The 260706-nt window shown below is 40.6% G+C and overlaps 2 protein-coding genes and 1 long non-coding RNA gene across 11 annotated transcripts; 2 read left to right on the top strand and 1 right to left on the bottom strand.

Annotated features, from left to right (window-relative positions):
- Positions 1-29407: 29407 nt before the first annotated feature.
- Positions 29408-211372, bottom strand: MSH3 (mutS homolog 3). 4 transcript variants are annotated; one of them, XM_038403844.2, is made up of 25 exons: positions 211117-211372; positions 205198-205321; positions 202214-202437; positions 200666-200881; positions 197885-198001; positions 196949-197066; positions 194547-194692; positions 193046-193212; positions 168720-168832; positions 167398-167512; positions 157906-157990; positions 157131-157240; positions 130672-130804; positions 122285-122472; positions 113324-113492; positions 104433-104497; positions 102863-102979; positions 99077-99184; positions 95322-95436; positions 90016-90173; positions 45248-45434; positions 44916-45045; positions 41368-41542; positions 40499-40574; positions 29408-30595 (listed from the first exon to the last, which is right to left on the bottom strand). In XM_038403844.2, exons 1-25 carry the CDS (start codon positions 211264-211266, stop codon positions 30554-30556), a joined length of 3348 nt encoding a protein of 1115 aa, XP_038259772.1. In that variant the 5' UTR covers positions 211267-211372; the 3' UTR covers positions 29408-30553. The 4 variants fall into 4 exon arrangements, with proteins under 4 accessions (XP_038259772.1, XP_038259774.1, XP_043371090.1 ...); XM_043515155.1 differs by lacking the exon at positions 29408-30595 and adding an exon at positions 39580-40099; XM_038403846.2 differs by lacking the exon at positions 40499-40574 and having other exon boundaries at positions 211117-211371.
- On the top strand, positions 85747-108311 carry LOC122460380. Its single transcript, XR_006281645.1, has 4 exons — positions 85747-86121; positions 87598-87602; positions 91212-91219; positions 108299-108311. It is a non-coding gene; the product is annotated as an uncharacterized LOC122460380 (long non-coding RNA).
- On the top strand, positions 204732-252540 carry DHFR (dihydrofolate reductase). 6 transcript variants are annotated; one of them, XM_043515158.1, is made up of 6 exons: positions 204732-204760; positions 212327-212376; positions 217338-217443; positions 232056-232182; positions 249056-249171; positions 249953-252540. In XM_043515158.1, the coding sequence occupies exons 2-6, from the start codon at positions 212352-212354 to the stop codon at positions 250029-250031; spliced, it is 453 nt and encodes a 150-aa protein (XP_043371093.1). In that variant the 5' UTR covers positions 204732-204760; positions 212327-212351; the 3' UTR covers positions 250032-252540. The 6 variants fall into 6 exon arrangements, with proteins under 6 accessions (XP_043371093.1, XP_038259781.1, XP_038259780.1 ...); XM_038403853.2 differs by lacking the exon at positions 204732-204760 and adding an exon at positions 211396-211713; XM_038403852.2 differs by lacking the exon at positions 204732-204760 and adding an exon at positions 211598-211940.
- Positions 252541-260706: the final 8166 nt, after the last annotated feature.

The raw sequence follows: 260706 nt of genomic DNA, 5'->3' as shown, positions 1-260706 counted from the left end.
TTAAAAATTTTTAGGGATCTGCAAATGTAAAAAAGTTGAAAACCACTGGTTTAAACAGATAGTAATAAAGTTAACAAGATACCAAATTTGGTTACTTGCAAGATGTTAAGTATAAAGGGATAAACTCAGCAGTCATGACTGGAATGTACTTTAATAAAAGTGTATGACTATTAAATCTTCCACACCTCTGGCTGATGTGACATGTCACAACATTAGAACAAAGCTTAAGAGTCTTCTGGAATGAAAATGTGTTTTTAAAATGTAACCCTTCTGCCCGTCAGAGTTGGCAGCAATAAGGGCTGGGTTCAGTATCTAGGGGTTCCATTCCAATAACACAATGCAAAACCAGCTCAAGCCCCCACCCAGTGACCTGGGACAAATATATACCACCCCTGCTGGACGCCTCCAAGAGGCAATACTTCCCCTCTCGCAAGCACAGAGTCTGAGTTTAGCAAAAAGCCTTTTAATAACAGAGAGAAACAATGTGGCATTATGTTGAGGAAATACCACCAACAGGATTCATAACACAACCCATGAGCAAAAAACCCACCCCAAGCAAATTGGGGTGTGTCCTTTCCCTTTGGTTCTTGAGTCCAGCAACCCAAAATCACCCAAAGTCCCAAAAGTCCAACAACCCAAAATTCTCTGTCCCTGGTCAGGGCAGCCCCAGAGTTCGAAAGTTTATCTGCAGAGTTTTACCTCCCAACCTGGGTGGAGATGGGCGGGGAGGGAGTTAAGGGGCACCTTACGTGGTCCAAAGCTGATTGCCCCACCTCTCCATGGGGCTCGGCTCTGCCAGCTGCCCCCATGGGCTGCTCCAGAAATCCGACAAACTGCTCTGCTCCACTAGCCGCTCTGCTCTGTCAGCCGTCCTACAAACTGCTCCACAATATATCTTCAGGCTCCCCCACTACTTAACACAACACTCAGTGATTACAACTCTTAGTAAGTTTAGTTCTTTTGTGATTTCAGCTTGTAGTAGGGAAGCCTCAGTGCTGGTGCATCATTAGCCCGAAGTGAATTCAGCTCAGCAACCTGTAACTAGACTCCTAATGGAATCAAAATTAGCTCTGATATTCCACAGAGGAGAGAGGAGGAAGTGCAATTAGCATGTAAGACCCTCACCAGGGAGCCCATACTACCACGTATTAATACCTGTCCCCAGCCTCTCTCCAGTCACTGGAACCCATGACCCTTACCTAGCAAGTGCTGCTTAGTTGATAGTGAGTCCCTCCATCATAACAAAAGGCCAAGTACAGTTCCACTGTCCTTGATTCACATAATCAGGATAATAACAGTTTATTCCTGCCCCAATAACAGAGAAACTGGGGCTCCTACAGCAGCCAAAGTGACCATCTAGGCAGGGTGGGTGTGCCTATGCAAATGAGATCAGCCCCTGAAGTTCTTTTCCACAACCCACCATGACTCGCCACCAGATGTCAGGGTAGAGCTCATCTTGACTCTGCTTACAAATACATGACAAATCCAACAATACAACACAGGGATCGGCAACTTTTGGCCTGCAGCCCGCCAGGGTAAGCCCCCATGGCAGCCTGGCCAGTTTGTTTACCTGCTGCATCCGCAGGTTCAGCCAATCGCAGCTCCCACTGTCCGTAGTTCATTACTCCAGTCAATGGGGGCTGCGGGAAGTGGTGTGGGCCAAGTAATGTGCTGTCCGCTGCGTCCCGTAGCCCCCATTGCCCTGGAGCGGCGAATCACAGACAGTGGGAGCTGCCATAGGCCGAACCTGTGAACATGGCAGGTAAACAAATAGGCCTGGCCCACCAGGGGGCTTACCCTGGCAGGCTGCGTGCCAAAGGTTGCCGATCCCTGATACAACATAATGTCATTGTGACCAGGGTCCCAGAGGAGCCACACGGAGGTTATTTAAATAGGGCAAAATGCAAAGAATGGGGCAGACAATCCCCAAAGCTGGTGGTCATTCCAGTACTGAGATCCACCAAGCTAGCCTCAAACAGCTTCTATAGTACCTTACCGGTACCTAAGTCAAAACACAGTTCCCTTAAAGCATACCGTCCTTAGGCCTCCACCCGGACCCCAAATCAAATATGATAAGGACTACTGAAAATCGTATTCATCATATAAGAAAGTTCTACCAATCCCAAAGGATCAGACACTTTACCTCCCAGGTTAATGAATATTTCAGATTTTACCCAAATACATGCTTACAGGCAATCCTTATTAACTAAACTAAAATTGATTAAAAAAGAAAAGTGAGAGTATTCTTTAAAAGATCAGCATACATACAGACACGAGTACCATTCTGAGATCAGTTTTATAGTAGAGATGGTGAGCTTTCTAGTTGCGAAGAGTTCTTTCAGATTTAGTCCATAGGTTATACTCCAATGTTTATATTCAGGGTAATCCAGATAGGACTGTAGATCTCAGTCTTATTACTCAAGCTTCCCCTGCATAAAGCATCAAGCAGATCTGAGATAAAACGGATCAGGACCCAAAACACCTTTATACAGTTCCAGGCCTTGAGAGCTCGTAGTCTTTAGGCTAACAATAGGCAATCATGGAGACTTTGAAGTAGACTGTTTCCTAAGCATCGCTGGTAATTAGCTTCAGGGATTAACATAAGGCAATTGCCTGTTTTCCACCATTCACAGGTGATTTGCTATATATTTCAAAGAGATGAATACAGTGATATCACTATTTTTACAGTTTATTTAAATGTTAAAATCTCCTTTTGATCTTTGAATTAACAGATTACAGCATAGATAGGAACTGTTTGATTACATTGTTAATCTATAACAATATATATGTAAACACACAAAACCACAAACATTTTCTAATAATATGTCCCTAGAGGTTGAATTTGGGTCATTTATCCTGCAGAATGCTTAACCCTTTCTGGCCATGTGTCACAGTCATTTATCACCTTTCAACACAAATATCCCCAGGCATTTTGAAAGGTACGCCAGTACTGCTAAAAGCAGCATTGTAAAGGAAAGCCAGTCTTAAAAACATTTTGTAAGGGATTCTTTGCATTTGATTCGTTGTGTTCTAGAAGCAGCAGTGTGAGAATACTCTATTTCAAAAGTGTAAAGCAAGGTTTCTCAAACTTCATTGCACTACGACCCCCTTTTGACACCAAAAATTACTACACGACCCCAGGAGGGGGGACTGAGCTCACACAAGCCCTGCTACCCTGGGCCGGATGGGGTGGCCAAAGCCCAAGCCCCAGGTGGGGGCGGGCAAAGTCAAAACCCAAGGGCTTCAGCCCCAGGCAGGGGGCCTATAACCTGAGCTTCGGTGCCCAGGCCTGAAGCTGTTGGGCTTCGGCTTTGGCTCTGGTCAGTTGGGCTTGGGTTTCAGATTTGGCCCTAGGCAGTGGGGCTCGGACTTTGGCCCCAGGCCCCAGCAAGTCTAAGCCAGCCCTGGTAACCCCATTAAAACGTGGTTGTGACCCACTTTGAGGTCCCAGTCCACAGTTTGGGAACCACTGGTGTAAAGGAAAGCCTTCGGGAACAAAAAATCTAGATCTATACGGCCTAAAAGGTCTACTGGAAACTTAAGGAAAAGAGTGATCTAATAAGGTGACGCAAGACCACAAAGAATCCGATAGGAAAGGGTCAAAAGTTTACTAAAACAAACTGACAAGGCAAGGAGTGCAACACGGTGGAGAGATGATCAGACAATCTAGCACTAACCAGGAGACTGGCTATCATCTTTTTGCATCTGCTGAAATGGATGCACAGCAGATGCAAGAAGGCTGAGCTTGATAGTTCTTGTAATGTTAGGAAACTGTTTTAAACATTAATTTTAAATCTGGTTTCATGTGAACAGAATATAACTTTGTTCAACTGTTCTTTTAAAATGTTGTTAAGATTAGTTAGTAACTTAAGTGGGGACTTAAGAATTTTTTTTTAAAATGCTATCTTCATAACAATCAGCACACGTTTAGAGAAAACATTTCCCAGGGGAAAACATACCATAAATAGGTCCATGAAGTCAATAACTTACAGTAGCTTGCTTATGTTGAATGAATAAATGTCATAACATTGACCTGAGGAGGAGAATGCCATAGCCTGGCATGATTTAGAAGGTGGTAGAAAGCTGATGAAGATTTAACAGCAATATCCTGTTTAAAAGAAATTTTGGTGTCAAGAATTGAAAATCTTGCACCCAGTATTAAACACAAAGAGCCTAATTCTGATCTCAATTACATCAACTTTACCCCAGTATAATTCCATACATTTCAGCTGAATCACTCTTGATTTGCAGAGGTGTAAGATCATAATTAGTTAAAAATCTTTATTTAAATACCAGCTTCTTTATGAGGGCAAAATGTGGGCCGGTGTAATTAAGTCAGTTGCAGTTTTGCTAGTCAAAAAAAAAAAAAACACACAAAATGCATAGCCCTCAGTTTCTAAAACAAAAGGGAAGTTAGCCCCCCAAATCCTCCAAACTGTGGCCAGTGACCACTTTGGGGGCGGGTGGGGGGTGGGACCCCTTCAGTGTCTCTAAAGAATAAATAAATATAAATGTAACTTCTTGAAGAAGTGAAACCTTCAAGAGTTTAGTGAAATCAGCTGCGAGCTACTGATGTATGGATCTCAGCTTAACTTGATTGGTTTATTGTAATAGTCATAGAACACAATTACATATTGAATTTTAGCAGTTGATCAACAATTTATGATTCTAACACATAATGAAACTGATTCCGAAGAACTCATTCAAAGGTTAATTTATTCATTTTTCTAAAATTTATGGTATTTCCCTGTTAGAAAAATGGAAGGAGGCGCTTGCACATCTTGGGGAAGCCTCCATACGAGGAAAGGAATAAGGGTTTCAGTACTATTTTGTCCCGTTTAAATACTGCCAACACAACTCCCATCAGCACTCTGGACTTTCTTCCAAAATCTCCCATCCAAACACTGGCCAGCTCTAACCCTACTTAGAGTATGACACATAGCCCAGGCTGTCATGGCTGCAAGAACACCATCAATCCTTGAATTTGACTGAGAAAGTTTGCCTGTTATCTCTGTGTACTATTATAGCATCTGAGTGTAATTCCTCCATCAGGTGTTGTCAGCAGCAGCAAGGGCCAGGTTCAAATTACCAAACATTACGAGCTCAAGCCCCCACCCAGCAACCCATGAAAAATGAAATATCTTCCCTTAACAGACAATACTTCCCTTTTCACAATCATTAACTCTGAATATAAAACAAGGAAAGACTTTAATGGGGTACACAACATTAACTTGAGAAAATACAGCGTGTATAAATATATGCTGTTATTAAATAGACACCCCATCACAGTCAGGGACAGATTAACGCTGGGGGTTTAGGGACTGAGGCGAATGGGAGTTGCAGGGCAGTGCTTGCGGGCATGGGCAGCACATGGAGACACGCTGTCCCCTTCCCACCAGGTGCTCGCAGAGACGTGTCAGCAGCCAGCTGCTTCTGGTAGTGGCGTGCGGCTATGGCAGGCAGCCTGCCTAAGTCCTTTGTGCCGTTGGCCAGGAGCTGCCTGTGGTAAGCACCTTCTGGCTGGAGCCTGCACCTCGCACCCTCTCCTGCGCCCCAACTCCCTGCCCCAGGTCAGAATCCCCTCCTGCACCCAAACTCCCTCTCAGACCCCACCCCCCTACTGCATCCCAACCCTCTGCCCCAGCCTGGAGCCCCAGCCTGCACCCAAACACCCGCCCAGAAAGAAACTAATATAACAACTGTTTTAAGGTAAGAAGTAGGCTATTTTGAATTAACTATATTCTACATATTTTAAGACTGACCACAGAACGGCTTTATGTTAATTAAAAGGCAAGTTAAGTATAGCGTTAATAGCCTCAATGCCAAAATTATGCTCATTTTGTTTTAAATTAGGAAAAAGACTTGTATAGAAGGGACCCACAAAATCTAACAGCCCCGGACCCACAGGAGAGTTAATCCAGCCCTGCTCACTGTATCTTTGGCAGTAGTCCTTTAACGCAATTCCCCACCTACCAGTGTGAACAGCCAATAAGCAAATGTCCCTTTAAGATATCATTTCACCCCTTCTCCTTTGGTACACACCACTCTCAGTTTGGGGTCAGTGCTTAGTGTAGTCCAAGGAGAGCAGCTGGGAAAATCTGTTTCTGGACATTAAAAAAGGGGACTTAGAACTACTGATAGCTAACAGAGACTTGTGAAGCAGGTTAGGAGGAATTGAACAGTTTTTGTACCATTTACCATCAACAGCAATCCTGCCCTAAGAGATAACAAATCTCAAACTGAGAGACCAATAAGATTGAGGCAAAAACAGAGATTCAATATTAAAAAGGAAGTTGCTCTGAGTGGGAGTCAGGGACTAAGTAAAATAGGATCTGAACTATTTCTGACACTCCGATACCATGGTGATGAGCCTGATATAAATGACTACAGTAGGAAGACTGAACTAAAGCCAGAAAAAAAAAAAAGAAGAAAAGAAAAGGAGAACAGAAGAGAAGCGAGAAGCTACTAGAAGTGAGAGTTCGAAACAAAAGCTAAACAAAACACTAGATTAGTTCTCTGAAGAGTTGGGAAAGTAAACTGTCAACCAGTGGGGGGAGGGGGGGAGGGAGAAGCAATTCTTACTGAAGACAATGTAAATCTTTCCACTCACTTTAATGGTAGCTGGAACAGACCTTCAGAAACCATGTGGTGTTAGGAAAGATGCACAGAGGCAGAAGCCTGAACTTGGGGGAAGGAAATTTAGGCCCAGCCCCCCTTTATTGCATTTGCCAAGCCGTAGCAGACAGTTTCAAACACTAACAAGACTGGTTCTATCAGTGTTGGATCTTATTCTGAGGCAAGTAGACAACCATCTGTAGAAAGTTAGGGGGAGAACATGTGGTCATGGTACATACTGATACAAATAACATAAGGAATTGCAGAATACAGGACAGGTCCTAGACAGCACATTTATATTAGAGTATTAGGAATAAAGAATCTAGAGCTGTTCCAGCAACTTTTTCTGAAACGTTCTCAATTCAACAGATAGATTAGCTACTGGAGAATTAAAGAGAGTCTCAAGGCGTGTATGCAAAACTGGTGTACAACAGATGATTTTAAGCTGATTAGGCATTAGGAAACTTTTGTAGAAGAAATCTTCTACAGAAGGGGTGATCTCCACCTTTACCAAAAGGGAACCAAACTGCCAGCAAAGAGAGAGAAGGTTTTTGGGAATAAAGATGAGGAACAACTGGCAGATCACTTAGGGCAGATAAAAAATTCAACCAGAGACATCAAAATGACAAGTGAAACTATGCATATAGGAGTAAGATATAAAACAATTAGAGACAAATTACTGAGGCAAAAGGCAGCTGAGGGGAGTTTCAAAGGAGAATTAGATATTCCTAAATAAGAAGAGGATCTGTGGTTACACTTGGCAGGATAAAATAGTGAGAGCCATCATGCCTCATGGTCCATGCACAAATTGATCACCAGCTATGGATTAGGTAGTAATTTCCTCCAATTCTGCAAAATGAAGTATATTCCAGCATTTTTAGGTTTGCTGGCAGGATACTGTATAAGACCAGATGGACCATTGGACTGGGCTGGTGTGTTCAGGTTTATAAGTTATTTGTTTCTCAGACATGTGTAAAAGGCTTATGCTGTTTTAAAATAGCAAATGTAATGACTAAAAAAAGGCTTATGAGTTTTTGTTCCTGTTTAAAAGCCTTCAGGAATAGGAATTTGAATTTATACGGAAGTACGTCATTTAGTATAGTTATTCACTATATAAATATGGTACTTGATTAAATACAAATAAGATTTGCTTGACCCTGTATATGGAAATATTTTCACAGTGGGTCACATACAATGAAATTAGATTCATATTAATAAAGGACATGTACAAGTGTACATCTGCTGACAAAATAGTCACCACAAATACCAACTGTGGGGTAGCAATGTCAAAAGCAGCAAGCCTGAGAAAAAATGGATATTAAACCTCTTGCAGTGTGATGGCACTGTGAAAATAGCCTGTGATATTCTCTGATGTACAGGGGAGTCTTATATAAAACTAGGGAAGTTATGAGTGCCCCTGTAGGTACGTCTGATGTGACTGCACCTAGAAAACATTACAGTTCCATGCTTAAAACCCTTTTCCCAAGGGACAACAATTATGTATTTATTCATTTGTCAGATACTGGTGCTGCTGATGTGCTGGTTGGATAAGCCAACATAAAAGTCCCACTCAGCCCCCAGCTCAAGAGGACTACCGTCTGACCTCCTCACATATGGCCTCTCTCATCCTAACCCCATTGGCCTCTCTACTTTCAATTAGTTTTCCAATTATTAACAGTGCGATGTTTCATACATTCATGGCTGACCAGTTCCCCATGTTAGATCTGGGGAGGTAGGAGATGCTGTTCTTTAAACAGTTATAAGCGGATGGATGAATGGAATCTCCCATCACAGTGATGGGATCAATGTTCAGGTAGTATTGACTTGAGCTTTGGGTTTATTTATTTTTATGGTTTCTCACATGGAAAACAAGTCTGATCCTGGATTTGCAAATTTGGTTGCATATCTTGCAAGTGTAGTGATGATGGCTGGGGGAAGGATTAGAGCCATTGACCTTATAATGTGCTCTTCTCCTGCAGAGACCTCACATGCAACTCCTCAAAAGCAGACATGGCCTCAAGGCACAGACCTCTCCATCTGGGTCTGTCCAGTGCCACAGGTTCCCAGGTTTTAATGTGCATCTTGCATGCTTTAAAGTTGGCCTTCAAGGTGACTTTATATCTGAGGGTTGGTTGACCTTTAGAGCAGGTTCCCATGCTCAGTTGGCTGCAGAGCACCACTTTCAGTATACAGGACCATGTGTCTGACCCAGCGAAGTGGATCCCCAAGGAGCATGCTCTCAGTGCAAGGAATTTGGCACCTCTCAAAGGCGTCAGTGTTGGGGATCCTGTCCTGACACTTGATGTTCAAGATAGATCTTAGGCGGTGAAGGTGGAAGCTCTCCAGCGGTTTGATGTGGCATTGGTACAGCTTCCATGTCTCACAGCCGTACAGAAGTGAGGTGAATACAACAGCATGATAGATTTTTATCTTGGTTCTGAGGCAGACCTCATGCTTCCTCCAGAGCCTGGGAGTGTGCCTGCCAATGCCAAGCTGGCCTTTGCCAGGCAACATGGAGTTGCTGAAAAGTATGCTATCTAGGTAGCAGAATTTCCTGACCGAGTTGAGAGGTGTGTTGTCATCTGTGACAATGGGAACATATTACTCGTGATGTTGGTGATCACCAGCACATGATCTCCATCTTTTGCAGGTTGATCGTGAACCCAAAGCGTTTTGAGACATAGGCACAACAATCCACGATAAGCAGAATGTCCTCGAGTGTGTGCACTGAGGGTACAGTCAGCAAACAGGAGCTCACTTTGTAGCTATCTGACTACCTTGGTGCGGGGCCTGAGTCTCTGTAGATTGAATAGACCTCCGTCCAATCTAAACTGGATGTGTACACCTCCGTCAAAGTCCTGGAATGTGAACAAGAGCATGGTAGAAATGACAATGGCAAAGAGGGATGGAGCCATTATACATTTTTGTTTGGTGCCATTTGTGACAAGGGAGGCTTCTGATGAGCCACCATATTCCATCACACTGACCATCGTGCCATCATGAAATGAGCTGATGCCAGCAAATATCTTCTCTGGGCAGCCAAATTTATAAAGGATTTTCCATAAGCTCTTGTGATTCACCATATTGAACACCTTGGTCAGGTCAACAAATGCAATGTACAGGTCCTTGCTCTGTTCATGAGCCTTCTCTTGTCTTCGTTGGGTTGCCAAAATCATGTCCATGGTGCCCCAGCCAGCACAAAAGCCACACTGTTTCTCTGGATACACCAAGTCCATTAGGTAAGAGACAAGCCTGTAGAGAAAAATCCATGCATGGATCTTCCCCTCTATAGACAGCAGTGAGATTCCACAATAATTGTCACAGCTAGATATGCTCCCCTTCCTTTTGTATAGATGGACTATGAAAGCATCTTTATAGTCCGGGGGCACAGTATCCTGTTCCCATATAGTCTTGAAAAGTCTAGTGAATTTCCTGACCAGGTGGGCATCTTCACATTTTTACACTTCAGGTGGAATGCTGTCAAGGCCTGAAGAGTTTCCCATGGACAGCTGCTTGATGGCCTTAGATACCTTATCTAAATAAGGGTCCATAGACAGCTCCTCTAGGACAGGATGCTATGGGAGTGAATCAATGAAGTTCAGAAGACTATTAAAGTGTTCTGCTCAGTGAGACACATCATCACCTTTGCTTGTGAGAAGCCAGTAAATATCTGCTGTGAGGTCAGTGGCCATACTACTGGATTTTGAGCTTTGTGAAAGGCCTTAATGTCATGCTTGTCAGCCACTTCATGCAGTTCTGCAGCCTTCTGCTCCCAATGGTTCTTCATTGGCCTTAATTGGGTTTGTAGTACATGTTTGGCCTAATGGTACCTGACCTTCTTCATTGCTGCCTTCTTGTCCAGGATATAGGACTCTTGTGTGGTGTGTATGGTCTCCAGTAGCAAGTGTATCTCAGGGTCATTCTCATTGAATCAGTCTTGGTGTTTCTGCCTAACATAGCCAAGAATTTTGGATGCTGTATTATGTGTGACATCAGGATCCATCCTCTGTCTATGTAGTAAGAACTTTCATGTGGATGTTTACTATGTCATTTGTTCTATGCCAATGCACGTTTAAAGTATTTTCTAACCCCCAAAGAGCCACTGCAGTACCCAGAGTTTTTTTAAAATAGCCTCAATATGCACTTTAACAGCTTTGTCTAGTCAATAATGCACATTCTTTATGTCCCTGCTGAAACAAAATATAAATTGCGAGTAAAGACTTGGTAATATATATATAAAACCGGGTAGAATTAGTGGGGGAAGCAAAAGTGGATGGGAATCTGGGAGGCAGTGACCATGAGTTGGTTGAGTTCAGGATCCTGACGCAGGGAAGAAAGGTAAGCAGCAGGATACGGACCCTGGACTTCAGGAAAGCAGACTTTGACTCCCTCAGGGAACAGATGGCCAGGATCCCCTGGGGGACTAACATAAAAGGGAAGGGAGTCCAGGAGAGCTGGCTGTATTTCAAGGAATCCCTGTTGAGGTTACAGGGACAAACCATCCCGATGAGTCGAAAGAATAGTAAATATGGCAGGCGACCAGCTTGGCTTAATGGTGAAATCCTAGCGGATCTTAAACATAAAAAAGAAGCTTACAAGAAGTGGAAGGTTGGACATATGACCAGGGAAGAGTATAAAAATATTGCTCGGGCATGTAGGAAAGATATCAGGAGGGCCAAATCGCACCTGGAGCTGCAGCTAGCAAGAGATGTCAAGAGTAACAAGAAGGGTTTCTTCAGGTATGTTGGCAACAAGAAGAAAGCCAAGGAAAGTGTGGGCCCCTTACTGAATGAGGGAGGCAAGCTAGTGACAGAGGATGTGGAAAAAGCTAATGTACTCAATGCTTTTTTTGCCTCTGTTTTCACTAACAAGGTCAGCTCCCAGACTGCTGTGCTGGGCATCACAAAATGGGGAAGAGATGGCCAGCCCTCTGTAGAGATAGAGGTGGTTAGGGACTATTTAGAAAAGCTGGACGTGCACAAGTCCATGGGGCCGGACGAATTGCATCCGAGAGGGCTGAGGGAATTGGCGGCTGTGATTGCAGAGCCCTTGGCCATTATCTTTGAAAACTCGTGGCGAACGGGGGAAGTCCCGGATGACTGGAAAAAGGCTAATGTAGTGCCCATCTTTAAAAAAGGGAAGAAGGAGGATCCTGGGAACTACAGGCCGGTCAGCCTCACCTCAGTCCCTGGAAAAATCATGGAGCAGGTCCTCAAAGAATCAATCCTGAAGCACTTAGAGGAGAGGAAAGTGATCAGGAACAGTCAGCATGGATTCACCAAGGGAAGGTCATGCCTGACTAATCTAATCGCCTTTTATGATGAGATTACTGGTTCTGTGGATGAAGGGAAAGCAGTGGATGTACTGTTTCTTGACTTTAGCAAAGCTTTTGACACGGTCTCCCACAGCATTCTTGTCAGCAAGTTAAGGAAGTATGGGCTGGATGAATGCACTATAAGGTGGGTAGAAAGCTGGCTGGATTGTCGGGCTCAACGGGTAGTGATCAATGGCTCCATGTCTAGTTGGCAGCCGGTGTCAAGTGGAGTGCCCCAGGGGTCGGTCCTGGGGCCCGTTTTGTTCAATATCTTCATAAATGATCTGGAGGATGGTGTGGATTGCACTCTCAGCAAATTTGCGGATGATGCTAAACTGGGAGGAGTGGTAGATACGCTGGAGGGGAGGGATAGGATACAGAAGGACCTAGACAAATTGGAAGATTGGGCCAAAAGAAATCTAATGAGGTTCAATAAGGATAAGTGCAGGGTCCTGCACTTAGGATGGAAGAATCCAATGCACCGCTACAGACTAGGGACCGAATGGCTCGGCAGCAGTTCTGCGGAAAAGGACCTAGGGGTGACAGTGGACGAGAAGCTGGATATGAGTCAGCAGTGTGCCCTTGTTGCCAAGAAGGCCAATGGCATTTTGGGATGTATAAGTAGGGGCATAGCGAGCAGATCGAGGGACGTGATCGTTCCCCTCTATTCGACACTGGTGAGGCCTCATCTGGAGTACTGTGTCCAGTTTTGGGCCCCACACTACAAGAAGGATGTGGATAAATTGGAAAGAGTACAGCGAAGGGCAACAAAAATGATTAGGGGTCTAGAGCACATGACTTATGAGGAGAGGCTGAGGGAGCTGGGATTGTTTAGTCTGCAGAAGAGAAGAATGAGGGGGGATTTGATAGCTGCTTTCAACTACCTGAAAGGGGGTTTCAAAGAGGATGGCTCTAGACTGTTCTCAATGGTAGCAGATGACAGAACGAGGAGTAATGGTCTCAAGTTGCAATGGGGGAGGTTTAGATTGGATATTAGGAAAAACTTTTTCACTAAGAGGGTGGTGAAACACTGGAATGCGTTACCTAGGGAGGTGGTAGAATCTCCTTCCTTAGAGGTTTTTAAGGTCAGGCTTGACAAAGCCCTGGCTAGGATGATTTAACTGGGACTTGGTCCTGCTTTGAGCAGGGGGTTGGACTAGATGACCTTCTGGGGTCCCTTCCAACCCTGATATTCTATGATTCTATGATTCTATCTCTGAGCTTCTGCCAGGTTACCTCCAATGTCTTCGAAGTTCTCTGGGACCTCAACAATGTTTTGGCAATAAAGGCTGTTATTCATTCCAGTCTTTGGTCATTGTCAAGAAGAGTTCTGACATGCCATAATCCAAATGTCAGTCTGTGAATCTTTGTTTTATTTCGACCACTGAGTTGGATGACCAGCCAGGAGAAGTAGCCTGACAGGTACAGTAAGAGCAAGCTGTGCTTAGGCTTCTTTTTCAGTCCCCAGAGCAGCACTGTACCTAAAAGGGCCTGCTCTGTCAGCTCAGGAGAATACAAACTCCATACTGCCATAGATTCATAGATACTAAGGTCAGAAGGGACCATTCTGATCATATAGTCGGACCTCCTGCACAGCGCAGGCCACAGAATCTCACCCACCCACTCCTATGAAAACCCTCACCCATGTCTGAGCTATTGAAGTCCTTAAATCATGGTTTAAAGACTTCAAGGAGCAGAGAAGCCTCCCTCAAGTCAACCATGCCCCATGATACAGAGGAAGGCGAAAAACCTCCAGGGCCTCTCCAATCTGCCCTGGAGGAAAATTCATTCCCGACCCCAAATATGGCAATCAGCTAAACCCTGAGCATATGGGCAAGATTCACCAGCCAGATACTACAGAGAATTCTCTCCTGGGTAACTCAGATCCCATCCATCTAATATCCCATCTCAGGGGATTAGTCCTCTTTACCCTGAATATTTAAAGATCAATTACTTACCAAAATCCCATTATCCCATCATACCATCTCCTCCATAAACTTATCAAGTAGAATCTTAGAACCAGATAGATCTTTTGCCCCCACTGCTTCCCTTGGAAGGCTATTCCGAAACTTCACTCCTCTGATGGTTAAAAACCTTTGTCTGATTTCAAGTCTAAACTTCCTGGTGGCCAGTTTATACCCATTTGTTCTTGTGTCCACATTGGTGCTGAGCTGAAATAATTCCTCTCCCTCTCCTGTATTTATCCCTCTGATATATTTAAAGAGAGCAATCATATCTCCCCTCAACCTTCTTTTAGTTAGGCTAAACAAGCCAAGCTCCTTAAGTCTCCTTTCATAAGACAAGTTTTCCATTCCTCGGATCATCCTAGTAGCCCTTCTCTGTACCTGCTCCAGTTTGAATTCATCCTTTTTAAACAAGGGAGACCAGAACTGCACACAGTATTCTAGGTGAGGTCTCACCAGTGCCTTGTATAATGGTACTAAAACCTCCTTATCCCTACTGGAAATGCCTCTCCTGATGCATCCCAAAACCACATTAGCTTTTTTCACAGCCATATCACATTGGCAGCTCATAGTCATCCTATGATCAACCAATACTCCAAGGTCCTTCTCCTCTTCCGTTACTTCTAATTGATGCATCCCCAACTTATAACTAAAATTCTTGCTATTAATCCCTAAATGCATAACCTTACACTTCTCACTATTAAATTTCATCCTATTACTATTACTCCAGTTTACAAGGTCATCCAGATCCTCCTGTATACTATCCCGATCCTTCTCCGAATTGGCAATACTTCCCAGCTTTGTATCGTCTGCAAACTTTATTAGCACACTCCCACTTTTTGTGCCAAGGTCAGTAATAAAAAGATTAAATAAGATTGGTCCCAAAACCGATCCCTGAGGAACTCCACTGGTAACCTCCCTCCAACCTGACAGTTCGCCTTTCAGTAGGACCCGTTGCAGTCTCCCCTTTAACCAATTCCTTATCCACCTTTGGATGTTCATATTGATCCCCATCTTCTCCAATTTAACTAATAATTCCCCATGTGGCACAGTATCAAATGCCTTACTGAAATCTAGGTAAATTAGATCCACTGCATTTCCTTTATCTAAAAAATCTGTTACTTTTTCAAAAAAGGAGATTAGGTTGGTTTGGCACGATCTACCTTTTGTAAAACCATGTTGTATTTTGTCCCATTTACCATTGACTTCAATGTCCTTAACTACTTTCTCCTTCAAAATTTTTTCCAGGACCTTGCATACTACAGATGTCAAACTAACTGGCCTGTAGTTACCCGGATCACTTTTTTTTTTTCCTTTCTTAGAAATAGGAACTATAGTAGCAATTCTCCAATCATTCGGTACTACTCCTGACTTTACAGATTCATTAAAAATTCTTGCTAATGGGCTTGCAATTTCAGGTGCCAATTCCTTTAATATTCTTGGATGAAGATTATCTGGGTCCCCGGATTTAGTCCCATTAAGCTGTTTCAGTTTCGCTTCTACCTCAGATATGGTAATATCTACCTCCATATCCTCATTCCCATTTGTCATGCTACCATTATCCCTAAGATCCTCTTTAGCCTTATTAAAGACTGAGGCAAAGTATTTGTTTAGATATTGGGCCATGCCTAGATTATCTTTAACCTCCACTCCATCCTCAGTGTTAAGCGGCCCCACTCTTCCTTCTTAGTTTTCTTCTTATTTATATGGCTATAGAACCTTTTACTATTGGTTTTAATTCCCTTTGCAAGGTCCAACTCTACTCGACTTTTAGCCTGTCTCACTTTATCCCTACATGTTCTGACCTCAATTAGGTAGCTTTCCTTGCTGATCCCTCCCATCTTCCACTCCCTGTATGCTTTCTGCTTCTTCTTAATCACCTCTCTAAGATGCTTGCTCATCCAGCTTGGTCTACAACTCCTGCCGATGAATTTTTTCCCCTTTCTTGGGATACAGGCTTCCGATAGCTTCTGCAGCTTTGATTTAAAGTAATCCCAGGCCTCCTCTACCTTTAGATCCATAAGTTCTTCAGTCCAATCCACTTCCCTAACTAATTTCCTTAATTTTTGAAAGTCAGCCCTTTTGAAATCAAAAACCCTAGTTGCAGATTTATTTTTGTTAATCCTTCCGTTTAGTTTGAACTGAACTAGCTCATGATCACTTGAGCCAAGATTGTCCCCTACAACCTTTTCTTCTATGAGGTCCTTGCTACTGAACAAAATTAAATCTAAAATGGCATCCCCTCTAGTCGGTTCAGCAACTACTTGATGAAGGAATCTATCAGCTATCGCATCTAGGAAAATCTGAGCCCTATTATTATTACTAGCACTGGTCCTCCAGTCTATATCTGGGAAGTTAAAGTCTCCCATGATCACACAGTTTCCATTAGTATTTACTTTATTAAAGACATTAAAAAGGGCTCTATCCATATCCAGATTAGATCCCGGAGGTCTATAGCACACCCCAAGCACTATCGTAGGAGAGGCTTTACTAGTTTTCTTCCCCAATGTAATTTTTGCCCAGACGGACTCTGTCTTATCCATTGCATCGCTTCTTATTTCTTTACATTCTACCTCATCATTGATATACAATGCTACTCCACCACCTTTACCTTTATTTCGGTCTTTCCTAAACAGCACATACCCTTCAATACCTGTAGTCCAGTCATGACTACTATTCCACCATGTTTCTGTTATCCCTATAATATCTGGTTTCACTGCCTGCACCAGTAGCTCTAGTTCCTCCATTTTGTTACCTAGGCTCCTCGTACTGGTGTATAAACATCTTAATTTTTGCCGTTTGGCCTCGCTCACATTTTGTACCCTATTAGGCACAGTCATTCTACAGCCAGTATAACCTATTAGACTAGTATCCACACCGCCCTCGCTCCTTATATACATTCTCCTACCCACGGCTGTATCCTTTCTTACTTCGTCTTCTTCCCTCTCAATGCTAAAATCTGGTGTGGAGATTTCCTGGACATCTCCCATCCATCTCCCCCTAATTCCTAGTTTAAAGCTCTCTTTATCAGTTGTGCCAGCCTTGATCCTAGAAGTCTATTTCCTTCCCTACTCAGATGAAGTCCATCCTGAGAGAACTGTCCTCTGTCCGTGAATGCCTCCCAGTGGCCATACATCCCAAAGCCCTCCTTATAGCACCACTGCTTAAGCCATCTGTTGATAGTCATAATCTTGTCACACCTTTGTTGCCCTTCTCTAGGAACAGGAAGGATCCCGCTGAAGATCACCTGAGCCTCAATTTCCTTAAGCGTCTTCCCTAGCATAGCATAGTCTCCCTTAATACTTTCCAGCGAGAATCTAGCCGTATCATTTGTTCCCACATGAAGGATAATTAGGGGATTCTTTCCCGCTCCCTTTAGGATTCTTTTCAACCTCAGGTCTACATCCCGCATCTTAGCACCCGGAAGACAGCACACCCTTCTATTCTCTGGATCAGCTCTAGTTACAGGCCTGTTTATTCTTTTCAATAAAGAGTCCCCGATCACATAGACCTGCCTTTTCCTTGTGACGGTGCTATTTTCCAGTCTCTCCCCTGTTCCCTCGGGCTGCAAGTTCTTTCCATTCCTATTTTCCCTTATAATCCTCTTCAACCCATCCTGTATCCTCCTGGGGCTCATATTTGGTGTAGTCTCCCTTGACTCTTCCACTTTTCCTATAGAACTAGCCTCTCCTCTTCTTCCTTACCCTTCCACCTTCAACGAGTACCTGCTGAGCCCGTTCTTCATTTTCCAACTCTGCAAAACCATGATTTCACCATGATTTCAACAATTTCCATCCCACCATCAACCTCAGCCTGGACCACACAAGAGATCCACTTCCTGGACACTACGGTGCTAATAAGCGATGGTCACATAAACACCACCCTATATCGGAAACCTACTGACCGCTATTCCTACCTACATGCCTCTAGCTTTCATCCAGATCATACCACTCGATCCATTGTCTACAGCCAAGCTCTACGATATAACCGCATTTGCTCCAACCCCTCAGAGACAAACACCTACAAGATCTCTATCATACATTCCTACAACTACAATACCCACCTGCTGAAGTGAAGAAACAGATTGACAGAGCCAGAAGAGTACCCAGAAGTCACCTACTACAGGACAGGCCCAACAAAGAAAATAACAGAACGCCACTAGCCATCACCTTCAGCCCCCAACTAAAACCTCTCCAACGCATCATCAAGGATCTACAACCTATCCTGGAGGACGACCCATCACTCTCACAGATGTTGGGAGACAGGCCAGTCCTTGCTTACAGACAGCCCCCCAATCTGAAGCAAATACTCACCAGCAACCACACACCACACAACAGAACCACTAACCCAGGAACCTATCCTTGCAACAAAGCCCGTTGCCAACTCTGTCCACATATCTATTCAGGGGATACCATCATAGGGCCTAATCACATCAGCCACACTATCAGAGGCTCGTTCACCTGCGCATCTACCAATGTGATATATGCCATCATGTGCCAGCAATGCCCCTCTGCCATGTACATTGGTCAAACTGGACAGTCTCTACGTAAAAGAATGAATGGACACAAATCAGACGTCAAGAATTATAACATTCAAAAACCAGTTGGAGAACACTTCAATCTCTCTGGTCACTCGATTACAGACCTAAGAGTGGCTATCCTTCAAAAAAAAAGCTTCAAAAACAGACTCCAACGAGAGACTGCTGAATTGGAATTAATTTGCAAACTGGATACAATTAACTTAGGCTTGAATAGAGACTGGGAATGGATGAGTCATTACACAAAGTAAAACTATTTCCCCATGGTATTTCTCCCCTCACCCCACCCCTCACTGTTCCTCTGATATTCTTGTTAACTGCTGGAATTAGCCTACCTTGCTTGTCACCATGAAAGGTTTTCCTCCTTTCCCCCCCCCCCGCTGCTGGTGATGGCTTATCTTAAGTGATCGCTCTCCTTACAGTGTGTATGATAAACCCATTGTTTCATGTTCTCTGTGTATGTATATAAATCTCTCCTCTGTTTTTTCCACCAAATGCATCCGATGAAGTGAGCTGTAGCTCACGAAAGCTTATGCTCTAATAAATTTGATAGTCTCAAAGGTGCCACAAGTACTCCTTTTCTTTTTGCGAATACAGACTAACACGGCTGCTACTCTGAAACAGGTCCCACTAGTAACACTACTTACTTATGCCATGCGGATGAATGAGACACCTTTTTTGGGATTCAGACCCAGATTTCCTGCACTGCAATGTAAAGGCAACCACTGGTCCATCATTCTGACAACTGCTAGAGAGAAAGGACGTTCTAAATGATAAGTTTAGTATCTCTTGCTTCCATTTCCATTTCCATTTGTGGCACAATATAATTTTTTCCTGTATGGTAAGAGCTATAAATAGGCACTCATACAGAATACCAACTATTCGGAATTCTCCCCGACGATCGCTGTTTTCTAATGCTTTATGTGTAGAGGAGTAAATCTACTTCAATATGTAGGCAGAAGAAAAGGCTGAGTACTTCTCTGAAACTTTATTTTGTGTTACATTGTGGTAGATATTTATATCTAGTTATTTCCTTGATATTGAAGATGCTATGAGTTTTAAGTTTCCCTAGATATTTGGATTATTATAAGGAAAAGCAACAATGATTTTTACTTCCTTATTAACAATTGCGCATCCAGAATTTGATAGGCATTTATTTTTTTTTGAGATTTTTCATTTCCAAAGGTTTGCATTTTTCTTGTAGAATTTTGCAAACACACAAAATAAATTGTTTGGTTGTTTACAAATAGGTATTTGGCCTATTTAAAACAAGATGATCTTCACTTACAGTTCTGTTAGAATCTAACTATATCACTGATCATGAAAAACTTGCTTTTGGTTTTTAATAGCTTTCACTTATTTTAACTATGCTTAGTTGCAAACAAGCTTCTAGAAAGAGAAGTCAGAATATTAGTAGAGTTCACCAACAGACTTCTTGATAGCTCATCCGAGCAACATAAGGCTATGTATGTGATTTTTTTTTAGAAGCAAATATTCCTACTAGGAATTGGTCTATATAATTTGTATTAACAAGATTGGCTAACTTCTAAGATGTACATTTATGGGCTAATCCCAATTTCTACTGCACTTGTGGGGGGGGGTTGCGCACGCTCAGAAGTGAGGGTTCACCAAGTGTTTTCTCCTTAGTGACGAGTTAAGGCAAGTTATCTCTGTAGCTCACAGTGGTGGACTGGGAGTTGTGTCAGATAACTTGCCATCCTACATACTATATTCCCAAGCAGATGATGTGTGCAGGTTTGGGGGTATCTGGCCATCCATTTGGTTCTCATGTTTGCTAGCAAGTACCAACGGATGGAGGACACGAACAGTGGCTCCTATATTCAGAGGAGCAGCTCATATGTGCATCTCATAGTGGTGTTGCTCAGTTCACCTCCCCATCCTCACCCCTCAAAAAAAGATTGCCTTGCAATGACAGGATTCCTATTGCAGAGTACACACCACCTAACATCTCTGCTTCCTATCACTGCACCAGGCAAGCTCTTATGAATCACATTTCTTAATGAAATATCTTATATATATTATCTGAGTGATATGCATTTAGGCTTGATGTCCAAAAACAATATATAATCTTAGCTTTGACAAATTCTTATTTCCCTGTATGCCCTCTATCTGCAGAGGAATATAAAAAATTATGCAGATCTAAATTACTTATTTTTTCACTGCCTTTTGGTGTGCAGGCAGGACAGGTAGCACCACCAATAATTAAGATTGCCCAGCATTTCCTGTTAAAAGACCTTGGTTTCAGTTGCTTATAGCTTTAATTTGGGCTGAAATCTCTCATGCTCCCATCGGCTTACAGCGATTACATTAGAGAGTTTACAGCGGTGCGGATATATGGCTGCAGCTCTGCTGCTGTAAACTCTCTAGTGTAGCCATAGCCTAAGAGGAATGGTGGTATTAAAGTTGCTACACTAACTCCATACTAATCAAGGATTTCCTTATGGATACAAATCCTAAGGGGCTGCTTAAGACAGCTTTATGGCTATTTTGTGTCCCTGGAGCAACAGAGAGCAGCAAAAGCAGTGTCCAGGATCAGAACCAGCAATACTGTCCTAATGCAACAAATAAACAACTCTAGTAAAAACCGAGAAACTAAGTGGTTCATCAGAAAGCAGCATCTTAGAGTCACAAATACACACAGAATGGATTGTAAATGTACATTAAAGGAAGAAAATCATTGTAAGTCAACCAGTTTCCAGCCCTCCATCCTCAGGCAACAATTCAGAAACAGCAGCTGGGCCTCCAGTTTTTTTTTTTTTGTTAAATGAACACCTTCATTTCCTCTGGGTTTCAGAAAACAAACATTGACTGCTGAAATTCACCTTCAGCTTTGCTCTGTGTAACATAATACTATTCATTCTCAGCTCTTACAGTAGTGTCTAACAGTGCAAAACCTTGGCATTGTTTCAGAGGTGAAAATGATCTGGGCATATCTCCGCTTTAGAGATCAGTACCTCTTGCAACAATGAAAATTTTGTTTCTGACACCTAGTAATTAATGTAATATGTATATATTTCAGAACCAATCAATTTTTCCCCTATTAATGTTCTAGCTGAGAGAAATCTAACTGGTGCCTGTCATGGGGTATACAAACCCTACACTGGGCCAAAAGGGGTTAAAGGCCTGTATTGGGCCCATGTGACCCTGCCCCTCCAACCCTGCAGAACATGCTCCAACTGGAAAAACGGTGTACAATGCATCTCCCGATGTTAGTACAGTCAGATAGTATTTGGCAGTCCTGTTGTCCACACTGTATGACAGGTGACAAACCTCATTCACATTATGGCAAGAAAATAAAGTTCATATAGCGTTAAGTGAAGGTGATCAATGTTTCAACCCTTAGGTATGACCGTTCCTTCCAAGATGGGATTTCAGAATCAACAGAGCTGAGGTGAGTGGTGTAGCCTCACATCCTAAGGGAGCCTGTGATCCAGGAATCAGTTCTTAGCCTGTAAGATCCTCAGCAACTCTATTCTTGTAAATTTGGTCCTGAGCAGCTGAATTTCTGCTAGACAGCTTAGCCCAAGAGAACCTCAACAGTTCCAACCGAAAACCAAGGGAATTGACAGTTCTGGAACTAAGTAAATTGGCTTCCAAGACTTCTGCTAGTAAGAGTCTAAGAGTGGATCGACACTTTTCTTCTTGCCTACAGGGTGAGGGTCTGATAAGTGGAGCTGTGGAAGGGGAAAGGCCCTCTCCCAGAGAAGCAAGGTACTGAGCGTGTCTCCCCAAAAATGGCCAAACAGGAAGCACAATGTGAAAATACTATCCTGTTATTGAGAGATCCATCATGATGGATCTGATCAAAAGCTTGTAATGCATTTCCCCTTTCCTCTGTTGTGAGGATTTCACACTGGATCTGCTTGCTCACACCACTATGTTGGTCAGAGAATCAGTAAGGCAAGCAGTTTGGCAAAGATCATGGTGTTGGAACTACAGTACCACACTCCACTGACCTGGGAGGATCTGAGATCTTGGTGGCACAGAACCACTAGACAAGTGACTCTCAGTAGACAAAGGTGTCAGATACTCATGCTGGCTGGATCCCAGGTAATCAGATTCTTTCTTGGCAATGTCCTTCATGTACTACTGTTGTATCTGGCTCCATGTTTGACTGCTAGATCCATTTTAGCTCTAGATCTGGATCCATATCCGTCAACCACAGATCCGTACTCAGCAGTCAAATCCAGATTGTTTTTTTCAAGCAATGAATCGGTGCGTGGCTCACAGTTTTCCCATTTATTTAATCCAAAATTTACCTCAGCTAATGCAAGGTGTTATGGGATAATTAGCATAAATGAACAGGATTATAATAAAGGTACAGGCCAATTTGGGCTACGTAACTGCTACATTAATGCTTAATATGTATACTTAAATGCCTGGAATATATATTGCAGGTAATATTATCAGCATAATATATATGTATGCTAGCCAGCATATATTAGTCAACAATTTAGAGCTCTGATAACAGGACCTATTGCTGGATCTCTAAACACAACCATATATGAAAAAATTCTGAAATCCTGCATTTTGTATTAATAAAAGATGCATTCTATTCAATACTTCTGTTTTCTCTAAAATGCTCACTTTTCATATCTGAGCTCTACCAGGTAGAAATTAAGGAAAATAATAAACATTCTTACTATATTGTACATAGAGTGAAAATATTTGATAAGTTACCTTACAGTAAAAATTTCAGCAAATAAATGTCATCTCCATTACAATGAACAGTCCTACAGCAGTAGCTAACTTTTCAACACTATATTCTCTGCAGGCATTCAAAGAACTGCAAAGACTTTCATACTCCTCTCACCATCTTGTTTCTCTACATACCTCTAGACACCTTTGCAAAATAAAAAAGCTTGAGAATTATTCTTCTAACTAAAAAAGTTATATGCCAATAAGGAAGATAATTGGTACTGATAAAATTAAGGATTGACATTGAAGATTCTATAATAATGTTCTTAGAAAAAATGCAGAGACAATATATATAGCTTTCTCTTTGACTTTCCATGACAACACTATACCAGTTTTTGTTATTAACCCTCAGCATTGGGATTTCTAATACACTAAGTTGCAGACAGCAAGTACTGAGGCATTAACATCTTTGTGGTATACAACAATATCAATAAGGGTGATTTAGGAAAGGCATAGAGAAAGCATTTATGAAGGGGATGACAATATTTAACAAACAGACAAAAGCTGTAAAGTGTACAGGTTTTCAAGAAGGTGGTATCCTTAATATATGCACAAGGGTATTTTCCTAACGTTTCACAACTAAATATCATATTGTGTGAACTTTAATAGAACACCTTTGGCACAGATAGGCCACCTCCCCAGGCCAAGACTACCACAGGGATAGCAAAATATGGTGTGACAGGGTCAGGCCAGATGGCTACAGGAGAGTGATAGAAGGCAGATATATTAGCCCCAGATTAAGCAGATCCCTTTTCCCTGGGTAAGATAACAGGGGCAGTTCCAGCACAATCAGGAACTTGCTGGAACCAATTAAGGCAGACAGGCTAATTAGGACACCTAGAGACAATTAAGAAGCTGCTAGGCAAGCTAATCAGTGCATATGGTTGAAAAAGGACCCCATTTCAGTCACTGAGGTGCACGCAAGAAGCTGAGAGTGAGGGGGCGTGCTGCTGGAGGACTGAGGAGTACAAATGCTATCTGGCATCAGGAAGAAGGTCCTGTGGTGAGGATAAAGAAGGTGTTAGGAGGAGGCCATGGGGAAGAAGCCCAGGGAGTTGTAGCTGTTACAAGAAACATTGTAGACAGCTGTGATCCACAGAGCCCTGGGCTGGTACCTGGAGGAGAGGGCAGACCCAGATTCTCCCCATCCTCCCAACTCCCTATTGGATACAGGAGGAGTTGTCCTGGACTGTGGGTCCCACTAGAGGGGAAAGTCCCTGGCCTGTCCCCCCGACCCACTAGGTGAATCAGCAGAGACTGTGGGGATTGTTCTCCTTCCATTTCCTCATGCTGGCCAGTGATGAGGTTAGCTGAGTGAACGGCAGGTTTGAGCCACCAGCAAAGGTGGCCAAACTGAGGGCTGCCATGAATCTCTGAGGCAAGCAAATCCGCCAAGAAGCACAGGACCCACCGAGGCAGAGGAGGAGCTCTGTCACAGTGGATACTCTCAAAAGGAAGATAAAATACAGATTCAGACAGAGCTTTCAAACTCCCACAGGAACTAAGGACTATCACAAACCTCACCACCTTCCACTCCAAGTGCAAGGCGCATTTCTTTGACCTTGCCTTCTCTAACAAACTGCAACATTTGTGGGCGTGTACTGCTGTGACAACTGGTCTATAACTTTTGCCTGGTTGGGAAATTAGGTCAAGTTACATCACCCATCCCTATTAGCTCCAGCTGAATCCCAACCACCACCTGAGATGAAACTGGATCAAACTTCAGCAGTGGCAGCTCCAGCTCATCTCAACTTACTTTTTCTCCTTTCCCCAAAAGGAAAGTCATTACCATCTTTGATACATCTAAGAGACCATAAAACAAGGGGGTTTTCCTTCTAACACTCTCTCCTGCTAAAGGGAAAGGAAAAAAGAAAATGTTAAGATAAAAGCCTTACTTAATACTTTACACTTCAAACTATTTTTACTTCTTTTCTTGATCTTTAATAAAAGGTTAAAAGATTTGTAATGATACGTTTGCCATGGTACTTAGCAGGCTGAGGTTTCTGTATACCAAACCTCATTAACACCATTTAATGTTGGACAGTGTCTTATGAGCAAGAATACCAACCTCAGGACAGACCGTTAAGAAGTAGGGAACAAACTCCAAACTGGTTGTCAGTTCTATACAGTAGAACCTCAGAGTTACAAACCCCACAGTTACAAATTGACCAAATCAACCACACACCTCATTTGGAACCGGAAGTATGCAATCAGGCAACAGCAGAGACCAAACCCAAGCAAATACAGTACAGTACTGTGTTAAACAAACTATTAAAAAAATTAAGGGAAAGTTAAAGGATTTGACAAGGTAAGAAAACTTTCTGTGCTTGTTTCATTTCAATTAAGATGGCTAAAAGCAGCATTTTTCTTCTGCATAGTAAAATTTCAAAGCTGTATTAAGTCAATTGTCAGTTGTAAACTTTTGAAGAAATAACATTTTGTTCAGAGTTGCACCATTCCCTCGGTGCTCAAAACTGTGAGGTTCTACTGTAAATAGATTTCACCAAACAAGTAACAAGTGTAAACGCCTCAGGCATTAGACAGCTTTAACATGGAGTTCCAGACAGGCCCCTTGGGCATTCCAATCCATTTTGCCACCCAGGCAAGCTTAACTCTGTGGTAGATGGTCACTTTACACCAAAGATCACAAAATATTCAGATTATTCCCAATCCCAAAGAACCAGTCACTCACCGCAGGTCAATTTGCACCTTAAATCTTACACCAAAAACAATGTTAGCAACCAATCCTGTAACAAATTAACTAAAGGTTTATTAACTAGGCAAAGAATTAAGAGTTATTTACAAGGTTAAAACAGGTAAGTATACACACACAAATAAGATTCATTCTTAAGTTTAAAATGTAATGAAAGCATCTATAATAACCAAGCTTCTATGTCCTTTGGGTCTAACCCAAGCCAAGGAGCTTAGCTATCTCTTGCTTATGTTAAGGTACCTTTGCCTTATGTTAAGGTACCTTAGAGTCCAAACAGCATAAAAATACCCTAAGTTCTTCTGGTCAGTGATTTTTATCACCACCTCCCAAGACTCCTAGCATATGGGATGAACACTTCTTCATGTAACCTCTTCATGGGTGGGTGGAGCAATCCAAGTCTTTGTTCCACAATGGCCCATTTGGATTCAATAGACATTCCTGGTGGGCAGGAGATAACACTTTCCGTCGGAATCCAAAATTTTGCATTAGATGAAGCTGTTTTCCCCATTTGAGTTACAGAGTTTCAGAACAAACATTTTACAGTTATAGAGCAAACACTTAAATATTACTTACAGAATTTGTATCCCATGCTAAAAGATAGGATTAATACATGCAGCATCCTACAAGCATTTCATAAAGTCTAAACACATTCTTATAACGCTAATATCTATTTTAAATATACTAACCCACAAATAAGACAGACTGATTTCCAGCTATGCATTTTTCAGTGAGACCTGGGGCCTTGGCATGAGTTGGCACCTGGTCTGCCAACATCACAGACAATGACTGGGTAATGTTAGCATCTAAATTAATACAACAGTACACACACACACACACACACACACACACACACGTTTCCAAAACAAAACACTCCACTTCACACACTTTTCCTGGGGAGAGGATGAAAGAACAAACATGAGAAATGATAGTCTTGTTGCTAAATGCAGTACTGAAAGGCATTGAGATACTGTGGGGATGAGTGCAGTATAAGAAACTAAAAACAGAATAGGTATTCAACTCGTTCCTCCCCTCCGCTAATCCTCAAATCAAGAACTCAAATTGCAGATTCTATTTACAGATCTTTGGGACTTAGCTCCCTCTCCCAGACCCACAGAAAGAAGTAGGGGCAGCTTTTCACCTTTTATACTTAAAAAACAGAGTATAACTTAAATCAATATGCTGTCTTTTATTGAAATTGTATTTTAAATTGTATTTAATATTAAGATTGGGCTTGTCTACACAAGCACTTTATAGTGCTACAACTTTCTTGCTTAGGGGTGTGAAAAAAACAAACCCCGAGCACTGCAAGTTTCAGCACTGTAAAGCGCCAGTGTAGACAGTGCAACAGCGCTGGTAGCTATGCCCCCAGTGGTGGTAGCTATACCCCTCGTGGAGGTGGGTTTTTTAGAGCGCTCTCCCAGTGCTATGCCGCGACTACACAAGCCACAGCACTTTAATGTTGCCAGTGAAGACATGACCATTGGTGAAGGGTGCAAAGACTCAATGAACTGAAAATGCAAATCCTTTGCATATCCTTAGGGTGATTCCCCAGCCTCTCCTCACTCAAAGTTCCTGTAAAAGCTCCTGCCATGAGAACCATATCAGACAAGTTTCTATGTCACCCAAACATTTTATCAAAGGAAAGCAAACAAATTCACTCATACTAAATTAACACCTTCCTCTTTGTGTCCCAGTGTATCTGGTTTCTTTGTCTGTCCTTCAGATCATAAGCTCTCAAAGGACAGGGACAAGAAAATTCCTTACACAGTAATTGCCTGTGTGCTAGCAGTGTCTCCAACCTTTCTGCTACATACAGGCTATCCTCCACTGCCTGTAATTTCTGAAGGCACATCAAAGCAGTAGCACAGCTGTGCTAACCACACCCCCTTCCCCCGCTCACTGATTTATTCCAAAGCTGTGTAAAAACTTGCAAAAAATAATTAGCAACCAATTCCAATGCCAATCAAATATCCATATACAGTAATTCCTTGTTTTATAGTAACTATCCAAATAAAAATGTTGACCCTTGGCTGGAGAACTGTCCATGCTGGGTAGAAAGAAAGTTATTGGATAAGAAATTTTCCATTCTGGGGCCCAGCATCTCCCACAGCATCTGCTGTGTATGGAAAGTAGTAAACAGGAGACGAGTAGGGAGGGATAAGAGAACCAATGGAAAGAAAAAGGAACCACTGGACCAACAACTGCAGCACCAACCTGCTGAAGGAAGCCTCTGTGGAAATCAGAAAGTCCACACCATGGTGTCTCATAAAAGGTATTAGCCAATGTCCATGTTGCTTCTCTGAATCTTGGCAGCAGAAGCACATGCTCTTTCGGCCCATGAGGTTGCCAAGGATCTTGTAGAATATGCCTTGCTTCCTTCTGGTACAGGCACTCCAAATGCCTTTTGAGCCATCTGGCCAGATATACTAGCTTGGATACTCTAAGGCCTGATATCTTGGGTGAAAGAAAATGAACAGAGAGCCCAATCTCCTTGTGGATTCTGTATGCTTGATACGAGTCTTCAGTGCTCTTCTGACATCCAAGGTGCCATAGTCTCTCAGTCAGTTGCTGTGGGTTTGGACAGAATGAAGAGAGAACAATCTCCTGATAGGCACAGAAAGATTTCACCTTAGGCAAGAGGATTTCTGGAGTTCTAAGCATCACCTTGTTCTCACCGAATACGCAGTGACATTCCTCCATAAATAAGGCTGCTAATTCTGAATCTTGGCTGGCAGACGTAAAAAGCCAAAGGGGAATCATGTGCAGATTGTGGAACACTGGTACAAAGATACTTTCTTCAGGTGATCCTGTTTCAAAGATGAGCTATTTGTCCATGCTGTTATGCAACACATGTAGCTTCCTTGTGGACTTCTTTATTCAGACCTAGGTAAACATTTCAGTCTGGAAGTGATAAGTGCATGAACTATTGTAGCAAGTGTTTGTGAGGAAGGGATGGGATCTCCTTGTTAGCCAGAGATGAGGGGAGAAGCTTATGCTGACTGCTGCTATTTGAGTATCCAGAGTCAGAAATGCTTCTGTAATATCTTTGGAGGATGCTTTATAAGCAGCAGAATGATTGCACACTGAAAAAAATCTTTCACGAATAAGGTTGACAGTTGCTGCTAAATGTAAAAAAAAATATTTGTGCAGTTTGGGATAGTATTAGTTCTTTACACTGTAAAAGTCATAATGTTCATTGGTAAGATGATACAATTTCATTTTAAGATACATTTAAAATGCATTACTTGGAAAAAAACTGGATTATTTTTTATTCTTGTGAATATAATCAGGCAGGCTCTCATCAGCGGTTTCCTAAATAAAATGACAAAATGAATTTTGTTCTTTGCCCTGTAGCAAATGTCCAAAATAATAAGATGTTTAACAAAATGAGTGAAGATTTATCGAAATAAAATAGTTTATACATATGATAAACATTAATTTTACTAAATCTTAAATGTATGAACTTTATCTGGATTATGCACTTTATTTTCATAGCAACAATACTCCACCCCCCCTCTTTTTTTTTTTTTTTTTTTTTTTTTAAAAAGAGTTACACCAACACAAATCACATTTCCATCTGCAAACTTATGCTTGTCCGAGAAACATCCAACATCACTTCAACCAAAAAAAAAAAAACAACAAAAAAAAACTTACAGTCAACAGGACTTTATGGATTGCTACTTTCATAGTTTTGGTTGCTCCCTCATGCCTTACGCATTAACATGCTGGTATCACTCACACACACTGCCCTGGGAGAAACTTCATATGTAGTCTTTTTTACAGACTCTGCTAGGGAGTGCCAATAGCAGCAGTAAAGCTGAAGTCGAAACTGAAGAAGCAACAGACCACTGTGAGCACAGAGAGGAAAAGTGAACTTGAGCACATTTGGTGCTGGTGCTCTTTAAGCCTGCTCTTAACACCTTTATAAAAAAGCACAGAGCAGCGGAACAGAAATCCCCTCATCTCCACACCCAATGCATACTTTTGCTAAAAATTTTAATGTTTAATTTAAAACATTGTTTAAAAGGTGATTTACCAGAATCTTGAATATTTTTTAAAATTGGCCAATATAAAAATAATCAAGTTGACAAAGTCCTTTATATTACTGAATCAAAGGTAAATATGAAATAATATAGTGTGTGAATGTGAAGAGCTGCATATCACTAAATCAAATACAGTGAATGAACAGCTGAATTAAAATTTCCCAGTATAACACACACAAAATATTTAATTTTTTCAGAAATCAAAGTACAATAATTTTAAAGCCATTACTTTATTTTTAATAAAATGATTTTCTAACAATTTACAAACATAATTATTCATATTTTCTAATCATACTGCAAACTTTATCAAATGCAATTAGTTGCCTTGCACTTATTTTTTAATAAACTAAAGGGGTAGGGTAGAGAAGTTCCATAAAATGAGCCTGCCTTTAAAAATTAAGTATGAAATACATTATAATGTTCCTTATTTTCAAAACGTAACCCCCCCCATAGATATATGGTTCACTTAATGTATATGAAATTGCACATTGTTCAAATACATTACTCTGTACAGTAGTATATTTTGAATTGCTCATAGTTTGTTAATTACTACAGTCTTCAAAAAGGTAGGATCTGAAGCATTAAAAATGATCTAATCATTCATCTCCAGTTTCACACACACTACTCCATTTTTGTAGTTCCTGGGAATCATTTATATTCCATATTTTGGCAAAAGATTTTAGCCTTTCTCTGAAAAACAAAACCACAAAAATCAAAATAAGGACATGCATTTAAATTTCCAAATACATCAATTAGCCACTGAAAACACAAACTGTTTTAAAATATTTTGCATGCAGTAAAAAAGGATCAGGACTTATGAGCTCAAAGTAAAATCTTCCAGTAAGTCAAAACACTGTTAACAGTGCCCACTGTAAATCAGTGGGTAAAATTTTCTACAATATACATTTAATATTTTTCGTCACTATGATAGGCTCATGAAATGCAACAAATTCTCTTCATGAGGCTTCTACGGTACAGAAAGCAACAAACAAATGGAACAAAAGTCTGAGCACAATGTAAGTCAATGAAGAGAAACAGGAAAGTGGTTTACATAGATAAGAATATTAAAAACAATACCAACATTCATTTAATAGCAGTACTACAAGTATATATTTCAGCAATGGAAGAGACTGGAAGAAATTTGAGATACAGTCTCATAATTTGCAAGTAAATGCACATATGCAATTCCATTTTTTAATTTTTGAAACCCAAGGAAGATAGTGTGTCAGAGAAACTAAGTAGCAGCAAGATATTTAAAAGGAGTGAGAATGTATTTCTGATACTTCACATGAATATGAAAAGCTAGTGAAGTGCTTAGATATATCCAATTAATTTCCCTATATAACATGCAATGAGGTACAGAAAAAAATTGACAAGTCAGCTGGCCTTGCAGGTCTAGTGGTAGCACAATATATTGCTATGTAAGGATCCGATTTTGATCATCAAGATCATGTCCACATTTCCAGATGGGAAGCAGCTGAAAGCATACTAAATTCCAGTGGGAAGGAACCACTTCTTGTCAACTCCCCGTGATCCTATCTGGCAAGAGTCATGTTAACAGAAGAAGATGAATCTACCAGTAAATAATAGATGCATATTAATCTAACTGACCATACTGCACTATTTTAAGAAATCTTTCTATCCCAAAAATACAAGTGCTTCTTTCTTTTCTTTTCTTTTTTTTTTTTTTTTTGAACATTTCATTTTAAAATGTAAACATTCACAATATTAATATTAGAACCTGGTTGGGTACTTTTTGGTCAGAAAATGCTGATTCATCAAAAGGTTGCAATTTTGTTCTGATGTAGAACAGGGAAATTTTGAAATCTCAAAAATCATCATAGGACAGGAAAACCATTTCCTATCAGCCCAATAATGCTTTTGTCTTTGACAAAGAGTATATCACAAAGTAATGCTGCAGATCAAAGAAATGGGGATATTTCAACAGGAAAGGTTTCTCAACTCAGACCAATAATTGGAACCTGGGTCTCTCCCATCCCAGGTGTATGCCCCAACCATTAGGATACAGAGTGAGTTGCTTTCTTTTTTTGGCCCAATTAATATTTAATTATACAAGGGGAAACAGATCCAACAGAAGACACTGAGATACACCCATTCTAGAATAGCCAGCAGTCTGGTGGGTGAGGACACCTGCCCAGGAAATCTCAAAAATGTTCAAGGAATAGGAAAACCATTTCTCGTGCAGTGCTAATTACTATCAGTCCAACAAAGCTTTTCTACCTGACAAATAGCGTATCACAAATTATTGCTGCAGATTAAAGAAACAGGGATATTGTAGCAAATCAGCAATTTTTTTTATAATTCTAAGAGTCAGAAATATAAAGTAACAAAACTAATTATTAAAATAGTTAAAGTCACATTCTTTGGGCAAGAGCATCTGCAAAACACTGATATTAGTAGGATTATAAAACTGAAATTAATGGCATGAATAGATATATCTGTAAGAAAATGTTTTTATCAAAAGGTAAAAGCTGGAAGAAAGAATTAGGCACTATACAGATGGAAAACTTCTTATGGTATGCAATCAAAAGACGTTTGATAAATTTTGGACTAGATAACATACACATTACTTTAGGCCCCAGATTCTTAAAGGAAACATGAATAAAAGGATGTTATCTGCAAAGTATATGCAAGAGGTCTACACCATAGTGCGAGGTGAACGTGTGAACCGAAGATCACCTGGCAGCCCTACAAATGTCCTGGATGGGGATGTGGGCCGTGAAGGCAGCCGACGAGGCCTGCGCCCGAGTTGAGTGTGCCTCACAATGTGTGGTGGGGGAACCCCTGCCAGCTCACAACAGGAACAGATACATGAAGTGATTTACTTAGAAAGCCGCTAAGTGGAAATTGGCTGACCCTTCTTGAGCTCAACTGAGGCGACTCACAGTTGAAGACTTTCTGAATGGCTTGGTCCACTCGAGGTAGGAAGCCAGAGCTCACCTCACGTCGAGCGTGTGGAGATGGCCTTCCTCACTAGTGGCGTGAGGCTTGGGGCAGAGGACTGGCAGAAAAATGTCCTGACCCATGTGGTAGGTGGAGACCACCTTCGGGAGGAAGGCGGGGTGTGGGCGGAGCTGAACCTTGTCCTTACGAAAAACCATATACAGCGGTTTGGAGGTTAGGGCTTCCCTGAGCTCCGAGACCTGCCTGGCCAATGTGATAGCTACTAGGAAGGCCATCTTCCATGAGAGATGAGACCAGGAATACATGGCCAGTGATTCAAATGGGGCCCTCATGAGATGAGTCAGCACCAGGTTTAGGTCCCACTGTGGAACCAGGGGCTTGGAATATGGGTAGAGAGAATCCAAATCCTTAAGGAACCGGCCGGTGATAGCATGGGAAAACACTGTGTGCCGTTGCACCGGCGGATGAAAGGCCGATATAGCCGCCAAGTGTACCCTGACTGACGAGGGTGCCAGTCTCTGGGCCCTCAGGTGGAGGAGGTAATCAAGGATAAGCTGGATTGGGGTGGCCATCAGGGAACACCCTGGCCTGCTGCCCACCTCGAAAACCGAGACCACTTCGCCACATAGGAGTGGCGAGTGGAGGGCCATCTACTTTTGAGGAAGACGCGCTGAACCTGTTCCGAGAATGTCCTTTCCTTACCAGCTAGCCACTGAGCAGCCACACTGTGAGGTAAAGCGTTGCTAGGTTGGGATGGAGGAGGCAGCCCTGGTCCTGAGAGAGCTGGTCCAGGCGGAGCGGCAACTGCCATGGCAGAGCTACCGCCAGCCCCAAGAGGGTCCCATACCAGTGCTGCCTGGGCCACACAGGGGCAACGAGAATGACCCTGGCTTTGTCCATCTTTATTTTCTCCAGGACCTTGCTGATCAGAGGGAATGGGGGAAAGACGTAGAGGAGCTGGCCTGACCGGAACAGGGTAAAGGCATCGGAGATAGCGCCCCTCCCTAGGCCCCTCCCCGGAGCAGAACCGGGGGCACTGTCAGTTCTGCCTGGTCGTAAATAGGTCCACCTGGGGAGTACCCCACCCTCAGAAGAGCTGGTGAGCCACTTCTGGGTGTAGAGACCACTTGTGCTCAGAGAAAAAATTCCTGCTCAAGTGATCCGCCCTGACATTCCAGGCGCCCGGCAGATGGAAGGCTTCTAGGTAGATGTTGTGGACTATTCAGAAGTTCCACAGACTGAGGGCTTCGTGGCAGAGGATCGGGCCCTGTCTTGCCTGTTGATATAGAACATCGAGGCCATGTTGTCCGTGAGAACCCTGACTACCTTGCCGTCCAGGTGCGAGCGGAAGGTCATATACACCAGTCGCACCGCCCTGAATTCCTTGATGTTTATATGAAGGGGTAGGTCTTGTAGAGACCACAGGCCTTGGGTCTGAAAGTTCCCCACATGGGCCCCCCAACGCAGGTCCGACACCAGCTCTAACAATGGGGCCCTGTTCCTGATCAGGATCCCTTGGAGCATGTTGTTTGGGGCAGACCACCACCACAGGGAGGTGATCACTGAGTCTTGCATGGTGAGGACTTTGTCCATTCTGTCCGTGGCCTGGGAGAACTGCGAGGCCAGCCAGAGTGGTAGGGGCCTCATTCTGAGTCTGGGGTGATGGACCACATATATGCACGCAGACACGTGACCTGCAGTTGCAGGCAAGCCCTGGCTGTCATCACTGGGAACCTTGTGACCGAGTCGATGAGCCCTTTCAGAGTCTCAAACCTGTCTGGTGAGAGAGAGGCCCTGGCTGATGTTGCATCCAGTAGCGCCCCAAAAAACTGTGCATGTTGGACCAGGACTAATGTGGACTTGGCGTTGTTTATCAGGGTAGTACAAGTGGACAGGAGGAGCGCCATATGATCCCTCACCTGTGACTGGGAGGTGCCTTTGACTAGCCAGTCATCCAGATATGGGACCCCCTGACGTCTGAGGTAAGTCGCTACCACCGCCATACACTTTGTAAAGACCCTGGGGGCAGTGGACAGACCAAATGGTAAGACCATGAATTGGTAGTGACTCTGTCCCACCATGAAAAGGAGAATGTGTCTGTGCCTCTTGAATATGTGGAAGTATGTGTCCTGTAGATAGAGGGCAGCGTACCAGTCCTCGGAATCCAAGGAGGGGATGATGGAGGCCAGGGAAACCATACGGAACTTGAGTTTCACCATTTAGTGGTTTTGGCCTTGCAGGTCCATGATGGGCCTGAGCCCGCCTTTGGCCTTTGGGATAAGGAAATACCAGGAGTAAAACTCCTTGCCCAGGAACTGCTTGGGCACTGCCTCTACAGCTCCTAGGTCCAGGAGCTGTCCCACCTCCTGCTCGAGCAGAGCCTCGTGAGAGGGGTCCCCCAGGAGGGACGGGGGCAGAGGGTGGTTGGGCAGGGAGGAAGTAAACTGAAGGGTGTAACCCCGGGAGATGGTTTTGAGGACCCATCTGTGCAAGGTGAGCCATGACCATTCTGGGAGGAAAGCACACAACCAATCAGAGAAAAGGAGCTTTATTGGGGGTAGGTCCCTGCTGAGAACTGGTGGGGTACCCCCGAGCATCCAGTCAAAAATGCCCTTTGCCCATCTGCCTGCCCTTAGAAGACCCAGGCTGGGGAGTAGGCCAGGATTGCTGTTGCAGGCACTTTCTATAGTCCCACTGCTTTTTGTGGGCAGCTTCGTACTTTGGGAGTGCAGCCTGGGCGGGAGCCTGCTGCAGCTTGAACTTGGGTTTTGCTGGAGGAGGGACATAGAGGCCCAAGGTCTGGAGAGTCGTGCGGAGTCTTTCATGCCATGCAGCCTTCCTCAGCAAACAGAGCCTTCCCGTCGAAAGGGAGATCCTGCATTGACAACTGCATTTTGCTTGTGAGCCCAGAGAGCAAAAGCCATGAGCCCATCTCATGGACACCGCTGAGGCCATGGACTGTGCGGCCGTGTCTGCTGCATCCAAAGTGGCCTGCAGGGATGCCCTTGCGGCCACCGTCCCTTCCTCCACAAGAACCTTAAACTCCTTCTTATCACGCTCCCTGAGGGAGTCCTCAAACCTGGGGAGGGATTCCCAGAGGTTAAATTCGTAGCGACACAGGATGGTTTGCTACTCATAGCTGAAAGCTTGACGACGAATAAACTTTTTTCCCCAAAAGTACCCAGCCTCCGAGAGTCTTTGTTCTTGGGGGTCAGGGCTGGTTGCCCCTGCCGCTCCCTGTGGTTGACTGACTTGACCACCAAGGAGCTGGGCGCCGGGTGGGTATACAGATACTCATGTCCCTTCGTGGGTACAAAGTACTTTCGCTCTGCCTTTTTAGAGATGGGAGACAATGAGGTTGGTGTTTGCCACAGGGCATTTGAAATTCTTGCCATCTTTTCATGGAGTGGCAAGGCCACCCTGCCCGGCGCTGAAGGGGACAGCACACTGAACAGGGAGTCTGAGGGCTCTTCCATCTCCTCAGCCTGGAGGTGGAGGCTCGTTGCCACCCTTTTTAGGAGGACTTGGTGGGCCCAGTAGTCCTCCTGCGGGACGGAGGGGGGCGGGGCCACAATCAGCTCCTACAGATAGGGGGAGGCCGTGCGGTGCTTTGAGTGTTGTCCAGCACCAAAGGATCCAACACCTGGTCGGACTCTGGGTACAATACCGAGGACACGGGTCCCCCTGACCTTTTTTCTGACAGTCGACAGATGGATGCCGACAGTGCTTCCGAGGCCCCAGCCACCGAGTGAGCCCCCACCGGGGGCTGCGCCAGAGGCCACGGTGCCCACTGGTACCACTGGGCTGCCACGATGCTTGGTGCCATTGCGCTTGATAAGGCACCGGCGGGGCTGGCTGTTCGGGCTGGCTAGCTTGGCCTCTAGACGGGCAGCTGTGAGGGGAAGCTGAGCTGGCATATGATCCGCTGCTGCCTCTAGTCCAGGAGTATCGGCAGTGCCAGGATCTACGTCAGCCACGGGACCATGATCTCGATGCGGAGGAGCAGTACTGACGGTAGTAGCTGCTCTGCGAACGGCCTCAACGAGCCGACCCACATCGACGAGACACCAGCGATCGACACCCGGGTCTCCAGTGTCTTGGCAAGGACTTGGAATGGGAGTCCAAGCGGGAATGGTGTCGACTATCATGCCGTGACTGACTGTGGTATCTCCTGTGAGACAAGGACCATTGGCGATGTCCGTTACAGTCCTGTTGGTATTCAGTTCATGAAGACGAGCGGTGCCGGGAGTCCCGGTTGGACAGCACCCATCTAGACAGTCTGGCCGGCATTGAGGGCGATCCAAATGGACTGAGCCCTGAACAGTTGCTGGGCGGTGAGTGGCATCAGGAACATTCCCTCGACCAGTACCGGGCCAGTGGCAACTGTGATGATCCCAGCGGCGGCTTGCTTCTGGAGCGTGGGGCCAACATCGGCGGAGCTCTGGGCACCGGCATGGACATAACATCCCTGGCTACCTGAAGGGCTTCGGACATAGATGGCATCCGTACATCCGGAGAGGCTTGCTCCAAAAGGGCTGAGCTACTCTGCTCAACTTGAGTCGGAGGCCCAGAGCCCGATGGGGATTGAGGACTGCCTGACATGGGCCTAACCTCTGTCCCAGACTTCCCTCGGTGCTATTGTGAAGAGGGAGTCTTTCCGGTCCTCTTGGAGTGCCTTGGTGCCAACTGGATGATGGTACTGGAGGGTCTCTGCATACCGATGCTGCGGTGCTGGGTACCAGTTCGGAGCGGCGTGCTGGGGTGGGGCCAGTGCTGACTCCATCAGGATGGCCTGGAGCCTAATGTCTCTTTCTTTTTTGGTCCGGGGCTTGAAAGACTTGCAGATCTTGCACCTTTCTCCAATATGGGTTTCTCCCAAGCAGCATAGACAATCCGCGTGCGGGTCGCTCCTTGGCATAGAGTGCCTACAAGAGCCACACGACAAAGCCTGGGGCATGGGGCATGCCCCACCCGGGCTCGATGACTAACTAAACTAACTGAATTAGCTAACTGACTACAGATACTACTGAACAAACGAAGAGTTCTGGGGATGAGCTGCAGAAAAGCTGGAGCTGAGCAGTTCCGACGCACCTTCATTGGCGGCAAGAAGGAACAGAGGGTGAGGGGAGAGCAGCCCCCCTTATACTGCGCCAGGCAGGCGCCGCTCCAAGGGTTGCAAGGGGGGGCGCGCGCCCCCCCTACGTGTACTGATAGGGGAAGAACTTCCAGCACCGGTGCACATGGCGAGCACGCATACCTATTGTGGAACAGACATGAGCAATCACTTGAAGAACACTACTTCATTCCAGACGGAAAGGCCTAAAACTTTTCATAATAAACAATGCTTGCGACATTTCTTGAAGAACTCTGATGTCCCTATTGTTTTCAGCAGGACTTCTTACATTTAGCAGGGAAATAGTTTCAAGTCAAGGAGGTGCCTTTTGCCATCACTATGTAATTCTATAAAGATTAGGCAGAGTTGTAAACTGTTGAAAATCACTATTTTCTATCTGTGGTTCCCATAGTTGAGCTTGGTTTTGGCAGCATACCAAAATCTCACAACATTATGGCAGTGTACACTCAGTGCCCTATTGTGTCACTTCAACATTTATAGTTAAGACAAAATCCAAATGGGCAAATGGATTATCTGGATGTTGCTGCTCATTTAAATACTTCTTGGCTTAGGGAGATGGGCATTGCATCAGAAAGCAGGAGGCTCTGAGTTCAAGAATCACTTCTACTGATTACTGTTGCCAATTCTGTACCCTTCACAATTCTTACTAAGCAAAACCTCATACCACAAGGAAAGTTTTCAGAAGCTTTGAGCAGAACCCTGATCTCTAATATGGGAATTCAATTCCCATCTACTTAGCCACATTGCCTCTCAGAAAGAGCCTACCACGATTTTCTCTCTGTCTAAAAAACTACATATAAAAAGCTATCTTAAAAGAATGACTATGGAAGCTTAATTATAAGAACTGGAAAACTCAGTCAAGCCAGAATTAATACCTACTCAACTAAGATTAGGTTATAACACTGCCTTAGCTAGTTTAAATTGTCTTCTCTTTGCAGAGTAATTTTTAAATGACTTTAGAACCTCACACAGCAGATGATAGAATTAAGACATTTATGAGTAACTTGAGGTTTTACTTTTGAATTATGGACCATATAATACTGACAAGTGTAAATTACTGCATAATTTTTCTTCAACTCTCTATATATCCTCTATGTGGATATTAAGGTTTTATTATTCTGGTCTTAAAACATGAAAGGATAAGAATTGGCTTTAAGCTCTTTAGACTGCTTAGCTTCAAAGGAATTTTTTGTACCCCAAAATAATTAGGACCTAAAAATTTGACCTGGAAATCCTTCTGCCTATATGATTTATGATAATCAGAAAGAGCTTGATCTATATTACATTGCTAAGAGCTGGTTTGATTTGACATTTCAGATGAGACTCAGAAAAAAATCATTAAAGTTAGAAGTAGTCATTTTACAGTGCAGATCTATTATGTAACCAACAACAAACAGAAGACGTCAACATTTTATGAGTCTTTAAATCAGATGTAGAAATAAGTATTTACAGTACCTGTCTGTACTTTTGACTAACCTGTTTACATACAGTTGTTAAAATGTTGTAAGGTCGATAAGAAGTTATGCTAGTTAATAGACTGGAGAATCATCCCTCACCAATTGTATAAATCAGTCCCGACTGGAGCACCCTGTAGTGGCAGACTATGGCAGAAACAGTATGCCTTTCTCAGTTTCCCTGCTTGAGAGGCCACAGTAACTCCATGTCAGACTTCTTGCCTCAGTCACACCCTACTCTAGAACCAGTGGTATTACCAAAATAGTGCAAAACAGTTGATAACAAAAGACCCCAAACATACTCCATTTATCACCCCCCTGCAGATAGTCCTTAAAAATCACACATTTTCTTGTCCATCTACATAGCACATACCAAATTCTAGCATCTTCTGATACACCTGGGCTTCTTATCAGTCCTTTTCTGTCTCTCTCCCAGGATAGCCATCCCAGCCCTTCCAACTTGAGTATAACCCCACTCTTCCCAGTGGGAACCTCCACAGACCCTCTGCTGGAAGATCATCCTCACCGTTCTCCTAGGGCCCTTCTCAAGCATGAAGACATCAATGTGTAAGCCGCTTTGCAGTTCCCCATGGCCTTCAGCCCTCTCCAGCCCTGGCTCTTTGGGCTTGAGGAAGTCAGCCAGCAAACCTCTCTTGCTGCTCTCCTGCCTTCAGCCATCCCCTAGGAACCATGTACAGCAGAGATACTCAGACCTCAGTGGTTCAGGAGCCAAATTAGTGATCAACATTACCCAAAAGAGCCACAGTAGTGCGAATTCATTGTTACATTTACTCTCTCTATAAAATTTTCACAGCAAAATGACTGACCAAGTATTATATTTTATCAACTACAATTGGTTAACAACATAGTAATTGGCTGGTTAATAATTAAATCACACAGTGTTTTAATATCTATATTAAAGATATATCAAAGAGTTACAGGAGACACATTAAAGAGCCACTTCGGCTCTCAAGCCTCAGTCTGAGTATCACTGATGTACAGTTTCCTTCAGGAACCTCCTAGTCTCCTGGGCTCTGGTAGCTCTCACCTGCCAATATCTCACTCCCATGCAGTTCTCACCTGTCCTTCACCTGACCAACTCCTCCACTGTCTCAGTCTCTTCCCATTTATATGGCCCAGATGCCTTCTCTTAAGCCTAATTGGGAAGCAGATGATTAATCACAGGTACTGGCTTCTTCCTTCTTAAAGGGTCAGTGTCATCCTACGACACGTACATAATGAACAGTATATGTACAAGCACATATCTGAAGTTCAATATCAGTAAAAACATTAAAATCCCTAAATTTCCAGAAAATGTAAAGTTTTGAAGTTTATCAAAGCTAATACAAAGATATACTCTTAATTAAATCAGAAACAAAGCTCTCCAGGTCCTTCTCTATTTTTATAAATAGCTAGCAACTCAAGTCTTAAGTAAATAAGTTGAAATTATTTTCTAAATTAAAAATATCTGGGCTAAGCATTTTAAGACATCAACTAATCTTTTTAGTACCTATTAAGAATTATGTAAACAGACATAAAAATTATGTAAATAGACATTACATTTATATTTATTTTCTTCCTGAAGAAAAGTAAAAATAAGTTTTAGAGGAACAAATTAGCTCACTAAAAGTTGTTGTAAAAGATTCAAAATTGTTTCTGCCTACACTATTTCATATTTAAAAAAAACCCAAACATACATACCACATAAGCCTTTGACTAAATATAAAACTAATTTCAATTATTTAATTTAGAAAGCTTTGACTAAAAAAGATAGCATGATTTCATACACTTTTTCAGGAGCTGTTTTCATTTTATATTAATTAAGTATTTAAGTGTGTCTGGTATAACTCTTACTGCTCTTCTTGATACCCCATTTACTGGGAAAAGCTCCCCTAGTCACATCTGAAGGTTTCATTACAAACAGAAGAATGCCTCACAATTATTCTGACCTTTTCATATTCACTAATCCCTCAAGCTCCTTTGATTTGTGAGCTGCCTTCTTTAAGATTTCTTCAGGAACATCTGCTAATTTAGCAACATTTAGTCCATAACTCCTTGCAGCAACTCCTCTAGTTATTTGATAAAGAAAAGTAATAAATTCAGGATTCTCTTCATCTTCAGTTCCTAGAGAATAAGAAAAAAAAATCACTATTGTATCAACAAAACTCGAAGTCCTGCAGATTAAGTTGACAGAACAACAACATTTTATCCATACAATTCATGCATCTTCCTTAACCATACCCTATGAGGAACATTAAGCCAAAAAAGATGGATTATCTCAAGTGCCAAAATGTTTCCTAGCTCGCTAGTGTACTTTGCATAGCCCCTTTCCAATAGCTTAATTCTCATTTGGGGCCTGATCATTGAGAAGTTGTGTGTGTGGAGCACCTACCGAACTGGGCCCTATCTCTTTGTAAGGCTGGCAAGGTTACCGACACTAATTTAGGCTACGTTTACACTAGACACCATTGCTGGCGACATGTAGGATATGTGCAAGTAGGCATCACAATGAAAAGCGGGCTTCATCTTTCTGTGGTATATCTCTATACCAGAGGTGGGAAAACTACAGCGTGCGGGACAGTCCTGCCAGACCCTTGAGCTCCCAGCCGGGGAGGCTAGCCCCCGGCCCCTCCCCCGCTGTCCTCCCTCCCCCACAGCCTCAGCTTGCCACGTCGCCAGTGCTCTGGCCTAGGCAGCGTGCCAGTGTGACTGGCTCCAGCTGGGCAGCAGAGCTGCGAGCTCCTGCTGCTCTGAGCAGCATGGTAAGGGGGCAGGGAGGGGTTGGATAAGGGTCAGGGAGTCCTGGGGGGCAGTCAGGGGACAGGAAGCAGGGGGCGGTTGGATGGGGTGGAGGTTCGGGGGGGGGAGAGCGGTCGGGGACGAGGAATGGGGGGGTTGGATAGGCGTGGGAGTCCCGCGGGGCCTGTCAGGGGGCAGGAGTGTGGAAAGGGGTCAGGACAGTCAGGGGACAGGGGGTAGGGTCCCGGAGGGGGGAAGTTAAGGGTGGGGTTCCTGGGAGGGGGCAGTCAGGGGACAAGGAACAGGGGATTGGGGACTTTGAGGGGGGCAGTCAGGAGGCAGTAAGTGGGAAGGGATAGATAGGGGGTGGGGGCTAGGCTGTTTGGGGAGGCACAGCCTTCCCTACCTGGCCCTCCATACAGTTTTGCAACCCCGATGTGGTCCTCAGGCCAAAAAGTTTGCCCACCCTTGCTCTACACACCTCAGTGAAAGGCTGTGGTGGGAGAATGCATTTGGGAAAGGCTCCAGTGGCAGGGAGCTACCAGAGTCTTTTTCTTCTGCCTTCACCCTGCCAGAGCCTCTCCTCATTGCGAGAGTCCTTTTTCTGTGGCTGAGACCTTGTCTACACTAAAGGGAAAAGTTTATCTAAGCTACGCAATTTGAGTTACATGACTAGCGTAACTCAAATCGACATAGCTTAGCTCTGCTTACGGCGGGGTGATCTCTATCAAGTGGAGTACAGGAGTTGATGGGAGAGCGATTGATGGTCAATTTAGCAGGTCTTCTCTAGACCCGCTAAATTGACCGCCGATGCATTGATTGCCGCAGTGTCGATCCTCTGGTAAGTGTAGACAAGCCCTGAAAAAGGCTCTAGCAGCTCCCTGTGGCAGGGAAAGCCTCAAGTAGGGTGAAGCAGTGGGACTCTGCACTGCTAAAAATAGCAGTATAGACAGGAGGCGGCAATGCTCGGCCACATATACAGTGGTGTACAATATGTACCCTAAAGGTTCATATGCATCTTTACTCTATCCACCTAGGTAGCGCCTTACTGGCTACACGGTTATATATAGCTGTGTTAGTGGGGTGTGCAGTGTATGTACTTTGCATGCTGCCGCAAGTAGTGAGCAGGATAGACATACCCTTAGTGTACAGTTTAAATACATAAAACTAACTAGTTCTCCAGAACCATAATATCCTGTCTCTCCAATATTCCTGAACAGACATGGAGGAGTGGAGAAAGTGCCAGAACCTGTGCACGCTGGAGCTCTGCACACCCAGCACACCAAAAGGCTCTCTGGACACCAGTGAGATAGGTGCCTGGGCTTGATTTAAGGAAGAGTAGAGGGTGGGGATGGTGGAGCTGCAATTACAGTTCGAAGTTACAGATAAGGGCTGTCTTCCCAAGGCTCTGGTGGGAGCACAAGAGTCATCATGGCTATTGCAACCATGATGATTCCCTTCCTCTGTCACTGTGGAGATCCCCAGCACATACCAACTTATTCAGGCATGGTGTTGAGAACAGACAAGAAAAAGAGACCCCCAATCATTGCCATTCAATCATTCCTCTTTTCTTTGGAAAAGAGTGAGGTGCTCTCAGTGGTGAAGCTCAGGTTGATTCAGTCTTTGAGTGCTGTTTTGATCTCAGTGCCATGGTTTCAAGCCTGTGGAATTGGCCTCTGCTATCCCAAAACATGACAAAAAAGGGGGCCCAGCAACAAAGCAGGAGAGATTTAACAGAGCATAAAATAGAGGCTAAGCCAAGTGAAAACTTTGCAAAATATACCAAAAAGTCTAACTCTGTTGAAGTTATTCAAACCTGAAGATAACAAACAAAAGAAAGAGATAAGGGTAGTGATCGACACCGTGGAGCTCCTGCTTACAGCCTATGGTAGTGGGGGTGTGCGGGGAGGGGGAAGAGAGAGAGAACTGCGCTCCTTATATGTCCTCAGGAGACAGAGCATGAAAATACAGTCAGGGTGCATGCTCAGACCAACTAACACGGCTATCTAGAAAGGTAAGAAGAGGAAAAATTTAATATTAATTTCCTTCTCATCTCATTAACATAATGAGACTATCGCATCAGCCTGATAACCAGACCATAACATTTAAATATTGATTTTTTGTGAGTGAGTTAGTTTGATGATCAGGCAGGTGATGCCCTTCATTAGGAATGCCAGCGAAAGTATTACATCATAAAAAAGTCAGTCAATTAGAGCATGTCTTTAAACAATCAGTGTTCAAAATGTGTATGTCCTTGTTTCCTATCATTTAAATAAAACATAAAACTAAGGTCAAATTCTACCCGTTATATGTTGGTTGATGGCTCCCACTGAAAGAAATGAGTTATGTGCATATATGCCAGTGCAAGTTTTTGAAGTAATTACAATTATTTGAGCACACTTTGTAAACCAGTTAGCTTGAGAATATCATGTACATTAATACATAATATTTTAAAATCTGGTGTTCAAAGTTTACTAGGTACGGTGTATATAAATAAGGAGACAAAAAGTCCCTGTTCTGATGTATTTACAGTTTAAATAAACAACAATATATCCTAAGGCTAATTAATCAGGAAACAAAGAAATACATTTTTTCAGTTTTTAAGCAAACAAGAGATTTTAGATATAGATTGAGATTCTTAAAGTAGTCTAGTGGATTTAGACATACATCTTCCTTATATTTGTGTTTAAATCCCCAAATCTCAACCTATATCTTTATATCTGTAATACTAATAACCTCAGACAATTTCATACGGTACCTTTTTGTTGTTCACTTTCTTCTTCATTCACCAGGAAGGCCATGTGGTAGTTTCCAACCTGCTCTGGGTATATCTTTTCTAGATCACATATTGAGGGGTAGTGAGTGACAAACAGTGTCAGTGATTCTACCTACAACAAAAGATACACATGTATGAATATTTTTTTAAACAGATATTTAGTACTGGTATCCTCTCTTCCATATTTCTTCACGCTGTGAAGCTGAACATATGCACATTGCTCCACAAAGGAAAAAATAATCTTTCAGACCTGCTTAGCATAGTTAATACAGATACAAATACATTTAAAAGTGTATGACAGATTAAACACTTACATCTCTAATAAAATGTTCAAGTGTAGCATAAGCAATAGCGATTCCATCATGTGTGCTAGTTCCTCTCCCCAGTTCATCCAATATTACTAGTGAACTTGAGGTTGCTTTTCTTATTATCTCTGCTGTATCTGTTAGTTCCTCCATGAAAGTACTCTGACCCTTGTATATGTTGTCTGCAGCACCCATTCTGCAAAAGAAAACAAGGTAGTTTGTTTAATTTATTACATTCAAATCAAAACACCCTGTGCTTTGGAAAACAAACATAAAAAATTCAATACTTTTGAAAATCAAATCAGCTTCCTAAAAACTTGTTTTGTTGTTGTTCCAAGGACATAGACATATGGCTTGAATTACTATTCAACATCTGTAAACACACAAAGTCCATCTTATACAATTCTAAACCTCTTTTTAAAAAGTTACAATACACAGATGCAAAAGCAAAGACATTATAAACAAAAGAAACATCCTGTAGCATAAGGATACATAAGTAACGAATGTGCCCTAAAGTGATGGGATGTACTGACTCTGCAGGATTCTAGGGAAGAACCTTTCCAGGTCACCAGTAATCTGTCTTGCTTGAAGGCAAGTAAACCCATTATCTGTATCTGCTTCAGGAGTTCTATAAAACCAGCAGAGGTTTAAACAAGTGAGTTTACTTGGCATGTGGTCCTTGTTATTTTGACAACAAATCCTGCTGGAAGAGCATAACCTGCTTAATATCTCTTGAAAAGCCCCGGGAACTTAAGAGACCTGCTAGCCCACAGTAGTCTCTAGTGAAGATAAACTAATGAAGAATGATTCTTCTATGCTTTGGATAGTTTGTTTCTCTTTCTTGTAAGCACCTTTATTAATGTCAAACAGAGGCAGCAGAGCTAGGACCTGAAGTAGAGAGATCCTAGTGGTACTTTTTGGTTTTTTGTTTATTCTGTTCTTCTAACTGAATCAAATAAATGTCACATTCCAGGCAAGGGGGAAGACTTCATTAAACAAAGTGTCTGGGTGCTCATTTATGGTGGGGAAATCTAGTCTTTGTAACAGAACTTAATATTCAGAACAGAAGAGGAATCAAGGCATAGCTGACAGTGGCAGGTACTGGCATTCCCAAATTTAGGTGCAGAATCAACTCATGGTCTCTGGAATTTGTGCACCCAAGCAGTGTTTCAATCTGAAGAGACCTCTGGACAATCATTATAGTTTGGTCTTACAAACAGTAATATTTGGAGAATGGGAATTAATGTAGTAGTTTGTCTCAGTTAAAGAAGCAATCTTGCCGACATCCTTAAAATCATTAGGAGAAAAAAAATTTAGCAAACATTGTAGGGGATTCAAGAGCAGTCTCCCATTAGCTAACATAAATTGATGTCTCTCTATCCTGCCACACATTAGTTTCAGAAATGCTCACTTGTAAGCAAACATACCAGAATGGCCACAATGAACTCTTTTGTGAGTCAGGGTCAGTATTAACTTGTCTTTGTTTATTTTCACACTTAATTGGATGAACAGAAGCAGAATCTGCTGGATGAAGTCTGCTACCTATTGGCAAGACTTTCCACAAATCAGTCAGTCATGTCAGAATAGGAACACTTGGATTCCCAGTTTCCTGAGGTTAGCTGCCACTACTGCATGGAACTTTGTGAACACAGCTGTGAACAGGCTGAATGGCAGTACTCTATAGTGGTAATGGCAGCCCCCCACTACGAAACTTAGACACCTTCTGTGGGCTGGGTGGACTGAGGTATGAAAAGAGGCATCACATATGCAAACTACAGGAGGAATGGCTTTTCCTGCAAAACAAATCCAGCTTCCTGGTCTCTTTCTCTTTAGATTCTGACCTTCCTTGCCCTAGTGAGTCTTCTCATTGGCAGCTGCCACTACCAGCGAGCCTGGTGTGGGATCAGTGTAAAACTGTTCGAATTCTTGACAGAGCAGCAGTCTTTTCTCTAAGATGTTGGGGCCAATGAGGCAGGGGTTTGCCACAGTGGTTGGGAGGGTCTAATAGATCTTCATGTATTGGGAGAGATAATGACCTGACATAGAGGCACGGAGAATATCAAGGAGCTTTTCAGGTTTGTCTTGACAGGACTTGACAGGAATTTTTAGGGGAGATATGACTCAATGTCTTGAAATGCTTTACAGTTCTGCTTGCGATCCCTCATCTGATCATGTGTTGGTGATATCTGGCTGCGCGCGCGCACACACACACATACATACACATACACACACACACACACACACAGAGGGGAAAAAATCCTTGCAGATATGCTTAGCGTAACATTCAGAGTTCCCCTTTAATATAGAAACAAATGCATTTAAAAATGTATGACAAATTAAACACTTACATCTCTAATAAAATGTTCAAGTATAGCATAAGCAATAGCGATTCCTTCATGTGTGCTAGTTCCTCTCTTCAGTTCATCCAATATCACTAGTGAACTTGAGGTTTCTTTGAGGTGAGTGATTTGGGACTGAAGTGCAATACTGAAGTAGTTCCGAGCATAAGGAATGCCCCCTAAAGGCCAAGACTGTCTAAGATGTAGATAAGCATAGGGGGCTCATGGCTAATGGAGAGGGTACCAAGGATCTGTATCCCTTCATAGAAGTAAAAGTGAGTGGCAATCTGGGCAGCAGTGACCATGAGATGGTCGAGTTCAAGATCCTGACAAAAAGGAAGAAAGGAGAGCACAGAACACAGACCCTGGACTTCAGAAAAGCAGACTTTGACTCCCTCAGTGAACTGTTGGGCAGGATCCCCTGGGAGGCTAATATGAGGGAGAAAGGAGTCCAGGAGAGCTGGCTGTATTTTAAAGAAGCCTTATTGAGGGTGCAGGAACAAACCATCCCGATGTGCAGAAAGAATAGCAAACATGGTAGGCAACCAGCTTGGCTTAACAGAGAAATCTTCGGTGAGCTTAAACACAAAAAGGAAGCTTACAAAAAGTGGAAACTTGGACAGATGACTAGGGAGGAGTATAAAGATATTGCTCAAGCATGCAGGGGTGTAAGCAGGAAGGCCAAAGCACAACTGGAGTTGCAACTAGCAAGAGATGTGAATCGTAACAAGAAGGGTTTCTACAGGTATGCTAGCAACAAGAGGAAGGTCGGGGAAAGTGGGGGACCCTTACTGAATGGGGGAGGCACCCTAGTGACAGATGATGTGAAAAAAGCTGAAGTACTCAGTGCTTTTTTTTTTTTTTTTGCCTTGGTCTTCACAGACCACTGTGCACTAGGCAGCACAGTATGGGGAGGAGGTGAGTGATGAAATAATTGGTTAATGACTATTTAGAAAAGCTGGACATACACAGGTCCATGGGGCTGGATGCAATGTATCCGAGGGAGCTGAGGCAGTTAGCTGATGGGATTGCAGAGCCATTGGCCATTATCTTTGAAAACTCGTGGTGATTGGGGGAGATCCCGGACGATTGAAAAAAAGGCAAATATACTGCCCATCTTTAAAAAAGGGATGAAGGAGAATCCCGGGAACTATAGCCTCACCTCAGTTCCTGGAAAAATCATGGAGCAGGTCCTCAAGGAATCCATTTTGAAGCACTTGGAGGAGAGGAAGATGATCAGGAACAGTCAACATGCATTCACCAAGGGCAAGTCATGCCTGACCAACCCGATTGCCTTCTATGATGAGATAACTGGCTCTGTGGATACGGGGAAAGTGGTGGATGTGATATAACTTGACTTTAGCAAAGCTTTTGATACAGTCTCCCACTCTTGCCAGCAAGTAAAAAGTATGGATTGGATAAATGGACTATAAGGTGGATAAAAAGCTGGCTAGATAATCAGGATCAAGGGGTATTGATCAACAGCTGGATGTCTAGTTCGCAGCCGGTATCAAGCGCATTGCCCCAGGGGCCAGTCCTGGAGCCGGTTTTGTTTAACATCTTCATTAATGATCTGGATGATGGGATGGATTACACAGTCAGCAAATTTGCAGATCACACTAAGCTGGGGGGAGAGGTAGATACACTGGAAGGTAGGGATAGGGTTCAGAGTGACCTAGACAAATTGGAGGATTGGGCCAAAAGAAATCTGATGAGGTTCAACAAGGACAAGTGCAGAGTCCTGCATTTAGGACGGAAGAATCCCATGCACTGCTACAGGCTGAGGACCAACTGGCTAAGCAGTAGTTCTGCAGAAAAGGACCTGGGGATACAGTGGACAAGAAGCTGGATGTGAGTCAACAGTGTGCCCTTATTGCCAAGAAGGCTTACGGGATATTGGGCTGTATTAGTAGGAGTGTTACCAGCAGATCGAGAGAAGTGATTATTCCCCTCCCCTATTCCCCAGGCACCCCCTCGGCACTGGTGAGGCCACATCTGGAGTACTGTGTCCAGTTTTGGGCCCCCCAATACAGAAAGGATGTTGACAAATTGGAGAGAGTCCAGTGGAAGGCAACGAAAATGATTTGGGGGCAGGGGCACATGACATATGAGGAGAGGCTAAGGGAACTGGGTTTATTTAGTCTGCAGGAGTGAAGAGTGAGAGGGGATTTGATAGTAGCCTTCAACTACCTGAAGGGGGGTTCCAAAGAGGATGGAGCTAGGCTGTTCTCAATTGTGGCAGATGACAGAACAAGGAGCAATGGTCTCAAGTTGCAGTGAGGGAGGTCTAGTTTGGATATTAGGAAAAACTATTTCTCTAGGAGGGTGGTGAAGCACTGGAATGGGTTACCTAGGGAGGCGGTGCAATCTCCATCCTTAGAGGTTTTTAAGGCCCAGCTTGACAAAACCCTGACTGGGATGATTTAGTTGGGGTTGGCTAGGATAATTTAGTTGAGCAGAGGGTTGGACTAGATGATCTCCTGAGGTCTCTTCCAACCCTAATCTTCTATGATTCATAGGCTCCAATATCTTTGATAACCAGAATCAACCCTAGAATCCCTGCCCAGTGTGAGAGGTCCTGAATATCCTGATCCAAGGTATCTTGTTGGGGAACCTTCCCTGCTATTCTCAGATTCAGAGGAGGAGAAAGAATACTCCTCATGCAGAGGATGTACCAGTTGGTGCCTGGACTGTGAGATTTAGTGGGTACCAAGGATGTACTAGGTGATGATGTACCAGTGGAGGTACTTTTAAGGCTGCCAGCAGAGTTGAGTCTGAGGATACAGAGAGGTCCTTAGCAGCTAAGTAAACCCTTGGCATTGCACATGTCGAAAGTGTGTGATATCTACTGCCAATGATGGTACCGATGGAATTGGTTGCAGACAAGATGTTCTTGAAAGAGTCAGTACCATGGTCATTGGTACTGTAGTCATCTATACCAAGAGCCTCAACATCACAGAGCTGCTACCAGTCAGTCTCTGAGGAAACAGAGTATCAGTTCCTGAAGCACAGTGGCTAGTGCCTTAATGGGCACTACAAGAAGTCTTCTTAGATCTTGGGTTACCCTTACACTCAGTCAGTTGAGAGAATCTACAGGTCTTGGAAGTGGAAGGGCATGGAGAAGGAGAGATACGTCTCTTCTCTTTTTCAGTCTTATGCAGTTCTTTTCCCTCTCTCAAAAGTATTTCCCAGAAGTAGACAATGGGTATGCCTAACTTTGAGCTGGGGCATGATTCCTGGCATGAGAAGATATAACAGAGCTAGCTCTGATTAGCGGAGTGAGTGCCTGGAGGTGCTAGCTGCCCTCAGCAGATACCCATCAGAGATGCTAGGTATGTACTCAGGGCAGCTAGCCACTGCCACTCATGTGGCATCACACAAAAGGCAGTCCTTGAATTTTGGAGATCTTCGGAGATTTTGTCTCCTAAAGTGTAGTAGACTAAAGAGTATCACTCAGGTAAACAGAGAGCAAAGGAAAAAAGAAACGCTATAAACATTCCTAACAAGACTCTAAATTAGTCTAACCAAAGGGAGTCCTGACCAAAAACTGACCAAAAGAATCCATTGCAAGGGCATTGGACAAACACACACCAAACTTGAAATGTATTATATATGGACAAGCATTTGAAGAAGAATCCTTTTTTCTGACTAAGCTATCTTTGTCCCCACAGTGAATTTCCTATACTTAATCCCAGATTTGGAAATTTAGGTTATTTTTTATTTTTCCTTCTAATTTGGACTTTTCTTACTAGATTGGCCATCCATATGTCTTAAGTATGTGATTTTTAACTATGAAGAATCAATTCAAAATTCTCAGTTCTACCCATCATTCTCTTTACCATTGTTTACATAGTTCCCATGAAGCCCTCAAATCTATTTAGCAATTTGTTCATCTAATATATATGTTCACAGAAATAAAGATTTTCAGAATTTCCTGAGTAAATGCTCAAGCTCCAAGCAGAAGTGAAGTGGCCATTATCTTTTCCTCATTCTTAGCAATGGCTAAAAAATAAGTCTGTTTTTTAAACTATCTTAAACATTGAAATCTACCTCAATCTAATCTAACAGATGAAACAAAAACCTGATAAAGTTTAAAAATGCCATAAAAAACTATTAATGTCACCAATGAAGCAGTATAGATCTAATTTTCTGTAACTGTTCATGAACATTATACTTTTGGAATTCTTTAAGCTCATTAACAATCAATATAATCTCAAGAATGCTTAGCAACAAAGGCTCTCAAAAATGTTTGTGTTGACAACCATTCACAACACTAAATGCTGATATGTAAAGTAAATCAAATAAAGCATTAATCTTAATTTAGATTATTTTTATAGTGTTACAAATTATTTACAGGTTTCAGAGTAGCAGCCGTGTTAGTCTGTATGCGCAAAAAGAAAAGGAGTACTTGTGGCACCTTAGAGACTAACAAATTTATTAGAGCATAAGCTTTCGTGAGCTACTGCTCACTTCATCGGATGCATCCGATGAAGTGAGCTATAGCTCACGAAAGCTTATGCTCTAATAAATTTGTTAGTCTCTAAGGTGCCACAAGTACTCCTTTTCTTTTTGCGAATACAGACTAACACGGCTGCTACTCTGAAACCTGTCATTATGCAAGGCACTGAATTTAGCCGTATAGAGTGGAAATCTGTCAACATCATGAAAAAACTCGTACAGATACAGACAGACATCATCTTCCTCTCCAAATGCAAACAAATGGACATCATACCGAAAGAACTGAAGGTAAAAAATCCATTACAATCTACATACCACACAGACTATGCTGACAGCTTGTGCCACACACTCTCAAAGAAATTATTTACAGTGATATTTGTGGTTTAAATTATTAATTTTAATACAAATTTAGGTTAGTGAATCTTTTTTCAACTCTGAATCAACTTCTAGAAGGATCTACGTACATTTGTTTTGACTTAATTTTTGAATGTCTGATTTAGTTCTTGTAAATTGTTCATGAAACCATAATCTTATACCTCTTTTTCACATATTTAATTAATCTCTTTATTTAGAATCCAAATACCTCTAGTACAGTTGAGAGCAGTAGTAAATATTGGCTGGGTTACTATCCTTATATTGGTTACGTGCAAGAGAAATGTTACAGATATTTGTTCAGGCCCTGATCCTGCAAACACTTATGCACATATTTAGTTCTGCGAGTAGTCCCCATTAAAATCTAGGAGTTTCTAGGTATTTTTATCTGGGTACCCACAGGATGGGATGGGCTACATTTTTATATTTTATGAATAGAAAAAAACAACACACCCAGCTATATTTTTATATATACACTACACCCATTACTGTTGTAGAATATACTAGATAGACAGAAAAATGTAGTATGACTGGGGAAACAGTGATACCAGAATGGAAGCATCCAGATATCCTGTGGACTATCTATAGCGGCATTTACTCGAAGCCAGAGGCAGAGAAAGATAACCATGGCTGAATGATAGGAGAACACACAAAAGAAATGCATTGAAGAGCAGGATGTAATATTCCAGATTGCAATAGGAACCTTACCAGCTCCATTTAGTTGTTGTTGGCAGGAGTAGCACATTAATATTAAACTTCCAATTCTGTAGAATTTGTTAAAATATTTATAATTTATAAACCCAGTAGTATTGTTATATTTTCTAAATTATATTGTGTAAACATGTAATGTGATTGTGAGCTCCTCTTAAGTGCTGCTGAGAAATTCATCAGTGCAGAGCAAATGAAGTTTGGCTAGAAAGAAATTGCTAGATAAGATCAGAGACGTCCAAACAAAATAAAGCAATTTTTGTACAATTAAAAGTTCTTTATGTCGCTATATTCAATATACAATGTAAGACCTTTTCAATGGTTATTACTTTTTTGTGAAAAGTTCCAAACAGTAAAAATCTTAAAATACAGACTGTAACAGCATTATTGCAAGAATATTTCAGAATATATTAGCTGTTGTGCAACAGGATATAGTTCCAATTAAATCAGTGTCTAACTATGTGTTTAACTGAGTGTTTAACTATGTGCTCTCCATCCAGATAACAGATCATGAAAGTCCACTGGGAGAATGATGTCCCTTAGGCCAAGTCTTCACTCAAAAGTTAAATCAACCCAGCTATGACTCTTACAGGTGTGAAAATTCCAAATCCCTGAGCAATGTAGTTAAGCAGATTTAACCCCTGGTGTACACAGTGCTAGGTCAACAGAAGCATTCTCCTACTGACCTAAATACCACCTTTTGGGGAGGTGGATTAACTATGCTGACAGAAGAACCCCACCCATCACGGTAGTAAATGGCTATATTGAAATGCTAGAGCAGTGCAGTTAGAGCTATAATGTTTCAAGTGTAGACTAACCCTTAGTATCTTCACTGCAAGGGGGGAGGGGTGCATTCTTAACTCAGGTTAGCTAAATTTACTCAGATTCTAACTCAGGTCAGCAGCTCAATTTTAACCCCATACTTCTATCCAGAGTTTAACTTGAGCTGCTAAAGGGAGTTAAAAACCAAGCGGCCATTTCCTCATTGCTATTTTAATCTGGATTATCTAACACAAATTAAGAATACTTTGTTTGCGGTGAAGACATACCTTCAGGGTATATTTACATGGCAATAAGACACTTCCAGCTGGCCTGCGTTAGCTCACTTAGGTTCCTGGGGCTCAGGCTTCAGGGCTAAAAAATTGCAGTGTACACATTCGGGCTCAGGCTGGAGTCCAGCCTCTGGGACCCTCCCCACTTGCAGGGTCTCAGAGCCTGGGCTCCGCCTGAGCTCAAACATTTACAGAGCAGTTTTATAGCCCCACAGCCTGAGCAAGTTGACACAAGCCCACCATGGGAGTTTTATTACAGCATAGACATACCCTTACACACAAACTGGGTGGCTGCAGCCACATCTCGTTAACATGCGTTTTCTCACTGATAACTGAAAACAAATAAACAATACTGAATGAAACTCTGAAAAATTAGATTAGTGAGAACAAAGGCATTTGGAAAATCCTTGTTTCCAGACAGTTCACCTTTTGTATGTAATGAGTAACACTTTAATTTCCAGTTTAATGCTAAACCAACTGTACAGTTCAACTGAACTTTAACATTTTACACTTTTATGTTGGCAAGATTCAATTTGCTTTAAAAGCCCATTTGTCTAAAATACAGATTAGGAAAATGGAAATTGGTTCCTATTGCAGAGGAATGATCTGTCTGCAGATTGTCTTTACAATACTGACGATAGCATCAAATAAGGATATTCATGCCTCCTAGGATGGTCTGGATTTCCATGCACCATAGTAAATCCAGTGTGGCAAGGCACCTCCTTTGCCTTGCCAGGCTCAGGATTTCCCCCTCTGGTGATGGGGGGGCGGGCGGGGGCCCTGATGTAAATCAGTCCCACTGCAGAGAGTTTTTATCCCTCACTCAGGTTTTATTTTCCAATATTTACAAGGTGTTCCTTAGGATAGGCCCAACCAGTACTCTTGTCTCTCTCTCTCTCTCTCACACACACACACACACACACACACAATCTTTCCCTGCCTCCTCCCTGAAGGACTGTCCCATTATGCTGGCCTCTGGGTGCCAGTCCTTTCCGAAACAGTCCATTAGCTTAGTTATTTTCTTTACAGAGAGTAGAGCAGCCTTCCATCCCTATTCTTCCTGCTGACACTAGCCCTGCTGCAACTCTCACCTCTCCTCCTCCTCTTTTACCAGAAGAGTGGGTTTTTTTTTTTTAAGTGACAGGCAGCCCTTAACTGGACTCAGGTGTCCCTAGTGGACCTGAAATAATCCCTTTTCAGCTCATATAGAAAAGGGCCTTTAACATTCTAGGGCTAATATACCTGCCTTCCCCCCTACCACACGCTGTCATGGCTCTCCAGTCTGACTTTCTCAAACCAGGTTTCTTCTTGCTGATTTAGGTCATCATTTATGTCCTTTGGACAGTTTTAACAATGTACACTCAGAAATATTATTTATCAGGAATGATTAACATTGAAATAAGTACTCTTCACCCTGAATACATCACTAATGTGATTTACAAAGTTAATACTAGTGCCATGACAAAAGAAAGAGATCCTTTCCATGACCCAAAAGAGGGAAATTGAGAAAAGTGTACATAAAATAGCCTTCTAAAGTAACCTAGCAATTCCTGTCCTTCCCCCCCACAAAAAAGCAGCCCTGGAGTAAAATGTCATTTCAAAAATCAATTTACTAAAGGTAAAAATAGGAAGTTATACTAAAAAAATTGAATTAGTGAAGAAGACAAGATGGGTGAGGTTATATCTTTCATTGGAAGGGACAAGCTTTTGAACTTCACAGAGCTCCTCCTCAGGTCTGGAGAAGGTAACCAGAGTGTCCAAGCTAAACAGAAGGTGGAACAGATTGTTATACGGGGTTCACATGTTTTTGAGATCACTGAAAATGAAATGGCCAATCAAAACCTTTGGAGATGTAGAACAATGGAGGCTTGTAGGGAGTATGGTGTCTTACAAATTGTTGTAAAGGGTCACAAAACCTGTCTCTCTGTTATGTCCATGGTTTTTCGTTTTAAGTCTAGCCAAGTAATAAATCAAGTTCCCAGGTTCGTCTTTTGAAGATGTTGTGCAGGCTTCCTTTGAGAACAAGGACTGAAGTCAACTATGAAGTGATCACTTTTTGAAAAGCATTTGTCCACAGGTGATAGGTGTTTTTATCTTTTTGCATTTTTCTGTGTGAATTCATTCGAGAGCGTAGTGATCGTCTGGCTTCACCCATATAGTTATTAGGGCATTTGATGCACTGGATGAGGTACACCACATGTAGAACCCATGAATCTCTCAGTTCCCATTATGCCACGTGAACATTTAGATACGTGATATCCTTACAGCCTTTCCACTTCACCCCTCCTTAAAACAACAAAGGGAAAAATACACAGCTCTCCGTATACCAAACAATGCATACTCAGACTCCCATTTCCAGTGGATGTGCCAACTGCAAGGCTGAATTATTAACCTAACTGTCAAGAAAGTGAAGCTCACCTGCCAGAAAGAGAATGATCTGGCAGTCCAGAGAAATAAAGTTAGGAACTAGTACCTTGAACATTCCACATCCTCTCCTACTGCAGTCAAATATCTGAGAGCTACATTTATTTAAACAGAATTAGCCTTACTACTTTGTCCACAAAGATGAGATGGAAGGTAGCATGTATTAGGATATTTACATCTGATGGTCAACATGAATTTTTAAGAGTTTAAAATTAGGCCATCAGATTTGGGACAGTGCTCCAGGGAGGAGGCAGGGAAAAGTATTCCCTTGTTGTGAATGTCTTCATTTGTCTGCAGAGTACTGCTTGGGACTATCCTGATGAACACCTTGTAAATATTGGAAAATAAAACTCAAGTGAGGAATATATTTTTTTAATATATAATGAACAATTATCAAGTTGGTAGTTGATTACAAAAGCCATGTCAATAAATTAATATGCAATACCTCTACTAAAAATAAAGCAATATTTTAAAAGATAAAGCATCTAAAATTCAGCAAGTATTGCACTAATTAGTCAATGGCAGAAAACAAACTCACTTGTATACTACTGATAATTCAGCTACTTTATTTTCACTAAGCAATTTCTTTGTGGATTCAAATCCATAAATTCATGACAAGAAAAACAATTTACACAAACAGAAAGTATAGAATTAAAAATAATCCTTATTCTAACTGTGACAGAATGCATTACTGTATTTTGAACACCACAGTGCTAGAATGTTTGTTATTTTTCCATTATTCATGAAGAATGACCTAACTATAAACATTTGCAAGTTTACATGGATGATATGCACTCAAAGCAGACTTCCAATAAAACTGAAGAAAATCCCATTTATGAAAAATATGCTCACATCATGAGAACTACTATACACTTAATATACATATTCTAACTGAAGAATTACACACAGCATGGTAACTATTTTAAACGAACGGAGGTACAGTCCAATATCGTAAGAGTTTCAACTTTCAGTCTTTCATTTGTATTTTTATTTTTTACAGTTCAGTATTGTGGACCTGTGATATTCCCAAGGACTGGTGTCCTGATGTTACTCCTCCTACTACCTGACACCATAAGCCACCAGCCCAGCTAGATTTTGTATGCAATGTGTCCCATGTCATTTTAACATCCACTCTCCTAATCCTATCTTTCAGTACATTTCTCTCATACCACAAAGACAAATTGAAATGGAAAGTGGAAGTCACCCCTCAAATGTATTACTTTACAGGCATGGTCAACAGAAACGTATTAAAAAAGTGCAATACATCAGATAAATTGCAAGCAATTTATCTGATGATCACCTTTAACCTGCAGGATGTGAATTGCATTGATTTGTGCTGAAAACCACTACAAGCCACAAGGTACAGTTAAAAACTTCAACTGCCTGTGGTCAACATCCAGTATTTAAAAACATCAACCTAAATTGATAGAACTGAATAGGATTGTGTTAAACTGTAAAACGATTCTAGACAGGACAGTCACAATGAAAAAGAAGTTGCCAACTTCAGAACATTCCTAGTGTTTTACATGGCAGCAAGCGAGATTACAGTTCTCCCACCCATTCAGCCACCATGTAAAAATCACAGAATTATAGAATCGTAGGATTGGAATGGACCTCCAGAGGTCATCAGTCCAGTTCCCATCACTCATGGCAGGACTAAGTATTATCTAGATCAGTGGTTTTCAAATTGGGTCGGGACCCCAAAGTGGGTCGCGAGCCCATTTTAATGGGGTTGCCAGGGCTGGCTTAGAGTTGCTGGACCCCACCACCCAGGGCCAAAGCCAGAGCCTCACTGCCCAGGGCCCAAGCCAAAGAGCATCAGCTCTGGGTGGCAGGGCTCAGGTTACAAGCCCCCTGCCTGGGGCTGAAGCCCTCACGCTTCACCCCCTCCCCTCCCCTGCACCCCACCCAGGACAGTGGGGCTTGGGCGGGCTCAGGCTTCAGTCCCCCCTCCCTGGAGTCATGTAGTAATTTTTGTTGTCAGAAGGGGTCACAGTGCAATGAAGTTTGAGAACCCCTGATCTAGACCATCCCTGACAGCTGTTTGTCTAACTTGCGCTTAAAAATCTCCAATGGTGGAGATTCCACAACGACCCTGAGCAATTTATTCAAGTGCTTAACCAGTTACAAAGTTTTTCCTAATGTACAACCTAAACCTCCCTTGCTGCAATTTAAGCCCATTCCTTCTTGTCCTATCCTCAGAGGTTAAGGAGAATAATTTTTCTTCTTCTTCCTTGTAACAACCTTTTATGTACTTAACTGTCATGTTCCCCCCAATTTTTTCAGTCTTCCCTCATAGGTCATGTTTTCTAGTTCTTTAATAATTTTTGTTGCTCTTCTCTGGACTTTCTCCAATTTTTCCACATCTTTCCTGAAATGTGGTGCCAAGAACTGGATACAATACTCCAGCTGAGGTTTAATCAGCATGGAGTAGAGAGGAATAATTACTTCTCCTGTCTTGCTTACAACACTCTTAATAATACACGCCAGAATGATGTTTGTTTTTTTTTTTCAACAGTGTTACACTATAGACTTATAGTTAGTGTGTGATCCAATATGATTCCTGTCTGCAGTACTCCTTCGTAGATAGTCATTTCCCATTTTCTATGTGTGCAACTGATTGTTCCTTCCTAAGTGGAGTACTTCGCATTTGTCCTTATTGAATTGCATTCTATTTACTTCAGACTGTTTCTCCAATTTATTCAGATCATTTTAAATTTTAATCCTGTTTTCCAAAGCACTTGCAACCCCTCCCAGCTTGGTATTGTCCGCAACCTGTATATATTCTCTATGCCATTATCTAAATCATTGATGAGGCAACTGAACAGAACCAGACCCAGAACTGATCCCTGCGGGACACCACTCTATATGCAGTTACTGTTTGACTGTGAACCACTGATAACTACTCTCTAGGAATGGTTTTCCAATCAGTTATATTTCCACCTTATAGTAGCTCCATCTAGGTTGTAATTACCTATACTTACCTCATGCCAACTAGTCAAGGAAGTATGAGACTGTCAGGGTTTCTTCCCCACTCTGAACTCTGGGGTACAGATGTGGGGACCCGCAAAGGGAAAATTCACAAGTTGAGAAAAAGATAAACTAATACGCCTTGCCTGGCTGTACTTACAATTTCTGTAATATGAGAGAAACTGGTTCACAATGGTTTGGAGGACATGAATTGATGTCCGGTTCCACCACCACCACCACCACAGGTGCGTGAAGACCCAAAGCGTGGATGAAAGGCCAAAAGGGAAAAACAAGGACCAAGAAGTAACAAGAATCCTTGCCACCCCTCCTCTGGAGGGAAAGGAAAGACATCCCCTTTTTTCCTAAACAATCATAAACCTCCCAGCACCAAGCTAGGAATATCTCATTGCCCTACAGCCAATCAGTGAAGTGAAGCAAATGCAGAAGGAATGAGATAAGCAAAAGGGACGAGATGTGAGTACTTGTCTGCTAAAGCATGTTGACAACTCCTGTGACCCCAAGGTACTCTCCTCCTCCTTTCAGAGTAGCAGCCATGTTAGTCTGTATCCGCAAAAAGAAAAGGAGTACTTGTGGCACCTTAGAGACTAACAAATTTATTTGAGCATAAGCTTTCATGAGCTACAGCTCACTTCATAGGAGACATGCATCCGATGAAGCGAGCTGTAGCTCACGGAAGTTTATGCTCAAATAAATTTGTTAGTCTTTAAGGTGCCACAAGTACTCCTCCTTCTTGTGGCTCTAGTTACAGGCCTGAAACCTGATCAATGCCCCCATCCCTCAATATTAAACCAGCCTCGGTTGAAACTTGGAGTTCACCACTAAAATTTAAAAAAAAAAAAAAAAAAAGTGTGTTCTGCTGCTGGTAAAGCACCCCCACCTCAGGAACATCCCTAACAAGAGTTACAACCACTAAGGTTGTAAAAAGACCCTGGGAAATTAGGGAGAATACAGAAAGAAACTCAACAAATGGTAAAATAAGCTCTGACCAGCATTTTATGTTGACCATCTGGACAAACAGAGATGATCACAAAGAAGTTACAATTTGGGCATAAAAAAATAAAATGTAAAAAACTTGGGCAGGAAGGAGGTCACACAGGTGCCAGTATGGAATTGGAATAATGTAATATGTTTAGCAAATTTGAAGGAGGTAGCTAGTTTTACTTATATAATGTAAATGAAAAACAATGCTTTTTGGGAACTATATCCAGACTGTGGTGCAAGATCAAGCTGCTAGAACTCTGACCCCTCTGCATGACCGTGACATGCAGAAGCATCGCGAGGAACCCCAAATGATTGGATCCTGACTGACCTTTGGGTGAAATTTGTATGTATATTGGGAGTGGTGAGCATAAGAGATTTGCTTGGTATATGTATTCTGTGTGTGTTGCTAATAAATAGATGTTTAGAGCACAACTGTGTAAGGCTCTTTCACTGCAAAAAGGTTCCATAGTCCTGTAGAGCCCTGAGCCCCAAGGGAAAGGGTGGATACTTAAATTGACCAGGTTTCATCCTGAGCCCCGTGAGCAAGGCGATATGCCTTATACTCTGAGCCCTCAGAAGGGAAAGGGTGGGGGTGCTTTAAATTGATTGGGTCATGCCTTGAGCCATTGGCAGGGTGCCCTTAACTGAGTGGGTAACAGACTGGTGGAGAATGCGGGCAACCTAGTCATTTGGACCAAACTAATTGAGCCTTATACAGCAGTTGGACAGAATATTTGTACCTTTTCTGTCAAGAGGGACTGCAACCTGCTTGACAGAATGAAAGCTCAAGGAAACAGAGAAAGTTGAAAACTTAAGTTGAAAAGGAGCAGTGGAAATTGGTGGAGGAACCAGTCCTCCTTATGAAGTGGGTAGTGGACCGAGGTCCATGGCCATGGGAAGATAACTCTCTTCAAGGAAAAAATACATTGGCACATGCATGGAAAACTTGAAGTGTAGAACTCCAACACTATGAGTTTAGAGTTGCTCCGAGAAGGGATCAACAGTTGCAGCTCCCTTTCCTGTGTAAACATATGTAGAAAAGGTTACTTTAATGTGACCCAAAAGACCCTTTCTGTTGAGATTGTTTGAACAAAATCTAGCAAACACTGTTCAGTAGCACTAACCCTAGTCACTAATCAAAGAAGTCACTATGCTTAGTGCTATTATATTTCTGTCAAAATGGACAGCTCATTTCAAAGTCTTCTGGAATGTTCAGGAATGAGAGTCTGATTGGCTGTACATTCTATGATGTTTTAAATATTCACCAAGTTTTCAGAAACTTGACAGGATTAAATGCAATGATTTACAGACACAAAGGCAAAACTATAATAGGCAGTTACAGGAACATTTCTGGGAACACTGCTTTTTTATGCATATATGCATGTTATCCAACATCATCTCTTATTTTTAAGATTTTCATCAGTATTTATAACTTGAAAATTATTTGATTAGAACAAGTTATCTGCATTCTTTTACCCTATTCCATAAAAATTGGAATAGCACAGCAATTCAAGGATTTGAGATATATTCAGCTTACATGGACTCTGTGTTAAAACACTTTGTATAAGGTTATGTAACTAAAATGTAGATACAAAGCTTTATAACACTGTTTTGGTTAATATTTTATAGTTATTTTGAAATTAACACAAATTAAACATTTTTAAATGTTTAAAACTTGTGTTTTTTCTCTGTATAACACTGCTGGAATTGAGTAATATCTTCACTGCATTTCCATGTCCTGGATGCTAGCGGTATCAATTTGAGTGCAATGTGTACATAAAAGCAAGTATGAGATGCCAGGGATGTTTTATGAAGTCTATATTAATCTGTAATTTTGGAGATATGCTATTATCACCCTGATTTTCTATGTAAAAGTGAATGAATAAAATAAGTTGTATAAATTGTGTAGATAGTAATGAAAAAGAACTAATTAATGTATAATTGTCTTGCTATTTTTAAAGCGTTTTTGGTATTTGAATTTTATTGCTGAGGAAATTAAAATAGTGAGAAAAAAATATTGCTTAGCTCCCAAATGAAAACTTACTCTACTGAGTAAAATTTAGTTATTCTGATTGATGTAGCGTCAAGGAAGGATAAAGCCATAATTTTGGTATCAGAGTAGAGTATTTGTCTAGAGTATAGTAACATTCTTATCCTAGAAGCATGCTTAAAATGATGTTAAATTGAATGTTTTGTTAAAGAGAAAGTTAAACAAAAAGGTATGGTTCCAAACTAGGTCAACTGCGGGAAACTGTTGACTATCGTTCCCATATGGGGAGATCAGCAGCACCACTCTGGGTATGTCTACACTGCAATTAAAAACTCTCAGCTTACTTGGGCTCTCAGGCCTCAGGCTAAAGGACTGTTTAATTGCCTTGTAGCCATTCATGCTTGGATTGCAGCCCGCACTTTAGGATACAGGTGAGCCTGAACATCTATACTGCAATTATCACAGCCCCTTAACTCAAGCCCATGAGCCTGAGTCAGTAGGAACAGGCAAGATGTGGGTTTTTAATGGAAGTGTAGACATACTTTCTGGGAAGGCTGACCAGGGGAAAACAAAGGGTCAGGATCCTTAAATACTTACACACATGCTCAACTTTATTACCATGAGTAGTCTCATTGAAATCAGTGGGACTACTCATGGTAATAAAGTTAAGCACGTGATTAAGTGTTTGAAGGATCAGGACCAAAGAAAGGATTCAAATGCAGCGGCGGGGGAGGGAGATAACAGGAGTATTCTACATGATAGATGAACTTTTCCTTTTTAATCAGGACAAAGTCGTAGACATTCAGAGAAGCCCAGTCTAAATGGTGGTTAGGTTAAATTAAAAATGAAAGAACTTCACAAAGACCAGGGAAGAGAAGGAGCTTCACTTTAAGTGATTATTCCAACCTTATTGCAACAAAAATTGTTAGCTCCCCAAGCAAGTGTTTCTCTGCCTTAATGATCTTCTCAACCATCCTTTCCAGACACAGACCAACATATAGTAAGTAGGGTGTTTTGTTACAAATCTCAATGTACCTAGTGATAGCTGTGCACTTTCCGAGTATCACTCCTAATTCTAGTAGTGAGTTTTTCAAGAATTTTTAAAGGAGTGTTCATCTCTGCTGAGCAATTCAGAATTTGTTTCTGAACTCATTGTTTTTTCTTTGAGATCTTTTATGCTAGTACAGATGCTGGTTATGGTTTTCACATTAGTAGATGGAAACAGTACACTGAGGACTTTTGGAAAAGTCATTTCCTATTCATTGAGGGCTTGCCATTTCCCTGAACTCAGCTGCATTTTCAAAAGCACTTTATATATAATGGCTATGAACCTAGGAATAGTCATACCAGATCAAGCCAGTGGTTCATCTACACCATTACCGTGTCGCCAGTACCAGATGATTCAGAGAAAGGCACAGGAAACCCTGAAATAGGCAATTATGGAATAACTCCAGAGAAAGATTCTTTCGTACATCAAACCATATATAATCCAAATGTAGTGCACATTATATTTGAAATTTAGTACAAGATATTGTTAATCTTGAAGGGAGGGAGTCCAGACTGGCACAGAACAGTGGTTTTTAACCTCTTCCCTACCAGGATTGCCCACTTTTCTAGGTGGGACTCCCCTCACACTTGGCAACGAGAGAAGGGCAGGATGGTCACAACCTCAACATTTACCCTCAAGTTTCATAGTTTCAGAGTTAAAGGCCAGAATGGACACTAGATCATTTAGTCTCACCTCTTGTATACCACCTCTTAAATTTCATACAGTCACTTCTACATTGAGCCCAATCATTGTAGTTAGATGAAAACATTTCAATCTTCAGGAATCTAAGCTGTTGTGTGCCACAGACCGAGAACAGGAGAGACTGAGATGCCACCAATGCTAGAGGACCCTGCAATAGCAGTGACTAAGTAGATAAAATACGCTCAGATGATCTGAGCAGGTGAACCAAGGTGATCTAGGGAAAAATTACCACATTTGGAATCAAGAAGGAATCAGTTTGACCCTGAGCCCATGAGCAAGAGATTCTGCCCAGGCATCTAAATGATAAGATTGTCTTTACCATGTCAGAGCACTGGTCAACCCCATCCACTGTCCTATATTCAGCTGTGGCCAATCTCTAATACTTCGGAGAAAAACAAAAAAAATCCCAGGATACTTTTGGATAACTGCAGTGGGGGAAAAATATTCCTTCTTCATGCTTGCTGAAGCCCTGAAGAATAAGGGATCATGAAGGAAGGGGATGAACAGGGGGATTCATAGATTCACAAACCCCAAAAGCTAGCCTGAACCCCTGCATATGTAGGCCATAGAACTTCTCCAAGAAGCTTGATTAACGCATGTATTTTAGAGAGATCTCTAATCTTTAAAGACACCAAGGCATGGTGAGTTCACCATTTCATGCAATAAACTGTTCCACTCCTAGGAAATTGAGTCTTACTTCAAGGTTGAATTTGTCTAATTGCAAGTTCCAGCTGGACCTTGATATGCCTTCGTCTGCAAGACTGAAAAGCCTCCTGCTATCAGACATCTTTTCCATATGTAGATACCTAAACAAAGTGATCAAGTGACCTCTCAACCTTCTCTTCAATCAGCTGAGTAAGCTGAGCTCCTCAGGCCTTGTGTTGTAAGGTTTGTTTTCCAGCCCCTCCTTTGTACTCTTTCCAGTATTTCCACATCTTTCTTGAAGTACAGATACCAGAACTGGACACACAGTATTCTGGTAGCAGTTTTAACAATGCTGTGTACAAAGACAAGACTAGTTCCCTACTTCTTTTTGATATTCCCCTTTTCATACAACCAAGGAACTTATTAACCCTTTTTGCCACAACATTGCACTGACAGCTCACACTGAAGCAATTATCTATGTCCATCTCTGGATCACTGCTTTCCAAAACACAGTCCCTCATCCTGTAGGTATAACCAGAATTCTTGGTTCCCACATCTGTCACTCTGCATGTGGCTGTAACAAAAAACACATTTTGTTGGACTGTGACCATTTAACCAGCTGATTCAGATCATTCTAAGAGTAACCTGTCTGCCTCATTATTTATTACCAATTAATCTTTGTGTCATCCATAAACTTTACCAGCAAGGATTTATAATTGTCTAGATCAAAGATTCTCACAAATTTTTTGGTGGTCTAAGAGTGCGACCACCAACTCTTGTTGATGGCCGCTCTGACAATTTTTCCTAAAATACTTAACTTTAGAAAAAAACAAATAAATATATATTTTACATGTCCAAATCATTGTAATTGATCGATGTAGGTTTTTTCCCCAACTCAATAATAAAAATAATGTACAGTTATATTTTGGTGCTCCTGGCCCTCCTCATCTCCCCTGGGCCCCACTGCTTCCCCCCCATTGCCTGGGCTCCCTTCCATGGTCTTGGACCCCAAGCTCAGCCCTGTGCCTCTGGACCACAGCACCTGGTAAGGCTGGCCCTGCAGAAGCCCAGAGCCCCGTGGCTGGAACCGGGGTGGGCTGAAGCCCACAGCCCCCAGCCGGAGCCCTGTTCCCCGGGGGTGGGAGAGGAGAGGCTGAAAGCCAGAGCTCTGAAGTTGGAGGGGGGAGGAGAGGCTGAAGCCCACGTCAGGAGTCCTTCAGCTGAAGCCAGGTGCGGGGGGGACTAAAGCCTGCTGCTGGATCCTCTCACTGAACCAGGGGATGGGGGCTGAAGCCTGCCCCCGAGGACTGCAGGGAGGGGCCACACTGCTTAGTCCCCTACCCCATCTCTGAGCAAGAGGCTGTTGTGGCCACAGGAAAACCCCCAGGTGGCCGCACTTGAGAAACTCTGGTCTAGATTATTGATAAAAATATTTAAAAGGTTGAGAATCCACATCATATTCCATTCTTGGAAAGAACATTCAGAGGAGGCCGAAGCTGATCTCCAAGAGCAGAGGCACAGTCAGCATGGAAAATACTTGTCCTCGCTGAGCTAAAATAAGTGATTTAAAGTTTTGCCATGTGAAAACTAATGATTTTCAATGTGCAAGAGATGTGTCAATGTGGTATCCATTTATTTACATAAAATAATGTTAATAATGTAGGTGATCTTACCTTTAATAAAAAGCTAACAATTTTTACAGCCTCATCAAGTTTTTGAGTTCCTATGGCATCCTTTGCAGCCAAAGTTGCCCAATAAACTCAATAACGTGCCAAGTGCCTTAGGTGCAATAACTGGATTCTAGTTACAGTGCTGCTATGTTTTCCTGTCATAGCTCAGATGTTATCAGTGCAAATACCAAAAATTCCAACTCAGCTGCAAAAACAGATTGTTGAAAAGCTTCAAAGAGTTTTTCCCCCTGTAGCATGTCCTGTCTGCAGACAGCAAAACAGGAAGTCCTCAGGAAGTAGATCCTTCCCATTTACACTGGACAATTGTTGAAATCTGAGCAAAAAAAGAGGGCATATCTATAGTCTCATTCATTTGTATTGAGAAGTACTGGTTTCACCTAAACTCTTCGAAAACTGTTTGTTAAAATATGTGCAGTCATCTCTGAAGTTATCAGCTGATAGCATCATTGCAGAGGGGAATTTGTCTGACTGGAAGCAGCAGATCTGAACATAACATTAACAACACCCAAGCCACAGGATGCAATCAATGTTTCCCCAACTACAGGAGCTTGGCAGCTTTTAGTATTTTTAGTGACATCAAGTACTCATTCTCCATAATAACCTTTCACAGTCCCTATGCCCTGTCCCAGCCCCCTGAACCACAGAGGAGCAGCCATTCTGCTTGTGGGGGTAGCTTCAATCTCACCAAAAACAGTGGGAGGTGGCAGGCAACTTTATTAAGGGCAGCCCCACCTGCACATGAAGATAAACTGCAGGGAAGTGGAAGCAATATTGCTGGCTTGAGCCCCAGAATTGAGGGAGTGTTACCCCAGAACTTGACCAAGCTAATCACAGCCACACTGTGTAAAGTCAGCTACTATTAATTAATAAAATAGACCACCACATAGTTAAGAGTTAATTTGGACAAGTAAGGCTTTTGGAAGCAAGGTCAAATAATAGCTGCAGACTTGCAGTTTCTGCTAATCAGAATAGGAGGAGGGGAGAAAGTCAACAAATTATGAGATTGAAAGAAAATAAGTGGATGGAGACCTTGAGTTTGGGCACCTTTGATATAGAAGCTTATTAAGGCTAAGATTGTTAGGAATGTTTTGTTGATAAGTAGTTCACTTCACCTAACTTCAGTAATGACCCAGTAAGGGTCACTATGAGCACAGTGGTTTGTAAAAATTAGTTATAAAAAGACTAGATAACAGCGAGTACTTTAGAGCAGTTCTCTGAAGCTATCCTGAGAGACTTTTTCTTGACCCCATATCCCCGGTGGAGAAGTGACCAGCCAGCACTGACCTGTTGCTACTTACTCAATATCATCTCAGATTTTAGATAATTATTTGGCATGCCCTAAACCTATTGCTTATGTCTGTGTGTGATTAAATCTAATAAACAGTAATTTTGGGTAAGAGCATGCCTGTATCAATCTTTCATCAGCCGAAAGCATTGTGTTCCCATTGATCTATTTTTTTTTATTGAGAGATTCCAGAAGACTGGAAAAGGACAAATATAGTGCCAATCTATAAAAAGGGAAATAAGGACAACCCAGGGAATTACAGACCAGTCAGTTTAACTTCTGTACCCGGAAAGACAATGGAGCAAATATCAAGCAATCAATTTGCAGACATCTAGAAGATAATAAGGTGATAAGTAACAGTCAGCATGGATTTGCCAAGAACAAATCATTTCAAACCGATAGCTTTCTTTGACAGGGTAACAAGCCTTGTGGATAGGGCGACAGTGGTAGACATTGTATATCTTGACTTTAGTAAAGCTTTTGATACCGTCTCACATGACCTTCTCGTAAACAAACAAGGGAAATGCAACCTTGATGGAGCTACTATAAGGTGGGTGCAAAACTGGTTGGAAAAACCGTTCCCAGAGATCATCATCAATGGTTCACAGTCATGCTGGAAGGACATAACAAGTAGGGTCCCGCAGGGATTAGTTCTGGGTCAGGTTCTGTTCAGTATTTTCATCAGTGATGGATAATGGCATAGAGAGTACACTGTCATAAATATAAAGGGAAGGGTAAACACCTTTAAAATCCCTCCTGGCCAGAGGAAAAATCCTTTCACCTGTAAAGGGTTAAGAAGCTAGGATAACCTCGCTGGCACCTGACCAATGAGGAGAGAAGATAATTTCAAAGCTGGAGGGAGGGAGAAACAAAGTCTGTCTGAGTGATGCTTTTGCTGGGGACAGAACAGGAATGGAGTCTTAGAATTTAGTGAGTAATCTAGCTAGATATGCGTTAGATTATGATTTCTTTAAATGGCTGAGAAATTAGACTGTGCTGAATAGAATGAATATTCTTGTCTTTGTGTCTTTCTTGTAACTTAAGGTTTTGCCTAGAGGGGTTCTCTATGTTTTGAATCCAATAACCCTGTAAGGTATTTACCATCTTGATTTTACAGAGGTGATTCTTACCTTTTCTTATATTAAAATTCTTCTTGTAAGAAATTGAATGCTTTTTTCATTATTCTTAAGATCCAAGGGTTTGGGTCTGTGGTCACTTATGCAAATTGGTGAGGATTTTTATCAAGCCTTCCCCAAGCAGGGGGGTGCAAGGTTTTGGTGGGGAAAGACGTTTCCAAACAACATTTTCCCAGTAAACCCGGACGTTTGGTGGTGGCAGTGGAAGTCCAAGGGCAAAGGGTAAAATAGTTTGTACCTTGGGGAAGTTTTAACCTAAGCTGGTAAAAGTAAGCTTAGGAAGTTTTCATGCAGGTCCCCACATCTCTACCCTACAGTTCAGAGTGGGGAAGGAACCTTGACATACACGTATAAAGTTTGCAGACAATACCAAGCTGGGAGGGGTTGCAAGTGCTTTGGAGAATAGGATTAAAATTCAAAATGATCTGGACAAACTGGAGAAATAGTCTGAAGTAAATAGGATGAAATTCAATAAGGACAAATGCAAAGTACTCCACTTAGGAAGGAACTAATCAGTTGCACACATACAAAATGGGAAATGACTGCCTAGGAAGGAGTACTGTGGAAAGGAATCTGGGGGTCATAGCGGACCACAAGCTAAATAAGGGTCAACAGTGTAATGCTGTTGCAAAAAAAGCAAACATCATTCTGGGATGTATTAGCAGGAGTATTGTAAACAAAACACGAGAAACAGATTGGATAAAAATCAATGTTTTTTTTTAAATCAAAAACAGATGTTTTAGATTTAAATTGGATTTTTTTAATAAAATACTTTTTGAGGAAAAAACCTATCTAAAGATAGTTTTAATTAAGATACATCTTTGAGCTACAGTATCTCATCATGGAATAGGGATTATAAATTCTAATTCTATAGTATTCTATATAATTTTAAGAAAAGTTTTGTAAATGAGTTCCAATAGTTCATAAGATTGGGTACCTAATCCATGGTGTTCCAGGAGCTTCTGTATAGATTATTTAGGTTAATCATTCTATCTACCCAATGGGACTCAGTGCTCAGTCAAGAACATATCATCAGAGATGCTTAGTTTTACAGTTCTCAAACTCTGGATTTGTGTCTCCAGAGATAACATACTTTTTAACAGCAAAAATGTTTTTAAATAAATAGATAGAAGCGAGAAATAACAGACCTCAACCCTATTGTCCCTCTGAAAATTTGTGTACATAGAGTCAATCCCTTACCTCTCTCTAAAAGTGAAAAGTTTCAAAAAGTCCAATGACAGAAGATTGTTGGTGGTGGAATAGATCCGGACAAGGAGCAGAAGTCTGGAGATAAATGTGAGAAGGGAGGGACAGGCAGTAGAAACAAAGGTGAAACTGTTTGAGCAGCATATTCCAGAAGTCTTGAGGTCTTTCTGAGTGTAGCCTTCATTGATTTGAGATCTACCATATTCTCTCACTTGAAGGGAAAACTTATAATGGCAGCAGGCCAGAAAAGAGTCCCACTTTGGGAATAAGAACTATTCAAGAAATGTATGTTTGCTGATGATGCTTTAAAGAAAGTCACACCAGTGAACTAGTGGAAATCACTTAAGCACTTGGATTCAGAGACTCTTGAAGTGATCATCTCACTTTTAACAGCAGTACCTTCTTCTGCTGGTGTAAAAAGAATATTTTCTTCCTTTGGACTAATTCATTCCAAATTGACAAATCGTTTGGGACCTAAAAAAGCAGGAAAGCTTGTTTTTCTTTTCCAGATTATGAACAAACAGGAAAATGAAGGTGAAGACGACTGAGTTAGCTGCAGAAGGCAATATTTTAAGTTTCTCATGTTGACCTGGGTGACAGTCGATTTAATTTTTTAATATTTCAACTATTTTAGTTAACAATTTTAACAAAAACAAACCTGATTTTAAAAAACTTGGATGTGTTACTAAATTCAAAAATTAATATACTTGTTTTGTTAAAATATTGTATGTTTGCTGTTGAAGAAAAAAATCCAGAATACATAACATAGTTTTAGTTAAATAAAACAATTTAAAATGTCTGTCTGGTGATGTTCTCATCCTAATACTGCATGGCAAGAAAATCCTCCAAATATTAATGATTAACCTGTTGAATTGGAGATAGTTCACCTCCCAATAACTTCATAAATATCTGCTTCAGTTACCTTTGGTAAATGAAATAACCAATCATTCATTTTCTGATATAGCTGTAACACTAATCTGGAAAGTTTTCAAAATAAATCACTTTAAAAACGTATAGTGTGTACCTTCTAAAAATGAAACCTACAACTATCTCTGAGTTGTGAAGAATATGTATGAAGTGTGACAGTGTCGGGCTAGATGGCTATAGGAGAGTAATAAAAGGCAGATATATTAGCTCCAGGCTAAGTAGGTCCCTTTTCCCTGGCTAAGGTAAAAGGGAAGGTTCCAGAACAATCAGAAACCTTCTGGAGACAATTAAGACAGGCTGATTAGAACACCTGCAGCCAATCAAGAAACTGCTAGAATCAATTAAGGCAGGCTAATCAGGGCACCTGGGTTTTAAAAAGGAGCTCACTTCAGTTTGTTGTGTGCATGTGAGGAGCTGGGAGCTGAGAGTGAGAACGCGGACGGTTGGAGGACTAGGTGTATAAGCATCATCAGACAACAGGAGAAAGGTCCTATGGTGAGGATAAAGACGGTGTTGGGAGGAGACCATGGGGAAGTAGCCCAGGGAGTTGTAGCTGTAGCACAGCTGTTCCAGGAGGCACTCTAAACAGCTGCATTCCACGGGGCCCTAGGCTGGAACCCAGAGTAGAGGGGCGGGCCCGGGTTCCCCCCAAATCCTCCCAACTCCTGGTCAGACACAGGAGTCGTCGACCTGTACTGTGAATTCAGAAAAACGGCCAAGCTGAGGGCTGCCGTAAAGCTCCAAGGCGAGCAAATCTGCCAATAAGCGCAAGACCCACCAAGGTAGAGCAGGAACTTTGTCACAGAAGGTTATAACAACCAACAATAATGCATTTTATGTAGAAATCCATGATTAAACAGAGTCTTCCTGACTAGTGATTTAAATCAATTTGATTTAAATCAAATCCACCCTGATGAGAAGTAATTCTTCCCCTCTACTCTGCACTGGTTAGGACTCAACTGGAGTAGTGTGTCCAGTTCTGGGCCCCACATTTCAGGAAGGATGTAGACAAATTGGAGAGAGTCCAGGGAATAGCGACAAAAAATTATTAAAGGTCTAGGAAACAAGACCTATGAGGGAAGATTGAAAAAATTGGGTTTGTTTAGTCTGACAAAGAGAAGACTGAGCAGGGACATGATAACAGTTTTCAAGTACATAAAAGGTTGTTACAAGGAAGAGGGAGAAAAATTTTGTTCTTAACCTCTGAGGATAAGACAAGAAACGATGGGCTTAAATTGCAGCCAGGGAGGTTTGGGTTGGACATTAGGAAGAATTTCTTAACTGGCGAGGTGGCTAAGAACTGGAATAAATTGCCTGTGGAGGTTGTGGAATCTCCATTATTGGAGATTTTTAAGAGCAGGTTAGACAAACGCCTGTCAGGAATAGTCCTGCCTTGAGTGCAGGGGACTGGACTAGATGACCTCTCAAGGTCCCTTCCAGTCCTATTATTCTATTTCTGACTTTGCCTGGATTACCACTGCTTTGGGTTTTAAGACCCTGAGTAACAGCCTCACTGACAGGAATGGGAGATGGTGGCCGTTTTGAATAAGAGAAAATTTATAAGCTGACAGCCTTTCATCATGAGACAGGTAAAAAAGCCCCATACACCTAAATTGCTAGAGTTACTATAAAGTTGCATGTCCCCTAAGCCTCTGACTGCAAGGTGCTGGGACTGAATGACAAGGGAATGGATCACTTGATAATTGCTCTGTTCTGTTCAATCCCTCTAGGGCATCTGGTACTGTCCACTGTCACGAGACAGGATACTGGGCTAGATGGACCATTGGTCTGACCCAGTATGACTTCTTATGAGAGCTGGCAATACTGCAAACTCCAACTCACATGACAATGACGTACCAAGTATCACCTCTCCCCTTTCATGCATAAAATGTGGATTAAAGTCCAAACTTTACAAATAATTTGGTCATGTAACAGTAACCTGAATGTTATAACCAGTTATCCAGCAGCAATGTGTCTCTGGATTCACTTCAGTTCAATACAGATCCACCAGTCCTTTCCTGGGAATGCTGCATACTAATAGCTGGTCACCAATTTGCCTTCTCCCTTTGGAAAGGAATAGCCACTCCACACTGTTCAAGTAACGAAACTTGTTCCCAACAGAAGGATCGCTAATGTCTGCACCATCTTAGATCCTCTTATCCCTATTTGGTTTCTTGAGTTGAGGATCTTGCATTAACTCCAGTACAAGACAAAACAAGAACGAACAGTGCACCGCAAATGGGAAACAGCTCTATCTTCTCTGTACAACGTCAACAACAGGCTATATTTTCCACACTAATGTTCATTATGGTGCTTAGAGGAAAGTGAACCCCTTGACCCTCATCCAAATGACCTGCTCAGTTAGCAAAGAGGAAATTCTTGCCCAGCTACAGACCTAGCAATCAGTATTTACTTAAATATTTCAGTATTTCAAAACGTATTTTGGTGGGGGAGGGGTGTGAAATTCGACCGAGTACGAATGACATAGACTAAGCTCTATGCACCACTCAAAGTACTACTACCTGCAGATCATAAAAAAGGGACGATGCGATGAATAGAGCCTTGTCCAGGTCCTCTGCAGCCAGGTGAATTTCATTTGAAGTAGAAGCACGCTATCTGTGAATCTTATGAAAACCAGAAAGGAATTATAAAATTTTACTTATCCGTGTAACCTACCAGGACTATGCATTACCCTGTGCTGCCTAAAGAAGATCAAGTTGGCTTTGCTAAGATAGCCTGTCAGGTTTGAACTCTAATAGATAACCCAAACTGCATTCCTCTGCTCTCATAAGAGCCAATGACAGCTGTTTATATGGACAAGTTGAGAGTCAGTGGCAAGAAAGATAACATACTACTGAACAAGGAGAGAGGATGTACCTACGCCTCACTGATGCCCATTTTTATTTCTCTACCTCTAAAGCATTGAGCTAGCCAATCTATGATAAGTGGGCTTCAAATCCACCACTGGTAACTTGGTTCAAAGATTTCAGAGTAGCAGCCATGTTAGTCTGTATTCGCAAAAAGAAAAGGAGTACTTATGGCACCTTAGAGACTAACAAATTTATTTGAGCATAAGCTTTCGTGAGCTACAGCATCCGATGAAGTGAGCTGTAGCTCACGAAAGCTTATGCTCAAATAAATTTGTTAGTCTCTAAGGTGCCACAAGAACTCCTTTTCTTTTTGGTTCAAAGAGTATCCAATGCAACCCCATTATATTTATGTATTTGGAAGCTGCCTTTCCTATGTTGCCATCCAGTTTGGGTGGTACCGTATATCTCCGCTGGAATGCAAAAACCTACTTATTTGAGTGATCAGATATACTTATTCACAGTATGTCTAATCACAGAAATAAATCCAATGGAATTTATTTTAACATGGAAATAGACAGGTAGGTGACTTAGAGGGGAAAGTTTTTTTTATCCCTCTGCCAGTTCCCAGAGTCATCCATTCCCCTTGGATTAATCCTTACGTTGATAATTTGTGTTCCCAAGAAACACTTTTAATTTAAAATTTCCACTCCAGGGCCTTCAGTAATTGGAACTATTAATTGGATTGTTTACTTGAGCATACTCTTATCTTTAAACTATTAAACCCATTACTCTCAAATTTTGTGACTTGAATCTTGATCAGGTTGATAATAACTATAAGACTATCTGACAGCTGTTCAATGGTCTATGAGAAATGGATTGGAGATCTCACTCCAGGTCCTAGCAGACAACGTCTACATCAAAATAATCATCATTCATGACCATGGATACTGAACTAAGCTCCCACACCTATAAGATTATTTTCTTTGACAGCGTTGTGGCACATATGCTGGAGCAGTGTTGGTATCCTTACACAGCTGCTTCTTTTTATTGTACCTCTCTCTGCAGGTAAATAGGATACTTTAGTTTCCACTACTGTGAGTAGGGTATCTTTCCTAATCAAAGCATGCGCGCATACGCATGCAGAAGTTACTCTTAAAAATATCTTACAGTTTCAGCATCTGAATGACCAGTGCACAAAAGCACACATTAATCTTACAAAGACTAATATGAATCATGGGTTATTTTAAACCCAAAATTAATTAATTTGCTACAAGAAAGATTATAGGCTGGGATTTTCAAACGTATCTCAGGGATTTAACCACTCACCTCCCATTGAAGTCAATGGAAGTTGGGCACCTAAATTTCCTGAGACCCCTCTGAAAATCTGTCAATACAACAGGTTTAGTTTTAAACTATGATCACCTGAAAGTATTCTCCTTTGCATTGCACAAGTGGAAATTAAAAAAGAAAAACAATCATTAAAATATCCTCAAATTTTCATTTATTCACCCCTCTAATAATACAGCTGTATTAACCAATTCAGTAGAAATTAAAGTTACTGAAACTACATTTAAATATATGTACATATTTTGGCTCATGCACAAGTTGTGTAGGCATGCAAGTGAAGGCTGTTTTACACATGCACTTTAATAAATGCAAGAGATAAAAGCCATGTGTTCTACAAATAGTTTTATTACATAGGAAATGGTATATTTTTGGTGTCTCACTTCATGCAACCACTGATGCATAACCACTGAAGCGAGTGCACTAAAATATGGAATACTCCTTGTATTCTGCACTTCATGAGGCAAATGCTGCATCCTCCTCTGAGAATGAGGACCACACCACAGCAGTGGAACTGTCACAGTTTTACTGCACAATGGAAGGGGTAGGATTTTGGGAAACTACCCAGGGCATTTTCTCAGGGTGTTCCAGAACAGACACCTAAAATAATACATTGTGGGTGAGATAAAGCTGGGGAATTCAGGATATGACACTTTGGCTCTCATTGATGCTGAGGAATAGCATTGCTCCTGATGTATTCTCTGGAAGAAGGATTCTTTCCCCTCCCCTTTCCAATGTGGAAATTCCCAGCACCCATGTGAAATACTTCGGCTGGGTACTGAGCATGAGATTTGTCTGTATGCTTAATAATGCAGAAGAACTGCTCAGATTTCCACTTTATCTAAAAGCAAAATATTTGCTTTACTGTATAATCCTCCCTCTACAGATTTACAATTTTGAATAGAATGTAGTATTTAAAGTCAATTTAGAGAAGCTAGAATACATAACTGCTAAATATAACCAAAAGAATAACTGTAATAGCAACCTTTCCATTTCCATGGAAACACCACTCAGAATACAATATAGGAAATATAGTTAAATGTTAATGTAATAAACCTATATAAATTCACATTGAAAGTGAAATCTACAAAAAAGGAATCATCATAAAAAGCACTGATTTTTAAAGATAGCTATGGGGGTAGCAGTGTTGGTCCTCTTCTTGTATATTAATCTTCAAACCCTTCTCCCAAATAGCTAATTACCCACCCCACAATATTGTTAATCTGTCCAACTATACTCTTAGCCCAGCAGAAGAATCTGTCCTATCTCGGGGCCTCTCCTTTTGCCCCTCCACCCCCACGAACATGACAGTTCTGTGGTGACCTAGAATCCTATTTTCGATGTCTCCAACTCAAGGAATATTTCCAACACACCTCTAACCAACGTATTAACCCACAGGAACCTTCCTACCAACACTTCAAAAAGAAGGATTCTGGGTGGACTCCTCCTGAAGGTCGAAACAGACTGGACTTCTACATAGAGTGCTTCCGCCGACGTGCATGGGCTGAAATTGTGGAAAAGCAGCATCACTTGCCCCATAACCTCAGCCATGCAGAACACAATGCCATCCACAGCCTCAGAAACAACTCTGACATCATAATCAAAAAGGCTGACAAAGGAGGTGCTGTCGTCATCATGAATAGGTCGGAATATGAACAAGAGGCTACTAGGCAGCTCTCCAACACCATTACCCTCTGATCCCACTGAGGGTTACCAAAAGAAACTACAGCATTTGTTCAAGAAGCTCCCTGAAAAAGCACAAGAACAAATCCACACAGACACACCCCTGGAACCCCGACGTGGGGTATTCTATCTGCTACCCAAGATCCATAAACCTGGAAATCCTGGACGCCCCATCATCTCAGGCATTGGCACCCTGACAGCAGGATTGTCTGGCTATGTAGACTCCCTCCTCAGGCCCTACGCTACCAGCACTCCCAGCTATCTTCGAGACACCACTGACTTCCTGAGAAAACTACAATCCATCGGTGATCTTCCTAAAAACACCATCCTAGCCACTATGGATGTAGAAGCCCTCTACACCAACATTCCACACAAAGATGGACTACAAGCCATCAGGAACAGTATCCCCGATAATGTCATGGCTAACCTAGTGAACTTTGTGACTTTGTCCTCACCCATAACTATTTCACATTTGGGGACAATATATACCTTCAAATCAGCGGCACTGCGATGGGTACCCACATGGCCCCACAGTATGCCAATGTTTTTATGGCTGACTTAGAACAACGCTTCCTCAGCTCTTGTCCCCTAATGCCCCTACTCTACTTGCGCTACATTGATGACATCATCATCATCTGGACCCATGGAAAAGAAGCCCTTGAGGAATTCCACCATGATTTCAAGAATTTCCATCCCACCATCAACCTCAGCCTGGACCAGTCCACACATGAGATCCACTTCCTGGACACTACGGTGCTAATAAGCGATGGTCACATAAACACCACCCTATATCGGAAACCTACTGACCGCTATTCCTACCTACATGCCTCTAGCTTTCATCCAGATCACATCACACAATCCATTGTCTACAGCCAAACTCTACGATATAACCGCATTTGTTCCAACCCCTCAAACAGAGACAAACACCTATAAGATCTCTATCATGCATTCTTACAACTACAATACCCACCTGCTGAAGTGAAGAAACAGATTGACAGAGCCAGAAGAGTACACAGAAGTCACCTACTACAGGACAGGCCCAACAAAGAAAATAACAGAACGCCACTAGCCATCACTTTCAGCCCCCAACTCAAACCTCTCCAACGAATCATCAAGGATCTACAATCTATCCTTGAAGGACGACCCATCACTCTCACAGATGTTGGGAGACAGGCCAGTCCTTGCTTACAGACAGCCCCCCAACCTGAAGCAAATACTCACCAGCAACCACACAACAGAACCACTAACCCAGGAACCTATCCTTGCAACAAAGCCCGTTGCCAACTCTGCCCACATATCTATTCAGGGGACACCATCATAGGGCCACATTATCGGAGGCTCGTTCACCTGCACATCTACCAATGTGATATATGCCATCATGTGCCAGCAATGCCCCTCTGCTATGTACATTGGTGACACTGGACAGTCTCTACGTAAAAGAATAAATGGACACAAATCAGACGTCAAGAATTATACATTCAAAAACCAGTCGGAGAACACTTCAATCTCTCTGGTCACTCGATTACAGACCTGAGAGTGGCTCTCTTTCAACAAAAAAAAACCTTCAAAAACAGACTCCAATGAGAGACTGCTGAATTGGAATTAATTTGCAAACTGGATACAATTAACTTAGGCTTGAATAGAGACTGGGAGTGGATGGGTCATTACATAAAGTAAAACTATTTCCCCATGTTATTTCTCCCCCCACCTCACCCCCCACTGTTCCTCAGACGTTCTTGTTAACTGCTGGAAATAACCCACCTTAATTATCACCACAAAAGATTTTCCTCCTTTCCCCCCCCCCCCCGCTTCCTGCTGGTAATAGCTCATCTTAAGTGATCACTCTCCTTACAGTGTGTATGATAAAACCCATTGTTTCATGTTCTCTGTGTGTGTATATATAAATCTCCCCACTGTATTTTCCACTGAATGCATCCGATGAAGTGAGCTGTAGCTCACGAAAGTTTATGCTCAAATAAATGTTAGTCTCTAAGGTGCCACAAGTATCCTTTTCTTTTTTGCGAATATAGACTAACACGGCTGCTACTCTGAAACCTAATTAGTTTTAGTAGCATCACCTATTAAAGGAGAATAAACTAAGGCGGTCACAAAAATAAATTTGAAAGTGATCTATTCTTATGTCAATAGTTTTTCTCCAAAAGATTAAAAATCTAACTAGTTTGCAAAATGACAAATTATATTCCCACTTGCCAGCTATTTTACTTTCTGCAGCTCAGTCTGTGATAGTGCAGACACGGGTTATGGATAGCAGTATTCTATGAGAAAACAGCCTATAGAGGAACAGCAAGAGATGTGAGGCTGAACTAAAACAGAAAGCCTGAGGGTGAGGTAGGGGAAAGAAGATGAACAGAAACCTCTGATACTTTCAACCAACCAATCCTTGTGAAGACAGATCTTCTTGTGGAAGACCATTTCTAAGAAATCTGCTGTGAGGGGTTGTGTCCACAAATGCTTGCATATTTAGCCGCAATAGTGTCTAGTGAAAGAATGCAGGGAACACCAGGTAGCAGCTTTGCAAAGCCTGGCTGCTAATGGCTCCTCTGTCACCACTTCAGCCCAGAAGATGGCAATGGCTGTAGTGAAACAGGCTTTTAGTCTCTTTATATAGGGAATTTCTGCAGCCTCATAAGCCTCTGATTATGCTTCAGGTTAATTTGATCTGGACGTACTCAGGCAGCTGGAGACCCGTCCCTAAACCCTAGAAGAGAATAAAAACTGTGGATCTGTTTCCCCAACAGCTTTTAATCTGTGAATGTACATTCCTGAAGTCCAGAATATGCAATATCTTTGCCTTTCCTAGTTTAGGACAGGGAAACTGGTGACCTGCTTAGGTGAATGAGAAGAAAGATTTTAACAAAAACAGGCCAAGTACTAAGGGCCACCTTGTGGCTATTGAAGGCCAAATATGGAGGACCACAGGAAGTACTGAGAGCTCTCCTATTCATCTCACAGAGGTGATTGCTACTTACTACTACTTTCAGGAACTGCAATTACCACATGATTAGCACGATAACCACAACTGTGCAATTATTCAGGTAACTGGCCACATGTGCACAGATGTACATAATTGGTGCATACCGTTTCATAAATACAATGCACCAATCTGAAATCAGGCCCTAATAACACACATTCAGACACAAAAATTAGACAAATTCAAGATTTCAAACAAGTGTTGGGAAGCATATCGGTTTCATTACTGAATCCAACCACTGCTAATATTTCAGAAAGTCAGTTGACCCAGGCAACTTTTTTTTTTTTTTAAGCTTAGCACTTTAGAAAACACTACCTGTGTAATATAAGTAGTAATAAGCCCAATTTTCAAAACCTATCCAAGGCTGCCTACAGGACATATTAGGAATATAGTAGGTCCCTCCATACTACAAACTGTAGTAGTATTGTACAAAATCATGGGACATCCACGTTTTTATTATTTACGATTTATATATGAGCAGGGCCATAATCAGGTTAGACAACATTGTGACAAGGCACCATACCAACAAACACTAAATGGACAGTTCCTGCCCCCAAAAGCTAAAAGTATAACTGAAGGGTTTGGTTTTGTGGAACATTGGTCCACCTTCTACAGGGAGAGAGGGCTGCACAGTTTAGATGCCCTCCACCTCAGAAGAAGGGGAACAGGCTGGCTAGCATAGTCAGGAGGGTGCTGACTAACAGCAAACATGGATGAGCACTCATTTGGCACAGAATCAAGATATTGAGAACAAAATTAATCAAGTAACCAAAGGACATGGAGAAGAAATTCTTTAATTTTCTACACACTAATGCTAGAAGCCTGGGTAACAAACAAGAGGAATTGGAATTGCTTATTTATGAGCATAAATCCAATCCAGTTGGCATTATTGAAACCAGGTCGGATGATTTGCACAATTGGAACATAAAAATCAATGGTTATAACTTATTTAGGATGGATCAAGTAGACAAAAATGGCAATAACTGTTTCCAAATCACTGATAACACAGAAGAAAATGGTCTTGAATGGTTATGGATCAATGTCTTAACAGATAAAAGCAAAAGATGGAGTATCAGTTGGTGTCTACTCCCGACGACGAAATCATACTAATAAGGCGATATGTTCTTTACACATGTATCTATAATGTGTAGGAAAAAATGCTGTGTGATCATGGGGACTTCAAGTTTAGTGACATATGCTGGAGGGCTCATGCTGCCACTACCAAAACATCCTTGGACTTTCTAATTTTTATTGATGACAATTTCCTAACTCAGAAAGTACTGCATCCAACACATGGGAATGCTATATTTAGAGTCCTGCATAGATACAAAATTTGTATCCACATCTGATCCACGATCTGCAAACATGGTCCACGGATGCGGATATCCTCAGATATAAAGTGGATATAGGCCGATTGGCAGGGCTCTATCTATATTAGACCTTGTCTTGACAGATGAAGAACCGATCACAGAACTAAAAATTAATACTAATGAGTGATAATGACTTGATCACATTTATAATGTGCAAACAGAACAAGTCCAGAACAGTAATATATATACTTGGCGCTTTTAAAGGACCAATTTCACAAAGCTGAAAACAATTATGAGCAAAGTAAAATAAACTTTCTGCTCCTACTCAAGATTCCCCTGTTATGCCTCCAAAGATCACTTTAGCCCTTTTGGCCACATCTTTGGACTGGGATCTCATGTTTAGTTGATTATCTACCACCACTCCCAAATTCTTTTGAGAGTGAGTGCTTCCCAGGGGTGTGACTTGATTACAGTCTATAAGTACCTACATGGGGGAACAAATATTTACTAATGGGCTCTTCAGTCTAGCACAGAAAGGTACAACAATCCAATGGCTAGAAGCTGAAGGTAGACAAATTCAGACTGGAGATAAGGTGTAAATTTTTAACAGCAACAGTTAATACTTAACCAAGGGTCATGGTGGATTCTCCATCACTGGACTATTTTAAATTCAAGACTGGATGTTTTTCTAAGCAATATGCTCTAGGAATTATATTGGGAAACTTCAATGTACTGAGTTATACAGGAGGTTAGACAAGATGATCACAATGGTACCTTCTGACCTTGGAATCTATGAAACTCTGTAACATTATGTAGTATATAAGGGTTCTTAAGCATGTGGTCAAACATTTCCATTCATGGTCTTTTTCAAATTGAAATATCCACCCTGCAATTTTAGACCCAGAGTCTCTATTAAGCAGCTTATTTTTCAACACTTTAGGCTAATACTAATTTCTCCCTGGGATTATTTGGAATGTTTGCTTATTTACATGTTTTGCTTGATTCATTTTGAATCAATTAGTTAGCTCTTAAGTACCAGTACCATCACAAGAACTTGAATAACTGAGAATGTGTCAGGGTGGATAAAAATCAATTTTTTTTTATAAATCGGATTTTTATTTAAATCGGATTTTTTTGATAAAGTGCTTTTTGAGGAAAAAACCTATCTAAAGATAGTTTTAATCAAGATACATTATAGCTCAAAGATATCTCATCATGGAATAGGGATTATAAATTCTAATTCTATAGTATGAGACAATGTAGTCATGTAATGTTTAAGAAGAGTTTTGTAAATGAGTTCCAATAGTTCATGGATTAGGGACCCAATCTTATGGTGTTCCAGGAGCTTCTGTATAGATTATTTAGGTTAATATTTCTATCTACCCAATGGGACTCAGTGCTCAGTCTAGAACATGCCATCAGAGGCGCTTAATTTTGCAGTTCTCAAATTGTGGATTTGTGTCTTCAGAAGTAACATGCTTGTTAACAGCAAAAATGGTTTTAAAATAAATAAATATAGAGATGAGAAGTAACAGACCTCAACCCTACTGTCCCTCAGCAAATTTGTATACACAAAATCAATCCCTTACCTCTCTCTAAAAGTGCAAAGTTTCAAAAAGTTCAATTAATAGAAGCTTGTTGGGGGCGGAATAGATCTGGACAAGGAGAAGTTGTCTTGAGACAAATGTGAGAAGGGAGGGACAGGCAGTAGAAACAAAAGTGAAACTGTTTGAGCAGCATATTCCAGAAGTCTTGAGGTCTTTCTGAGCATAGCCTTCATTGACTTGAGATCTACCAGACCATTCTCTCACTAGAAAGGAAAACCTATAATGGCAGCAGGCCGTAACAGAGATCCAGTTTGGGAATATTTTAATGAAGTTCTTCTACCTGTGGGTAAGACAGGCCTGTGTGCAAAATGCAACAGCGCAACAAAGAAATGCAAGGCCTGGTTGCCCGAATGAAACATCATGAGAAGTGTTCCTTCTAAGGAGGAAGCTGTGTTGAAGACTATGAAAGGAACATGTCTGAACATGCAAGATCTTCAGGTTGGTAAACTTTTTTATTTCATACTTCTTTCTTAAGGACTGCCTGTCTTCTGGACTATTCTTGAATTCTCATGTCTGAGCAAAAAAATATAGTAGTTACTCTATGGTACTATCATTTTAGATGCAGTTGCGATAAAAAATAAATAGCTGAAATAGGCGGATCTTCCTTTTACTAATTCACCTTTAAAGTAGTACTGCATGTCAGTGAATGAAATGAGTAATAGTAAATGAGCAGTGTGGTAATAATAATTAAAGAACTGCATTGACTTTTTTTTTTTTTTTTTTTTTTTAAAAAGGAGAATCCATCCTCAACGTACAGGATTCTGAAGACTTTCCACCTTCAAGATCACCATCATTTTCTATAGTTTCAGAGTTATCTTCCAATGACAGTGTTTCAGTCACATCATGTCTGTCACGTAACCACAGTATACCACTTGCAGCAAAAAGAAAAAAAAAGTCTCCATCATCCAGAAACAGCCATAGATAAATCTGTGATAACCAGCAGATTACAAAAAGAGGTAATTGACGAAAAAAAATGCTCAGTTTGTTTATGCAACAAACTCTCCATTCCGTATGATTGAGAACCCACAGTTCATTAACATGGTTCAGTCACTAAGGCCAGGATCAGTCCACACAACAGAGTAGATGTCGCAGGCAAATTGCTGATAAAGTGTATGAAAGAGAAATTGAGCAGTGTGCAAATAGTTTAGAGGGTGAAATTGTTAACTTGAGTGTTGATGGGTGGAGCAATGTTCACAATGATACTGTTGTATGTGCTTGTGTGACAACAGAAGAAGGGAATATCTTCCTTACAGAAACAATTAATACATCAGGAAATGTACACACAGCAGAATACTTACAAGTAGCAGCAGTAAAAGCCATAACAAACTGAAAAAAAATTCAAATGTCTAGTACACAGCTTGGTCACAGACAATGCTGCAAATGTATCCAATATGAGAAGAAATTATTTAGAAGAGAGTCCCAAGCTCATAACAATACGGTTGCAGTTCTCGTTTGACGCACCTCCTAGCCAAAGACTTCAGTGTTCCAGAAATAAAGGCAAATGTTGTTGAAGTTGCAAAATACTTCTGTAACAACCAACAGCTGCTCTGAAAAGAGAGGGAGGAACCAAGCTAACTCTCCCACAAGATGTGCGATGGAACGCAGTAGTGGACTGTTTCGAGCACTATATCAAAAACTGGCCTAATCTGATGACAGTTTGTGAACAAAATCATGAAAAAATAGATGGCACTGTCACAGTCAAAGTTCTCAACATTGGGTTTAAGAGAAATATTGAACACATGCTCAGTACCCTGAAGCCTATTTCTGTAGCCTTGAACAAAATGCAGGGAAATAGCTGATTTATTGCGGACGCTGTTCAAGTCTGGAAGGAACTGAGTAAGATCTTAAAATGAGAAATATGCAATGACAAAGTTAAATTACAAGCATCAAAAAAACAAAACGGGACAAGCACTGTCTCCAGCTCATTTTCTTGCAAATATTCTCAATACTCGGTAGCAGGGTCAAACCTTAACTACTGAAGAGGATTTGGCTATGACATGGACATCCAGTAGTCACCCCTCCATAATGCCAACTATAATAAACTTCAGAGCTAAGGGTGAACCATTCAAGAAATATATGTTTGCTGATGATGTTTTAAAGAATGTCACACCAGTGAACTGGTGAAAATCACTTTAGCACTTGGATTCAGAGACTCTTGAAGTGATCATCTCACTTTTAACAGCAGTAGCTTCTTCTGCTGGTGTAGAAAGAATATTTTCTTCCTTTGGACTCATTCCAAACTGAGAAATTGTTTGGGACCTGAAAAAGCAGGAAAGCTTGTTTTTCTTTTCCAGATTAGGAACAACCAGGAAAATGAAGGTGAAACAACTGAGTTAGCTGCAGAAGGCAATATTTTACGTTTCTCGTGTTGACCTGGCTGACCTAGTAGATTTAATTTTTGCTTTGTTTTTTTAAATATTAAATTTAACTATTTTAGTTTAAAACAACTTTAACAAAAACACATCTGATTTTAAAAAACTTGGATGTTTACCTAAATTCAGGTTTCAGAGTAGCAGCCGTGTTAGTCTGTATCCGCAAAAAGAAAAGAAAAGGAGTACTTGTGGCACCTTAGAGACCAACAAATTTATTTGAGCATAACAGTGAAGTGAGCTCACTTCATTGGATGCATTCAGTGGAAAATGCAGTGGGGAGATTTATATACATAAAGAATATGAAACAAAATTCAAAAATTCAAATGTTTGTTTTGTTAAATTATATGTTTGCTGTTGAAGAAAAAAAATCCAGAATACATAACGTTGTTTTAGTTAAATAAAACAATTTAAAATGTCTGTCTGGTGATGTTCTCCTTCTAATATAGCCATGGCAAGAAAACCCTCCAAATATTAATGATTAACCTGTTGAATTGGAGATAGTTCACCTCCCAATGACTTCATAAATATCTGTTTCAATTACCTCTGGTAAATGAAATACCCAATCATTCATTTTCTGATATAGCTGTAAAACTATTCTGAACAGTTTTCAAAAATAAATCACTTTAAAAATGTATAGTGTGTACCTTCTAAAAATGAAACCTACAACTATCTCTGAGTTGTGAAGAATATGTATGAAGGTTATAACCACCAACAAGACTGCACTTTTATGTAGAAATCCATGATTAAATATAGAGTCTTCCTGACTAGTAATTTAAATCAATTTGATTTAAATCAAATCCACCATGGAATGTTTTCATCTGGTGTTCATACATCAGTTTTTGGCAAATTTCACAGTAAATGAAGAATGCCATAGCCAGCTGATTCTTCAAAACTAATTTAGTTAGGAAGAATATAATTACCTAGTTGGAATTTATCAGGACACTAAACAACATCTCTATTCTTACAAAAAGAGCTATGGGATTTTTAACGACTCCAGTTCATCATTATATCAGACGAATGTCTTATGTGAAAGACAGCATCTCCAATACTACAGTATTCCCGAATACTGTACAATAATGGATCATTGGTTCAGCATTGACTCAAGAGGGAAGAGAGTTAGCTAGAGTCACTAGTTCTGTTTCCTACAGCATCTAAGTCTTTCTTGAAGGTCTTCCATCAAAGGACTGACACAGTCCAATCCTGCTTAGCTTGAAAGATCTGATAGGAACCAGCACATGGCATGGTTGGCATGACTGCAGGCAAAAATTATTATAAAGATCTATGTAAAAACATATATCATGCTAAAGAAAATATTTAGCATCAGAGCAATGAATAATAAAAGCAGTTGAAACTCAAGACACGTTGAATGTGAGGAGTTCAGACTGTGAAACAAAGGACGCACAATACACTGACTCCCTAATGACCACATAACCAAATGCCACTAAGACAGTGATGAGATATAAATTTCTCAAACTCTCTGAAGATGTAACCTTTCACAATGGCAGCTGAATACCGGTGAAGGAATGGGAGTAAAAAAACAACCACGTAACTGTTGGAAAGTAGGAAAAATGAGAACTTTTCTGAACCAGTCTGAGTCATTGTCAAATGACAATCCAGTAACCACCCCAAACACACCAAGAAACCTGCTCTCTACAGCTAGGGACTCACATACCACAGAATATACTCACAGTAGAAAGTCTGGGATATACACCTTAACATGCTCAAAACTGCCTTCACTAAACAAGGACACTCCACCAGAAGTAGGTTGCATCACGGAACAAGCCACCCAAATACCCCGAAAAAAACCTGCTTCAATACAGAAATAAAACCCCTTCTGACCGCACACGTAGTTATCATCCACCACCCCACACTGGAACCCAGAAGGAGCATCAACAAAAAACTACAACCCATACTCGAAATCTTTCCTGAACCCCCTCTTCTGGCCCTCAAGTAACCCTCCAACCTCTCCAAGCTAATCATCAGAATCATGCTCCCCCCACCGACTCAAAGGGGCAACAGATCCTGCCAGAACAACAGATGCAAAACCTGCAGACATAGCTCCACTGCTATAATGATCAACATCCAATAACAAAAACGATTAGCAGACTGGAACACATGATTTAGGAGGAGAGGCTGAGGGAACTGGGATTGTTTAGTCTGCAGAAGAGAAGAAAGAGGGGGGATTTGATAGCTGCTTTCAACTACCTGAAAGGGGGTTCCAAAGAGGATGGATCGAGACTGTTCTCAGTGGTAGCAGATGACAGAACAAGGAGTAATGGTCTCAAGTTGCGGTGGAGGAGGTTAAGGTTGGATATTAGGAAAAACTTTCACTTGTAGGGTGGTGAAGCACTGGAATGCGTTACCTAGGGAGGTGGTGGAATCTCCTTCCTTTGAGGTTTTTAAGGTCAGGCTTGACAAAGCCCTGGCTGGGATGATTTAGTTGGGGATTGGTCCTGCTTTGAGCAGGGGGTTGGACTAGATGACCTCCGGAACTCCCTTCCAACCCTGATATTCTATGATCCCCACAACACACCTTTCAAGATCAATGGGCCCTACACAGGCTTAGCACATGTGGTATACCTCATGCAGTGCACTAAATGCCCCAACAACAACTACGTGGGTGAAACCAGACAATCACTACATCCTCAAATGAACTCACACAGGAAAATGATAAAACACAAGAACACCATATCACCTGCAGGTGAACATTTTCCACATTTTCACTCTGTTTCAGTCTTCATCCTCAAAGGAAACCTGCACAGCACAATCTTTCAAAAGACGAGCCTTGGAGCTTAAAGTCATAACTTTGTTACGACATTAAAAATCATGGACTGAACTAAGACACTGGATTTATGACTTATTTCAACAACCTATAACCCACTAACAATCTCCCTTCCTGTCTTCTGACCCCAGCCTTCCTTTACCCATATGACTGGAGTGGTGTCAACAGGCCACTTCACCTTGAATGTTCCCTTGAAATGTGTGTTAACTACTTATGCTAAACAATCTGTTCCACATTTATCTGTGACACTCTGAGTACATTTCCCAGACCTGAAGAAGAGCTCTATATAAGCTTGAAAGTTTGTCTCTCTCACCAACAGAAGTTGGTCCAGTAAAAGATATTACAGCAGAACCTCAGAGTTACAAACACCACAGTTACGAATTGACTGATCAACCACACATCTCATTTGAAACTGGAAGTATGCAATCAGGCAGCAGCAGACACGACCGCCCGCCCCTGCCCAAAAAAACCAAATACAATACAGTACTGTTTTAAATGTAAACTTCTAAAAAGGTAAAGTTTAAAAAAATTGACAAAAATTGAAATGAAACAAGCACAGAAACAGTTAAGATGGTTAAAAGCAGCATTTTTCTTCTGCATAGTAAAGTTTCAAAGCTATATTAAATCATTTGTTCAGTTGTAAACTTTTGAAAGAACCACCATAATATTTTGTTCAGAGTTATGTACACCCTCCATTCCTCACGTGTTCGTAACTCTGAGGTTTTACAATATTTCACCCATCGTGTCTCTCTAATAAAAAAGGTTGGTACATTCAGATACCATTATGCAGGAAGCCAAAAGTAATCTTTAAAAAAACTTCTCTAAATGGAATGTTACCACCAATGCAATAGATACTATACCTTACAAATATCAATTTCCTATCAGCAAAGGCTTATTAGGTTGATTAATAACACAGTTTGACCTTAGGTTTCTAAGAATGAGAAAACAGATAAGAAAAGGACAGCTAATAGCTATTTTGATGTTTCAAATCCAATTAACTTCCAGTAAGGTAACAAATTGTTTTCTAATCCATTAGATTGCTTGGCATGAAAGTGCATCATGTGATACGTTGTTCCTTCCAACTATGAAAACAATGAGATAAAAATGCAACATTTTTATACAATAAAAATATTACTGATAGATAACAGACTCGTTTTTCCTAACTCTAAAAGGTACTCAAATGCCACAGTAGGAGAGTTTATATAGAAGACACCTCTCCCAGAGGAGCATGTTCTTTTTGAAATTTAAATTCAAATGGCTTCAGAAATCTTACCTTTTTGCAGTGTGAAAGAGAACCAAAAAGAGAGGAAGAAATGGGGTAGTGGGGGGAAAGGGAGAAAATCACAGCAGGATGTTTTCTAGAATCTATTACAGTTACAAAATACAAAAATGTGGGGTTTGTAAATGTTCTTACAACTTTATTCAGAACTGTTTTTAAACAAATCTGTCATCTTGTGCCAGTTGAACTGGAAGGACTAATTTTTTAAAATGAGGTAAGGTACAGTAGGCTCAAGGATAAGGCATAAAATATGAGACACAAAATTTTCCAAACTTGATTGTCTACAGTTAGACACCACTGTACTTGGCATGATTTTCAGATATGCTTAGCATTTCCCACTACCATTCACTTCAGTGCAAGTAGCAACTGCCTACCACCTTTAAAAATTAAGCCAAAAAGATTCTGTTTAAAGATTCAGACTTTAGGCATTCAGGTTTAGACATTTTGGTTGGATGTTTTATTGAGGGGTAAGGAACGAGAAAGTGAATAATTCATTTAAAAACAACATAATTTTGAAAAATATAATTGCATATGTATTCCTGAATTAAATAATGAAACTGTACTCAGCAGTGCAAAAACTGTGCTACAGTAATTCCATTCCACCCTCCATCCCCAGAACATAAAAGATGTTTTGATAGATTACCTGGTAAAAATACCATCCACAACACCAACTGTAGACTCCTCTGCAGGAACATAGGAACCAATCTGTGCCATGATCGTGATCAGTGCAACTTGTTTTATGTAGGAGCTCTTTCCACCCATGTTGGGTCCAGTAATCATCATTACCCTTTCTTTGTCCCCCTGGAAAATGTAAAACAGCTGTTAAATAAGCATACTCTATCTCAGTAGTGTATACGTTTTACAATGATGTATGTATGAGATGTATATACAAAGGATATGTTCTCAGTATTTAATGCCTTCTACATAATAAAGTTCTTTTCCTAAGGGGAAGAAGCAGCAGCTTAAAAAGAACATTATTTACTTCTAATAATAATTCTTTGAAGAAACCATTTAATAGGATATCCACTTTTGTTGCTCCATGTACAGTGTGACACTAATGGGAATTCCCCTAATTTCATAAGAAGGTTGACTCTGCTTGAAAAGGTTGTATTTTCTAATATGATTAGAAATTTATCCCTCCATCCCACACAAAAGTACTACAGTAATGGGGCAAAACACTATGTTTTACAAACCACTACTGCAACATTAGAATGGCCATACTCGATCAGACTAATGGTCTATCTGGCACAGTATCCTATCTTTGGACAGTGACCGGTGCCAGATGTGTCGGAGGAAATGACCAGAACAGTACACTTATCAAGTGGTCCAGCCCCAGCTTCTGGTCGTCATAGGGTTAGGGACATCCAGGGCATGAGGTTACATCCCGGACCATCTTGGCTGACAACCACTGATGGAGCTATCCTCCATGAACTTTCCAATTCTTTTTTGAACCCAGTTACACTTTTGGCCTTCACAACATCCCTTGGCAATGAATTCCTCAGGATGACTGACTGTGTTGTGTGAAGTAATACTTCCGTTTGTTTGTATTCAACCTGCTGCCTATTAATTTCATTGGGTGAGCAATGGTTCTTGTGTTATGCCAAGGGGTAAACAACACCTCCTTATTTACTTTCTCCATACCATCATGATTTCATAGACCTCTATCATATTCTCACCCCCCCCCTTAGTTGTCTCCTTTTCAAGATGAACATTCTTTTTAATTTATCCTCATATGGAAGCTGTTCCATACCCCTATTCATTTTTGTTGCCCTTCTCTGTATGTTTTCCCAATTCTATCTTTTTTCAGATGGGTGACCAAAACTGTGTGCAGTATTCCAGGTGTGGGCGTACCATGGATTTATATAGTTGCATAATGATAATTTCTGGTTTATCATCTATTCCTATCCTAATGGTTCCTAATATTCTGTTAGTTTTTTGACTGCCACTACACTGAGTTGATGTTTTCAGAGAACTAGCCACAATTCTCCAAGATCTCTTTCATGAGGGTAACAGCTAATTTAGAATGCATAATTTTGTATGTCTACTTGGGATTATTTTTTCCAAATTTTGCACTTAACGCTGAATTTCATTTGCCATTTTGTTGCCTACTCACCCTGTTTCGTGAGATCCCTCTGTAACTCTTCGCAGTCCGCTTTGGACTTAACTATTTTGAGTAATTTTGTATCGTCTGCAAACTTTGCCACCTCACTGTTTACCCCTTTTTCCAGATCATTTATGAATATGTTGAACAGCACTGGTTCCAGTACAGATCCTTGAGGACTGCACTATTTATCGCTCTTCACTATGAAAACAGACCATTTATTCCTAACCTTTATTTTTAATCTTCTACTAATCCATGAGAGTACCTTCTTTTTTTAAACCTGTGACTGCTTACTTTGCTTAAGAGCCTTTGGTATGGGACCTCGTCAAAGGCTTTCTGAAAGTCCAAGTACACTATATCTACTGGCTCACCCTGTTCCACATTCTTACTGACACCCTCAAAGAATTCTAACAGATTGCCGAGATATGATTTCACTTCACAAAACCGTGTTGATTCCTCCCCAACATATTGTTTTCATCTATGTATCAGATAATTTTACTCTTTATTATAGTTTCAACCAATTTATCTGGTACTGATGTTAGGTTTACTGGTCTGTTATTGTCAGGATCAATGCTGGAGCCTATTTTAAAAATCTGCAATTTCATATTTGAGTTCCTTCAGAACTCTTGGGTGAATACCATCTGGGCCTTGTGACTTATTACTATTTAATTTATCAATTTGTTCCAAAATCTCCTTTATTGACACCTCAATCTGGGATAGTTCCTTATATCTGTCACCTAAAAGAATGGCTCAGGTGTGGGAATCTCCCCCACATCCTTTGCAGTGAAGACCAATGCAAAGAATTCATTGCAATGGCCCTGTCTTCCTTGAATGTACTTTTAGCACCTTGATCATCCAGTGGCCCCACTGACTGTTTGGCAGACTTTCTGCTTCTGACGTACTTTAAAAAACAACAACCACCACCACTTTTGCTGTTAGTTTCTGTCTTTTGCTAAATTGCTCTTCAAATTCTTTTTTGGACTGCCTAATTACACTTTTACACTTGACTTGCCAGAGTTTATGCTCCTTTCTATTTTCCTCAGTAGGATCCGACTTCCAATTTTTACAGGATGCCTTTTTGCCTCTAACCACCTCCATTACTCTGCTGTTTAGCCATAGTGGCATTTGTATAGTTCTTGTATTGTTTTTTTTTTTATTTGGGGAATACATTTAGTTTAAGCCTCCATTATCATATTTTCAAATAGTTTCAAATGCAGTTTGCAGGCATTTCACCCTTTTTACTGTTCCTTTTAATTTTCAAAGCTTCCTCATTTTTTTGTAGTTCCTCTTTCTGAGGTTATACGCTGCTGTGGTGGGTTTCTTTGGCATTTCTCTCCCCCACCCTTACATTTAATTATATTATGATTGTTATTTCTGAGTGGTTCAGCTAGATTCACCTCCTGGACCAGATACTGTGCACCATGTAGGACTAATTCAAGAATTACCATGCCCCTTGTGGGATCCAGGACTAGCTGCTTCAAGTAGCAGTCATTAATGGTGTCTAGAAATTTTATCTCTGCATCCCATCCGGAGGTGACATACCCAGTCAATATGGGGATTTTATTGCAGGGGTTTTTTTGTGTGGGTTTGTAGCCTCTCTTATCTCCCTGACCATTTCACAGTCACTGTCACCATCCTGGTCAGGTGGTTGATAGGATATTCCTACTGCTATACTTTTATTATTAAAGCACGGATTTTCTATCCCTTGAAATATGATTCATTTAAGATTTTTACTGTATTTGACTCTATGCTTTCTTTCACATAAAGTCCCGTTCCCCTACCTACAAGACCTACTCTATCATTCTTGTATATTGTGTACCCTGGTATTACTGCATCCCATTATCATCATTCAACCAAGTTACTGGGATGCCTATTATATTAATATCCTCATTTAATACCAGGCAAGTTCACCCATCTTAGTATTTAAACTTCAAGTATTTGTATACAAGAATTTATCAGATGTATCAATATTTAGTTGTCTGCCTTCATGTGATATAACTGAAGAGGATTCTTTTTTGTTTGGCAGTTTCTCTTCAGTTCCTACCTTTACTTCATCAAGTTCTATCCTCTCCTCTTTACTAGATCTAAAGTAGCCCCTTTAATAAACTTTCCCCAAAGGAATGTCTGTCCAATCTGTCTACTCCTCTGCACCTCTCAGCTTTCCCCCAGCCCTTATTTGGACTGACTGTTGTATAACACTAATATTTTTTCTTTCATAAGGACTATCCTGACAACACTTAAAAATATTGGCAGTTAATATTGGTACATTTGCAACAGCTTTTAAAGTATTACACAGTTCTATAACTTAGTCAGTATTTTAAAATGTGTCCAGTGATTAACACTTAGACTTAATTCCTCTCCTAATAAAGAGTCTAGAATTCTCATAATTTCTATTTTTAATTTGGATTTTTCAAGTGATATCCCTTTTTCTGTACATGAAGAAAGAACAGAGCAAATATAATACCTATCGTGGTACTTATAGGACTCCCATCATAATATCCAACAACCACTCAAATATTTAAAAATGGATACATCTCTATTTCTTATTTCCCAGCCTGCAGAAGAAATAGCTTGTTTACACAAATATGTTTTGAAGTAATAAAACCAACTTTTAGGTTTGAAGTCCTATCACAAACTTGATACATAGGAAGAATATAGTTCATGAACATTTTTAAGAGGATATCAAGAGAAAAGGGGACATGTTCACGTTATGGCCCTGATAGAAAGGCTCTAGTAATAGTTTCAGGCAGGTAAACACAGTTGAAGGCATTTCTGCAGGCATATTCTCCTGATGATTCAAACTGTTTTATTTGAAACTTGAAGCATTTTGATGAACTAGGTTTCGACTCACCATCCACAGAAATGTAAAGAGAGCTGGAAACAACACTGGAATCAACACCGATTACGTCAATATCGCCCAGATTTTATCTATTGCTTCTATAACATACGAGTTGCTAAATTATAACATTAGAACATGGCTAACAGAAAAATGTAAGATTATTGAATAAAATGCCAGCTTTTTTGGAAATACCATTTGTAATTAGTTCTGAGTTGCAGAAGAATTTTTTAACGTTCATATAGCACTGAACCAACATACAACTTTTATATCAACATTCTATAATAGCTTTGAAAAATAATTCGTATGTAAATGTATACAATACAAAAGTAGAATATATTTTACCATAGCAACAGCTCCATATCAACACCTACAATAAACATAGAAAAATAAAGTATGCAAAAGCAGTTAATGTTCAGAAGTAGGTTGAAAGTATTTTTTTTCCTGTTTGTACAAAGCAGAAGTGTAATATTACAAAAAAAATTTGAGGTGAATATTTAGTGGCAAAGATTAAAAGACCCTGCAATTCCTGAGAGAGATTTCAGTTTCTCAGAACAACTTAACACGTCCCTCCCCACCACCAAAATCATAATACATATGTTTCTCAGAAATATCCATATCAAATAAAAATATGAGCTAATATTTTTCTGCATTAGCTGTATGTTAATACAAATCTTTTGTAATAATGCTTATGTTCCTTAGAATAACCACTTAAATTCTAGTTTTCCCAAACCTAATCATACTGTCTTTTGAGGTCACCTTTTCAATTTGTTTGTGCCACTAGTCTGAATGACATTGTTGAAGTGTGCAACTGGCTGTTTGAAATCAGCAAAACATTTATAATCAAGCAACGTGGCAAAACAGATGTGGACATGGATTCAAGAGATATCTTCTGAAATGCAAGCAAGCAGCCATCTGTATAATTAAATTTATTTAATTTCATGGACCAGAACAAATTCTAGAATCCTTCTTTTGATTGATATTCAATCCCTCATTATAGTCCCATACTTACGGCTAGGTTGGTGCTGTTTGGAACATACTGATCTTGTTCTCCTAGCAGTACATCAATCACAGGGTGTCTGCCATTTTTTATAATTATTTTTTTCCCTTTATCTTGCACAACTGGTCTGCACAAAGAAGTAGATGTCAGTACACTGTTCATTACATTTAATTATTTAAGCATATCATGATGAAATTTTAGGGAAGGCATTCTAAACAGCATATAGATATCTTTTCAATAAACCATAAACAGCTGAAAAATTAATTCTAGTGCAGAGCTGTGCAGAATCCATGATTCTCACATAGATGGCAGATATGTGGGTTTGCAGAACTTTTAAAAAGAGGCATGAAACATTATGGGATGCAGATAAAATTATGGGATGGAGAAAAATGCATGATGGGACATGGGAACTGAAACCATGTTCCCAGTCAACCCTGCGCAACTTGTACTCCCATGAAGCACTACAAACAATTCCCAAAACACCTTGCTCTAGATGGTGGTTAGTTGCACAGTGAGATAGCTACCCATGGCGCACTGCCCTCTGCATTAATGCAAGCACTTCTAGTGAGAACGTGCATTGCTGACATAAGGAGTATAACTTGGACATGCAAAAGCGATTTAATTACTGCGGTGACTGTATGTTAATGTAATTTAGGCCTGGTCTAGCCTACAGAATTAGGTAGACGTAAGACAGTTTACATTGACCTAACTCTGTAAGCGTCTACACTGAAACGCCCCTCCCAGTACACCCACTTAACTCAATCTCCACGAGAGGTATAGCGCTTAAGTCGATGTAGATAGGTCGACACAGTGTCTGTCTAGACAGTGCCTTGCTTACATCAACTGTTGCCGCTCAGTGCTAACAGCTGCAGCCTCGCTGCCCCGGGGCTGACAGGCAGGACAGTGAGGCTCCGGCTGTCAGTGCCCCACAATGCCCAACTTAAGTCAGTGCAAGCGCTCCTGGTAAGGATCTGTACCAACAAAAGGAGCGTAGTCTAGACACGAAGAGACGATTTAATTACTGTGGTGGCTGTAACTCGATCCAACTTAAATTGATTTAATTTTGTAGTGTAGACTTCCCCTCAGGGCGTCACAGCTAAATACAAGGTAGAACAGATTGTTCAGCATAAGGAGTTAACACATTGTAAAATACCACTCAAGGTGAAGTGGGCAGTTAACACCTCTGTAGTCATAGGACAAAGGACATTCATACACATCTAACAAAATATTAACAACCCAAAAAATGCTGTAGCAGCATTTCAACTATCAAAAAGAGTTCAGAGGAGCAGAGAATGGGCTCCTCTATGCTGCTAGATATTTTCACAGGGATTATTCATAAATGCTGATTCATAGCTTGACAATGTACTTTCAAATTATTGAAAAATTTTTAAATTTTAAAAAAGTAAATCTGACTAACAAATTGTAATTGGTTGTGCTATTATGACACAATTTTAGAAAAATTAATTCACTGTCTATACTTTTCTAATCTTTCATTGAAGTCACTGAAGTTTTTTAAAATTAAATAATTTACAGTGGAATGCAATAAAGTATCCTTATACCAACATTTCTTAAAATTCTGCAAATTTACAGTCTGTGAAAATTGATACAGAAACACAAGATAGACATTATATCCAAAATATTTGAACTCAGAAATGCTAAAGTGAGCTAATGTGAAGGTCCAAATTCCAAACTTTCTTTCAGTAGCCCTCAAAAATTAATTATTGACATCTTCCCTGTGGGTTAACACATTAGAGAATTGTAGTAAATTTCTTCTGAAGCTTAACTGATAGGCCTGCTCCCTGCCAGTTTAATATTTGATGAATTATTTAAAGTCCCCATAGTGAATTAATCAGATTTTAGTTTGTTTTTTCATCTGAGTATGCAGGAGTAAGATACCAATTCTCTGTAGACCTTGACAAAGATAAGCAAAGTTCTCAAAGGTCCAAAAGTGATCAACATGAGAGAGAGAGAGAGAGTGTTGACTTCACTTACACGACACACATTTAAATATACTTCCAAAGGGCTCTACTTTGTTCTAAAGTAATTTTCTGATAGCTTGCAGGTGAAACCAGCTCACAGTTTATCCATTTACCTATAATTTATTGCAGTTAAATAATATTAAGTAAAATATATTTTAATTGTTTAATATATCCAACTGTTACAATATCTCCCAATACCATGATTTATTCCTTCAGTAAGACTTAGGAAAAGTATTCTATTGCAATGATTTCAAGTGTATACCTAATTTAATTAGTATAGTAGTAAACTTTAGTAAATTTGTAGAATATGTTTAGAATATTTTGGAAATCAAGACAAATTATGTAACAGAAAATTATTTAGCTAAATACATTTTTGTTTTACTATTAGTTTGGACTATTAGTCCACTAAGCTTTGTATTTTCTCAAATGCCTTTCCTCTGCAGAAGTAAAGTTTTATGTGGGTATACAAACCACAAGCCATCAACAGAAGGGAAAATTTGTGGGCTGATAAATAGTAGGACTAATAGGTTGAAACACAAAGCTCTCATATAGTCTGTGGAAATCATCATGTGCAAATATTAGTTTTTAATAGAAAAGTTAGTACTAAAAAGACAAAGATCAAAATTTTTTGTATTCTAAACATAATAAAACGATCTTATAAGAACAAGTGAACAAAATTCTCTCTCTCCATATTTATTCAGCTTTATACCCAAGTTCCCTCTAAGATGTGCAGCCGTGCAGCAGGCTATAAAGAGCCTCGCAGGCATGCAGTAACAGGGGCCTGGCAGGGAGGGGAGCAAGGTGGGGCATGCAGACCAGGACAGCCATTGACCTCTTCCCTGGCCCTGAAGCTCCTGCCAGCGGGGAGAACGCTGGGGGGAGTCCTCTGGCCCCAGCCGTGGAGCTGCTGCCAGCGGAGAGAGGGCTGGAAGGAATCCTCTGGCCCCAGTCCCAGGGCTGCTGCAGACAGGTAGAGAGCGGGAGGAATCCCTGGGGCTGCTGCTGGCGGGGAGAGGGCTGGGAGGAATCCTCTGGCCCTAGCCCCAGGGCAGCCTGTCCCCCAAATTTCTCATTCCCAGCCCCACCCCAGAACCCGCACTGCCAGTTGGAGCCCTCTTCCACACCCCAACCCTCTGCCACAGCCCTGACCCCTTCCTGCACCCCAAACCCCTCATCCATGGCCCCACCCCAGAACCCGCATCCCAACCCTGAGCCCCCTCCCACAATCCAAACCCCTTGGCCCCACCCCCGCCACATATCACCTCCCTATTGGTGCACCAACAAAATTCATTCTGCACATGGATATAAAAAATTTGAGGGAACATTGCTTTTACACCAATATTGAGAGTTTTAGCAAAAGTGTTATTTGGTATGTCAGCTGAGGACTAACTTGAAACAGACTGAAAACTGATCGGCACTGTAGACATTTCAGGACCTACTCCATGGAAGCATAAAGCTTTGGCCCCTATCGTACACAGATTTACACAAGTTTAATTTGACACACTGTGAATACTTCATTTGAAGACAATGAAACTATGCACGTATGAGTAAATTGTTGACAAAAGGCAAGTCTTTCTAAAAACTTGTTTTTGTCTTTGCATTATGTAATTTACATGGTAAACTCATCAGGGTTGAGACCATGCCTTAGTCTATGTTTGTAAAACAATGCTGAAATTTACAGTACTACCAACATATTTAACAGTACATTTTACTGTGCTAAGTACGTCAGATCAAAGCTTATTTTAATAGTCTGCCTCCTAAATCAACAAACAGTTTAAAACTGATTACCTGCAATAGTCTCCTTGCTTAGCAGCCTTGGCCAGTGAGAAAATGCAGTCAAGAGTTGCTAGGTGCCCAACCGCCTTCAGCACAGAGTGGTAATATTCACTAAAATGACTATATATGTATAAAAGGGAGAAAATAATGAACAAAAAATAAATAAATAACTTCATATGAATCCATATTTTGACACGTATTGTCAAAATATAGCCTTTTCTTGGCTCTCACAGGGCTCTTATGGTATTAAAATTAGACTAAAATCATATCTCCCAGCAGTTTGTCAAACTTACAATGTGGAACTCAATCTTAATCATGATGAACTTTATATTCATAGTATAACCCTGTATTATTTCTGCACATTAAAAGGCAGGCAAACTGAAATTAATTAACTAGTAAACAAAGGGTCTGCAGCTGATCCCTGCTGCCTAATGGACTCTACAAAAATGTTCCTGTTTATCACAGTGGCTGACTGAACTCAGTCACTCACTTCAACTGTAAATTATTGCAAGGAAAAAATCAAAAAAGTGCCCTGACACAGGAGCTCTCCAGGGTCTCTTAGAAAACAAGGCTCTTCACCATGGAAAGTTCATAATTTCATTTCCCTTTCTGGGTACAGTTCCTTCAATACATGTATGAAGTTAACAGAGGCCAAAGACAAAGTTTTCAGTAGACTCACTCCCTTAACCTTAATACATTTCTTTCCTTTCCTGTTAATTAATTTACAGTAGGAAAATTTAAAGGTATCTACAGTTCTACTCGTAAAATTGGAAACATAAGGGAAACACAAAACATGCTGAGGGAAAAAAAAAAAACACTCAAAAAATGAAAGATGGTTTCCTACAGAAACTTTCATTTTCCCCATCTCTATACTGCTCTAGCAGCAAATGTGGGAAATTCACCGAAGTGGAAGACAATTTGAAGGGGAAGATCAAAAAATTAAAAATGGCTCATAAAAGAAAATACCTAAACTCCACAGATGAGAACCAAAGTTAAGAGGCTTATGGCAAAAAGGATGTGAATCCAATCACTGTCCAAAGAGGTTTAAGCTAAAAAGTTGGAAAAATAACTTTTAAACTAGGGCTGTTATTAATCGCAGTTAACTCACACGATTTACTCAAAAAATTAATCGTGATTAAAAAGTTAATGATTAATCGCAGTTTTAATTGCACTGTTAAACAATAGAATACCAATTGAAATTTATTAAATATTTCGGATTTTATATTTTCATATCCATTGTATTCTGTGTTATAATTTAAATCGAAGTTTTTTATTCAAATATTTGCATTGTAAAAATGATAAACAAAAGACAGTATTTTTCAATTCACCTCATAAGTACTGTAGTGCAATCTCTTTGCCGTGAAAATGCAACTTACAAATGAAACGTGTTACATAACTGCACTCAAAAACAAAACAATGTAAAACTTCAGAGCCTGCAAGTCCACTCAGTCCTACCTCTTTTTCAACCAATCGCTAAGACAAACAAGTTTGTTCATGTTTACAGAAGATAATGCTACCCTCTTCTTATTTACGTCACCAGAAAGTGAGAACAGGCATTTGCAAGCCACTCTTGTAGCCAGCATTGCAAGGTATTTACTTGCCATATATTCTAAACATTTGTGTGCCCCTTCATACTTTTGCCACCATTCCAGAGGACATGCTTCCATGCTGATGATGCTTGTTTAAAAAAAAAAAAGCATTAATTAAATGTGTGACTAAACTCCTTGGGGGAGAATTATATGTCTGTCTCCTGCTCTGTTTTACCTGCATTCTGCCATATATTTCACATTATAGCAGTCTTGGATGATGACCCAGCACATGTTGTACATTTTAAGAACACTTTCATTGCTGATTTGACAAAACACAAAGGTACCAATGTGAGATTTCGAAAGATAGCAACAACACTTGACCCAAGGTTTAAGAACCTGAAGTGCCTTCCAATATCTGAGAGGGACGAGGTGTGGAACATGCTTTCAGAAGTCTTAAAAAAGCAACACTCTGATGCGGAAACTATAGAACCCAAACCACCAAAAAAGAAAATCAATCTTTTGCTGGTGGCATCTGACTCAAATAATTAAACATGCGTCAGTCCGCACTGCTGTGGATTGTTACTGAGCAGAACTCGTTATCAGCATGGAAGCAAGTCCCCTGGAATGGTGGTTGAAGCATGAAGAGACATACGAATCTTTAGTACATCTGGCACGTAAATATCTGGTGATGCCAGCTACAACAATACCATGAGAAGGCCTGTTCTCACTTTCAGGTGATACTGTAAATAAGAAGTGGGCAGTATTATATCCTGCAAATGGAAACAAACTCGTTTGTCTTAGTGATTGGTTGATCAAGAAGTAGGACTGAGTGGACTTGCAGGCTCTAAAATTCTACATTGTTTTATTTTTGAATGAAGTTTTGTTTGTACATAATTCTACATTTGTAAGTTCAACTTTTATGATAAAGAGATTGCACTACAGTATTTGTATTAGGTGAACTGAAAAATACTATTTATTTTGGTTTTAGCAAGGCCTGCAGCCAGTGGGTTTTCCAGGCTGGAGCTCCCCAGCTCCTCTGGACTTTCCTCAGCCCTGCTCCACTCCAGGTACCCTTTTCTCCCAGGCAGCCAGGTCCTTCTCTCTCAAGAACTAGAGAGAGAGTCTGCCTGAGCTCCTGGCTCACAGCCCTTTTATAGGGCCAGCTGTGGCCTGATTGGGGTGTGGTCCCAGCTGTGGCCGTTTCCCCAATCAGCCTATGCTTTTCTCTAGGCCCCAGCCCTCTCCAAGGGCTGGCTTTTAACACCTTCTGAGCCGGAGTGGGGTGACCACCCACCTATAGTATTCTATTATTGTTTAACAATGCAATTAATCATGCAATTAATTTTTTTAATTGCTTGACAGCCCTATTTTAAATTGCTATGAAATTCAAAGCCCACTTTTGATAAACAAAGAACAATTTGGGTAAACTCTACCTAGATATAAAACTTCCATCATATGCAAGTCAGTGAGGGGCAATATTACTGAAATGTTTCTAATGAAAGCACAGTTACAGATAATAAAATGGTTAAAATCCAAGATGTATGCCTGCACAGAATCTGAACAATTATTTGAGACACTGACTGTGGATATTCTGAACATCCTCAACACAGAAACATATCAGTATTATTATATGTTACAGCAAATTATGCCTTAATTCTTCAATATGAAACACTTAATGAAGAACTCAGGCAGTATTTGAAGATACTATAATGTTTTAAAAGGACATTCAGCTTAAAAATCGTACATTATAAACAAATGTCTTTACCTATGTCACTAAAAACATTTATGACTATTAAGAGTGAAAAATATTAAAAATTCAATTTGCTTGTTACAATGAATGACCTTTGTTTTCTTTTTCAGTTATTTTGAACTTGAACAATAAAATCACTAAAGTCAGTTTCACTTTCTTTTGTAATCAGTTGCACCTTTCAAGTCCTTAGTACTACAATATTTAGGTTTAAACATAGCTCCCCAGTATTTGATTTGTTTAAAAACTGATGTCATTGGAATTTAAAATACTGAGGAAACATTCCTGTTAGTCGTAGGTTTTATAAAAATTTTATTTTAAGAGCTTTAATTTTAGGACCATAGTTTAGTTTCTCATAAGGCAGTCTACAAGAAGTCTAATCAGCAATTTCTTCTTTTCATTTTGAGAAACATTTTCTTTTCTTGCTTTCATAGCTAGCAAAAACAAACCAAAAACAAAAAACCCAAACAAGCCAAAAACAAAAAAAAACCCATCAGATTCTACTTTTCATTGTACACTCACTCTAAAAAATTTAGCCATTCAGTGTTGCAGTCAAGGACTAGCTGCTCCCGGAGCTGATTCAGATGTCTGTAATTTTCTACAATAAAAGGAGAGTGGAAACGGCTGACAGCTTTTGTGCTAGAAGAGAGAGAAAAAGCCAAATAGGAAATCAAGGTTACTAAGCAATCAGTTATGCCATCAACGTGGAAAATTAGACTCGTTTTCTTATTCTTTGTGAGCCTTGAAAATAAATAGATGTAAAAAAATGCATGTTCTATTATTGTAGTGCTGAACTCTGATTCCAATAATCTTTATTGTAAATAAAAGTACTTGGTTACTATGGTGCAGTCAGTGCAGAAAGCTTTTGAAATACATTTCAGAATGTAATATAAATGGCCAAACAGCATGGCATACAAATATTCTGCTTAGCAACAGAGGTTTATCATCTTTAAAAAAGCACAAATGGGTGACTTTTTCTGACTAATAGTGATTGTACTTATAACAAACATCAAATAATTTCACAATGATGACCTCACTGAGGAAGACTTATTGGTAGCCTAAGGCAAAGTTAGTAAACACAGGCTGTGTCTTGCATGAATGCTAGTTTGATTTGGGACACTTAAAAAAAATAAAATCTCTTTTTTGACATTAGCACACATTATCTTGCAAGTTACAGTTACAATAATTTATTGTTTAAAACATTAGTTATGGACTACTGTATATACTTTTCTTATTGTTGCTCTTCCATAAACCAATAGCCTAAGAGCACGTAACTGGAGCACACTTTATTATGCCTGTTACTGGGTTAGATAACATTAAAGAATATTATCCCTCTCTCGATTACCTTGACAATTCAAGTGTTAAGTGACCTTGCTAGTCATCTGTGCAATTGTGATCACATATTACATTTTTCATTTTTAAGGTGCTCAACACACTATTTAAATAATAAATCAGAAGTCAGAGAAGAAAAAAGCCAATCAGATCATCTGGCCCATCACCATCTCATCTACCAGAACCCCTCCTCCCCTCGTCCCCAAATAGCTAAAGCAATTCTTATGTAACAATCAACAAAGCAAGCAAGGTTTGTATACATGAGTGTAAAATGACACTTTAATGACAATGACTTCATTCAGATACACAAATGTCATATCTTTAGATAGCTACGGTTATAGCTCTGAATAAATAAATATAAAACCCACCATGATTATGTGAATAGGGTACTGTATATATACACACACACATGCATAGCATATATATTATGTAATACAAACAGATAGAAATAATTTGCACACAAATTTCTATTGAGGTTTTGTTTTTTTCCCCCACCCCCACCCCAAAGTCAAGTATAATGTTGTTAAGGATCTATCCTGCTAAACATTTATTCCAGGAACTCAACTTCCCAGTATTTTACATACTTTACTATAATGTATAAATTAAAGGGTTTTTTTGTTTAATTGCTTTTTAAAACTGTTTAAAGGTTGGGCAAAAAGAAAAATATATACTACCTACATTTTAATAATAAAAGAAGAATTATACTATAGTTCTGTCTGTGTGTTGGAATAAAACAAAAATTAAAGACATTTTTACATACCTACCAACCTTAACCCAATCAGAGGGTACAGAAGATAACCGTGAATTCTTGACTTCTATCAGAAACTAAAATAAATGAAAAATGTTTACACATTAAAGATGTGATTATTAGACTACTCAACCAAGTTCTTCATAAACAAAAATGTCTGGTGCAAGTAATAGTATTTGACTGCTGGTAGTGTTCACAATTATGATGAACTATATCCACATGCTTAAGACGACACATTCCAGCCCCGAATATATTCAAACTGGGGAGATTCTGAAAAAAACATCCTGTATAACTGTGTTCTGCACAAACAAGTTATCTTTTTTCATTCTCCCCTCGCCCCATTCTCAAAACAAATCCTTTTTCTCTGAATACCTGATGGCCATTAACTAGCCAAAGGCTAAATTCCTGCATAATCCATGCACAATTATTTCTCACTATACAGTGGATTTATGCAAGCCCTTTACTCTGACTGGTTATTGTAAATGCTCCTATTCTGATGGGATACTGTGTTTAGAAACCCTCAGTGATAGGTCGACAACTAACAGGGATCCATAAACTCCTCACCATCTTCCCACTCACACTAACCTGAAATATTAAATACAATCCAACTGAAAGAGATTACTTTCTAAGCAGGAGTCTTCGACCAGGGTAAATGAGGAGTTGGGGAAGGAATGCATTCAGAAGACAGGGTTTAGTGTGGGCAATGGGGTAAGGAAAGGGTCAGAAACTGAGGCAGCTATATTTGCTGTGGTCATGGTGACAGAGAACTGAAGTCAGTGATTAATGAGTGTGCAGAAATTCATAGGAGCCAAATACAGCATGGGGTAAAAGGAAGAGGAGAACATTTCAGTATAACAACTTGAAGCTGTGTCCCCTTAACCCAATGACAACTAGAACTGGTTGGAAATTTTTCAAAGGAATGTTTTTCCATTGGAAAAATGCCAATTCATTGAAATCAAAATGTTGCTGATTTTTTCATGACAAAAATAGACAATATACGAAGTGACCCTCTCCTGCACTTGGGTTTCCTCCCTTCTCCTCCCGCTACATTCTCCTCCTCCTTTCCAGTCACAGATGCAGAAAATTCTCATCTGTTCTTCTCCTCTAGCCTCTCCACTTGCACCAGGGACTCCAACCTATCCCATTCTCATCTCCTCCCATACTTTTCTCTTTAACCTTTGGCTCTTTCCCCTAACAATATAGACATGCTTTAGTCTCTCCCATCTTAAAAAAATCCTTTCCTTAACTCCACTTGCCTCGCCAGCCACCACCCCAACTCTCCCTTCTTTTCACTCCTAAGCTCACCAAGAACAAAGTGTACAGTGCTCATTTTTATTACAAATATTTGCTCTGTAAAAAAAGATGAACAAAAGATAGTGCAACCTATAAGTTGAAGCATGAAGGGGCATATGAATGTTTAGCATATCTGGCACTTAAATACCTTGCAACACCAGCTACAACAGTGCCATTTGAAGGCCTGTTCTCACTTTCAGGTGACTCGACATAAGAAGTAGGCAGCATTCTCTCTCATCAAACCTGTTTGTCTTAGCAATTGGTTGAACAAGAAGTAGAACTGATTGGACTTGTAGGCTCTAAAGTTTTACATTGTTTGTTTTTTGGTGCAGTTATGTAAAAAGAAATTCTGCATTTGTAAGTTGAACTTTCATGATAAAGAGTTTGCATTGCAGCTCTTGTATGAGGTGAAGTGAAAACTACTATTTATTTTATCTTTTTTACACTGCAAATATTTGTAATAAAAATAATAAAGTGAGCTTTGTGCACTTTGTATTCTGTAAAATTGAATTCAATTATAATTGAAATTAATATATTTGAAAATGTAGAAAAAAAAACAAAAATATTTATAATAAATTTAGATTGGTATTTTATCAGTGCAATTAAAACAGCGATTAATTGCAATTAATTTTTTAATCGAAGTAATTTGTTTCGAGTCAGTCGCTGGAGTTAACTGCGATTGACAGCACTGCAAACAACATATGTTATACAATTAATTAGATACCAGAACATACTACTTTGGTATTTTTAGTCACCAGTTAACTAAATGAAATACTACCAGATTGTCGGGGCTTTCTTGAAAAGAGGCAAAGACTTTTCCACTTCATAGTGGTATATTATATATGCTATGCCAGAGATGTATCCATGATATTTTCTAAGTAAGAACACAAGATCACTAATTCCAAAACTTTACAACTGAAACTAGATTATCACACCCAGAAAAAATAAGTAATGAGTCAAGGGAGATATATGGGAAAGAGTAGGGTTAGAACAGTGAAGATTATGTGAATATTTGTTGCATACTGCGTGACCCATGTTAGTTATTTTTTAAAAAGTCAGTATGTGAGATAGATTTGAGAAAGAAGGGAGGCATTCTTAGATGAAAGCAGTCAGCTGTAAATAGAATTTTCAGCAGAGATTAGATTAGTACACAGTTTGACCACCTTTAGGACATGCTGCAAGACTCCCTTATTTGATAAAGCTTTTCCACTATAACCACTATGATTTATTTCAGGTTTCAGAGTAGCAGCCGTGTTAGTCTATATCCGCAAAAAGAAAAGGAGTACTTGTGGCACCTCAGAGTAACACATTTATGTGAGCATAAGCTTTCATGAGCTGCAGCTCACTAAGGTGCCACAAGTACTCCTTCACTATGATTTAGATAACCAACCTTCCCCACCTCACAAACACAACCCAGCAATCACCCCAAGCATAGCCTACTGTAACCAGGGAAAGAAGAAGAAGAACAAGAACAGAATACTCCATGAAGTCTACTAGGGACAAGAGGGCCAAAGGCGTATTGAGCTGTATTATTAGGAGCATTGCCAGCAGATCAAGGGAAGTGGTTATTCCCCTCTATTCTGCACTGGTGAGGCCACACCTGGAGTATTGCATCCAGTTTTGGTCCTCCCACTACAGAAGGGATGTGGACAAATTGGAGACAGTCCAGCAGAGGGCAACAAAAATGATTAGGGGGCTGGGGTACATGACTTATGAGGAGAGGCTAAGGGAACTGGGGTTATTTAGTCTGCAGAAGAGAACAGTGAGGGGTGATTTGATAGCAACCTTCAACTTCCTGAAGGGGGGTTCCAAAGAGGGTGGAGCTCGGCTGTTGTCAGGGGTGGCAGATGATAGAACAAGCAGCAATGGGTTCAAGTTACAGTGGGGGAGGTCTAGGTTGGATATTACAAAACACTATTTCGCTAGGAGGGTGGGTGAAGCACTGGAATGGGTTATCTAGGGAGGTGGTGGAATCTCCATCCTTAGATGTTAAGGCCCGTTTGACAAAGCCCTGAGATGATTTAGTTGGTGTTGGTCCTGCTCTGAGCAGGGGATTGGACTAGATGACCTCCTGAGGTCTCTTCCAACTCTAATATTCTATGACACGATACAGTTCTGTTTACCTGGGAAGCATTTAGATGCTATGATTGGCACTATAAAATACCTAAAATAGATAATGAGATAGCTGCAGGTAGGACCAACACTGTGTAGGGGCTTGAAAGTGAAGAGAGTAAACTATTTCTAACAATAGGTTAGCATACTGGTATGCTAGTTTTACAGCTTTTTTAAACAGCTTGCCTCCTGATTAACTTTAATATATTGATAGGATGGAGCACTGCAATCATCCCATACTCTGTCCATATTTATTACTGAATGAACTCAAACAGCCTACAATCACCAAGTTAGTCAGTTTGTGTTCCTAACATCTGTAGCAAGAAGTGAATGCAGACATTTCAAGATCTCAAGAAAATACTGAATGCTAATGCTTTTTCATCCTTTAATTCTTAGCTCTATCAGATAAGCACTTACGGTATTTTATTGAATGGTAGCTGAAGCACTGCTTATGCCCTATAGGAAGCAAACAGTTGCCAGATGCACCAAATACTTCCTAATCCTTGCATAAAACAAACAGTGCTGCTATCACTAACTGGACAGCCCTCTGTTCTGTTTAGTGCCTAAAATGAATTGCATTAGAGATCTGGAAACAAAAGATTAGATAGATATGGGTGTAACTTCATGTGTTGTGGAAAACTGCATCTGCCAAATGGAGCTTTATCTGAATTCCAAGAGGAAGTTGCTATAAAATTTACATCAATAGGAGTTGTGGGCACCTACTGCCTCTGAAAATCATGTCCCATGCTTAGATTCTTAAGTATGGCTGTAGAAGCCACTCTTTAAGCACCTGGTTTATAAAATTTTGGCCTATGGTTCTCTACAGGATGATGCGTTTTCTACCCAGAATGTCCTGACTGGAAAGGTGAATAGCTAAAGTCCTTCCTACAGCTTTCCAGAAAAGTATACTCCTCTTCCTCAACAAACTCCAGTGAATAAGTCTTTCAAACTAAATATGAACAGCAAAGCCAAAATGGAAAATAAGTTAAGCACAGATTTCTAGGATGCATCCACTACAGAGAAAAACATTACTCTTTACTTTGTCAGACATTACTTTGTCAGAGTCCTTCCTCTTCTCCCATTCTGCGGATAATTCCAGACAACAAGCGATATAGCACCCTCTACGAGGATGAGTGGAAGGCAAATAGTGAAAAGCAGAGGTAAAGTTATAAGAATACATTCAATTCCCAGCCCTTCAGTAAATTTTAAATGCATCAGTTCCCAGCCCAAAGAGAATCCCCACAGCACAAGGGGAGGAGAAAGGGATTCAGTGTGGGAGAAAAGTAGGGATTATGACAAACTGAATTACTAGTGAGTAATTTTCCCTTCTCATTCATTCCCTTCTTCTCCCATCTTGTCAATAAATGTAGGCCCAACCAGTGGATATAGAAAGCAGTCTCATAAGAGGAGATGGGCTTTCATGAGAGGTGACTTGAAAAACTTTAGGATTTAACTCTGCCCTTGTCATATTCACCTAAGAAAGTGTGATGAAATTGTTAGGCAGAAATTATGAGTGACCCTTGAGTTTTCCAGTGTAGGGACCTCAGCCCAGAGGTAGAAAGGTATAGTCTTGAGCAATTGTTCACAAGTCAGGTTAATACATTACTTTAGTGAATGACTGATACAGGCCCGGTAGCCAGCCATCCTACTTTGGGTCTTGGAAATGGACAAACAGTTCTTGTCTTCCTAAAGCAGCTCCCCCTGTGGGCATACCTCTGGACAATTATGAACGGGGTCAGAAGGACACCAGCACTCCGCTCTTTCCATATTATTGTATAGAAAATAGTTTTTGGCTAGATGAGAGGGGGTCTCAGGGTGGTTCCAGTATGGAAAAGGATGAGAATTTTTTCTTAAAGTTGTAAACTTGTTTCTGAAAGTTGTACCAAGTAGGTAAAATTCAGTGGCTCTCCTATAGCCAGAGAATGCAGTTTCTTCACAAGGAAATGGGGGGGATTTGTGTATTGGGCAAACAGGCCCACAGGCTCTTTAACAGGGATGTTCAAAACTGTTTAGGGAGAAATTACTTAGGCAATTGAAATACAATCTCGCATAACAAGATGGTAATAATGAAAAGAACGAGGAATACTTGTGGCACCTTAGAAATTAACAAATTTATTTGGGCATAAGCTTTCATGGGCTAAAGCCCATTTCATCAGCATCTGATGCAGCTTTAGTGCATGAAAGCTTATGCCCAAATAAATTTGTTAGTCTCTAAGGTGCCACAAGTACTCCTCATTCTTTTTGCTGATGCAGACTAACATGGCTATCACTCTGAAACCTGTAAGAATGAAGAGTAAAATTAGAAAGCTTAGTTCAGCAACATGCTAAACTGAGGTTTTAGCAATTAAATGAGCTACTTTCATAGTCAACACAAGCAAGATAAACTTTCATGCATGACTTTACAGACTTGGAAGCACAGGAGATCAGTTCATTTAAGGGGTAATGTATCTCAAAACCAGTCTCTATCTTTGAACTCAGAGGAATAATGGACAGAAGCAAAAGTCTACTGGATCTCTGAAGATCAAGACAGCTGAAACCAGAACTCAGAAAGGGAAATTCAGACTCAAATCGAACCTCACTAAAAGAAACTCTCAGACTTGTACTAGGGGACAATGGAAGGGTTCATGTCTATCGATTAGAAAAGGTCATCCAGACTTATGATTAATCTCCTTGAGTGAAGGCTTGAGAGTGAAGCCCATGTCTGTATTTACTTCATTCATTTTTCAGGACAATGTTCAGGGAGATGGAGCTGAATAAGAGAACTAGGCACTGGAGAAAATCGTGAGTGATTAGGTGGGCCCCGATATGTTCTTCACTACAAGATCTTGGAGTTTGGAGGACAGGGATTCTGAAGCCACTTGAGGCAACTAGGATGGAAATAGGGAATAAACTTCTTCCCCAATCCAGAAGAAATGCTGACAATGGGCTAAAGGCCCAAGAGAATCTTGTGTCTCTGGCATACCAATTCACAGAAGGAGTTCCCCACCAATGGGAGAATACTCCCAAGTGCATACCACTTTGCCCCAGGAGAAGGGAATGGAACCTATGAGCTCTGGCTTTCGTGAGCTACAGCTCACTTCATCGGATGAAAGCTTATGCTCAAATAAATTTGTTAGTCTCTAAGGTGCCACAAGTATTCCTTTTCTTTTTGCGAATACAGACTGATACAGCTGCTACTCTGAAACCTATGAGCTCTGGGATTCTCTTTCTCTTACCAGAAAGACACAGTAGCAGATAAAAATAGAGCTAAGGTCTGAAACATAGGACTGCTCTCAATGCTTCTGGGATAAAGGGAGTTGTAACTTAAATCCATTATAAGACAACAATATCACCTCCTGAGTCTCCATACAAACTATCTGGTGAGTCCAGATTGTATCCCTAGTTCTGCAGCATCCCCTACAAGAGATTCTGGCAGAGTTAAACACCCCAGTCTCAGTCTCCCCATCCATAAAATGAAGAAAACAATCCTTTTTTGTCTCCCAGTGGAGTTAACTGTACCTCCAGTCTCCCACACAACCACTGTGGGAAAACTTGTCTGTTCATCCCATGGGAGTTGACTGAAGTGTTTTGGGTCATTTTAGCCCACCAACACATCCAGCTGACCCATTATGTGTCTGCATGCTCCCAGAAACCAGCGCCATCAACATGGATACTGATCTGAAGGAAGAATTTCTCCACCTCACACTGTTAGTGCTATTTCAGGAATCAGGCAGAGCCCCTGTAAGACACAGGTGGACATTTTACCAGCAGTTTTTAAACTGACAAGAGCACTTCTCAGAGAGTGATTCTGACATACCAGCTGAACCCAGATGCTGCTGCTCATGCCTTTTGCCTTAGCCACAGATTCCCCCTAGGTAAACTGGTACTTCTAGAGCAGGGCCACAAGCACAGACTGGTTGGATCACATTGTCATATGGACCTGGGATGACCAATAGTGGATCCAGCACTTGTGTATGAAGCAGCAAATATTCCAGGACACTTGTGATCAGTTTGTCCCAATATTCCAGCACTTGGACATCCTCATGATAGAGGCCAGGCTAATCCAGAAACAAGTTGTTGTAGTCATATGGAAACCGACTATCCCAGAGTACTATAGATCTGCAGCTAACCAGTTTGGAGCTGGCAAATCAATTATGGGGGTTGTTGTGGCAGAGCTTTGTGAGGTAATGAGGACTGTGATGTACCCAGAGAAGGGGGGGGGGGGGGGTCATTACAAGTATTCCTGAAATAATAGCTGGTTTTGAGAAAATGGGCTTTCCAAACTGCATCGGGGCCTTTGATGAGACTCACATGCCTGTATAGTTTGGCCTCCGCAAGGAGCACAAACCACGAAGGGTAATGCAGCATAATTATACAGGCTCTAGTTAACCACAGGGGTTGATTCATGGACACTAACATGAAATGCACTAGCAGGGTGCGGGATGCCAGCATGTTCCAGTGATCAGGATTTTACCTTCATAGACAAGCTTAGACAGTATTTCCACCAAACGACATTGTTAGAAATGGAGTCACTATCTGTACTGTTATTCTAAGTGACCTTCTAAGTGACCTGTTGCAAGGGCTTATCAAACCATACCCTGATTTCAGAGGACCTGGCAAAAGAAGATTCGACTACACACTCAGTGCAATAGGCAGTCTGAAATCCTGTTGGAGCTGCCTTCAAAACCATTTGGATGCCGGTGTCATCAATGCAATCTGCATGATTGTGCCTTCCTGTGTCTACATAATGTCTGAGAGGACAGGTTTCAGAGTAGCAGCCGTGTTAGTCTGTATTCTCAAAAAGAAAAGGAGTACTTGTGGCACCTTAGAGACTAACAAATTTATTTGAGCATAAGCTTTCGTGAGCTACAGCTCACTTCCACCAAATGCATCTGATGAACCCATCTGTTATCTTATACTTCTACTGCAAGCCCACTAGGACACAAATCATATTTTTGTACTGTGTTTGGACAGCATCTAACACAATGGGTCCTAGTCCATGGCTAGGACTCCTAAGTACTATAGTAATAGAAATAATAAATAAAAAAGAATGAGAGAAGAGGAACAAATTACAGATTTTAACCAGTTTCTTAAAGATTATTTTTCTTTTCTGTAAGATTATTTTAATGCTATGCTTCCTGATTCAATACAAATATCCCAGAATATAACATCAGAAATGTTTTACCAAAAGTCTCCATGCAACTGTGGTAACAGTCTTTGGAAGCAAAGTACTGATGGAAGCAAACTACTGATGAATCAAATTGAACTGTACTAAAAAGAATTCCATCCCCCCAAAAACCTTGAAGAAACTGCAAAGACACAATATCCACGGTGAATTAAATAAAAAAGCAGTAAGGTAAGAATAATATTGAAAATAAGACAATACATCCCAACAGACCTCTTCTCACAGCCAGAATTGTTTTTATCTAGTGACGTGGTTTAATTAATCTTTCAGGTAAACGTAAGTAATTTTGTTGGCATGCACATACTCAAAATGACCTAAGTGATATTTTTATTACCTCTTGTCCAGATACTGTAACATACTCTGCATGAGGGTTCTTTATCATTCGTTGTATTTCTTGCAGATGAAATTGGATCTGGGAAATCACCTTCTGAATGTCACCCTTCTGCTTTCTGATAGTAGGGAAGTCTGTAAGATCTTTGAACAACTGGGTTTTATCTCCAGTTCTATTTATAAGAAACAGAAAAATGATGTATTCCATAATTCTACTGTTTCGATATAACTGTTTATTTCCAATCAGTAAACACAAGTTATGAGGTACCCATATAGTTTTGAGCATACCATATTATGTATTTGTCCCTCTCTCTTCTTTCAAAATGCACAAAGCATGTAACTTCACAAGGAGAAAAACATGCATTCCACAGATATGGTCTCACTGAAAGAGTATACTACACTTATACATTACACACAGAATAAAGCCCCCCATGTTAGTGTTTTTAAGTCAAGTCAACAAAAGTTGGGAAATGACAGAATGAAGGAAATTGCCTGTGCAACTTTATTTTGGCCCCCTTGTGCGTATGCATTATAAGATTGACTTTGATTACATGATCATATACCATTTTTCCACTTTAATAATAAGTCACTACCATCCCCACCTATAATAGAAATATTTCTATTTTAGAACAAATACAAAAATATAACCTTCTGATTATGTCATAGCATAGATGCCACGTTTGCAATCTCGTAAGTGATAGAAAAACTTCTAGCAAACCAGTAGGATAGCTTCTGAGTTTTTACAGACCTAGAAAAGGCATATAATAAGAGGACAGAAGGATGCTTACGCCAGTGCTGAGAAAATATGGAGTGCCTCAAGATTTAATAACTATAGTGAATGCCCCCATATGGATCACCTACAACAGTAATCAGGACATGTTTTGAAACAACACACTCCTTTGAAGTGTATAGTACATAGAGCAGCATAAACAAGTCATTGTTGGCATGAAATTTTAGTTGTACAGACTTCACTAGTGCTTTTTATGTAGCCTGTTGTAAAACTAGGCAAATATCTAGATGCATTCATGTACGCCCAGGGGTACATGTACCCCCGGTTGAGAATCACTGGTTTAACTAATTATAGTACATATTGTAGTCATTTAAGTAGTTTGTGAGCTCTGTAGTGGTGTTCACTGTTTTCTGTGTTTTAGAAGTCATTAGAAACGACTCAGAGGAGCAGTCTGCATTAAACTAAGCCTTGTATATTTACATATAGTGAATTAACATGATTGGGAGCCACCTGTGCCAAATTAGTGTCATCTTATTATTTTTGTTGTGTAGTGAGAACACAAAAACCAACTTTGATAAATTTAGCCTTTTTTCCTGTTCTTAATTCATAACAGTCCTATAGGACTTTTTCATTTATAACTATCGTATCGTTTGAGAAAATATTACAGCTGGATTTGCAACAAATTGGCTGAATATTGCTTTTTGTTGATTTTTACACGCATATTGCAGATCGTATGTTTATTAAACAAGAAAACAAAATAAAAATTGGGGTAATATATCAGCCAGACCAGAAATAAAGGTTCATCTGCGGGAGTGGCACATCTTCTCTTCACAGAGAAATAATGGCTGCAAGGACATGTCACTGGGGTGACCATATATATTTTGTCACATACAGCCAGTCAAACCCCAGCTCCTTATTCAAAATTCATGCACAATATGAAAATGGAGTGGGGGTGTGATATTTGGCAGCATACTGCACAGGTACAAAGCTTTGGGTTGGGGAGTGATTTATTCCAGTTCCTTCACAACAGTCTGAAAGTCACAGGGACGTATCTTATTTTGTCATGTACTCAATCAGTCAAAACCCAGCTTCTTATTCAAACTCCATACACAATTGTGGAAATGGGGTGGAGGAGTGATATGTGGCAGCATATTGCACAGGACCAAAGTTTTGGGTTGGTGAGCAGCATGTTCTAGCTCCTGCAGTCACTAATAGTCACTGGGATGTGTCACTTGGGGTTGACCCAAGACTTATTTTGTCATGTTCAACCAGTCAAAACACATCCCCTTATTCAAGCTCTATGTCCAATATGAAAATGGGATAGGGGCATGACACATGGCAGCATATTAATCAAGAACAAAGCTTCGGGTCAGCGAGGGTGACCAGACAGCAAGTGTGAAAAATCAGGACGGGGATGTGGGGGGGGGGGGGGGAAGAGAATAGGCACCTACATAAGTCAAAGCCCCAAATATCAGGACTGTCCCTATAAAATCGGGACATCTGGTCACCATAGGGTCAGCGACTGGCATGTCCCAGCTCCTTTAGAATAGTCTGACAGTCACAGAGAGTGATACTTGGGGCGACCTATAGACTTATTTTGTAATGTAGTGTCAGTAAAAACCCAGCTACTTACTCAATCACCATGTACAAAAAATGGTAGTGCAGTGGGGGTATGACATTTGGCAGCATACTGCATAGGAACGAAGCTTTGGGTTGATGAGTGGAACATCCCAGGTCCTTCAGAACAGTCTGTGAGTTGCGGGGACATGTCACTTGAGGTGACCAAAAACTTATTTTGTCATGAACATCCAGTCAAAACCCTGTTCTCTATTGGATTATTTAATAAAAAAGTAAGTATAAGGTAAATTTTCATCACTTTCATGCATATTAATTGATAACATTTCTAAAAATGTAATCTTAGAAATGTATTTTTAAATAATTTTGACTTTTGAATAAGGAACTGGGGAAAAACGGTTACCTACCTTTTTGTAACTGTTGTTCTTTGAGATGTGTTGCGCATGTCCACTCCATGTGCGCAGTCATCGGAGATTTTTGCCTTCGCGGTAGCCATAGAGCCTGCAGTGGTGCACTCTGGAATGCCGTGCCCATGCACTGTCCTCCCTACACCCTTTCAGTTCCTTTTTACCGGCAACTGCGAGACAGGGGCACGAAGTTGGGTATTGGAATGGACAGGAGTAACACGTTTCAAAGAACAACAGTTACAAAAAGGTAGGTAAACGTTTTTTCTTCTTCGAGTGCTTGCTCATGTTGATCTCATTCTAGGTGACTCACAAGCAGTGTCAATGGAGGTGGGCTCGGAGTTCATGGTCTTACAGCATGTAGCACTGCTCTGCTGAAACCAACAGCGTCCCGGACCTGCTGGGTAAGTGCCTAATGGGACGCAAACATGTGGACAGACAATCAGGTAGCAGTTCTACACATCTCTTGGATCAGCACCTGAGCCAGGAAGGCTGAGGATGATGCTTGCACTCTAGTTTGAGTGAACCTTGACTATTGCCGGTGGAGGCACTTTCGCCAGCTCCTAACAGTAATGGATGCAGGCCATGATCCCAGAAGAAATCCTTTGAGCAGATACTGGATGACCTTTCATCTGTGTGCCACCACAACAAATTGCTTTGAATTGCGAAACAGCTATGTCCTGTCGATGCAGAAGGCCAGTGCCCTCCTGACATCCAGGGTGTGCAAACTGTGCTCCTCTTCCAAATTATAAGGCTTCAAGAAGAAGACAGGTAAATACAAGTCCTGGCTGGTATGAAACTGGGAAACTATCTTGGGCAGGAACGGCAGGTGCGGCTGCAGCTAGATTTTATCCTTACAGAATACTGTATAGGGCAGTTCTGAAGTAAATGTCCTGATCATACACATTGCTGCCACCAGGAACAAAACCTTTCAGAAGAGAAGGAGAAGGGAGCAGGAAGCCAGAGGCTTGAAGGGAGGCCCCCATGAACCTCGACAGCATGAGATTCAAGTCCCAAGGTGGGACAGGGTCCCAGATGTGAGGGTAGAAGCACTCCAGACTTTCAAAAACTAGGCCATCATGTCATGAGTTAAGATGGACCTGCCTTGGAATGGAGGGTGGAAAGCCAAAATAGTGGCCAACTGGACCCTGATCGATGACCAGGACAAGCCCAGGAGCTTGAAGTGCAGAAGATAATCCAGGATCACCTGCAGCAAAACTTGCTCAGCCCAGATACATCATTCTGAAGCCAAGCACGTGCACCTTTTCCACTTACTCTGGTGGAGGATTTTCTGTTGCTAAACAAGACCTATTGAACGAGCATTCCCGTTCTTTCGTATTCAGCCATGAAGTATCCATGCTGTCAAGTGCACCACCACCAGATTCAGGTGCAGAAGACGGCCGTGGTTCTGGGACAGTGGGTATGGCCAGTGACATAGTTGCAGCGGGGCAGTTACCAAAAGGTCCAGCAGCCTTCTGAATGAGGTTTGGGAGCTATTAGGATAACCTTTGCCCTGTCTTGTTTGATCTTCATGAGGACTCTGTGGATCAATGGCACTGGCGGGAAGGCGTACCTCCGGGGCCCCAATCACAGGAGCAGAAAAGCATCTGACAGGGATCCCATGTCCATCCCCCAGAGTGAACAGAACACATGACATTTCCCGTTCTGAAAGGATGCGAACAAGTCCACCTGGGGAGTTCTCCACTTCCAGAAGATAATACTGACCACCTACAGATGGAGCAACCACTCGTGGTGAGACGAGATGGTCCTGCTGAGATGATCCACCAAGACATTACTGGTGCCAGGCAGGTGCATGGCTATCAGATGAATGGCATAGTGCAAACAAAAATCCCAAAGAAGGAGAGCTCCTTGACAACGGGCTGAAGACCTGGCACCACTATGCCTGTTCATGTAATACACTGTGGTGGTATTGTCAGTCAGGACCTGCACCACCTTGCCCTACAGATGGAACAAGAAAGACTGGCAGGCCAGGCGAACCACTCTGAGTTCCCAGACGTTGATATGGAGGGCCAGATTGTCATGCAACTAGTGGCCATGGGTGCTCAGCTCGCTCAGGTGGGTTCTCTAGGCCAGGTCTGAAGCATTGCAGACCAGGGTCAGCGATGGGGACGGGGTCGCGAAAGGGGCTCCCTCCAACACCAACCTGGGTTCAACCACCAATCCAGGGATGATCTGATGTCGTTTGGCACCCTCACTACCCAGGCCAGGTAGTGCCTGTTGAGGATGTAGATCGACACCAGCCACGCTTGCAGGGGGCTTAGCAACTACTTAACACTAACTACTATAAATGAAACTATTTACCTAAGGCTCAAGTCAGTAAAGATGAAACTGCTAGCCCTTGCTATGCAAGAAAAGGTGCTCCGACCAACCATCATGGGCGGTAAGAAGGAACTGAGAGGGCTTAGGGCCAGTGGTTGCCTGGTATACCGACACATGAGCACAGCATTCAAGGCGGCGCCACTGCTGGCCCTAAGGATACCGCTAAGGCAAAAATCTCTGACAACCACGCAGGTGGGTGTGCACACACCTAGAATGGAATCAACATGAGCAAGCACTTGAAGAACCATCAATAAGGAGCTGATACCAAAAACAAGGAGTTGGGAATAAGGAGCATACTTCAGCCTCATGGTCAGCCCTCAGTACAATCCTGTTTATTACACTGATGGACTATGTCAACAGAAATAACTCAAATGGAAAAGGTGAGACATTTGTATCTGCTGATGACACAGAAATATAGGCATCCTCAAAAAGAAAACACTGGAGGAAATTGCAAATCAGTGGTATGACCAGCTAGACAGGCATTCGATGAAAATGAACACAACTAAGATACAGGTCATTTGGGTCAGTAGAGGTGCCGCAGGGAAATTGGACATAGAGATTAAGTAGCAAGACTAAATCAGACTGACAAGCTCATATAACTTGGTGGCTGGGTTATGGAAGACGGTGAGCTTGAACATGAGATACAGTCTAGACTATGGAGTGCTGGGAGAGCGTGGAGGTGGTGTTCATGACAAGCATACATCACTGAGATTGAAAGACCAACTATACAGAACAATGGTGTTCCCTGAGGCATTTATGGTGCATGAGCATCGGCAATTAGGAGACAGCAGGTTCAATTTCAAAGTGTTTGAGATGAGAGGTCTTTGTGCCATAAAAGGAGTTACATGAAGAGACAGATTTTGAAATTAAAGTATTAGGATAGAAGTCAAAGTCCCTGATGTGGTTGATAAAATCCAAGAAATATGATTTTGCTGGTTTGACTACAAAGAGAAGATGAATGAATGGGACCTGGTGAAGACAGCATGGTAGGAGAGGTTAGTAGGAAAGAGAGCCCAAGGAAAGCCAAAGAAGTGATGGATTGCATCAAAGAAGATGGGAAGCAGATGGACCTTAGTGACACTGTGGACAAACAAAGATGGCTGATGCGTGTATGACAACTTGACTCTGGTCAATAGGATAAGAGGAAGAAGATTATTATGTCATAGCTGTGAAATCTGATCTCTGAAGAGAAAATAAATCCAGGCATGTTACAAATAGTAAAAATAAGGAAAAAACCCTACTTTATTATACCCAACGCAACTTCCCTTTTCACAAAAACAAAACTTGAACTAGAGCCAATAGCCAAGAGGATAACATTGAGATGAGCTCTGATTCCGAGATCCTAATATAGATATTATACAGGAGAAAGTAAAGCCAGTATTTTATAATACTGAATTTTTCAGAAACTATTTTACGGCTGATTAGACCTATTTCCAGGGGAATTGTAGGAGAAAGACAGCTGTTAGCCAGCAGCTGATTATAAAAACCTCTGTCATTGTCTTATGCCAGCCACCTACTGAAAACAAAAAGGGCAAATTTCCAAAAATGGCAACTGCAGATATTTCAGCATTTTTAGGGTTTTAGAGTCAGTAGTACTTTTCAAAAGAATTTTTAGGAATACAATATAAAATATAATAAAAAACAACACCATCACCACACACAGAGTGTCTATATATATACAAAATATATGAGGAACTGTGGTAAAATACAGGTTTTACTGGCACAAGTATAAAACTCCTGCATATGTTCGAAATGCATAAAGCCACGAGTGAGTTATCCTGGTTAACCAAAAAAAATTCAAATAAACCATTTGCATTATGTGGTGATATTTTCTGTTTGTAATCTTTTAGAGGAAACTTTTGATTTAGAAAAAAATTAGGCTAACATTTTCATTGGTACTATTTTTTGAATTACTCCATCTACAACATCAAGCTGTCTTAGTTATCATGCACATAGTGATAGAAAAATTAGTGGTAATATTTTTAAAACTTCTAAAAAATAGCTATAGTAGAGCTTTTCCATAAATCAGGTATCAGGATGATAATGTGTTCTATCTCACACCCTGCCAGACCTATAAATGAATTCTATACATCAATAGAAAACCTATAATCCCAGCTATCCAACAGGACACACCAAGTGTTTCTAACCTTTTAATTCTCTAATTGCCCTTAAATCTGTCACTGGTCCAAGAGCAAATATTGGCAGTCCTAGATTTTGGCTCAGTTAATTTTTCAATCCCTGCTACAGAGAAAGATGAAAACATTTTTCCGTCAATTACTTTAAAATTAACATCTATTTTAAAAGTACTCAGAGATTTGGAATATGAAATGTAATTCTATTAAAGACAGATTAAAAGGCAAATCATGAAGAGCAGATCAAGAGAGACAGAAGGTGCAAAATAAATAAAATTAATTTCAGGGCAGCTTATTTTGTCTGAGGCAAGGGATTTATTGTGTTACTGTGCTGCCCAAATATGGTATAAATTATACGGCACCTTTCATCAGAGGATCTCAAAGCACTTCACACACTAAGTCTCATAACACCCCTATGAGGTAAGTGGTATGTCCATTTTACAGATATGGAACCTTCACAGAAAGGTTCAGTGAAATGTGTCCTTGGACACACAGGAAATTTGGGCAGAGCTGGACACAAAGCTTGGACGACAATTCCAGGCTCATAATGTCCATTCTATAAACATATTATGCACAAAAAACTACACTGAAAGAATATTAAAGTTTTAAAGTCAAGCTCTCAAAACTGGTGAGGAGGGCAAAGGGAGAGCATTGACAACAAAGGAGGACTGTCCCTTCTCTGAGTTCCTGTGCCTGGCATCATAGTGCCCGCTGGAACTCAGGAGAAGCAATTGCAGGGAAAGTCCTGCTTAGCCCCTGCAGCCCTAAGTTGAAACATACGCAGTTGTTTTGTGGGGCTGGTGCATGAACAGTACAGTCAGCACACAGGAGCTGTGAGGGGATGGAGCATGCTTAGCACAGGCAGTATTTTCAGAAAATTTAGCTGCTGCCATACTCAAAAAAGGCTCTATTAAACACTTGTGAACTGAGAAAAGGCTCATAACCTGACCTTATTTGGACAAATTTTCACAAGGATGGGAAAAGGCACAACTCTGACTCCACGTCCGCCCTCTCTGCCAAATTTAAAGTCTCTGTTCCAACATATGAAGCTTTTCATCAAAACGGTTGTAAGAATTTTTTTTCACTTGGGCAAACAATGTATTTTTTCCCCTAAACTCATTCTCAGAAACAGCTGAACAATTCTGGGAGAAACTTTCCAAAAATTCTGAGCCTGAAACATTCACCCAGGATGGAAAATTTCAGCCTGAATGGTGGGTGAGATAACATCTTTTATTGGACCAACTTCTGTTGGTGAAAGAGACACTTTTGAGCTCACACAGAGCTCTTCTTCAGGTCTTGGAAACATACTAAGAGTGTCACAGCTCAATACAAGATGGAACAGACTGTTTAGCATAAGTAGTTTACATCTATGTCAATCAGTTCCATCTTGTACTGAGCTGTGACACTCTTAATATGTTTCCCAGACTTGAAGAACTCTGTGTGAGCTCCAAAGTTTGTTTCTCTTACCAACAGAAGCTGGTCCAATAAAAGATATTATCTTACCCTCCTTATCTCCAATATCCTTGGACCGACATGGCTACAACACTGCATAGGTAGCCTGAATGGTTTAAGTTTAGCAAAATTATAAGCAACCAAAAAGAGGTCTTCTAATGGAAAGTGTCAGGCAACCTTATATACAAGTGATTCTACCTATGCATCTATAATGTACATTTTGTATTTATATATTACATAAATAAGGTATATTAACTAACATACAATTCATATATCAAGTAAGTTCAGTAAGACAGACTACAACACATGAAAGAACTGTTTTCTTTACTTACTTGGCCGCTTCTTCATTAAGTATCTGTAAATAATGTTTCACTGGACAGAGGAGCTCAGGAATTTCCAAGAGGGCCATCTGCAGCAAAGGAGCTTTCACTTGGGAACATATAGCTGGAACCAGTGCTTGGAGTTCTGTCTCCAGGCGAGACAGAGTACTGACTATCAAGAAGAACTCTTGAGTTGAACACTGAAAGTGGAAAAAATTTTAGTTTAAATTGTTACAACATTGTACGTTCCAGGATACCCACCTAACATCCTGTTTAGACAACGTTCATAGTTAATTTTTACATATTGAAATACTACTTGATGACCTTATGTTCAAATGGTAAATCTGATGGATTTATTACTTGTTACTTATTATAGAAGCGCCAAGGAACTGATTTAAAAGAGGGCCCCATTGTGCTAAGCACTGTATAAACATGGAATAAGAGAGTCCCTTCCCCAAAGATCATATCATCTAATTAGACAGGACAGAGGGTGAGGAAAAGGGATATAACATATGAGCAGTGATGAGGAAGCAAAAGGGGTTTGCAGCAAACAACCAAAAAGAATAGTAAAGAGACCATCCAGAGTGAAAACTGCAGAAAGCAGTCTGATGCCATCAGCAATATCAAACAATCCCTGCTTAAATTGCTCCTGGAGCAACTCTTACCAGATTAAGTCTCAAGCTGGCTCCTCTCTGCAGTTTTTCCCCAACAGCACATGGATTGGGGGTAGAAGGGACGTCACCGCATGAGTCCTTATGCCCCGAGAAAATAATGGCTTTCCCTGCACAGTTCTGGGTCTGGGGAGTGCTAGCGGTGATCAGGGGAGTCCCCCTGCCTCTTCTCAGTGCAGCAATATTAGCTTAAAATATAATTCTCTCCCTTTCTCACCTTAGCAGAGAGTTATTAGTATGACCAATGTTAGATGATTCAATGTAGATCACAGATCAAATGACTTCATATAGTGGATTCAGTTTCCCTACACTACTAAATCTGTTGGACAACAGAAAACCTGAATGTATTTAATCAGTCCTAAAATCATTTATGAAAGCATTAAAGAGCGTGAAGATATGCTCCATAATGATCAGAAAACTTCCTATTAGATTTTGTTAAGAAGTATGTAAAAGAGTGTGTAGTATATGAAGAAACATGGAGTAGGCAAAGTCAGCAAAGGCAATTACACCATTGAGAAGGGAAGCTTTGCAAAGAGCTGTAGAGCTACAAATATAAATATTGGAGATACCAGAAGATAATGCTCAGAAACCATCCATCAATTTCTCGAACAGATAAAATTTCACAAGCAGAATTGGAATATCCCAAGATATTTGCATGTAAACATTTATGGACTCTGATTTTATAGAGAACTAACTATATATATAAAACCACAAAAGAGATGCTTTATTTTCATATTGGTTTATGAAAACTCATTCTCACTGGATAACTTATAGCTCTCTGTATGAAGAGAAGATTATATTCTAGTTGGTCCATATCAGCTTTTCAAAAATGGAAAGCAACAGACCTCCCTTAAAAACTGAATAAAATAATTCCTAGTGCTTTTAACAAATTGCTCCCTCCAAGCTAAACACAGAGACAGTAATCGATTTTTTCAGATGGCTTCCAAGGAGCATTCCTACTGGAAATAAAGACTTATCACTGAGAACTCTCTTACTCACTTTCTTTTGTGTGTTACTGAAATCAGAATGAGATTACAGCTATACCACCACCTGGATCTAAAATTATCTTTAAAAGGAAGTTTTTACATATCTCGAGAGACTAATCATTACCTTAAATTCTACAACTCAGTTTATCTATATATTGTTTTCAGTTAATAAGAAATGAAAACTTTTATACTTTTATTTCCTTTTTCCAAGGTGAGTATTACATTATCCTAAATTAATACTTCGCTGAGTATATATCCAAGTCATAAAACTCTGTAAATTGATTACATGCATATTTTTACCTGTGTTTCATTAAAAAGTTTCAACTTAATTGTCAACAATTTGGTATCAATAAATGAGTCAGAATGCTGAGACTGAAAAATTCATTATGCTCATTTATCATAAAAAACAGGAATCTTTACAACTCACATAAGCGTGATAGTGTCTTAGACAATATAAGATTAATTAATAAATTATGAGCTATTTATGTTTGCTTTAATATTTGGTCTATTAGGTATATTTTTAAATGATCTTTTTTATTTGATACATTTTCTGAATGTATAGTTTTAATACCCCTTGCTATGTGATATACTGTATACAATTTACACAAGTCATCTTCTTTGGGTTTTATTTAAAACCAAACGAATAACTTTCCATATTCCCTCATTTCATTTTCTTTTTGTTAACCTTCCTATATATTCACATAGCCCAGAAAGACAAAAGCAAACAAAAAAGTATCTTTCCACTTGAAATTTGTTCCATTGTGTGAATCAGAAAATACAGGTTTTCTGTACAGGATACCCCAAAGAGAGGCAGAGGTCTGTTAGATGCTCTCCTTGGGTACATCTACACAGAAATTAAACATCCGCAGCTGGCCTGGTCAGCAGGTTCAGGCTGAGGGGCTGTGAAATAGATTTGTAGACTTTTGGGCTCGGGCTGGTTCCTGAGCTGTGGAACCCTGCAAGTAGGGAGGGTCCTAGAGCTTGGGTTCCAGCCCAAGCCCAAATGTCTACCCAGCAATTTTTAGTTCCACAACCCAAACCTCGTGAGCCCAAGTCAGCTGACCTGGGCCAACCACAGGTCTTTTATTCCAGTGCAGACATACCCCTTGTGACTCTATGGTATGGTACAAATTAGAGATGGAAAACACCTATTAATACATCTCCATGCAGCTGCCCGATTGTTCTCTATGGTACATTTCCTAATGTTTTTATGTAGTCTAATATTTTGTCCAGTTTTTGTTCAGTCTTGCAACACTAAAAAACCTAAGAAATGGTGTTTTTGCCAATTTTCTTAGAAGCCTAATTGACAGCCTACTAAATCTCACTGAGTGGAAGTTTTGGGTGAAATTCAACCTAAATATTTCTTTTCTTAAATAAATCCCAGTACTTCTAGTCATGTCTCTTTGCATTCATACTAAATAGCTCTTTGCCTCCTTGCTGTTAACAATCTTCAAATAGGTGTAGCCTTATGTACTCCTCTAGTCAGCATTTAATCAAGTTAATAATCTTTTGCCAAAGCAATCCACCCTGCCTCCTGAAGATACCTGTTGATCTTTTCACTCACTAATATAAAAAGGAGTACTTGTGGCACCTTAGAGACTAACATTTATTTGAGCATAAGCTTTCATGAGCTACAGCTCACTTCATCAGATGCATTCAGTGGAAAATACAGTGGGGAGATGTATATACATAGGAAACATGAAACAATGGGTGTTACCATACACACTGTAACGAGAAATGCATCCGATGAAGTGAGCTGTAGCTCACGAAAGCTTATGCTCAAATAAATTTGTTACTCTAAGGTGCCACAAGTACTCCTTTTCTTTTTGCGAATATAGACTAACACGGCTGCTACTCAAACTTTTCACTCACTACAGCTTATCAACATCTTTCTGATAATATGATATTGTCTTACCCCATCATGTAAACACAGTGAAAACAAAATAAAGCAAATAATGAAATGACCCTTGAAGTCAACATTCACAGAAAATCTCTGATATACAGGCTAAATAAATACCAAACTTATGCATGGAATCAAAATTCAAGGTAAAACATGGGGTGGAGAACAAAAACTGAAGTCGTCATCTCTACAAACTAAAATGCAGACAATGGATAAGATACTGAAGGATGCCTAATGACTAATTAATACATTCATAGATGGAGCAAAAACTGATGTCCAGATTCTTGATGAATGCTACAAAGGGAGTAACAACAGTAGAACAAAACATGGAAGGCATAGACAACCGAGCTAATATTAATCACAAGAGTAACTTCTTAGCCCTATGCCATTTAACATTTTTATCAGTGGCCTGGAAGAAAACAAAATCATCAATGATAAAGTGGGTACATGACACAAAAATTTGGGGAGTGGTAAAGAATGAAGAGGCTAGGTCACTGATTGCGAGTGATCTGGATCACTTAGTATGCGGATCACACACAATACAGGTTTTAATACAGCTAATTGTAAATGTCTACATCTAGGAACAAAGAATGCAGGCCATACTTATAGGATGGGAGACAAGGTGGACCAAAAAAAAAAAAAAAAAAGATTTTTTTTAAATAAAGAAATCAGATTTAAAAAATTAATCCTGATTTTTTTAATTTAAATTATAAAATACTTTATTTTAAAAAATAAACCCGTTTAAAATGAAATCTGAATTTAATTCAAAATATATTAAGGCCTAAACGTCTTAGAATTTTGTTCTCAATGTGAAACATGTTTAGGTATCCAAAATATTTAAGGTTGTTTTGTTTAATAAAAATAAATGTTATATGCTGTTTTGTGTGTTTAATTAATTTCCAGTTACCATCCTAATGCAGCTTTACACAAAACGTGAGCAAAAAGTTAATTATCTAGTAAATAAAGCAATATATCATTCACCATTTTCTAACATACTAAAAATGTACAATAAGAATATGAAAATAATAAGCTACACAATTGCTTAAATAAATGTATATAGTTATAGTGTACCCGCCTAGGTAGCAAAAATATGTACCAAATCTAGCGTAAAGACTATTTAGTTGTAAATCAACATGTTTTCACGGTTATGTCAAGCAATGAGAATGCACCTTTCTTTAGAAAATAAATGAAATAAAATGGGAAAGTTGATCAAAATCAATTATTAAATTGAGACTTTCCACTTGGTGATTTAAATCTACCCCCCCCCCCCCGATGGGAGACTATCCCAGGAAGCAGTGACACTGAAAAAAGATTTGGGGGTTGTGGTGAATAATCAGCAGATCATGAGCTTCTAGCATGGCTCTGTGGCCAAAAGAGCTAATGCAATTCTGGGATGTATAAATAGGAGGGGCTCTTGATTAAGAATAAAGAGGTTATTGTGCCTCTTTTTGGCACTGGCGCCACCATTGCTGGAATACTGTTGTCCAGTTCTAGTGCAGCCAATTCAAGAAGGATGTTGATAAACGGAAGAGGGTTCAGAGAAGATCCATGAGAATTATAAAAGGATTAGAAAAACATGCCTTATAGTAAAAGGCTCAAAGACCTCAATCTATTTAACTTAAATAGAAAGGGTACTTGATTACCGTCTATAAGTATCTACATGGGAGGAACAAATATTTAATAATGGGCTCTTCAATCTAGCAGAGAAGGGTATAACATGATCCAGTGGCTGGAAGTTGAAGCTAGACAAATTCAGACTGAAAATAAGGCATAAATTGTTGATAGTGAGGTTAATTAACCATTGGAACAATTTACCAAGGGTCATGGTAGATTCTCTAGCACTGACAATTTTTAAATCAAGATTGGATGTTTTTCCTAAAAGGTATGCTCTAGGAATTATTTTGCAGAGTTTTAAAGCCTGTGTTATATGGGAGGTCAGACTAAATGGCCACAGTGGTCCCTTCTGGCCTTGGAATCTATGAACCTAGATTCCTGTCTGGTCACATACTGTCCAAGAGCGTGAATCCACTGGGATTGGTATCTTTGGAGAACTAAGCTTTTAGAGACTATTTTATTGCTAGCAAGCTTATTAACGGAATCGGTAAATAGTTTCTGAGAGATAATGAAAATACCCCTTATTTACCTACTCAGGTTGTTACTGAATAATAATCTGGTTTGATTTTAGCAACAATGCTGAAAACTGACAGTTAAATAGAGTTTAAATTGGAACAGAAATATAAATGTAACACTGAAAAAAATTGGGCTCCATGTAAGTGGGATTCAATCTTCAACAGTTTTTTTTCCCAATGAAAGATAGCATTCATCTTTATAAATTAGAAGCTTTGAAAAACAGTAAGAAAAATAAATTTATATGAAGTAGGTTTGGTGGAGGTCAGCGTCTGTTAAAGATCCTCCCAAGATTACACAATGGTAATTTTAAACTAACTTTGAACTACCTTTACTATTAACTAGAAATCCATTAAACCCTAGAACAACAACACATAGCTAAGGCTACCTTTTAGATACGGGTATTTTTTTTGGAAAAGTCATGGGCAGTAAACAAAGTCATGGCCCATGACCTATCCATGACTTGTACTATATAAACCTAACTAAAACTTGGGCCAGGGGGCCGCAGGTGCTCGGGGGGAGAGGCGGCGGCCCAGGACACACGCTGGTGCTAGGGGGATGAGGGAGGTTGGAGGGGGTGGCAAGGCTCCCTACCCAGCTCCATGGAAGTGGCCAGTATGTCCCTGCAGCTGCTACAGGGAGGGAAGACCAGCGGGGCTCCGCTCACTGCCCCTACCATGAGCTCTGGCTCCACAGTTCCCATTGGCTGTGAACTGCAGCCAATGGAAGCTGCAGGGCGGTGCCTCCAGGCAGGGGCAGCACACAGAACCCTCAGGTACATGCCAGCCACTTCTGGGGATGCCTGCCCCTCACCAGGTAAGCACCGCCTCGCACCCCAGCCCCCTCCCACACCCAAACTGCCCCAGCATACTGGCTGCTGCAGAAGTCACAGAGGTCATGGAAAGTCAAGGAATCTTGACACGGAGCCTTACTCATAGCTGACAATGGCTGTGAACAATGGCAATCTCTCCACCAATGCTGAAAATGGTTTGGCTGCTGTTGTGCAGAAAGTATGCAAGACACCATATTGATGTGTGATGCCTAGTGCTCTTTCTTGAATACTGTTAAAAACCAGTACAGTAGCAGCCAAACTGTTTTCAACAAACCCTGAATAGACCAGAGATCCATTGCTCACTGCTACTGTCAACTATAGGTTTCAGAGTAGCAGCTGTGTTAGTGTGTATTCGCAAAAAGAAAAGGAGTACTTGTGGCACCTTAGAGACTAACAAATTTATTTGAGCATAAGCTTTCGTGAGCTACAGCTCACTTCATCGGATGCATTCATCCGATGAAGTGAGCTGTAACTCACGAAAGCTTATGCTCAAATAAATTTGTTAGTCTCTAAGGTGCCACAAGTACTCCTTTTCTTTTTGTCAACTAGAGGTCATCATCTAAGTGAAAAGCTTCTCAAATGAGAAAATGGGACCTAAAAATGCTCTTTATGTGACTGTACATTTTCACCGCTCTCGAATTCTAATTGCTACCTTTGAGTCTCAGTGATGGTATACTATTTTTGGTTTAGAAAAAGTGAAGTATTTCATTGTAAGGACATTGCGTCCAATTTTTTCCCCTCTGACTGCTCATGTTAACCAGGCTACAAAGGGACCATTACTTAAATCTGCATTTAATATTGTTGGTCTAAAATTTATGACGTTTTTGCTTTGGACAAATGCAGTTGCCACTGAAACTTCTGCATATTTATCACAGACGGAGTTAATGTGATCCAGGAACAGCTGGATTTGAACCAGCTTTTTCTAGTGAATTAGTATTTTTTCCCGCAATATATTCTACTAATTTAGAAATAAGAGGACTGCCTTGCACTCTTGTGATTTAGACCCAACCATGCAGAGCACTGCATATGGGTAGTCCTCTGCAGTCACCCACTGAAGTCCACTTATCTCTGCATGGGCACAACACATTGCAGGATTGGGGCACTAAATAGTTATTCAAGTACTGACTTTCAAATTTTGAAAAAATAGACTAATCTTTTTCACCACACCATCTACTGAAATTATAACTTGGTTATACCTCTGCCCACATTTTTTTTTAATCCAAAACAAATTGCCATCCTCTCTAAATATAATGGGGAAATAAAAGAACATGAAGTACAGCACACATGCTATTAGCACATTAATGTGCTTCAATTAAGAATCAGCAGTGTCTCGCTACAAGTAATTTTTATTAAAATGTTCAAGCAAGATCTAAATTACAGAATTTATAAACGTATTAACTTTCAACTGAAAAATTAACAGTTAACTACAGCAAAGCGGTTTTCACGTATTGATGTGATTTTACATAAACATACACCATTTAAACGTGTTGCTTTAGGGAACAACTGAATGCATACCAATCTATATGATTCCTCACCTGCTAATGTACCCAATAGATATCATTCGACCAAAGAAATCTATATATTTTGCATCAGTGACATGACCAAAATTTGTAATTGTTATCTAATACTGCTATGGCATTTCTGCTTAAAACAATATATTATTGATCCAACGGATGTAAAACTAGACTCTACTGAAAGGAAAGAAGGTTTGTTATTTTGTCTTCTATCCTGTTATTGTGTGAAACAACTTTAAAGTTAAGAAAAAGTAATTTGAAGTGGAGAGGTTTAAAGATTTCCTGTAAAACTTACGAAAACACATTTAAGCATACTGACAAATATTTAGAAAACAAGAGTTGGTGATAATGGATTTGATAATTATTTACCTTTTTGTGATAAATACTACAAAGTCCTCTCTCTATGTCTGGCATCTTGCACAAATGATTTTGAATATGACCAAACACACTGGATTCTGACAGGAGAATTTCAGACACAGCATCAAGTCGGGCATTTATTTCACTGTAAAAACAACAACAATCATGAGATCTCTCATGAAAATTCCAACTTCTTTAACAGAGGGAACATGGTTCTCCATCATTTTGGACTATGGCTAAGCCCATACTAGCATATATAATGTTAAATAAAACGTTTAACACATTATTTATATTTGAGCATGATTAAAATGATCAAAAATCTCAAACACATTCTGGGAATAAAGAAAAGGCGTACTTGTGGCACCTTAGAGACTAACAAATGTATTTGAGCATAAGCTTTCATGAGCTTATGCTCAAATAAATTTGTTAGTCTCTAAGGTGCCACAAGTACTCCTTTTCTTTTTTGCGAATACAGATTAACACGGCTGCTACTCTGAAACCTGTTATTCTGGGAATAATTTCCCCAGAGCTCCATGGGGTAAGGTTGTCAAGGTTGCCTACACACTTCTAGGGCCTTCACTGTTCTGGCTACACTGAGTAGTGCAGAAACAAGGAGCAGCAAGTACAGTGATTCCCACTGGGCTCTTTGTTTTCTAACTTGAATTGTGCAGGCTCACTTACAACTACGGCAAGCCCCATAGGCTATGGTGGTAGAATTTATAACTTTAGCGAGACCTACAATCTGGAGTTTACAGCACCTGCAAACCATATATACTTTATCAATGTATCTTATTACTTTAATGAAGCCTCAAATATGGTACTGCTCAAACTGAATACAAGCTTGTTATCCTCCCCCACCACTCAAGAACCATATTTGAGGCTTTCCATGGAAGTTCTAGGTTCCCCCGACACAACCTTTAGAAGTTGTGACTCTGGAGTAGTAGTGAAGAAATACAGGACTGACAGAAAGAAAAGGAGTACTTGTGGCACCTTAGAGACTAACAAATTTATTAGAGCATAAGCTTTCGTGAGCTACAGCTCACTTCATCGGATGCAGAAGTTACATACAAACTTGGTTCATACTCTTGGGTTTTAAGGGCATGAAAACAGTGCACGCACTTTAACCACTAAGGAAATTCTCAGGAAAAATAAATTTAAGGAATACTGACTATTGAGATCATCATCATCATTCTCTTTAAAATAATGTTTCTAGATTTTTTTTAAAGAAATGCTAGAAAAAAAAGAAAGCTGCTTTCAAGTTTCCAGCTCTAACTCTGTTCCTATAGCCTCAACTACTCTCCCCGTTTCTGTTATACATCTCATTACCCCACCCCATCCACATTTCCAAAATAGATTAGAGTGCACCACAATCCACACATCTATATCCGTGGCGTGTATCCTCTGCAGCACGATGGGCATATTGACAACTTGTCAGGATCCTAAAGGTTCCACCTAATTTCCATACAAGTCCCTGTACAGATGAGGATAAAGGTGTTTAAAATACAACAAAGACATGTTAGCTAACATGTTTTAGTTTATCGGTGTTTAAACACTTATTAGCATCTCATCTCTAGGGGTGACAACAGTCTTCCACAATTATATTGGACAGAATAATATTGAGGGTTGGTTTTTTTAAGTATGGATGTTATCATTTATGCAGGATATTAGAGAAAAGAAGACTGAGGTAGTAACTTGTATTGGACCTGAAGAACAACTCTGTGTAAGCTCGAAAGCTTGTCTCTCACCAACAGAGGTTGGTCCAGCAACAGAGGTTGGTCCTTTTTTTATTTGTAGCACAACACAAACCATATATTACAAAAATAATAAATCTGCCATGCTGATCACCACTACAGACCACTAAAGAAGCACTATCTGTTGCAAATTCAGGGAAATACTAGGATGCCATGCTTTCCAGTAGATTCAAGATCAGGGTGCTTTGGCCTTGAAGGAAGCAAGGCCCATATACTTGAAATTCCATTGATCCACAAATTAAAATGAGCATGTCAGATATAGATGTGCAATCAATACACATTAATATGTTACTAGCAAGATCCCTTTCTTTGCTGCATCCTTGAACTTCAAAGCAATGTCTTCAGAAAAATCTGTTACCCCTTGTTGGTAGACAATTAGGTCAGAGTTCAATTTGTAGACTTCTCAGCTGACTGTCTGATTTGCATTTACCATACAAACGTAAAATAAAAAAATCTCCAGTGGTGAAGGGCCTTGATGACTGCTATAACTGAAGAACTTCAAAATGCGATGTCAGTGACTATTTCAACTCCATCACTGGCCTTTTTGAACCAATGATTTTGGGCAAACAATGTACAAACAACTTATTGCTTGTGGTGTCTACCTTCGTATTCAAACTGGCTATATTTCATATCATTATGATAAGACAAAGCTGGGGGGTTGCAAACACTTTGGAGGATAGAACTGAAATTCAAAGGGATCTTGATAAATTGGAGAACTGGGCTATAGATAATGAAATTCAATAGAGACAAAAATGTAAGGTGCTCCGCTTAGGGAAGAAAAAAAAAGGCACAAACACAGAATGGGGGATAACAAGCTTTGCAGCAGCACTCCTGAAAAGGATCTGGGAGTTGTGGTGGATCACAACCTTAACATGACTCAACAATGCGATGCTGTTGCCAAAAAAAAAAAAAGCAGCAAATGCAATTTTGGGTTGCATTAACAGAGGCATAGCATTCACAGGAGGTGATACTACTGCTCTACTCAGCGCTGGTTAGACTTCAGCTGGAATACTGTGTTCAATTTTGGTCAATGCTGTATAGAAAGGATGTAGAGAAACTGGAAAGGATTCAGAGGCAAGCAACAAAGATAATTAAAATGGATGGAATGCAAGCCATATGAGCAAAGGCTGAAGGAACTGGGTATGTTATTTTGGAAAAGAGGAAATTAAGTGGGGGGACATGATAGCAGTCTTTAGATACTTGAAAGGCTGCCATAAAAAATAAGGAGAAAAGTTGTTTTCTCTTGCCACAGAGGGCAGGACAAGGGGCAATGGCTTCAAGCTACAGGATAGCAGACTTAGATTAAATCTCCGGAAAAACTTCTTAACTGTAAGAACAGCAGGACAATGGAACAGACTGCCTCAGGAAGTTGTGGAATCTCCTTCACTGGAGGTTTTCAAAAAGAGGCTAGATAGCCATCTGTCTTGCATGTTTAGATACAACAAATCCCGCAACTTGGCAGGGGGTTAGACTAAATGATCCTTGCGGTCCCTTCTAAAAATAGGATTATGTCTCGTTCTAGTATATTTTTAAGATGGAGCAATTGTTTCTTTTCACAGCAAGTAAATGACAGAGCCTTTGTTTCTGACAACTATTTTCTCATCTTCATTTTTTAAACATTTAAACAAATCAACCATGTCTATTAAAAAAACTTCACAAATATACTTTCACCTGTCTGATACACATTGCCAAGCAACATTTTCCAACTTTTTAAAAATATTCCTCCACCTATACATGAATCTCTAAAAGAGTCTCCTTCAGTCTCCTCCCTCTGGTCCAATGTCCATGAAGAAAGGGCTTGTTGCAGCCACACTTCTCAGCAATTCTTCCCCCCCGAAGGCTGGTTCTAGTGGGCAAGCAGGACAGTCAGCCTGGGTGCTGTACCTCTGGGTTGTTTTGTTTTGCTCTGGTAGGTCCACCATTTCTGTTCTGCTCTGGCCAGCTAAATTTACTTTTTTCCTCTGTTGCTTGGTCAGATGATTGAGGTTAGAGCAGCTGCCGAAAACATTTTTCCCCTGGCCAGCAAAATAGCTGAGGCCACTCCTGCTTCCCCACTCCACCAACTCTTACATTATCCATGCTGGCTTGTCACCATATTAACAAACCTTTCACCACACACACACACACACACACACGATTCCTGTGCTCTTCTGGAAGTGGCAAGTGACAACCCCAATTCCCATGACAGCTGCAATAAAAGAAGTCCATTCCCTACTAATCCCTAACATTCTGAAGTGTTTGAAAATCATTTTGTCAACTGCTGAGCCTTAATCTTAGTTGCAAAACAAGCCCTCCACAAACTTTCTTGTATGGCTGCTGCAGCCCTTGGATTTCAGTCGTTTTAACTTAAAGAGAGCCTTTTTATTCTCTCCCTTATCTGCCAGTACTCCACTCCCCTAAAATAATCTGAGGTTGGAGGCAGCAAATTGTAGGCCACAAAACTAAGGTGTTCTGTAACTTTCTCTTCTATATCACCTGATCACAATGGATCAGCTGGATACATCTACTAAAATGATGAGCAATAAAATAGTTAACAAAATATAATGAGGCATCAGAGTTATTTTTTCCCACTGAAATGAATCAGATAGCTCACACCACTCAGGGCTACTGTTTCAGGATGTCTGCATAAAATTCAGAAGTTTATCTTCACAATCAAGAGTTAGTAAAAAGAATGGTTACTTACCCTAGAGGAACCATGGTTCTTTGAGATGTTGTAGCAAGCGTAGATCCCAAAGTAGGTGCATATGCACATCATGTACGCAAGGTCAGATTTTATTTATTTTTTTTTTAATAGCTGGGTCAGTTGGGGACACACATGTGGCCACGGCCTCCATGTACTCTTGTGCAAGGATATAAAGAGCGGAGCAACCATTATCCTTCCTCAGTTCCCTTAAAGCCCTTGGTAACTGAGGACTACAAAAACAGGGGATAGAGGACTTGTAATGGGATTCACACTGACATCTCCAAGAACCAGAGTTACAGCAGGTTAAATAACCATTCTTTGTGCTTCATGTACTTGTCAAGTGCAGTGTCCCTTCAGGATGGCGGGAATAAGGAGTCCATGCTGCATCAATCTATCAGTAATTGGAGTACAGTAGATGCTCATTAGTAGCAATATATAGGAACAACATAGCAAAAGGACCTAAGTGGCTGTTGCTGTTAAGGGGAAGGTCATCTAACAAAAGGTGTATGAAGAGTTAAGAGTGTATCGGAAAGGTGGGGCAGCCGTGGGGGAGTGTTGGTGGAACCCTACATTTGGAGCAAATGGAGCAGGGAAAGAGGAAGTTATTCATTTTGTGCAGTAACAAGGTTTCTTCTAGATGTGTGTCCTTGTGGGTGTTAGACTTTAGGTGTCGGTACGTCCCTGCACCACATATCGGAGATTTTCAGTAGCAGTGCTTGGTTGGGATACGCGTGCGCAGTAGTCATCTCGCGGTGCTGTTGGCACCTCATGTAGCATGCACACGACCCAACCCTTCAGTTCTTTCTCTTTCTCGATAAATGAACTCTGAAGTAGAGGGTGGGTAGTGGAGCACCCATAGGGGGACACATCTCAAAGAACCCTCATTACTGCACAAAGTAACTTACTCTTAATTCTTTGAGTAGCGTCCCTGTGGGTGCTCCACTTTAGGTGCCCATAGAGCAGTGCCCCACTGTGGACGGTAGAGGCTTCAGAGTGGTGTGTGTTGTCACAGAGAGCACAGTAAAGCCTAATATAGCGTCGGACCTAGAGGACTAAGTGATAATATAGTGTTTTGCAAAGGTGTGCTTTGAGGCCCATGTGGTAGCCCTGCATATGTCTATTAGAAAGACATTCAGGAAGGCTATAGATGTAGCAATGGCATGCACAGAGTGGGATCAAATCCCTGGTGGGGATTCCTTGTTATGCAGTCGACAGCAGAGTTGGATATAAGTGGAGATCCATTCAGAGAGTCTCTGGGTTGATATTGCACATCCGTTGGGAGTGTTCGGAGGTGGAAATAAATAGCCTTGGAGATTTCTGGAAGGGTTTGATTCTTTTTAAGTAAAAAAACTAAGGCTTGTCTGACATCGAGTGTATATAGGATGACCTCTTGTGAGGTCCCATGTGTTTTGGGGTAAAACGTGGGAAGGTGTATAAGTAGGCTTAAATGAAAAGATGTCAATACTTTAGGCAAAAATTTCAGATGTGGTCACAACGTGACCTTGTCTGTAGTGAACACTGCGTACGGGGGCTCTGCCATCAGTGCTCTGATTTTGCTGCCCCATCTAGATGAAGTAGTTGCTATGAAAATCACAACTTTCATAGACATATGAAGGAAGGAACAGGTCGCTAAAGGTTCAAAAGGTGCTCTGATGAGGTACTGAAGTACCAGATTCAAATCCTATGGGGTTGTAGGCTGTCGGACTTCTGGGAACATGTTTTGTACACCAATAAGGAAGTGTCTAGTGATTGGGTGAGCGAAGACTGACGTTCCCTCCACTTTGTGGAGAAAGGCTGTAATGGCTGCTAGGTGTACTTTGACTGAACTTATGGATAAGCCAGATTCCTTGAGTTCCAGTATGGCCGATAGAGGCACGATGACAGCGTTTAAATTTTTTTTTGTTTGCGCTATAGTGAGAATCTTCCATTTTTGGAGGTAGGTATTACAAGTGGTGGATTGTCTGCTATTTAATACATATTTCACTTATTCTGAACAGGCCAATTCCTCATGTTGGAACTAAGTAGGAGCCATGTTTTGAGGTGAAATTTCTCCAGATTTGGGTGGAGAGTCTGGCCTCCGTTCTGTGTGAGGAGATCTGCCTGCAGGGGAAGAGCTCATGGAGCAAACACAGTCAGGCGCGAAAGGTAAGGGAACCAGGTCTGTGTTGGCTATGTTGGAACAATCAATATGACATGGGCCCTGTCGGTCCGTATCTTGTGAATGACTCATGAGATTAGAGATATCTGTAGGAATGCGTAAATGAGTGATGTGTTCCATGAGATAAGGAAGGCATCCCCTAGTGACTTATGTGCTAGTCTGCCCTAGAGCAGAAAAGTGGGTATTTGTGGTTTGTTGTTGACGCGAACAGGTCTACAGATGGATATTCCAGAAATGGGGCTATCGATTGGAAGACACTGTCATGCATTTCCCATTCGTGTTCCTTGGAGAAGTGTCATCTTAGCATGTCCGCCATGATATTCTGGCGACCCGAGAGGCAAGATGCCAAGATGGTTATGTTGTGGTGAATGCACCAGTTCCACAATTTCAGGGCCTCGGTGCAGAGTGAATAGGACAAGCTCCACCTTGGCAACTGATATACAACATGCATGCTATGTTGTAGGTCAGCATGCAGATTGATTCATTCTGTATGATCAGGAAGAAATGCCTGCATGAATTGTATACCACTTGGAGCTCAGGAGATTGATGTAGAGCTGAGTTTTGTCGCTGACCATTTGCCTTGTATGGTGTACTGATCCAAGTGACTATCAACAATGTATCAGTTGTGTTTATTAGTGATGATGGATCCTGTTGGAAAGGGATACCTGTACAGACATTTTCTGGTTTTGTCCACAATGTGGTGACGCAATGACCCTTTGGGGGAACTGTAACTCTTTTGTTTAGACTGTGTGTGTTGGGAGTGTACACTCTTCAGCCAGCCCTGTAGGCAATGCGTAAGCAGTCTCACACCAACTGTCGTAGCCGCCATATGACTTAACTGTAGGCAGGTTCTGGCGGACATTTGAGGGCTGCTGGTGACTGTCAAGATGAGGAGGTTGGTTATCGTTATGATCCTGTGACTGGGAAACAATGCTCTGATCTGTGTGGAATCGAGGTAGGCCCCGATGAATTCCAATAGTTGCACTAGGGTCAGTGTAGATTGCTATACATTTATTTGCAATCCCATGGTCTATACCATGTTTGCTGCTTATACCTGAGTGTTACCTTTCAGTAGAAAGCCATCTAGGTACTAGAAGATCACCAATCCTTTTCTTCGTAAATGGGCCGCCACTACCACAAGGGTTTTGGAAAAAATTTGAGGGGCAGTGGAAAGGCCAAAAGGTAGTACTCTGTACTGATAATGATTGAGGCCCACCATGAATCTTAGAAATTGTCTGTGAGCCAGGTGTATGGTAATATGAAAATAAGCATCTTGGAGGTTGAGGGCTGAACACTAGTCCTTGTTCAGTGGTGGAATAATTGTGGCCACTGTGACCATTTTGAATCTGTGGTTCCATAAAAGGTGCTCATTAGAAGGGTCCCTGAAGAGGGACGAGGAAGGGGGTTGGGTAGAGAGAAGGGATAGGAAGGGGATGGCATAACCCGATTTTATAATCTCCAGTATCCATTGGTCTGTTATTAGTAGAATGGGCGCAGGTAGTGGCCAAAAGGTTGGGTAGGAGCATCTGACTGTGCTGTATTGTAAGGGAGGTCGTTCAGACCCTCGAACAAGACTTCAAAACTGTGGCTTGGTGGTAGATGGTTGTGAAGACGAGGACTGAGTTTGAGGAGCCCTACATCTTTGTGGGTGTTGCTTATTTCTGTTCTGGTCAAAGTGCCATTGTTGTGGGCAGTGGAAAGAGGTGTGTCTCTGCCCCTCTGGTATGGTAGGTACCGATGTCATTTGTCTGGTGGTATGTATATGCCTCAAGTGTGCAGAGTGGCCCGAGAGTCCTTCATCAACTGAAGAACGTCATCTGTTTTTGCAGAAAAAAAAAGTTTCTGCAAATCGAAAGGTACATCTTCTTTCTTGAGTTGGAGCTCCTTCGGGATACGGGATGACTGCAACCACGAGGCCCTGCACATTATGACAGCCATGGCAGTCATTCTCGCAGAAGTATCCCCTACGTCCATCGAAGTCTGTAAGGCTGTATGGGAAATGAGTTGTCCCTCCATCATGATAGCATTGAATTGGAGACATTTTTCCTCCAGTAAGGCTTCAAGGAATTCTTGCAGCTTACCATAGTTATCGAAAATGTACTTGGCTAGAAGGGCTGAACAATTGGCTACCTGGAATTGGTATACAGCCAATGAGTATACCTTTTTACCGAAAAGGTCTAATCGTTTGTGTTTTGTCTTATAGAGTGGACTGGAATTGAGGTTGTTTGCTGTGAAGACTGGCGGCTTCCACAACTAGGGAAACGGGCTGTGGTTGAGAGAAGAGAAAGTCCATTCCCTTAGCTGGGATGAAGTACTTTCTGTCAGCTCATTAGGTGCTATCATGGCAGGAATCTGCCAAATATTCTCCGCTGGTTCCATTATGGCATTGTTTATGAGTAATACAATCTTGGATGAAGTGGATGTCTAATATCTGCAACAGTTTGTGCTGGTTTTCTTGCATCTCTTCTAGGGTAATGTCTTGCCTAGTGGCTACTCTTCTTAAAAAGTTCCTGAAATTGTTTCAGGTCATCCACTGTGGTTGGAGGCCGTGATATGACTGCCTCATCAGGAGAGGAAAAGAAGTTGTGGGCCAATGAAATGCCTTCATGGTCCATGTAGTCTTCTTCCTCATCTGCGAAGCCCTTAGGTGCCTCCAACGTCTCCCTGCTCAGGGATGGAGGAGGAGAATGAATTTCTTCTCTGGCTAGAGTCGAGGATCTAGTGTAATGGCCGCCCTATATGCCACCCAGAGATCTCAAGGGGGCCATTGCGTAGGAAAGGACATCAGTGGACAAAGCCTGGGTTGCCGTACCATTGTTGCATCTCATGAGATTGGCAAGACTTAGTCTTAACAGCTTTCCCTAGTGGTCTATGCTCCATGGCTAAGGAGTGTTGGGAGGAAAAATGACTCCCATGTAAGTCTTCATCACTGGAGATGAGCTGGGGAGCAGGTGAGGTGGGTAGCTGCTCTGCTATTTGGACTGGAGATCCTTCGGTGCCAAGCAGGGGTAACTGCGGCACCAAAGAGACCCCTATGGATTTGTGCTGAAGAAACTGTTGCAGAGCTGCCTGTTTCTGTGCCGGCAGTGCCACTGTGGAGAATAGGACATTGCAGAGACCATTTTGTAGGTAGCCTTGGTCGAAACAGTCAGTGTCGTTCTTGGTCTGTCCATTGGTGCCAACGACTGAGTCAGTGCTGGTGGTGGTGGCAGCACCGCAAATGGAATCGGTGCCGATTCCCACACCAGGGTGGTTGGTGCTGTGGAGAAGTGCCTCAATTCCATGTCAGTGTGGTGGGGCTCGGTAGAGGCCTGGGGAGGGATGGTACCAAAGGTGCCTGGAGCCTCAAAGGTGCTCACTCTAGTCAAGCTCAGCACCGAGGAGAGCAACCTCGCCGGGGACCTCTTCTTTTTCTGAGTGTCCCTATGAGGGGAGGTCACGGCTTGCTTCCTGGAAGTTTTGGAAGACTGAGCACTCCCATTAGCAGCAGTTTTCCTTGGGGAACCAGCTGCTGGTGTTGATTTTGGTCCCTGAGGGATAGACTGACGGGACATCTCCATTAAAATCATCTCGAGGAAAAGATATGTCATTCCATGCCCTGGCTTTCAGGTTACTACAGTGAGCACTTTTTTGAGGGATGTGAGTCTCCCCTAAACAACTGACACATGATGAGTGGCTGTCAGAGACTGGCACTGCCTCACGGCAAGAGTCGCAGCATTTAAACCAAAGCGAGCCGGGCATCAGAGCTGATAAAAGTTTCCCGATGGGGGAAAAACAACTAAAGAATTTGGGGGAGGGGAGGTAGAGTGGGAGAAAATATTTAACTAAGAAAAATGAGACTAACTAAACTACAACTAATCAATTTCTCTATAGAAAAAACAAAAGAGGCAGCACTGCCAATGAGCTCTGTCTGCAGCCAAGGACAGTTGAGAAGGATCTGGATCATCTGGTCAAGCGCATGCTACATGAAGTGCCAATGACACTGTGAAACAACTACTGAGCACTGCTACTGAAAATCTCTGATCTGCAGCACAAGGACACACCAACAACATCTAAAGTGGAGCATCCACAGGGACACTACTCAGAGAAGAGCCCTGGGTTTGGCAGGGGAGCCTCCAGTCAGCAAAACAGCTGAGCAAGCCCACCTGCCGGGAACAGGCTGAGGAAGTTGTTCGGTATCGAGGGCTAGAATGGATCCAGACTGTACTGGGCTAATCAAATCAAGAACCTCTTCCATATATTGTTCTATAGAGTTTAAAAGCCAAAAGGGACCATCAGATCATCTAGTCTGACCTCATGTACATCACAGATCATTACATTTCACCAACATACTCCTCTATTAAGCCCAAAACATTTCAGGCCTCAAGAAACTAAATATGCCATAGGAACAAGGGAGACCAAGCCAATCAATGCCATGGAACTTCAATGGCATGGAACTGATTAGGTAAGATATACCCAGATGATCCCAGCAGATGAATTATGCCTCATGCTACAAAGGAAGGTGAAAAATCCCCAAGGTCTCTGACAAAGCGATTTAGGGAAAATTTCCTTCTCGACCCAAAATCTAGTGAACAGTGCGACCCTGAGCATGTGAGAAAGAACACTGACCAAACATCCGAGAAATACAATTCACTGTACCACCTCAGAGGACTAGTCCATTCTGTCTGGTGTCCCATCTCTATCTGTGGCCAATCTCAGATGCTTCAGAAGATTAAAAAATAGAATACATACAAGCACCAACTGTACACTGGAGGGTGAGGGGAATTTCTTCCTGACCACTGTAAGTAGCTGACTGAAGCATGAGATTTAACTGTGGTCATTCAGCAGTAAGGAATCTGATAATGACCCTAGGCTCAGTCCAACTCTGTAGCCAAGTTCTGATATTTGACAGCAAACAATTCTATCAGAGATCCCCAGTATAGAATATTAGTTGCATGACAGATCTATGCACAAATCATTTGTGATTGGTCACTTATTGCCTTTGCAGCAAGTCTGCTAGACTGTTGCTGACTCCCAGGCGTGAAGGTTCATTGGGGTCACCTGGTTTTGATAGCACCAAGTCCAGAACTTGATAGCTTCCCAACAAAAGGAGGCAAGAAACATGCAACCTTTGTTTAGTAGCTATCTGTGTAGATTTCCACCCCGTGTTCCAGAGGACAGGCAGGAACGTGATCCAAGATGGTCTGATTATGCTAACCTCCCAGACATTAGTATGTTATTCTGTGTTGTCTGGGAACCAGATTCCTTGGATCTGCTGGTGGTGGGGAGAATGTGAAAATGAACACCATTTTTGCCCAAGATGCTATTGCCCTATGCCTGATGGAACAGGGCAAGGCAGCTCCCGACCACTGGCTCCTGCTTAGTTCTGGGGTAGTCACGATGGTCCCATCAAATATGCTGTCTGGATGATGAGGTGGGAGACAGGAAAGAGGAGGCAGATGACAGGCCTCTCATGGAGCACTGCAATTGTTTCCACAATGGATGTTCTGGCTGTCTTCCCTGTCAGTATGCGTGAACACACTTTCTGTTGAAGCTGATATTTCTAGGGCATTCTGTAGAAGATTGGTTTGTATATACCCAGCAATCTCAGGGTGGCCTTGAGTCCTTTAGGGAATGGAACACTTTTTTCAGTATTTTCCACTTGAACAAGAGGTCTCGTGTGGTGTCCTGGATCTCTCCCAGTAGCTCAGATGCCAACAGCCAGGAGGTTCACCTCATAGTCAGAGTGCTGACCACAGACCTTATTGGAGTCACCCCTAGCTTGATCATAGGGCTATTCCAGCAACCATTTGTCCTTCTCTGATAATCTCCTTGAACTCCTCCCTTGCACTTTTGATAAGCAGGGAGTCACCCTCTCCCACCTCAGGAAATTATGTTTGGCAAACAGACTGCCACATGGATTTGCTGTGATGTGGAAAAGTAGGTCTTGCACCGGAACAGGTTTAGCTTTTTGGGGTCCTTGAGCATTAATTTAGACTTTTTCCTGCTCTGCTGCAACTACCATTAACCCTGGATTTGGGTGGAAATAAAAGCACTCAACGTTTTTCAGGGGCATCTTTTAGCATTTTTCCATGCATTTAGGTGTGCACTGGATGATGGCTGGAGTTCGCCAGAGTCCTCTATTCAGCTCTAATATGCCCTCATTTAAAGAAAGAGCAATCTTGGCTGGGGCCGATGCAGTCAAGATGTCAAAGAGTTTTTGTCACTTCTCTTGTATTACCATTATTTCGATACCAAAGATCTTCACAATGCAAACTAGAAGATCCTGAAAAGTCTTAAAGTCATTGATCACTAGCATTGAGGCTTGAGAGAACTTCCAGGTGACAATGGTGACTCCTTCAGTGGAGACTGGGTATGCAGTTATTCCTCCACTGCTTCTAGCTCTTGGGTGCCCATCTGGCTCTAGTGTCAGTGGCCTGGATAGTGATGCTATGAGAGAGTCTGATCTCCTCCCCTTCCTGGACCCACCACAGGACACTTGAGATAATGGTGTCAGTATGGTCTGGTATATGGGTAGTGGCCTTGTTGCAGCTAGTGGGCCCAATGCCACTTGCCTCTTCTGTGGTGGTGTCCTGTGAGAAAGATCTCAGCCTGGCTCTAGGTTCATTAGAAATATAGATAGCTGGCTTTACGATGATCGGGAGAACCGCATGGTTAACTGCCAACTGGGTGCCCAGGTTACGAATCTCTCAAGATATGTAGGACTTCCATGGTAGCATTCTCTGAAATGCTTCCAGTTTCATGTGCAGGGTCAGTTAAGCAGGCAGAATTGCAGGATCTCAATGCATTGATGAGACAATGATGTAGGGAGGAGGGGTTTAGATTATTATGAACTGGGGAACCTTTTGAGCAAGGAGGAACCTATACAGGAAAGATGGCTCCATCTGAACCAAAATGGAACCACGTTGCTGGTACATAAAATTTAAAAAATTAGAGGAGTTTTTAAAGCATGCGGGGGGAAAGCCAGCGGGGGAGTTTTAAAGGGCTAGGAGAAAACCAACAGTTGTGAAGTGGGACGCAGTTTGGACAAAGACATCCCATAAGGGATGACCTGTTAAAGAGTATTCTCTAGATCCTACTAAAGAGGAAAGAATAGAAGTTGATAAAGAAGTCAGAATTGGAACCAAGGGTCAGGACCGGGTTATCTGCAGTGAGGCAAGGCTGGGCTCACGAGTGAAATAAGAAAGGAGCAAGGCTCAGAACAAGCAGGTGTAGGAGCTATCGCAGTTGTAGGCAAACATTTTGAGCAGCTGCTGAACTGCTGCTTCTGGGTTTAAGGGCCAGTATGCTGACTCTTCCAACCAATCAGGAAGTCTACTATAGGCCAGCCGTGTTTGTTAGGTGGCCAGAGACTGGTTCTGCTACAGGCCCTGATTTGACACATACTGTATAAACTGGAAGCTAGACTACAATTGCTCTGTTCATTCTGCGAATAGTGACTGGAGATTGCATCATCCATATATAATCCAGAAATAAATCTTATCCCATTCATTACACACATGATGGCCATAGACCCCAATATATTCCATAATCCCAAAAGGGAGCTGTATTTCTTCTCTCTCTCCACAGAGGAATAAAGAGAGCCAAAGTATGCAGGCCCTACCTAGCAGCCCTGTTTACACTTGAAGCAACATGAGAGTGCCAGTTTCAACTATTCATCCTCCACTTCCATCAGTTCATTTACCAAATCAGGAGACAATTTTCCCCTAATCTACCAGATGTTGGCCATTCTAGTAGATTCAAATAAATTCACATCAGATTTACTTGAATGGTTTTGAAACAAACCAATCTAAATCAAGTGCTATAACTTGATGCTTAATGCTTTAAGCATTGCAAGACTTGCTTATTAACACTGTTAGAATTACAGGCATAAGAAAATTCAATCACATTTTGCTCATGGATTAATATGGTAGCTGGAAAAAATGCTTTTCTGGAAGGAAACTTTTATACAAGGTATGCACCTAGTGATTATTTCATTATACACACATATATATATATACACATACACACACACACACACACACACACACATACCCCTTTAAAGAAAACAAACAATTGGGCCAACTTTCAAAAACAAAAAGGAAAATAAAACTCAAATGTAATAGGGTGGTACCCACTTCTCGCAAGCATCCCTTCTGGTCGGGTGTGTCTGCAGTCTTTAAAACAGTTCCGGTCTTGGTATTGGGCTATACCCCAGGGCTTCCTTTCTGGAGGCGAGGGTTTCACCCTCTTGGCCTGTTCTGGTTCCAGCTCTCCAGCTGGACCTCTTAGCAGTTCATCCCCCTCCCAGGGGGAATCACAGTTCAAATGTAGGTTTCAGAGTAGCAGCCGTGTTAGTCTGTATTCGCAAAAAGAAAAGGAGTACTTGTGGCACCTTAGAGACTAACAAATTTATTAGAGCATAAGCTTTCGTGAGCTACAGCTCACTTCACTGGATGCATTTGGTGAAAAAACAGAGGAGATTGATATACACACACAGAACATGAAACAATGGGTTTATCATATACACTGTAAGGAGAGTGATCACTTAAGATAAGCCATCACCAGCAGCGGGGGGGGGGGGGGGGGAAAGGAGGAAAACCTTTCATGGTGACAAGCAAGGTAGGCTATTTCCAGCAGTGAACAAGAATATCTGAGGAACAGTGGGCGGTGGGGTGGGGGGGAGAAATAACATGGGGAAATAATTTTACTTTGTGTAATGACTCATCCATTCCCAGTCTCTATTCAAGCCTAAGTTAATTGTATCCAGTTTGCAAATTAATTCTAATTCAGCAGTCTCTCGTTGGAGTCTGTTTTTGAAGCTTTTTTGTTGAAGGATAGCCACTCTTAGGTCTGTAATCGAGTGACCAGAGAGATTGAAGTGTTCTCCAACTGGTTTTTGAATGTTATAATTCTTGACGTCTGATTTGTGTCCATTCATTCTTTCACGTAGAGACTGTCCAGTTTGACCAACGTACATGGCAGAGGGGCATTGCTGGCACATGATGGCATGTATCACATTGGTAGATGCGCAGGTGAACGAGCCTCTGATAGTGTGGCTGATGTGATTAGGCCCTATGATGGTGTCCCCTGAATAGATATGTGGGCACAGTTGGCAACGGGCTTTGTTGCAAGGATAGGTTCCTGGGTTGGTGGTTCTGTTGTGTGGTGCTGGTGAATATTTGCTTCAGATTGGGGGGCTGTCTGTAAGCAAGGACTGGCCTGTCTCCCAAGATCCGTGAGAGTGATGGGTCGTCCTTCAGGATAGCTTGTAGATCCTTGATGATGTGTTGGAGAGGTTTTAGTTGGGGGCTGAAGGTGATGGCTAGTGGCGTTCTGTTATTTTCTTTGTTGGGCCTGTCCTGTAGTAGGTGACTTCTGGGTACTCTAGGTTTTCCTCCTTTCTTCCCCCTGCTGCTGGTGATGGCTTATCTTAAGTGATCACTCTCCTTACGGTGTGTATGATAAACCCATTGTTTCATGTTCTCTGTGTGTGTATATCAATCTACCCTCTGTTTTTTCAACCAAATGCATCCGATGAAGTGAGCTGTAGCTCACGAAAGCTTATGCTCTAATAAATTTGTTAGTCTCTAAGGTGCCACAAGTACTCCTTTTCTTTTAGTTCAAATGTAGGCTACTTCCCCAGTGGCCTATGGGAGGGACCCAGGCCTGGCCACTACTCTGGTTCCCAGCCCAAGGACCCTAAGAATAGCAACCACATGACATCATGTCCCTTTAACAAAAAGGCCTTCAGTTCCCAGGACCACTTCCCCATGACCCCAGCCTTCACCAATGCTTCACCCCTACTTCAGGACTCTTTTGGTCAGAACCAGCAGCCCGCTACAAGCTCTTCCTCATTCCCCCAGCCACTGCCAGCACTGAACTGTCCATGGTGCCGCAGTTCCCTTTGGCCAGCCAGGAGCACCATTTGCACTCCAATTCCAGCAAGGAATTGACTGTCTCTGGCTCTGCAGCTCCTTTTCATATAGCCCTCCTGAGCCCTAACTGGCTGCTCCCTGAAGCCTCTCTGATTGGCTGCTTCCCCTGAAGCCACTGTACTGCTTGGAGGACTCCTCTACCGCTCCTTTCCTAGGACAGTTGTTGCAGGACCCCACGGCCTCCAGCAAGGGCCCTTTGGGCCTAGTCTACACTATCACGCCAAGTTATATCTTTTTGTACAACAGTTAGTTTCAAAACAGTTTATCACCTAAATTACCAAGGGAAATGGTGGATTCTCTCTCACCTGTTGTCGTCAAATAAAACTGATTGCCTTTACAGCATACATACTTCAGCCAAATAAGTTATTGGCTTAATATAGGGATAACTGGGTGGAATTTAATGGTTTCAGATACATAGGAGGCCAGACTAGATGATCTAATGGTCTCCTCTGGCCTTAAATTCTATGAATTTATGCTCCTCCCATTCTTCTGGCCATTCAGTGTAAACTCTGCATGTAACACCAGCAGCAGACAGCTACCATCAATAATGCAGCAACCACTCACAAATTTAGGGGCCATTTTCAGCAGAACTCAAATGTCAAGGATGTAACCAACATGTAACAGAAAAAGCCATGTACCTAATGCAGACTGGCTGGGTTGATAAAGATTACGCAGCAGTAAAACACAGTTTTACGCAGAACACACAGTTAGAATCCACAAAGTAGACTCAAAAGAACAAGTTTCAGAGTAGCAGCCATATTAGTCTGTATTCGCAAAAAGAAAAGGAATACTTGTGGCACCTTAGAGACTAAAATTTATTTGAGGATAAGCTTTCATGAGCTACAGCTCACTTCAAGTATCTCAAGAAAGCTTATCCTCAAATAAATTTGTTAGTCTCTAAGGTGCCACAAGTACTCCTTTTCTTTTTTTCAAAAGTAAGACACTGGACTATGTTAATGATAGTGATGAAATAACTGAATATTTTGAGTTTTTAGTTTTGGAGATTTATTTATAACAGTATATGAACTTTAATGAGAAATATCAACCTCAATTCCATTTTAATGAAGAATAAAGAAAAGCAAAGGATAATAAAACTAATACTGTGACTCCTTTCTGAATTAAAGATGGTTGGATTGCAAAAAGTACACTGTTAATTTATAAACATACACAGCTCCAAAACAAAAATCAATAGTTTTATTGTATGAATGTATTTTAGAAGTACATTTAAGCAAAATAATTATATTTTGAAACATTGTCACTTTATTTAAATAATGTATTATAATCTGTTCTGGTAATTGTATGGTTTCAATATGTCAACTACATGCAGATATTCAAAATCAACCCTCCCTTCAGAAGTTAATAGGTACTTTAATCATCCTCACATGTAGCTATGTTACTGTAGCTCCAGTAATCTATCACAAAATAAGCATCATACAGTTTGCTTGGTGTAATCCTCCAGATAAGAAAGGGCCAGGAGAACATAATCAAATATCAAATGATCTATTTTTTAGCCCAAAACATGGTTTCCTAGATTTCTATTTCAAGAATCATAGATCTGGCAGGGACCTTGAGACATCTTCTAGTCCAGTCCCCTAAACTCAAGGCAGGACTAAGTATTATCTAGGCCATCCCTGACAGGTGTTTGTCTAATGTGCTCTTAAAAACCTCTGACAGGTTTTGAGCATCAGAGAAATGGAGCACAAGTCTCCAACTAAAAGCATGAGTGGGTTGACTCTCTCCCAAAAAGATTTTTTTTAATCCATTTGTCAGTAATTTAGTTAAATAGGTGCTAACCAAAACAAAATCTGAGAGATTTCTCAACCTCCCTAGGCAACTTGTTTCAGTGCTTAACTACCCTGACATTTCAGAAGTTTTTCCTAATGTCCAACCTAAACTGCCCTTGCTGAAGTTGAAGCCCATTGCTTCTTGTCCTATCCTCAGAAGTTAAGAACAATTTTTCTCCCTCCTCCTTGTAACCTTTTATGCACTTGCAAACTATCACGTGTGCTCCCTCAGTCTTTTCTTCAGACCAAACAAACCATTTTTTTTTTTCAATCTTTCATGTTTTCTAGACCTTTAATCATTTTTGTTGCTCTTTTCTGAGCTTTCTTCAATTTGTCCACGTTTCCTGAAATTTGGCACCCAGAACTGAACACAGGCCTTATTAGTACTGAGTAGAGTGGAAAAATTACTTTGTGTGTCTTATTTACAGCACTCCTAATACATCCCAGAATGATGTTCGGGGTTTTTTTTTGTTTTTTGCAACAGTGTTGCACTGTTGACTCATTTAGCTTTAGATCCCGCTTTATAACCCCAGATTCCTTTCCGCAGTACTCTTTCCTAGGCAGTCACTTCCCATTTTTTATGTGCGTAATTGACTGTTCCTTCCTAAGTGGAGTATTTTGCATTTGTCCTTCTTGAATCAAAATATAACTCCATAAAGAATTTTCTTCCATCCATGTGTGAAATAAAGGTTGAAAAATTCTACGTTATCAATATTATAAAAATGTGCTCGTAAATTGACTGTTCATTAAGAAATTCTGAACATTTCTGCCTCTTTTTAAAATCAACTAGAAACAGTAGAATCTTCAGATATTAAGCCATGTTGGAAGAATTTTGTTCCAAGAAGAATAATACAATAGCATAATAGTCAACATTACTCCTATATACAGTCCTTGGTTCTTATTTTATATTTGTACAACCACTTGCATAAGCTTTCTATCACTGGAAATCCTAAATCTAAAGTTTGTATATAGATATTCTACAAAGAACGTAGTCATTACTTGATGCTGTAAAATTATCCTACATTTTAGAAAATACTTATTTCAGTCTTTTATTCAATTGCACACTCCTCTGTCCTTTTCACACAGTCTCAAGTAGGTCAGCAATTTGAATTCCAATCTGATTTTTAAACTGGATTTTTCAGAAATTAACGCTATAATAGAATAACTTAGTCGATTAAATTGGATGAATGACTTATGACAAATCTTTTCATTCAAAGCAGTACAATACGGCATATGCAATGCTGAAACTGTTCTGTAAATTATATAAACCTGAGAAAATCTCTAGTCTACGATTTTTAGAAAGAGCTCAGTATTTTAAAGGGACTGATTAAAAATCAAATCCTGAAATATATTCTTATTTTATACTACCACAAGGTACGCAATTGGTCCAGTAAACTAAACAATAACTAAATAAGCATTTGTGAATTTGGTTCCAAAAAAAATCCACATTGTACGATACTGTATTTAAAGGCATCACACACAGGAATGTGCTACTCCGAGTTACTTACTAAATATTTTAAATCATGTCCTACCTACCAGAGATATAGGTCAGCTTAATTCTAACTTTTACATGTGTAAAGCAAAATTAAAATATTACATTTTGTATGTGACTTGCAGTTTTTGTACGTGGTTGCAATTAATTATGTTTAAAACATAATGGTTTGACTGAACCTTAAAATATAAATGATCTATGCAACTTTCTTTCATATAAGGTTTTAGTTTATATACATGTAGAAGTAAAATAATTTCAAATAAAGAATTTACCAGAAGATTCTTTTGTACTTATACTATATTGCCCAAAATAACTTCGGCTCCTTCAGCATAGAAATGATAGCAAACTATGTACAGTGGATATATTAAACTCAGATCTGCCATATCACAGCCAATTAAAAAAAATTCTAAAATTAAATCAACCAATCAGTACAATTCAATGTATAAGAAGTTCAATTCACATTAACCTATAAAACATCACATGCTGCTTTCTGCAGATTATGTCATACAGGTAAAAGATTAGCAATTAAAAATTCAAACAAAAACAAAATATCAGATATTCCGTTTAGGTGAAGAAAATATCTGAATTTAAAATTCAGATAACTGAACAGTTAGACGTGAACAGCAAAACAGAAGAAAATATTTCTGTGTGCACATTATGATGTACAGCATTAAGATTCTCAGGACTGAGGGTCTGCAGCTGGGCCTGGGACCAGCTCACTAACTGCAGCTGAAACCCCTAACTGACCAGATCGCTTGATTGGCAGAGTGGCATTGCCAAGACCGCTTTTAAGCCCAGCAGTAGCAGTTGGCCAGCAGGTACTTGGCCACACCTTTGATCTCTCCTATGTCTGCCTCGTCCCCAGTTGTGCCCCTGCTCTGCCTCTGCCCTGTCCAAGCCCCCTCCTCCTGGTTCTGACTCCAGCTCTGACTGCCTTTGCTCTGACAAGTAGGCATGGCCCTCATTGTTTCGAACATTAGGCCTGGCCGTGACAAAGGTGGCCTAAAGGTTTCTGGTTTTTACATAAGTAACAGGTCTTACCTTTCCTCTTCCTGGTGAAATAATGAGAAAAATCTAATATTCAATATCCCTTTTCCTTAAAATGGGGTATTGGGAGAGGTGCAATTCAAGTTTTGATCTTGATCTGTAACTGGCAAAAGTCCTCCAGCAAAAAGAGAGAAGTCAGAACCTGGTAATTCTAATTCCCTTTTGGGTAGGGCTAGAAAAGAATGGAGTCTTTAAGGCCTGTTTTTAATACATCATAAAGGAGCACGAAATAGGACAAAAACAATATATTTTTTAATTTGACTGTGCTCAGACTTAGTTTGATTGTAGGAGAATTTGTGAGCTGTAGCTCACGAAAGCTTATGCTCTAATAAATTTGTTAGTCTCTAAGGTGCCACAAGTACTCCTTTTCTTTTTCCTCACTTTGGATCTCTAGTCTTTACACACACACACACACACACACACACACACACTTTCCATATCGTAATTTGTTAGTGGTTTTACTTTACAATTTCTTTGACCAATTAATTCACACCTTTTTTCAGCTTACCCTCTTTCTGGCTTTTATTGATGTTTCTTCAAAACATAGCTTTCTGAATAAGACTGCATAATAGTTTGTGGGGTTAAAAATAGTGGGATGCTACTATGTTTCAGAAGGAAATAAGGAACAAAATGTTTCCCAGAAACACACATTGTCTTAGTGGAAGAAAACTAGTTCAATTGTCCTGTGGTTTATTCTGTTTGCTGTTTGTGCAAAATTGGTTTGCTTTAATCTTTTCTTATTGTTGTGTGAAGTTTCATTTCTTTTTCACAAAAAGAGTTTTCTGTTCATTTAAGACATAATTTGAAGTCAAACATCTAAAGCACTTTTCGGTGCTATGTGTATATCAAATAATAATAGATTTACAATACAATGACTAATCACACTGTAGCTACTCCAGTGTAATTACAATGTGGTTATGATTTTTGATACCTGTAATTATCACTAATTCAAACAACTAGGTATTTAACTATGTGAGTGAATTACTATTACCACTTCTCTGGTTTCGTACTTAATACAAGTGTCCTTACAACCAAGGTACATAAATTACATATCATTTATGTAGTAATTACTTTAAGTTATTAGTGAACATTTAGCTAATATGCATTAGTAACAATGTCAGGTATCACCTGTTCTTTCTACACAGAAAGACTAATACACTTTTTTAAAGCACACTTTCACCCTAAATAACTAAAACTTGCTGCCATATGAAAACAGTATTCTTGAATGGATCTAAAATTATTACTAATACTATGCAAGTTTTATGAATTTCTGTCACCACATCTGTTAAAAGAATGTGCAAAACATGCAAATAATGAGAACATTTGGTTATATTCAAAAACAAAAAATATATTTCTGCCACTTGTGCCAAACAAGGGAATTGTTATCTACGTTAGCTTACATGAATGAATGATTACTGCATTTACATAAAGCTAGAAACGGCGTACAATGGTACCAAAAACACAGCTAGCAAACTGAATAAATTCATGTTAGCATGATGCAATCGTTTTCTCAACTAACAGAGAAAGATCTCAGAAATAGGTTATAACCCTCACTTATGTACTTAATAGCGATAGTGATGCTACAGAATCTTTTTGATTAGGAGGAAAATTTAGCTCATTAAATCCTATGGCAGGATTGATAGTATTATTCCTAAAGTATTCCCCTAAGATGAGACTCTATTATTTAAATGGGTATCTAGTGAGCTTTGAACAAAGTCCCTCAAATAACTTGTTCTTCTGCCCAGCTATCTTACCATGGAGTCATGGGAGCAATGATGCAGTTAAGCTTGAAAAAAATATTTCCATTCTAACTCTAAATTTGGACTCCCACTTCACCCTCTTCCTATCTACTCACTCAACACATTTAGTCTGAAATGTCTCACTTTTAGCATCTTAGGTCACACTATAATTTTTAGGTGAGAAGAATCTGAATTTGGTTAATCAGTTTTTGAGTTAGGGAACCTTGAAAACTACAAGGTTTTTCTTCTGGGGGAAAATTTTTCTTACCATTTCTATAGTATGTCTTCAAACAAAAGCAATCTTGCTTTACCAACTTAAAATGTATCCTATGCATCAGTGTTTGACGAAGACTTGTGTATATTGCTGATTTTGCTATCCTTCAAAAGTCATGGCATTTGTGTTAACAGGACACTAATAATTTCTCCCTCCAGTCTGGTCAGTAGTATCAACAGTATTCAGATATAGATCTCATTAATTCCAAAATATCCAAGCAGTATTTTCAATTGAGACTATAATAACAAAACCCTTGTGAATGCCACGTTTATGAAATTCAGACAACAACACAACAATTTATACTTTAACAATTTTCATCCACTTATGCCAACATACCCTATGAAACTTGTAAACCTTACAACTAACCACAGTGAAAAAATAGAGGGATCACTAAAGATAAAGAAAAAAATATAGTGACTTGGGCCACTATGAAAACTCCCTGTGTGCTTGGTTCCTGTCCTAGCTCTCAGTCCACTTCTGCTTCCAGTTTGAGGATTTGATTCGGATATTAATTCTGGCTATGTTAAAGACTGCATCTCTGTCTATTTGCAAATCACAAAACCCAGAAAAAGCACATTACAGCCAAAAAACAGTGCATTCTCAATCAGATCTAGCTGTGGAACAAACTTATTAGACTAATCCAGAGAGTCTGGACATCCTGGAGTCATGCTGCAAAACAATCCTCTTTGATGGATCTTTCCTACCATAACCAGAATGTTATTTACAATAAACACCAGCACTTCCTCAGGAAACCCCTACCCAAGCTTCCTATAACTTAGGCAGAGAGAAGAGCCAAGGACTCCACAAAGCTCACTAGGGACCCACCTATGCCAATCTATTAACCTGGTAGGCACTCAGGTGCTATGGTAATGAGCACTAATACAAAACCCTTAGATAAATAATAAGAATACATTTTAGTTACGTTTCCAACATCAATCATGCCTATAATTTGCCACTGTTCATCTATATACCACACCAGATCTATTCATTAATCCATCATCCTCTTCCACTTTTGCCTAAGAATTCTGTTTCTATAACTTGCTAACCATTACTCACATTTATGGTATGGGCCTGAAACAAGCATCTTTCAACCCACCCTCCATTTACATACCAAAGATATTATCTTTCTCCTTACCATATTCCTGGACCACTTTAATATGTGAATACTCTTGAAATCTAGAACCCCTTCAATACTTCCAGAATCAGATCAAACCACCACTAGAATGCAATGCTACCCACACTTATGGGCCAGAGATTCTATATTACCCCATGAAATAGTCATATTGAACTAAAAATCACTTGGTAAGATATATTTACCTTAATTTCTAGTTTAAGCACCTATTCACAGCTCTAAGTGCTTTTATACAGTTAAATTATATAACCACTATAATAATATATTCACCATATACAATATAATAGATCTCTGCACAAAATATGCCAACCACATTTCTAGGCCTAAAATGATCTTATATTTGACTTCTCACTAGAGCTGTTGGGAGGATTTCCATTTTGTGGAAATTTTTGAGATTTTGAAGTTCGTTTTTGTTCCACTGGATTACAACATATATTCCAAACAAGAGAGTTCCAGTTATATTTTCTCTGCATGCACCTGTGTGCATGTCAACATAAATAATAGTGCAGAATGGAATGGAATTAAAAAATACAGTCAGAAATGGAGAAACAAAAGAAAAATAAATTACTTTTGTGGCTTCACTTGAAAAGAAAAATGTGATCTACTCGTTTGACCACAGGACTTCCTTCCACACTGAGAGACATGGGCTGGGGAGGGAAAGGCTCTCAATGCCAGTTCTTTTCCCATGTCAAATCAAAGAGCACCAGGGAGGAGTGCGGAGACTAGGACTGTAGTCTACTATAATTGGTTTTGCTTGGTTGCAGGAAAGAACTTGGGTTGCTTCAGGCTGTGAAGTTGGTCTTTAAACTTCCAAGCAGCTGCACACCCCTGCTTCTCATGCTTGTCCCACCACTATCAAACCATTGTGAAGAAGAACAGACAGATGTGTTCCTTTCTTTTCCTTTTCAATTCGTAGGGCTGCAGCAGTTGTGGAGCCAGTGCCTTTGCTCTGGCACCCTCTGCTGACAACCACCCAAGCAATTTCCAACAAAATGTAGGGCTCCCGGAGTGCCACAAAATAAAAGTAAATAAATATTTTAAAACTATTTTAACAAAATATACTATGATGGATATATCATATGAATATGCTCATATGCCATGATTCATTTTTACACCAAGTGAGGTCCAGAAGTTCCATCCATCTTTTCTAATCAGGAAAGGTCAGGCATATAATATATAGCTTAGTAAAATCAGATGCTACACTGGAGCTCTGGAGAGTACCAAATGTTATATTTACTTTAAAAAAAAAAAAAAAAAAGTGTTCAATGTGACCTTTGGAATTATAGGCCTTACTTTAGTATCAGAAAAACTGGTTGAACTAAAAAAAAAAAAAGTTATATAATACCTATAAGGAATATGATATGATACAGACTCACCAGCATTGCTTCTGTAAAGGAAAACAAACTCACTAGTATATTATGTTTTTTGAGTATGCCAATAAAATACTGGAGAACTGGATGATGTAATTTTTTTTTTAATTTTTAAAAACCCTTGACAAAAATCATACTACAGACTAACAAGGAAACTAAGCAGTCGTGGATTAAGAGGTGAAATATTACAGTAACTCCTCGCTTAACGTTGTAGTTCTATTCCTGAAAAATGTGACTAAGTGAAACGATGCTAAGATCAATTTCCCAATAAGAATTAATGTAAATGTGAGGTTATATCGATGGTAGGACCTCGGCTGGAATACCAGGTTCAATTCCAAACATCCTAGTCTCAATAGATATAAAAGAAATGGGGAAGTTCAAAGACAGGCAATGAAAATAAATGAAGGTATGGAAAGACTTCATTATTATTATTTAATCTATGAAGGGAAATTAGAAAGACCAAGACAGTTCAGTTTATAGAGAGAAGGAACAACAGGGAACACGCTAGAGGCATTACAAAAAAAACGTATTTTCAGAAACATTACATCAGGTGTTCCTATTTACTCTGTCATATACTACAAGAACAAAGAAACATTCAATTAAATTAAAAGGCAACAAATTTAAAAAACTGATAAAAGGAAATACTTTTCTGTACAACAAATGATTTAGAGACAACAAAAATATCCACAGTTATATTAAATAAATTAAAATAAATTAGGAATATAAACCTTCACATTTCAAGGCATAGGTCAAGCACTGAGTGGCAGGCTTAGGAAGAAAATTTCCCTATGAGCAGCTTATTCTTTGAAGCATCTGGTATTGGTCACTGTCAGAGAAAAAGATGCTGGTCTAGATGGACCACTGATCTGATTCTGTATGACAATTTCTAAATTCCTATGAGGCCATTGTTACTAGAACCTTCTTATGTGTGCTGTGGAAAAATAGAAACTGACAGATTTACAATGTTCACAGTTTAACATAACATTATGATCACACTTTTACCTCTTAATTATCTATCCTAAGTTTGCTATGGACCTCAGATCTTATGAAAAAATAAAGCTGTGCTTAGCAAGCATTATGATTCATAAAGCACAGACTAATTCTAAGATAAAGAATTACTTTACCTGGATTTCATAAGAGGTTGCGTCACCCATTTCTTTAGTTTCCGACGTCCAAAGGAAGTTTTGGTATGATCCAAGACCCACAATAGGCTGCCTTTTGTTTTCATATCCGTCTATGGTAAAAGTAGCAAGACTGGTTTTTATTAACTGAATAATTGCACATATACCTTAAATAATTACACCAATCCAAGTATTAAATAAAAAGCATTGTTTAATTTTATAATATTAGAATTAAACAAGAGCCTCTATTTTCACTTGTTTGCAAAAGTGTTATGTAACATATCTTCAACAGTGAGTCAGAAGATATTTAAGATTTTTTTCACCCACTAGCAAGCATGCTTTCTTACAAGACACCACAAAATGACCGGGATGAATTCTACAATGATGTTTGTAAGCATAAGACAGTGATATGGAGGTAGTGCAAAAAAAAAAAATACCACACTAAAATGACTTGAATGAAGTTGCTTGAGAGCTTCCAGACTCAGGGGGAGATTTTCAACGGCACTTGTGGCAGTGGGGTCCTTAACTCCCATTGAAAATCAATGGAAATTGAGGCCTAACTGCCATTTGTGGCTCTGAAAATTCTCTCCCTTTACAATTTGTTCCATTTAAAACATTTAAAGTTTCTGGGTGAGATTTTCAAATGGGCATAAGGGATTTAGATGCATAACTTCCATTAATTTCATTGGGATTAGTGCATTTGAATTCTGTGGATTAGTGCATTTAAATGCTTTGAAAATGTCAGCCTCTATCAATAAATTTATTACATTTTCCTCACCTGATTCTGTAAGATTTCCAGATTTTTCAGTGTTGTCCCATTAATTGTCATGTATTCAGCTTCACTTGATAACTGTTTAAAATTACTGGGGAAGAAACATTTCAGATGTCACATTGCAAGTGCAGAAAGAGACATCAGTGAAACATAAAACATCTTAAATCAAACATCAGCTGTGTGGTGCAAAATCAAGTAAAAATGGAAAGCAAATCAAATAAACTATACTAATAAAATAACTGAACGTAAATAATATCTTTCAACTAAAGATCTCACTCATGTGACTGATAGGGAAAATAAGGCACAGAGCATATGACCAACTAATTCAAGGTCACACAATGATCTAACGACAGAGCTCAAAATAAAACCCAGTTCTCAGATTCCTAGTCCAACACACTAGCCACCCCTCCCATCTGTAGGCCAGCAGGAAAATAAATGAAATGTTTTCTTTCACTGGTGTCCAGGGAAGTTTCTATGATGTTTCAATAGAAGAACAGATTTCAGTTTATTTCCCACTATCTAAACAGCATATGCAATACAGATAACACAGATGTTCTGAGTTCTAAGAATACATTTGATCATAGTCTACCATGACAATTATTTAGGGGAAAACAAACATCAGGATACGTTTAATGATTCCATCCTACTTTTAGTATGATGTTATCATGACCAAAATGATATTGCCTTGACTTCTTGACTACTCAGCAGAACAGACTAACAGGTTTCTAATGTTTGTACAGCAATTAAAAGCAATTCACAGAATAAAGCCCAGCTTAAAAAGGAATAAAGTAAGATATGAAAGTAATTCCTTATACTCAAACACAGGTGTGTGGTGGTCAGGACAGAAAAGGGAGTGCAAAATATTCACTAACATGTTTTGACAAATGAAGTCAAGATTGTCTAGCTTAGTAATACTGTTGACTGTTCCTTATACAAAATCTAGGACACTTGTTAGTCCTCTTAGTTTGGAGAGAATGACTTTTCAGGTAGGATTTACAAAATCAATCTCCCCCTCCCATTAGACTGTAAGCTCTTTGGGGCAAGAATTGTGTTTTCTAACTTTATAGAATGCATACCTGTGTGTTAATGCCACTGAATAAAATAATTATTACTAATAATAATTATTCTGGATTATTATGCCTTTTCATTGGTAAAGTCAGGTTAAGTCAACTACCAAAACAATCTTTATCCAAACCTGAATCCTACTAAACTTTTCAAAAACATCACACCACATCTCCCTAAGATCCAGTAGGTGAATAACCCACAAACGGAATTTTATTTGCATTTGATGTGTTCAGATTTTTTAAATCATGCTGCTCAACTCTGTTGCCACTCAAGCACATCTGTTCAGGGACTATGTCTCTTTACTTGTTCCTTAAAGCATAAAGGATGCATTTGCATATTACATAAATGTATAAAAAAAATAGTTGTAATACTTCGCTCTCATTTTGGTTGCTGGGCTTAGTGTGCGGGTGCTGGGGGACTGATGTTGGTGGCCTGAAATATACAGGAGGTCAAACTAGGTGACCTGATGATCCATTCTATCCCTTCTGAAGAAGAGTGGAATATTTCCGACAATGGAGCGGCAAATCCAGATGGGTCAAGGTAGCCTGAGCCCAGAGGTGATGGTACCAGAAAAATCACTGAAGGTTTTCCTCTCGAGAGCGCAGGCTTTTGCATAAGCTTGGGTAGCAGTACCATAGGATCTTGACATGGTGAGGCATGAGCAGGAGGCATTGGTACCATCTATGGGCCTTCTACTGCTGGTGATACTGGTATGGAAAGACTAAGCAGGTCCCTTGTGGCTGCATAGCATAGCAAATTAAGGGGATATAGCTGTTCAACGGTCCAGATTATACCCCAGAAAATGTGTCACAGGGGTTCACTGAATGTTGCGTGCAAAACAAGGTTAAGACTCGCAGAGTCTCGAGGAGTTTGCTGGTGAGGTGGATAGACTGGTGTGGCAGGAAGGAAGCTCTCTCTTCCTGAGGCAGAGAGATAACAGTGGTTTACAGTTCTGTGCTCTTTAAGAGCATCACATAATCCCCATGCCATGCTTACTTCTCAGAAACATCATACTATAGGTATGATAAGGACATGTGCCTTGAGTAATGTGGGACCCAAATTCCAGGGGCAATTTTGTGTTTAATCAACCAGACTCTTGTGCTCACCAATGAAGAGTGGCACAAGGCTAGCAACCCTGATGTGAACGGGGACTAGGTACAGGAGTTCAGAGATTCCCAGAATATAAGGGTAAGTCCGACAGCCAGGCCCTGAAGCTTTGAGAATCAGGGTTGTGTACAACTGAAGGGAACAGGATAACCACTTTCCGACTTATCCTGAATTAGTACAGGATTCTCAAAGTGACAGAGGAAGGATGATACCTCAATTCATCCAATTGCCTTTACTGCTAGAAGACAGTAACTAGTTAAATCAGGAAAGCAAAGAGGGAAGTCTCCTAAGTACAGCCAGAACATGGGGAAGTGGGGGAAATGGAGCTCAGATAGAAGCAGATCACACAAGGGCAGATGTTGTAATGGCACCCTAGGAATAAAAGACAACAGAAGGAGAACATCCCACCATGAGTCTTGGCTATTGATTAGTTCTCTCCTTCGGGGATTCTACCTACTTGTGTGCGCTGCCTACATGGTATCTGACCCACCCCCATCACTAAGTAATATGGTAATATCCGAACAGGCTAAATAATTACACTGCACAGACAACTTCTCCCATATAGGGGCAAGCACCTTCTGTACCTCATCTTCACTCCACTCATCTCTTATTCTCTTTCATTTACTTTCTTTATTCTTCTATTTGCCAGACACACCACTTCGGAGAGGCAGTTTGGACAGAACAGATGCACAAAGGTTCTAGGCTGAGAATGAAACGAAAATGGAGGAGGGAGGACCAACTTAGTCCTAAAAAGGACTAAAAAAAGCAACTACTTTGTGTACTACTTTCTGGAAGCTAGAGTCATTCAGCATACAAGTGTAGTGCTGTCTACAAAATGGTAAAGAGGAAAGATAAGAGGAAAGGGAGCACAATGCAGATCTTGCTGACTAACTAAATGAAATTTACCCTCTGAACAGAAGGTGTGCAGCATCAGGTGCATGCCCCATGTAAACCTTATCCTAAGAGCTTACGTGGTACTTTAAGTCATGCATAGGCTTTGTACTGGCCCTCTGCACAAGGGGGTGAATTTCACAGCATGTGGATAAAATTCTTGTTTAGTTATTCTAACGTTTTCCATCTTAAAATGCTTCTTTTTGGTTTATGAAAGCAAACTGTTTAGACGCAGTATCCACAATGCATACATATGAATTATTTCAGACTACAGATCCTGAAAGATGCATCATTTACTGGCCACTGGTCCCCACTATACTCTAAATTTCTCAAACTGGATATTTTTCTGCAAGTTGATTAATTCCTCTCAAACAACACTTCTTCAAGCTCTCATCCCTGAATGCCCCTCCTCTACTTGTACTACATTGATGACATCATCATGCGGACCCCCGGTAAAGAGGCCCTTGAAGAATTCCACCTAGATTTTAACTATTTCCACCCCACCATCAAACTCAGCCTGGACCAGTCCACACAAGAGATCAACTTCCTGGACACTACAGTGCAAATAAGTGATGGTCACAAACACTACCCTATGCCGGAAACCTACTGACTGCTATACTTGCCTCCAGCTTCCATCCAGGACACATCACACGATCCATTGTTTACAGCCAACCCTAAAATACAACCAAATTTGTGTCTCCGTCTGAGGGATTGAAAAACACCTACAAGACCTTTATCAAGCATTCTTAAAATTGCAATACACACCTGAGGAAGTGAGGAAAGACAGAGTGAGACGGGTACCCAGAAATCACCTACTACAGGACAGGCCCAACAAGGAAAACAACAGAACACCACTGGCCATCACGTACAGCCCCCAGCTAAAACCTCTCCAGCACGTTAACAATGATCCACAACCTATCCTGGAAAACGATCCCTCTCTGTCACAGACCTTGGGAGGCAGACCAGTCCTCACTTACAGACAGCTTCCCAACCTGAAGCAAATATTCACCAACAACTACACACCACACCACAGAAACACTAACCCAGGAACCAATCCCTATAGCAAATGTCGTTGCCCACTCTGTCCCCATACCTACTCTAGCGACATCATGAGAGGACCCAACCACATCAGCCACACCATCAGAGGCTCATTCACCTGCACATCTACTAATGTTATATATGCCATCATGTGCCAGCAATGCCCCTCTGCCATGTACACTGGCCAAACTGGATAGTCCCTACATAAAAGAATAAATGGACACAAATTGGATATCAGGAATGGTAACATACAAAAGCCAGTAGGAGAATACGTCAATCTTCCTAGACATTCTAACACAGATTTAAGAGTAGCTATACTTGAACAAAAAAACTTCAGAAACAGACCTCAGAGAAACAGCAAAACTAAAATTCATTTGCAAATTTAACACCATTAATTTGGGCTTAAATAGGGACTGGGAGTGGCCGGCTCATTACAAAAGCAGCTTTGCCTCTCCTGGAATTGACACCACCTCATCTATTATTGGGAGTTGACTACATCCACCCTGATCGAATTGGTCCTGTCAACACTGGTTCTCCACTTGTGAGGTAACTCCTTTCTCTTCATGTGTCATTATATAATGCCTGCATCTGTAATTTTCACTCCATGCATCTGAAGTGGTGTTTTACCCACAAAAGCTTATGCCCAAATAAATCCGTTAATCTTCAAGGTGCCACCAGACTCCTTGTTGTTTTTTCTAATAACTGACACCAAACTCTAGGAAATTGTGCTCTAAGAACTAACCAATACGAAGATTACAACCAGCATGCTCTTTGACTGTTGAAAGTACTAAAGATTAAGTGGGGAGATTTTCAAATGTGCCGGTGGGAATTAGGCACCCAACTCCCAACGATTTTCAGTTAAAATTCTGTGCCTAACTGCCCTTTGTGCCTCAGAAAACCTCTTGCTAGAAGTTATTCATCTTTTTGATAGAAAGATCACAGAAATAAAGGGTTATCTAGTCTTACAATATTATAATTAGAATATGCCTCCGTAATAAAGATGTTTCCTTATTCATGGTTGCATTTAAAAGCCTCTCCTGAAGAGTAATAAAAAATCTAGAGTACTTGATGCAAGAGAATCACCTCATTACTTATGTGGGGAAAAAACTATCCTGACAACTAGTTCCATGATTCTCTAAGCAGTCAGAACTGATGTTTAGCAGTTTGCAGGCACTCTTCATAACTCAAAGGAATGTCTTCTTTGTCTAAGCCTGCTTCCATTAGATCTATAAACTTGTTAGACTGAATGTTGTATCTCACAGCACACATCATGCTCACTGACTCATCAGTACATGCTCATTTGACCCAAATTCTCTCAGCAATTTTAAGTTGTCTGTCAGTGTGGCAGACATTTATTTTATCTGCTTCATGTAGAATTGCAGAAAATAACTTAATCTGATACACGCTGCATAAAATGCATTCCCTTTCCAGAAATTAACCTTATGGATTATTTTACTGACATCTTTAATGTTTATTTAATATGACTGAAGTTGTAGTTGGCCCAATATTTCTATATGTAACATGTTACTAACAATGAGCAGAGCCCCAGGACACAAGTAGCTACTAGAATGGAATCCCCATGTAAGATAGTCAAGGGAGTACAGGTTTCAGAGTAGCAGCCATGTTAGTCTGTACTCCCTTAAAAAAGAAAAGTACTTGTGGCATAATGCATCCGATGAAGGGAGCTGTAGCTCATGAAAGCTTATGCTCAAATAAATTTGTTAGTCTCTAAGGTGCCACAAGTACTCCTTTTCCTTTTTAAGCGACTACAGATTACTGGCATCATTTCTTTCAACAAAGCACAACAGAAGACAAGTTTCTCAGTACAATATCACCAATTACCTCAATGCTATGCATTTTCTTTGCAGTGTAATGCTAGGATATCAGGAAATCTTTAAATTTTCCATTCAGTGGCTTTCTTTGCTCAGGTTTCAGAGCAGCAGCCGTGTTAGTCTGTATTCGCAAAAAGAAAAGGAGTACTTGTGGCACCTTAGAGACTAACAAATTTATTAGAGCACAAGCTTTCGTGAGCTACAGCTCACTTCATCGGATGCAATATTTTGTATATTTTTTGGATGGAGGAAAATGCAGGGGGGTTGTAGAAGAAAATCAAATCCAAAAAAACCAAAAGTCCAAATATGTTATTCTACACCAGGTATATTTTATAAGCATAAGCAGTTTAGAATCAACACAATATTAGAAAAATGTTAGAGACTGACAAGACCAAATATCATCTCTTCTAAAATTTAGATTTTAAAAATTCTCTGTTATGCATAAAAATTCAAAGTTTTCCAAAACTGCAATAGTGAAAAGAACATTTGTCAGCTGCGAGATCTACCAACTAAACCTAAGCATTGTGTGTGTTTTGATTTATTGTCATGCCCACTATTGTTGTCTACCTGCGCACATCACTTTTACAAGACAGTGAAGTAGTGAAACTAGAGTTTTGTAAGAGAACAAAGCTGGCAGAGGGAATGGATAGTCTATTAGGAAAGTGGAACCTCAAAGTCACTTGCATGCTTGCAAACCGAAAACAAAGCTGGTAGGTTTAATTTCAAACCTATCAGCTTTGGCAATACCATTTTAAGAATGGGAGAGAATATTTTGCACAGGACACCAGAATGTAAGTAGAACATTTCAAAATTAAAATACATTTTTTATAAAACGTACTCTCAATCCCAATAATTTTTTTTTCTGCCCCTACATTTTATGCCAAACAGGACAACATTCTTTCTGCACCTTCTTTTATGCCGGTTTCAGAGTAGCAGCCGTGTTAGTCTGTATTCACAAAAAAGAACGCATCGGATGCAATCGATGAAGCGAGCTGTAGCTCACAAAAGCTTATGTTCAAATAAATTTGTTAGTCTCTAAGGTGCCACAAGTACTCCTTTTCTTTTTTTCTTTTATGCCTGCACACTATGTGATGAAGAAAGGTTTGACTGGTTACATCTTTCTAAACCCATCCTCCTTTGAACACATTTGAGTAATCCAGTTAGATATTTTCAAATAATGTCACACACAAATCTCTAGCATAATCCATATGCAGGACTTTTTAAAGTGAAAAGAAAAGGAGTACTTGTGGCACCTTAAAGACTAACAAATTTATTTGAGCATAAGCTTTGTGAGCTACAGCTCACCTCATCGGATGCCAGCAATATTGTTAATCTAGCCAACTATACTCTTAACCCAGCAGAAGAATCTGTCCTATCTCGGGGCCTCTCCTTTTGCCCCTCCACCCCCACGAACATGACACAGTTCTGTGGTGACCTAGAATCCTATTTTCGACGTCTCCGACTCAAGGAATATTTCCAACACACCTCTGACCAACATATTAATCCACAGAGACCTTCCTACCAACACTACAAAAAAGGATTCTGGGTGGACTCCTCCTGACAGTCGAAACAGCAGACTGGACTTCTACATAGAGTGCTTCCACCAATGTGCACAGGCTGAAATTATGGAAAAGCAGCATCACTTGCCCCATAACCTCAGCTGTGCAAAACACAATGCCATCCACAGCCTCAGAAACAACTCTGACATCATAATCAAAAAGGCTGACAAAGGAGGTGCTGTCGTCATCATGAACAGGTCGGAATATTTTTTTGAAGTGAAAACAAGTGGATTTCAGTAGCCATATATCTTTTGAGGAATTTTGCAAGATGCATTTAATCATAGGTGCTGACTCTGTGGGTGCTCCAGGACTGGAGCAACCATGGAGAAAAATTAGCGGGTGCTGCTCAATAGCACCCACCGGCAGCCGAACTCCCCCCACCCTCCAGCACCTCTCACCTGCCAGCAGCCCCACTGACCAACTCCTCCCCCTCCCTCCCAGCACCTCCCATCTGCCGTGAACAGCTGTTAACAGCTGTTTCGTGGAATGTAGGAAGCTCCAAGAGGGAGGGGAAGGAGCGGGGACAGGGCACACTCAAGGGAGGAGACAGGGAAAAGGTGGGATGGGGGCAGAGCAGGGGCAGGAAGAGATGGGGTGGGGACTTGAGCACCCCCCTCCCACCCCCAACTAGTGGAGAAGTTGGTGTCTATGTATTTAATGTTTTTCCCTTAACTTATTACATGGTAGCTTACCCACCAATAGGGTACCACCCACTAAACTCCCTGGATTTGTCAATGTGTTTTACATGTGGATTTTTAAATAAGTGACCAGATTTACAGACTCAAAAAGCTCAAACATTTGGATACATTAAATACAAATGTGCTTCAAAAACTGTAGAGAAAGTGCATGAAATATTTTCGCAGGAAAATAAAATATTAGTGAGGCTTATTGTCACGTAAAAATCTTTAAAAAACAGCAGCAGATTTTTGTCCACAAAACAAAACAGACGTAAGTTGAGATAAGATGTCCGGGCTTTATTAACAAACTTTTTCATTTCCCCTCACAGTATCAGTTTCTTCAGCTTGTTTGTTTTTCCACTACATTTGGCTGTACTACAAGCCAATTTAAATACTGTTAGTACTGACTACAAGCATATGCTTTCCTATTCCTAATGATTTTTACTTATCACTTGATGTTCACTTGATGTTTTGTTAGTTTTAATTAGGAGCTCAACTGTAGAACATCATGTTTACAAAGACCAGGTTTATTCCAGAAGCAAGTGCATTAATTTTGTAGAAGGGAAGTTGCCAGCTATAATTTACAAAATGGCAGGTGGTTAAAGCCCTACTTCATTCACAATATTGTGGAAATTGTAGATCCTGCAATATTAGGCTTCAACCAGAATTCTGATTTTAAATTCAGAATTTTGCATACATTTTGAGTATGCAATTAGTACTGCACTAACATTCAATGCTTGTAAAATGGAAAAGGCTAAAGTGACTGGACTTGATTTCTACAGTAATTGTGTTAAGACTTTTAGTCTGAATTTTATATTGTACCTTTTTTTTAATTAACATCATATAGTTGCAGCAAAATGTCTGACTATTAAAAAAATTAGCAAGCATAACAATACTTGAGTGGTTTCAGAGTAGCAGCTGTGTTAGTCAGTATTCGCAAAAAGAAAAGGAGGACTTGTGGCACCTTAGAGACTAACAAATGTATTTGCGCATAAGCTTTTGTGAGCTGGAGCTCATTTCATCACTACATCCAATGAAGTGAGCTGGAGCTCATGAAAGCTTATGTTCAAATAAATTTGTTAGTCTCTAAGGTGCCACAAGTACTCCTTTTCTTTTTGATAATACTTGAGTGTTTTTCCTTAAACAAATAGGTCTGCTCTGGCTTTTCCAAATTACCGCTATTAATAAAGGTCCATTATTACTTTTCTGCAATTTTCCATGTCTTGTCTGCAACTCAGCCACAATTATTCAAAGATCATCCCGAGATTTAAGCAGGGCCTTACAGACAGCATGATTTTGATTTTCTGAGATTTATATAAAATAACTTACCTAGGGTTGTAAAGTATCTTTTCCAAATTAAATTCTTTGAGGTACATAATTACTGCTGCCAAAGAGCAAATCACAGGCTTATCCAAGTTTAGGATTATAGAGAGTTGTTGAGAACCTGCAAAAATATTATTTCCTTTGTTAAATGATTGACACTAAAACTTGAGACACGATTATCTATTTTTCAATTCAGTCAAGTAGAAATAGAAGATTTTATTGTGAAAGTGTTAAAAATATTGTTTATAAAACAACAAAAATTAACTTTTAAAATAACATTTACAAACTGGCACAGAGCAGTTTAGGAATTTCTTCTTAATCATAGAGTATCAGGGTTGGAAGGGACCTCAGGAGATCATCTAGTCCAACCCCCTGCTCAAAGCAGGCACAATCCCCAATTTTTGCCCCAGATCCCTAAATGGCCCTCTCAAGGATTGAACTCACAACCCTAGGTTTTGCAGGCCAATGCTCAAACCACTGAGCTATTGTGTTGTTCCAATGCAAATGAGGATATAAAATACTGGACTTTGCATTCAGTTCCCCCCACTCTCCCCTAGAAATTGCTGATTATCAGCCCAGATGATTAATAAATGTACAGACTAAGGCCTCGATCCTGCAATGTGATACATGAAGATGGTACTGGCTCTGCATGGGTGCACATGGTTGCCCATGCAGATCAGGACCTATTTTGTAAAGTTGCTTTCTGAAGGTGAAATTTTGCTTTTACCTATTACTGTCTACTATAACCTCCAACCCAATACCAAAAGTGTCAAATTTTGCAATATAATAAGGACTTTTACCAAACTTTACTGCAGAGAAACTAAAACAAGCATAAGTGTGCTTTCTAAACTGTTTCTGATTATCAGAGTGTTAATTAAGAAACATTTTCATAGGTTTTTGCCAAAGTTTCTTCACTTTTTACACAATGTGCAAATTTAAGTTTTCAAAATAAGTATCTTCAGATGGGGAAAAATATTAAGAATTCTTTAATACTAGCCTACTGTTCACTTTTCCAGATCATATCATCATTCTTGAAATTTGTGAAATTCCACATCTACTCTCATTCTTCTCCAATTGGGTCAAAGATATAGTAGAGGTAACTTCTCAGAAATATCTACAGTACTACATAGTATTTACATTTCTTCCTTTTTCCAGCCACTTTACTTGTTTTGCAACTATGTATCAATTCAATGGTTAGTTATTATTAAATATTTGTATTAGTCAGACCTAGATGTCCAAGCTCCATTGTACTAGCCACCAGTTCTGTATTTGTCTATATAGCAACTAACCAGCACTACAAATGTCAAAAGACGTTCTGAATGAAGTACCTGTGGTATTAAGCATTCCTTTTGCATAAAAATCAGTAATCAGCTGGAAAGCATGGCTGTATTGAAAATAAGTGCTTTCCATCCTTTCTATTCGAATTCTGTCATCTCGTAAACTGGAAAGAAAAAAATAATGCTCATTGGTTTTCAATTCTTAATCTCCTTTTATGAACAAGACTAAGAAAGGCTCTGACTTCAACTCACTGTTTTTTTCCTCTTTCCTCTCTTTTTATTGCTAAGAAGCCAGGGGATAGTAAATGAAAACATCAGTTATGGCATCTAATCTAAGAAGGATTCTAAAACAATTTTAGCTTATTTTTTTGTAATTAAAAACCTTCTCTCCATAAAACACTCTGTATGACTAAAGTTATACTCCCAAAAATGATTACCTAAAAGTGGCACCTTCCTACTCACCAGATCAGTTTCCTGAGTGTTTTCAGAAATATATCTTCTGATTTTAGTGATGAAACCAATTTTTACAACTCAGAATTGAAAAAACTCTTATCGTCAACATAGTTAAGAGGGAAGGAGCTAATATCTTCCTGGGGCTTCTCTACACATGAAACTTAATGTGAAATAAGGTAGGGTGTGAATTTCAAGCAGATTACTATTCCTGACTAACTACATTTGTCAACACTCTTATTCCAGAATAAGAATCACTTATTCTGAATTAGCTTAATCCATAAACAAACAAATTTGGAATAAACCACTCTTATTCTGGAATAAGAGCATCCAAACAAAATCAGGAATAGTTAATCAAGAATGGCTGTTGTGGATTAACTCCTTGTGACACAGTGTATGAATCCTACACCAGGCAAGAAGAGTTAAAGAGCAGTTTTAGGTTTAGGCAGCCCTGCCGCACCTGCAAGGCATACCAGTCTTGGAGAAGGAGCCTTAAAAAGGGAGAAGCCCATTTCAGTGGGACCCATCCCTGGGAGATGGACAGATCTCTCCCCATAGTTCCCAGGAAGGAGCACTGTGGAGAATGAAACTGGCAGAGAGTTCCTACACGATAGCCCTGAGGATACTGAGCTAGCCTACAGCTCACTGGGTATCTCCCGAAAGGAGGGAGGCCACTCTTCCCCAAAGTATTTCTGTTTTGTACACCTGTTCACTTCTGACACTTATCTGGGGAAGGGAGCATCATCTTTATTTGTCTGCACCACACCCAGCACAATGGAACCGTGATACTTCAGTGGAGTTCCTAGATATTACAGTAGTATATAATACATGCAATAGGAATGGAATGCTTTACAGACTGATAGGAGGGCCCTTCTTTTTGTGTATGGATCCCATATTAAATTAAAATTAAAAGATGGAGAGGTTATTCATCTTGTCCAGCAACTGGAGTTCTCCAAGATGTGTCCCTCTGTGGGTGCTCCACTTCAGGCGTGCCTGCGTCCTGCACCATTGATCAGAGATTTTTGGTGGTGGTGGTGCCCATTTAGCCCCGTGCAAGTGCCCCACACATCCTCAGACCCATGTTAACGCTATGTTGGGCTGCGTGGGCAAACCACCTTCAGTTCCTTCTCCGCCACAAAGTCCCACCAATGGAGACTCCAAAGCAGAAGGGAAGGAGTGCAGGTAGTGGAGCATACACAGGGACATAAATCTCAAAGAACTCCAGTTACTGCACAGGGTGAGTAACCTCTCCTTCTTTGAGCAGTGTCCCTGTGGGTACTCTACTTCAGGTGACTTCCAAGCAGTTCTCTTGTAAAAAAGGGGGGGAGGGGTTGGAGCACAGTCCAATATAGAAGAGAACTGTGTTGTCTAACAGCAGCGACAGCATAATGATTAGAAGAGGTATGAACAGAGGACCAAGCTGCCACTCTACAGGAGTCTGCAATTGATACATGCTTAAGTAGATATAAATAGGACTCTTGTTGAATCTGCTATCACTCTTGAAGGGGGTGGACATGATTTCTGATTATTATTTTTTAAACCACCACCACTGACACTAGTGCAGTGAGATGATATTTTCCTTCTTGTTCCTCTCGCTTGTACCAACCTACATTACTATCTACTCTAACAAAGTCATCCATTTTGCCAGTGATGACCCTAGGTCTAAGCTACCTAATTTATTATCTATGGCCACCTGAACAATTTGCAAGAAGTCAATCTTTGTATTAAATTCTCCAAAATGCACTGAATGCTACCTGGAGCAAAGAAGAGTGCAAGCCTTTGAGGCAGCCTTGCAAGAGAGCAGGTCTTTAAATCCTATCAACTCGGAGGCAAGACTAAAGAAATCTTTTTAAAATGGGATTTTATTTTTAGGCTCTATTTATTGTGTCTTCACAATAGTGTCTGCTTTCAAAACAGTGAAGTTTAGGAGTTCTCTGTTTAGAATTCTCTCCTGGAGAGAGAATTCCTTGAAACAGAATTCAAAATAGGAGGTTCTCCTCCACATACTCATAGCCCCACCCATCCACCCCTTTGATAGTTTGTTTGCTGGCTCTACCCCCAGCACTGATTTTTTTTAAAGTTTATATCTAATTTTTAATAATTAGTGTAGTCTGATGCAGTGAAGTGTCATTTTCTATCATTATTCAACAGGTGAATTTCTCGGTCATTGATGCTGTATATAAATTATCTCCCTCTATAGAAAATTTTGGCAAATGAAAGCAACGAACAGTATATCTTTGAAACTTGCAAAGTCAATGAGACTTAGGCTCCTAGTTCACTCAGGCACTTTTGAAAAAGTTACCTCTTGCATCAGAATAATGTTACAAAGATATGCAAGCAAAATAATCAAAGCTTTTAGAAAATGGAGGGAAAAAATACATTTAGAATATAAGAAATACTTCAAAGTAGAGCACAACATTTAAAATCAGACAAGAACTAACTCAGGTCTTTGTTAAGATCTTTAAGATACCTGGAATATGAATCATAGTATTATCGAACATCTGTTTGATACAGATGTAACTATGCTATACTTACGCAGTATGCTAACAATTTATTATGTTTATTAAACCAGCAGCTAGCCTCCCTAAAATTCACCAGGACATACAAAAACAAAATTTGCTTAAGAAATCATTGATGTTTTTGTAATTTATTCGGTGACATAATCCTTAGACCATTTTTCTGATTATAGCCCAATCAGTTACGACAACACTACTCCTCCAAAAACCAACCCCCATTTAAATCAGAATTTTCAACTTCCAGTCAACTTTCATAAACATCATTCTTTTCAAAACCTCTAAAAATGAGCTGCTGATAAAACAAACAGTTTGATATTGATAGTTTCATTTACTTGTGATTTAAAATTGAGAAGGACCATTAGAAGAAGCTGTTAACCTAAAATAGCCAGTCAAATAAACCGAACATTTCCAAAGAGAAAGCTTTTTTTTTTTGTGTGTGTGTGACACTGCATGTGTTTTGTTGTTATTCACCTTATAGTATGGTGATGACCACACACCAGATAATTGGTACCTTTTTCTCTTTCAGAAGAACTGATGTTCAGAATGAACCAATAAGGCCCTTTACTGGTTATCCTGTGTGCTATGCTGCACTTGGACTAGAAAGCAAAACAGTAGTCTCCATTTTTATTTCTTGTAAAGAGTTAAATGTTGATTTTTAGATACTAGAGACAATATGGGTGAGGCAGTATCTTTTATTGGACCAACTTTTAGGTATGTCCATCAGCCACTGTTATAGTTGAAGGGACTGTGAAATTAACATATCCATTACAACATGGAACACACATTTTTTTCTAATAGAGTGACATTTCTTAAATGTCTTTGAATGTACATATATTTCTAGGTCAGAGGTGGGCAAACTATGGCCTGCGGACCACATCCGGCCTGTGGGACCCTCCTACCCAGCCGCTGAACTCCTGACCCGGGAGACTAGCCCCCAGCCCCGCCCCTGCTGTCTCAGATCACTGCGCTGCTGGCACAATGCTCTGGGTGGCGAGGCGGCGAGCTCTTCCCGGGCAGCACAGCTGCAGAGCTGTGGCCTGACCTGGTGCTCTGTGCTGCGCCATGGCGTGGCTGGCTCCAGCCCAGCTGCACAGCTGTGTGTCCTGGTGCTCTGGGCAGCCCAGCCGTAGCGCCACCAGCCACCAGTGCTCCAGGCAGCGTGGTAAGGGGGCAGGAACAATGGGGGTTAGATAAAGGGCAGGGGAGTTTGGGGTGGAGGTCAGGGGGCCCGGGTGTGGATAGGGGTTGGGGCAGTCAGAGGGCAGAGAACAGGGAGGTTGAAGGGGGGTAGGAGGAGTAATCAGGAAGGAGAGAGGGCGTTGGATGGGGCAGTGGGGCACAGTTAGAGGCAGGGGTTCTGGGGAGGCCATCAGGGGACAGGTGGGGTTGGATGGGGCAGGAGTCCCGGGGGGGGCTGTCAGGGAGCAAGAAGCACAGGGGGGTCAGATAGAGGGCAGGAGCAGGCCACGCCTGGCTGTTTGGGGAGATACAGCCTCCCCTAACTGGCCCTCCATACAATTTTGGAAACCCGATGTGGCCCTCAGGCCAAAAAGTTTGACCACCCCTGTTCTAGGTGCTTAACGAAACATATTAAACACAGTACAAAAGACAAAAATACACAAAGAATCAAAGGTTTTCCTTCAGTTCACTTGGATTTAATACACTGCTTTCCTCAATGAACTCTAGTTACTTTCCCCACCATTTGCCTCCTAGAAAGCCATTTTACGATATTTACTTTAGAGGACTTCAGAGTTCCACTTTGTTAAAATACACATAAAAATTATAGTTTTCTGGTGTGTGGGGGTTTTATTTTTTTTAACCAACTAAAATGCATACAGAGCAATTCCCCATGTGATACTCATATTGCTTATTTAGAAAGCATAATGTGTTTCGCACAGCATGCTTAGTGATAGACAAGGCACTAAGACACAAAGTCTCTGTCTGAAAGAGCTTGGTTTTCTTAATAGCTGTTAAACAGTACGTGAACAGGCCCTACTTTTAGTATTTCCTTAAAATGCTTTACACCTGAAGTGGTCAAATAAAATGAAAAACCTTAATTTTATATTCTACCAATTAGTAAATAGCTGCTTTTGATACTTATTACTGAGAAACAGCTTTCAAGTAATGCCAAAAAACTTTTGTAAATTAGCATTCTGTTTTATAGTTTCATAGAATTTAAAGTCTGAAGAAACCATTAGATCATCAAGTCGGACCTCAAATAATACTTTTAATACTGCCTCCTGCATACAAAATGCCCTCCTGGTACATGAAGTCTCTACCCCTTCACACAGTTAAACCCCTCCTGTAAAAAACTTATTCTATGACATCAAAAGAAACTAGCTGACTAAATCATCAACTTATCTATTACATTTATCTTCTGAGTGAACTGTCATTTGCTTGTGTAAAGGGGTGGTCAGATATTGATAAATGAGGTCTGAAGGACACTGGTAATAAAGCTCAGAGCTGACATGAGGAAAGATCAGATAAGTTTCTTTCTGCCAACAGCGTCTCTCACAGTTCGGGACATGCCGGCTACACCCCCATCACTCTGCACGTCAGAGTCAGATCAACATTTTGGCACCACATGGTCTGGCCATACTCCCTCTGCTCCTGCTTGCTACCAGATGAGTTATTCTCAAGCTGCAAAAATTGTATAACATCATTAACAAATATTCCAGAGATAACTACGTACATTAGACAAAGGAGGACAGTCTGATGGTAACAATTCCACTTAATAACGGATGCTTGGCTCATGGGCCTTTCATGGTAAGTAGGATTATGAGAGATAAGCATTGCGGGTTTCCCCTTTGACCGTACCGAAAGGCAAGCCATCTGAGGTAAATAGGACCGCCATGGTACCGAGCACTGCAGTGACCTTGCTGGTTTCCCCACGTCTGCTGGCACTGACAGTGATGACAAACTGCCAGCAATACTGACACTGACAGGCTTAAGAGATCTCTGGCTAATCAAAATGCCTCTGGTACTGAGGTATCAGTAAGGTGTGATACCCCAGACGTCTAAGGTGCTCCCTCTAGCTCCAGACTCGATGGTGCGTCCGTAGGTAACAGAGTCAGTGGTGCTGGGTCCTGCAGTGCTGAAGCACTACAGTGCTTAGCCTTAGATAGCATTCTACTCTTAACACCATGTCTAGCAGACTTTGGTGCAGGGGATTTTCCACTCAGTCTGCTTCGAAGCCTTTTGCCTCTTCTTAGGTACTGAGGATAGTGAGCAATGTTGGGACTCAAGCACAGTAGGAGGCACACTCCTGACCAACACCGAAGCACTTGGCGCAGAGTCTGACCAACCTGGATCAGATGGAGGTTTAAAGGCCACCTCCATGAGTAGAAACTTTACAGTGGCTTCACAGTCTTCCTTTGTGCAAGACTTAAAGTCCCTAGAAATTTGACAATGCTCCCTGATACAAGCATTCCTGAGACAACTGAAGCAACTTGAGTGCAGGTCACTCAGAGGCATAGCCTTATTACAGGAAAATGCAGTGGTTCAAACCAGGTGAACAAGGCATCTTTTGGCACCAGAAATCAAACACAACTCTCAGATAGGGTAAAACCTAACTAGCTACACTAAAAACAGTAAACACTAAATTATGTACAACAAAATACAAGTGTACACAATACAAAGAGTCCACTGAGAGCACTTGCAAAAGCAAGATGAGCAGTTCCAGCAACCAAACTGAAGGAACATGGCAGCAAAGGGAGTTCAAACCGCCCTGACGTGTACCACTGAGGGAAGACTTTCCAGCAACAGTGCACAGGGTGTTCACACACCAAGAGTGGAATGGACATATGCAATCACTCAAAGAAGAAAAGTAAATTTGAGGCAATTTAATCTGCTAATTCCATTTCAGATATCTAAAAATACTGATGTACACTGTTCTTAGTGAGATCTAGTTTTGTTGGGTAGAAATTTTAATCAGCATTGAATATTGTATCCTCTTCATTAATTCCTCTTTAACCGCAACCATAGCAGAGCTAGCCCTCTGCTATAGAAATTGTGATTCCTTCAACATACTAAGCGAACTTGGCCTGAAAAAATAAAACTGTTTTCCCCAAACAGTTTAAGTTACACTAGCTTTAGCATCCATTTCCCTCCTCTTTGATTTTTCTTCATTTTTAAACTTGTCAAAAGGTAGAAGTGGGACCTTTAATCCACAGAAATCTAGTCTTTTTTTTTTTTTTTTTTCAAAAAAAAGATTCATAACCTTTAAAACTTCAGATCAGATTAACAAATATTGTCAAAAAAATTGCACTGCCATTGACCAAAAAACAAAAGCCAAATTCTCAATCAACTCTTCATTGTTTATAATAAATTTAAACAATATATGGATTTTTAAAGTCACTAACACCTAACACTATATGGATTTTTAAAGTCACTAACACTAAGCCTGACATTTTACGCCTAGATATTTAGTAGTGAACATATATTGTAGTGTATTTCTGATATCAGGTTAGATTACAATAAAAATAAAGTACATACTGTAAACATAACACTGTAGGCTTTTTCCTCTGCTAGAACCAAATAATATAATGCAAAATAGGCACAACAGAAGAAAACACCTCACTAAATGACAAACTATAGTCCACTGAAAAGAAATACAGAGCTATCATTCATGGAAAACAGCCTTTATTCACAAAAGCAGTGTAAAAGTGTCAAAATAAAAGGTACCGTTTACACGACTGTTCCAGAACTGTGGGAATTTGTTGCCAGGGGATGTTGTGAAGGCCAAAAGTATAACTGGGTTCAAGAAAGAATCAGATAAGTTTATGGAGGACAGGTCCATCAATGGCTATTAGCCAAGATGGTCCGGGATGCCACACAATGCTCTGGGTGCCCCTAAGACTCCAACTTTTCAGAAGCTGGGAATGAATGACAGGGAATGGGTCACTTGATAATTATCTAAAAAGAAAAGGAGTACTTGTGGCACCGTAGAAACTAACAAATTTATTTGAGCATAAGCTTTCGTGAGTTACAGCTCACTTCATCGGGTGCATTCAGTGGAAAATACAGTGGGGGGATTTATATACATAGAGAACATGAAACAATGGATGTTGCCATACACACTGTAACCAAAGTGATCACTTAAGGTGAGCCACTACCAGCAGGAGAGCGGGGAGGGGAGGAAGTCATCATCATCATCTGGACCCATGGAAAAGAAGCCCTTGAGGAATTCCACCATGATTTCAACAATTTCAATCCCACCATCAACCTTAGCCTGGACCAGTCCACACAAGAGATCCACTTCCTGGACACTACGGTACTAATAAGCGATGGTCACATAAACACCACCCTATACCGGAAACCTACTGACCACTATTCCTACCTACATGCCTCCAGCTTTCATCAAGACCACACCACATGATCCATTGTCTACAGCCAGTCTCTACAATACAACTGCATTTGCTCCAACCCCTCAGACAGAGACAAACACCTACAAGATCTCTATCATGCATTCTTACAACTACAATACCCACCTGCTGAAGTGAAGAAACAGATTGACAGAGCCAGAAGAGTACACAGATGTCACCTACTAAAGAACAGGCCCAACAAAGAAAATAAACAGAACGCCACTAGCCGTCACCTTCAGCCCCCAACTAAAACCTCTCCAATGCATCATCAAGGATCTACAACCTATCCTGAAGGACGACCCATCACTCTCACAGATCTTGGGAGACAGGCCAGTCCTTGCTTACAGACAGCCCCCCAACCTGAAGCAAATACTCACCAGCAACCACACAACAGAACCACTAACCCAGGAACCTATCCTTGCAACAAAGCCCGTTACCAACTGTGCCCACATATCTATTCAGGGGACATCATAGGGCCTAATCACATCAGCCACACTATCAGAGGCTCCTCTACCTGCACATCTACCAATGTGATATATGCCATCATGTGCCAGCAATGCCCCTTGCCATGCACATTGGTCAAACTGGACAGTCTCTATGCAAAAGAATAAATGGACACAAATCAGACATCAAGAATTATAACATTCAAAAACCAGTCAGAGAACACTTCAATCTCTTTGGTCACTTGATTACAGACCTAAAAGTTGCAATTCTTCAACAAAAAAAAACTTCAAAAACAGACTCCAGCGAGAGACTGCTGAATTGGAATTAATTTGCAAACTGGATACAATTAACTTAGGCTTGAATAAAGACTGGGAGTGGATGGGTCATTACACAAAGTAAAACTATTTCCCCATGTTTATTCCCCACCCCCACCCTCACTGTTCCTCAGATGTTCTTGTCAACTGCTGGAAATGGCCCACCTTGATTATCACTATAAAAGGTTCCCCCACCCCGCCGCTCTCCTGCTGTGATCACTCTGGTTACAGTATGTATGGTAAGACCCATTGTTTCATGTTCTCTGTCTATATAAATCTCCCCACTGTATTTTCCAAGGAATGCATCCAATGAAGTGAGCTGTAGCTCACGAAAGCTTATGCTCAAATAAATTTGTTAGTCTCTAAGGTGCCACAAATACTTTTCTTTTTGCGAACACAGACAAACACGGCTACTACTCTGAAACTTGATAATTACCTGTTCTGTTCATTCCCTCTAGGGCACCTGGTGTTGTCCACTGTTGGAAGACAGGACACTGGGCTAGATATACCTTTGGTCTGACCCAATATGGCTGTTCTTATGTACTGCCAGATGCTGCAACTGGATGACTGGGGTTGGATCAGTTGATGACTGCCCTGTTCTGTTCATTCCCCTTGATGCATCTGTCATTGGCCGCTGTGGAAAGACAGGATATTGGGCTAGATGGACTAGTGGTCTGTCCCAATATGGCCATTCTTATGTTTGTGTTATGTTAGGAAGAGGGAAACAAACTGAAAGGAACTACATAATCATTTTAATCAGCTTTTGATATTTCCCCCCCAAAAGCCAGTTATAATTCACAGCAATGGTAAAAAAAATAGGACGTAATCTCTGTAATAAGTCTATTGCAAAACACTGTAGGATCAGCTCAATTAGAGAAATTAACAACAAATAGTGAAACAACAGTTCCACAGCCACAAAAAAAAAAATCTACAGTGTCAGTTTCAAATCATGTTTTATATTCCTGATGTATTCAGCTCTAGATTGAGACAATTATGTTGCAATTTATAAATAACTGATTCAATATTTTCAAAAGAATTCTTGATAAACACAACTAAATCTGTTTACAGGGTTATTGTAGCTGCATTGGTCCCAAGATATCCAAGAGACAAGGGGGTGAGATAATATCTTTGATTGGACCAATTTTTGTTGGTGAAAGAGACAAGTTTTCAAGCTTACGCAATCTGAAGAGCAGCTCTCTGTAAACATGAAAACTTGTCTCTTTCACCAACAGAAATTGGTCCAATAAATTATGTAATCCACTTTTTCTCACAACTAAATCTGTACTAATAAGCCAAAAGTTTTTAAACTTTGCCTCATAAGTGACATAACTGAAAATACCACATAATTTGTTTTTATGCAGTGTTCTTCACATTAAAAACTGCTTTAGAAAGTTTAACAGCCAGACAACACTTAAGATTGCTACAAGGACAGAGACGAAGGAAACATACATCGGCATGGATATTAAATGAGATGTTAAACAACAAGTGGACATGGGCACTTGGGATCTTGGGTTAACATCTCATTCAAAACACATCAGGTCTAATACTTCTTCTTACCCTCACTTCTTGTCCATAGCACTGCAATGCATAATCTGAAGATACAAATCCAAACCTTGGTTTGAAATTTGAACCTATAACTTTTTGTCCCAAAAGACTGCATCATCAGAATATACATGTTTTATCAGACAGAGACCTGAAACTGGCATAGACCTCTATCAGAAAAGATATCTGAACCAAAAGCAGTTTTCTTTTCCTCTGTTCTTCTATGGTATATTACCATGATAATTTTAAAGATATGTCTATTGAAAAAAGCTTCCCTCCTGCCAGATCCTGCAGTGAAGCCATAATCATGTGTTTCTGTCACATCACAGTATGGTGCCATAGAAAGACTGCATCAACAAACTCAGTATTATGACTTAACTGTAGGGAGGAACATACTTAATTAAAATAAAAATCTTTGCTGCAGTAAACAAACAAGAAAAAAGTATTCCTGACCAAGCCTATAAAGGATGGACATGTTCAATGTTCAAGTATTTTTTCCCAGCCCATACTCAGCTTTTAAAGGGGGACTTCAGTATGAGCTGATCTCTGTAGTAGGAAGAGGGCCTGAAACATAAGCCCTTGTATCAGAGGCCTGAACTAAACTAGTGGTTAAAGCTTTGCTGCTATAAAGCAGAGTTAAGTTGTGAGCAAGAGGCAGGCCCTGCTCACAGATTCTGGCAAGAACAGGTCTGACATTGCACTAATACACAGTCCTAAGTAGTGCTAGGTACAAGAATATACACGCAGGCACATTCCAGAAGGGTAGTACCAGAACACCCTGATACCAGCACATTCCCCAAAGATAACAGGAACACACTGACCCATCCTAAAGATAAGGTCAGGATAACAGCATGATGGATAGAGATGTTTTGATCAAAACAGGTACAAGGCAATGGGTGGCACCCAAATATGTCAGAGGGGCAATATGTAGCTTGTTTGAATTGGGGTATAAAGAGGTATCACTGAGAGGGTGTCGGGGTAGGGCTGAGGGGATAATGGGAAGTCCTACCACTAACTGAGCCTGTCCATTGTCATGAGCATACGTGTGCTGGTGTACCTGTAATCATTAAACCTGGGCGTTAGCATCATGCTTCATCAACAGTAAACCTGCCCAAGCTTCTTTGCTGAAAACCAAGTCTGCTGTTTCTACTCTCTGCACAGAGCTAGGGAAGCATACAGAAAGAACACACACACACACACACACACACACACACACCCAAACAAGGATCAACAACCTCCTGTGTATTTATTGTTATATAAATTATGAAAAAATATCACTGGCCCTCCGAACACATTCAAAATTATTTGGAACCTATATGCACACATGCAAAATATTTAGTACTTTCTCACACAAACAAGTCTAAAACAATGATGAGCTAAACAGAAAAGTTGGAAGGTCAAAATAATTGAAGACCAAACATCTGATTTTAATTTAGATCTGAAATGAAGGCTTCTGCATCACTGCTTTCAGACTACGGTGACAGGTCATTATTCTTGGCAGTCAGGCAGAAAATTTGCAAACATTCTTGAATTTCTTGCTTAAAACAGCTTGTTATTCTAACTAGTTAAAAGGAAACATACTTGTCTTGAATATTCAGATAGGTTTTTTGTTGTCTAATTCTTAACATTTCTTTCTTACACCATTACTTCATGTACTTTTCTTGGCAATTGATGTCTCATGTTGTAAAAAGTTTTGGGAGTTGCTTTCTTTATAAACTGCATAGACACTGAACTTTCATATTTTCAAAACTCTGTTCCGCATTCAGTGTCAGTTAACTGAATGTCAGCCATGTTAAAAGCCTGAAAAGTCATAAGTAGCAAGACTAAACTTTAAAAAGCCTTAATTAAATTTCAGTACGAATATTGGGATTTCTTTAAAGAAGTTTATCAGTTCTAATATCAGAAACATTTTATTAGAATGTATATGTATAATTAATTACAAATTTCTTAAGAAAGTTTAATTATTTATTTGTAAGGGGAAATATAGAGAAATGCTACCACCCTCAAAGCCTCTTTCTCCGAGCTCTCAATATTAAATAACCTACTTGTCAAGGAATGTACTTACTTTTCTATATGCTTTTGTTTTATATTATATAGTTTGATAAATATAAAATAGCACACTATTTATACCTAAATTCTTAGCTAGGAGGCCAGTGTGTAAACCCCCTGCATAAATGTCACACACAAACCATAAAGGAAAGGTGGCAGAAACACATTACAGCTGTGGGGGGAAAAACGGTATTCCAATATATTAGTGTTGGTATTCAAGGCAAAATTCTACACTCAGAGCCACATAACAGCTTTGGGAATTGACGCTTTGCTCTCCCTACACAGGTAGGGCACCTAATGACAGCTGTGGGAATTCTGTAACAGAAAGAGCAAAATATCAGGAGAGAGGTTCACTATGGAAATCCAAAAGCAAAATTTTGTATGATGAGCAAATCCTGCTCCACCATCTCTGTAGGCATGAAAGTCCCCTTATTCAGTATAACTTATTGGAGAGTTTGGCTGTACCAGACTGGTGAAGGACAAGATTGGCAGAGCCAACACAGCAGCTGTATATGCTTGTACTCCATAGAGTACAGTTCCACAATAGCGCCTTTTGCACTATTGAAAATGGTGGGAGAAGAGATACAAAGTGGGCCAAGAGATCCTTTGCTACACAGTTCTACCAGCCAAATAGAAAACAAGGGTGCTGTCAGGGAAACTGAAGACTCCACAGCTGTCACTCACCTTGTGTAACCACTGCATAGCCTTCCCCACAACACATCTCAGCTGTGTGTATTTCATAGACTCAGGCTATGTTCCAGCAACAGGATTTGTGCCTTAGAAACTGAATTATGGAGTGGAATTCACCATGCTAGAGTTCTACTAATAAGTGTCTGGCTTATAAAACTTCAGCAGACTATCGAACAGGCTGGGGACTGCAGATCATTTGTCCCTAGGGAACTAAGATTCAAATCTGGTTGCCCAGCAAGAAACTATGATTGTCTGAATTTCTGGGCTGAGATCTCATTCTCTCAAGAAAATGAAATATAGTTGCTGCTGTGATTATCTAATAGCATTTCTCTGTTTGGCACTATCACATAAAAATTTCTCATTCTTTGGTGTGTGAGACCCTCATCTGGTCTTTAATTCAGTTTTATCCTCACTTTAATATAAAATGCCACTAACACAACCAATTTGAGACTGAGTCAGAACTGAGGCTATGTAATAGTTTACCTCAAATTCAAGTAAAAATCCCAAAACCTACTTAATATTATGGACAACTCTGTAAACTTTTTGGGACTGGAACGGTCTGTTTATGGCATATAGTGACTGTCCTGGGACCTCTAGGTGCTACCCTAAAAAAAAAAAGTATTAAGTAACAAGATGTTGCGCCTGACAACATCAGTTAAGTCTGGAATTGCAAAAGGCTGTAAAAACAAGCACTAGAGATACTATACCATCCTGAAAATCACATCCTATTGTGTACAGCAGAGCCATAAAGTAATTAAATAGTACTTATGACAAAGTGAAACCTAGCTTAATTAGAAATTAAAACTACTGCTCATCTTTCTAGCAAAAAAGAACAGCCTTTGAACTATGTACCCTGTAGCTCACAAACCTTATTCACCCTTTTAAAAAACATCCAGCTGGCTACTGCAACAGCACCTCGTTGCAAAGTTCTAAAAACTGTTATACAGTCTTCGCTATCTTGGCTGGAAAATTCAACTATTACTTGCCTTTTTATGAAGGATAACTGGCACCGAGCTATTCAACTGTAGCTACAAAAGACACCCAAACTCTAACTTCTCTTGTCACCACAGCCCTCTGACTAGGGCACAGACAACACATTTAAACTGATGCTCAGCTTCAAGCCCGCTCAGAGAAAAAAGTTCTTCCTTGTTTCATTCCCTTCTTCCAAATTATTACTCCCTGGCTGCTGGCTATCACCGAGGGCAGAGGAGGCTCCCCCTGGCTACCGCTCTGGTGGTCCTGGTGCAGAAGTGCTCTAAGTTGCTGTTCATTGCATTTTTATACACACCCCACGTCACATTAACTTTCACAATCACACACTGAAAGTGAGGGAGAGGCTTATGTGATGGAGAGGAGAGGTAAAGTGAAAAGGAGAGAGTGGCTGATGAAGAAGAGGCAATACTTAACGTATGATATGGAAAGAACAAGAACGGAAAGTGAGCCAATGGAGAGAAAACAGGAGCAAATTAAGAGGTAAATTAAATGACAGAAGAAATGGAAGTGAGACTGCTCTCATAGCTTCTATACTTTAACTCTGGCACTCATTCATCATCCATAAGCACACGAAACTGGATCCATTATTGTTGATTTTGGGTCATTTTTAATCTACAGATACCTGCAATACTTTTTTTTTTTATTGCTACCACAAAATAAAAATCTGACTCTCAGAAATACAAATATAAAAATGGGATAACAATTTTTAAGGCTTCTGCAATTAAAGCTGGGTGGTGCTCCTTCTGAGGTGGCCAACATCTGCTGAGTTTCTGGTTAGAGAAACCACTGCAGAGTCAGTTTGTCTTGCAATGGCCCAGTCAGTGCTGCAGACTCAACAAGTTAAAGGGGTTAGTAGGCCACCTCTTTCCCCTCTGTGGGTCACCAGGAAAATAGTCCTGAAGCTGCATCTAAAGTCTCTAAGACACTGACTTAGTAGTTCCTGATGGTTCCCAGCCAGGTCCTCATTCCATGCAATCTGAAACAAGACCGTTTCTCCTTTGCATTTCAGGAAACTAATTTTCATAGATGGACAAAACAATCATATTTCACCCTTGGAAAGATGACTTCAGCTCACTGAGGTGCCCAAATATGTCTGCTATGACAGACTATGCGTGCTAACCGAGGTAAACTACTGAAAGTGTCACCTTCAATAGAAGCCCATCTATCACTGTCAGAATGTGGGACAGGGCTTGGAGCGAGTCATTGCTGCTTCAGTGGCCATCTCTGAAGTACCTGTTGAGAAAGCATTCCTGCTGCAGCAGTGAAGGGGGAAAATGCAGCCATTCATCAAAACTGATTCAACAGTTTTCCACAGTATTTTAAAGATTTAAAACTTTAGACGGGGAAAGTAGGGGGAAGAGAACTACTACTGTTGGATACCCATAAGACACACACAACTTTAGTTATGTAGCACTTCCAACTACCGGAGCAGGACATTCTGTTTTACTGACTGTTGGTGTTATGTTCTAAAGAGGCCTCACTACTTGTTGACAGCTTAGCCTATCTCCATCCTACAGAAGGACAAGCCCACAAGTATTGACTGCCCAGTATGTCTTGAACTGAGAATTTATAATTTAAAACAAACAGCTTGAAGAGAATCTGGCACAGGGTGTTTATCTGTTGAAAAAAAAAAATTGACCTTACATTCGTTTTGCCATGTTTTTAATAGAAGTGTCTGGACAGAAACAGGGGACAGCTGGTGACTCAATTACTGTTCTAATTTATGTTTCCTTTGATAAGCTGCTACAGATTTAAAAACCCATTAAGTGTGATGAAAATGGACTTGTTGATTTTCCAATTAATTATTTTAGGCTTCCCTTGAAGATTTACAGAAATACTAAAATACAGTGACTTTTCTAATTTATGTATTAGAAATTCAAAAGTTTCAGTAATTGTCCATATTTATACAGTCCATATTTATATTGCTCCTTTAAATAACTCCCATAATTAAAAACACTTTAAATCAAAGGTCAAAAGTGGCACATCCTAACAATAGGCTACCCAACTTTATTTCAGACTATGAATAATTGACTCAGGAAAAAGGGAGAGCTTTCACAGTAGGTCACTTCGCAAAGTCTAATGTCATGAGTAATATCCAGAGGCTACAATAAATGTACTTTCCATGTTACTGCTTTGCAAGTTCGTTGCTATTTTGTGACCAAAGAGCTGACAGATTTAGCTCAGCACAGAGCATCTGAGAAATGATTTTACAAATAAAAGAATAAATTTCACATAAGTAGATGAAGGCAGATTCAGCTTGATGGATTGCTTGGTCATGCACTATCACAAACATGGATCAAGTTTCAGAATTGACTTGATATTTCTGATTGGTATGTTTTGAGAATCTGAGGCCTCATTTAAATGACACTATCTCTGGCAAGAGTTCAGTTCAAGTCATATTTCCAACACCACTTTATTGGTACCAGAGCTACAGGGCTTTAAATTGTGGAAAGAAGAAAAAATGGTGAAGTGTGAATGGAAAAAAACAAAAAAAAAAAACCAGCCCCTCATTCTTCTTTTTAGCCACTTTTCTTCATAGTCATGAAAGAAACATCACTGAAAACTTATACCGAGTCCTTTAGTTTGCCTGCCCCCAAGTCTGCAGAAGAGGTAGAGGAGAAACACAAATGTTAACTATCAATACAAAACATTAAACAACGTCCCTTCTTTCTCATACACTTGCCTTTACTATGGACTAATCCACACTGGCAACACTAAAGCACTGCTGCGACAGTGCTTTAACATGGCTTGTGTGATCGTGACAGAGCACTGGGAGAGAGCTCACCAACACCATATTTGACATCCTTATTGCAACCTCAGCAAACAAAGGATTGAATTGACATGGATATTTAATTATCCTTCCAAGTAACAGTTGAGAAACTCGTATCATTGTTGCCTTTTCGTACTTGTTCAGTACACGACTTTAGCCTCCAGGGCGCTACGGCTCTCTCTAGTACTTTTTATAGGCACTACATTTACACTTCCTTAAAGGCACAGAGCTCTATTCTGCATTCCTTGCACACACAAGAATCCCACTAATTTCAAGGTTGCCACTGAAACTAAGCCCAGTTCAATGGTGACAAAAAGGTAGCATCTGGTGACTATAAGGAATCCAAGACCTCAGTGGTACCGTATATACTTGTTGATAAGCAGAATTTTTTTTTAGTAAAAAAGGGAAGCATCAGAGAAGGGGGTTGGCTCATGAATGGGTATAGAGAGGGGGAGAGGTGGGACAACGCGTCCCCCCAACAGAGGGGGCAAGGAGAGGCAGCAGAGCCAGAAGGGAAGAGGCGGGGCCAGAGTCTCTCTGCTTCTGGCCACGCTGCTCTCCCCCCAGCCTCCGAAACAGCTGCAGCTCCGGGGTTGGCAGGCTGCGGCCACACCACCCGGTCTGGCCCACCGGAGCAGCTCTGGCCAGTCCAGAGACATCCTCTCCTGGCCTGCCCCAACTAAGGTGGGAAGGGATGGGATGGGGAGAGTGTGGAGGTCCCAGGCTAGGGGAAGTGGTCACAGGGGTTACTCCCCTGATTGCAGCTTCTCCCCCCCAAAAAATTTCCCCACCAGTTGCTGTCCCGGCCCATCACGGTAAGCCGCTGGCAGGAGGGGACACTTTGTTTACTTAGGTTTACCTCCATGCCTGCAGACGCTCAAGGTAAACAAACTGTATCAGCCTGCCATTGGCTTATCCTGATGGCCTGGGAGCCAAAGTTTGCCAACCCCTGAATAAAGGGTCGGCTTATGAATGGGTCATAAAAATTTTCCATTTTCATTTATCCATCTTGGGTGGGCCGGCTTATAAACGAACCAGCTTATGAGAGAGTATATACAGTAATTTATGTAGATTGTGATCCTACAGTAAGTGCACATTTAGAGCATAGCCAAGCACAGTAAGTGAGGCGCATTTATTTTTCAACTCTGGAAACCTAGATTGGACTCAAAACAGAACAACTCCAATGGTCTTAGCCAATTGCAGTCTCCCTCTATCAATCACAAAAACACCACATTGTTTGGTGTAGCTGGCAGTTTCTATTCTGCCTGGCTCAAACCACAGCTATTTGTCATTCACTGTCATAAGCAATAAATCCACTCTCAATTTAAAAATCATTATCTATATCTATAGACCTCTCGTTATTTTTTTCATTCTTCCAAATAATATTTTAACAATTAAGTGATCATTCCATTTTAATACAGCAATTACAAATTATTTTTGTAATTAGGCAAGCTCAAAGCACCAGCATTCACTCCAACGGCAGCTGTAGCCTCAAGATTGATCCTGGCTGTGTCTGAAATCTGTTGGCCACATTTAATTCCATAACCAGATTAGACAGCTCAAAATTTAAAATACAGCATGTACACTTTTTTCCAGTCCTTTACACCTCAGGCTTGAAGTCTCATTGTCCATATGTTAAGTTCTAGAACTTTGTACCAGTAACATGATGCCAAAATTTTAAACGAGTTCCCTCAAAAATTTTCTGCACCTGTGAGCAATACATGAACTTATACTAGTAGTCCATTAGAGAATGTGTCCCTGATAGCTCAAGATGTACAGGCCTCCACTAACTGCTGGAAGTCTCTCCAGGCTGGTATGAAGGGCTCATTGTAGGAGAGTAAGGCCCCTTGATTGGGGGTAGGGGTGTTGGCAGCGGGATAGAACTCCATATCCTCTCTAAGTAGCAGCTCTTCAAACTCAATGCTAGGGCTCAGGCAGGCAGTGACAGAGGGGAAGCCGACTGCTCTACACACCATTTGGCGATGAGCCAATGGCCTATAGCGGGGTAAGCAACCTATGGCATGTGTGCCAAAGACGGCACACGAGCCGATTTTCAGTGGCACTCACACTGCCCAGGTTCTGGCCACCGGTCCAGGGGGCTCTGCATTTTAAGTTAATTTTAAATGAAGCTTCTTAAACATTTTAAAAACCTTATTTACTTTACATACAACAATAGTTTAGTTATATATTATAGACTTACAGAAAGAGACCTTCTAAAAACTTTAATGTATTACTGGCACTAGAAACCTTAAATTAGAGGGAATAAATGAAGACTGGGCACAACATTTCTGAAGGGTGCCAACCCATGGTCTATAGCATTTTCAAGTAGCACCGCATGTCTGTTGCCCACTCCAAACACAACTGGTTTCCTCCCCTACGAACACATCACTGTGCACAAGTCTCAATTTTCAGTGATTCTTTGGGACACCCCTTAAGCTTAACTTACTTCCTGTACATTAAAGAATTAAGTGTGGGGAAGCTACATGTTCTTTTCAATTGTAACAATCAATTAACATTAATTTACATAGGCTAACATCTTCCAAGTTCTCTCTGCAAGTCAAGGAGCTAGTACCTCAGGTATTTTTTGTGGGGTTTTTTTTGTTTTTTTTACACGAAAGCTATGATTTTCCTTCATGGAGCCTAAAGGCCATCGCTAATAAGAAACTTACAGTTTCCATGAAGCCCATCCGAATATTCCTTACAGCATATCACAAAGTTAAAAAAACTGATATTTCTCCTGTATATATACACACAGGTGCAAATACCAATCCTACTCATAACTCTTTAAAAACAAACCAACTATTATTTCGTTTGGGGAATGAGGAAAAATAATTAAGTTGTATATGAAACAAAGCATGTTTTACAAAGTGTCTTAACTTCTTCAGTTTTGTAAATAATTCCATTTGGTATCTATCCAAACCCTTATGGCCATCCCAGAAAATTACAACAGCTTAACACATCAATTTGCACTGCAAATCTGAGTTTTAGGCATTTACACAATTGTTTACTGGAGGTTACATCATGCAACCAAGCCACTGAGATTTTTCTTTAATCCTAAAGCAGTGACGTGTCTCTGACGTTCAAACATTTCTAATTAAAACAAAAGTTGTAACTCCAAATTATTACTACTGAAGTCAGCATTTATTTCTGTTCACCATCCAGTCACATAAAGGACCTCAATTTTATTCTTTATGATTACAAAGGGGAAATTACTTACTAGTTATTCCCTTTTTCCCCGTTCTGATAGCTGACTAAGGGACAGAAAGCATTATGGTGCCACCTCCTGGAAGCAAGAAGGCAAAAGAATTCCTAAATCCCAACCCTAAGTACATAAACCTCAACCTAAACACCGTACCTTAGGTTAGAGAAACTTCTCGAGCCAGAGGAAATGGTACGCAAGATAGCAAAAATAGTACTAAACAAGCAAGAGCACATTAGCCAGAAGGGAGCGGGGGATGTAGGATGGGTGAAGAGGAGATTACAGCAAACAATTACTGGTAAATTATCTTGCTTTGTTGCATCTCTCCCACTTTTCCCCTCTTTGACAATGGATTAATGGACAGACAGCAGGTGTAGCAAGCAATAACATTAGGAGATGTATTTACCTTCTTGGGCTGCTAGCAGGCCCTTAGACAGCAAAAAGCAAAGAGGTCAACTAATACATATAAAGGAGCAGAGAGATGCTCATATTGTCATCTTACACACCTTGGAAATCAATGCTTCGATGTACACGGTCCATGAAGCGGAGCCTTCTCTAGCCAAATGTCATCTCTCAAACTCAGAACAAGACATCCTGATGATCTTGATCAAAGACCACAAGAACACACCCTTCAACTCTTCTAGTAATAGTGATTTTAGATGCTACTTCACCAGAAAGATAAAACTTGAGTCCAAGAAGTGCAGCTTGTCACACAGTGTATGGGGGGAGGGGGGGGAGAGGGGAGAATACCCAGGTTTGGACTGAAAGGAGAACAAATTCCAGGCAAAGCTGAAAAGCTACCTTTCTAGCAAGAACTGAAGATATGGAAGAGAGAATATGATACTTAAAGTCACTCACTTGTCAGACCACTGTCACTGCAATAAAAAAAGGCCATTGAAATCTGCCCTAAACATGCAAAAAAGGTTGTATCAGAATCTGTAAGATGAAGTACAGTCCCACTGGTGTACTGTGTCCAGCTGCTAAACTTTAAGAAAGATGTGGACAAATTGGAGTGCAGAGAAGAGCAACAAAATGATAAAAGGTTTAGAAAACATGACCAATCAGGAAAAGCTAAAAAAATTGAGCGTGACTTGAAAAAAAAGACAATTGAGAAGGGACCTGATAGTCTTCAAATATAAGGGATGTTGTAAAGAGAATGTGGTCAATTGTTCTCCCTGTCCACCGAAGGTAGGAGAAGTAGTAACAACAGCTTAATCTGCAGCAAGGGAAATGTAGGTTTGATATTAGGAAAGAATTCCTAACTAGAAGGATAGTTAAGTAATGGAGTACTTTACCAGGGAAGGTTGTAGAATCCCCATTGTTGGAGGTTTTTAAGAACAGGTTGGAAAGATACCTGTCAGGAATGGGCTGGGTGTAATTGGTCCTGCCTCAGCACAGAGGGATGGATTAGATGACCTCTCAAAGTCCGTACATTTTTGTTATTAAAATCATTGATTTAATCAATCCACCCTCAAAACTAACTAATTATTTCCATTGTCCAAGAAAATCAAAGACTAGATGTCTGAGATCCTCTTTCAGATTCTCAAAGGCAAAGCTGGGATCTGGGCCAGTTCTACATAGTCCAGTGCATAAGGGAGGTTTGAGAAGGGCCAAGCTGTGGACATCAAGCACATAGTTATGTAAATCCAGTATCCATAAATCCTACCACCTAAGAGATGTGAAGGACTGAGGACATTATTTCAGTCTAGACTTCAAACAGCAACTATACTTCTCCTATGTCCCGCCTGCAATTTGGGGGTGGATTTCATCCCCCAACTCACAGAGTTCTATACACAAAGTCTGTTTATTTTGGCTTTGAGCAGGAAAGGGGCATGTGAATTCCATCCTTTCTGCACTGTATTTCTGATGGAAGCCGTTTCTTGGCAGAATATCATGGATTTTACACAGTGATATTGTTCTGCCTACAACCTTGTCCATCACTTGCAGTATCTTTTTCCATACTAACTGTATACATGGGCAACAGGACACATTCAATCTCAGCTGTGTATTTGACACCTCCACCATAAATTATCTTCAGAAAGTCTGACTAAATAATCAAGTGCAAGTCCAGAATATTCAAGAAAAATGTAAGTACTAAATTACACGTAGTTTGGCCAGAAAATCCAACGAAGTATTTATGGCATTTTATTCTATTTTTTATTGTAAAGTACATTTAAAGCTGTCTCCCACCACATTCTAATTAGCTAACTCTGACACTGAACATGCCAATTGCAAGTTTGTAATACAAGACTCCAAAATCAGGTGCGTAGTCACAGTAGTAGAGTAGCATTTATCTACGGCGGTGATGCCTTTGAAGGAAATCCTGTGTTAATAGTAATATGTTGGAATATCTATAACTGTGGTAAATATAATTGGATATGCTGGCTGCCTTAACACATAACAAGGATGACATTTTGAAGATAGCATGAAGTATCACTTTCTCTTAGACATCTCCTAAAGAGGCACAAAACTGTTCATTTTAGCTGCCTGGTAAATAGTGATTAGGACACCTTTTTTGCCAGTATATGCATACAAGTAAGATCCTAATATAACTATCTGAAATAAAAGTATAAAAAAAATGTAAATCTGAACACTTCAAATCTAATGTTGAAACATTTGGAAAAAACCTGAAGATCACCAAAATGTAGAGTCTACTCCTTAATTTTGAGGAATTCTTCTGAGCTTGCATTTTACCTCAACAATTGTGTCAACACTCAGTCAACTGAGGAATTTGCTATCCAACATATGTCATAAAAGCTTAAAATGTTACTAACAAAACTAGCAGCTGCATTATTTTAAACCAAAGGTATTTTCCCTAGAACCAGAAGTCTCTCTTTTTACAAACTGACACCATGTAAATTGCTAAAAACCTGTCAATAAATCCTTTTGAAGAGAGATCTATCAATCAGGATATTGCTTTCAAGAAATATATATATGCACAACTGTTTTTTGCCTTTCATCAAACCATCTGCTAATCTATTTTTCCATTTTGGACAAAGAACAAGTCTCCTTGTTCCCAGCTGCCAGCAATTGCAAACCTCTACAAGTTGGCTAATTTGTTCAAATATTAATATACATCTCTTTCCCATAATTAGGCATCTGTCATAGAATTTTTGTCTGGTCTGGAAATGCAGACTGCACACAACCAATAATATTTAAATCTAGAAAAACAGAGCTACAGTTCAAATTCATATATTCTTGTTCCTCTAATTCCTGTATAAACACAGGAAAGCTGCTGCTACAAACCAATCAGTTAAAAAGCATGGCAGTCCTGCAGGATGAAGTTTGGGAACTCATGGGACCTGCCAAGTTCCAGCATCATCTTTGACTCCCGCCGTGAAAGGAGAAAATCCCTATGGCTTCTTTAAAAGCTAAGAAAACAGTTCCTTGAACATTTAGATACTTTAAGCCTTTAAAAAAAAAAGGAACACTACATTCTCAGAAAAAAATGGTGACCATAAGGGACGTCAGCAGGGCTTCGCAAGCTCACAAGCCACATTTAGAAGGATGATGTGCTCTTGTCCTATGGTCCCATAGGTATGCTATCCAGCTACAGCTTTATGGTCTATTTTTATCTCAGACTGAATACCACAATAAATTTGCCATTGAAAAGGAGCCTCCAGCCTTCTTTTGAAGCATCCGTCATTAAAAATATAAGGGAGATGTTGAAATGTAGATGATGGAATGGCCATAACACTTCTGTCCCACCAGTTTTAAGAGAGTCTAATAGGATAGAAAGTACCAAAACTTTCCAACAGGTATTTAATTCTCCATGTTCAACCAAAAGAGTGCTGTAGAGGAAAAAAGCCTCAAATCATTCAGAGATCTTAAAAGGTGTAAGATACACAATAGGCTCATCACCACATTCAGATACCACAGTGATGTGCACATTAGAATTACTTGTATTAGATAGATAGATCATGTCAGTTAATGGGGTATTTATGCAAACAGTGAACTGGGAAAGTTTCAGAGAAGGTCTTACTTTAGAAAACTATGCATCACTGCTGGCTTCCAGATCCAAAGTTGCAACATAATGTAACAACATACCTTACAGAGGTTATACTGCTGATAAGCCTCTCAGATTGATCCGACAAGTCTGATGGAAGTACTAGTTCAACTGGCTGCAAACGCAAAACTCGACTCTCTAATTCTAAGCGAGATGAGGAGTCCTGAAAACTGTCAAAAACTACTTCCCCAGTAGTGGGTTGGACTGCCTGTCAAATACAAAAATATATGGACAGAGTGTTTACCTTGCCATTGACAAACATCATATTTTGCTAGGGCAGCAGAAGCCAAAATGAATCTCTCACGCTTGATTCCGAGTGTGCAGGACAATTTTTGAGTATTTGCCAGCAGGCGCACGTAAAGCTCAGAGAATAGTTTTGGTTAGTCAACCGTTATAGGTTTTAACAAATCAGCAAGGAAATTTCACACACACTTAATGGTGTGTTACACAAAAACGATGACTCCACCAGTCCCACAATTTCTTGGTGACATTGGAAGACTAAAAATAAGTACATATTTCAAAGGTAGAGAACATAGGTCCTATCCTAACAATTTTGAAAGCCCAAATGTTAGTCTCAACAGGATGATAATGTTGTCTTAAAAAGTGTTAAGTTTGAATAGCATTGGTTCATTTTACATGTCATTGCTCAAATTCTGTCACTATTAAGGGGCAATGCAAATCCACATAATTGAAAACCTATGGATTTTAGACAGGATTCTCCCTAAAAATGAGATGCCTTTTTAAAATGTGCTTTTACAACTGAGGGGGGACAAGGTGGTTCAAGTAATATCTTTTATTGGTCAAACTTCTGTTGGTGAAAGAGACAAGCTTTTGAGCACTCTCTCTCTAATATTCTCAGACTGACACAGTACACCAACACTTATAACTGGGACAGATACATACTGGATCAGATACCACAAAAGACAAGTACAATCAGAAAACCTGTAAATAAAATGAATGAATGAATGAACGAACAAACTATCAGTAGACAGAGTGTCAGTTCTCATTTTAGTCACTGTTTTCCCAGTATATAGTTCTCATTTCAGAATCTCCAAAGAAAATCAGAAGTTAAAGTCTAAGATGACTGTGAATCTCTCATTACTAAATTTTTGTGAAGGAAGAGCAATTTACTGAGGAAACAGATGCAGTCAACAAGTTTAAGTGTCTTGAACACTTATAAGGGATAACATTTTCAACAGTTTACAAAACATTTTAACTAACATTGTCTTTTTTTTGTATTTGAATAAAAAACACTGTTTTCAAGCAATTATGCATGAGCAAAAGTGATATGCCTTGTATACCAGATATATAATTCAGGCTATCAACTCAAGTGTTTTTGATTATTTTTTATATATAAAATGCCTCATTCAATTCACAAATGAACCGAAAGACATAAATAGCATTCATTAAACACTTTGCATTATATCTTATAAACACCGTTACTGTCAGGGGAGACAATCACAAAAGAATTTTAAAACACAGAGATAAATCACAAAATAAGCCCTAACCATAAACTCAGATTCCTCAAGGAAGACAACTTACCACTATGCCTATGACAACATCCCCTTTCTTCTTGTCTCTTAAGCTTTCTTTATTTTCACAGATACAAAGAAGATAGTTATCGGAGACATCAGATGTTATTTCTTCAACACCTACAGGATCATCTAGCTTCAGCAAAGGGTTCACATTTGATAAATATTAAAAAAAACAACTAATAGTTCACATGGATAAAACCAGTGATGGTTGCTGAAAACAATTTTCTTTCTGGGATAAACATAATAGTATTCCAGATACCCAACACAAACACCAACTTGACAGAGGACAGCCTCCTTCCTACATAAAACTGACTCAGGTGGTATGATACTGGTCAATTTCAAATTCCTGACATAGCACCAAAATCAAAGTTAGTTATGGCCTTAGGCCCATGGCCACTGACAGAGCCCCACAGTGTATGCATACATATCATCATCATCTCAACAAAACACCAGTCTTTATCCTATGTCTGGAGTCTTCCATTCAAACAATAGCAGGCTGCTGCAGATACTAAATTCCCTACTGTCTTTGTGCTATCCCTGCTCAGTAAGTAGCACTTGGATGAAATAGCCTACTAGCCAGCTTGTAAAACTTGTGCAATTGACAGTAAAGAGCAAAATTTGCTGATGAGCATCACATGACAGCAAGCTAGCACCTGATGTAGTAGCAACAGTCTGCAACGGAGACCACTAGTGTCCTAGCAGTAGTAGTGGCGGTGGAGAGCAAAAGATCACCTGCATTTATGTATTCCATTCAAACCATGCAAGGTGTCAGTCATTCAGTGTTGTTCCTCACTCCACTGGCTTTTACCTGAGCCTTCCAACACATTTCAAGAGTAACTAGAGTCACGCTGGTGTCTCCAACAAAAACAAAAAAAACCCCAACAACATTATAATGCCCTTGCTCCATTAAACAAATTACGCAGCAAATTGCTTCCCTGATTTGTGGGTTTTAACTTCTAGTACCCCTTTCCCTAACTGCAGTTTTAGGATGACCTAATCAAGAAATAAATAGAAGATGTGTTTTCTTTTGTCTCGTCTCCCTCCTGGTGCAAAGAGGGCAAGTGTACCAAACCTGAAGAATGGCTGGCAGGAAGTAGATAGGAGAATGGGTTTAGTCACAAGAAGAGGGAAGTGGATGAGACCACACATCTTGCGCTGTATAGGGCTAGCTCATCCTAATTTAGTGAGCTCAAGTCAATTTTCTTCTTTAGCTCCTAGTACCCAATAACTACTTAGTGTGAAAAATGTAAAAGAATCTGTGGGTGCTGACTGGGAATGGTCACAAAAAACAAAGAAATGGACAAATTAAAAGGAAGAAAGAAAGAGCTATGCTCGTTAAAAGCTGTTTTTAATTCATTTTGATATCCTATTTCAGTTACAAGGATTAAGGACAGGCTACCAATGTTAGATTTTTCATAGCCCATTGGCTTTCAATTCAGGCTCACCTCATTTTATATGAAACACTGTTGTTACCAGCATCAATAGTTCCTCTCCCCTCTTATTATTAGGCCATAGGACCCACTTGTGTTTGTTTTAACTGTATCCACCTCTGAACATAATTAAATCTAGGTGCCAACGCAATCTCTGTTCTATTGCAACACACTTAGAGAGAGATTTCATTCTTCATGAAATCTGGATGAAGTCCTACCATAGTCTAAAATTTGGGTATACTTGAGTATCATTAGCCTTGTCTTAACAGCATAGCAAACTGTTCAGAAACCTTATTTGATGCTGCCATTGATTTCTTTTTATATTAAGTGTTGGCCACTAAATATGCACCAGTATAAAGGATCTACAATTTGACTGGGGGGGGGGTCATATAAGTAATTCCCCCTGGGCTATGCAAAACAGAAAATCTTGCTCTCGTGTTTACTGCATACCCAAAAAGATTAGAGGTTAAGATGAGGAAGCCCTTGATTCTTGAAGTCTCATTTCTAGCACAAAATTCCTTATGCTGATTTCCAGAGGTTGACTTTAAAAAAAAAAAAAAAAAAACAAAAACAAACTACTGGAACTGGATGCACTACCATTTCCAAAAAGTGCTCCAATAATGCAATCCCGCAATAGATTCCAGTGCTATTGCAAAAGATCTGAAACTCACAAATATGGACAGTTTTAACATTTCACCATCCTCTATTTCTCAGTCCTATTGAATAAATTTCTGCTGTAAATACAGAAGTGACAACAGGTGCAATACAGCCAGAACTTTCCCAATGCAGAGGAGCAAAAACATTCAGCACTTCCCTCCCACCCACCCACGCCCATTAATTAACAGGAACATGCTCTCTTATACTGAAGGACTATTGCAAAAAATCTCAAACACACACAATCCATACTGAACATTGCATAACACAGAGCACAATGAAGGTTAGTATAAAAGCAAAATAATTAACACATCAAAAAAGATATCTTCTCCAATAAGTGTAGATTTGGTATAGAGTGCAGTCAGTTTTCGAGTAAAGAGAGAGCTTTTATTTTCTCCAGCAGCCTTCAGTGCTGCAGTTTCCATTTGTTTTACAACTCCCACCTATAATGTGCACAAATAAAAAATATGTTAACTAATGAAGGAAAAAGGATAACCAACTTTAAACAACAAAAAATTTAATTTAAGAGATACAAATATTAAACCATAATATGCTTGTGAGGGGAGGAGGACTAGAACCAGCCCTACTAATTCAGACCATCAAGTATGACAGAATTGCAGCTTACCTGCAACTTCCTTTCTCCTCTTGCCCTTACTGTCTCATGGTTTATACTGAAACAACTTAGCTTGAGAGGTTGGCCACCTGTCAGAGAAGAATTGCTGCAACAATTCTTTCAATGTAGATAGTAAAGTTCACCAGAACATCAAGATATAAGAGGTACAAAAAAAAGTCTTGCATGATCATAGAGGGGAAAGAAGGGAAAGAGATTAGCAACAGAGAGATTAACAACAATGGAAAAGAAGGGAAGAAAAACCATGGGTTGAGAAGAAAAAAAAAAAAAGAGGAAAACAGAGAGAGAGAGAGATGGATGGATGGATGAAGAAAGTGCTTTCTGTCCTACTTTCTATCACTTACTGACAGGCAGAACTGCTTCCAGAAAAGTCAAATGGACCCTGAAATATTGTGAGATCAACAGAGGAGACCTGAATCAACATTATTAAAAATCATAAAGGTTCCAAGACATTGTATATAGAAAGCAATGAATGCAAAGGAGTTTGTCATACATTTTTCCAGTAAAATATTAAAAGGTTTCATATTTTTTATCTTTCAAGTGAGAACATCCATATGACATCAACAAATTATTTCGGTAAGGATTGATACTATTTTGGTTTTAACAATATCTAATTAAATAAAAAATGACCTTATATCCTTTTGCTACAAGTCGCCGTATGTGAACAAATAGTCTATGGGTCGGTATACTGGCAGTCATAAAATTGTGATCCTGATGACAGTAAATGTTTAGCTCCTTCGCTGCAATCTGCAAAGTATGAAAAAAATAGTCAGTCAATTAGGCTCACTCTTACTTCACATTCCCTGTCTAGATTCTTTTGGCAACTGTGATAGAGCTGTGTGAATACAGACTTGTCAAAAAGTGATACTGTAAATCAGCTAAAAGAAAAGGAGTACTTGTGGCACCTTAGAGACTAACAAATTTATTAGAGCATAAGCTTTCGTGAGCTACAGCTCACTTCATCGGATGCATTTAACCGCATTTAAATGCATCCGATGAAGTGAGCTGTAGCTCACGAAAGCTTATGCTCTAATAAATTTGTTAGTCTCTAAGGTGCCACAAGTACTCCTTTTCTTTTTGCGAACTAACACGGCTGCTACTCTGAAACCTGTAAATCAGCTATCAACCAAAACTATGGCGGTGTATTGTGGAATGCTAAGCAGGAGAACTGAGGTACTAGAAGTCTAAGCATGGAGCAAGCATTCATAATCTCAGAATCCTAACCAGAACAGAGGACTCCATTCCCACAGGCTTTACTTGTTAACTTATCAGGGTGGATAAAAAAAATCAATTATTCTTTTTAAAAAAAAACACAAAATTACTTTGAGTTAAACTGGGTTTTTTATTTAAATTAAATGCATTTTCTATTTTAAAATAAACCCATTTAAAATTAAAATTGAAAATACAATGGACTACAAAAAAAGACCTAAAATTAATATAATCTATTAAAATAATTTAAATTAAGTACAAAAAATAAGAAGCAGTACCTATTTGCTGCTGAAGTTTTAAAGATCATCAAACCACTGAACTGATGAAAATCACCGGCCAAGCCAGAGTTTGCTGAAATGCTAAATGAGTTTTTGACAGCACTAGCATCTTCTGCAGGTGCAGAAGGAATATTTTTTTCATTCTTATTTAACTAGTTCAGTTAAATGACCTGTTCATTTCAAGTCAAAAACAATTAGAAGTTGAAAAAAAGCAGGAAAGCTAGTTTTCTTCGTACTATCATTGAATAAAAAAAGCTAGGTCTGAAAGGAAGAGATCTACTAGTCTTGAAAGACATAGTCCCCAGAATCTATCAGTTCAACTTACTAAATACATATAATACTTCCTTTGTTTAATAAATCAGTTAGCTTTAAATGCAAAACATGTTTTGATGAACTCCACTAAATTTTTTTTTTTTTAAATGTACCCAGTACATTAAAGGAGTTTTATTGAACTAATAAAAACAATTTTAAAATACTAGTCCACTTCAACTGAATTTTAATTTCTACAGAGAGAGTGCTTGACTCAAAACACAACCAAAAAATTAATCTAGTAAAGATGATACATAATAAAAAAATTAAGAATCTGAATAAATGTATATTAAGTTATATAACTGCTTATATAAATGTGTTGATATAGTGTATTCTTCTGGTTATCAAAAGGAAGTACCAAATTTAGTTGGCTAGAATTAGTTACAAATCAACCTGTTTAAATGGTTACCAAGGAGAATGAACCTTTATTTACAAAGGTAACTAAAAAGTACAGAAGCAAAACAAGATTAAAATTGTTAATTTAAAATCAAGGTTTCCTGCTTAAAAATATGCTTTAAATCAATGATTGAAACCACTGATTTAAATCAATCCACCCTGTAACTTACCCCATGATACCGTGAATGAATACCAAGGGCCAAAGAGTTCCCATTGAAGTCCAGTGCAAGAATGCAGTGTAAGTTAGGTTACCTTGATAAACCTAAATAACTACTGAGCCCGTGAAACTGCACTCATCACATTAGCATCCAAGCACCCTCACAAAAACAAAAATCACAGCAGCCGCTAGAAACATGACATAACACAATGATCCAAAGACATTTTTCTTTCCAGATGCCAGCTCTGTGCTTTGGACAAGCAGATAGGTGTTAACCAACCTGAATGGGCTTCAGGACAGTAAATCTGCTAGCAAATAGGTAGACCAAATACCCAGAACAAAGACAACTGGGAAAATGAAACCTCCAATGGCTAAGCAAAAGTAGTTTTCCCTTTGCTCCTAATTATATATGTAAATAGCTCAGAACAAAGGCTAAAACAGTATTAATGATTTAGAGAGATGAGAGAAAGGATGTTTATGGGCCATTTTGTGGTTTGCAGACATGTAAGCCATGCTCCTTTGCCATTTTTGCCTGTTCATATAGATTACAGTTGTGCAGATAAAGCACCAGATACAATTTCATACCTAATTGTGTCAAACATCCCCTATTAATTTCTATATAGCCCTCTATTAATGAGGGTAGTAGCTATTTTCACAAATATATGCAATTAGGGCACTTGGACATTGCATTTTTCAGAGAGAGTCATCAGGTTACTGTCAAGCTAAATATTTTTATTCTGATAATTAGTTCTATGTCATAATACAGTTCACCCTCAATTTCTTCAGTTTAACTTTGGTAAACAAGGTAATGTTATTGTAGAATCTAATATTTGCTGATTTGTCAGTACTTCAAATAGGGAATACTGAAATATTGATGTATCTTTTTTGTGGTACAAAAAAATTTTTAAATTGACACCTTTAGATTTAAAGAGGGTAGATCTTTTGTATCTTGATTACAAGTGTTATTCTAAATTTAAAGAACTTTTTCTATCAATGATGGTGGCCCTCCACACAATGTAACAAAGTGAGCAACAATAAGTGCTCTTGGTAAAACTTACTTACCTCTGCATCTTCTCCAAAGAATCTATACTTATATCCACATTCCACGCACAAAATAGTATCTTTATACTGTTCTTTCATTTCTATGAACTGGAGTTCTAGTGGAGTGTATATGCTTTTGGTTTTTTTATTAAGGAGGTTTATATTAGAAATATTTTGAGAACCTTCATAACTCTTACATGATGCTGAAAATTGACTAAGACTGAAGCATGACTGTTCCTGTGAACAAAAAAGAGGTATTACAATAATTATGGAGGAACACTCAATTACTGAATACTTAAATTAAACTTTTTAAAACATACAGTTTCGGCATCCAGAACTGGCTGTCATACAACCGTGCTGAATATATTGAAGCATTCTTTCAGGTTAAAATAACAATTCTGAACCTACTATCAGCTAGTGCAATATATATGCATAAACAATAGCCGAAAACAAAGATCATGAAAGGAAAACAAAGGCTAGAAAGGGAAGAAAGAAAAGTTCTGTGACTGATCACATGACTGCATACGCTCAATCCCACTCCACACAATGACCTTCCAAGAGGTCTTCAATTAGCCTCTCCTTCCATCAGTTGTCCATGTAAACAAAATATAAAATGTCAAATCTTATCAAATTTGGTATCTTTCCTTCAACCAAAAATGCAAGTTAACTGATCTAAACTAGGCAAAATAAGTATGGAAGATAATATAGAAGTGCTGGAAGTAAAGCTCTCCTCTGCTGAACAACAACCTGCCAATCCACGAAAAAGCAGTACATCAAACAAGCAGTTATGTGCCTTGACCTCTAAATCCCCAATCTGATCCAGGTGAGAGATTCTTGTGCCCATATGGAGCCCAATAAAAATCAGTGAGGCACCAGGCTGATACAAGGTTCTCCTACTTCAATCAGATTGCAGGATCAGGACTCAAATATTTAGCAAGTACTCCTATTATAGCCTGTTTTGAGAGCATAGGGACACTATATTTAACTGTGCAGATATCATTCCAATGTTTTTTTTCCAATATAAACCTATCTCCAAAATACGTTCTGGTCTAACCACATCTTCCACAGTGGGGAACATTATAGAGTGTTAACAGCCTTGAATCCCACTGGGATACGTTACATTCCAGTAATAATTTTGTATTCGTTTCTATCCTTATTATAACACCTGAATTGAACAAGAACTCAGTTGAAAGTCACATTGGAAAAGATGTGTACGCAAATATGAATAATCTCACCACATCCAAAGTACAGGATATGTTACCACCATTTTCTATCTTCTAATCTTTAAACATTTCTTATTTAAAACAAATTTCATTAAAACTTCAGTTACATTATTTAAGAATATCACTGAAGAAGATCAAGAGTGGTTTTATTTACTGTGTAAAGAGTTAAGTAAAATGCTAGAATATGAATGTCAGATTCTACCATTGGTACGATATTGCATAATTTCATGTTGCATTCTGTCACATAGAACTTAAGAAAAACCCAGCGAAGTCTGTATTTTAATCATAAAAAGCAATCCAAACTGCACTGTAATTCAGTGGTCCCTGGAACAGAAGTACTGCATACCTTCTCACTGATCTGAGAACCTGTGTCCTGAGAATGAAGAGCACTATTCATTTCCAGGGTTCTTTCCACAAAAGTAGGACATTTTTCCAAGTGCACAGATGGACTCCCTTGTAAAGTATCCATCTGGACTCTGTTACATGGGTGCTTTGAATCACTGCAGAATTCTCTCAGTTTGTTTAATGTTTTCACAGATATGGAGGGCCTGGCGCATTTCTTAGGCTCTTCTTTATTAGTAAAAATACACAAGGAAAATATATTAACAAATTACCTTGCAATTAGGATTTCAATGAGATTGACATCAAAGATGAGAAAGACAAGGTAGATAAGGTAATATCTTTTACTGGACCAACTTCTGCCTGTGGAAGATACAAGCTTTTGAGCTACACAGAGCTCTACTTCAGGTCTGGGGAATGATGGATAGTGTCTGTGCTAAATATAAATTGGGACAGGTGGTTAAGCAAAAGGAGTACTGCATGTTGGAGGCAGTCATTTGAAATTAAAGTAAACAACTAGGAGTAGCTTGTTCTGTGTAAACGTTCTGGAATGGGCATTTAAGGGAACCTGGTAGTGTGGTGCATTACAAAAGAAGGCAGTACTCAGCATCATTAATCTAGCATAAGTATTCTTCTAAATAACTATTTGTTTAACTGTTATAAAAATTACATTCACATTAACATTAAATCATAATCACAGTCTAAAACAACTAATATTTACATAGATATATAAAGAAACAGGATCAACTTAAAAATCACACTTCTTACTATTTTTGATCTACTATTGCTACAATTAATACCTACCTGAGGGTTGGTCTACATTGAAAGCTTACATAGGCATAAATATCTCTTTATGGGGTATAAAAAAAAAAAAAATCATCTATACTCGTAAGAGATGTAACTATGCCAATCCAACCCCCAATGTGTACAGCTCTAGGTCAATGGAAGAAGTATTCCATTGACCTAGTTACTCGCCTCTCTGGAAGGTGGATTAACTACAGTGACAGGAGAACCGCTCCTGCAGCTGTAATGAGTATCTACACTGAAGTGCTGCATCTGTGCCGCTGTAGCATTTTAAGTGCAGAAATAGCCTTAGTGCTGCTGTAGCACATAAGCACAGGTAATTCACCTCCCTGAGAGGCTGTAAATAGGTCAACCGAAGAATTTTTCCACTGACCTAGCACTGCCTCCGCCAGGGATTGGGCTGGCTTAACTACATCACACAGGAATGTGGCTTTTTCACACCTCTGAACAATGTAGCTGGGTAGACCTAACTTTTTAGTGTCAACCAGGCCTTAGATTGCGTCTTGAAAGACATTAAAGAAAAAAAAATTCCAAGTTTGCTTGTTTTGTGAATGCGACAGAACTTTGAATATAATCAGCTTCACTATTTTCCCTGTAAAATCTGTGAGGTCCAGGACCACAAAGAGACTAACATTTAGGCACCTAGAAAAATCAGTGAAACAATGGGATCACAAAGCCTGAGCTAGGTGCCTAGCCTCCCTATACAATGAATGGGGAGAGACAGGCACCTAAGAAAGAGATCCACAAAAGCCAACATACTAGGTGGGGAGCGGCCTAAGGGAGATGCCAAAGAAAGGGGGCAATAGTCTTTGGAGCAGAGGGACTGGATCTCCCACATGAATGCCCTAATCACAACGCTACAGAACCATTCTCAATCACACACTCTGGCCTAATGACTCATGATTTATCCAAAGAGGAACAGCTTCAACAGGAGAGACTACAGAATACTCTGACGTGAGTCTCCTCTAGCACAGTGGTTAGGGCATCCTCTGAAAGGTGGGAGATGCCTGTTCAAATCCTCTCCCCCCTATCAGGGAAAGGAAGGAATTGGATCCGAGTCTACCACAACCTAGCCGAGTGGTTAGAGCACTCACCTAAGTTATATGGGATGCTCTTCCTCCTCCATCTGGATTTTTGAATGGGTCCCAGTCCACTACGCATACTCAGAGCACACCTACTGGACCATGCTCTGCAAGAATATCTACCCTTCCCTGATATGAGAATCACATTGCCTAGAGAGGCAGCAGCCCACAAGCAGAAAGTAGGCATCTAGGGAACTTTTACAGCAAAAATGTAGGTACTGACTGAGTTTAGGCAGCTACAGGATTAGATGGCAACTGAGTGGGGGTTTTGTGGATTGTAAAAGTGCCTAAATCCAAATACCTTTTTGGATATGGGCCTTAGTTTCCCATTTCTGTGCATCTCACACAGAAGGCAAAAAAAAAAATGCTTTTAATAGAGCAAAGTAATTGTAAAGCTACAAAATCAGTAGGGGATCTGAGGCCAGTGTATCATCTGAAACTACTTTAGCTATTCTTTTTTCCAAATACACTATATTTCAAGTTGATAGTACGTCTCAACGTATTTTCACTCTTATTTCTGATGTACTTTCAAGCACAATAAAAATGTTCGCAAAAAAGAAAAAAGGAGTAGTTGTGGCACCTTAGAGACTAACAAATTTATTTGAGCATAAGCAATGCATCCGATGAAGTGAGCTGTAGCTCACGAAAGCTTATGCTCAAATAAATTCGTTAGTCTCTAAGGTGCCACAAGTACTCCTTTTTCTTTTTTGCGAATACAGATTAACACGGCTGCTACTCTGAAACCTGTTATTATAAAAGTGTTGTTCCACATCAATACAGTCCCTTTCTATTTTGAAAATGATTCTTTCCTCAAAAAATCTTTAATGGAGTTAATGAACCTATTTATTCACTGTCTTGTTTCTCTACCAAAATTAATTTGTTAGTTAAATGCTTCGTGTAGAAACAGAGCACAACTTTTTTCTTAAATTAGTTTCAACATAATTAGCAACTATGATTTCTCAACAACTAATGGCACTTTAAAATATATACACTGAATTCAAAAGCTAGTCCCTAAACTATATGACAATGTAATTTTAACTTTTGACAATTAATAACTATTTACTCAATTTAAGTGCCTGCAAGTTTTTGTTTACAATGAACTCACCAACATCAAGAATCTTCACTGCATCATGGCCGTCCTTTCTATTACTTTGTACTGGTTTTGTCCTCTTTTTACTAGGTTCATTGTTTTCAACAGCTCTTCTCTTATTTCTGCCAGACTTAGAAGTCTAAAACATTAATTTTTTAAAAAAGTTAGTTTATTTTCTTCCCTTGTCATATGCTGGAAGAATGAAAAATAGACACCCAAAAAATAGACTCTCTCTCTGCAGAATAAAGTAAAAACACCAATTTAATTTTCTATATAACACTTAGAAATTCTTTGCTCTTTTAACTAACTGTATATGTATGCATACAATGGTTTTTATAATTGGCTAGATTTCTTCAAAACAGATACAAAAACTAGTTACTCTTGGGGAATTCTGTGCAACTGCTTGTGCACATAATTAATGAGCCACACAATTTTAATTTTTTGCGCAAAAAAACTGGTCAGAAAGTTGTTGCAGTTCTGCCTTTTGCCCACCAGAGGATGATGTGGTGCTAAAAAAGAGCAGCAGTTCCTGGCCAGCTATGGAAGAGGAAAAATCTGCCTTCTTCACAGTGCCTGTCAGGCCAGGTCAAGAGACAGGGAGTCATAGATGGGTTCATACAGGCTTGTGGGGGAGGACAGATTGGGGCAGGGGCTGAATGGGAGGGGAGGTGCAGAGCCACGGTGGGGGGGGGGGGAAGAGGTGCAGGGCCACATAGTGATGAGGGAGGGAGTACAAGGCCACATGGGAGAAGGGGGATGGCTGAGTGGGAACACAGACACATCGGAACAGGAGAAGGGGTTGCAGGGCCACATGGGGATGTGGGGGGCATGGGTGTCTATGTGGGGGTGGAGGGACACATGGGGATGCAGGGACACATGGGAACAGGAGTAGATGTACCTGACTGAATGGGAACGGTTAGGGCTCAGCCAGGGTCTCCATGGAAGGACACTCCCTAACAATCCCTCCCTGCCCCCATCCCCAAAAAACCTGTTCCATAGTTTTCTTACCCTTACCCAACAACCCTCCAAGTTCACACCCTAGCTCCTTCCCAGCAATTACTTCCCTCTCCCTCAGCTCCTCCATTACCCGACTCCCTCAAGCTTTTGCACTGCTTCTGCAGGGTGTGGGAAATATGGTTCTGTATTGTAGTTGAAATGAATTATTACTCAGAGTTCTGTATTAATATGCCTAGTAAGGAAACTATTTGTCAAAAAACATTCCCTGAATCTCTTTTTGTTGTCTGTATTGTTACAGACATACTTGCTAACAGATATTATGAAATAAATGACCAAAAATAACTGAAACTGGTGTGGTTATATTGTGTTATTTTAACAAATAAAATATGCAGAATTTGAAAATGCTGGGCACAGGATTTTTAAATTTTGTTGCAGAGTTTTTAATTTTTTGGTGCAGAATTCCTCAAGGAGCAACTAGTGTACTCTACAGATAGTAGAAAGAACAAGGTATTATTGCAACATAGCTCCAGTCACTAGCTCTACTATGTCTACATGTTGGACAAAATCCTTATCCCAATAGAATAGCTGGCGCAACATCCATTGACTTCAATAGGACTAGGATCTGACCCTTTGTGAGCAAAATTACCATTAGAAAACTTTTCACTGCCCTACCTGAAATGACTTGGGCCTTTACCCTGCGCTGAGCTCTGCAGAGACACACCCTCAGGCTTATTGGAAACTGGGGCCTTGGTGACCTAAATTATAGTGCCATAGGTGAACTTAACACTTTACAACCACATAAAAAGATAAAGTCCTTGATCCCCTTAAACCTCACAGTGAATAGACATCCATGTTACGAACCTCCTCCCCACAAGTAGTATTGATTACTCGTTCTTTGGTAGAGAAGACAAGAATTAATAGTGCATGTAAACTGAACAGAACTGAGGGATATTGGTTTGGTTAATGTTGCATCTGCTGTCAGGAGAGAGACGATTTCAGTTACCAGGACTATCCAGCCAGCATCTTCCATCCATAACTAATTCACTTACAAAATTATCTTTTCTGTATCCATAGCACTTTGTACATACAAAGTGTGATGAATACACATTTCAATGTTAATTTATCAAAAAGGATTTTAACTATTTGTTGCTATTCATACCGATGAGATTTTTCCTATGTACTAACGTGTTTCAAATACGAGTAATATTTTTTGTTGGTGGTGGAGACTTGACTTTGGAGAACTTGCCTAATATAGGAAGGCAGAACCGAAACTTTAAAAAGGCTTACTACCGCAGTTTATTTTAAAATACTTTTTAAAGGAAAAAAACCCAGAAAATCATTTTTGACTGCTGATTCTTAAACGATGTGATCTTTAACTTTCTTTATGGTCAGTACATTGATCAGATTATAACTTCTTCATCCATAAAATATTCTGATTGATAAAGATTGCATGTGTATAATGGTTTCAGTTATTTCTTTATATTTGACTATTTCTTGTAATATACAACATGTGCATACTGTCATTCTACAGTTCCAGATACATTTAAAAGCAGTCTGAGGGTCTCTTTTGACACTTCTAACAATAGTAACATTTTCCCCGACAGTATAAAACAGATGGTTTGTGTATGTCATTGGGGAAATCAAAACTTCATCTAATCCTGCACCCAGTTCAAGGTCTGTTATAAAAAAAAGTCACTTGCCATGATATCTATGTCTCTCTGAGAGCATTGTCTGTATGGGATATGTCCCTTCCCTCCCCGCAGAGCTGAGCTTCTAGAATTTTCTAAAAAGTATTGCCCAGTGAGGCTGCATGAGCACCATTTTCTGAATATGGGCATGGAACACCAACTGCCCACAAAGAAACCTTTTTTCCCTGATGAGTAGTGTAAATGTTTTTATAGACTGCAGCAGAAGTCTCCTAGACTTCTATAGAGTATGCCACATCATGCTCCATACTGCAAGGTAAGGTGATTCTAGATTAGAAGATAAGACTTGAGAGAGAAGGTCTGATGATACTGAAAGAAATGAAGGCTCCTGAGAGAGAGAGACAGACAGACAGACACATCAGCATACAAATACTGTCAGGCCCATGCTTTATTACGGAGGGAATTCTGCATCACTGTGCACATGCAGAATTCATGTCTTCCACAGATTTTTTTTTCTCTGAAGAAGATATAGTCTGCTGAAGAAGTGCTACAGTTATGTCCTTTACCCATCAGGGGCTGCTGTGGCACCAGAACAGAGGACAGCCAGTTTACCAACAGCAGCAGTCAGCAGCCAATAGGGAGGTGGAGGGGCTGCGTTCCTCACAGCACCCTGTTAGGAGGCCTGGAATATGGGGGGGGAAGGAGTGGGGCACACAGGGCTGCGGTTCAGAAGAGCTAGTGGCAGGGGTAGGGGCTGACTGGGAGTGAGGGTGCAGGGACATATAGGAACAGAGGATAAGGTTTGCAGGGACACATGGGGATGAGGGGCAGGGGTTGGCTGAGTGTCTGAATTGTAGTTTAAATAAATTATAATGCAAAGTTATGTATTAATATTCCTAGTAAGGAATCTATTTGTCAGAAAACATTTTCTGAATTTTTTTGTTGTTGTCTACATTTTTACAGACATTCCCATGGACAGGTATTTTGAAATAAATTACCAAAACAATTGAAACTGACATGATAATATTGTATTATTTTGAAAAATAAAATATGCAGAAATTTGCAATATTGTGTGCAGAATTTTTAGGCTCAGAATTCCCCCAAGAGTAATGCTTGAGCAACATTAATTTACACTAACTTTCTTTCCAACAATGATAAAGGACCTGCACTGGTGGTTTACTAACAGCAAGGGAGATTTAGGATTTTAAGAAAGTTTCAGCACCCCAAGTCTCAATTCTCATTGCCAGTAAGCCACTCTATCTGACACTGAGTTGGGTGTCAGGGTCATTCCTGATTTGCCTTGAAGCTGAAAGCAGCCTCCTCTGTCCTTCACAGGTATAGACAGCTCTTCAGATGTTATTTCCAGATACTGAGTTTGAAAGGTCTCCTCATTAAGGAAGGCACTGAACCAATGCTGTTTGTTGATGCAAGCCTAACAATGCAAAGGTCTTCCAAAATGAGCAGCAAACAGAGGAACGGTAAGGGAAAAACAAGAACTCCTGCCTCCAGATACATGGAAGGGCAAAACGCTCATAACTTAAATCTGCCTACTGTACCTGGATCTTTGGAGGTCTGATCAGCAATGACCAGAAATGTCCCAGGACAGTGGGTCAAGAATAGAATCATAGTTGTGCAGTCAAGCAAACTACTTAATACTTACTATCTATAATACAGTTAATAAAAATTAGGGAAATCTGGAATTATTTTTTAAAAAGATTCTAAAATCACTCCAGACTCAAAGGTACTTATATGCTCACCTGACTCTGGAAAGGGGAAAAAAATTAGGCACTTGGGGTCACAGCGCTTTCATAAACTCAGTTGCAAATATCAGATGCTGCAAAGATAGTACTTGTGTGGGCCCAAAAAAAAGCATTGCTTTCCAAAAAACTTCTAAAGCTCAGAGGAACTGGAGTAGGGGATGCAACCCACTGAGTGGGAATATGCAGTAGCCACTTCAAAGAATCTTGAGTATTGCATAGTACAACTCTCAGAAAATAAACTTAAAGCAACCTTATCAAATCCTGAACACCTACTCAGCCAGGGCAAATAGTTGTTCTTAATAGATTTTTTTAAATTATCATCAATCACCATGATACGGAGCTTGATAAAAAAAGATACTGTGCTTAGGCTGATAGATTTGCATAATTTGGCAATGTTGATTTTAAATTTAGTTTTTTTCAATTTTCAGCTTTATAAAAACTAAATATAAGCAAACACACAACATAGGGTCTCCTAGAAGCTTGAGTTCATCTTACACTTCAGTGTTGTGTGTGTCTGCAATATCTCAGCACAAAAGCAAATAGGGATAAAGGTAGACTTTCTGCTTCACTGCATTTCCTGGCTCTCTCACTCAAACCTTACATTATCTGGATTTGAGTTAGGGAGAAGAAAGTGAGATGTTACTACTCCCCCTGCCCTAGATAATCATACACATAAAAGGAACACAGTTTCACCTGCTTAGGGTATACCAAGTAAATATTGTACGTTAGAAGTTCAGAATGAAGTTTAATTCAGGCTATGTCTACATTACAAATTACTTCAGTATAACTTATGTCGCTCATGAGCGACAGAAATTATACCGACCTAAGCACCAGTATAGACAGTGCTTTGTCAGCAGGAGAGCTTCAGCCACCAACATAGCTACCACCTCTCAGAGAAGAAGGAGTTATTAAGCCGATGGGCAAGCTCTCACCCACCCACTAAAGACTTGTACACACTAGCGCTTACTTTGGTATAACTCAAGTGGCTCGGGTGTGGAAAAGTCACCCCCCTGAGCAAGGTAACTTACAGTGGCCTAGTCATCAGCGTGGAAAGCTTTATGTGGGCGGGAGAAGCTCTCCCACTGACATACCAACTACCACTCAGGAAAGTGGAGTAATTGTACCAAAAGGAAAGGGCTCTCCCGTCAGCATAGAGCACCTGCACTGGCAGCACTGCTACATCAGTACAGTCTGGTGTAGACTAGCCCTTGGACCGCCTTCATCAGAAGCGCTGCAGCGGTGACAAGACAGCAAACCCCCCCCAGCACCGCCGCCGACCTCGGCCATACAGCTCTGGTAGGGGTGTTGCTGGCGGGAGAGGTGAGGAGACTAGCCCGGCAGTTATAACGGCAATTACCCAGGCACCACAGCAATTAATTGGCGGTGGCGCGAGAGGCCCCCGGAAGGCCAGGGCCCGCCGTGGGCGCCGGCAGGGGTTTGTTTATGGCAATGTGTGGGGCCACGCACCGACCCAGGGTCACACAGCGCGTTAAGAAAAACCCGCCCCAGCGGTGCAGCCCCGCACCCTACACCCGTCACGCCGGCTGCTACTGCGCCCCTTCCCCGCGCACCGTGTGCGGAGCCACCGCCTGGAGCCCCTCGCCGCCGCCGCTCGCCGCGGAGCAGGCTGAGCAGCCGGCTACGCGTAGAGACCCCACCGGCCGGAAGAATTTACTCAGCACCGACGGTCCAGGGCCGCTGGGCTCTCGCCCCCGCGGCATGGTTGGGAACCCAGAAACCGGCGGCTCCCCGCACGCCAAGCGCCCGTACGCGCCGCCGAACACAAAGTGACGTGATCACGGCACCACGTGCAGGTCAGCGGAGGACGGCGTTAGAGGGAAAAGAGGTTGAACTGTTGCCGGGGCGGGGCTCTGGAGAGAGAGGTGATTGGTGCTGTCCCTGACACGTGATGCTTTGCAGTGAGCGGCGGGCTGTCCCTCCCCTTTCCCCAAAAAGGCAAGGACGCCTAGGTCGCTCTGCGCATGCTCACCGCTCTGAGCGTGGGTTGTGGCGCGCTAAATCCAAAGTCTGAACCAAGCGGGAGGCTGAACAGGCGGGAGGTGAGAGCAGAAAGGAAGCGCCATGGTCCGCCCCTTAAACTCCATAGCCGCCGTGTGCCAGAACATGGGCATCGGGAAGAACGGAGACCTCCCTTGGCCCCGACTCAGGTAGTGCGATCCGGGCCTCTTCGTCCTCTAGCGAGAGCTGCGCAAATGGACTACAAGTCCTAGCATGCCATGTTGCCATGCCTATGGGCCGGTTGGCTTGAGAGGGAGCGTGGCATGCCGGGATGTGTAGTCTGCGGGGAGGGGGTGTTGGCGCCGCGAGGCAGGAGAGCGGAGATTCAGCGAGACTGCGTGGGGCCTTTCGCCTTTGGGTGTCTGAAACCAGACAGGTTAGTAGCCGCAGAACAGGGGCCTTCTGCCGGGCTGCGTGGTCTCCTCCGGGAAACAAGCGTGATGGGTCTCAGGCTCGTTCCCAGCAGTTGGCGGGATCCAGGCACGGGGCGGGGTTACTCACTTTCACGGGACTTAGGTCGCAAAGGTCAGGTTTCAGGCATGTGATCCGGCCTGTACGCAGCTTTGTACTGTTGCTTTCTATGCATCTGTCATAAACCTAGATGAACCGAGGACTTCAGCATGGCACCTCGGGGGCAATACATGTGCTTACATTTATTTAAAATTCATTTAAATTCTATTTTTACTATCAACAAAAGAAATCCAAACACATTTTTCCTAGTAAACCCACACTTGTGATTTTTTTTTCTTGTTCTGTTGATAGGAATGAGTTTCAGTATTTTCACAGAATGACTGTGACAACCACTGTAGAAGGTAATGTTTGTGTTTTCACTTTTTATGCTTCTACTTATTAAAACTAGTCTCTGTGATGACACTAAATTGAAAAAAAGAAAAGGAGGACTTGTGGCACCTTGGAGACTAACAAATTTATTTGAGCATAAGCTTTCGTGAGCTACAGCTTGCTTCATCGGATGCATTGCTTATGTTCAAATAAATTTGTTAGTCTCTAAAGTGCCACAAGTACTCCTTTTCTTTTTTGCAAATACAGACTAACACAGCTTCTACTCTGAAACTAAATTGAAAAGATTAGTAACTTTCCTGTCTATATTGACTTGATTATTGTTTTAGTATAAAATAAGTTAATACGTGTATCTTTTCATGTGACAGTTACATAGCTATTTACACTGATCATGTCTTCTGCGTCTTGCACTGAACCAAGTTTACTTAACAGATAAGTATGTCTGTCTACTTAGTGCACATGCTGTATTGAGATAAATTTTCATAATGGGGTTGTGGGGTTTTTTTGAGAATGTAATTTGACTGTCTGAGTGAAATTCTATTCATTTGCAAATTACATAAGCATAATTAAGATATAGAAATAGATAGTTTTTTTTTCATCTTGCTTTTACCTGTCTGTTAATAAAAGTAGAAATGGAACTATTTAATTTATTGCAGACTGTAACACTATATTCTGAAAAAGTTTGTTTTTATTTTCTCTAAATCAAAATGGTGGACCGTCACTTTTGGGCTTGGGAAACTAGCACTGAATGGTGGGATTGCATCATTATGCAGGTCTGGCATAACGAGCAGTGGCTGCTGAACTTTGGGATTCAAAAAGCCACCTTCCAGCGACTGTGTGCAGCAGAAGAATACCAAAATGAGAAGATTGTGGCGATCGCTGTGTGGAAGTTGGCAACCTCAGGCTGCTACCGGTCGATCACGAATCAGTTTGAAGTTGGGAAGTTTACCATTGGGGCTGTGTTAACGCAAGTGTATACAGACTAACACGGCTGCTACTCTGAGAGCCATTAATGACATCCTGCTACAAAGGACTATGACTCTTGGCAATGTGCATGAAATAGTGAATGGCTTTGTGGCAGTGGGATTCCCTAATTGCAGAGGGGCAATAGATAACACGTCTATTCCAATGGATGAGCTGCGATGGTGTCCCTAGACTCTGTTTGCCAGAAACTGGGAATGAGCAACAGGGAATGGGTCACTTCATGATTATCTGTTCTATTCATTCCCTCTGAGGGCACCTGGCATTGGCCACTGTCAGCAGACAGGATACTGGGCTAGATGGACCTTTGGTCTGACCCAGTATGGCCATTCTCATGTTCTTTATGTAAAACTTTTTAAACTGAATATTTAAAAAATTCAATATACTATTGGGCTGAATATCAAAACTAGGAGTTTCAGTATGAATGCAAACTGCATAATTAAATTGTTATGGCATCGATTTTTATTTTTATTTTTTTTTTTTTTAGGGTTTAATTTAAAAAAAAAATGTTCTATTTGACCCCACTAGTTTGGTGTGTCATCACATTTAGGAATCTTGGTTCAGATATGATCTTGAATAACCTTGGCTCCTCTGGAGTGTGTATACCAGGTCCATATTAAAGATTGGGTTTTGTGATTTCTGGAGAGGTTGTGGAAAGATTATATTGCTCTGTGAGCAATGCCAGCTAACTCACTATTAGAAGACTTTCCACCTTCTTAACTGGATACATCATAATATTGAATATTAGCATATGTCTTAACATACGCTAGACAATTTTATCGTAGGTCAGTTACGTGTTTTTTGTATTCCCTATACATATTGATTGTGTAGAGTCTGTATCTAAACTGACAATGCTAGTTATGTGCATTCAAAAATTTCTTAAAAAGTGTGATGAATTACACTTGCATGGAATGACTTATTGCTTTAAAGTCCTAACCATCTCATTTTGTTTAGTGGTTTCAATTGTATGATCAATTGACTGAGTTACTTTGTAATTTAAATTATTTTAAATTATCTAATCCACAGGTCCCCCGAATTGGAGTGCGCTCCTGTAGGGGGTTGCAAAGGAATGTTCAGGGGGCACAGCACCCACTGAGGGAGGGGAGGGACCACTACCCAGCCCCAGCTGTGGCCTCCTTTCCTCTGTCCATGACCCCAGCTCCCAAGGGGGGCAGAGACAGGAGTAAGGAAGGGGGGGTGGGCACCATGAAAAGTTTGGGGACCACTGATCTAATCCCTTTTTTGAAAAAGCTCTTTTATTTCCATAGATCATTTTTCCTCTGAGAGACTTCCTTGTAATACACTTCCTTTTATAAGGGCTTGTTTACACAAGGGGGTGGTTATTGTGACACTTTTGCTGTACATCTGGCAAAGCATGGCACACAAACTACACCAACAGCATGCACATGGAAAGCCTGTTCCATTTTTCAATTTGTGTGCTCATATGGTGGTGGTTTTTTTGCAAATTGAGAATTTTCAGAGGGTATCCCATGGTCTGTTGCTTCACTACAGCATGCATCCTGGGACTGATCTCACTGTGAGTCAGAAAGGCTCCTAGCTCAAATCTGCATAAAATGGCTGCCACCATGGGGCACCCAGAACAGAAGCTAGCATAGTTAACACAATAATAATTAGTAAATTGCAAAGATAAGTAGTTACACGCTGAAGTTCCCCCCCAGAAGCATCTGCCTCTTCAGTCCTGCTTTGAGCTTCTGGCTGGGACTTGGGCTTCACCAGTGCAGGGCAAGAATTGGGTTGGGTTTTAACTTGTTGTGCGTCAGAGTCCTGAGTCCCAGACAGATCCTGACTTTCAGGAGACAACTCCTCTCCAGCTTTGTCCTGCTCGTCCTCCAGTGATTATTGCCAGTCTTCCTCAAGTGGGGGTGGGGAAGAGAGCTGGGAGCAGGATCCACAAACTGTCTGGGGTGGGTGACTGTATAATTGTGTGAAATCCAGTCCAGTTATTCATAAAATGGACAGGTCACAAATCCTCTGTCTAATATTTTCCTTGCATCCCTAATTTTAATGTAGACCCTCCTGAACTGCTTGCTCTTTATTCAGCACTGGTAGGTGGCCCAGTCATGACCCCTCACAGACATCTGCTTTGCAATGTCCACAAACAGGCTTTATTACAATAGCTGTCCACAAGCTCTTCCTGCACTGATGCTTCTCCCCAGATGGCTGTGAGATCTATGGACTCAGCACCGCCACAAGCAGCAGCATCTTGTGGTGTTTGTGGAGCAGAATTGCCATAGTAGCACAAGAATGCTGAAATACTCAAACCCAGGACCAAATTAGCTAAATCTGGCCCCATGTGTCAGCTTTTAAATGAGGGAGTGGGTTTCCCTGGGAACTTGACATCCTAGCAGGCGAGGGTACGTGTGTAAGCAGATTGGTCAGTAACAGTCAACCTCCAAGCAGTGGGGAATAGCCATTGCAATAGGCATGCAAATAGTGATGTGCAGCTGTTGCCTGCACACAAACAACAGACCAAACTAATTCAGTTTGCAGCAAACTTAGTCCAATTTGCAAGAAGATTCCAGAGTGCAGTAAGTGCAGAGTCAATGCACTATGATACATTCTGTCTCTAAGGTGCCACAAGTACTCCTTTTCTTTTTATGTATGCCAGTGTTTTAGGTGCAGATTAACTCGCCTTGAACTAGTGCAAAACCTCCATGTAGTCAAGCCCTAATGTACTCCTTTAGAAGCATCCTAATATCTAATGTTAATTGAGAGAGGTTTCCTTTCTATAAATCTAATTTAAAGATATTGCAACAATTTTTACCTGATGTTTTCATTCTTGTAAATTTGCCCAACTATTATGGAATGTTCTTGAACAGTGTTCCTTTTAAAGTTATAAATGCTTGACCACAAGCCTAAATCCACCCCCTTTCATCTCATAGTTCAATAGTTGCACAGCTTGGCATGACATAGTTCAGATGCATATTGATATGTATCTTTCTATTTTGTTTTCATTGTTGCAAAGAGAAACCTCAAAGTAAAATGAATGGCTTATTAAATTAGATTTCAAAATGAAAGTATTACTTGGCAGTGGGGGTGCAGACTAGTTCAAGAGTTTATACAAAATAGCATTATCACTTGTAGCTGGGGTCCCAGATCTTAAAAAAATAAAGTTTCCAAACAAGTAGAAGCTTTGTTTAGCAGCATTATTGTGCTTGTGTAGATCTTCAGTTTACACCTAATTCTGTGCATGACTGTCAGTGCTTTCACATGAACGCTTTAGTTTTACACAGTGCATCATAGAGTGGTGGTGTTCTACTAAGCTAGTACACTAAATGCTGGTGTGAATATTCTCATCTTTTGCCACTAACATTTTAAAATGGTGATGTTAAGTTTGACACACAGTCCAGCTTTGTAAAACGGTCCCATTTAGTTTCAGGTTGTAGGTAAGTTTGTCTCCTAGCTTGCATTAGCTTCCTGGAAATGTTTGAAGTGGCAAAATCATTTTTCTATAATTTTGTGGGATGTAGATCCTACATTTTTAGAGAAAGAGATATCTGAAATGCTTTTAAGTTTAAATGTCACATGCTGAACATGTTATTATTTGTTTCTAGTGAAAAGAACCAGAGTTCCAGGAAGCTAGGGCCCAATCAAAGCAGCAATGAAGCTGTTCTCTCTTGGATAGTATAGATATTCTGCTGTTAATTATAAGCCATATAGTTATATTTAAAACTGATGGGTTTTGTTTGTCTTTTTAAAAAAGTGCATACCAAGGCCTTGATCCTGCAAACACGCATGTATGTAAGTTACTTTATTCACATGAGCAGTCACAGGGTCTGGGCTTAAGTTTGATCTTTTACTTACATTTAGTCTTGCTAACGTTTAAAATTTGCACTTAAACATATTAACTGTTTTGTTTAAATAGAATTCAAAGGAGATTGGGGGATAAATCCACTAGATGTCACTAAACCACCACCTCTGATTCTGTACTAAGTTGAAACCGTTTTTAAAAAATGTTTTGTATATTACACAGGTAAACAGAATGCAGTGATAATGGGTAAGAGGACCTGGTTCTCAATTCCTGAGAAGAATCGCCCCTTAAAAGACAGAATTAATATAGTGCTTAGCAGAGAGCTCAAGTAAGTACAAATCCTGATGATCTCATAAGTAAATGATAATCAGGTTAAATTTGATTACTATTTGTATAGTGTGTTAGTGTTTCATAACTTAACTTTTGGAGCAATACAGCTGTGAAGTGTCTGTCTTGAACTACGTGGAATCATTTGTAAAATAACATTTTGTAGAGGGGGTGGGATAAACAGAACATGCAGCCTGTCTCTTATGTTCCTCATAAAAAACAACTTCTGTTAAGTTAGCTGTAGTCCAGGGGTCGGCAACCTTTCAGAAGTGGTATGCCGAGTCTTCATTTATTCACTCTAACTTAAGGTTTCGCGTGCCAGTAATACATTTGAATGTTTTTAGAAGGTCTCTTTCTGTAAGTCTATAATATATAACTAAACTATTGTTGTATGTAAAGTAAATAAGGTTTTTAAAATGTTTAAGAAGCTCCATTTAAAATTAAATTAAAATGCAGATCTTATCAGTTTAGTGTGATCCTTGCCCTTGCTTTTCCTTGCTGAGTTTTCCAATATCTAGCACATACTTAGATACTTTAAGCTGCACAAAGGCTTCTGAGTGATCAGTTGTTAATCTGCTCTGAGGGGGAAAGAGGACAGATTTCATGTGTGAAAATACCTGTTCACACAGGTACGTGGCTCCAAATGCTGAAAGCATTGCAAACACAAGTTTCTTCAAACAGTTAAATTTCACTGGCAGGGACATCCAGCAGGTCAAAATAAAGGCCCCATTGATCTCTCTTGGTAGCTTCAAGTGCACTCCACAGATCTCCAAACTTTGATGCCCACAATTCTGAGCTTTTCAGGTTTAATTAGTAAAGAAAGCATTGGGCCAAATTGCTGGAAATCTTGAAATCTGTCAGAAAATTCTGATTCCAGTTCTTGCATGTACAGTCTAATCTCAACAGTTTTCTATAATTCAAACGCAGTGCCTTGTTCCACGTGGCGTGATAGTGATGTAAGCAGCAAATCAGGACTTAAAAATATTCCAGTACAGTGGCACTGGAACAATTTTTAAGGTGCGGGTGCTGAGCTGCGCCCCCTCTTGCCCCTGTCTGCACCCCTCACTGCCCCAGGCTGGGGCCAATGGGCCACAGCTGGGGGTGGCTGCAGAGCCCTGGGCTTGCGGCCAGGACCCCAGGCCAGTCGCAGAGCCCCCAAGACAGGTGGCCAGGACGCGGGACTGGTGGACGGAACTCCGGCTGGCAGCCAGTACCCCAGGCCAATAGCAGGGCTGGTGGCTGGGACCCAGGGCCGGCAGCGAGCTGAGCGGGGCCGGTGGAAAGAACCCCAGCTGGCAGGGGGCTGGCGGACAGTACCCCAGGCCGGTAGCTGGGGCCGGCAGCGAGCTGAGCAGGGCTGGCAGACAGAACCCCAGCTGGCAGGGGCCTGGCGGACAGTACCCCACGCCAGTAGCTGGGACCCGGGGCCGGCAGCGGACTGAGCGGGGCCGGCGGACGGAACCCTACCTGGCAGGGGCCCAGTGGACTGTGCCTCAGGCCAGCAGTGGAGCCCCCGGGACTGATGGCCAGGACCCGGACAGTGTGAGTGCCACTGAAAATCAGCTCGCGTTCCGCCTTTGGCATACGTGCCATAGGTTGCCTACTCCTGCTGTAGTCAATCTTGTTGATTTGTATAGAAAATCCTTTTTGTGTTTGTCTGTCTTTCCTAAGACTCTGAGCTTCTTGAGGCAGGGACCTCCCCTTCTAGTATATCTGGAAATAACTTAGTGTGGGCACTACCTCTTCTATTGTGTATAGGCTTTCATACCATACATCACCATGGTACCGCAAATAAATGATAACTCTGCCTGATAAAGTAATTTTAAGAGGTGATTGTATTCAGTTATGCATATTAAGGAAGTTTCAGTGTACCTAGTGGTGGTTCTGAGTGCTAACGTGTTCCTGTTCCAAAAGGTGCTAGTAAAAGTTGAAAGATTCCCCCAATTTTCTTGTGTCTAATGACTAAAATGTATTAAGTGCAAGATATGATCAAGCTTCAGACTTAGCTCGTTAGTACAGTGAGAACTGAGTAGCATGTCAGTAGCAAAAGTTTGAAAATCTTACTTGGTCCTTAAAGTTCAGTAATTTTCCTCCACCTGATCCTGACTTGTTTCAAAAATGTGGCTTATCATAGGTGCCGACTTCCTCAGTTCTCAGGAGATGCTTCACCCTTTCCCCCACCCTGCCTCTTCCCGCCTATCCCCACTCCTCCCCTTCTCTCAAGCCCTACTCTTGCCCCTGCTCCTCCTGCACGCCACTGAACAGCTGATCACAGGATGCGCTGGGCGGGAGGGGGAGGCACAGATCCGTGGGGCTGCTGGTAGGTGTTCAGCGCCCACCATTTTTTTTTTTTCTGTCAGTTTTCCAGCTCCGGTGCACCCACAGAGTTGGCACCTATGACTCATACTTTTCCTTCAGTAAGTTTTCTGATACTTGTATTAAGATTATTTCTTCTTCAAGTAATTGCACATGTCCATTCCACCATAGGTCTTTAATCTGGCCAGTTTTAAATTTCAGTACTGGAGCTACACTTCCATCTCCAGGGTTTAAATCATGTTCATGTGGCAAATTGATGTTAGTGAGTGACCCACACCCCAGCTGCCTGAAATACTTGAGGAAATCCGATGTGAGTGATGAGTGTCACATTTGCAAAGGATTTAAGACTAACTCAGAGAAGGACAGAGTAGCCACCCTCAAGTGTCCCCATATACAGTCAGCGTTCTGTCTATCCTTAATACCATCCTTTTTCAGAGCAGGCACCAGATCCATAAGAGTTTGTCTGAAGTGCTCTGCCTGAGTTGTCTGCCACTGGAGCAGAAAAAGAGGCATAAGATTTCTGGGGACTTGGTACATCACTCAGCAAGATCATCAGTACTGAACCCTCTCTAAAGGCAAGAATTTCTGGAGGGACTCTAAGAAGAGGCACTTCCCAAAATAGTCTTAATCCAAGAAGAGGAGGTCATTAACCTGTGCCAGCTCCATTGAGATGGACTCCTGAAATATTCACTGGAGCTTCTTCATGCCATCTTCTGGAGAAACCGGAAGTCCAAGAGACTATTCTGGTACAGTTGACACTGGAATGGTATGGAGCTACTCAAGAGCTACTTAACTTCTCAATATTGGTTCCAGTGGTGCAGGAAGGCTTCCAGCTGGTTCTGGTGATTAGGCTTCCAGCCTTCAGGCTTCTGAAGCTTGCAGTGCCATTGCAATTGACTCTTTCCTTGCCTCATAAAACGGTACTGTCAAGAAGAGGGAAGCTGACTATGATTTCTGGTACTACCATCTTCAGCGTCGGGCTCTCTCTCTTCTGGTGCCAATGAGTTCTGCTCCCCTGTTATCAGAAGTCTGATTCTTCATCCTCTTCATAAACCACAGGTTGGGTCTTGTGTCTCAGCCTAGGTACAGTGTACATTTTCCATCGGAGACTTATGTGCCATGGATCTTACAGCAGCCACCTGTCAAGGAGCAATGGCTTGGTTAAGAATGGACCCCAGGACCATGTCAGAGGCCTTTCTGGACCCTATGTGGTTTTCCTCCCAACCCGCCAGGTCATCCTTTCAACCACCTCAGTCTATCAGCACCAGAGACAACATCTTTCTATAGTTGATACCAGGACTGGTACTGAGCAAGTGGAAGACATTCCAGCAGTTCCTCCAGCACATGAAATTGAGCAAATGCTGTCTCAGCATCTATTTGCATCCTCTTACTCATCACCAGATGAGGCTGTAGAGGTAATGAGTAACTCTTCCACATCAGAAGATTATAGCACTTACCAGGACTTATTAAAAAGATTGGGCACAGTCCCAGGATTTATTAAAAAGATTGGGCACAGTCCTAGATATCTAGGTGGAAGAGGTCTGTGAAAAATCCCCCAAATTGGTAGATATTTTGGTTTCAGTAGAACCCACCAGGGTGACTACTGATCAATGAGGCAATTTTGGAGACAATCAAGCTATTGTAACAGACCCCATCTTTCCTCCCCGCTCCCAAGCGAAAAAAGGCAGAGAGGAAATACTGTGTCCATTCTAAGGGTTTTGAATATCTGTACAGAGACACCCCTCCAGGCTCTTTAGTAGTTGCTACAGCTAATGCATTGGAGAGGCAAAGACACCATGCATCGGCTCCAAAAGGGAAAGATTCAAAGAGGCTAGACTTTTTTGGTTGAAAACTTTATTCTGCAGCAGGTCTGCAGGTTAGCCTTGCAAATCAACAGGAACTTCTAGGTCAGTATGACTTCCCCTTGTCGGAAAACATGTTGAAGTTTTAAAGACAGGTTACCTGACAACTGCAAACAGGAATTCATTGTGATTATGGACAAGGTCAAGCTAGTGGCCAAACAGCTCTTCAGGCTAGCTTGGCTGCAGGTGACTCCATGGCTCAAGTCATGGCATCTGCCTTAACTTTGAGAAGGTATTTGTGGCTGCAGTCTTCTAGTCTCCTGCCAGAGGTTCAGCAGCAGAGGCGCCAGAATGGGGTGGTTCATGGGGCCATGGCCCTCCCACTTTTGAAAGTGGAGGGGTCTAGCCCATCCACTTTTCACCACTGGCCTTGCCCCCTGCCCCTCCTCAACTCCTCGAGCCCCCCCTCCCCCCAGGCATGGGTGAGCCATGGACCCTCCATCTGCCTGAGGTGGGGGTGCCTGAGAGCAGCCCATGTTCCTGACCCCCACTCAGGACAGATAGGGGGTCCACGGCTTCCTACCGCTGCCCAGGCAGTTCTTACCATGGCCCAGCTGCGCTTCTTCTGCTCCCATGGCCCCGCCCCCAGGCCAGGAGCTGGAGCCGGAGCCAGGTCAGGGTAAGAGCCATGCAGACAGCTGTGGGGAGCTGCAGACCCCACATCTGCCTTGGGCAGAAGACATGGGGTGGGGACTGCTCTCAGCCCCGCTGCCGATGCCCCTCCCCCCGACATCAGGCAGATTGAGACCCCAGGCTCCCTGACCTGGCTCTGGCTTCTGGCTTGGTTGTGGGGGACAGGGCCTCAGGGGGAAGAGGAGAAGTAGGGGGTGGGGCCACAGAGGGAGAGAGGCCTCACACACACTCTCTCTTTCAGGAAGAATTCATCACTCCTTCAGCAGACCATCCAAGACCTCCCATACGAAGGACCTTTCCTTTTTTTGGACAAGGTAGTTGATAGGCTCCATAGCCTAAAAGATTCAAAAGTGATGCTAAAGTCACTTGCCAGGCAACCACCACTACCCTCATCTCCTGCAGCAGCTGGTTAGTCCAAACAAGGGTTTTGATATGTTGGTTAAGGACAGACTACTAGGCCCCAGAGTGCTATCTGCTCCTGCCACCCTATTTGCCAATCATTTATCCCACTTCCTAAGGGCTTGGTCCCACATCACTTCAGATTTGAGAGTCTTAAGCACGGTGGATTTGATCAAAGACTCTCTACATACACACCAATCAAAGAAAGAGCCCACGTGTATGGTGACTCGGTCAGCTTGTTTTCTCTAAGAAGAAACTGTAAGTATGGACTCAAGGAAAGATCCTTCATCTCTGGACTATCTGAATTCTAACAGAGCAAAATAACTGAACAAGAAGACTGAGATCCCCAGAGTTATTCTAGGTAGCCCTGAGAGACTTTTTGGAAACTGACAGATTACTACAGCTCTGCTACCATTTGGAATTATAGACTCTGATTCACCTATACATATATTTTACATGATTTAACCTCTCAATAACTCTTATTTCTTTTTCTTGGCTAATAAACCTATAGTTAGTTTACTATAGAATTGGCCTACCAGTGTTGTCTTTGATGTGAGATCTAGGATGGGTGAGTGAGTGGTCTCTTGGGACTGGGAGTAACCTGGAATAATTGTGATTTTTATTTTTTTGAGTGTAAGTGACCATTTCTCACATAGTCCAGCTTGCCTGGGTACCAAGGTAGACTGGAGTGTCTAAGGGAACTATCTGTGACTCCACCATAAGACTATTATAGTACTTTGGGTGTTCACATTTGGTACTGGGTTTGTGAAATCTAATTATAGAACATACCACCAGTTTGAGATGGCTGCCCTGCTTTTGACAGTCTGCCCTGATGTAGGCATTCATGTTTTGAGCTACTCTAGACATTGTGACAATGGTTATCCTAGTTTCCATTATTCCTTCAGTGGAACAAGGGGACTGATATATTCCCCTGGACTTGAATGACACTTACTTTCATGTAGCGAACCACCAGAAGTCTTTCAGATTCGTGCTATACGGGATCCACTACCAATTTACAGTACTTCCATTTGGTCTGTTGGTAGCTCCTTGCATTTTTACAAAATGCAAGGAAGTGATAGCAGTATTCCTTCAAAAGTCAAGGGTCCACATGTTCCCTTACCTGGACAACTGGCTAGGGAGAGGCCAGTCCAAGTTTCTAGTACGATCCAGAATAGCCATTATGCAGTCTATCTTTGATGCACTGGGTCTCCTAGTCAATGTGGACAAATCAATTCTGAATCCAGTACAGAGAAAAGAATTGATCAGGGCAGTCCTAAGCTCTACAAAGGTCAAAACTTTTCTGCTGCAATCAAGGTTTGAAACACTGTGGAGCTTAGTTATGGAACTAAAAACACATCGTGTCACTACAATATGCAGCTGCCTCAGGCTCCTAGCGGGGAGGGAAGATGGAGTCTGTTAAATGCTGCCATGTGCCCTATGTAGTGCAGTACTCCAGACTATACCTCAGAAAGCTACAACGATGGATAGCTTCAGTGTATTCCCCAGCAGTCATCGCTTAGATATAGAATCATAGACTTTAAGGTCAGAAGGGACCATTATGATAGTCTAGTATGACCTCCTGCACAACGCAGGCCACAGAATCTTATCCACCCACTCTTGTAACAAACCCCTCACCTATGTCTGAGCTATTGAAGTCCTCAAATTGTGGTTTAAAGACTTCAAGGTGCAGAGAATCCTCCAGCAAGTGACCCGTGCCCCTTGCTGCAAAAGAAGGGGAAAAAAACCCAGGCTTCTACCAATCTGCCCTGGAGGAAAATTCCTTCCTGACCCCAAATATGGTGATCAGTTAAACCCTCTGCATGGGGGCAAGACTCACCAGCCAGACACCCAGGAAAGAAATCTCTGTAGTAACTCAGATCCCACCCCATCTAACATCCCATCAGAGGCCACTGGGCATATTTACCACTAATAGTCAAAGATCAAGACATAATGGTTCTAGTACCAATACTTATCTTGTCCTCTCTGGATTGGGGGACAGACCGACTGCAAGTTTGTATGGGTGGGGGGAGTCCCTTTGTTCCCCTGCAACCAGCACATACCTTAGTCACAGATGCATTGTCCCTGGATTGGAGAGCACACATGGAAGGAGGAGTCCTGTTACCCACACACAATTCTCTGTTACTTGCACATTCTAGGGGCAACCACCCTTACCCTGTTCCTAGGGCTCAGGGCGTAACCTTCTGTGGGTTTGCAGGACCTTTTACCAGTGAAAAAGCCTTACACAAAATATCCTTATCCTCTATTTATTAACAATTACTAAGCAGAATACACATGCTAAGCATACAATGCTATGCTCACCAATCCTGATCAGGCAGGCAGACTTTCCGTTAGCCAGGCAAGGTCAGTCTCATCTGGATTCTGGCTGCTGCATGTCACAGTCATGCAGAGGATTCTTAGCAGCTTTGATCTTAGGCTGTGTCTTAGAGATGAGTTCTTCTCTTCTTCCAGGTCTTTCCTTCTTATGCTTCTGTTCCTTCTGCTGGGCTCCTTGGACCCCAGTTTATATAGTGACAGATTTCAGAGTGGTAGCCATGTTACTCTGTATCAGCAAAAAGAACGAGGAGTACTTGTGGTACTAATTTAAATTTGTTAGTCTCTAAGGTGCCACAAGTACTCCTCATTCTTTTAGTTTATATAAAAAGAACAGGAGTACTTGAGGCACCTTAGAAACTAACAAATTTATTAGAGCATAAGCTTCCGTGGGCTACCGCCCACTTCATCAAATGCATAGAATGGAACATATAATAAGAATATAGATAGATACATACATACATACATACATACAGAGAAGGTGAAAAGAAAAGGAGTACCCGTGGCACCTTAGAGACTAACAAATTTATTAGAGCATAAGCTTTCGTGAGCTACAGCTCACTTCGTCGGATGCATTTGGTGGAAAAAGCAGAGGAGAGATTTATATACACACACCCACACACACACAGAGAGAACATGAAACAATGGGTTTATCATACACACTGTAACGAGAGTGATCACTTAAGATAAGCCATCACCAGCAGCAGGGGGGGGAAAGGAGGAAAACCTTTCATGGTGACAAGCAAGGTAGGCTAATTCCAGCAGTTAACAAGAATATCAGAGGAACAGTGGGGGGTGGGGTGGGAGGGAGAAATACCATGGGGAAATAGGTTTCAGAGTAGCAGCCGTGTTAGTCTGTATTCTCAAAAAGAAAAGGAGTACTTGTGGCACCTTAGAGACTAACAAATTTATTAGAGCATGGGAAATAGTTTTACTTTGTGTAATGACTCATCCATTCCCAGTCTCTATTCAAGCCTAAGTTAATTGTATCCAGTTTGCAAATTAATTCCAGTTCAGCAGTCTCTCGTTGGAGAGAAGGTGAAGTTGCCATACAAACTGTTAGAGGCTAATTAATTAAGATGAGCTATTATCAGCAGGAGAAAAAACAACTTTTGTAGTGATAATCAAGATGGCCCATTTAGACAGTTGACAAGAAGCTGTGAGGATACTTAACATGGGGAAATAGATTCAATATGTGTAATGACCCAGCCATTCTCACTCTCTATTCAAACCCAAGTTAATGGTATCTAGTTTGCATATTAATTCAAGCTCAACAATTTCTCGTTGGAGTCTGTTTTTGAAGCTTTTCTGTGCACAATTGCCACCGTTAAGTCTTTTACTGAGTGACCAGAGAGGTTGAAGTCTTCTCCTACTGGTTTTTGAATGTTATGATTCCTGATGTCAGATTTGTGTCCATTTATTCTTTTGCGTAGAGACTGTCTGGTTTGGCCAGTGGACATGACAGAGGTGCATTGATGGCACATGATGGCATATCACTCTACTTGCACTACATTGAGGACATCATCATCTGGACCCATGGAAAAGAAGCCCTTGAGGAATTCTACCATGATTTCAGAGGTCACAGAATCCGTGACAAACACGGAGCCTTATTTATGGCTAACACCATTAGAAAAGGCTTGCAAAAAGTACTTCTGCATAGTAGAAAGTCTTCAGACAGGAGTACTTAGCTGGCTATATAGAAGCATCCAGTTCCACCAGAACGGTGTTCGTCTGGAGCAAGCTCCCATCCAAAATATGATGAATTATCTTCTGAACCTAAAACATCAAGGTCTAGCGGTTAGTGCTATCAAGGTTCATCTGGCAACTATTTCAGTTTTCTATCTGTTGGTGAACAACAAATCTTTTTTTGTTTGTTTGTTTGTTTTGTTTTTTTTTTTTTTTTTTTGTTTTTTCCCCAGTCCCCTTGCTATCGGGTTTTTGAAAGGCCTGGACAGAATATTCCCACAGGTACAAGAACATATTCTCCCATGGGAGCTGAACCTGGTATTTGCAAACTTAATGGGACCATCCTTTAAACCACTCGCGACTCATTCTCTACTCCACCTCTCTGTGAAGGTGGTGCTTTTGATCACAATTACCTTGACAAGAAGAGTGGGCAAGTTGAGAGCTTTGGTTTCAGAGCTTCCCTATGCAGTCTTTAAGGACAAGGTTTACCTTTGCTTTCACACCAGGTTCCTGACAAAAGTGGTATCCAACTCTCATATTAATCAGGCAGTCTATTCGCCAACTTTCTTCCGAAAGCCTCATGCTCATAGAGATGAAGAAAAGCTCTGCTCATTAGACATCAGAAGAGTTTTAGCCTTTTACCTGTACCAAACTAAGTCATTTAGATCATCACAATTGTTCATTGTGGTGATGGACAGAAGGAAAGGCCACAAGTATCTGTTCAGAGGATTTCCTCCTGGATTTCTTTGTGTATTCATTTGTGTTACCAGGTGGCTAATGTCACTCCACCAGTTGGAATGCTAGCCTATTCAACTAGGGCAAATGCAGAATCTGAAGCTTTTCCGGCACAAATTCCTATTCTGGACATTTGCAAAGTAGGAACTTGGTCATCAGTACACACATTTGCTTTTCATTACTCTATGGCCCATCAGTCCAGGAACAGTAACAGATTCAGGCCTTTTGTTCTACAGTCACTGTTCAAATAGACTGCAGACCCACCTCCAGATGAATCTGCTTCTGAGTCACCTACAGTGGAACAGACATTTGTAATCAGTTGAAGAAGAAAAAATAGTTACCGACCTTTCCGTAACTGTTGAAATGTGTTACACATGTCCATTTCATGACCCACCTTCCTTCCCCTCTCTGTTGAAGTCTGTACAGCAAGGAGAAATTGGGGGGGGGGGTGTTGGGGACAGCTCCATCCTGTATACTTCATGCAGAGATGCGTAAAAGTAGAAGGCACTTGAGGCACCCTGACAGGTAACGGGGAGGTGAAGGGGGGATGGGAATCTGTCAGTCATGCACTGGGTACACACTCACCTGCAGTAGAATGAATGCATGGAACACATCTCAAAAAATAACTAATAACCATTTATTACCCCACATAACATCATTACTCTAGTTCCAATATATGAGTGGACAGCCTAATTGTTGTCCATAATGTTAATTTTTATATAAGAGAGAGGTTAGGGTATTTCTAGGAGCCAGGGAAACTACTGTAATTTTATTCCCAGTCACCTACGAATCTTCAGAAAGGCTACTGGATTGCTTAATGAGATAGAGATGAAGTGCTTGCCTATGCCACCAGTTCAAATCCAACCCAGGCCAACTACAAAGGATCCCATGCTGCAGTGTGTAATATACAGGCAGATTGTTGTGCTCACATGGAGCCCCATTGAAATCAACGGGTATCCGTATGGGTTCAGCAGTCCATCCTCATACTATACAGGGATTGCGGGATCAGGGTCAAAAGGTGTTTCTCTCTGAGACTTTTTAATGTCCCATGTCATAAATTGAATTTGAATCCAATTCTCAGGGAACAGGTATTCCATGTTTCTCACTCTCAGGCGCATACATCATTATAATTGACATTAATTAGCCAACTTATTACCCAGGTCTGGGCCTGGAAACTATTTTACTCTCATACCCTTGGAGCTGACCCCTCTGGAACATTGTTGGTGGGATAGTCATGGTTTGTTCTCCACCTGTTCTGTGGATGACCCCAAAATCCAGAGCAGTCAATTCAGTGCTCTTCATGTGTGCATTCTTGAATTCACTTTAACATATCATATATGTGTGTATCAAATCTACATACAGACATTTTGAGCCTTTCATAATCTCCCTAGTCCCTGCATTTAATCACATTTCTATAGTTTCTTGACTGCTTGGTAATTTGATTGCTTATGTTGCTTTTTGCAGGTTTTCTTTTTCTATTTAGTTTTGTTTTGTTTTGGGCAGTAATAGCCTTTAAGGAAAAACATATACTTCCAGTTTCTCAGAGCCTTGCTCCATGCTTCTCTTAAGCTACCACACTCCCTAGTGACAAGCAACTCCCCTTTTAACAACAAATGTTAAGTTGTAAACATCCGTAACCAGAAGCCAATAAATGTAAATGTCTTGCAGGTTGGATAATTCTTCATGACTCTTTCTCCATTCTTCCCCATTTTGAGATAGTCTATTAATTTATTCCCCTACCCTGCTCAGTAGAGCCAAATAAAAAAAAAACTGTAACATGTCCAAACACTCTTGAAATTATGCTCTTCACATGCTAAATGCTATTCATAGTAAATTGAAGCCAAAATAACATAGAAAGGAATTCCACTTGGCAAATGTGTAATGCAGATTAGAGCTTTTCCTAAAGTGATGAGGATGTTTATTCATTTTACGTATAGCACTCTGTGAAGTTAATTTTTGCAGCTGCTAGAGTCATGCTCTATTGTTACGCTTTTCTGTGCAAAGATTGTTGTTGTTTGCTGGGGTAGGGGGAAGTAATTGTTTTCATTAATAAGGAGACTGGAAGTGCATTAAACGAGTCAGAAACCTTTTTATTGACCAAAATTGTTAAAACAGTTCAAGAGACAGGACTGCGTGTAAATGTTTGAGAGAACATATTGACTACAGGAAATCTGATAGATAGACCACCCAAACTATAAAGAGTAGCAGCAGGGAGAAAGTATGTAGCTAATTTTAGCTACATTACACTGTGCTGCCCATAACTGGGTTAAGCAATGTCACACATCTGCTCCTAGCCCTACAGCATTTAAAAATTTCAGTAATCATCCAAAATTTTAACTTTCTCAAGAGGATACCCAATTCAGTATTGTATCCCCATCAGCCATTGTATTGGTCTACAAATGGAGGGCCCAATCCTGCTCTTCAACAAAACAAACAAACAAAAACGCCTGGGCATACACATGTAACCGTAATATGTTGCACATAATTCTGTAGAGGATTTGTTTTCTTTTGTTTATGGACATTTGACTAGAACAGTGGCTCTCAGCCTTGCCACACTACTGTACCCCTTTCAGGAAGCTGATTTGTCTTGCGTATTCCCAAATTACACCTCACTTAAAAACAACTTGCTTACAAAATCAGACAAATATACAAAAGTGTCACAGCCATTATTACTGAAAAATTGCTTACTTTTTCCTTTTTATCAAATAATTATAAAATAAATCAATTGGAATAAAAATATTGTACTTGCATTTCAGTGTATAGTATGTAGAACAGCATAAACAAGTCATTGTCTGTATGAAATTTTAATTTGTACTGACTTTGCTAGTGCAACGGTAAGTATCTAGATGAATTGATGTACCCCGTGGAAGACTTCTGCATACTGACAGGGATACACGTATCCCTAGTTGAAAACCACTGGACTAGAACAAAAACTGGTGGAAAATATTGCAAGAGAATACATTTTACATGATATAAATTTTATAAATCTTTTTCCTAAAATAGTCAAAGACCTGCACAGACCAGATTTATATTAATAGAATTGTGTGCATTGACAGATGTTTGTAGTACCTAAAGTACTTTAAAAGCTAAACTTTTGGGGCACAGCTTCAAATCTGCAGGTAATGACTGCACATCCAGTCAAATAGAAGTTCAAATTAGCATGTCATCTTTGGGGAGAGAGAAAAATTAAAGTAACTTGGGTTTTTTGTCAGGGGTTAGAGCAGGGGTTGGCAACCTTTCAGAAGTAGTGTGCCAAGTCTTTATTTATTCACTCTAACTTAAGGTTTTGTGTGCCGGTAATACATTTTAACGTTTTTAGAAGGTGTCTGTGTCTCTCTCTCTCTCTCTCTCTCTCTCTCTCTCACATATACATATATATATATATATTATGTAACTAAACTATTGTTGTATGTAAAGTAAACAAGGTGTTTAAAATGTTTAAGCAGCTTAATTTAAAATTAAATTAAAATGCAGATATCAGTTTAGTGCAGTGGTTCTTAATCTGGGGTGCACGCACCTTCTGGGGGTGCGAGACATGCAAGATTTTTTTAGAAGGTAAATCTTTGAAAACACAAATTAAGCACAGGCATATAAGTACAACTACTTTGTTTCATCAAACCTATATTTATTAACATACATTTTTTTTTAATGATTACTGTAATATACAAAGTTTTTAAGTTTTTCCAGTTTTTAAGCTAATTGTAGTGTAATTTTTTTATAAGGGCTGCAGAGTGCTGGGCCTAGGCCAGGAACAGAGCCCTGGGCTGGCTACCGGTACCCCAAGCCAGCAGGAGGGTTGAGCAGGGCCAGAGGCCCGGATCCCGGCTGGCAGGGGGCCGGGCGGCTAGAATCCCAGACCGGCCCCACTCAGCCCGCTGGCAGCCGAGAGTTCCGTTCACTCAGGCCAGCAGTGGGCTGAGTGGGGCTAGTGGCAGAGACCCTGGCTGGCAAGGGGCCAGTGGCTGGAACTCCAGACCGGCAGCAGGCTGAATGGGGCTAGCGGACAGAACCACAGACCGGCAGCGGGCTGAGCAGCTCAGCCCGCTACTGGTCTGGGGTTCCATCCATCGGCTCCTGCCAACTGGGGTCCCGGCCGCCGGCCCTACTCAGCCCGCTGCCAGCCTGGGTTTCTGTTCACCCAGGCCGGCAGCCGGGACTCCGGTTGGCAGCAGAGTGCCAGTAAAAATCGGCTTGCGTGCCGCCAGTTGCCGACCCCTGGGTTAGAGAGAGGGGATTGTTGTGTGTCTTTCTTCATTATGAAAAGCATTAATGTAGTAGGAGTCAAGTTGAAACAGAAGTCTGGTAGTTTAATTAGACTTATCAATCTATGTCTGTTGTGTTATTTAAATAAATATCCAATACAAAATTTAAACCCCATAATTTATAATACAACTTAATTAGTTGTTTGTTAAAATAAAATGCTGATTTGTAATGCAGAAGATTCTATTCCACTGTACGGTGGGAACTTTTAATTAAAACTTCTTATTTTTAAAAAAAAAGTCTGCCTTGTTGCTAAAGATTGTGCTAAATGTAAAATGTATTTGGACATGTTTATAAACAAATTTAGACAAAATATAAAGTAGCTACTTAAATTACACTATCATGGCGAACACACGCTACAGCTATTAAGCAATAACATTTTATTTTCTAGGGAAACCCCAAAAGGAGCACATTACCTTGCCAAAAGCCTGGATGATGCTTTAGTTCTTCTGGACTCACCAGAGTTAAAAAGTAAGATAGACATGGTTTGGATCATCGGAGGCAGTTCCGTTTATAAGGTACAGTTGGAACACTAAATTAATACTCTTAAAATGATATTGTGGGACCATGAGAGGTGGGAGCCAGATGGCTCAGCAGTTAGCACACGCATACGATAACTTGTAATTGTATTGATCAAGTACTTACGACAAGACTAGCACTGGGGGATGCTCAAACCCATATTGGCTGGCTCCAACTGGATAGGCAGCTACTAGCAACAAACTCTCAAGAGTTAACCTTTTTATATCTTATTTACCACATACCTATGATTATGGTCACTATTTCTCGAATCCTTTCCTTTGCTAAAACCAGTTAGAACAATCTTTGATAACTGGGGCTTCTTTAAAGACTTTCCTCCTATCTTACAGCCATATTCCAGGTCCAGTATTTGCAATCAAACGTACCATCTTTCAAGGCCTTTCCACAACTGCTACACATCTGCACTTTACAACAAACTGCAAAGCATGTATCAATTTTTAGCTAAACTAATTTAATCCTTTACATATACTTATCTAATCCTACAGCTGGACTGCAGGAATGGCCCTGCAATTGCAATTCATGGCCACTAGAAGGTACTGTGGACCTGTATGGAAGCAAAAGGGATTCTGGAAAGAGCAGGCAAGCAGTGAGGCGGCAGCAGCAACAAGCAGAGATAGTAATGGAGACAGAAAGTGAGGCGTGTACCTAGTGTTGGCCCTAACCTCCTCCACCTACCAACCAGCCATGCTCCATGCAGACACTCCCATCCCAAACCACTCATCTTCCCCTATCCACACAACAGGTTTCAGCTGCCCCTGACACCATCCCTATCCCCAAAAAGCCACCTCTTTAACTATTATCAGCTTCTTCTGGACACTCACTCTCTCCACACATACACCCTCATACCAAATTTAGTCTGGTAATGTTTTTGAGCATGGAAAAAATTATCAATGATCATTGATTCTAGATCAGTGTTCTGCCAACCTCAGTGTGTACTTGACAAAAAGGTATGTTTCTTGAACCCCCCTCACTATAACTGATCAAAGTAAATGTATATCTTTTCCCTGTAATGGAAAATAAGGTGTCACTAAGTTCTTATTCAATCATAAGTTCATTTAATAATTGTAAGAAATACATTGTTTTAAATAATATTTTAATCTTTCACATTATTATCACTAATTTGCTATCTTGAAATCGTTTAGTGCAGGTTTTTTTCCCCCACAAGATACTTACCTAGCTTTATGCCCAAAGTCTCTTGAACAACTTTGTAAAGGAAAATATAGAAATAGTAGTTACCCTTCATTACTCAACATCTGAGCCCTCTGCTTCCATATTTAATGAAGATACCTTTTTTGGTGGAACTCTTTTCAGATTTGGCATAATTACAAAATGGGAACAAGAGAGTTGACTTGGCTGCTGTCAAGGTTTCTTCCCCACTCTGAACTCTAGGGTACAGATGTGGGGACCTGCATGAAAGACCCCCTAAGCTTATTCTTACCAGCTTAGGTTAAAAATTTCCCCAAGGTATAAACTTTGCCTTGTCCTTGAACTGTATGCTGCCACCACCAAGCGTCTTACATAAAGACCAGGGAAAGAGCCCACTTGGAGACGTCTTCCCCCAAAATATCCCCCCAAGTCCTACACCCCCTTTCCTGGGGAAGGCTTGATAAAAATCCTCACCAATTTGCATAGGTGAACACAGAACCAAACCCTTGGATCTTAAGCACAATGAAAAAACAATCAGGTTCTCAAAAGAAGAATTTTAATTAAAGAAAAGGTAAAAGAATCATCTCTGTAAAATCAGGATGGTAAACACCTTACAGGGAAATCAGATTCAAAATATAGAGATTCCCTCTAGGCAAAACCTTAAGTTACAAAAAGACACAAAAATAGGAATATACATTCCATCCAGCGCAGCTTATTTTACCAGCCGTTAAACAAAAGGAAATCTAACGCATTTCTAGCTAGATTACTTACTAACAATTGTAAGGCTGCATTCCTGATCTGTTTCCAGCAAAAGCATCACACAGACAGACAAACCCTTTGTTCCCCCCCTCCAGATTTGAAAGTATCTTGTCTCCTCATTGGTCATTTTGGTCAGGTCCCAGCAAGGTTATCTTAGTTTCTTAACACTTTACAGGTGAAAGGATTTTGCCTCTGGCCAGGAGGGATTTTATAGAACTGTATACAGAAAGGTGGTTACCCTTCCCTTTATATTTATGACAGCTTCTGTCTGCAATTCAGAAGAAAGGGCAACGTAAGCAGAAGTAATTTCTTCTTGCACATCCAGTGGTTCAAAATATGTATTTTAATGTTCCCTTCTCTGACAGTGAATTAATTCTGTACTGTAGACTTCTAACCTAGTTAACTATTTATTTTTATCTTGTGCACTGTTTTTTGCTGCCTTGCAGACAACAATGCTATTTGGAACCACAGCACACCTACCCTTGTTTAGAAAAATAATAATTTGCAAGGTGGATACGATAAACAGACTTGATCAAAAGCGGCTTGATCAACATAATAGAATCTGATTTTAAATTTAACTGTTTCCATTATTTCAAGTATCTAATCAAAAGATTTTGTGAAAGCTTGTAGCTTACTGAGAAAAATCTGACAGTTGTGTACAGAGTTGTGCATTTAAACTAGCATTATGATTTTAATTACAAGTGTTAGATGAAAAGTGAAGGTAATATTTTTAGTGCTTACATCAGGGATGTACTGTAGTTGTGTGATAAGGACTTCCGGAAGATTGCCATGTAGAGATGTGCAGGTAGAAAATTATCTGTGTGGATACTAAATGCCTGCTGTTAATTTAAATGAATCATTTTATCCATTGATAGTAGATATCTGCTTTTTAAAGCTTTATTTTGATCGTATTACTTTGTGTGACTTAATGAAGATATAGGGCCAGTTTTTGATTATTAGATGCACGCCCATGTTGGAAGTAATAATGAGCTCTTAAATGGGAGATTCAGGAGACAGTGTGCCTCAAAGACAATGCTGCCTGGAGATCCTGAGAAGAACAGCCATTGGATCACCCTTTAAAATAATGTAGCCTGTGCTTTTCTCAGCTGGTCAGTGTGAGAGACCCTGGCCTTACCTCTTCTCTGCCTCTTCTGGTGTAGGGATACTTTGGTGAGCTCATGGACTACAATTGTTTCTGTTCTCTGAATCAGTGTGCAGGCAAGAGAGCGGAAGTACTAGGAGATGTCTCGTGACTCAGATGGCTTTAAAAACATAGACTCTAAAGGAAATATTGTCCAGGGAATTCTGGCTTGTCCACTTTTCACTTCAGAGGAGCCTTAAAGAAGCAAGATCTTTCACATTTCTATAGACCCCATCTCAGCAGTGTATAAACACAGCCAGAGTGGACGCTCTCAGAATCTGCTTATGATCCAAACATCACCTCATGCTGCAGGGCAAGCTATCAGCATAAATGAGTTAATTTACACCCAGATTAATCCTAGACAACTGGGAACTTCATCCTTCTACTTTATTGATCATACCTCCTCAGATGCACTTTGTGGCCATTGACTTCAGAATATTGTCAGCAGGTTCAATGATCTCTGGGACGTTAGTGATAAATATCCTGTTTAACCACTAGACTTTAAACCGGTAAGTGTCATCTAATGACTTCAGTCCTTTCCATTCCTAACTTCCTGGAATACTGAAAAGGCTGGTGTAGGAGAGAACCATGATGTTTCTGGTATCCCCAGATTGACCTTTGTTATCTTAGTATTCACAACATGGAATGAGAGCACTGACTTCCCTTTTAAGCCTTTCTCTCTGGAATAAGCTGTCACACTAATGTGTTTTGAGAAGTCTGTTCATCTGTGTCTCATGGCATGGACACCAAGAGGTTAAGGATTGTGTTGGGTTATTCTGTTTTTTCCCTATGGATACAGGTTATACTTGTTAGAATGCAACTGGACATCCAGCAGGCCCCAAAATGTAGGCCTGTTAACTTCAGAACTTTGATATCTTCCTCTCTGTGCTGGGGCGTCTGCCCACACTGGCCCATAAGGGGTTAATAGAGCTTTAGGGAGGCTGCCCAGGAGGCAGCCAATCAGAGGGGAGCTGCAAGGAGTAGTCAATCAGGGCCAGACTTGCCCATATAAGAAGGGCTGGGGAGCAGAGCATCTTCAGTCACTCCCCGGAGCTTGAGGAGGCTGGCTGCCTTGCAGGCAGAGAACAGCAAGCATCTGGCAGGCAGAGACCTGGGGAGCTAAAGGCAGCTCCTGGCCAGCTGCAGGGATCTGCAGGCTGAGGCCCTGAGGCAAGGGCAAAGAGAGTGCTGGGGCCGTGGGGAAGTGGCCCAGGGAGATCTACAGAGGAGTCAGAGGGGGCGTCACAAGCAGCCCTGGGTTGTCATCTCTCCCTCCCCACCCCCACACTTGTCACTGAGGAAGTGGCTGGACTGAGGGATGGCGATACTGTCCCCTGGAAGGAGGGGACACTGAGTGTTGCACAGATGGAGGGCTGTGTCATGAAGAAGACACCGCAGTCCTTGGGGCAACACAGATCCAGGAGCAGAGATGACAGCAGGTGAGATACCACCAGAAGAGAGTGCAGAGCTATTTTCCAAAACAGCTAGTAGGAGGCACTGCAGGGGTGAGTCCCACCCTGTCACACTCTCCTTCTGCCATCTGGACGGGAGGTTGGTTCAGGAGTTTTCCAAGAAACTTAATTAAGCTATCTTTATCCAGTATGCCTATTTTATAATTCCAGGTTGACTACATCAAGCCTAATTTAAATCCAGCAAGAAATCACCATATTATTAAATTGTTTGACTGCATGATATATATTATTATTTTTGTTTAGGGGAAGGAATGGGGCAGCAGGGAAAAAGATTGGGAATGGATTTGTTTGTTTTTGGTGAAAATACTTCAGAGGTGTATTTTAACTACTCTATCTTGGTATTTCTGCACTTCTATTTCACTATACACAAATAGACTTAAAGATGACCTGCTGCAAACGCATACTTCTAAGAAAACAGCTTCTTAAATATTATCTTTTCCGATTAGCGCCAAATTCACCAGTTGGTGATAATTAATATGGAGATTCCCAATTTGTTGTCGTCTTTCTGTGTGGATCCTATTTTTGCTGTAAATGAAACACAGCATATTGTAGAGTGAGGAATTACTTGTTCTCCGTCAGTTTCACCATGACACATTGAGGAGCAGGAAGGTCAAGTTAAATTCCTTGAAAGTTAAAGCTCATTCTAGAATGGGTTCCACACATGATGATAAACCAAGAAGTTTTATTTGAAGAGTGGATAACCATTTTAAAAGTGAGAACATTAACACTTTGTTCGATTCTGTTGAAGATAATAGCAGCAATTTGATGGTATAGCAATTATTTTTCAAAAAGCATCACATGGTAAATTGCACTGTAAAAGTCTAAATAAATTATTCACACCTTAAGAAACTCAGTTGCAGAATTAAGTATTATTATTGGCAGCAGCTAAAGCAGCTTATTGGCAAGGAGTTCAGAATATACCCTATTCCCCTTTTATTTATCTGTTCAATACCACTAGCCTCCCCACACGCACATTTTTCCTTATTTTAAATAACAATATCTGACATTGTTCATGGATCAGTTTCCTTTCTCAATCTGATTTCTGAATCTTGTTTGCTACATTTAATTACAAAAAGTATTGTGCATCACAGTAGTTCTCAATCTCTACCATTCTGGGACCAGCCTTTCTAAACACAACCTCCTCCAATTTAGCAATTTGGAAAGGGTAGGTCATTCAGCCAGGAAAAGCCTTGTGCGCTTTGAGTTCAAACAAGCAAATCAAAATTTTGCCACATAAAAAAGACAAATTTCAGTGTGCAAAAGGATCTGTAAATGTGGAGTGTCTGTTTCTTCACCTAAAACAGTGAAGCATTGGTTAAAGTTCACAACTTTTGTAGTCTTATGTACGTTTCTGTTCTGCTGGAATCCACTTTAGGTCGAAAGCTCCCAGGTGGAGTGAATAATGTGCCCAAATTACTTGGGGTGCAATAGATTGAATGCTAGTTGCTAGATCACTGTGTTTTCCTACCATAACTCAGGCACAGTCAGTGCAAATACCAATACAGAAATGCCACCCTAACTCAGCTGCAAAAACAGATTGCTAGAAAGCTTCAGATATTCTCCCCTCTATGCCCCCCATAGCACATCTTGTCAGTGGGCTGCAAAAATAGGAAGTGTTCACGTATGGATCCTTCCCACTCACACTGGGAAAATGATAAAGTTGGACTGCAGACATCTGTGGTTTCATTCAGTTCTGTAGAGAAGTGGTGGTACTGCTCACCTGAACTCCTACGAACTGTCATGAACGCTGGCAGCCATTTCCTGCGTTTGTCATTTGATTGCATCCTAGGAGGGGAATTGCTTTAAACTTGACTGGCCACAGCAGAAGACACCTACCTAAGATTAGTTACATTGAGACACAGGTTGCAGTCAATGTTCCCTGTTTATGAGGCTTGGTAGCTTTTACTGTTCATAATGATACTAAGTCTAATAGTTAGATGATTTCATATTTACCGGATAGCCATGTATTAACAAAGGATTCTGCTTTTATGAACCAATAAGCCTTCATTTGAGGAATTCAGTGGATGGTTGTTTGATTTGGGGGGAGGGATAGCTCAGTGGTTTGAACATTGGTCTGCTAAACCCAGGGTTGTGAGTTCAATCCTTGAGGGGGCCATTTAGGGTTCTGTGGCAAAAATTGGGGGACTGGTCCTGCTTTGAGCAGGGGGTTGGACTAGATGATCTCCTGAGGTCCCTTCCAACCCTGATATTCTATGCAAGTATCTATCTCCTCTTGGCTCAGTGGTCCCTCTTTTCAATGGCTGTATGCACACCCAGAATCCTTTGTCTACTACTGTAACACATCTTTGAAGTTTGTCAGCTACTGCAGTACATTCTGGTGTATGCTTTGGTCTGTGTACAGTGGAGAAGAAAGTCAAGCTAGAAGCACATATACACAGAAGGAGGGGGAAATGGTAAAAAAGGGCAGAAGGAGGATGATTGTGACCACTCTGCTGCATGGAACCTTGCAGAGAGCATAAACTGTATTCTGGTTATCGTCTCCTTAAGCAGAAGCTGCAGATAGCTCCCAGCAAGGCAGGGAGACAAATCAAAGTGTCAAATACCTGGCTGTAGCAAATTCTGAGCGAAAAAATGCTGTGCCGTATTGGACAAATGCCAATTTTCATAGCTGTAGAATTTGCAGAGTTCATGAGGCTTTGAATGAGCAGAACATAGCAAGCCACACCTATGGTATTGTTTCAGGCTACCTGCCAATCCAGTCTGGCACGACTGCATCAGTTTATGCTGTTTTGTTGTTTAAATTCTCATCTCTAGTTTTGTTTAAAAAAAAAAAAATTTTTTTAAATGGAGGAAGAGGTAGGCTGATTGTGATGCCCCTGAAATTTGTTCACGTCTCCATTTCGGTTTGCAACGTTATACAGTGAGAATAACTGGTTTATCAAGCTACAGTGGTTCTCGCAATTTGCTCAGCAGATCATTGATTAACCAGTAGACCTAAAGAATAAATGGGAGGAGCTGGTCAAGTTTTTAGGTTGGCTAGCTAATAGCCATGCAGGTCCTTCAAAGGTTCTGAAGTAGTGTTACTTATTGAAAGAAATGTTACTCCATTTCTTTATAAATTTTATTTAACACACTTAAACCAAAAATAAAATCAAGAAAATATTAAAGTTGTTAATAATAAACTAAAAATAAAACAACACAGCTATCAAATCAAAGTCAAATCAATGAATTAGTCAACATCAGAATGGAATTAAATCATAAAATGAGTTAAGTAGTTCTAGAAATAGCATCCCCCTTAGAACTTAAAGAATGATTAAGAAAATGACTATCCACTTGGTTATAAACCCAAACTAAAGAATTTTACCAACCTCGGTCTAATCTGTGATTTAGAGCTGATTAAAACCTTAATACTGAAACCAGATTAGGTAATGTCTAAACCACAACTTCAGAGCCAGTTAAGATTCCTTCTTAGAATTCTGTTCTGTTGTGGCAGTTAACCTTTTCTTCCAGCTTGAACAGAGGTGATATTATTGTGACTGTAATAACCAGGGTTGTGTGGCACCTCACTACCACCTGCCCTTAGCGTACGAAAGCCTTGTCTATGCCTACGGCGGGTCAACTTCTGAACTCAACCAGTCATAGGCAACACAAGCACTCCTCTCTGTGTCTAAAACAGGCCTTGTTCTCTCTCTACAGTTTAGCGATAGGCACGTTCCAACCCTCAAGCCCTTAGATAATCTCCCTGGAACATAAAGCCCCTATTCCACTGGTCACTGATAGTATTCACAGATTCGCTATTTCTAATGAAGCAGTACATACCAGCTTACCAGTTACACAAAAGATCACTGCTCTGCTCAACAAACAGCATTTAAATAAGTTTATAGTGAAAACAAGTGAAAAATTATTTAAGAAAGGATAGAGATTCAATTCATAGCAAGTAGAAGTATTGAAAACAAATGGTTACATGTAAAGTAAAATCATAACAGGCATTCTGGAGCCTAGACTTAATTAAAAGGTACTCTCAAGTATTGCTTCGCAGCGCTTTCCAACCAGGCAGGTTGTAATCCCTTTTTCATAAGACAAGACATGTGGTCAGCTTATCTCCAAGGTGAAGGATCCAAAGTGTACTTCTACTTCCAAGATATACTTCCACAATCCATTGTCTTTATTCATAAATAAGGCTAAGATTTTGTCATGGATATTTTTAGTAAAAGTCATGGACAGGTCACGGGCAATAAACACAAATTCACAGACACCCCTTACTAAAAATACCCCGACAAAATGGGGAGGTGGGTTCAGCTCAGCACTCACCCCTGCTGGAGCTCTGAGGGTCCCTGACTGCTGCAATGATTGGGAGCTCCAGGTTTACCCCCTACGCAGCAGCAGGGAACTCCAGGGCGTTCCCCGCCACCTGCAGCAAGTGAGAGCTCCAGGGTCCCCCCTCTCCCTGCACGGGCTGGGCTGCTGCACAGTCCCCCAGCCTCCCATCACAGCTAGGCAGCTGTGGGGGGTTCCCCCACCAGGGCAGGGGCTGAGAGCTGTGGGGGGGGCACCTGAGATCTCCAGCCTCAGGGCAGAAAATGTCACAGAGGCCAATGGAGGTCACAGATTCTATGACATAATCATAGCCTTACTCATAAATGACTGTCTAGGAAGGAAAGATGTGGACAAATTGGGGGAAGTCCAGAGGAGAGCAACAAAAGTGATTAAAGGCCTGAAAATATGATCTATGAGGAAAGATTGAAAAATTGGGTTTATTTAGTCTAGAGAAGAGAAGACTGAGCACAGACATAACAGTTTAATTACATAAAAGGTGTAATGTGGAGGAGGGTGAAAAATTGTTCTTATTAACTTTTGAGGATAGGACAAGAAGCAATGGGCTTAAAATTACAACAAGGGTGGTTTAGGTTGGACATTAGGAAAAACTTTCTAACTGTCAGTATAGTTAAACACTGGAACAAATTGTCTAGGGAGGTTATGGAATCTCTGTCACTGGAGGTTTTTAAGAACAGGTTAGACAAACACCTGTCAGGAATGGGCTAGCTATTATGTAGTCCTGCCCTGAGTGCAGGGGACTGGGACCTATGGAATCCCTTTCAGTCTTACACTTATGTGATTCTATAAACAGAATCCTCTCCTGCTGTTGCTCTCTCCCTGCTAATTTCTTATCTTGTAGACTTCTGTAGTCTTTCGACAGGTGTCAGGCTCAGTATGCAAATAGGCCTCTGATGTAAGACATACAATGCTCAATACACACATGACAGAGAGATTTCAGAGTAGCAGCCGTGTTAGTCTGTATTCACAAAAAGAAAAGGAGTACTTGTGGCACCTTAGAGACTAACAAATTTATTAGAGCATAAGTTTTCGTGAGCTACAGCTCACTTCATCGGATGCATTTACATGGTAACAATGGGTGTTACCATACACACTGTAACGAGAGTGATCACTTAAGGGGAGCTATTACCAGCAGGAGAGTGGGGGACCTTTTATAGTGATAATCAAGGTGGGCCATTTCCAGCAGTTGACAAGAATGTCTGAGGAACAGTGGGGGAGAGACTGCTGAATTGGAATCAATTTGCAAACTGGGTACAATTAACTTAGGGTTGAATAGAGACTGGGAGTGGATGGGTCATTACACAAAGTAAAACTATTTCACCATGTTTATCCCCCACCCCCACCCCCCACTGTTCCTCAGATGTTCTTGTCAACTGCTGGAAATGGCCTACCTTATCACTACAAAAGGTTCCACCACCCTCCCCCCCCCCCCCCGCTGTCCTGCTGGTAATAGCTCACCTTAAGTGATCACTCTGGTTACAGTGTGTATGGTAACACCCATTGTTTCATGTTCTCTGTGTATATAAATCTCCCCACGGTATTTTCCACTGAATGCATCCGATGAAGTGAGCTATAGCTCACGAAGGCTTATGCTCAAATAAATTTGTTTGTCTCTAAGGTGCCACAAGTCCTCCTTTTCTTCTTATAAAGTCTGACATTCCAGAATTCCTTCAGGTTGGCTAGTTTCAGAGTAGCAGCCGTGTTAGTCTGTATTCGCAAAAAGAAAAGGAGGACTTGTGGCACCTTAGAGACTAACAAATTTATGTGAGCATAAACTTTCATGAGCTACAGCTCACTTCATCGGATGCATTCAGATTGGCTGTTGACCTGAAAGGCAAGGCTTCTCAGCCTTATCCTTGATTCTCAGAATTTGCAAACTTCACTGAATCTTGCAACACCTCCCTCCAAGTTCTTTGAAAAAATCATTCATGAGGCTTACTGTGGAGCATGAGATTTGGTCCAATGAGGTTCAAATGATAATTTATTCTAGCTAAAGATGAGAGAAAGGTCTCACTTAAACCACTAATTTTAAAAATATTTGGGATTTTACATACCACAGAGACTAAAAATCCACAAGCCTCCAAAAATATAAAAAAATCCAAACATAAAACAACTTTTGAGGATGCAGACTGTCTTGTAATGCCACCATAAGACCTTTCATCCACACGTCACCCGTTTATGAAAAGTCCAATACAAATATCATATAAAAATAACTGATGAGAAAAATTCCTACCAACAAAACCATTCATTCAGCCAGCCAATCACTCACCCACCAACAAAACTAAAAAACACTGAGTATATGACTAACGGCCTCACTTGTCTTGCATACAAGACTCTTTCGCCCAGTTTCAATATTATTGTATAGGTCAAACAGCTTATTTCCTGAAGTTTTTAACTTGAGAGAGGAAAGTTATTTTAAAGCCTCTCAAGATTAAACATTTAAAATATAAGTTGTTTAATTTTATATACGGTCTGTTCTGAGGCTATTTCTCTCAGAAAACCACAGCAGCCAAACAGTCAAGGATGTTTCCTACATAATAACTTTCATGTATTATTTGATTACATTTTGGAAAATGAATTGTTAATTTGGCAACAGAAGAAAATAGGAAGGCTTACTGTATTTGGTGGACTGTAATAATGGAAAATAAAGGTTTTAGTACATAACACCTTTGGCAACAGTGTATATTTTTCTGCATTGAGCTTTGAACAGGAAAACTCTAAATGTGTGCATATTTTTGGTACTTATTTTAAACTAGAAAATCAGTTTTTTGTTGGATTTTTATTAAAGATTCTCTTTTCTAATGCTCTTAGACTTGAATCCTAGTAACACTGCAGTGGCTTCTAAAAGACTTATTATCCAATATGCACCTATCTAGGTGTCTAATGTAAATATTTATGTAATAAGTAATTCAAAATGGCAAATATATTCATGTGTTTGGTGGGTCTTTTTTCTCCGTCTTATTTTTGCATTAATTAAGAAGCATCCATTTACAGTTGCTTATTATAGCAAGTCTCTTGCATATGATTAGCTACCCTCTTTAACTGAGCACTTGTTGACTAGCTATACAGGTCGGCAGGTTCTGAAGCCCTTGTTTGTTGTAAATGCCACATTTGCTAAGCTTCAAGTTTCAATATGCAATAAGAGTCTTCTTTCCTTGGGTGGGGGAAGAAAAAGCTTAATAACTTGCATCACTATCTTTACAGATACTTTAGAGGTTTTTTCCTTATCATACTAACATTTTAAAATGAATATTTTCTTTTCTTTCTAGGGTTTTATACCACATAGCACCATAACATCTGAGCATTTTACAGATTTTAAAAAGAAATACATAGTATCTGTTTTTCTCTCTCTTGCTCTCTATTCCCTGTGTGGAGAGAAACTTTAGTTTCTGTGCTTATTGTGGGAGAAAAAACTAGGTTATAAAAGTGTGATTTACATTTTGTTTTTGAGGTGGAGAGGTTTTTTTGTTCTGATATCCCCGCAGTGAGATCCATAGTTATGGGACAGCTGCAGAGAAAGCTCTGTTTCCTGTGTTCATTAGCCACACTTTTGTGGTTGACAATTCTATTGTTCCAGTAGAACTTCTGTCAAAGAACATCATCCAGAAGTTGGTTGGGCTGTTTACAAAGAGGGCTTCAAAACTCAGGACTGAAGTCTCTCAGACTTAAACCATTTAGTGGGGAACCAGTATAAAAAGCAGAGCACTGAGTTCTTGCATCCTCTATAGACTCTGTTGCTAAGAAGGTGAACTGGTATAGCGTGAATCTTAGAGCATACGCTTTCTTTTGAGCTACAGCTCACTTCATCGGGCAAGTGAGCTGTTTAGCGCTCAGGAAAGCTTTAGCTATAATAAGTTGTTATCTCAAGGTAATTGCCACAGTTATAATTTCTTTTGCAAATACAGCACTAACACGCTGCTACTCTGAACTTTGAACTCCTTGGAACCTTTCTAGGCTGTCATTCCATCCTTAGGTATAGGCATCTTGTAGCAATCAAACCCATAGATTATGAATTTGTGGTTCACAATAGCCAATCTGATAAGGGATTTTGCCCTTCTTATAAAGGCATAGATGGAAGAGTGCCTTTTTCATAATGGATGTATAAATAGCTATGCTTATCAGTGAGGAATGGAAATTTTATGTCCTGTGTAATGCAGGAGATCTGACTGGATGATTATAATGGTCCATTCTGCCTTTATAATCTATGGGAAAAACTCTGAGGCTCCAGATGTATGCAACAATCTGAAAGTAGGCAAATTTGATGGAGGGTGGCTTTATCGTGGCACTGTTACTTTTTTTGCACCAGAATTACCTTTGTCTTGTGTAGGGTTAGTTTCAGACAGCTACTGCTTATGCAGATGCTGATGAATCCTGGCACTTGGATAGCTGGAAAATTATTTTTTACTTCTCTTATTTTATTTCTGGCATCTGAATTCATGTGGATGCAACTTCCCCTTGTGGCTTCAAGTAGATGTATTAGGATGAATGAGATGATGGAGGTGGAATAACAATTTCCCCCTCATGACCTCTATATGTATTCTGAGAGAAGGTATTGGAACCATTTTAGTGCAATCCCCCTAATATCTCTTCTACACATGATCTTTTCATTCCAGTTGATAGCACTAAATGCCACGGAGATCAAGTATTGTAAGAATGGATCTGTATCCCAGTCTGTACACAAGAGTAGCTCATCTGTCAGCATAAGTGCTGCTGTGGTCTTGTCTCAGCCACAAACTAGATTGGTGGAGGGGGTTATAATATCAGCAGTGGACAGATAGAATTATTTATTACTGTTTAAAAGCCTTATTTTCTTTTGTAGGCATGTCTGTTTAAATAGTTGAGATCTCTCCAGTATTCTTTGGTGGTAGGTTTTAGATGAGTGATGGTATCCTGTCACATACTTTAGAAAAACAGGGTGAAACCTTGCAGTATATTTTTTTTTTAAAGAAAGCAGAAAAGCAACCTTCTAACATGACAAAGAATCACAAAAATATAGGACTGGAAGGGACCGTGATAGAAATGTAGTTATATATTCATGTAGCCCAAAACAACCTGCCAGTGCTTACTCTTATGAATGTACATATTTGGTTTGACATGCTCCTGGAAAAAATGATGAAGGCAAAGTATGAGTCAGAGATGCAATCGCAAATCATGTAAATATTAAAGGCTTTTAAATTTCCTTTTCAAAGGTACTTGCTGAGATGGTAGGGGAGGATTTAGAAGACTGTTCTTTGAAGAGTAGTGGGGGGACTTGAATGAGTAAGTGTACAAATATTTGGCAGAAGGAGCAGCTTTCTAGCAATAGATAATTGGCCAATAATTTATAGAATCTTTAGGTGCTAGATAAGCCCTCCCAAATTCATGGTCCATTTTTGTAAATTTCACAGTAATAGCATTTTAAAAAACTTGAATTTCATGGTTTCAGATATTTAAATCTTAAATTTCACCATGTTGTAACAAAATATGCATATATTTTAAAAACAACAAAATATAAACATGTAAAGCCCTTCAGATTCAGCGTTTCACAAACTTGGGGGTCCCAAACTAAAAGGGGGTTGCAAGGCTATTGGGAGGATGGGGTCACAGTATTGCCACCCTTACTACTTCACAGCCTTCAGAGCTGAGTGGCTGGAGAGCAGCAGCTGCTGGCCAGGTGCTCAACTCTGAAGGCAGCGTAGAAGTAAAAGTGGCAATACTATGACCCCCTACAATAGCCTTGTGACCTCTTTTTGGGTCGAGACCCCCAGTTTGAGAAACGCTGTGTACTTTTGTATACTTTTACCCTATAGTATAGGGTACTTTTATAATAGAGGGTAAAAGTACACAACAGACCAGATTTCACAGGGGAAACCAGATTTCATGGTTCGTGATAAGTTTTTCCTGGCCATGAATTTGGTAGGGCCCTAGTGAGAGAGGATTCCAGTTGTGGACAGCATAGATAGTGATACTCGTGCTGTTTTGCTGTGCAGGGGTTCGTGGGCAAGCTGTGCACTGTCTTTTGTCCCTACTGGAGCAAAAGCAATTGGACCTAGTGCAGATTTCCACCTCTCACTAAGTTTAATTACTGCAACTTGATGGAAAGATTTTTTTTTTGCCAACTCTCACAGTTATCAAAAACATTGTAGTATTGATAGTTTACTAAAAGTTCCAGCTTTTGCAGACAAATGTTTACATGAGAATCCAAGCTCCCATGTATTTTTTTTAATTATTTTCAAACCCTTATTGGTGCAGAAAACAGTTTAAAAATGTGACCCAACTACACCTTGTAGACTCAAAAATCAGAAGGCAAATGAAAAGAATTTAAGATCTCATGATTTTTGAATGTTTTGGGATTGGCAATTGGGAGACTAACCCAAGAATAAGTGTCTCAGATACTTGTACTTTGTTTTAAATTTTTGGCAGAAGTAAGGGAAGTGAAGTAGGTGTGACGGGTTCACCCCGCCGTCCACCATCCTGGTGCCACCTGGAACTGGGTTATCAGTGAGTCCTCTGTCTCACCAGCCTGGACTCCCTCTCACTGTGCTGCTGTGACAAGCTGCAAAGCCCTCCAAGTTTGCCCTCACCCAAACATCCACAGGCAGGGGCCACACCCACTTGTGTTCTTGAACGCTGGGCTAGCCACTGCATGAGCCAACAATAGAGAGGCTCCAGCCAAAATACCTCCAGCTCCCCAGACTAGGACCCCAGGGCCATACCATCCGGCCCTGGTCAGAAACCTAACCAGTATGAATTTATTACCCAGTCCATCACTTCTACAAAGATAAGTGGACATGCACCAACCCTTGTTCCTGAGCTGAGATTTTTCCCCAAGCTGTTTTATATATATTTAACTAAAACAGATTTATTAACTACAGAAAGATAGATTTCAAGTGATAGTAAACAGATCAAAGTAAATTACCATAAGAAATAAAACAAAAACACAATCTAAGCCTAATATATTAGGTAGGGTTTTAATCAAGCAGTTTCTCACCCTGTTAAATAGTACAAGCAGTTTGTTGACATTTCATACACAGGCAGGACTTTCTTCTTTCTTGCCTGGGACCAGTACTCCGCCTCTCCTCACCCTTTCCCTCAGTTCAGTTTTTTCCTCTGATATTTTCAGCTGTTGTGTTGTAGGGAGAGTGGGGTTCCTTCATGTTGTCACTTCGCCTCTTTTATATCTTCTTCCAACTTGCTGGAAAGCTCTTTTGCTGTGGGTCAAACAATCTCTGAGAGGTTTCTATTGTACCCAGTTCCTGGGGTAATCCTTGTGAGTGTATGTATTTCCTCAATAGGCCATCAACATTGTTTGGCCTTTTTATTGTTGTACCTGAAAGGCTGCATGTGGATGTTCCCAACCTCACAACATGTTTCAGTAGCACATACATAGCAAAACTTTAACTTCATATACCTTGATACCACATACAACTTAACAGGATATAATGTTCAACAGATTAAGACTTTTAGAATGATACCTTCATAGGGCATACTTTGTACAAAACAAAATCATAATCATATCACCATGGTGAATATGGGGTGCAGCCTTTTTCCTTGGGGGCACAGAGTGTCATAGTAGGTATTATCACCATTTAAAAGATGAGACTGGGACGAAAAAATAATTTGCCCAAGATCATACTTTAAACTGGATGGAGCCAGATATAGAACTAACATTTCTTGACTACCAGTCCTCTTCTATAATCACAATACATAGAAGTCTCTTAAGTTTCATCTGTATACATAGTGTCAATTTATGGTTCCTTATACAGTTACTGTGACAAATGTTGCCATTCTAAAACTCTGATCTCCTGGTTCTTTTTGGACATTACTCTGGGGATGTTTGGTGCAGATATTGAGGACAAGAAAAATGGAAAAATGGCAAAGAAAAGTAGCATTTGAAATGAGAAATCTACTGGATACTTTTTTATATATATGTTTGACTAAAAATAATTCTCAATCAAAATCTACATTAAAAATCTCCATGACAAAAATAATCTTCCCTTTTCCTAGTTGTGGTGTTGTAGAAAGAAACTAAAATTTTAACCCTTTGTTTTGGTTTTTCAGGAAGCAATGGACAAGCCAGTTCACCAGCGATTGTTTGTGACAAGAATTTTGCAGGAGTTTGAAAGTGACACATTTTTTCCAGAAATTGATTTGAAGAAGTACAAACATCTCCCAGAGTAAGTATCAAGATGTGTTTAATAATCTGGTATGATGGGCTAAGTTCACCTTCAAATAGCAGAAAAATGAAAGACTTCCAAATCAACTTTGAATTATTTTTTATACTCATTTAGGGCCATATTCTGCTCTCATTTACTGCTATGTAAATTTTCCAGAATTTTTTTTATTTGAATATTATGACCCAGAAAGAATGTGCCATGTCTTAAAGGGAAAAAGTAGTTTAATTCAAAAGAATTAAATTAATGGAGTCCTTGTCCAATGTAGTAAAACAAATTAAAGCTCCAATCCTATAGCCAGAAATGTAAGCCTAATGCTCACCTATGTAAAGTTACACAGATGTGTAAATCTTTGCAGAATCAGAACCTTAAATTGCTTCACCTCATTTGACAGAAACACCCTGCAGTTGTCTTTAAGGGCTGGTCTTCACTTCCACATTAGCTCGAGCTATAACTGAAGTTTTGCTCCTAACTCAAATCCTGTCCACAGGCACAAATGTGGTTCTTTAAGATTGATATATCTGGACTGTTTGGAGGTGCAGGGAACTGGTTGAAGCTCAAATACTGCTGATGCTGGAGCTAGCAATGCAGTTGGGTTGCAGCATCTCAAATTTATCAGCTGCTAAATCCAATAATTCTGCTACTAATAAAATCACTTGCTAAAAAATTGAAATGTAATCAGCATTCCCATGTTATGGATGGTTTTCAGACTTTTCCAGTTTGTTAGAAGTGTTGCAGGTGATAGTCTATTAAATTTTGGGTTTTTTTTTTCCCCTCTCCCCAGATATCCAGGAGTCCCTGCTGATGTCCAGGAAGAGAATGGCATCCAGTACAAATATGAAGTGTATGAAAAAACTGTTTAGACATAGTTAATTTGAGGTTTATTGCACTAATGCATACTGTCAACATACATTAAAGTTTCATTATTTATACATTTTGTATAGGTACCAGAGAAACCACAATTCTTTCTGAGTCTAGGCAGCTGCTCGAAAGCACGTTCAAGTTAATGGAAAGACTCCCATTGACCTCAAGGGGCTTTGATCTGACCCAAAGCATAGGGAAATAACTATGGTATCTCCTACCTTGTGTAGTAACTAAAAGTAAATTTTAACTTTTGTAATGGCAGCCACAGCGCTATATTACACACTAAACAAATATACTTTATCTGTTTAAAAATCTTCTGGTATGGAGAAGGATGCTTTCTGCCATAGCCATATCTTACTTGAATGCTGCTGCAAGAGGTAGACAGTCTTAACCCTTTTGGCAAACTGGTCCATTCAAAACTCCACACACAAAAAAGTCACCTCAGTTAATCAGCATTCATCAGCAGAGGAGAAACTGACAAGTTATAGTAGTAGATAATTCCATCGTAAGATGTACACTGTAGATATGGGTCTGGCTGAAGACAATTAGGGGTCCTGTTCAACCCTCCTTACTCTGAAGTTAATGAGAGATTTTCCTGAGTAAGGAATGCTAACTAAGGCCAGATCCAAAACCCACTGGAGTCTATGGAAAGACTACCATTGACTTCAGTGGACTTCGGCTCAGGTCCTGTTACCTCTAGAGATAGCATTTGTGTTTGTGATTTAAGTTCCAAATACCATATATGTTCCTTGGTAAATAGGATCTTACCATAAAGGCAGTGAGTTCAGAAATGAATTTGAGACCTCTGTTCTCCAAGGTGACAAATCTTTTTAATGTGGGTGAACATTCCTTAGTAGAAGATCTGTAGAACAGAACTGACAAAACTTGAGTATGAAAAGAGAATTTACATACCAAAACCAAGGTGGGTGACAGTTCCAGAAACTAATTTGAAGTTGCCTAATACAAAATATCATATAAACTTACATATAAACTCAACATAATCAATGTATACACCATTCTTTTCACTCATGGTTTATGTAGTTACCAAAAACCTGAGTGGAAAAATACAGCCTTGGTTTGTATAGTTGAGTATAATTTTTATAAGCCAGAAACCTGATGGTTCAATTACTTTTTTTTAATCTATTAGCTGGGGATATTCTGGAGTAAAAATATGCTAAACAGAATGACGTGTGCCAAGGTAGAAAAATCAGTGTTGATAAGAAAGTGTCTAATCTGTCATAACAAAGTTGGATAGTATTTTTCAGAATTTTAAAACAGGAGCATGAAAAATCAAGTTATGGTCAAAGCAGCCCCCATAATTCCTATCCTGAGCTATCACTAGAATTTTTTTCCCCATGCATGAGAATCAGGAGAAAAAAACTAAATAGGCTACATTTCCAAAATGCAATTTCAGTTTTTTAAAAATATAAAGGCTGCTCTTGTGTGGAGCTGAGAGATGCCGAGGTGTTACAACTCACTGACTTGAACAGGGATTGAAGACAGCACTTCAGAACCTCTGAAAATTAGACCATTAGTTGCAGATCTGAATATAAGCACGTCCTGTAATGTACTAAGTGCTCCCCGCGCAGCTTGAGTGCCCTTACCTCCCATTCAATTAAATTATTACTTTTAAGCTGCTGAGTGCCCTTACGCTGAAAGACCAAGCTCTAAGCAAGGAACATCACAGATAGTGTATAATTAGATCTTTAACCCATCACTTAAATAAAAAGTAGCATACCCTTCAGTTAGGTGACAAACAGAATAAAGGAAGCAGGTAGATGCTAAACAGAACCCAACCTAGTTTAACTGGTCATTTATTCTGGAAGACTTGAATTGTGTTTTAAAAGTACAAGTATTAAAACTTTGAGAACTTATTGAATCAAAAAGATCAGTGTTATGAAGTCAATTTCTGAGCTTGATTATGTACATTACATAACTTAAAGGTGTGGTGGTGAGAAGTGGGTAATTTAAGTCTGAAAGCATAACGTGCTGAGAAAACACAAGCATACTTACTTAATAATTCATAGTGATACGGAAGCTAGAGGCCTCGGGAAACAGCCTCAGGAAGGATTCTGCATAGATAGCCTGTGTACTGTCCGTGCCCTTCCCCCTCCCCACCGTGACCCCCCAGCATCATATGTTTACAGGCTGGAACCCTTGACTTGTTCTGAGTGACAGACCTGCCTCTCCCTCCACATTGAAAAGTTCCAGGGAAACTGCAAGTCCCTATCCTGTTGCCCACTCCTCTTCATTTATAGAAATGATCTGACCCTTTGTCTTTAAATGAAAACATAGTCAACCTATAATCATTCATTTTACTGTACTCTATTGGCTTATTTCTCCCTTAATGGAAAATACTCTTCTGTAAATTAAACTGATAAGAAGGAAGTTTATCATTTCCATCGACTTAACTCATGTAATATTTTTGATCATTTATTGTTCCTATAGAAATTGCATTGTCAATTTGCCATTTGGACTTACTACTGAAATAAAATCAATTTTTAATAAGAGTAAGTTTTTTGTATTTTGTTTTATGTTCTTGAACCTTGTTTTTATTAATAAATTTGACCACTTCAGACTGTTAGTGTTCCATGTGGAACTGAAATCCTGTCAAAAACAGACACATAATGGGACTCTGCTTATTGTATTCAATATATATAGTCAGACAATAGTGTGTTATGCCTTTAACATTCTAGAACTATTAACATTGCACTACAGTACGGTTAAGGCCAACCCTAATACCATTGATTTCCATGGGAGCAGGATTGCCATTAGTGCATTTTACTGCATATACTGAATATTATTGTAGTACAGCAGCGCCTATCTACATCCTCTAAAATTGATGTGGTTCATGGGATTTATTAGAATGTATCGTGGTTCACCTCCTGGCTGCCCTATAGTTAAGGGTTGCACTGCAAAGTTCAGTTTTAACAGAAGCAACAAACTTTTTTATTTTGTAAAAGTCTAATTGAAATGGCAAAAACCAAAACACAGAATATAAACTTTGAGTACTATTTGAATTTTCATGGTGGCTTGATAAAAATGAATTGATATAAAGGATAAGAGTTTGGACAATTTTTCCCACTTGTTTGTCTGTCTTTTCTTTGTACTTTTTGTCAGATTTAAAGTACTCTCATCTCTGTCCATTGGCCACATCGTTGCGCCGCGTGTGCAAATTTCTAGCACATGTTATATATCAGCAGTGTTTGTCTACAGAATATTTCCTAGCAGGATACCTGCATGCCAAGTCAGACCCACTGAATTTTGATGACAAGTCTACCACAGTGCAAACAAGACAGAGAGAGGGAGGGAAAGGGAGACTCCCTCACCAACAGTAGTGACCTAGCAATGTTAAGGCAAAATAACCTCCCAGGTGCATGGAATGAATAAGTCAGATGTGGTGGTCTGTTGGTGTAAGTGATATAAAACCACACACGGTCACTGTTAAGATTTTGCATTAGAGTATAAGTTTGAAATTGAGGCACATGTGCTTTTGGGTATTTGTTGGAGATGGAAATGAACATCTAATGCAGCATTGAACTGTGTTATCAGTATTATAGGTGATGTGCATTCCTTTCCACATTCATAAGTGTTCTGCCTTAATTACTAATTTCCCTACTTCAAAGGTTTGGGGTGAATGGGGTGCATTGTGCTGCAACCTTAATGGTCCCTAAAAATAGTTTTGGATGCTATATAATGGATTATATTATTGCAAAAGTAATATTCCTTTAAGGCAATATCAGCTTCCATAGCACCCCTTTGTGACTTGGTACGGCATTACTCACCCTTAGATTCTCTCCAGGTCTTCAGTGGTCAGTAGCCACCTCTGACATGGTCCAGTGCTGCAGTGACTTAGCCATCTGGCTAAGTCACACAGAAGTGTCACACCTTCCAGGTTATCAAAGTTCCAGAACAAATATAGCAAACTCAAAAGAAGGTTAATCTTTCTCAGCCCTTGAATGGACCCAGTTTTTCTATGCATTGGCTGTCTTTTCTAGCCAACATGGATCCAGGCTCCCTGCTTCTGGCCTACCTTCCCTCAAGGAGACCCTGACTGGCAGTAATCTGGCTTAGTTTACAGGCTTTTCTCATTAAGTAGGAGCTGAAGATCATCTTCCCTTCCTTGTCAGCCTCCAACTGAGCTAGGTTCTCCCCTTTTAGCTCCAATCTCCAGGCCTGACACCTGCACTTGTAGCATGGCAGGGTTGATTTGAGCCAACAGGGCTCTCGTTAACCACTTCTTGGCCAACAAGGGGTTTGTATTTTGTGTTTTGATTGGTTCTGATGGATTTTAAAGTAAAATGATCACCTTTTGATTAATAGGTTTGAGGGATTTTAAAATTGTATATTTACACACAAAGGAGCTGAAAGAAGGTATAGTTATTATCTTCAACTTGCACTCTGTTGGTTTGTTTTTCTTGTTAAACATCTCCATTTGCCCAATGATATGTGATATAAACCATTTTAGTTTCCTTTAGCACATGAGTTTAAGCTAGTTGTGATGTGCAAGGAGTGGAATGTAAGTTACACATTAAGTGGATGCCAGCCTGCCACTTTTGAGGCAGCCTAAATTAATGTAGTTTAGATATTCTTAATATTAAGTTACTTTGAGGTTCCCCAAAGATTGATTGATACTTGCCTTTAATTTCAGCCCAGTAACTTATTTTGTCAAACATAACAATAATACAAAGGTTATTGGCAGTTGAGATTTGTTTTGAAAAGTTGCATTGGATTCTTCTAGGCCAGTACTTCTCAAGCTATCTGATGTAGGGAACCGGCAATATTTTTTTTCCAATATGGACACAGACCTGCAGCTGATGGCTCGCAGACCGGCACCAGTCCACGGACCACCACTTTGAGTAGCACTGTTCTAGGCCATATTCATGCTGCTCCACTTAATTTTGGAAATTCAAAAGCTATGCAGAGATTGTGATGAACCAGAATTAGGACTGGAGAGTAAACATAAAGCGCACAAATCCAGACTGAACACGTGAAAGAAAACAAGGTGGTTATGCTAAGGAGTTTAATCCAGCATCCACTTAAATAGGACAAGTGATTTTATGGCAAATCAGATTTGCCATAAACTTGCATTGGAATCTGGATCAGGCCCTAAGTTCTTGAAGTCCACCAATGAAGACACAGGACCAAATTCACTGAAGTTAACGGTAGTGCAAGGACCTAACTAGGACAGAATTTGGCTCCTAAATATGCAGTCAGCCAGCAAATTTCAGAAACTGGAATTTGTGATCAAGCCACTCTTCATTTACTCAAGTTCAAGTGCTGAAAAGATGGAAATGGAATGAAACTGGGCTCTATTCAACTATGGTAATTTCTTAGCAGTGAGTTGCCCGGCAAATTTACTTTTACTCCAGTAGGACATGGAATATTTTACTTGCCTTTATTTAACTACCTTATATTTATTTCAGCTGACACTGAAGATTGCACATTTAGTCAGCTCTGTGAAAGATAAAGTAGTTATTGCACGTATCTACTAGAACAGCGGTGGGCAAACCACGGCCCAGCCCACTTTCTAATCTAGCCCTCGAGCTCCTGCTGGGGAGCGGGGTCAGGAGCCTGCCCCACTCCACGCATGCTGTGGCTCTGTATATGTCCCCCCCGGCTCCTAAGCATAGGGGCAACCAGGGAGCTCTGCCCCCGCTCCAAGCGCCAGCTCCGCAGCTCCCATTGGCTGGGAACTGTGGCCAATGGGAGCTGCAGGGGTGGTGCCTGCAGACGGGGCAGTGCGCAGAGATGCCTGGCCAATGCCACACCTCCATATAGGAGCTGGAGGGGGGACATGCCTCTGCTTCCAGGAGCTGCTTGAGATAAGCACTGCCTGGAGCCTGCACCCCTGAATCTCCTCCCCCGCTCCAGTCCCCTTCTTGGCCTCCAAACCTCTCAATCCCAGCCAGAGCACCCTCCTACACCCCAAACCCCTCAGCTTCACCCCAGAGCCTGCACCTTCAGCTGGAGCCCTTACCCCCTCCTACACCCCCATCCCATGCCCCACACTGGAGCCCCCTCCTGCACTCTGAACTCATTTTTGGCTCCACACCACAGCCCGCACCCCCAGCCAGAACCTTCACCCCCTCCTGCACCCCAACCCCCCAATGTCGTGAGTATTCATGATCCGCCATACAATTTCCATACCCAGATGTAGCCTTCAGGCCAAAAAGTTTGTCCACCCCTGTACTAAAATAACATTAGCAACACTATCAGAAGCAAATGATAAGCAGTTTTATTCTAGTGACAGCAAGCTGAGGAAAAACACACCAACTTTGTTACAAGCAAATCAAGAGATGAAAGTTTTATTGTGGCCATTTTTAACTTTTTATTTTCTTCCTATGCTTTATTTAAGAAAATTCACCACAGATAGTACAAATCTATGGGAATTATTCAGTTTTAATTGTTTTTAAGATTGTGACTAAATGCATTTTAAGAAACTGGAAAACCTTCTGCCTCACTTTCCAAAGAGGCTGAGCACCACAATTTGCATTGAGTTCAGCAGGAGTTCTGAGTGTTCAACACCTCAGAAAATCAAGCCAGTTTGGTGTATCTTACTGGACTACTGTGCATGAAACAGAAGAAACGGTCGTATTCCTCAGCTTTCTTTCCCATGTCTTTAACTTCAGAAACTACTAAAAACTATATCAGATTTGCCCACAGGCCAACATGTTAACAATTACATTTTCATATTCTTACTTAGGTTGAGCCAGTATATCTCATGCAGATCTACAGAATGAGCTAAGAAATTAGCACTGAATGCATGATTGCACAATTAACATTTTGGCAATTATTCATCTGACTTAAACCATGTAGAAAATGCCCGTGGTCTCGAGTTTGTTTAACATACTACATATGAAAAATTTGCTAACTGGAACCTATGACTTATGAATTGATTTTTAAAAAAGTAGTTTTAGGGCCAGATTGTGCCATTCCTTATTCATGCTGAATAGTACCTTAATACAGTGGTTCTCAACCAGGGTTACATGTACACCTGGGGGTACACAGAGCTCTTCAGAGGGTACATCAATTCATCTAGATATTTGCCTAGTTTTACAACAAGCTACATAAAAAGCACTAGTGAACTCAATACAAACTAAAATTTCATACTGGTAATGACTTATTTAAACTGCTCTATACTATACACTGAAATACAAGTACAATATTTATATTCCAATTTATTTATAATTATATGGTACAAATGAGAAAGTAAGCAATTTTTCAATAACAGTATGCTGTGCCACTTTTGTATTTTTATGCCTGATTTTGTAAGCAAGTAGTTTTTAAGTGAGGTGAAACTTGGGGGTACTCAAGACAAAATCAGACTCATGAATACGCTGCCTTAATACAGAAAGAAACAAAGGGGATTCTTTGCATAGTAAAGTACTACATAACACAAGTGAGTTTGACACAACCTGGCCCTTAATTCTTAAATACAGAATGATATTAGCTGTTTCTTCATTGTTAATGGTACACCTGGAGAGTTGTTTTTGCTCAGCTGTACTACATAAGGGATTTAAGATCAATATTGGAATAAAATATTGGCTCCATGAGGGAAGGGCAAGTGGTTATGCTTTGTTGTGTATATTGTTACATTTATGTACATTTGTTACAAGAGGACTGAATACCAAGAATATTTCAGGGTGGTAGGCAAATGAGGCTAATGTCTAATTCTCATATTTGAGACTATTTTGTTACTCTATTTTAATTAAAAATTCCAAAAATTTAATTAAAAATCTCCACGTGGGCACCAATGATACTGCCAAGAATGACCTTGAGCGGATCACTGCGGACTATGTGGCTCTGGGAAGAAGGATAAAGGAGTTGGAGGCGCAAGTGGTGTTCTCGTCCATCCTCCCCGTGGAAGGAAAAGGCCTGGGTAGGGACCGTCGAATCGTGGAGGTCAACGAATGGCTACGCAGGTGGTGTCGGAGAGAAGGCTTTGGATTCTTTGACCATGGGATGGTGTTCCATGAAGGAGGAGTGCTGGGCAGAGACGGGCTCCATCTTACGAAGAGAGGGAAGAACATCTTTGCCAGCAGGCTGGCTAACCTAGTGAGGAGGGCTTTAAACTAGGTTCACCGGGGGAAGGAGACCAAAGCCCTGAGGTAAGTGGGAAAGCGGGATACCGGGAGGAAGCACAGGCAGGAAGGTCTGTGAGGGGAGGGCTCCTGCCTCATACTGGGAATGAGGGGCGATCAACAGGTTATCTCAAGTGCTTATATACAAATGCACAGAGCCTTGGAAACAAGCAGGGAGAACTGGAGGTCCTGGTGATGTCAAGGAATTATGACGTGATTGGAATAACAGAGACTTGGTGGGATAACTCACATGACTGGAGTACAGTCATGGATGGTTATAAACTGTTCAGGAAGGACAGGCAGGGCAGAAAAGGTGGGGGAGTAGCACTGTATGTAAGGGAGCAGTATGACTGCTCAGAGCTCCGGTACGAAACTGTGGAAAAACCTGAGTGTCTCTGGATTAAGTTTAGAAGTGTGTGCAACAAGAGTGATGTCATGGTGGGAGTCTGCTATAGACCACCGGACCAGGGGGATGAGGTGGATGAGGCTTTCTTCCGGCAACTCACGGAAGCTACTAGATCGCATGCCCTGATTCTCATGGGTGACTTTAATTTTCCTGATATCTGCTGGGAGAGCAATACAGCGGTGCATAGACAATCCAGGAAGTTTTTGGAAAGCGTAGGGGACAATTTCCTGGTGCAAGTGCTAGGGGAGCCAACTAGGGGGAGCGCTTTTCTTGACCTGCTGCTCACAAACCGGGTAGAATTAGTGGGGGAAGCAAAAGTGGATGGGAATCTGGGAGGCAGTGACCATGAGTTGGTTGAGTTCAGGATCCTGACGCAGGGAAGAAAGGTAAGCAGCAGGATACGGACCCTGGACTTCAGGAAAGCAGACTTTGACTCCCTCAGGGAACAGATGGCCAGGATCCCCTGGGGGACTAACATGAAAGGGAAGGGAGTCCAGGAGAGCTGGCTGTATTTCAAGGAATCCCTGTTGAGGTTACAGGGACAAACCATCCCGATGAGTCGAAAGAATAGTAAATATGGCAGGCGACCAGCTTGGCTTAATGGTGAAATCCTAGCGGATCTTAAACATAAAAAAGAAGCTTACAAGAAGTGGAAGCTTGGACATATGACCAGGGAAGAGTATAAAAATATTGCTCGGGCATGTAGGAAAGATATCAGGAGGGCCAAATCGCACCTGGAGCTGCAGCTAGCAAGAGATGTCAAGAGTAACAAGAAGGGTTTCTTCAGGTATGTTGGCAACAAGAAGAAAGCCAAGGAAAGTGTGGGCCCCTTACTGAATGAGGGAGGCAAGCTAGTGACAGAGGATGTGGAAAAAGCTAATGTACTCAATGCTTTTTTTGCCTCTGTTTTCACTAACAAGGTCAGCTCCCAGACTGCTGTGCTGGGCAACACAAAATGGGGAAGAGATGGCCAGCCCTCTGTAGAGATAGAGGTGGTTAGGGACTATTTAGAAAAGCTGGACGTGCACAAGTCCATGGGGCCGGACGAATTGCATCCGAGAGGGCTGAAGGAATTGGCGGCTGTGATTGCAGAGCCCTTGGCCATTATCTTTGAAAACTCGTGGCGAACGGGGGAAGTCCCGGATGACTGGAAAAAGGCTAATGTAGTGCCCATCTTTAAAAAAGGGAAGAAGGAGGATCCTGGGAACTACAGGCCGGTCAGCCTCACCTCAGTCCCTGGAAAAATCATGGAGCAGGTCCTCAAAGAATCAATCCTGAAGCACTTAGAGGAGAGGAAAGTGATCAGGAACAGTCAGCATGGATTCACCAAGGGAAGGTCATGCCTGACTAATCTAATCGCCTTTTATGATGAGATTACTGGTTCTGTGGATGAAGGGAAAGCAGTGGATGTATTGTTTCTTGACTTTAGCAAAGCTTTTGACACGGTCTCCCACAGCATTCTTGTCAGCAAGTTAAGGAAGTATGGGCTGGATGAATGCACTATAAGGTGGGTAGAAAGCTGGCTAGATTGTCGGGCTCAACGGGTAGTGATCAATGGCTCCATGTCTAGTTGGCAGCCGGTGTCAAGTGGAGTGCCCCAGGGGTCGGTCCTGGGGCCCGTTTTGTTCAATATCTTCATAAATGATCTGGAGGATGGTGTGGATTGCACTCTCAGCAAATTTGCGGATGATACTAAACTGGGAGGAGTGGTAGATACGCTGGAGGGGAGGGATAGGATACAGAAGGACCTAGACAAATTGGAGGATTGGGCCAAAAGAAATCTATTGAGGTTCAATAAGGATAAATGCAGGGTCCTGCACTTAGGATGGAAGAATCCAATGCACCGCTACAGACTAGGGACCGAATGGCTCGGCAGCAGTTCTGCGGAAAAGGACCTAGGGGTGACAGTGGACGAGAAGCTGGATATGAGTCAGCAGTGTGCCCTTGTTGCCAAGAAGGCCAATGGCATTTTGGGTTGTATAAGTAGGGGCATAGCGAGCAGATCGAGGGACGTGATCGTTCCCCTCTATTCGACACTGGTGAGGCCTCATCTGGAGTACTGTGTCCAGTTTTGGGCCCCACACTACAGGAAGGATGTGGATAAATTGGAAAGAGTACAACGAAGGGCAACGAAAATGATTAGGGGTCTAGAGCACATGACTTATGAGGAGAGGCTGAGGGAGC

The sequence above is a fragment of the Dermochelys coriacea genome, chromosome 5, assembly GCF_009764565.3.
Source record: "Dermochelys coriacea isolate rDerCor1 chromosome 5, rDerCor1.pri.v4, whole genome shotgun sequence".
NCBI classification, from domain to species: domain Eukaryota; kingdom Metazoa; phylum Chordata; order Testudines; family Dermochelyidae; genus Dermochelys; species Dermochelys coriacea.
The sequence above is the reverse complement of the archived record's forward strand: the minus strand, read 5'-3'. Positions and strand labels throughout refer to the sequence as shown.

Coding starts and splice junctions, on each gene's coding strand:
- MSH3 (XM_043515155.1), bottom strand. CDS start 211,266: ATGCCGCGGGGGCGAGAGCCCAGCGGCCCTGGACCGTCGGTGCTGAGT. Junction 205,322..211,116: donor AGGCGGTGGCTCCGCACACG/GTGCGCGGGGAA, acceptor TTAATGTTTTAG/ACTTCTAAGTCTGGCAGAAA. Junction 167,513..168,719: donor AGGAATGCTTAATACCACAG/GTACTTCATTCA, acceptor ATATTTTTGCAG/GTTCTCAACAACTCTCTATA.
- DHFR (XM_038403852.2), top strand. CDS start 211,783: ATGTTGCCATGCCTATGGGCCGGTTGGCTTGAGAGGGAGCGTGGCATG. Junction 217,444..232,055: donor GTGCTTAGCAGAGAGCTCAA/GTAAGTACAAAT, acceptor TTTATTTTCTAG/GGAAACCCCAAAAGGAGCAC. Junction 232,183..249,055: donor GAGGCAGTTCCGTTTATAAG/GTACAGTTGGAA, acceptor TTGGTTTTTCAG/GAAGCAATGGACAAGCCAGT.